General features: G+C 37.1%; 3 protein-coding genes and 2 long non-coding RNA genes across 18 annotated transcripts; 2 read left to right on the top strand and 3 right to left on the bottom strand.

Moving 5' to 3' along the window:
* Positions 1–24009: 24009 nt before the first annotated feature.
* On the bottom strand, positions 24010–77716 carry LOC125699152 (uncharacterized). The gene is made up of 3 exons (XR_007379460.1): positions 77669–77716; positions 74436–74537; positions 24010–27440 (listed from the first exon to the last, which is right to left on the bottom strand). It is a non-coding gene; the product is annotated as an uncharacterized LOC125699152 (long non-coding RNA).
* Positions 77717–86467: 8751 nt separating this feature from the next.
* N4BP1 (NEDD4 binding protein 1) lies at positions 86468–100008 on the top strand. 3 transcript variants are annotated; one of them, XM_048958359.1, is made up of 7 exons: positions 86468–86560; positions 90583–92351; positions 93950–94080; positions 94554–94650; positions 96344–96451; positions 97993–98100; positions 99485–100008. In XM_048958359.1, exons 1-7 carry the CDS (start codon positions 86483–86485, stop codon positions 99819–99821), a joined length of 2628 nt encoding a protein of 875 aa, XP_048814316.1. In that variant the 5' UTR covers positions 86468–86482; the 3' UTR covers positions 99822–100008. The 3 variants fall into 3 exon arrangements, with proteins under 3 accessions (XP_048814316.1, XP_048814315.1, XP_048814317.1); XM_048958358.1 differs by lacking the exon at positions 86468–86560 and adding an exon at positions 86568–86901; XM_048958360.1 differs by lacking the exons at positions 86468–86560; positions 99485–100008 and adding exons at positions 86568–86901; positions 98280–99475.
* On the bottom strand, positions 92367–154589 carry LOC125699146 (uncharacterized). Of its 7 annotated transcripts, none has more exons than XR_007379443.1 (6): positions 154380–154489; positions 151750–151820; positions 151317–151422; positions 101199–104464; positions 97610–97674; positions 92367–93371 (listed from the first exon to the last, which is right to left on the bottom strand). It is a non-coding gene; the product is annotated as an uncharacterized LOC125699146 (long non-coding RNA). The 7 variants fall into 7 exon arrangements; XR_007379448.1 differs by having other exon boundaries at positions 102089–104464; XR_007379445.1 differs by lacking the exon at positions 97610–97674.
* SIAH1 (siah E3 ubiquitin protein ligase 1) lies at positions 108199–172674 on the top strand. 6 transcript variants are annotated; one of them, XM_048958368.1, is made up of 5 exons: positions 108199–111117; positions 112757–112906; positions 150588–150679; positions 164401–164543; positions 170289–172674. In XM_048958368.1, the coding sequence occupies exon 5, from the start codon at positions 170291–170293 to the stop codon at positions 171137–171139; it is 849 nt and encodes a 282-aa protein (XP_048814325.1). In that variant the 5' UTR covers positions 108199–111117; positions 112757–112906; positions 150588–150679; positions 164401–164543; positions 170289–170290; the 3' UTR covers positions 171140–172674. The 6 variants fall into 6 exon arrangements, with proteins under 6 accessions (XP_048814325.1, XP_048814324.1, XP_048814328.1 ...); XM_048958367.1 differs by lacking the exons at positions 108199–111117; positions 112757–112906; positions 150588–150679 and adding an exon at positions 154651–154763; XM_048958366.1 differs by lacking the exons at positions 108199–111117; positions 112757–112906; positions 150588–150679 and adding an exon at positions 155049–155214.
* Positions 171697–213933, bottom strand: LONP2 (lon peptidase 2, peroxisomal). Its single transcript, XM_048958361.1, has 15 exons — positions 213652–213933; positions 212575–212809; positions 211643–211774; positions 209854–209976; positions 208817–208980; positions 207998–208092; positions 205664–205922; positions 199724–199865; positions 193831–193981; positions 192741–192867; positions 191064–191197; positions 185012–185154; positions 179760–179967; positions 178292–178482; positions 171697–176521 (listed from the first exon to the last, which is right to left on the bottom strand). Exons 1-15 carry the CDS (start codon positions 213882–213884, stop codon positions 176300–176302), a joined length of 2559 nt encoding a protein of 852 aa, XP_048814318.1. The 5' UTR covers positions 213885–213933; the 3' UTR covers positions 171697–176299.
* Between the last annotated feature and the right edge of the window lie 4330 nt (positions 213934–218263).

Below are 218263 nucleotides of genomic sequence, written 5' to 3'. Positions count from 1 at the left end.
ATGCTGGCAAACTTCAAGAAAGTTACCAACGCAATCACAAACTGAGCCTTAATGCTCCTGAGTATTAGGATCATTCTGTATTTGTACCTCTCAGCAGAGACATTTCACATGCTGGCCGGTTTAGGAGATGAGGTCAACATCCCTAAGAGCCAGGTAAATGCCAGCGGAACCTTTCACAGGCGCATCAAACTGGAACACACACTGATAGCAATCACACTTATAAACCCCACTCAATTACAGGCTTTTCAGCTCAGGATGAAAAACATGCCTGCCCTAAAGAAATGCATTTAGGCTTTCTCATTTCTGAGCAGTGAAGGAATGATGTCAACCATCCATTATTGATCTCCTCAGGAAAGAAAGCATAAAACAAAGCAGCTCTGAAGACACTAATACAACAATGGAGTTGTACTGATTTGCTACCTTTTGTGTTCCTCTTTTAGGAGTGTGAGTGCACACATTCAAATAATGGCTTTGATTGAACAACAATTACTATTATTTCTTAATATAAATAACATCTTTAGGTCATTTGTCATTACAATATAGATGTTTTCCATAAAATACTACACAGTTAGTATGAAATCTTTTTCTTCTCCCACTGAATGAAAATGCATAGCACATCTGCTCCATTACATATATAATGATGGAACACTTAATACTAACAAGGTATCTGCAGATTTTCTCATCTCTCAAGCAGTTGCCCAAATCAGATTCAGGAAATCCAACTAAAAAAAAAAAAAAAAAATTAAGTTAAAAACCACATCTTTTTCTGAAATTTTTAGAATCATTATGCAAGTACATTGTTCACACCATGAAACCTTCTCATAAACTATAATTTACCAACTATGAAAGCAATCAGAAAAATAAACTATATGACAATAGTTATTAATACATGAGAATGTGGGCTTGAATCCCTTTCCACAGTCTCCTGGAACACGAAAACTCTATTTCATAAGGAGAGTACACACAGCTTAAAATATTAAAATATTTCTAAGCAATAGATCATTAGTACAGCTTTCCTGTCTATCTGTAGAGAAAAACATGCACATTACTACATTGCTCTTACCTGGACTCACCCCCTCCTTGTGTTTCCAGTCTCTAGTTAGCTTTTACTACTGTTACATAACAATTATTTCTTATTCCTTTTGGAAAACAAATTCGTTCTACCAATTACTAAGATCTCTTATGTGACTACAGACATTTTGCACAGCAATTAGAAACCACCTGAATAAAAATACTGTATTAATAGAAGATTACTATCATGTTTCCCTCAAAATTTCTTTGTATGTCTCACTTTCCAACTGCTGACTTTACTTAGATTGGCTACACTTGCAAACTGTGAGAACAAAGGCACACCTGTCCCAACACCAGCACTTCAGATGATTTTGGTGAGTTCATCAGGCATTCATCTAACAAGCTGCAGGTTGTTAGTTATTTTCACACACACTTTCCCTGCCTTTGCTAAACTATTGCACTCTGACTGCAAATTCCTTTTATTTACTCTTCTCTCCCTTTAGAAAAGCTAAACTTTATTACCACCCATGAGCATTTGAGGTTACAGTTAACAACTACCGGCTACAGTGTCTTTTTCAAGTGAATTAACTACCAGTATGTCTGTAAAATTTAGTAAGGCTAAGGTCAATTTAGTGCACTTTTATGATAGACGTTTTTGGAACATGTCAGCAAAACAGAACAGCAAATTAAATTATTATTTATGCACAAGTAGCAAAATGTGTGCACTGGAACCTTTTGACTGAATTCTAGAAGAGTGCCCTTTTCAATACATACTCTATTTTTCTGGCAGATTTTATATCAAGCTCCATACAGTAATTGTCTTAGACTTGCATAATTATGACTTTACTCTCGTTTGGACATTGAAACAGAAATAAATAGAAAATCAGTTTATACTGAGGAAGTTACAATCTAAGCTGTTAAATAAGTTACATTTTGAATAGAATATTTTTCAGCAGCATGAAAGGAATAATACTTAGGGAAAGGTTTGTATCAGTAAAAGACTAAATATGAGAAAACGTTCAGGAAGGCAATTTAGAACCTGTAGTTAATATATGAAAAGGTAGCTGGCTTTTATCCACAAAATTAGACATAAGTACTTCTACCTGTGGAAAGTTACATTTTACCTTAAAAACTGGGTATGGGGGAAATCTCATTTCTGAAAACTGTTCTAGCTCTGATCAGATTGATCACCTCTTGGATATCGAAGATGACAGTTTAGAGAATTGACCTCTGGCAGAGGACTATCACTGAAGGCTCCTGTTGTTTAGTAACTGAGGACTTATTACGTATTATTATGTGGCTGAAGTCAGAGGAATGGCTTTCCTTCCTCATTCAGAATTAAGTAAGTCTAGTTTGACCGTCAGGGTCCAAGAGGACGCTTCAGCTTCTGCTCCTGTGAATGTAGATCTCAGCTCTGTTTCCAAGAGTGGTCCTGGTACTTGAAGCAGCTGCTATCTTTGCCAAAGGTACTTTTGAGGCTGGCAGATGTCAGTTGGCTTTTTTCAGCCCCATAATCTGAGCACCACTGAAGTCATCTCTGATTATGGGCACCAAAATACAGAATTTTCAGAGATAAATTGCTTAGAAAACCTGGACTTGTGTCACAGGCACAGAAAAAAAATGTCACTGAAGATAGGAGCACCTGCAAGGAACCGAGTTATTCCTGCACACTGCACAAAATGTGGAGAATAATAAAACTGTGATCAGCCCATGACATTGGCCCAAACCTCTCATATTTTCAAGCAGCCACGTTTATGCATTTTCCCTTGTTCCCTTCAAAGCTGGAAGGCTCTCCTTAAATACTTTTTGCCAATCCATTTATAAAATCCACATTTGCTGTCATAAATGAGAACCTCCACAATACTGAAACTACCTGCAAATACAAAGAAATGACTACATCCATCATAACATACATTTGCATACGTACATTTGACATTGTACTCATGCAAATAAGGATCAAAACAGAAATACTTTTTGAAAGCTTAGTGGGGAAAACAATCCAATAAATAAGAGAAATTGAGAATTAATTTGGGAGTTTGGAAAAAGATTGCAAATATTTTGAGTTGTATTGACAAACAAAACTGAAGATTCATACAAATGAAGATTCAAAATGCAAAATCTCATTTTACTTCCATATACTCAAAAAAAGGGATAGGAAGAACCCACACCATCCTAAACTACTACACGTAGCAACTGAGTAAAGCCTAATTTGTTACTTATTAGTAAGCTCAGAGCAGTGCTACAGAAGTGCTTACATGAATTAAGATATTCTTTAGCTGTTGAATTGCTATGAATATTAAAATCATTACAGCACTGGTATTTACAGTCTTCAACTTTACATTTAGGGATAGAGTTTAGAGCCCATTTGACTGAATGAATTTAAAGATCCATCTAAATAATTTTTGTTTCTCTCTCTACCTTTTTGTTTAATAAATCTCTGCCTTAGAAGACAAATAATTTTTTCTTTTTTCATTTTATTTTTTACATTTTAAGTATATAAAATTGTGAAGTAAACCTTTGTGAAACAAAACTTACTTACTGAAGGTTGACCAAATGGGCTAACAACAAGCTGTCCCGGTTTCAGCTGAAGTCAGGACAGAAGCCCATCAATGAAAAGTAGCAAAATCATCTGTTTACTACTAACACTGCAATCACATGTTTAAAATTCTCTGGCTATCAAAATTGCCTGCTTCCTACCTACCATCTGGACCACACAAAGAACTAAAAGACACATTAAAGACTGTGAATTACAATTTCATCCATACAAAAGTTTACACACAATAAACTTCAATATTCTTTTATTCAAGGCTCTATATAATCTTGATTTAGGGACAGGGAAGAGCTGTGTCAGTCAATTAGCTATAATTTGCCAGAGAAATGAAGGTATCTAACAAATATATGGTTAAAAAGCCACCAGCATAAACCTTGTTTCTGTTTAGGCTGCTATTGATACTGGAACTGAGGCAGCAAAACTGTTCTTGCCATTGTGAGAATTCACTGTAAAGAGTTTCTCCAGCATGAGCCTACCTTTATGGATGAAAATATTAAAATGTCCAAGAATATTTTACTGATGTAAAGGTGTCAAAAATTCTCCAAGCTCGAATAATTTCCCTGAGATCAGAGCTCTGATTACATGTCAACAAGCCTAAAGAATGAAAGCAGTTACTGATTCCTTTGCTCTCTAAGTATCAAAATGAAAGCTGCTTACAAACATGAGTTGTACTGGGTTTCTGTTAAAGTGCAGACTCGTTCAGAAAGCTTTCTGGATGTGAAAGAGGTATATTTGAAAGCAAAAAGGAAAAACAACAATGCTCTGATTTAAAAAAAAATCTAAAAAAACCCCCAACCAAACAACAACCAATGACAAAACTGAGAACTCTCTCTGCTCTAATCTGCCATATGTAATTTTACAGTTCTTTAACACAGCACACCTTAAGGAAACATTAAAAGGATATTAAATTTTAAATTATCTATTTATCTATCTATCTTTATATTATCTAATTATCTATTATTATATTTAAATTATTATTTAAATTATTAAATTTTAAATCTTAAATTTTCCTTCTGGGTACCACATAAGAGTTCCAGCCTCTGAGTTACTAGTGAAATCCTCTGGATTATGAATATACAGGATAAAGTTCTCTTTAAAACAGAGCTGGTTCTTTGTAAAGTCCCCAGCAGAGAAAGAAGTGGTTCAGATGCACAGCCTCTAAATGCTCCTGTGGTCATTTGGATTGGCCACCACAGTCTTTTGTGACTATCAGTAAGAAGATGCACTGTGCCTCGTGGAGAAGACAATATTCTGGATAATCTGGAAGAGTGGCTTGGACTGAAAAACAAGCCTAAGTTTGTATTTCTGAAAGAGAAAATCTGGTCAAATCACACAGTATATTTGTATATTTTCTTATTTTACACAGTGTATTACTTATTTCCATTGTTTTAGGAACACAGCTATACATCTCATCTCTCTTCTCTCTCTCCTCTCTTTATTTTTTTAAATCAGAATTTGCTTCCTATAGTCAGTTCTTTTCTTAACTACTTCAGCTGTTTCCAGTCAAATCTATAAATTGCATTTTACAGAAAATCTATTCCTGCCTGATATCCTCCAGCACTATTCTCACATTCAGTTCTCACACACTAAAAATCTTCCTTTTTTCTCCCCTAAAAAAAAAAAAAAAGACAGAAAAGCCTCCAGCTTTCTTAGTGTCCCTTCCCTGGTCATCGGTAACCAGGGAAACCAGATACTATGGTAACTCAGGGATGGAAAAGCACACATCTGGTATTCCTTAAAATCTAAACTGTATGGAAGTTTCCCTTTCTTCTCTCGGTGGTATAATAACAACAGAAACAGTACTAGCAAATCCTCACCTTTACTCAAATCTTATAAACTACGTAAATATGTATTTTCTGCACACTTCCCTTCAGTTTACTTAGTGCTTTGTTATTTTGTTAGAGCAATTTCACGTTCTGTTCAGATTGTCACAAATGACGTGTATTCTGAACGCTCTCATCAAAACTCTAATGGCAATTTATTTATTTCAGTGTCTGAAGTTATTCTAATTCAAATATGAGGAGGCTCCTTTTGACTGGGGGCACTGGGACCCTTCCCAGGTCCCGTCTGATTAATTTTTCATCCTCAAAACTATCAAAATCAAATATCTCAGCTGAGATTTATTCTTCAAGAATGAGTCCATGTGGAATCCCTAATGACTAATAAGAGATTAGTTTCATTGTGGTCTTCTCTGAGTAAGAATAAGAGCATGGTTCAGTCTCTCTAATATGTACTGCAAATTTTTATGAAATGTGAGGAACTTAATATCTGAGAATTCTATGTCACATATGTTAAAAAATGGTCAATGTTTCGAATTTTAAGGAGGCAAATGCTGTCATAAGAACAACTTTTTTTTTTGAGGGAAGTGGCTTCAAAAAAAAATCAGAGTTAATTTCTAGAGGACCTATGCTGCAGAAATGTTTTCTCTTGCTGAGAAAAAAGAACATTGTTACATCAAGAACTTCCATAGTTTTATAAGAAATTTACAGCGAGAGTTCATTTGTTGAAAGGCAACACTTTTTTTTTTTTTTTTGAGCAAATATGTTAACAGTGAGAGAACAGCTAGAAGAATCTGCAGCCTTTACTGGGTGTGTTGGGGACCACTGAAGAAAAGGCTGAGGTTCTCAAAGCCTTCTTTATATCTGTCTTAGTAGTCAAACCAGTTATCATCAGGGTACTCTATCCCCTGACCTGGAAGTCTGGGAAACAGCTAAAAACCTATTATTCCATTTGGAATGTGGTATTCCATGGACTGCCATGGGCCAGACAGGATCTATCCAAGGATGCCGAGGGAGCTAGCAGAGGTGATTGTATTCCTGGTTAACCAGATCAAACTCAGAGGATTGGAGGCTCGCCAGCGTGACTCCCATCTACAAGAAGGGTTGTAAGGAAGATCTAGGGAACTACAGGCCCTTTAGCCAGACCTCAGTGCCAGTTATGGAACTGATCATCTTGAGTGAGATCACATGGCATGTATGGGACAACTGAGGGATCAGGCCTGGCCAGCATGGGTTCATGAAAGACAGGCTCTGTTTGACCAACCTCATCTCCTTCTATGACCAGGTGACCAGACTGGTAGATGAGAGAAAGGCTGTTGACAGTCTATCTAGATTTTAGCAAAGCCTTTGACAATTATTTTCGAATTTTAGGATAAGTTTAACAATATTAATTTACCATTAAACAGCCTAATGTCTTAGAAATCTCACTAATTTGGTGGAAAATGTTGTGACGCCTGAATAAAAGGAACAGTCTTCTCTAGTTCTAAATGAACATAAAGGATTCGGCCACCCTCTTTGGCCGTTTAAGTGTACTCTGTGTGTCATCACTGTTGGCAAGGTTTAGGAGTGATCAAAATGTGAGATGCCAATGTCAGTACTATTTACTGAGCCTAATAGAGAGGAATTCAGAAATAGATGTGCAAAAAGGCATCTAAACAAATGTATTTTTAAATTATTTTTAATTTTTATGAAACTATTCAATAGAAAACTGACAGGGGTTGCAGAAAATGAATATAGGACAAGAATCTGTCCCTGTGCTTGGAAAATGAAGGGAAAAAGACTTCAGGATCACTCCTTGCTCAGCTAGTTGGGAAGACTTGCTGCAAGTACATGTAGCAGAGGAGCAAAAAGAAAAGTAAAAATACTTCATCAATTTTGTTCTGGTGTATGTAAACAACCTTATTGTCAGATCTCCCTGTTTCAAATGGAAAAAACAACCAAAAAAACAAAAAAAAACAGCAACCAAAAAAACCTAAAAAGCCCCAAACTGTTGTCTTCAATTTGGCAGGCAATGCTTTTTATGGTTTTTTTTGTTTTCATATTTCACAGCTTTCCCACTCAAGACAATGATTACAATAGCAAGAATAACATGAATTTTATTTAGTTGGTAGTCTATTATATGGAGGATTTCAAAAAGCTTTTAAACTCTTAATAACGTTTTCTCATCTCACTCAATATGGTGATGGAGGAAAAGAAATTTTGTTGACAGATTTCAAGTACCTCTATTCTACGTTTTTACTTGTCAGAACTGTAAATACAGACTTATTTTTTCTGTATACAATGTGAGTAAACAAAGATCCAACCTGCCAAACATCGTATTTGTCTTGATTATGAAACAAACACTGTTTTATTGGTAAAATAATCTGTGCAACGCTATTTTTGAGGGAAGAATACACAATCTATGAATAACTGGAACCTCAAGGAGGTTCATTTTTAAACCAGCATCATCTAGTGTTTGTGAATGGCTAGAAATATACATGAGGACAGTCACTTGAGGGCAGAAGTAATAACCAGCCTTGTCATTTACCTTAACAAGCTTAAATAAATACTGATTTTCTGCATAGCTGCATAAAGTATAATCAGCATACATTTAAAGTGTTAATAAAAACGTGATCTATTGGACTTTTCTCACTAAATCCAAGTGCTGAAAATAATCTAAATAATTCTATGAAAATTGTTTGTTTGGCAAATCCATTTGCAAAAGATCTGGAAATAAATCAAGGGTTCCTTGATGTGATACGGTATATTTGAACTAACAGATCAAACCAAAACAAAAGCTACAATTCAAACAGCTAAAACTCAGTCTCATTACATACAAGAAAAGCAAATTAGATAAAAATGAAATCTTACTTAGATTACTAAGTAAGTAATCTTACTAGATTTCAAAAGAAACTCAGAAGTTAAAAAAAAAAAAACAACAGTATATTTTCAGTGCATTCACTTCAGTGAATAAGTGACAGACATATGAAAAATATAATTTTGCCAAATTCTTCATATCTCCTGCTAGTCAAAGTAAAGTTTTTCTTTTCTGTGAGTTTAAGAATAAATCTCTCAAAGCATTTCAGGATTCCATAGTAGTGTGATTATCTTCATACCCTAAATATCCAGACTAGAAAAATTTCAGGTGAAATGCTGGGCTTTGTTATAAACTTGTTTGTTATAAACTACCCCAAATTTCATGTGACTGTGCATCACTAGTTCTGATTTTACAGCTTAGGTATAGTTCAAACACTACACAAGATTTGTATCTCACATCTTGTCACAATCTCAGTTCAATTCATGTGCTGCTGCTACCTGTGCAAATTTTAGGAGTTCTGATCCAAGTTTAAGGTTGCAGACTTTTATTCCAAGAAGAAAATCAGCTTTCACAAACAGTAATATTCTGACAACTAGTACTTATATAACTAGGCTTATACTTCAAGTGGTATCTTCAAGACTGGTCTATAAATATGTTTTAAGCTTTAGCAAAATTAACAATTAACCTGAATTACAGATAAGAGGTTAAGTTCTGTTTTAAATTGAGCCAATTCTACTGCACAGGCTTCAGAAAAATTAGGTAGGCAAACAGCATACAAATTGAAATATACTACTAAGCAAACTCAACAAAAAATGCACTACCATATACAAGTAACATTGTAGTATGATACTGTTGTAAAATAATCCATTAATGTGTTGTGAAATAAAATGTATGTATCACTACCCCCGATTTTTAAGGCCACCAACATCTATAATGGCATTCACAAATTTTATGGTTTTTGTAGGAGTGCTTTCACAGTGAAAGATCCTCTTTAAAATGCAAGTACAAGAAATACACAGCTTTAAATAATGATAGATAAAGTAATTTATATTCTGCAACTCAAGAGAACTATAAACTAAGCAGTAAAACCCAAGCAAAAGGCGAAGACTTTTCAGTTGAGAAGCCAAAACAGAATTACAAGTAACAATGAAAATGATTATCCTCGAGCCATAGTCAAAGAGAAGTTTCCATCTCTATCCCTGATGTTACAAAACTGAAGATGTTTTCATGCAGAGCAATGACTGCACGTACTTTCACCTCGAATAACTACATTTTCCATATTGCCTCTCTTCAAGTAAGAAAGGAGCTAATATTTGTGGATAAAGATTCTATTCACAGCAGACAAGTAATGAGTGACTCAGAAGCAGAAATCTGGCAATTGTAAAATGTACTAACCTGATTGTTACAGGAATGTTCTTAAATACACCTAAACAGTAGAACAAAGATGAATAGCCCTGGCATGAGAATTAAATTCTTGAAACGAACCAGTGGAGACAACAGCAGCAGAAGTATCTAAAGGCCATTCTGAGGCCACAGAATAGAAAAGTATGTGCTTTTCCCACACTTCAGAGAAGTGTTACCACTTGTTGGAACATCTCATACAAGGTGACCGTTTTAAGCACAGCAGTCCAAGAAAAACATACCGGTCAGGAAAATCTGACTAGTTACTAACAACCCAGAAGTGCTCTGCTCTTTATGGTGCATCAGCTTCAGATAAATAAGATACAAATATTTAATGTCTGTTCTTAGTTTTGCCTAATCTCTTACCCAAATACAGAAGTGTTTTCTTTCATTGCTGAGATCAGTGAGTTTCTGCTGTTCAAAATTGGAGTAAGAGTGTTTGGGGCATGTTCTGCAGTTGTGATGGCAAAGCACTGGCATTAGCACTAAGTTTTGCACTAACACCAATCTGAAGTCAGCAAAAACAACTATACTCTCCAGTGCTAAAATTAATTTTTACAGCAGATAACAGAAAGTTTTGTTACCACCAATCCAAACAATTAGACTCCAGATTGATACTCAAGAAATGAAAACATCACATGAATGTCCAGACACTTTACCTTCCATTGCTCTGGCAAGTACAGTAATCAGATGAGCTATAAGGGACCTCCAGTCTCACCTCAGTCAATTTCTCCTACAGTAAATTTGCTGAATTTTTAGTAGTGCTAGCACAGAAAAGTCTGTATAGCAATCAATTTTTTTACCTGTCTCCCTTCTAATTTGTCTTGTGTCGGAGATATTCACATGAAAAAGAAACCTGGAAATGAATAAAAGCACTCAAAATTCTGAATATCTGTATTTAGATTCTTGTATTCACAGGAAAGAAAAAAAGGAAAAGATTAAAAACCAAGTGTTTACAAATATATTTTCATTGAAATGAAAAATGTTTTCAACCAATGAAAATTAAAAAGAAAGCACTGTTACAAACTGATTGATATTTTTCCAATAAAAACTGGTAATTCTCTTTTAGTTTTTGATTCATCATTTTCTTCCACTCAATACCGTCTACTTCCTGAGGTCAGAAATAGCTGTAAGTGTTTATTCTGGCTTAATGTAATTATGTGAACATAATGTAATTATGTTTCACCTAACAAACTAGAAGTACAAGCCTCTTATATAACAACGGTCTACTTGCAGTTATTACAATAAAACATCCCACTGTGATCTTTCCAAATTCTTATAAAAACTAGAAATGTACTTTATGTATTTCAGCACAAAAATAACAAAAGAGCACAAAACAGTAACTTTTCTTTTTACAGAAAAAGTATCCTTAAATACTTTAAAAGAATCCTAACATTAAGAAACCGGAGATATGTTCAGATAACAACAGATAATTTAAAAAGTGCATTTGATTCTGTATTTGTTATATAGCTTGGGTTTTGTGTTAGCTAATCTAAATAATAGAATCATAGAATTATTTGAACTGGTAGAGATCCTTGAAGGCCAACTATTCCAACTCCCCTAAAATGAACAGGGACACCTACAGCTCAATTATGAGCTCAGAGCCTGGTCTAGCCTGATCCTCAATGTCTCCATGGATGGGGCATCCAGCATGTTTCTGGGCAACCTGTTCCTGTGCTTCATTACCTTTACTGTAAAAAACTTCTCCTTATATCCAATCTAAATCTCCCATATTAGTTTGAAACATTTCCTATTGTCCTACCACAGCAGACCCTGTTAGCAAGCCTATCCCTTTCTTTCTTTCAATCCACCCTTAGAAAAGATTGCCTTGTGCTGTTTGATATCATAAAAAAATTGAAAAAAAAAAAGATGTAAATATATAAAAAAATCATGTTCAAACCTACTAAAAATTGTTGCTGTTAGACTGAAGGAGGGATGCATACACGTTACACTTTCACACAAAATAATTTTGTCACCTTTAAATTTCTTTCAGTGTCATCCGATTAAGAGAAACATCCTTTGCTCATAGAGAGGGAGAATATTAAGGAGCTGTACATAAATGAGTGTGCCTCTCTTGCATCAAATCCAATTGAAAAAAATAAGTACATTTCATAAACAGTGGATGCAGACCTAAATATTTAGAAATAAATGCATCTTTAAAATATCTATTATTTTTCTTTCCTTGGTTGAATTCTAGTAGAATAGCAGATTTTCACCACAAATGATTAAGGTAATCAAAGTTATTGTGAAATGATATTAGTAAACATGTCAGATAAAAGAGAGCGCATTACAGTAACATTCAGAGATTGCTATTTCTCCTAAAAGACAGTAAAAAGTACCGAAACACTGTGACAAAAGCAAACCTTTTTCTCCTGGTGACAACCTTCAGTTCCTTCAAAGTGTTGTTGCTGCCACAGTTTGTAAGAGTCCCTCAGTTTAACTGCTGGTATTGATTCTGAAGATCTGAAATACAAATCTAACGAAGTTTTTGCCAGCTCCTTAGGTGTCTTTTATTAAAAAATAAAAAATAAAAATAAAAATTAAGGACATTGATATATTTGTTTTCTCTTTTGGAGAAATACAGATAACTATCATTCTATACATCACCTTCATTGATTGGTCTTTTTCTGAAGATATGTGACAATTTACCTGCAGTACACTTGTTCCTAACTCATTAAGAGTGATCAGTAAACCCTGTGGTGTTCATTAAGTAGAATGTTCGGTACACAGCAGCAAAAAAAATATTTCCTTGAACAACTGTTGAGCCACTGTAAGGTGGCTGTAAGGTCAAAGAAATAGATAACAAACACATTGAATGTAATCCTTATTGTATCTTTTTATTCTAATTGCATCCTCTAAACATTTGGGTTTGATTCATGCATGTTTATATTCACTCTAACCATCTTGCCTCATTTTTAATAATATTTATTTTGTGGGAGCTAATAAATTCTTACATTTAGAAGAGAAGATTTCTGGTGAAGTAATGAGCCAAAATATGACAAAACATCAATCAAAGAAGCTGGTGACTTCTGACCCTTACTGGGCTTAGTTTTATGACTTTCATATCTTTGAAGTTATGAAAAGGAGACAAGATATGACAGGTGCTGCGCTTGGAGAAACCACTTAGTCAATTTAATTCCAGCCACCTGTGAGTAGCACCACAGAACTACTTCAGCAAATTCAGAAGTATTCAGCTCCCAGTTTCCTTCTTCAGTTGTAACATGCACACAGTGCAATAGTGTAAGGGTCTACTTGACATTCTTCCAGCCCATTAAATAAAGAATTCATACAAAAATACTGCATCATGGTTCTACAATGCGATGTATCAAACATAAAACCATAGACAGAGATCAGGAAGTCTAAAAATGCAATCGCAAGCTGGTTACACGAAGCTGCAAAATAGTACCACAGCTTGTTACTTCTGTGTGACAAATGTAACCTAATATATGGTTAGAGGATGAGCCAGATAAAGGGGAACAAAACTCAAAGAAAATGAATCCTTGTATAGACCGTAGGTCGAATCTTCAAGGAGGGCATTTTGAAAAAAATCTGAAATGTTAAATCATTGCTGCTTGATCCAAAAATAAAATACAGGTGGAAAGTAACGTTGATTTTCATTTGTTGATCTTCCAACACTTGAATGCAAAAAACCCCTACATCTTCTTTAAACGTTCTGTGAACGTTTGGATATTTGAGCAGCCTGAAGAGTAAATTTCTTATTTTAATCATATGATTTTAGTTTGTACCAAGTAATAGTTCTTTTTATGAGCCATATTGAATCTTTCTGAATTCAGTGAAACTGCTTTAATTTTCAGCAGAAAGTAGATCAGTGTCATAGGGGAATAAAGGGACTATCACATCATACCATTAGGGGAGGCTAGGGCAGGGGTTTAATGGAGAATTTACTTGAGCTACAAATAAGGAAAGAAAAAGCAACAGGGGCAGCTTCCTTGAAGATGTGACTGCTGCCGTGGGAGTGGCATCCTGCCACAATTTCATGTAAATGCTTGATTGACTGAATTACAGAGAGATAAAAATGCAGACAAAGATGTTTTCATATTTCTTTCACATTTGAAATGCTTAAAGTTAGTACAGCAAAAATGACATTTCAGAAACTAGAGTTCTGAAATTCTGTGGTACATTTGGCGAAAAGGGTAAAGGCAGCAGGAAGGAAAGGAGTGAGAAAGTAAGCGTGTGTCTTTTTCTGTCAATTTTCTCTCCTGCCTGAGGCTTCCACTTTGGTAATAACTCGAGTTTCTAACACCTTATATTACATAGGAGGCTCAAGACTCTGAAAAGTTATGTACAATAAAATCTGAGAAATGTGTAGAGTGTAGCAGTCTGTTAAATCTCTGTTAAAGCTCTGTTAAACCCAGGCTTTCTGGACAAGAATGAGAGAGTCAGAATGCTATCATTCAGAGGCAGAAAGAAGATACTTTTGGATTTTTGATTTGATGAGAGAAAAGACATTCTAGCCTGTGAGCAGACCGACATTTGGAATATTTACCCAGATACTGTCTCAACAGATCAGAATAGTCTTCAACACTTATGAAAGATTTGCTCAGCTACATCATAATTTCAATGGAAATACATACACAGCATCTTAAGGATTTGATTATAACAATAATAGCATTTACATTACTTCTTCTTCTAAACAAATATAACAGGGCTAGTTTCCCATAAAAGTCAGTAAAACACACAACGCTTTTGGAAGCTTCACTTACGTGTAAGTACTGATTTTTTTAGGCACAATACAAATCCAGAACAGAAAGTAGTATCCATAGTTGTGTCCACTGAGCAAATATAATAACATGGTGGTTGCTTTCCATGCATCAAGCATCAGAAATCTTTTACACTTTATGAGTATAATCTTTTCTGAGACTAAGCTTCCCGGAGGAAGAAGAGAACAGGTCAAAAAGCAGTGAGAATGAGGTATGGAGCAAGACCCAGATGTTCTACTCCATTTATATGATCTTGTCCTTCAATATTGTGAGCAAAGTCCTCAACACGAGTGCAGACCATAGTGGAAGTTAATTCTCAACTGTGAGATCACAAAGAGGAAAAATGGAAACTTTGTACACACAGTAACAGGGATAACAGGGATGAGCACTGAGTCTGGTCCTCACTGCATAACAGATAAAAATGTACTTGGGACAGTGAGCCTTGCTCCATGGTGCTACTGTAAAGATTTACTCCAGGAAAGCATCATTTACCTGAGAACTTTGAAAAGCATTCATTTGAACAGTAAAAACAAAAGAACACAAAACTCCACTAGTCACTTACTGGTAAGAAAACATATGCTGAGGTAATGTATGTGCCAAATTATGCAATACAGTCATTACTGCACTTGAGCTTGTATCATTTCCACCTTTAAACGTGATTTTTTACTTAAAAGTTTATATAAACTCATAAAAATACAGAAATGGGCATAAGTAACACACAGGCTGGTTCCTTCTGAGGGAGCTGGGATTGTTCAGTCTGAAGAACAGGAGGCTCAGGGGAGACCTCATTGCACTCTACAACTTCCTGAAGGGAGGCTGTGGTGCAAAAGGGTCTGGCCTCTTCTCCCAGGCAAATAGTAGGACCTGAGGAAACGGCCAGAAGTTATACCAGAGGAGGTTTAGGTTGGATATTAGGAGAAACTTTTTCTCTCAAAGGGTGGTCAGGCACTGGAATGGCTGCCCAGGGAGGTGGTGGAGTCGCCGTCCCTGGTAGTGTTCAAGAGGTGCCTGGATGAGGAGCTACGAGAGATGGTTTAGTAGCTTGTGGCACTGATGGGAGGGTGGTTGGACTAGATGATCTTGCAGGTCGTTTCCAACCTTGTGATTCTGTGTGCAAGTAAGATTATGCTTGTTCTAGGACAGAAAATGATCACTGTGCTACAGAAACCATGCTACGTATACATGAAGACCCATAAAGAAGAAATAATTATTCAAACATTGATTCCTTGAGTCATGGTCATATTGGGAATAACATCTTTTTGTGTGTGTGTGCCAATTACAAGATGCAAGAGTCATAATCTTGCATTATTAATGAGACATTTTCAGAAACAGGTTTCTAAACCTGCATGTAGATTACAGGATGAAAACGTTAGGCTAAAGGCAGTATTATGGATTCTAATAATTCTAGACACAATCATTGATTCAGTAAGAGCAACACAGTGTTATCACAGACACAATTGTATGTGAAAGATATTGTCAGTAGGTGAAATTTTGGCCCTGTAGACAGAATTTCAGTTGGGAGCTTTCTGGTCAGTGATGATGACTAAAATGGTCCAGCTATGTTACAGATCCAGTGTGATTGTGGGAGCAAATCAGGAAAGAAAAAAAAAAAAGCACCCTATAATAATTCCTCTGTGGTCACAGTTGAGGGCAACTTCCCATATATTATCTGAAAAACAAAATGTGTCCCATTTTTTCCCCAGCTGAAACTCAGAAATAGAGGAGAAATGAACAGAGGCAGTAAGAGAACAAGACGACTGTAGAGGTCAAGTACAAGTACAGTTAAGAACAATTTATAATGATTATATTTAAACATTCCAATTCCAACGGTTTTTGTTTTGTTTTTTTCTTCTCAAGGTATTTGAAGGGAGTACAGAAGGATAGAGAGCTTATGCTTAGTTCTGAGATGCCTGGAGTCAGCCATTTATATCTTCTTTGAGGTCACATTAAACTAATGTAATAAAGTAATGGAAAACCACTGATGGATCTTGGCTGAAGACATAGATGTCAAACTTTCTTTAGATAACAGAAACACTGCTTGACAGAGAAAGGTATTTGTTAGTGACTTTCTATCTACTACAAAGCACCTTGAGTTGCCTTGGCACAGTGACTTGCCATATGGAGTGATGTGTGACCTGTGTTAATTTTGTTCCTATCAAGACATTTTGTTCAATTTCCACAGAGATGTAGTGATGGAAATTATTGGCTACATATGGCAGCAGAGATGCATGAAAATTTGCTGCCTTTTAAGGCCACTCAGAACTGATCATAATTCCACACCAAACTCCCAAGAACTCTCTACCACTATTACTTTCATTAAAAGAAAATGTGGCCTCATGATAATAACAGTAATACTGCTTAATTTCCTAGTAATCCGATAATTAACTAAGTTGGCTTTTTTTTTTTTTTTTTTAAATTGAATATATTTGAATATTCAGTCACAAACACTATGTTCTATTTTAGGGGCAGTAAAATTTCTTTGGTGAAGATGGTTCCCCTTCACTTGAGGCAAGAACGACTACTTGCAAGGAAACTTTGATAACCTTCCTTCATAACCCTGTACTGGGCAAAGCTGTTTTGCTCACTGTTCTGAATACTGTCTCTTTTGTCTTCATTAAGGCATAGCCATCTTTCTTCTGAATGGCAATCCATCTGTTTTTACCGAATAACATTGGTCACTCTTTACAGCTCTTTAACTCGCTTGTGTCTGCTTCCTCCACTTTCTTAAAATCTCCTCTGTGAAACTACAATCCTCTGTTTATCCTGTTCTTCTCCTAGCCACCTTCTCATTCATTCGGAAGTGGCACAGCCTCTATTACCAAGAAAACACAACGCTGTTGTCTTCTTAAAATGGCATTAGCCATGGAAACGATGCTATGAGAAGATCTACCAAATCTTACTTCATTTATATTGTTTATACTTTCAGTAAGATGAATTATATTTGGTATATTGCTTGCAAAAGTGAAGCTACATTGCAAAATTATACCATCCTATTTTGCAGATTAAAAAGCAGAGGGATATATTTTATCAAGATACCAATATAATATTCCCCACCCACCAATATCTGTTGAATTTCAGATGATCACAGATCACTTCAAATAGACCACTATGTCAGCAGATGAGTTCCAGTTTGATTCACTAAGTACCTGCTTTGAGGACCAATGTTAATCCATAACTACTGTATATGAAACACATTGTGGACTCTTAAGTCTCTTAAGATTAAATTATATGTTCCAATGCAGAACAAAACTCATCTATTTGGGAATATATTGCTAAGAAGTACTCATCAGAATGATGATTATAGATGTCCAGAGTATTAAAGGAGCAATCCAAAATCAGAAATGGATGTCTCAAGATTTTGGCTGTTTCTCCTTCCTTTCTTGGTAATTTCTGTCCTTACTGTGGCAGCTCTAGTGCTGCTCAGTTGAAAGTCTCTGCTTTCCAGCTAGTTCAAAAAAACTTGCTGTCAAGAAGAATATTAAAAAAAAAAAAAAAAAAATTACATTTTTGTTCACATATATATCAATAGCAGCAAAATCAGAAAAACAAGAGGCATCATTTCCAAACTTTTTATTTATTAGCTAATTATATTTGTTTTGGAAGTAAATGCCACCGTGGCTCTACTTCATCTGTCACTGAGTGAATACATGTTTATTGTATTGTATTGTATTATATACAAGAAATATGCCACAGAATACCCCAAGTACAGAGTAAAAAGTGAAAAAGTGACATCATAAGACTTGAGGCCCCCACACAAAATAACAACCTGCATCTCACACATGTAATAGAATTCAGGTAAATGCAAAATACCAAAAAATATTCTGGTTACCTAAGCAACCTGTGGGAAGTGATACCACGCATTCAAACAATTTTAAAATAGTAGATTACTCGGAAGACAGCTCAGATAGCATTCCCTTCCCCTACCCTCTTTCAAGCATTTTTATCTATAAAAATACTCATAAAAAAACCACTATTCTTTTTTTCCCAGAGCAATGTAACTTTATCCAGCACCTCAGGTTGCCATCAGAAGTCTACTTTAGCAATACTCCTGTGTACGGTGTTTATTACTTTGAGGAGAGAAACAGAACTAAGGCTATAGAAAATGAAATATTTTCAACATTCTGATTATAAACTAATATTCTTCCTATAGACCTAGGATCCTTAGAGCCAATAGTTTCCAAAAATAACTTGTTTCTCACCTTCCATATTAAAACAAAAAACATTAACAATCAATCAAGAGGTCAAATCTTTTTCTTCACTAAATGTTCTTAAAGCACTTTTGGTTCTTCAAAATGGAGACCTAACATTGGAAAGCTTTAATAGGCACAGCTTTACATGTCTTTGCAATACACTTGAATTTAAATCATGGAGTCATGTGCAATGATGACATATGTGATTGTAAATATTTGCTACAGTAAACCTAATTTATTCTCTTTCCTAAGATTTTTTTACAGAGGCACACCATTCTAATTAAGGCCCTGACCCAGCTAAGCTTTCCTATTCACTGCTGCACTTTAAATCCTGAATGTAGGATATGGAAATACTTAAACCATGTGGCTTTATGTGATTTGTATTTACACATGTCACTGACTTAGAAGAGCCACTAAGTGTTCAGGACAGGAAGCTGCTCTGAAGGTATATTTGTTAAATGTATTCTGTTTATTTAGTAGATACAGCATTTTGAATGAGTATTCAGTTGTACAGAAATAAAATCTAATATCAATAAAAATAACTGTTTTCTAGCTTCACGTTTATGTAATAAATACATTCATCAGCTGCTGCAGATTTTATAATTTTCTGCATTTTTTCAAGCGAATAACTACCAAAATTAAGGAAAGGAAACAGTTTATTTTATTACAATAGGAGAGAAACTCTACTTAGTTCAATAATTACTATCCTATAAGGCCTCTTAATTTAAATTCAATGCTGAAGAAAAAGTAATTGGAAGAAAGAATACTTGGCTTTATCTTTTCATCCCTTTGTACTTCCATCCAAACTTTTGGAAGAAATGCCATGCTCTCCTGTGATGAAAATGCAATGAGTTCTATTTTATCCTTCCCCATCTTTTCTACAGCTCTGTACAGTTAAATTAATACTGTTATGAACGGAGTGAAACTATTCTACCTCCACTTTGAAACTTCAAAAAGGAATGACTTGGCAAAGCTCATTTGCACTCAGAAACTGGGCTAAAATTTACCCTGGTGACAAGAAAACTGTGAGAAAAACACAATTACTAGTAGCATGGACTACCTTGTAGAGCACTGGGTTTTCCAAACAATGATAATCACAGATAAAGCTTAAAAAAACAAATAGGATTTGTATCAAAAATTAAACAGGCAACTACTAACAGCATAGTTAGTGTCAATACTTCCTGAACAGCGAAGGGAAAGCAATGGTTGCCATAGCTCCCACTGTACGATAACGGTTAGGACGTGTTGACAACTGACCACAGTATGAAGACCTGACAAGCACTGATGGTTGTCTATAATGGGAGGTCATATTAACATTGCATGAGAGCATTTACTGCATAGTAGTACAGAAAGGTACTACATAGTACACAGTACTACAAAAACGTAGAACCAGGTAGGGAGAGCTATGCTATTCATATTCATTTTGTAAACAGTAATAAGATAGCAAAGGTTTGGGCTCAAATTGTCTCTCTGCTGTCAGTGCTTCAAGCTTCTCATTGACTGCAGCAAGATTATTCATAAGTCATCTGCTGGAATAAATGATGAATTGGCAACTAAATGCCCACTGTAACCAATTCCTACCACTTCCAACAAGGTACAGCTGTAGTTAGAACACTGATATTTCTGCAACAAGTTATTTATCCATGCTAGAAAACTTTTCTTTTTCCAGTATATTGCCATGTATAAGCTTTGGTAAGAGTCAATGGGAAATATCTGACAGGGAAACATCCAATTATCTACTGCCCACATTAATGTTAAATGTTACTCCCCCAAAAGAATAAATACAATGTAAGGTCAGTGTATGAAATCTTGAGTGACCATCAAATCTGCTAAACATGGATTTCAAGGTATGAAATTTTAATATGAATTTTAATATCTATATTTCGCAAACAGTATTAACCCTGTTTCACAGATAACAGAGAAATTCAGACATTGTGTGTTTACTAAAGAGATGCATGAAGCCCACGGCTGAACAGAAGTTGCATTGACTGATACCGTCCTCTAGGTATAATAAGGCGTATTTTTAAACTTCTTTACTGCAATTTCTAGAAATTAATTATTTCTAAAACAGCTCATTGCATCCATAAAAAAAACGGAGCAACTAAACTGTTAGTTCATTAGTGAATCATTTACCATTTTTAAATTTCTTAGTAGAAATTTAGGTAAAGGTGATAGTAATATTTAGTGTAAGTAAATCTAATCACAGCTATATGACATAACTATTCAGATGGCCCAACATAAAAATTTAAAAATTGATGGACTTAAGAAAAAAACAACAAAAAACATCTATTACGAGTCCTACAGCTTTAGATGATTAACAACAAGGCAGGTACCAATTGGCTTTTTATGTTAAGATGTCAACCAATCTGTATATTTTTATTCTATTTGTCACACAATAAATTATTACTGAGATTGAAATTTTGCTTAAAAAAAAAAAAAAAAAAAAAAAAAAGTAGCTAAGAACTTGACCTGTTCATTGCAGACATTGACATAGTCTGTTCACTCCATTATTCTTTGAAATGTGATCAATAGGTCCTCAGCTCCCCGGCCTCATGACTCATTGCATTAACAGGCAACAATTAGGATAAGCAAAACACTGTAGAATCCATATGGCCCAGAAAGAGAATGTATTAATTACACTAATCATTTCACTCTTAAATAGACGGACACAAAAAAATACGGATTTATGTGAATAAGAACACAGAGAGTTCTTATTTAGTATATTTAAGAATAATAAAGGTAGATTAACACACACAAATATATGTAAAATGAATGATAACAATTCAAGAAGAGAAAAAAAAGTTAAGCTACTCATCTGCTGCCAGGAGACAGTGGCAAACAGTTGATTACAGTTTTCTCTACATCACAATTGTACCATTTAATTTTTTTTCCCACACTGAGTAACAAAGGCAATTTAGTTTGTGGCAATACAATTAGAAATGAGCAATTACACTGAGACATGAAAACTTCAGAAGAAAAAAAAAAAAGCATAACATAAAAAATCAAATATTGGCAGAAATACTCAGAAGGTTTAATGATATTCATTTTTCCGTGGACATCAAAATACCAAACAGAAACACCAAGGTTTTCTGTAGTTTTCAGCTTACACTTCAAACCTTTCTAACAATTACTTTAGATAACATGCATACAATGCTGATTTAAGTTCTTACTTAAGTAGGGAAAAAAGTTACCAGATAAGAGAACAATGCGTCAAGCAGTAATGCTTCTGAAATGCTTTAAAATTGCAGCTCTTACTCAAAGTTCAGTGGCCACATTCAGAAAGCTACTCTGAGGGAAATATCCCTAGGAAAGCAAAATCTTATGCTAGAAACAACACTAAACCACAGTGGAAGGTACACCATTGGAGATGTGGCTTTACTCACAGCGTTAGAGGCCAGTCAGCACTGTGAGAATAAAACCCCTGTATTTCTTTCCATGATTTGAAGGAAAGAAGAGTGGGATTTTTCACTTCTAAGCTTAACACTAACTTAAAATCTCTCTAATAATGATTTTCTATAATCATGTGAACATAATTAAAAGCAAATTTCAGTACTGAAAGTGAAATAGAGCATCCTAATACATGCATCGCAGTATATTCTATACACACGTACCTGCGAATGTAAATACTGCAACTAATACAACCTTATTTGAGATTGTAGACTGTAGCAGCTGGGAAGCTCTTAGAGGAAAAAAAAAAACCTTAAATTATAAAAATAAATAAGTATTTTAGGCAATAAGAAGATTACTCATTATTCTTTCTAAAGGTTAAGTCAAAAGGACCTAGAATTAATGAATATCTGCTCCTTCAAAATCTGAAGTACATTGGTCACAACCCCCCTCTTTCCACATTTTATTTTTCTTACATTAGCCACCAAATCAGTCAGTAGTAAAGCTGTCAAAGAAGTTTTCAGAAACTGAAGAATATAAAAGAAAAGCTTTATTTTATTTGCTAAGCAAGCATTTTAAATAACTGAAAGTAAAAGCAAAAATTCATCCAAAAAGAAAAAAAATGTATTTCATAAAAGTCTGCCCCTAAGGCAAATACACTAGTTTAGCACTATGTTTTTAAATGCTTCCCAACAGTTTCAACAATCCAGAGACCCTTCCTTATCCTGCAATTTATGGCTCTTCAATATCAGAAAGAATACCTACTTTTAGCTGTGTTGCTTTTAGTTCTTATACTGACTGAAACTCATGTCAGCAGAAACTGTTCCTTATTTTTCTTAATTCTGCCTGGGAATGTAGCTCAACAAATCTTCGGATGAATCCGAAGACAAGGTAGAAAAATCAATTCTGACATCTCGCTGTTAACTTTTAGGCGTTTATATAGATATTATACTCCGTGTGCAGAAAGGATCCTCAGTTGTATTTAATACTTGTTGATCTTCATGAGTTCTTTAATTCTTGAAACATAAAAATGGCTAGAGCATGGTAACTTGCATTAGTCACGTATATGCATGTGAATTAAGTGGACACATTAAGGCAAAATAATCACTGGGATACTCTGTATTCTGAACATCTAAAGAGTATTCTGTTGTGGCTGCAGTCACACCTAGAGCTGTGTAACTCGAGGTAGCTAGTTCTGACGGATGTAACCCAGTTTGTGATCGAAGTGGAAGAACTGATTAATGCTTACAGAAAGGTATTTTGCCTGACTAAACTATAGCTATTAAAATTGATTATCATTATTAGAAAGATAGTTTTAATTATACTAACTGTAGTTAATATTAACTATTTCTTAATGTCTTAGCAGAAAAGAAAACAAACAAACAAACAAACCAAAAAAAACCCCACAGTTTAGACAACAAATTCATCACAGTAATGTTTTAAGATTTTCCCTTTTTTAAGATCATGGAGCAGATACTCCACTAGTGTGAACTATGCGACTTCCCTTGCTTCACTGCAAAATAACTGCAACGACACCATTAAGACTGGCATCAATACAAGCCCTCTAAGCAATGGACTAGGAAAATAGAGTAACAGAAAATTCAGCACACTGTGGGTTACTGACAAGCCACGATTTCCTAGCAAAGCTCAAGTCTCTTAAACAAAAGGAGGAATCTGGTATCTCCTGAAGCCAATCGTGTCTCTCAATTTAGGCAGTTCCAGTACAGCACACTAAGTAAGCCACAGAGATAGGCATTAAATCTACTGCTTTAAACCTTGCATTCTCTCATTCACAGATTTTCATTAAATAAATCTGACATACAGCATTGAAAACTCTTTACATGCTCCAAACATTTCCTTACAACAGTAACGAAACTCAAGCTTGATCTGAAAGCTTTTATTTTGAAACTTCAGTGAGGAATTGAGTTTTAATCTCATCCAAATTGAATTAAGTGCCTTAAATTAGCAATACAAATTCAGTATTCCTGAGCTCTCATGAATCTAAGTGACAGGTGAAGAAAGACCTCCAGCTCAGACACAGAGTACTTGATCAAGACAGAAGTGAACACAGCTCACTCATATTTAAAACATTCTTTCATATATTTTTAATAAAACTGATACAAATTCAAACCAACTTCATAAATCAAACATTATTCAATGCATGAGGCTTCAAGGTTTCCCCTGTTATGGCTGTGAGCATGCCTGTCTCTGAGACAAGGGTTTTGCACTTGAATGCTTGAGGTTTTATGAAAGGTTTATTGGATTTCATAGTCCCTTAAGGGGAAACCCTTTAAATGTCTTTGCAATTATAAGTCTAATAACAATTTCAGCTCTTGGACAGAGCCTTGACTTGACAAAGATAAGGAACTGGAAGTTGCTCAGTCAATACAAAGCTATTAATCTCTGTCACCCTGCTGTCATTGTGGCTCAGGGAAACAATGTAGTTTCTTGACCTACGTGAAGTCATGTAGTGATTTTATTCAGGATGTCAGCATTCATCAGTACAGATTTTGTCACACCCCGACTCACTTGAAGAGCTCCAGTTCTTTATCTTGACTGCGTTGACACCATTCAGATACCAGCAGTTTGTTTCAGCCTCTGCTTATTATTATTATTTAGCACTTACTCATGTGTAAAAGCCTCTAAGAACAAAGTTTTAAGCTGGCATATAGGCTGTTTCGTCACTGTCTTCTGTGTCCTCAGAAAAGGACAGTTTCAGGTTGCCAAATGCTCTATATGCTGTCCTATTCAAATGAAGGTTAATTTTGTTCATCTTAGGTAAAATTAGATTATTATTTTTCCTTAGCAGTGTGCGTTTTAATGTCATCATTTTTCTGATCTTGACACAGTGTAAGAAAGTTCAAACTCCATAGCAGGTTATCCAGCCAATATTCATGAGCTAGAAAGGCACAACTATGATGAATTTAGTTTAAATGAGCCAAATTTAGCTTTCTCTATTTGTTAGCCTACCCATGCTACACAGAAGATAGAAAATATATTACTTAATGAACTTATTTTGAAGTCTTTTTGATTAGCAACAAGACCTCTGTTTTCTTCTAGAAAACTTAGGAGCAGGCTACAATTTTACTGTTTAGCAGAGATATGCCAGAAATGTGCTTACATAAATATTAAGGCTTCAGGAAAAAAAGAAAAACCATGCAAAACATAATATAAACACTTCTTACAGAATGATAGTTGCACTCAAATCTTTAATAAATATTTGCTAAAGGAATTACTGAATCATAAAAATGTGTAGCACAATAAAAGCTGATTAGTAGAATAATGTATGAATAATAGATGTGTTGTATAGACTGTCAAACAACTATTTGTGATATTATACTGAACAACATATATGGCAAAGCCTAGAAAACAATCTCCGTACCAGAATAACAGAAAAGTATCTATTGTATCCTTGTACAGCTGTAAACATAAACATCACCAGCTTCACCAGAACAATATGAGAATGCTCTACATGAACAAATACAAAATGTTCAGAGTGCAATTATATTCTATCAAATCTGCGATGCTGATCATTTTATATTGTATCATGAATATGAATAATACTGTAAAATAGTAGGTGTTTTTTCTTTCTCAGTGGAAGTGCAGAGATCTACAAGAGAAAGCTAATTTGGTCTTAAAATAATCTGCTATTTAAAATAATGCTTAGGTCAGGTAAACACCAACTATTAAATGTCTACTCTACAAAAAATTAATATACATCTGTATATTCACCCAAGAATATTTTGTATAAATGACTATGAAGTTCAAATTAGAGGCTGAGCAATATATTTCTTTAAGATAGTCTAGTGTCATTCTGTTTTTAAAGAAATCTCTTCTTCCTCACTCTTTTATTTACTTGTCTATTTCTGATATTCCCTGTCTGTCCTATTATCCTTGTATTCTTACTCAGCTCTGCCCTTGCATCTGGCCTCTACTCTCCATCTGTTTTGCTGAACAGGTTGCAGAGCAACTTATATAATAACTTTCAAATCCTCCTGCTGAAATTGGCTTTCACCAGCCTGCTGATCTTACGCTTGCTGAGTCAACCTGCTCTTCTAGATGTAGTCCTTCCAGTGTACAAGACTGACAGAAGGCAGTGCTGCCTCAGCAAAGTCAACATGAATAAAGGTGAGAGCAGGCAGCTGTAAAAATAAGCCAATAGTTTCAAATGAAGTTTTAGGCGATGTAGGCTTCAAAGTATGAAAAAATTTAAATTTTTTTTTCATAATGTAGACAATTAACTGTCATTTCTGCATTTCCATTACTTTCCCTTTTTATACAGAAAAATTCTGAAAACCAGCTCACTCAGAAGACATTCATTGAATGTTCTTGTTACTACAGAATTGAAGTGAATGAAGAAACTGGATTAATGTCTCATTTGTCGTTTTCTAGATTTAATCCTGTCAAGGCAGAAATCTATGCTTACTGAAGTCTATAAAGCTGTTTTCAATAACATAGGATTAGAACCCAAAGGTATAGCTGGAATTGTTATTTATCTCCATTCCTCCACACCAATATATCCTATATCAAATCAATTGCCATTGTCTTTTAGTTTATTTTCTTCCTCAACTATCATTCTCCCTCCTTTCAATCTTTATGTCATGTGTATCTTTTTCTCTTCAGTTTCATTCATTACTTTTTCTGGAGTTACAGCAATTACAAAGAAATACCACTACTTAGAATTATGATGCATATAACGTAGTGTGCTAATTTTAAGCCAAAGACCTTCTCAGTATTTTCTGTGTATAGATATTTTGTCTGTGTATATGAACAGATAGGTGTATTGATGTATGCACACGTGCAGCACCTTTCATAATCGGCCCTGAAGTAATATACAATACAAACAAATTCAACAACAATAATAATGAAGAAGCTATTAGCTATTATAGAGCCAATTATTGGTTCATATTTATTATTCATGTTACTAACACTATTTAATTATTACTTTCCTTTCAAGCCAAGCCAGTATGTTTCATACTTCTGGACCAGTGCCAGCTCTATGTTGCAGTTTGACAAAATGTACTGCAAAATTTACTCTCTTTCTCATGCATTGATACACTGTGCACAGCTGTCATCTTTTAACCTCTTTCAATGCAAATTAGATGGAATTGTCAGGAGAGCACAAAGGGATTTCAGGCAGTAACAGTTTGGTACAGAGTGATCCCCTTATGTTGGTATTTTCTTCTCTCTTTCAGTTCCCCCATTCTTGAGTTCCATATGGAGGTTCCAATCCTTTGTGACATTATATCCTTGGATATATTCAAGGCCTCTTACTAATAATAAAGCCTAAGTTATTGTATTCATTGTTCATTCTGTTCACCAGTACTCATCTATCTTCCATTTCATATGGCTGAAGCAGATTTTCCCACAACCTCTAGGTTTGCTAGGAAAGTCATGGATAATATCAAATGCAATCCATCTGGAAGGCACTATGAATTTATAGCTGCTTATCCTGTTAGAAGACACTTAAGTTTCTGATAAGAACATCACTGTGCGTGTGATCTGGAGGTGCCTTTTATAAACTAAGTGGCCCATTTTCTGGCAGCCAGATGTTGCACTAAGTATCTCCATATAACTTGCTCCTCCTCTTCTTCTCCATCACTACTGTAACAATGAAAGAGATCATATAATATCATAAATACAAATGCTTTCACTTCATTACCCATACATCTAAAGCCTCTTCCTGTGGTTTTACTACAGTTTTCAGTCTCATTTATTCTTAAAATGTCATTTGCAAGTATTTGTCTCATTAAACAAGAGGTTTACATTTGAAATATCAATACCCCAAATTTAATATATGATAATTTACATATTCATACACTCATTTTTCCACTGCTTTTATCTTAAGGCTAAGACCCTCCTGCTTTAGTTTTATCTTGCTAGGTGATAATTTTTATAATGACTGAGTTATTAGTGCTCAAGAAATACTTTTAGTGTGAACAGCTGAAATACTACCTAGAGTCCACGTGCTATCAGAACATGTTTAGGTGTGACGTTCTGAAAAAGAGACCTCTGTAATAAGCAGCAATTTAATTAGAACAGGTCTGTTTGATAATATATAAACAGTTCAGAAGCTCTTCAGATACTTGCATGAATATAATCACAGGTTCATCCAGGGTTGGAAAAGACCTTCAAAGATCATCAAGCCCATAAACTTGAATTACCAACTCCCATCATTAAACCTTGTCCTTTAGTGCCACAGCCACAAATTTCTTTTCCTCCAGGGACGGAAACAACATCACTTCCCTGAGCAGCCCGTTCCAATGCTTCAAGAAATTCTACTACCCAAACTAAACCTCTGGCAAACTTGATACTGTTTCCTCACATCAAGATACAATTTGCTTGTAATGGCACAAAAACCCACACTGGTGCTTAATCTCTCATTCTCTCAGGCTAGATGTTAAAAAACAAACAAACAAACAAAATCAGTAAAAAAAAAGCTTTAAAATCATAGTCTTGGCAAAATCATCATATCTGATAATTTCGACTTGATTATATGGTGATGACAATGTTTCACTGTGTAACTTCTTTATGTAGAAGTTATTTCATTAAAAGTGAGATTGCACTGAAAACCCTTTCCCCTTGCATTGAGCAAAACAACAGAGGCATATCCAGAGATGCTTCCTGAGCTGTAGAAGATATAAATCAATGGAGTTGCACTGTGCGGAACAATATATCTCTTTCAAATTGCTTCCAGAAAAAAACTGCTCCATCTGCTTGCTTCTTGGTAATAAATTAAGGCGACAAGAATAAAATGGATTTTAAAATAATTGAGAATGTATTATAAAGAAAAAAAATTAAGTCAAAGTATTCCTATGTTGTTCCACATCATCATTACAAATCAACACTTCCAGTAGCGTTTTCTTTTGCTCAAGCATTCTGACATAACACTGCCTCTCACTGCATCTTAATGTTTTTGTTTTTTTTTTTAAGAGCAAACTAAGATCATGATATTAGTTCAGAGCAGACTAGAAACTAATCTAAGGTCAGTAAATTTTCCCAAACCAATGCCTTAAATAAGCCTCTTGTTCTCTGTCTCAATAAAATCATAAATGCAAAATGAACTTATTTCTTAATATCTCATCCTTTTGGGAAGTCATTCACCTTGTGAATTTTGAAAAAAAATCTGATTGCTTAAGGCTGCATTGTATATAAACACAAGCATACACAGATTTGGACAGATTTTCCAATATTATGAAAAGCTAAACAGAAAAGTCAACCAATGTTTCTGTCTTCGCAGAACAGACTGAAGACGTTTCTTGTTTCCTTCAGACCAATATATGTCTTAGAACAATCTTAGTATGATAAATCTTTATGGGATATAAATCTTAACATAAAATCACACCTCTTTTTTCCTAATTATGCCTACTGGTGAGTGCTTTAAAGGAAACTGTCAGCCCTTGAAAATGCCCTGAATTTGCAGTCAGAATATTCTTGTTCTCCAGAGCAAGTTATTTATACTTCTTGTAGCTTACTTCATTCAAGCCTTGTATCCAACGGAAAATTAGCTATCAGCCTAATCCAAATCTCATTTTTTCCAATCAGTATTTAATAAAAGCTGATTAAACTGTATTAGATGTTGCTATTACAAAGAGGTATTTACACTGTAGAAAAAAATGCCTCAAGGGAAGCAGTAACTATGCAAGGTATGGCTGCAGCAGGAGCAAGTAGAATTCTACTGTGTTTAAGTTTGACATTCTAGATTTTCATACATCTCATGAAAGAGGAGCGTATTTGGGTTTTGGCTAATTTATTCATAAATTATGCTATGTTACAGAACAGATTTGATCTCGTTCAGGGATAAACCATTCCAGAATGAAAAATTATTATGCATTAAACACCCCTATATAGCTGCTGAAAGCATTTGCTTTTCATCTTATGTCTCATTATTCACCTTACTGCAGATCTGTGGGTGTAATAACCATAAAATGATCCTAATGTCCTATTGTATATTATTACTGGAATGTAGCACTGCGGCTTAGATTCAGCTTACTCCTTGACCACTGAGGGTCTGCAAGTTGTTGCTATGAGCAGTAATGCCTTTTTACATGGGAAATTTCAACACTCATGAGTACTATATCACTGAATTAAAAACAAGGTCTTAGAAATTAGTAAGGGTGGCCAGGCTTGAAAATAGAGTTCCTTCCTTCAAACAGATGTTATCTACAGAAAACCCCTACACCAGAAACATGAAATATGTAATTAAAGTTCTGCACTGAAAAATAGCATGCCCTGATTACACACGGTCAATGACAAAACCTTTTGAAATCTTTCAACAAGACAAGACAGTGATACTCCATAAAAAGACTGAGGAGAAGATTGAATTATATTACCTCAAAATATGAAATTAGAGAGCTCATGAATGTATCCTAACTTTGGCAGTGGACTACAGAGCTTGCAGTTATTTTACCTACGCTGAAGGCAGGTGGATACCTTGCGGTCTTCTACGGAAGTCTTTTTGTGTCTGTTTTTAACCTGTAGAGTTTATGCACTGTAAGAAGAAGCCCAGTCAGGAAGTATGATGGATTCATCTCTCTTCTCATCTACCTGATCTCTTTGCTATTACCTCTGACCTCTGCAAAAACTGGGTTTGATTTTAAGTTGGACACCTATTGTATCTTCATAGTCTCTTTCTGAACTATTCTGAAGTCAGATATTTATACTAAGAAAAACTACTGTTCTAAGATGATCAATAAATTATCTTACATTAATTAAAAAAAAAAAGTTTTGCATCTACACTTTGAGTAATAATAAAAGGAAGATAAAGCAAATCATATTAGAAATATTAAAACCAGCCATATTGTCACCCAAAATATCTTTTTGCCTTTAACACACAGAATTCAGCAAAAATTTTGTCTGAATCAGGACCACAGCATTCACCAGGAAACCCATTCCCAGCTCCAGATGCAAAGCCAATCAGTACGATTACAGTCTCCATAAATTTTACTGTTATTCAGAAGATACAAAATATATTTGAAACTAGTCTAGATTGACTGGAACTATGCAACTATGCTTACAGCAGGAGAACATCAGGCCGTATTTTACTATTACAAAGAAAAATCGTAACGAAACACTCAGGTTTGCTTTACAAACACCACACAGAAAAGAAGTCAGGAAATGATGGCACAAAGCCAATGCATGTTTGATTTCAAGAAGCATGCAATTCTAAAAAAGCACACACCTTACTACAAATTCTGCCAGAAACCAACTAATCTCTCAAAGTGTCATGTTCCCCTTGAACAAATAGATCTGTTCTACAAGGCAGCTTAAGCCCTTGCTTCAAGGAGTCTGTGATGTCGCAGTGCTTGTGGCCTCTCCCAGTGCATTTTTCCTAAGGTTAACTTACAATCCGTTAACTGGAGTAAAGTCAAGATAGGAGTACGAAGAAGAGGTAGAAGTTCAACAGAGCATCATTGTAAATGCTGAATGAGAACAAAGGCATGGTAGCCATAGCAAACAGTCTTCAAGAAAAAAGAAATCTTGCAGAAAAGCTAGATTTTAGTGGAAAATAGTTGCTTTGCTGTTAATGGAAAAGATTTCAACTGAAAACAATTCTCCTTAATGGATATAGAAAACTTTAACTCCAAATTATGACTTCTCAGTTGCTTGCAGCCATATTCTCAGCAATTAGAACAATCACCAAATTCTTTTTTTTTTTTTTGTGAGAACTCACACGTACTCAATCTATTTAAGACATTCATATTTAAGAAATGTAGCATAAATATGCAATGCCTTTCAAAAAAATCAGTCAATAATGAAAAAACAAAGTGCCAATGACAAATTTCAGTCAGAGGCACTTACAAGGATACCAGTAAAATATAATAAAATAAAAATAAAGTATAAAGAGAAATAAAACCCCCACAACAATGAAATGACTAGCACTGGTACAAAAATTTCCTGCTGACAGGCTGAATCTGTTTAGAGAAAAAACAATACTTTCCCATTTATATTATTGAATTCATTATGAAAGTTCCAGTAATTCCACTCTCTGGAACCTTTACAAACACTGAATTATACTGTATTTCTGAGAGGAAAAAAACCTTATTTCCTCAAACTTTTAAGACACTTCCTATAAATAGCTAAATACAAATACAATAGCTGAATTACAAAAAAGATCTTTTATTGTGGTGATTCTCACATTTGCTGTTCTGACAACATAGATGTGACTTTCACTGAAAGATGAAAGATTGTAATTGGAGTAATAGAAGTAATAGGAATGAGAATGATGAACAGTATAAGCAGCAAAGGGATTGCCAAGGAAACTAAGAACAGGTTCTAAAAGGGGTAATGTTTGTAACGTTAGTGAACAGGATCTGAGTAGCTCTAATTCAGATAGCTCAGATGGAAACAGCCCAAACTAAAGCTCACATTTGAAAGGCTGACTTATATCAGTATCATAACAAGCTAGATTAAAAGCAGCTTGGTTATGTTTAGTCACACCTTTCAATTGGCTGAAAGGATGCCAGACAATTTCAGTGTAGTTATTGCTAATCGTAATGGCATAAGTAAACGCAGCTGCCACAAAGTTTTCCCAAAGATTCCTAAAGCAGATCAAGATATAGGTTTGGATCCAGCATGAATACCTGGCTAATAAATATTTTATGGAAATTACATCCTCAAAGATGAGAAGATCTCCAACTCTGAAATAGACATTCTCTTCAATTTACACATAGTTGGAGTCACATCATGTCTGTATTTGGGGACTGTACTATTTTGGCTATACGTAGGTTACTCTGAAAGTAATGCCTCCCATTTATTTCCATGGAAATGACAACAGATACAAGGAGCACAACAACCAGAATCACAGAATCACACAATTGTAGGGGTTGTAAGGGACCTCTAGAGATCACCGAGTTCAACCCCCCTGCCAAAGCAGGTTCCCTAAACCAGGTCACACAGATAGGTGTTAAGGGGAGACTTGAATATCTCCCGAGAAGGAGACTGCACAACCCCGCTGGGCAGCCTGTCCCAGTGCTCTGTCACCCTCGCTGTAAAGAAGTTCTTACGCACATTCGTGCGGAACTACCTATGCTGCAGCTTATGTCTGTTTCCCCTTATCCTGTCTCCATGTACCACATATCACCCTGCTTGATAGAGCAAATTCTCAACTGCAGTCACCACCACTAGCTGTGAACTTTTGCCAGTGATAAACAAGAGCCTGCATGTCATGCTTGTAAAAGTCTGCAACAGCAGAGGTGACCCACTGTTGCTGTCACCACTGCTGAAATGAACCACCCACAACCTCACTGTGCTCACACCCACGGTTTGGTCACCATAAACATTCAGCAAGTGTCAATGAATGTCAATGGGTGCAATTTTTTCAACATGGAGGAATTCAGCGACACACTTTTGCTTCATATGCACTTCCATATCAGCCACCATTTTGTCAGACCCTCTGCTGCCATCTGTTACATGGCAACAAAATGCAATAGAATATTGCGAGGAAGGTTTAAACTCTCCTGCCATCCCACCAACATTTTCCTCTGATGTCATGGGCCAACAGAATACAATAGGAAGCATTACTTTGAGAGTACCTCTGTGTACATTTCTCTGTATAGGTACATATATGTATTAAAAAAAAAAACAAACGTTTTAAAGGTGCAATTACTGAGACTGATAAACAATTTTGATTATTTTTCTGTGTTGGAAAAGAAGTATTGAACTACTGAACTCCATCTCAGCTCCAAGAAAGAAACTTTCCTCTGGCAAGAAGGAAATGATATTGATTAGATGAACTAAATTCATAAACAGTATAGGCAGGATATATATCACCGGCTTCAATATACTGAGCTACTTGATTATGCTCAATTTTTCTTAACTTGTAAAATAATTTGAATATCTGAAGTCCTCAAAATGTTTTAAAACTTTAGTACGACAATATTTATCACTGGAAAACCTGCTTAACCACACCAGCAGATAACTCAGTTTACCCTCAGCAAAGTCAGTGGGGTAAAGTTATAACCCCTGTGTTTGTGAAATACTTCTAAAAAAAAAAAAATAAATACTAATTAACAAAATTCTATTACCTCACTGTTTTAATGTTTGTATGATAAACCTTGAAGATGTTAGGCAGAATGAGTGACTGGAACAATCACAAAACTTAAACAGAAAACATTAAAAAAAATATTCAAATATAACTTCCTTTTTCCTATAACTCACTGAAGTTACACTATTCAAATCCTGCAGAACAGCTTTAAAGATTTTCTCTGGCTTTAATCTTGGGCTGTTCAAGTAGTTGACTATCTAGTTAATTCTAGGAACAACTCGACCTTCCATTTGGGTTGTGATGTGAAAACCACACAAACTGATGCCAGGCACAAACTGCCATCATTGCTAAGGAGCTCTGTTCATTATAGCTGTGTGCTAGTGAGCTATAATTTAAAGGGTCAAAAGCCTTGTTATTTTATTATGGGGTTTTTCTCTTTTGATGACTGCACTAACAGACCTTGTTCTATTTATTCATTGACATTTATGTTTATATTCCATGGGGGATGCTCATCTATCTGCCAACCTGTGTCAGCAGAATTATAAACCTGTCAGCGACACAGTATTTTAGTAGTGACCTATGTTGGCTGTAAAAACAAATGTAAATGTTCAATTACTTAGCAATGAAAATAGTACTTTCTAACAAATAGAGTCAAATAAATTAGTGACACCAGTCATCCTTAAAATAATGAATTTATATCATCTACTTTGAATTGTGTAAATGCTTTTGAAAGGCTCTATTTCACTTACTACCTTAAGAAAATTGCAGGTAATTTTACACGTGTCTAGAATGTGGTTAAAGATGCAACTACTGAATAACACTTATAAACGTTTTGCAAGGCCCTGCTGAATTTGAATCATTAGAACTGACCAAGTTCCAATATTCAAAAATTGTCTCTCCTGGGCCACAGATGTTACTAAACTGGGAAATGCCATCTCAACATGTCGGTTGGTATTTGCATATTCAGCTATAAGGAACTACTTACTATTTGTTAAACCTTTATGATCCACATTGCTCATCTAACCATTAAATATGGAGTAGAGGAGATTGCAGGAGGTTATTAGGTGTGTGCTCCTGTGTCAAGGTTTTATAGAAGACTACTTTTTGCTGAGGGTGGTGGGAGGGAAAGGGAGAGCATCAATTACTGCCAAAGTCTTTAAATTAAATGTAAAATTAATCACAGCATATTAAAACTACAAAACAGCTCTTGTAATGTGTGCTCATTTTAAAGATAAGCTAAATCAGCATAACCACTACAAATTAGCTCCATTTCAGGAGTTACAAATACAAACAAATCCAGTCCTTCAGTCTGCATACACTAGGATTATGAAGGATTTGATTCACAATAGCCAGACTAATTACATTTAAACACGACATTCTTTCATATGAGTTCTCAATTACATTGAAGAACTAAAAATAAATAAATAAAATTAAGGTTATAAAGTCTATCCCTCAATCTGCTAAATATTAAAAAGGAAGAATTTAGATCTACCATAATTTTTCCACTTAATACACCATGTATTTTCCTAGATTTAAAATATTTTGTAATTGAAGAATCAGAAAGTTTCTCTCATTTAAAGTTTCAGAGAATCAGAATCACCGAAACACCAAGGTTGGAAAAGACCTACAACATCATCCAGTCCAACTATCTACCTATCACCAAGAGTACTCACTAAACCATAAACCTCAACACAACGTCCAAACGCTCCTTGAACACCTCCAGGGTCGGTGACTCCACCACCGCCCTGGGCAGACCATTCCACTGCCTGACCACTCTTTCAGAAAAGTAGTATTTCCTAACATCCAGCCTAAATCTCCCCTGATGTAGCTTGAAGCCATTCCCTCTAGTCTTATCGCCAGTTACATGAGAGAAGAGGCCAACCCCCAGCTCACTACAACCTCCCTTCAGGTAGTTATAAGAGCAGTAAGGTCTCCTCTGAGCCTCCTCTTTTCCACACTGAACATTCCCAGCTCCTTCAGCTGCTCCTCATAAGGCCTGTGCTCCAGACCCCTCACCAGCTTTGTTGCCCTTCTCTGAACCCGCTCCAGGGCCTCAATGTCTTTCTTGCAGTGAGAGGCTCAAAACTGAACACAGTGCTCAAGGTGCAGCCTCACCAGAGCTGAGTACAGAGGGACAATCGCTTCCCTGTCCCTGTTGGCAACACCATTCCTGATGCAAGGCAAGATGCCATAGGCCTACTTGGCCACCCGGGCACACTCCTGCCTCATGTTCAGCTGAGCATCAGTCAACACCCCCAGGTCCACTTCCTCTAGGAAATCTTTGTTACTTTGTTTCTGTGTTACTTGTTTTTCCCATTAAAAGGAAATAGTTCTTGAACCACGTAATTTGATGTTTCCTATGAGAGGGAAGAATTATCAAAACCAGTTATCTCCTGGTTTTAAGATCTTATTAAAAATACCTTTTTTAAAGCTTTGAGCTGTGGCATTTCTTTTAGAGAAACTTTAAAAACAAACTAACAAAAACCTTTGCAATAAATGCTACTTTTATTGTTAACTAATAGCTTCAGAAACATAGTTTGCTTTACTAAACCATGAATAAACAATTTTATTTTTTTTCTGATAGAACTTCAACTGACTATGTCCTGGACTCATTAATTTCAGATACTCCGAGAGTAATGAAAGCAGAAACTATAGAAGTAGGTCCACCATCATACTATTTTACCTATGATCCTATGACAGATAAGGATTATTCTTACAATCTGCTTGAATCCTATTTACCCCAGTCATCATGTAAGTTTAATTATAGTTTCAGGCATCCCCCATAAAAGGGAGAGAATATCAGAAGAACAAGAGTTATTGCATTCACAGGTAAAAATGCTCTATCAGTGTCTCTTCTTAGGCATAGATGTTTATGCTTCAAAGAAAGTTCTATTATGACAGTTACAAACAGATTTGCAAAAGAATTAAGCAATTTGGTGGCCAAAGTCCCTACAGACTTTGATTACAGGTGTTACAATGCAAACTGTGCTGGTGAGTTTACGTGGAAGTCTGGTCCTGATACTTGTGTCCTAATGGAAATTAAGATCTTTTAAAATTCTCTCTAATTATAAATGCTTGAAGATTTTGAAGATGTGCTTTTCATTTTATTTTATATTGAAAATAAATCCTTTCCAGAGTTGCTGAGAATCTGTCCTGTCCAAGTCCCATGAACACTGGAAACTCTGCACATAGTACTGACAGGTGCATACCCATTTCTAGAAATTCTGGTTATTCATTATTGGAAAATGATCAAGTCTGTTATACCCCTTTCTCAGTCACATGCTTCAGCAAAGTAGCTTCAAACTGATCACTGTTCCTTGTGACCCTTTCAGCAGTTAAATGCTTTGTTTGGGTTTTAGTTGTTGGCTTGTTGTGTGTTTTTTCAAGTTGGTCACATGCCAAATTAACTGCATACTCATTATAAAGATATTCTAAATGACATAACATGCTCCAGAAAAGCTTTTGACAAAGGACTGATAGGTGATTGTTGCCATTTCTGAGTGATGCAGCTGCCAAAACTCACGGGCTTCAGGATGTTTGACCTTGCACAGACAGTGATCTGTCTTCATGAAAACTGACTGTCACATGCACATGCCTCAATTTCACAGAGGAGGAAATGTAAAAAAAAAAAAAAAAAAAAACAAAAAAAAAAAACCTTGGACGTCCCTAAAGAGAAAAAATGCATAAAGCTTTAAAGCTTTCAGGGTCTCACAGCCAAATTTAACTCTGAATCTCCCAAGTGGATGTACTTGAATACAAACAGATTTTCCACAAATCACAGCGTTGACTTTATTTCATGGCCATCACAACCGCAAATGAAAATTTCTCTGTCCTCCCAGAGCTAAAATGCTTTTAAGTCTTCATTAGCACAGAACCATTTTTTGTCTGCAAGGTCAAAAAAAAGTTTCATTCACAAGGAATCATTCTACATGGCCGGAAAAGAGTACATTTTTTAAAAAACACTCAGCCCCATTTAATACCAACTTTCTATGATGATCAGATTTCTTTTTTTTTTTCCTATCACAAAATATGTAAGAAGCCACCATGAGCCAGTAGGGGTAAGGGAAATAATGTCTTAATTACTTTGCTTCGGGAATGTTGTGGAAGCTGGTTTTGCATAACATGCATGTTAATGGTTCAAACAGGTTCATCTGTTAACAATTATATTAAACAATATAAATGAAGGAAGGATGCATTCACAGAATCACAGAACCACCAAGGTTGGAAAAGACCTACAACATCATCCAGTCCAACTATCCACCTATCACCAAGAGTACTCACTAAACCATAAACCTCAACACAACGTCCAAACGCTCCTTGAACACCTCCAGGGTCGGTGACTCCACCACCTCCCTGGGCAGATCATTCCACTGCCTGACCACTCTTTCAGAAAAGTAGTATTTCCTAACGTCCAGCCTAAATCTCCCCTGATGTAGCTTGAAGCCATTCCCTCTAGTCTTATCGCCAGTTACATGAGAGAAGAGGCCAACCCCCAGCTCACTACAACCTCCCTTCAGGTAGTTATAAGAGCAGTAAGGTCTCCTCCGAGCCTCTTCTTCTCCACACTGAACATTCCCAGCTCCCTCAGCTGCTCCTCATAAGCCCTGTGCTCCAGACCCCACACCAGCTTTGTTGCCCTTCTCTGAACCCGCTCCAGGGTCTCAATGTCTTTCTTGTAGTGAGGGGCCGAAAACTGGACACAGTACTCAAGGTGTGGCCTCACCAGAGCTGAGTACATTGTTGATTTGCTATGTTCACCTGGGATCCTTTTAGAGTGACAAGAATGGCATATTATTGAGTGACAGAATTCAGGGTGAATTTGAAGGAATGCAGGGATAATCAATATTGCTCTGTACAGAAAGCAAAGAATGTATTTATTGACATACTAATTTTCTCAACCATGAGAGCAAACTAAAACATCGTCCCCTTAATCTTGGGAAAATTATGTCAATGCCTTAAAGACAGATTTCTCAAATCATCAAAATTAGGCATATCAAAAAACTTAAACCTTCAAAAATAAGAAAGAATTGCTTTTATTGGAAGAAAAAAAAAAAAAAGGAGAGATTATGTATGAAAGAAGCAACTTCATACATGTTGGAATTCAATATTTTTCACTGTGATGGGTCTGATCACTGGACTGCATTGCTGTCAGCCTTGCAGGTACACACCATACAGTTTATGACTGTTTTGCTGTGATCAGAGGGACTAGAAAGGGAAGCTGTGCTGGGTCAAAGCTTCACGTGGCTATAGTATTTCTGGTTAACCAGAAGTCCATACTGAGCCACAGTCTGAATTTTCAGAGTTGCAAACATTTCTAGAGCAAATTTTAAATCTTCTTTCCACTGGCACTCAGCAATATTGTTTACATCACAGTATCATAAACACTTAAAGCTGGCATAATACTGTTGGTATTCCTAAAAGGACTGGTTTAGACAGTTTAATCCTAACCATTACCACTGGCACCAAACTCTTTATGCCATGGAAATAATTAGTAAAGGCCGGGACTCTGCTTTTTATTTAATTTTTTAAAGAAATAGTAATGGCTTATGCAGGCTTTCATGAATTGTACAACAACAAGAAAATTTGAACTCAAAAGAGTTCAAAACACAACTCAGATGATCAGGAATGCAACTGTAAATTTATCCAAATCTAATAATCACTCCAACCCTGTCAGAAAACTGCCCATGTTCTCACAAATAAAGGATCCCCCCATGGGATCCTTTAATGGACTCAAAATATTCAAATACCTTTTTTGGTCTCATTTGGAGAGAAAAAGATGACACTGTCATAGCAGAGAATCCTCTAACAGCCAGGTTATCAGCTCAGTGACACAGGAGGAATAGTGCCATCTACTGAATTAACTGAGCTCCTTAAAACACAGCTCAATAAGAACGTCATCTTTGATTCATTGTACATAGGTTGTTGCCCAGTTAATTTTATAGTAAATTGCTATAGTAAAGATACTTCAAGTCACATATGACCTGCTGTTTTCCTTTGCCATCAGTGAATCTCAGAAGGTTATTCACAAAAGAAATAAGGTTATTCCTTTCAAATGTTTGCAGCGTTACTGTAGATAACCTCGCATAGGCACAGAATACTTGCAACAATCCCAAGTGGAACTGTTGGTCATTAAAAATTAAAGGAAATAATAAGCTGTAACATGAAAATAACTGGACAAAAAGGAAAAAAAAATACATTTACTTTTTTTTTTTTTTTTTTTTTTTTGCAAATATCCAAGGAAATCTGGAAATTCAGCATTTGGCATTAAGAGAAATGTGATGAAATAGACTTCCAAGGGTTCACATCACCAAAGAGAAAGGAGCAGGGTATCCTGCTCTGTAAATAGTTACTGTTTAGTAGCATTGAGATGACGCAAGCATAAATGGAAAGTATAAGATATTACGGACTTTGCAAACTGAGAGAATATTGACTGAACAAGCAATACTTATGCATATAAATGAAGTCTCTACAAATGCTTTATCATCAGTTGTGCCAGGAGGGAATTCAAGGAATTGGCTGCTATAAGGATTGCCAAATGACTAAGGAAATGTGCACATAAATGAATCTTTTACTTGGTTAAGCAACTAACCTGATCAGAGGCTATTCTACGGTTAGTCACTGAAAATAAAACAATGAAGCAAGTATTTTCTAAATCCATACAAAACTAAGGAATGCCAAATAATCATAAAATTAGGTTCAGAAATACCTTCAGGTATTTTAGATTTGATAGTACAGAATTCAAATAAATACACTGTTCTAAATTACGAACACTGAAAGAAACATCTCAAGAAATATTACTTTAGAAGATACAATTTCATGGATAGTTGTTATAGAAAAATGGAAGATCAAAGGAAATATGTAATTTAGAAATGCATGAATGTTTCTGTTCTGCTAATCATACTGTGCACACTTGTTATTCTGCAGTTCTCATACACTTTCCCCATTAGGACTTCTGACTATAAGAAATGAAATTCAGACTGTGAACTACTAGCTAACAATAAAATAGGTACAACCTTAACTACTAGAAACAGTGTTATGAAGTCCTTCTAAACAGTAATACTATGTATTGTAATTACTGAAACTTTTTCCAGATTAGATTTTTCCATTTATATGTAGCATAACTTCAGGAGTTTAGGCAGTAAAGCGATTTTAGAATGATAAATGTTAAAACTATATTGAATATTTAATGAATTTAAGAATCTACCATGTAAATGTTAAATTGCTTTGTGCAGACGTTTTGGCAAATCCACAGAGGTTTCAACAAACTTTTACAGGAAATGAAAACATCATGGTACTCATTCTGTTAAGAAAACATTTTCATCTTTGAAAACTCTGTAGATTTTCAAGTTATCTTGTTAAGCAACAGAAGCCCTATGGTATGTGCAATCAGCCCAGTCACACAGCATGAGTAGCCAGCTGAGAACATAGCTTCATCCCACACTTATCGGAGTCAATGGAAAAATTATCTACAGAATTTTATAACTGAAGTATATAGGAACCTTTCCAATTGTTTCAATGGGCATCAAGTCCATCCCATCACCAGAAGCAGAAGCTATAGTCCGTGAGTAATATATGAGCTATCCTTAGGCTGCAATCTATTTGCATAAACTTCTGGTTGAATTACTCAAATACAGAAAAAAATAAATCAAAATTGAAATCTATTCACAGTTAAATGGCAAGCTGGAAAAGAGATTTAGTGAGTTAAATTATTCATCAAGCTCCAGTGAAAGCATATTTCAGAGATTCATGTTCCCAAGTGAACTCATGCTCTGCCACAGCCTAGCTAAATTTAGCATGAATAAGCTTCTCTGGACAAACAACAGCCAAATAAAACAGGTGTCCTAATACATGCACTCAACACCTGTTATTTTGCAGAGAAACACAACCACAGACACTGTTCTCATTTGATTTATTAAGACTCTCAGTATGTACAAAGCTTTTCTGTACTGAACACCCAAACAGGGCCTTGCACCAAAATGGATTTCTGATGCTGCCCTAAATACTAGATTCAAAACAATTTGCTTTTTTGTTCCTTCCCACACCTGACTGACTTATAAGCTTTAAAATATCAGTTGGTTACCTGTACTATAATTGCTGTGAAATCTTTTTCTTTCTTTTGTAGTATATTTTCTAAGATAAGGTGACCAGAATACAAATTCATGTTAAGTCATGAATTTGCCACTATATCATGGAATTTGCAATTACTTCCATATCTTTTAACTTTCTTTTTTTTTTTTAATAATTTCAGTAACATGGTTCTATAAACATGGAAATTTTATTTCACGGATTCTATGGACTTTTCCATTCTAGTGCTAGATTCTTCACTAAAGCATCCTTCACATATAATTTATATAATTTTTAATTTAATTTATATAATTTACGTGGAGCTGTTGGACAGGGTCCAGAGAAGGGCCATGAAGACGATGAGAAGGCTGGGGCACTACCTCTATGAAGACATGCTGAGGGAGCTGGGCTTGTTCAGTCTGGAGAAGGCTGTGATGGGACCTCATTGCAGCCTCTGCACTTTTAAGAACCAAAAACAAACGACTCATCTCTTAAGAAGGGTTCCTGCACAAACACTCAGGTGAGAATACCAAAGCAGTCACATCTGCTTGCACAACCCCTTCACTACCAATTTCTGAGAGGACATGTAAACATAGATGGGGAAACAATGCCATAGGAAATACAATGAAGAAGCAGAGTTCAGCTCTAAACATCTGTTTGGAGACTGTCAGAAAGCTCAGGTGTCAGGGGAGCTCTGACAGGAGTCTGGTGCTGACAGACGAGGTGGGCTGGAAAAGAGCCCTGGGTATAAGGAGTATGAAAGGGTGAAGAAACAGGATACTAGGAAGTGAACTAGAAAGTAATACTGCTTGAAGAACAGTAAAAATCAGAAACAAGTGCTGACACTAATAAGCTGAATGACTGGCAGTTTGACCAAACATTGTTAGAAGAGTGATATGCAATTCACTCACATTTGCCAGGATAAATGTTAATTTTATGTTAAAGAATTTACTATCTTTTTGTAGATGAAGTAAAAGACAAATGACTAAAACATCAGCATGTGAATGTGCATAAAAATACAGATTCTCAAGAACGAGTTAAAGCTGCTAATAACAGTCCTAAATGAAAATTAAGTCTTTGTTGAATTCTAATGCTTATGAAAATTTGTAGATTTCCACAAGAAAAATAATATTAATAAGGACTCCAGAAACATACTCACTTCAACATGAATAGAGAATATCTAAGATAAGCCACTTTTATCCAATAGAAGGAGTCATAAAATAATGGAAAGAATTGAAAACCAGTAAGATAGCATTAATATGTAATGACTGAGAAGATGAAGAGTAGAGAGCTTAGAGAAAAAGCAAGCAGAAAGAAAAAAGGGGGAGATAAGCTGAGCTGAAAGCCCCAAACTTTGTTTATTTAAATTAACTGAAGTGAAAGAAACAGAAAAGTCACTGAAGTGAAACTAACAATGGATACGGGCCATAAAACGAGTGTGAGAAGGATCAATCTGCTAATGGTACTGACCTCTCTACTCATGCTAAAGTGGTCAGGGCAAAATACAACATTTGTACTTAGACATGGTAAACAGCAAGAGAGCAGATAATTGCACAGGCACGCTTTCTCAAATCAATGGCATTTTTTCCTCATAGTTTATCTATGAGGAGATAAAAGCAGAGGTAATGATCTACTTAGCTTACACATTAATTTGTATTCAAAGAGCTAAAGCACAGTAAATAATAATTACCAACTCACAGTTTTGCTCTAAATCTTGTTCCAAAACTCTCAGCTGCCAATAAGTACTAATTCATTTTGCAGATTTTTTCTTCTCCTTTTTAAAAACATTTCTGCATTTCACCCACTTTGTTTTCAGGAGACAACTGCACTGCAGAATAGCTAAGCATTAAATAATGTCAAGATCTTCAACAGCATAAAGATAGAAGCAGTTTAACTCTCCATACATAATTTCACTGGCTTCAGTGAGATGCATAAAGCCAAACAAGCAAAATACAGGATCAAATTATCAAAATACTTTTTTCAAAACAAGACTGTCAAACTCTACTTGTAGGAAAGGCTTTTAAAATTCTTTAACTGCCATACTATATCAAACTTGCTTTGATCTCTTTAAAGAGATGCAAGTTCAAATGTCTAAAATCAGCTACTGCTCGATTCTGTTACTGCTGTGATAGAAGCAGGAATCATGCTGACACCTAGCATTTCTTTTTCTCCAGAAATATATTTCTGAGCTGCTTGTAGCTGCTTGTAATACAAACTATAATCATCTGTTCAGATAGTTTAAGAAGGATCATATCTGCAAAAGCAACCATGTTTGTTCTAAGCAAGCTTTTTGGTCTGGCTAACAAGAGTGAATAAAATTATCTACTCTGAGCTACTCCAAATTTCTTACTAACTCACATTTCATTATGAGCTTATATTAATCCTAAATTTGCTATATGCCTAATCTGAAAGGAAATCAGAGACAGTTTCATTTAGGTTCTTTGTTTTCCATCTTTAGCTTCACCCAATATAGTGGAAAAACAATAAAACAATATTTTTTTCTGATGTTAGTTCTGTTTTGTTAATGTCATCCCTTTTATACTTTCCTACACCACCTCTGTAACCTGTACAAAAATAGATACTAATTTGTTTTGATTATTCACAAGTCTGGGAGTAAGGAATCACACAGATTAACACCAAAAACCTCTATTAAATGTGATGAACATCGAAGTACAGAACATAGGAAATTGACACATGGATCGAGTCCACAAGAAATATAGCCATACTGTTATTAAAGTGTTTACATGATTCTCTCTTCCGAGAAAAAAACAAAACAAAGCCAACACAATTCCCTTATCATTTAGATGTTTTCACTGATATTTTACAGTTACATATACAAATACATATACAGATATACAAATACATATACAAAAGTCTATGGTGTCCCTCACCACATCCTATGCACAGAATGCACTTTCAAAATATTCAAAGATTTATAAGGAAAAAAAAGCTATCAACTTTTACCAACCAATTCACTTAGTGGCTGAGTCCTACCTCTCAGTAGGAATTTAAGCATTTTTACTCCTCTTCAAATTAATTGGAGTTTGAAATTTAAGTGATTTACCCAGCATTTCACAGGGTTTCTGTATTAGGAAAGAGAACCAAGTTCAGCTCTCTAGAGTATGAAACTCATCACACCATTATTCCTTTCCAATGAAATATTTCACTTAAAAGCTCCTTTTCCCCTTTCATTTCTAACACAGAAAAAACATTTCTAAGAGATATTGATTGAATTAAGCCTTACCTTGACATTCTGTCTGAGCACAGCAGGAATCGTTCCACAAAGAAGGGAAAATGACTTGCTTTGGCACATTACAACTTACTGTTTAAATAAAAACTAATAAAATGACTTCGCTATTCATGATTTGTGCACCCATGTATTCCTTTAGATCATTCAATTCATTCATCTAACCCCCAGTAACTCCACATGTAGAAGACAGAGGAAACAAGCAGAACACATCTCTGCACTGTTGAAGATGAGGCCCATTATCAGAGGTGATCTGCTAGTGACTTCTGCAGGAATATCAGATGGTTTCAGGTCGTATTTTACAGGCCAAGAGCAGCAACATGAATTTAGCTTGCAAATTAATTGGAAGCTTTGGTACCTGTAGAACTCCAGCACACCATGTTTGTGATGGACTATTTAGCAGGCAGGCATATGTTGTATTAATTTCAATAGCCATATTTTCTACTCAAAAGACAAATACTAAGGAAAAATGTCATCACATGCTTTTGCTGAAATTGTCAAAGAAATTCCAGTCTTTAGATTATGAAAGATTGTGATTTCAGTATAATTCCAACAATTTTATGCCTATAAATTAGGTATGTTTTTAGATTTTTTAAAAAATCAATTAGTACAAAATGCCCATGTAGTACACACTTAAGAATTAAGAGGTATTTAGTTTAAAAAAGGAAAATGTTCTTCTCCTATCTAAAAAGGCAACGAAGGAAAGGCTACTGAGGAATATCACACTGTCTGCACAGGGAAGATTCGTTGGATGTGTTTTAGAAAAGCAACAATATATGTAGTAAAAGGATAACTCAGAGTGAAAAAAAAGCAAGAACAAACAAAACAAAACAAACAAAAAAACAACAAGAGAACAGGAAGCTCCTCAACAGGTTTAAAAGATAAAAGAAAGGAAAAAGAAAAAAATTGGTATGGGGAATTCTTCCAAAGGGAATTGCGTGTTTCCTACATAAGGCAAGAGAGAATTTGTACAATATGTAAACACAACAACATTAAAGCTATACAACCCCTCGAGAAATGCGCACGTTTCACTGGGATGTCCTTCAAGATCTAAATGTTTATGGCTAGCTGTTTGTGCTTTAGGATTTCTCAATCTTATAGTACAACACAGGGCAGCAATTTGCCAGCAAGCAACAATCTGAGTTGGCATATTTATATAATGCAAAGCCATGTGTAACTACTAACTTAGTCCCAGTAGTCATATCACCCATTCTCTTGAACTGACACTCTGTCCTCAGCAGGTCCTCCACTTAGCTTGAGCATTACACCACGGTAGCACAGCTGTTTGCTCCTGGTTCTGGAAACAGGGCAACTGTATTCTGTTCCAAGAGATGCTACATGAGGTCAGCATGCCTTTAAGCACTTAAATTTGAAAACGTGCACCAATATATATAAGAAATTATAATGTTAATATATCAGACATGAAACACCATCCTTGACATCAGTCCTTTGAATATTTTTTCCTTATTAATATGATGAAAAATGTAGAAGAATAAGACAAAAGAGGAGAAACCCTATAAAAAAGAAAAAAATCCCCTTTTTCCCTCATCTCAAACTGCAGTGTCATAAAAATAGGTTGACTTTTCTTTTTTAAATCCTGCAAGGCAAAGAAAATACAGTAGTTACCAGTGCCAACCTGGCACCCACTGGGTCTTCTGCCTTGCCAAAATCTTTCATTGAGCTGCTAGTTGAAAGTGTGAGGAGCATGCTGATGCAGCAGCTGCCGCTGTGTTTATGTCCTGTACTGGTGGAGCTTCTCCAAGGATTTCCTTTAGAACAGCTCATCTTCAGTTCAAATACAATAAAACTCCACATCAAATAAATTCTTTAAAAAATAATTTTAAAAAATCCCTTTCAGTAATAGTGATTCTGACAGCACTAAAATGCAAATCTAAGACCTAAGCAGAGCATTAAACAACCTAAACTCCATGCACATTTCAAACAACCTCTCAACACAAGACGTTAACAGTTAGGCCATTGCTAAATGCAAGCTAACACACATTTATTTTTCAATATTTGCCAGCTGCAGGTCCTCCCTCTCTCATTAGCTAACATACACTAAGTGCATGGATGTTTCATGATTTTATACATCTGCATTGCATCAACATAGTAGTACAGAACAGTTCAGATTAACAGAAAAGTTCCAAGGCCACTTTTTACATTATGACTAAAACAAATAGCGCAACATTACCAAACCTGAACACAGGACTAACAGAATGAATAATTTTGTCTGCAGGGATTACTACAGAAATTCTACTATGACAGACTACAAAGGAAGAAGCCTTATGCCTCAAGTATGTGGTGAGCAGTGTGGGAAAAAGCACTGCCAGGTAGCTGGCTGTGGCGTTGGTAGAAAAATCCAGTAAAGAGCAGCATCAACTCACCACCCCCAAAGTAAACTGGGAGCCAAGATGCAACTCACCAGGTCAGCAACTCCACAGCTACTGCAGATTATTTCCCCTAGCATGACAACATATATCCCCTTCAGTAAAATTGTTCTGAGAGATGGACTGACAAAAAAAAAAAAATAAAGGCTGTTTGAAACAGAATATACTGTTGTATAATCATGTCTGAAAATGCTTTGACAGTTGTTTTTAATTTTGATTAACAAAGGAAAGGGAACTTATGCAACCATTTCACAGTTTGGAGTACAATTTCCAAGGAAGTTTCTATATGACATGAAAGATGATAATGATGTGTAAACTAAATGGAATGTCCAATAAACATCACATCCACATGGATACAGCTTTCTTTGCTGCCTAAGCTGCAAGCCCAGTCTGTTCTAACTGCTGACACAATTTTGGTCTCAGGGCATATCCAGGGCTACAAAGCCACAGACTGCAAGTGACTCAAGCTTGGCGGTTGTGAGGCTGAGCTACAAGTGCACACCAGATCATGATGCGTGCTACATATTTGTCATTGATCTGACAGCAACCAGGATCAGGGAGAACCCGGGAGCAAGGAGAGCATGTGCCTAAGTACAGCCTAATAAAGTGAGCCAGAGTGAGAGCTTCAACTTTTAGAGGAAGCACATATGCCTACTAAAAAAAAGTGGGAGGAACAACAGGAAAAGCCCTGATTCTTATGAAGACTGCTCTGAAAGTTCCACTTTTCATACTGTAGGTCAGAGTACAGCATGATCATTCCCCAGAGATACATATTTTAAAGTTGATCTCAGAGAACTCTTACTGTACTTGTAACATTTCAGTTACTATGATTAGATTTATTTTAATGTAATACACGTTACAGAGAAGTTGAGAAACTTTACTTCATACTGTCTTCCCTTGGAGTTATAAATGCTCAGCAGCCATGGTGAATGGGCCTGATATCTTTTGCTACAGCAGGGCATGCTGAAGATTTGCATTATTTAAATCATAGCAATTTACCTAATGGTTTGTAGTCACTCTGTGTAGGGTTCTCACAAAATTTTAACATCGCTGAACAAAAACAAAGTTTAAAAATTGAATATTGGTCAAATTCCAGAAAAAAACATTGAGATCTTTTTTCACGATAGAAATCATTTTCAAATTACAAGGAAAAAAGAGCTTGTATGAAACTAACAACTATGGAAAATTGCTATGCTTCTCCCATACAGTGACATCTATGGGAAATCCTAAGTAGTAGTGGCATTCTGTATCTCCACAAGTAGACCAAAATTAACTGGTTCTAAAATGGTGTGTATGGAATTCATATGATACGTAAAATTATTACCTTTTTTAATAACTTAAGTCCTTTTTTCTAAAAGAAACTCACCAAAAGAAGGTAGTATACTCTTGTCTAATAGTACAATGATGCAGGTAAAAAACATCTAATCTAAATTTTAGAGTAGTTCCATGATTGGACAGTCATTTTTCTTAACCACAGATAGCTGGCTGGAGGATATTTTTCTGGCTTCAGGCTATTTTATGCATATTATATATGTATTCATTATTGATTGTAAATGAGTTGCACCTATTTTACCATATGAAACTCCTAGCTATGCTCCAGATCAGAGATCAGCAGCACAAATGAATTCAGACAGAGATGCCCATTTGGCTGATTTGAATTCAAAAGAAAACGCTTTTTGATCTGTGTTTAGTGTAGTGAGAAAACTGCTGCTTCCATAAAATTTAAAGCAAGTAAACACAGATAGGAATCTTTGTTTATGAGGAATAATTAAATATATGTATATATGTATTTCATTTTAGGCCACAGTGTAACAGCACTTTCAGATAGCACTACTTACATTTTAAGCAGATATTCTACAAATAATACTCTTCCTATTTTCCTACAAACATGAAAATAGGCTTCAGCTCCTGACCTACCAGAATGTCCTGAACAGTAAAATTCATGTTGTTTCTACTATTTGGTGAACAAGACAGGAAGCAGAGAAAGACTACTCCTTAGTACTAATATGAATTCCTAATGACCATCAGTATATTGTCCCAGTAGCTAGGGCCCAGGATCTATTGAAGATGCTTGGGCTAAATTTGCAGTGGTGAGTACAGCAAAGAGAAAGCTTCTGCTCCAGCCTTTCAACACATGCTGAAGCTGTTGGTGCAAAGTGTCCTACTGTGCAGACCTTCAGGAGATACTGGAATTGTTTCATCTGTGCCCTAAAGTTAGAGCAGACACAGGCACAGACATCAGACAGCTTACTCCCACTTTGCACCTGCTTTAACAGTAACCCTTCTGCCACATGCTTGTCCAAGGTGGCAGACGTGAAGACTGCAATAATCATGCATCTGTGTGATGCTGCATTCCTGCAAGTGAAGTTCTTTTGTTAAAGATTGCATCAGATTTTTAAATTATAAGGCAGAGGCTGAACAATCTAGCCATAAATTCTAGACAAGAATAGAGGAGATGAGAGTAGCAGCGTGTTGAGGCAGTTAGGTTAAAGACCATGTCAAGAAGCTGAAAAAAAAAATCACAGAAAGACTAAAAAGCCTGTCAGACATATTTTCCAGCAGCAACAAAAGTGCAGAGACCGGCTTGAAGATCCTCGCATTTGAAGGAATATGAGGGTTAGCAAGCAAAGTGACTTAGCATTAAAGGCCAAGCCTCTGTGGTAGTCTGCATGGTACAGTGCTACCGAAATAGCACTACTGATTCTCTGTGGGAAAAGCTCAGATGTCCAAGTATGGGACACTCACTTTCCCTCTCTTTCCTGCACTACTCCATAGATAAAATCAATTTCTGCTACATTTTTCTTTTTACAGATGCTCAAACAACATATTTCTTAGATACCAGCTCTGAGATGGACTGTGCAAACTCTTCAGTACTTGTCAGCAATAGCATCAAAACCTTTGCTTTTCCTTAGGCAACTGCTGCTTTAAATTCTGTTTTCATCTTATACAATGTGCACTGAAGGGCTGGGGACACTCTTCCTGACACACTTCATGAAGTATATTAATAAATAATTACTACCCTGCACAGTAGAAGCAGCCTGCAGCATTTCTAAAAGACAGACAGACAGACAGTTAATACACTGTTGTAATCTTGTCTCAGCAATCAAAGCTCTCAACCGTTTCTTTCAGCAGAGAACAAGATGATGTATCAATGATACTGCAGATAAAAATAAAAATCTAATCAGACCAAAGCAAAGATAGACAAGATGAAAAGTCAGTGGAAAAAAACCTCACAATCCAACATCTGAAAAAGTGAATAGCATCAACCCTAGTAAATCAATAATTTCTAGAGTTATGAAGGAGCTTTCCTCCACTGTAGAACATAGATCCCTTACCTGTCTACAAAATGCGTAATTTGGGTACACGCAGCCTATGTGAGAAACCTTGGCTGCCGGAGAAGTCTACAACACATGCAGTAGGGCAGGTGTATTTATAGAAGCTTTTTTTTTTTTTTTTTTCCATCATTTTAGAATTTGGGGAGGGGAAAGACCCTCATCTTACAATTACAAATATCTGTGAATACTTCTAAACTAATATTCACAGAAACAAGATACATCATAGAGAGATATGGAAAGTATTAAAACATTGTTATTTATCTTTAAGTCCAGCTCTCTTCTAATCAGAATGCTTCTTTTAATGGTCTTCTAATCCTACCTTCTTCCAAAACAAGAGTGTAGTCTAAAAGATGTCAGCACAAACTTTTTAATTGCTTTCTATAAATTCAGAATTAAAAGTTCATAGGAGATATCTCAAGCTCATTTGTACCTTGACCATGTTGCTTTTTTCATTACTGTGCAGCTAGCAACCCAGGAAAGACTAAAACCATTAATAATCATTTGATCCTGTGCATGCACAGCATATTAAGCCCAATAACATCAAACCAACTCAGAAATGAAATTTTATTTACAATACAGTCCTTTAACGGACCGGTGTGTTAAATGATTCTCAACTAGTAAGTGCTGCAAACAAGAGCTGTTTGAATACAGGTACAAATACGCTTTAACTGTCATACGCTGTGTTAAGATTATTCTCCACCTGGATATTGTAGCCAATCAAATCTTCAGTCACCACTTTCCCACTTCCCTATCCCCCAGCCATTATGCTATTCATCACTTTCTAAGGCTTTAACAGTCCTGATTCTACACAAACTATACACAAACTATATTCCATTTTAATGAACTTATAGGTTACAGAAGCTTCACAGTCAAAGTAATAGATCAAGAGCTCAAAGTGATGATGCTCATAACCTTACTATCTGTTTATGCAATATTATGTAAACATCATAAGACTCTATGAAGGATGGATTTTCTATTTTTCAGAGGCTTAGGTCTAAGATATTCTGAACATTTGTATTTTTTTTTTTTAATATTCAAGAAATTATTCCCAGACAACAGTGAGGAACATCGCTGTTTATGCTTTGTACTTGTGCATACTAGGCCAAGCTGTGGATTATCAGTAGACTGCCCAGGAAAATACATAACAAGTGGAGTAACTAACTGTACTATACAGAAATCTGATATAATGGTACAACATTCTGTTTGTGAAAGTTTGCTTCAGAAATTGGCTACCGTATACAGTAGTAAATACATTTTTAGTTACCCTTTCCTTTTGTCTCTTACACATAACATACCTTAAATCAAATTATTTCACAAGACACATGAGATTAAGTAATAATGGATCATTATGTAAATAATGGGATCTTTTTCAAAGCTAGTGAAGAATGACACTTTTTAAAAAATTGCTTTATTAGTTGCCATTTCATTTTTTTATTTTTAATGTCACCCACAGAAACTAGAAATTGAATCCAACTGCATTACAACTAGGAGAGAAAACTCAGTGATTTACTAGGTAGAAAACTGTTCTAAAGCCCATGGGAAATGTAACATCTTGTATTTAAGAAGAATACCGTATTCATGGTAGAAATTCAGTATATTGAGATAAGAGCAGTGAATAATCAGAAAAAGAAATGCAATCCTGAGGTAAAACTGTCTACTAGAGTGATATTCTCTAAGCTGTTCATAGTTTTCTAAAGTTTAAAAATATATTTATATATTAAAGTTTTCTGGATTAGAATCAATGATAATTTGATATACATGACTAACTTTTGCAGAAATAGTGATATCTCTGAAAATTAAGGCCAAGAATAAATAAAGTAATGTAATTAAAATACTGCTGTTGTGAAGCTGGAATCTATACAAACTTATTTACTGAGACTTTTAAATCTAATATATTTACTATCACAATAATACCCCAAGTTGCCATCACTCATTATAAAAGCAAACATAATCAGAGATGTTCGTCATTGAGATGGTTTATTTGTTTGGCCTCATTTCCCTGCATTAAACATTGAAGGTATAATGGGATGAAGAGCACAAGTGAAGTAGAGTTTCTCCTTTGGCCAGAACACCAAAAAGTTGCAAGCAGAAACTCTCATTTGAAACAAAAGACATGAAGTTACAAAGAATAAAAATGCTGGAGGAAGAATAATGAGTCAGGAACAGATACAGACAAAGATGGAAATGGTTAAAGGAGCTTCATTGCTTGTGGGACAGGACTAACTCTACCACTGAAGCTATAGAGTTGTTGGATAAGTACTCCATACTCTCATATTGATAATGCAGCCCTCGCTAGCTGTCGTTTCAGCATATTATTCAAGGGACTATGAGGCACCATTAATGTCCTTCAAACTATTTATTATCAAAAAATAGAATGTTTCTTTACCTGATCAGCAGAAAGTAGTACCAATCTATATCATAATAGAAGGCAAAAATTTAAGCTAACGTGACCATTCACTTTCAGCTTTTCTATTGACCATTCACAAAAATAAGATATGACAGTCATCTCCCTGAAGTACGAACAACTAATTACACAAACAGAAGCTCACGTAGAGCAAGACTGTATATAAACAGAAGTTACAGTCAGGTGCTATGATACCCAGTAGATGATCCTTGATATTAACTGAAGAGGCAATATTTCACCTAATTCTGCCCTGAGGCTTCACTCAGGTCACTGAGCAGATCTCAAAAGCAGATTACAAACTGATTCAGCCATATTTGAGCACAAGCTCTTAGTGCTGCCCAATACACTGCTGGCCTTGTTTCTTACCGTATCAGCAGGCCATGGTTACAATGAAGATTTCTTTATGATGGTTAGAATCAGTTGTGTATTGGCAAGTTGAAAATACCCTCAGACATGTAACACATTTTCCAATAAGCTTAAATAAATCAACAGATACACTGTGCATATGTAAACAGGTCAGTTTAAGTTAAACAGCATTGTAACAATATTATTAGCACTATAATTTCTACAGTATTAACAATAACATAGAAATATTTCTTATTTCAAACCCATAGTGGCCTGTGGCAGAATTATTCTGATTTTTAAACCAAAATCTATTAATATTGATGTACATTTATGGAAACAATTAAACTCAATCTTCGAAAACATTAAGTAAGGCCTGTCATTCAGTTTTTTTTTTTCCAAACCAGATTAATCAAGTCTACCAAATGCTCAAAGTCTAAACAACACAGTCATTGCAGGTACGCTGAGAAATTATCATTTGCTCATCCCATCAGTGTGTTTTTTGTTTTTGTTTTCTTTTCCATTAATGTAGAAACTAATGAAGACAAAAAAGAAAAAATATACCATAGCAAAAAGTGCATTTAAATAGCTTTTTTTAATTTTATTTTTCAGTATATTCATTAGAGTTAGCATGCACGGCCAGAATAGCAATTCCAGCAAACCTTTTTTAATTGCACATTCTATTTGCCCCTATTGCATGCATTCAACCTGCAGAGAAGAAAGACATTTAAAGATTACCAAGGCAAGTTTGTAATGAAGCGGATACCTCTTTGTCTGTCCTTGCGCCAACAGCAGCAGAAGGGATACTAATTAGAGGGTGAATTATTAGCTTCCCATGGTGCACTGCAGGGGCATTAAAAATGAGTGTAGTTTGTTGCTTTCCTCTTAGATGGTTAGTTCTGGTTTAATATATTCTTGTTTCTAGGTGAGCAGCAGGGGACAGTTTTTATGATTATAATTGTTGCATAATTACTGGCCTAAGGTTGCCTATTGTTAAATAAAAATGCTGAGATACTAATGTTTTATTGAACAGTACAAGTAGATAAAATTGTAATATATTTTCCTGAACAGTATAAGCCTGTTATCTGGCAGCTTGGTGACAACTCTTAAGTTGTCTTGTGGATAAAGACTGATTTTTTGCAAAGGCTAAAACTAAAACGCTTTTTTGAAAAACTGAAATACATTCATTTTCAAAAAAAAAGTTCTGTTTTAAATTGTTCCAAAGAAAGAACCTAAGTCTGCACACCTGCTCAACCCTAACGCTGTCAGGTTTTGCATGTTAACAAATGTTTAATTCTGAAGTCATTTCTCAATTTTCTGCAATCACAAACACACCAATTTTTTTTTTTTTTTTAAGTTTTCTGCCCATATTTTCCCTTGCAACAATTTAAAACAGCTTAACAACGTAACTAACCAAAATAAATCAACTAAAAGAAAAAAAGAAAATTAAGAAATTTATATTCAAGAAAATGCTGAACCAGAAAACTACAGTATCTTCTTTACATCGTACGTAGCAGAAGAGTTACCTGAATGTGCAGCAAAAAAGGTCAGTACTGAACAGGCCACTTGGATGCATGGTGCTTTATCCAGGTGGAGATCTATCTGCCACACAACAGAACTGCCTTTAGAAAAGCATTTCAAGGTTAAGAATCAGCTACTGACACTCACACCTATATCATGTTTACACAGACTTTTCTGAAATGTGCAAATTCCAAATGTCAGCTGTCAAATAATTATCCTGAGTAAATAAAATATTTAACTTCATCTTGTTCATTTCACAAAGAAGGTGCGAGAAGACAGGGAAAGGCAATCATCTGTAGCAGTTATTGAAATAGAAGTCATTGTCATTAGATTTTTCCAGTAGGCAGTTGGAAGTGTGTCTAACGTTGCGCTACAGATTGTGAATTTCCAGTAAATGTTACTCTTATTAACTGTTCAATTAATAGTTAACTATTAAATGTTAACTTATTAATTGTTCTCTTAGTTCAGGATAGAAAAATAATTACAAATAGTTACAACTTAAGAATAGAGTGGAGAAACAAATCAGTTGTCGTAAAGAACCTTTAGTGGTCTTTCAATGTTCTTTTCTTGTTGAGCCTGCTCTTCTTAATTGTTATTCCTTCAGACAGCATAGACCTTATTCTCATATCTCCAAACTGAACAGGTCCAGACCTCCAAAGATATGGAGAAACCACCTTCAGAAGTCATCTTTGCTCTTGCTGCCTTTGGGCTCTTAATTAGAATCCCCATAAACCTCCAGTTTCACCAGCTCATTTGAGATATGCTATGGCTATTAGGACTTTTTTTGAACAAAGCAAATACTTTTGAGCTTTTACTAAGCCACTGTTTTAATTTTTCCTGAAACAATGGCAGACATTTAATATTCCTTCAAAGTAAGTACTACAAGTAAGTGCCTGTACCTGGACTCCTCTTCCCTAACCAAACACACAAAATGTTTCAAGGAAAGAAGAAAAACATTAAACCCTCCAATTACCACAGTGACTGCAGGCTTTTCTTCAAGATACTTGCCCTACAAAGGGAGATAAGTCAACTCTGTCCAGATTAACGCCTACTATTTGAGTGCTATAAAGTATTGGAGATAAATAAATGAAGATAAGCATGATATTATTGGTAATCCATTATAACCATAGTTAGCATGTTAGTGGTTGGAACTTCAAATGTTGTTACACAATGAAAGAAAAAAAAATAAGTATGCTGTGCATTAACAGTCGCTGAAATATCATGCCTAATAATTACCTTTCCCTACTCAAAGCATTAGTAACCCTATTTTCTTAAGTTCTTTCATCTTGACCTAGAAAATACTTCAGTTATTTTCTATTTTTGCAATGAAATGCTGACCTATGCAAGCCTGTGCTGCCCGCTTTAAACAATACATTCACTGCAACAATCTGCTGGTTGCCAGTTTCAGAAAACCCCTTGGTGTTGTTAAACAATAAGAAATCACTGACCTTTCCTTCCTCTCCAATGAATGAACGATTTAAAAGCTAAGGCCACTGTAGAGATAACACAAACCACAAAATTGATGGCAGGTGTCATCAGTGGAGTGTAATGCTATTGTGACTAGAAGTGTACGAGTCTGCTGATTTATTCTGCACAAGTATCACAAAGAAAACACAAATGGAAAAATAGCTATACAGGTTTGTACACTTCATTTAAGTAAAAAGCTTGGTATATCTATCTAACTACATTTCTGCTGTGGAACCTTCACTATCAGAAAGTCTTGCAGTTTGCAACAAAATCCCTGGTGTAACTTATTGTTGCTTTTTTACATAAACAAAAATATCCTTAAGTAAGAAGGAAATCTACACGGTGTCCTTAATTTCAGAAAATTTGGATCACTCAGCATACATATTCATAAATTATTTTTTTTTCCTTCCTACTTGCAGCAGCCTCATTTACCCCTTCTGCCTTCATATTTCATTGGTTTGTGGGGAAAAAGTTGCACAGAAAAATGGAAAAACCTTCAGTCATTTAATTTGCCAAGCTCTGTGTAACTTCCCATAAACAAACCCAATAGGAAAATTTACTAATCACTTTAAAGAATGCATTAATTTTAACCATCTTTTGAAACCGCATTCCAATAAATTGATTTTAAGTACATGCCTAAATTGAATAAGAAAAAAAACACATTTCTCAATTGCAAGTAGTTATTTTCATTTCAAGCTATTGACTTTTCCTATGATTTCCTGCTAAAGAATTTAAGTTGAAGCAGAAAGTTAAACATTTCTGTTTACATGTTTTCATAATAATGCTTTATCAAGGCTCTTTACCAACATTGCTTTTCCTACGCATTGAGTGGGGCCTCAAATGTAATAGCCTTATCACATAACCCCTTTTATTTCCCAGAGCTACTTTAATAAAACCATCTACAGTTTGTTGACGTCAGTGTAATTACAGCACGAAAAGCAAGCAGATGGCTTTTCACCTTACCCAGGTTTTAAAATTTGAGGACAAATATTTTTGTGTGGTTTGTTTTGTTCTAATTTTTTTCATTATTTAATAATTGAATGCACTTGCAACTAGAAATGTAAAATAAGATGTTAAAACACTACAAGAAATTTAAGCACAGAAATGATCATACAAAAGCTAAATTATGTCTATGATGTTATGCCACAAAGAGGAAAGGAAATAAGCATCCTCTATCAAACACCTTTGGAAAGGACTTAGCATCTTTGATTTATTGGCTCAGAGTGCTGACTCTCAGCTTCTCACTCCCTACAACTGAGATATTGATAGTGATGAGTGCCTCTACTGGCCAGGGAAACACATCACAAAAAAGGACTCTGATGCAATGCAATCGAAGATTTTGCAGAGTCAACCTCAAAAACAAAAGATAATACTAGAAGAAACGGTTGCTCTTTCTTCTAACTTACTTTAAAGATCAGGATTGCTGGTCATCTGCTTGAACTATTTATGAAGATACCCAGCAAAACATGAAAACAATCCACAATTAGTAACATAGTTTAAGAGTTAATGTTTTACGGCCCCAGAAAGGCAACCAATTCCTATCACCTTTCATTGCGTCAAAACTGTGGGTTATTATTCCCCTTTGCATCAGTATTTATTTATAGCCTGCAGACTCCAGTACAGCAACAAGGTTCATAAATCCACATAGATTCCACGAAGACAGGTATATGAACAGATATCCCAAACTAAACATCAAATAACCTGGACTTTTCAATTTAAGTAAAACCCTATTAAAAAGTAGTTTGTGTTATTATCATAATTTCTTAGAAAATTAAAATAATATTGAGAGCCATGCAGAGCTTTGTCCAGAAAGACAACAGTGATCTTCCCAATTGAAATACTTTCATTCCCTCCCTAGAACTGACAAACATTTGTGTTACTGGTAAATCAGTAAGTATCAGAATGAGACCTCTGTTGATACAGTTAATAAGTAGCTGCATGCGTAGGCTCTTTTTCATAAATATAATGACAAGTGCATTTGTGCTCTCAAATTCTCCAAAAAGAAAGACCAATCTTTGTCACAGCAAGACCAAATAGGATTGGGTGGCACCTTAAAGGTCTCATTGCGTAAGCCTCACTGGATTTGCTTTCATCGTATTATTTAAAAGAGAAGGGATTGCCCAAAGCAAGGGTAATCAAGGCCTAAAGAGTGACTGCTTAAACAAAATGACAGACGAATACAGCCATGGTAAAAATGAGAACACAGCACTACCGAAAAGTCAATTTCAAATCAGAAAGCAGAGAAAATAACTTCAAATGTTTTCTTTTATGAGAGACTTGTTGGCTGAAATTTGATCATCTGTTGCCCTGAAGCTTGAGACAGTGAGGAGGAAGAATCAAAATTTAGGATTAGGAAAACGCATTTCATTCCCTAAACTGGATTTATCTTTTTCTCACTCTCTCCATACAGTAAGGAACATCAGCTCTATAATTAGATGTACAGCATATTAGATAAATAGCTTGATTCTCTTTTCTAAACATATGTACGATGTAATTTTTCCAACAAAAATTAAGAAACATTGAACTCCTTCCACAGAGGCCACCCCTGCAGCCCCTTATGCTACTCAGACGTTATGGTCTACATACCAGTATTCAGTGCTGCTTATCTGTAAAATGCTAGAGAACATTATTTTTTATTTCTTAGGAAAGAGAGAGGGAACATGGCTTGAAAAATTAAAAGAGGTGCTATGGTTATGAATAATAAATTAAAAATATAAGGATAGAATTAAACTTTTTCTCCAGTTCATGGAATCATAGAATGCCACAAGTATCCATTGAGGCAGTTTGTTTCGAGAGCTTGGAATGACAATGTAATGATCACATAAAGAGTTTAAAAGTCAGGAAAAAAAAATAAAAAAGGAAAAATAGGAAAAAGAAAGAAAAAAGTAGGTAGTCTTGAGTTTAATTTCTTGAACATAAAGTCTAACAAGCTTATTCAAATAAATTGCTTTTTTATTTCCTGTTTATGGAAAGAATGTATTTATAATTCCATTTAAATATCATTTTAAACTATTATGAAGGAAAGAAAAAAAAAATCTTGGGAGGGTTCCCTTCACCATCCCTTTAATAAAAATTGACTGTAAAACACTCCAAACGATTTTAAGACTGCTGGCCTTCTTATGTTTCTATGAAACTCATGGATCACTAATGATGGCATTTTCACCAGTGACATGCTAAATTAGACTATATCCTCTCGGCAAATTAACAATGAGCATTGACTATGAAGCTTTAAGACAACATCATTGATACAAAGCAAGGACTTTTTGAAGGAAGATAATTAGAAGAGGAACAAAGAATCTTTAATGCTGATTATTTTTTTTAAATAAAATGGATGCAAAATTAAACATGTAAAACATGACATGAAGAAGCCAAAAGACACACACTTAAGTATAAAACACAAACTGTTCATTCCTATTTATCACTACAACAGGGAAATGTCAGAGGGTTTTAATGCTTAATGAGCCCATCAAAGCTTAGAATGCACCAATTGTAACATTTTCGCTAATTGGCTACAATATTTTTGTCTTCAAGGTCCATCCTCCACACCGCTTTTCTCCTCCTCTGAAACAGCCATGCAAAAAGTCTAAGAAGCTTTCCCACACTAAGTCCTTTGTTGTTGCTACAATGCATGCTGTATTTTAAGGGGTATTTTGAAGAAAGAGGTTTAGACGAAAATTCAGAAAGGATTTTTTGGCGCAGCAAACGTTCGTTTGGATGGATAACAATACAGCTAATGTGATAGAACAATAATCAATTCAGCTTCTTAAGTATATTGCTTCACTCTTTATTAAAGTTCACATTAAAAGAAAAAACCTTGCTGAGCCATTCATAGCAGATGTATAGCATTAATATCAGATCTGTAGAAAAAAATCATTATAGTGTCATTATAGTGGTCAATATTTTTAGAGATCTTTAACCTCAATACAAATTCTGGGACAATGAGGGAAGATGTGTTTTTGACTTATTAAAGTCAGAATTTATTTTAGTAACCTGTATCTGCACATACCCAACATGACCTTCTGCGGGCAGATATATATGGATACAGGAGGACCTTTGATCGCTGTGACTACAGAAGGAGTATTTGATATGGAATATATACTTCAGAACTGGTGAAGAAAATGAATTACCACACAGACTTTCTGCTTAAGTTGTTGCAATCAAAAATGCAGTGTAAATGCACAATCTTTCCAAGCTCTCAAGCACAGAGACCTACTTTATGTAACACTTTCAAAACATGTCCACAGATGACTGTGATGCTTCCTTGGAGGGATCCAAAAGAAACAAGTCAGTTTCAGAATGTACAGAAGTAGCTCATGTAGAAGAACACCTAGTCTAGACTAAATTTGCCAGGTCGTGGGCAGACACTGTGATACTCGAAAAGTCAGCTAAGTCAGAAATAGGTAGGTTTCAAAACCATACAAAAAAATTTGGAGGATATGTGGTCCATAGGAGACTTGATACAGAAAAGCAAGTATCTGAGCCCAATTACTAATAAAAGAAAACACTGAAATAACCTTCCACACTGTTAAGGTTTTTATGATGAGGAAATGGGAAAACAGCAGTTCTGTGTTGAAGTTATTTTCCTGCAAGGTTTAGATGAAAACAAATAATCACATGCCTAATTACTATTTTTCTAGTTTATTGTTTTCTCACTGTTAAGCAACTTAGTGATTCTCTTCAGAAACAAGGCATTTCCAGTGCAAAATAAAGGCAGTCCACACCTAATGTGTGTCACAACATTCCATTTGTGGACTGTACAATGACAAACCTGTAGGTTTGGCTGCATTCTTTCTATTTAGAACTGGAAAAACTACCATTACAAAACAAATTGCTCTCATGGTATAGCCAGATAAAAAACAGTTAAGAAGTATACTCAAACACATGCCCAAAACTCATTAAAGTCAACAGCATCATACTATACTAAACAATTCATTTTATATATATATTTAAGCATACATGCATGTGATTTTCTGAAGTCTGTCTGAATCAAGAAATTTTGACTTCTGAGTCTCTTTAAAACAAAAATCACTTACTTATTATTCATAAAGATTTCAGAAAAATCTGATATTCTGATACTTCTGAGAAGTTAAATACACTTTTTAAAAAATCAGTTATCTTACCTGAAGTGATATTGCTTAAAAATAAATAAATGAGAAAGAAAGAAACTAAAACTAAATAAAATCAACTGATATTGCATAGACCATGCATTGGAGTCTACACAGAGAGAGTTCTTGCAGCAAAAAAAAAAAAAAGAATCTTTTTTTTTTTCCCCATCAAGTTTCTTTGAATTATCTTTCTGACAGTGGATGTGTCAGCTGGTATTGGTTGTTGGCTGAAGATTACCTATTCAACACAAGCTTAAATTAGGATAGCAGGGAACATTTCAGCTTCTCCCTTCCATATAAGGCTGTCCCTTTAAATCCCAGTAAATAATTTTTATTGGTAAGAGACCGGAAAGATTTAAAAAATCCCAACAAAAAAAAGCCATGCTGAGTGATTGATTCACATTACCATAGTTAAGAGGCAGCTGACACCAGCTGGCCTTATGCTCCATCCAACTTGCCCATTAAACCTGCCTCACTGATCTGAATGTTCCCATATAGTAGGGTCTCACAAAATCTTGGAATCTTGTCAAGGCACACAATCATAACTATTAAATATAGTGTGCATAATTGCATCAAACAGGGAAACAAAAAATGATTACTGAAAAACTAAAAGGTACAGAGCTTTGCTGAGTAGCATTAGCACTTGAATGTTATACAGTAAGAGTGTCTTTCAGGAGTGATCCTGGTTGGGAAGCACTCCTTTCATCCTTTCATCTCCTCAGCAGCTAAGCCTCATCAGATTGCAAAATGACCTATTTAAACAACTCATAAAATAAATAAGTAGAAATTAGATAGAAAAAGGGGTGGTCAGAGAACAAAATGAGAAAGTAAATGTAACTGATGAAGTGGCCGAAGCCACCACTTTTGTGTTTTGTATTGATTCTCACACTTTTAATTTTTTCCATTTGATTGATGACAATGGTGTTTCATGCCAGCTCAAGCAACAATAATATTTTACAACCATGTTTGTGAGAGCTGAACTAAATGAGAACAATTGGATCAGAAGGCCTTCAGTCACATTTCTTTGATTTAGAGAAGCAGGAGCCTATCTTTATTGTGCTGTTGCTAAAACCATCAGTAATTAAAGCTGAGTGCTTAAATCTTTGAAGTTCATCAAAAAACATGTCCAACATGCTTGTTTACTGCTAGAGATTTACTAAACCTTCAAGTCAACCAACCCAGCAAAAGTGGTATAGTATAACATTATAGAACCTCAGTATTCCTTTAAAATAATTTTAGAAAAACATCCATTTTCTTTAAATTAGGATTCAGCAAATAGTTCCTAAGTTGTACAAGAAATGCACAGATAATTAGTTTATGATTATGCTTCCCACATTAATTTTCTGCTGAAATGGATGAGGATTACATTCAAAAAGTAACACCAATTAAAATAACAGTGAGATTCTGACTAGAGAAACAAAAATATGAGTATATATGCAGGGCCAAGGCCATGCAGAAACTCCTGAGGAATTTATTTAAGTCTGAAAAGGACTTTAAGCATATTCTTAAAATTAAGTATGTTTTTAAAAAATTTTGTTGAACATGGGATCAAAATACTGCATTGAAAAGATAGTCATGCAATTTTTGGACTTCCTCTTTAATATCTTCATTAACACAGAAGTGATGAGCTCTGGTATTATTTTATTGCCACCTCTAGTAATAGCATTTTCCTTTATAAGGTCACTATTTTTTTTTTATTACAGTAAAAAAGTAGAAAAGTAGTAACTTGTAATCTCCCCCTGAACCAGTCTTCTAGACCTAACCTCTGCTTAACACATCTTGAAATATAAAAATTTCACCTGCTTTTCAAAGTTACACAACCATTGAGGATCTCTGTAACTCACCAGTACTTGTCACTATGAGGCAAATTAATATTTGTACGTATGCAGAATAAATCATTAATTTATTTAAACTATGACTGGAGAAAAAATATCTTTCGTCAAGCAAGGAAGTTCAAGGAAGGAAAAAATACACAGCTAGGAATTCACACTGAAATTGCCCTATTAACAGCTTACTTTTAAGGGGACAGAATCAGGCCTCATTTTTAACCCTGCTCCAATAACAGTTGAGTTTTTCATGTTTACTCTGCTATAGATGTGCTACTGTTAGTTCACTGTGTTTTGGTCAGCATTAATGGCTTTCTAAGAAAATCATAGAAAGTAGTCAGTTCAGCTGTAAAGTTGTAATTTACACTATGTCACAGCTGTACAGGATGGGCTCTTCCTCTGCTGGTTGTGATCTACATGAGAATGTGCGCTTGAGATCTATTATAAGAATGATTAATATCACCCTAGGAAGGATCTCAGTAGCAATTACCTTCAACTGTTTTATCATATTTTTCCAAAACTATCCTGTATCGTGTTAAATTTCAGAATTCCAGTTTTTAATCAAGTTTTAACATGACTTATCTGCCAGTTTTGCCTCACTTCTTGTAGAAGTACATTTTCAGGGTTTTTTTAGTCAGTTTCTCAATTTTTTATCATTTAAAAATGCACTTAAATGAAATTTGCTTGAATAATTAGTAATGTTTTACATGTGCTTACAAGTGTTAAAACGATTTTCATTGTACGCCCACTAGAATATTAAGTAGTTTGTTTCCACTCCCCCCCCAGCTATAAGTGATATTTATTCTTTAAATTTAATGCAATGTAAAATACAGTATAAAAAAAAAAAAATAAGTCAACACTATAGGTTCCCTTAGAAGCAACAAGTACTTCCATTTCTCCTGAGAGAACAGCAGACAAAATAAAAGGCAGAAAGGCAGTCTCAATGTGCAACTGCAGCAGCATAGTGGCGCTCTGTACAAGGAAAGTAATCAGCATAGCAAATTTATTTTGTCACATTTTGTTATGCTAAGGGGAGCTGTGCTAAAAGAAAAATATAGTCACTGCTTAAAATATTTAATTGGGTAAACATGAAGTCAATTATCTCACCTGTTTAGGACAGTTAACTGGTTCACATCTTCAAACAATAAAAATAATCTTTAATTGACCACATTTGCTAACCACTGCTCTTTTACGTTAACCAAGTTAGTAAAAAGGCAGTTTAGTACCAGCAGTGTTCGACTTAGAATGAGGTAGTGAGGCAGTAAGTACATTGAGTGGTAGCTAACATTTTGTCATTCACATGAAGAAATAAAGGAGTCTTTTCTTTGCCAAGAGTAGATTCTTTGATGAGTAACAGAGTGTGGAATTTTAATTTTCAGGAAACCACAGATGTATCTTTCCATACAAGGACTCTCCAGCAGAGCATCCTGATCTGTTAGAAGCGCTTTTTTTTCCCCCCCCATCCTGATGACCAAAAATCTTCTCAGGATAAATGAGCTCCAATATGCTCATTCTGAGATATATCAAGGACAGTTCTGTAACGTGAAGCATCTTTCTTAGTAAAATATGAAAACATTCAAGGTTTCTCTAACACTCTCAGGCTAGTTTTAATGCTAATTCCAATCTCATTCTTTTTACATGATAAATTTAAGTCTGTATAACAACAAAAGGTAGAATTTAACTACTTCTCAGAAACTAAATACCTAATATTTCCAAATATTTTCTGGGGATGAGCATGGCAGATAGAATGGAAAGCTGATTTTCTCATGTTAAGTGTTCACCTGGTGGATCTGTGAGGCTGAATGTTGGTTACATGCAGTATCTGGACAATATGGCAAATATGCTATAGACTTTCAGGTATTTCCTAAAGCAAAAGACTGATCCAGGCACTGAACTAGATGATACAAAGCCAGCAAAGAAGAGCGCATGGCAGAATTATTACTTCAGTTTACATCAGGAATGGAATCCCTGACCACTTCAAATAAGAGAAAGATTTACATAAATTTTTAAAGCAACAACATAAAATGTAATTTAACTAGTACGTCCAGAAAAAATCCATACATTTCAATTGCTAAACTGCTGCTAAGAGATTAATACGAGAAAATATTTCATGGCATGCAATCACAATCAATTACTCTAGAAGATATTTTCACCCTTCTTGATTTTAAAAGAATAGAAGCAAAGAAGAATTCTACAGGATATTTTGACACAGTATTTTTTATTATAAAGGTAGAGTTTAAAAGTAGAAGCAACTTATTCTAGAGGGAAGATTTTTAAGTTGCCATTTACTGAATTTAGATACATTCTAAGCTGGTGTCTAAAAAAGAAAATCAGAGTAAACTCCTTCAGGCTTTAGTTATATTCTAAAGACTTAAGCTTCTCAAATACTTAAGTTTCTTCAATTTAATTGTGTTTATCAGTGTCCAAGCTATTAAGAAACCAAAGGTGCTTAGAATTAAAAAGATTAAAGTAGGAGAACTTATTAAAACCTTCACGTCAAAAAAATACAAGACATTTTTAAACAACTGTAAATTCCTTCCCAGCAAGTTGTTTTCTTGAAGTTACAGAAAGTTTGATTTTCAATGCTGCGTATCACATACTCATCCATTTATTTTGTGATACACAAGAAGACACAAGATACTATCTTATTTAGACAGAACAACACGAATATCTGTCACAGGAGTCACTGTTACTTTTCCAGTTTGCATCCTGTTTATTACTTCAACATGACCATTCCTACAGCACCATCCAGCAGAATCCGATAGCACAGAGGATCCATCTCTGTACTTCCCCAAGTATTTATATCAGGAACTGTGAAGTCAAGATGTGGGAGGAAACACAAGCCTCTTGAAGAGATGTTTATACAACCATCAAAGCATGTGCTGGAGGAAATCATCTTCCTTACAAGCAGGGAGATGGATCATACATCCCTCATTACATCATAAAGTCCCTCAAAAATTATCAGATCTCCTGTTAGTCAATTTGAATCAACTACCTTGTATTACCTGCAAGTAAGCATAATTACCTTTAAAGGGAAAAGGACACAGTGCTAAGTACCAGCCCAATAATAAACATAGATGCACTTATTTTTCCAAATAAAATGAACCACTGAATAAGAGAAGAACTTCATATAGCATACAGACTGGACTGGTGGAGCAAGTCAGGAAGTGTTTCTGCTTATCTTACATCATAAAAAATAAGGTAGAAGATTGAAACTTTACCTATTTGTTTCTTTACTTGTAAATTAATTTTTACTTATCAAAATAATATCAAAACTCTGATGGAAGGAACAGACTGTTCTTTAAAAAAAAAAAATCAAACAAGACAGCTTGGATTTGAAAAGGACAGACTTTCATTACATTGGAGACCTCAGCAATCTTGCAGATATATTCATGAATTTATCACTAAAATTTTTAACAAGTCATGCATTTTTCAATGCCACTTTCTCAAAAGAGTACAGCAAATGCTTATTAAAGCACAGATCTTTAAACTCAGTGCATCGGGAATCTCTTTCACACACAGTTAACTGGACAAAATGTGTGACGTTAAAGTTTCTGTAGTCTGCCAAAGCCAAAGACAACTGTGAGTAGATGCTAGCAGTATGTCACCAGATATTAACAGAACTAAAACCCGTTAACAAAACTACTATACACATCATAAACAGTGGGAGTTTTGGAATGCCAAGCAGCTTTTAAATTATTAGCACTAATTAGCCAAATCAAAAAAAGATCAGGAAACATATTAGAAGAGAAGGCAAGTCTACCTGCATTGCTGTGTCAAAATTACATTTCCAAACAACCAATTAGTGAAGAAGACCTTTCAGCCCAATAAGCCATATGTAAAGTGGGACGGCTTCATTACAGTGGCTTCCTAATTAAAATGTAAAGGCTGCTGATCACTGCATAATTAAACAATGTGTCATGTGTTTTCATCTGGCAATCGCAAGCAGCTAGGTCTAAAATCATTAATGACTAAGACATCGTTTAAATGAGTCCAGAGATTGCAGAACTACGTTCTGTCAGAACAGAGAGCATCCTATGGTCATTATGGAGATAATATCCTCCAAAGGGACTGTTATGTACAAAATGGTGAGGTTCTCTCTCTCAAAATGACTGACTTTTTTTATATCCAGCTTTCTTACTAATTAGCCTAAAAGAAAAGGGCTAGCAGGGCTAATTAACTTCCAACTACTGTAATCTAAATATGAAGCTACAGAACCAAAGATTTTCCCTGTGGATATTCTTAAAGTATTTCATAAGCAAAAGCTCTGGTATTGAGAAATCATTTGTTAGGTAACCTTATGCCTTGATTGAGAACCCCTTCTCAGTTTACAGAAAGTCTGACAAGTAGACCTATTTGCAGCAATAGTTCTCTGTGTTCCCTGTACCAAAGACAGGCCATTCACTGCATCAGCTCTCACTGATGATGCAGAGGAATAGTAAGAAGCAAACAACAAATCTGTAGCTCTGAGACTTTACTGGTGGCAATGTGAACGGAATTGTTCTGAAAACTAGAAATACCAGTCAAAAAGAACGGTATTATTGTGAAGATGCATACACAAGGACCACAAGGCTTTGGCACAAGTGGATTACTCAGTGTGGGGTGTGTGGAAAAACACAGATCACTGCCCAAACAGTGACTAGCCAGAGGAAAAGAGTATGTTAGCTTGGGAATGTAAGTAAACCACCTCTAGCTTCTGCATGTAGCTGGAAGAAACTTGTCTGTGAGAAACTTGCTTGCCAGGAACTGGTCTGTAGCTATAACTAATTCTCCTTGCTTTCTACAAGTAACCTTACTTATCCTGATACATGATGCTTCACTGTCTCCTACTGATATATATATATGGCCACAATACCAAGAGATGGTGCAGACATCTGGCCAGCCACCACCAGTGTCTGCTAAAGGTAATCCCAGGGCAGACACTATACTGGTTGGTCATCGCTGGAATTTGGCAGAGGTTCTACTGGCCAGCCACCTCTGGTAACATGAGAACCTCTCTATTAAACTGATGAATCTGAGCTCACCTCTGCGTATTTTTTCAAGATCAGTAAACCTTACACAGAAGCACTGCTCTGTTTGCATTACAAGGGGAAATGACTATCCAGTGGATAAAATATAAAAGGATCACCTATCTTTTTTTTCCCCTCTATAAGAGAGAATACTGTTAATGTAAGGATATATTTGTAGTTGATCATTTCCACCCAAAGTCGATGTATTTGTGAGGTTGCCTAATTGATTATATGAGATTACACAAAAAAAATTTCATGTGCTTTCACAGACCACATTACATCTGGACATTCTATATTCAGTTTTAAAACATAGCATTAAACAAAAAAAAAAACAAACAATAAGTTCCTTTCTAAGGAACTTTATTTAAAGGCTTTAAGAGTTTATGCTTCAAGCATAAGAGCTAAGAATTTTAAAGACCATTGTTTTATGAAAGAGAGGCCTATTGCTAAATGTTTAACTCCTATATGGTGTTTATGCAATATTCAGAATGGCAGTTACTGTTTCTTCCAGAAAAAAAATAAATTGTATCATATCAGGAAGTCTTTAAATACACTGTAAATATGAAGTATCAAATGAAATTCTTATTAAACTTCAATAGCTGTATTAGAGGCCTTGCACAAGTAGACAGTATCAGTTGCCCTTCCTTTGTCCAGCATCACAAATTCTTTATTCACAGAATCAACCAAGATGGAAGGTATTATTCAACATGGAATTACATCCTATACCTATTAATAAGTCTACTTCTAATTTTTAATATTGAAGTGTGAGCATTCTTTTTCTTCTTTACGTTTCCATCTGACTACTAACTAATTTACACACCGTTCTTCCCCTGCTAAGATCAATCTGACATTTCAAAAGACATTTTTATGTATCAATCATGCCACTGTTATTTAATGTTATCCCATAGATAGACACATTAACCAGGGCTAAATGTGTCTCTCCTATATAATGTATTATTTGTGGTAAACCACTTGATTTAAGTGTATAAACATATTAAGTGTACCTGAAACAATTCCTTCATTGCCCTACAGCAGCTAGATGCATTTACAGTGCTATACATACTTGATTTCGAAAAAGAATGTGTGCTACACGTGTACATTTCCTTAAACGAATACATGCCTTTTCTCAATCTCATTAAAACTGTAGCAGCACAATTCCATTTAATGAACTTTTATAAGAAAAAAAGCAGCAGCAGTTCTTTCCCTAACTACGATGGAAGAAGTGAACCCCAGTGCAAATGGGGTTGTGAGACTTCACCTGCTATATGAAATCACTAAGCTGACTGAGAACAGATAACTTCCAAAGCATTTCACTCAAAGTAGTATTCAACTACTTTCAACCCAAAAAGCATTCAGAACAGCAGACATTTGTATCTTTTTTTTGTCTCTCAAAACTCTGCTTTCTCACTGCTCATTCTTCTCCCACGGGACACTAGAACATTGGAAGTCTGGTACCCATTGAGGAATACAAGTTTTGGCAATAAATACTAAGCTTTAGAGAGCTCAGAAAATTAGTGGTAGAAACAGCAGTCTATTAGATCCCTTTCTTCCCTACTGTCATCCTTCCATAAACCAACTCCACAGACCTACTAATTTCCAAGGATGGTAAAGTACCAATAAAGGATACCTAGATCTATATAGATCATAAGAAAAGGAAATGCTATACAATTTCACCTATTTCTCAGGGATGGAGAAAAGGCAAAGATTCTGCACATATACCTCTCATTTATACCTTTTCAGTCATATTCCTAAGGAATTGGAAAAAAAACTTGGGATTATTAAACTTTGACAAAATCATTATCTCCTGTGCTGAAGGTTGAGCCTCATGTTGAAAAAACCAACAAAAAAAGAAAAACGTGATTCAGAATGCTAACTTCTCCAAAGGCAGAGAAATCTGAATGCAACCACTTCATTACTGGGAAACTGGTAGTGCCATACTGGGAAATGGTGCAAAATGTAAACAAAACACAGCCTATTTTTATATAACTAAATATTCTTGAAGCATATTGAATACAACAGTAACAAGAAGAAATTTAGCACAGCTCATGAAGGTATATGGTATAATGATAAGAGGAAGCAATATATACTAAAGGGTTGATAGTACTTTTCTTTTATCTACACTTGTTCTAGAACTGCTCAGTCATTGATCCAAAATCTATTCTCTTTTATATCTTGATAGTTTCTCATTGCCATCCAAGTACAGGACATAGTAACCACTGAAGATTCCCTTTATGCTTGGTTTCTAGGCAGTATATTTAGGATAAATACTCCAGGTATTCCTTTGCATCTTTTCTTGACTCTTTCCAAAATATTTATCACAGTAAGCTGATCTTATCACATATAACATAAACAACAATACAGGAATGTCAGACAGTCACGATACTGAAATACATACTTAAAAATCAGCCTTTGGAACTAATAATGCAGTTACCAACTCTGAGATCAAAGTTGATATCACAATGCTGAGTCTGTACAGTAACAAAGGAACATGAAGAACCATTCTGGAGCAGGCCTAACAGGCAAGTTCATAAAGATAAAAATGTTTAAATAGGTAGGAGAAAAAGAAACATTCTGGCCTAAAATCTCTGAAACAAAAGGAATGTGAGTGAAATTGCTTCCTTATCCTTTCACTCAATTCTTTACCACCCCACTTGTGCCTTCATTATATCTTGAACATTAGCTGGAAATATAACAGATATGCATCTAACTGTGACCCATTAAAACACAAGGTATTAGATTAAAAAGTTCACACAACTTCCAGCACTTCAACACATTAAAATATTAGAATAATTCTAATGTACAAGCAAATTCTATGCCCCTGTAATGCCACTGGCTTTCTGACTTTATTATGTTTTGCCTAGCAAAACTTGTTAAGAAAAATAATTCACTGACAACAGTGGGGAGAATGAACAGAAAATCCTGAAGTTTCCTAAGTGCAGCGAATACTGTTTGCCCCTGAAAAACATTATTCATCACATTTTCTGACCATCCCTACCAATACAGTCTCCTATTATGTCCTTTTGGTATTCAGATTAAATATTCAAAAGAGTGTTGTATTGACATCGTCAGATGCTTAAACAATGATTTTAGATCACTTCGGCAACAGTATTTACTAAAAATGAACTGCACCATTTCAGGGAATCAAATAAAACAGAATTTAGTCCTGCATTGTACCTCTTTATGGACAGAACGTCCCAAAGCACTTTCTCACACAACAGCTTACTGACAGCGAGTACAAGAAATGCAGTAAACAACATTTTCAGCAAAAGCTCACATAAATTCATAAGCAATAGAAATTCTTTCATTGAGAAGACTTGTTGCCCAGGAACATAGAGTTTATTTCTGTTCTTTTTCACAAAAAAGACCTGAGACAAGTTTTTCTTCAACAAGATAAGGATCCTCTCAGACTCTTCACATCAAATTTGTTAACTGGTTTTACTGAGGTTGTGTGAAAGAATTCCTCTTCTAACAGAATATTGCAAATTGAAGCTTGAACAAAATAGTGCTGAAAATATTGCTACAGTGCAAGTATCCTGATGTTTAGTGTAACCAATACTGCTGGGCTTCCTGGAAAAATATAAATATACATACCTCTGCTGATGACAACACAACATAAGATTCCTAGAGCAGATTTAGTTTAATTTACATCAGTTGGTGAAATAAGAAATTTATGCCTACAAACACATTATATGCATACACCCACATTGCTAGTAGATGTTGCATCACAGTTAACATATAGGAAACAACAGAATCTAAGTTGCAGAACTCAACAGAAATGAGACAGTCATTCTGGGATTCTTCATTCCAACTCTCAATGGTTTGTGAAGAGAAAAACAGAGCCACCAATTCTTGGAAAAAGGAATTTCTCAGACGCAGTCATATACTTATCTTCATTATATCATAATTGCAAGTATCAAGACCCCCAAATTTTAGCTTCAGAGGTGGGTATTTAAATACCTCTGAAATTACAATCACATAACTGCCCATTTTACCTAGCCCACAGAAACATTAATTTCCAAAGTCAGGTTCACCTTTCTCTGCTCATTTTCCTACTGTCTAACACTCTACTTACTCCACTGACTGATCACTCCACTTGCTGTTTGTAATTCCATCCAAAGAGACTTCATTGTCTGCTCTTGCAACAAGTTTTGGTTTGTATGCATGGTGGAGGGGGGTGCTATTGGAGAAACTTTGATAGCCAATTCCAATCAGGCTCTTGACTTGAAAGGCACTACTTTTGTAGCACGGAATGGACATCCTGAAGAGTAACCACGGTTTAATATTATTGTTCCTATTTAAAATACCCAACATTAACATTTAATGAAATTAAAAGCACTTGGAGCAGTATATCCACTAAGGGTCAAAAACAGCATTCTAGAACCTAATGGAAGCCTTCCTTTATGCTAGTGCTGTCCAAATCATTATTTGTCTTTGCTTCAGTGCTGCCTCCAAACTTAATTACTCGCCTTTCCTTAGGGCTGCAAACTGAGGCAGCTTCAAAATGAGGGTGGCTTATATTAAACATATTTTAATTACTGTCTTCTACAACTGTAACAGTGAAAGGGGTTCTGATAGTCAAAGGGAATGAGTTTTTATCTCATGTCTGAATGAGTTTTATGTCTTTTGGACATATACAGAAATACCTGGTGCTCATGCTTTAAATAAATTATATAACTACTTTAAAAAAGAAAACAGGAACATCCATGGAAATTGCTATCTTTACAGACCTAGAATCCTAAAAAAAAAAAAAAAAAAAAAGAAAGAATACAATTCTCTTCTGGCTGGCTGCATTATTATTTAGAAAAAGCTATTAAATTCAAGCTGCTGCGTAAAAGACCAGAAGTCAGTGCAGGGAAAGGGTATTGGTTTTCAAAGTAAAATTTGAAAAAACAAGAACATTTTCACATTCATTTTTTTCAACATTCTTGAAGACATTTATGACTTATTTGATATCATTTGAAGAAAAAAATAAAAAATGTTTCATTCTAGAGCTACTCAACAATTAAAATAATGCCTAAATATCAACAAGTTTCTGCAGCTTTGAAGTAAAACAAGTGGACCTTCATACAGTCATGACAGTGCAGAAGAATATATATATGAACCTGTCAAACCCACAATCCTTTAAACAACATTATCTACTACAAACCATGGCAATAGCAGAGTTTTGCTAGTCAAGCTTCAAATACATTGGATGAGGGAAAACCTAAGCAGATTTTCCTGTGATGAACATGGAGCAAATTGCAGTTTCACTGAACATTCAAATTCAGTCGATATGGGGTTTGGACTTTTTCTACTGTTTTTAATTAATAAAAATAAAATTTGTTTGAAAAAATATAATAGTTCAGTCTGTTGGGTTTTATTCCCCCCCATGCAACAGATACCTGCACTCATTGTGCATCCAAATACAGCTAAATAAATGATAGAAATGAAAGAAAAAGGAAATAAAGATTTAAAACATTCACCAGAAGGGAACACAGGTAAAGGAAGAAACAGAAAAGTTCATTATTTAAAAATTAACAGGCAAGTACCCTAGGAGATAGGAAAATGGGAAGAACAGCATCTTTTCATCTTTTCTGTACATTTTAAAATGAAACAATAACTGGTATACTGTGAGAACACTCTTAACATTCTATTGGATACAAACATTACTGGGCATCTGATGGGAAGCTAAACAAACTGAATATGATCACACAGAGTTGAAGTCATTTGGAAAATATTTTATGTATTTTAGCTAACTCTAAACTTCATTTTCTCCAACTCTGCATTACAACTAGCTGGGAGTTTCAAGGCTTGCATATTAACTGTCTGAACTATTTTGCTATTTTGGGATTAACTCGCTTTTCCATACTGACAGTTGACTTTTTCCTTTAATAATAATATAGAAAGAACTTGGCATTAAAACTTACAGTAAAAGTAGCAGGACGAAACAAAGTTCTTCTCAAACTATTCAGATCATTGTCCCCTTCTTTTTATGGAGCAAGCGTTCCATATCTTCAGGCATTCTAGAGCTACAATAGAAAAAAGAATAGGATCAAAATCTACTGCACCTTCTGACAATCATTAATATGTCACTAAGAATATGATTTGAAGTCCACCGAATTTAAAGGCAGCCATCTTAAAGACATAAAATGCCTTAATGCTCTTCAATTAATCATTCAATATATACAAATTAAAGAACAAAAGACAAATTGCAATTTTTATTTTAGCACGTGCTGCCTCTATATTTGTACTTCCAAGTCACCTACCACCAATGTTGATCAAATATCTAAGTGAAGGACCATATCTACAGTTCATTCCTTCGGTTTTCAGCAAACTCTCTGTTCCAAAGAGTCTTGTTGAGATGTATGGAAACCAGAAGCTCTTCAGACAGCGCTGAGACACGATTAAGCTTTGACATCTCAGCTGTCACTGTTAAGAAATGCATACCAAATGCAAACCTAAGCTAGCTGGCTTACAGGTATACAGACTACACTTAAACCACAAACCCAGCTATGCAGTTACTTTAGATGTGAGAAGGTAACCTGAAGTAAGCACACAAACACTGTGCTTCTTTCTTGCAATATGGTTAGACATCTCAACACAACACTTTTATATTGAAATATAAAGAACAATAAAGAACACCTTTTTATTGAAAACAGTGGCCAAACAATGACATCTGCTGATACTGCAGCCTGCTAGACATTACTGGAAGCCCCCAGTTCATATTCATATCCTCACAGTAGCCTACAGAATCACTTCAGGACATCTGACAAATTGTAAAAGCTTTGGGTTAATAACTCAGTCTGAATAGCCTATATTTTCATGCAGTGTGCATCCAGGTGCTATGCTTAATATAAACTTAAGCTGTCAAATTTGAAGAAAAAAAGGAAGCATTTGTTCTTTTGTTTTAAGTGTGAACCCTGGCATAATTTATTCATAATACAACAATAAGCTGTCAGCTACCTTGACAACTGAAAATGCACTGCTTGAATATTCCCAGAAATTTCTGTATTACAAAAAGAATAGAGAGAAAAGACAACACATTGAAATCTGCAGCCAGACTCCACATGCAAGGAAACTTCATTCAGATGCCACTGCATTAGGATCTGTAGAGCCCTTAAGTCATAACAGCCCATCAGAAAAAAAAAAGAACATATGAAGCAATCTCAGCATATCTAAAAATGTTCATCTGTCCTTTTGAAACAGTAATTCAAGTATTTAAGCTCAGAAGAAAAAGAAATTTTGACAGAAAATACAAGGAAAAAGCATGTTAGTGGAAGAGAAACTGCCTTAATTGGGTAGTTATGAGTATTTGATAGGATTATAAAAAGGCAAAACTGTCAGAATGCAATTCTTCTCCTGACCACTGGCCAAAGCAGCATAGATTTTAGAGAAGATTAAAAAATTACCATAGTTAGTACAGCCTCTCTCACAGAAGAAAATTTAAAAACAGTGCTTTGCTTTTCATTTGTATTCGTGTGAGAAGTAATTTTCACTCATTTATAATTTCCCACTTAATTTCTTCAGCTTTCAAGTTTCTGTTTCTAAAAGGGAACATGCCCCACTGAAAAGCCACTGACAGCCAGGAGCACTTGCACACATTTGCAGTGCAGATAAGCAAATTCTTTAACTGCACCAGGAGCATTTATCCCTGTTTGAAGCATTATTACCCTGCAAAGAATAACTTTACTTATCTGTACCAGAAGCTGCATCAACTCAGGTGCACCAATAACTTAGCTGCAGTTAGAGCAAGTGTCCACTGCAGAAATGCTCCAGAATGATTAAAAGTAATGGGTCAAGAGAAGCTCCCTGCTGCAAGATTTTTATTCATCCTTATCCACCGAAGTGCTTCTCTTCTCCACATGAGCCATAACTTTCCTATTCTCCAAATTTTCACTTGCTATTTTTAAAGGCTAACCATCCTGCTGACCTAAAAAAGCCTACTATAGCTAAACAGAAACTCAACAGAAAGGGAAGGAGAATGAAGATCCTAATCCATGTTCAGTGCCACTGAGATGTGACTTTTTTTTACCATCCACACAGTGGAAAGAGGGCATTCCCACTTATTCACAAAGAAGAGTCATGGAAGACCTTCATGTATGCTGCCTCTGACAAGTAAGGAAGCTTTTTCTTTTTCCCTATAGCTAACAAGTTTACTTACAGGTATTTTCTAATTACAGTTTCTACAACAAAGGGCACAGAGAAATACATGAGAAAAATGAAGATGTACATTTGCACATCAGGAATCAGATGCATATTTCACTGGATCTCAGCCTTCAAAAGACTAGTATTTGACGGTCCCCACGTACATACACACTTTATCTACAGCAGATAGCACATGTCACGCAGAAAAAGCTGAAAGAACAGTGAGTTATCTCAAAGAAGAAACATTTGAATTAAGAAAAAGGCTTCAGAATAGTATTTTGATAGCATCTACCATTTGTTGCAATCGACATAACATGAGGGATTAAAGTCTGCATACGGCAACATACATACAGAACCAACACGTTCACATTAGCACTTCTCTTTCCATTCTTTCCATTCCAATCCCTCCTACTATGAATATAACCTCCCCAAGCAACTTGGGAAAAAAACATGACAGCAAAGGAAGGAGCAGTTACTTCAGCAGCATTTCTGTGAGCTTCACAGGGTCAGTTCCTTCTGAGTAGAGGAATGACACAGCATACCTGTATTACTCTTGGCCCTTGCAGTCAAGGCAGCATTTCTTCAGCAGTAGCATCTAGCCAGTACAAACATTCCAGAAGAAATATTATGTCTTGTCCCAGTACTCTGCCATTTTATTTACAGCCATAACTGCACATTAAATACCAATAACTACAAAAAAAAAAAAAAAAAAAAAAAAAAAAAAAAAAAAAGCCTTTTGACTATCCTGAGAATGGTAGGAATCACACCACTTTGCTGTATAAACCTCATGAATACCACTGCCCTTATCAGACTAACATACCCACGTAATATCTGTTATCTTTGCATTTTATTCTCTTTTCAATTATCAATACAATTTATTTCAGTTATCAGTTACCAACAGTAACACACTCAAAAACAGCAACAATGGGGCAGCAAAGTCCTAGGCTACAACAACAGAGGTTGTGCTCAAACACAACAGCCAGGGACACAGAAACAAAGGAAGGAAACCGCTTACATTCAGAAGGCCACAGGAATGCAAAGATCTCCAGCAAGATCCCCTCACCTCCACTGCCAACCCTTAAATGAGGTCTGAGAAGTGGCATACCCTGGCTCCACCCCTCCCAGTCACTCAGGTACATTGCATGCACCTGAGCTCCCCTGGGTTGGCCCTGCCTTCCCACCAGGTGCTCAATCACTGTTTCAGGTCACGACTTAGCATTTCCACTACACCAATACTCTGGTATTTCCAAATGCAACAGTTCTGCTAACACTACCAGGTACCCATAATAGTGGAGAAAATAGCTACTGAACAAAAACACATCATCTATTTACTGTATGTTAATGAATCAAATGCACACGTTTGGCATTTATCTAGAAATTCTTAGCATACAGGAGAAATTCATTTCCAAATTGCAATTTTTACAGCTATTCCAACAGTCAGTATGCAAAGTAACACTTCATTATCATTAGCTGAAGAATTCTTGTTTTATTCCAGTGTAAGTTAGCATACCCTGGTGCTCCAACACCATGAGAAAGATTGCCTTTCTTGGGATTTGGTATCTATTAAAAACATATTTATTTTCATATAACATATTACAGTGTGAATAATAGTTTAGCACAATACATTTTCTTAGTTCACCAAAAACCAGCACACCCTTCATTTTTCACACAGCTCTTCTGTGCTCAAATGCAGCAGGCTAGCCTATCAAAAAGCAGTTAATCTTTCTGAACAGGGGGTGTGACATTTCAAGAAAATAAATCCCTTCATTTTTTTCCCTTCAGTATCTCTAGAATAATTTCTTCCTCCTTAACACGTACTTAAGCACATTTAACTCAGTATAGCTGTAGTGTACCACCATAAATGATGGTACCTTTAACTCTTCCTGTTACATTTTCATTATCTAAAATAATTAAAAATTAAGGGAAGTTACAAAGAATATCTATGAAAAACAAGCTTCAGGGAAATTTTCAGTTATCCTTCCGTAATTTTGAGGAATCTATTACTCCAACAATTCATCATTTTCTATTGTATGCTATAAGAGTCAACTGGTACTGTTGGATTCTATGTGTTCTATATATTCTAGATACTCTAAAATCTCTTACATACAACTACACTAATCAACTAATCATTTTTTCATTGTTGTGAGCAAGTTTAGCCAAAAGATAAATTTTATTAAGTGAGCTAGTGAAGATTCAAATGTCAGCATATAGTATGGATATTGCCAGCCTCTTTAGCTGCTAAACCATTATTCTAAAATGAGACTGAAACTACTATCAAGTAGTTCTTGAAGACCAAATGTAATGATCATGGGTTGTATTACCATGCAAATTACATAACTGCACCCATTTTCTATATTAGCTTTCATGTGAATGGGTTAAAAGTGGTTAGAGTTCTTACAGCTCATTTTTTCCCTCCTGGAAGATTAAATGAAGATTGAAAAACATATATCTTGAGTCTTTCCAAGCATTAGTACTCTTCCAGAAGAGAACATACAACTTTGATTTTTATTCAAATTATTTTACCTTTTAACTTGTATTTGTACTTCATAAATAATGGCAAGATTTAATGAGATGGTTTCTATGATAAAGACAGGCCTCATTATCAAAACATAACAGGTCTGATATGATGGAAAGAAAGTTTCAAAATTCTGGTCCTACTAAGGGGCACAATCCTGAATGAGTCTGCCTAAAGGATTCTTCCCTGAAACCAAAATGTCTTGCAAGAAATCAGCATATGTTTGACATTCTACACCCTGTCCAAATATCTTGGAGGAATCAGCACTTTCTTACAATATAAAAAGATTATGCACTCGCAACGCACGCAATTTAAAAGTATACACTTTTTCTTCCTTGAAAATCATTCTAACTAATGAACCTACTATAAATTTATTCCTCAGTTACAAAACAAAATAACATAAATATATAATGCAAACTAAAAAAACAGTTCTTTAAAATAAAGTTAAAAGAAAACTCACTAACACAAAAACGGGGAATTTTTATAACTAACAGAGTCACATACCTGATGAGTGAACAATAATGGCCACAAAAAACTGTCTGCACACCTGCTGCTAATTCTTAAATAGTCTTTCTCTTTAATTTTAAAAAGCTTTCCTGATCATAATAGCGCAACAAATAGATATATAGATGTGAACATTTTGCTTGCTCGCTCTGTTTCCATATTTCTTACAGTTTGGGTCTACTGAGACATTCTATGTTACTTGTTTGAATTATATGTGAAGACAAACATTTTATAAGTTACAAAAATTGACTAAAACAAATTTAATAGCAAGTAAATTGTTCTGATTAAAAGACCTATTCACAGGATAAGAACTGGGCTCAGACAATAAATAAATTACGGTTTTGCATCAAGAGATCACTGATATTAAGTGAAATCAAGTACTACTTGTCTCTATTTTAAAGAGAAGCGAGGGTAATGGCATTTACAAAAGAGTCTAGAAATGATAAATTACATCTTACTGTATGAAGTCAAAGGCTAAACTTATTATTGCTCACCACAGGCCAACCTTAACCCTAGGATTAATGCCATAAACAAAATACAAAATTCAGTTTGCACACATTATGCACTGGGATAATGTCTCTGAAGAATTACAAAAGTGAAATGATGCCCCCTACTGCTTCCAGAAAATGTTTCTGTATAAGCAGGGCCTTTTGGTTCAAAGGGAAATTATCATGTAAAACCAGTGAACATGCATTTTCAAACTAACCAGTGCTTATTAGCATGACATATGCCAAGGACAATTTATTTCTTCTCTGGCTTTTAATTAAAATATATGAAGGGCTTTGTGTGGTAGAGGAAACTTGGAAACAAAGTGAATATAAAACGTACGTTTCTCTGAAACTACACATTTGGGTAAAGAAACCATGAAGATTTTCACTATTTGTGCTTGTATTTTTCTTGATGTAATTCTGAATTATCGAATTCCAAGAAATAACTTTAAATAGTAATGATGTTTCTAAAATAGTAAAGCTGATAGGATTGATTTTGCTGTCATCTAGCAAATTGACACAATTAATTAACAACTCACATAGATCACACAGAGCTTTGAGGTGTGGAAGACCACCATTCAATTCCCAACTCAGTTGTACGGTTCTGGTATCACAGCAACTATTGTAATGAGCTTCTTGGTGGGCAGGGAAAGCAACAGGGTTACTGTTTGACATGCTTTTCAGGGTAGGAGTTCCAATACTAAAGAACTATTCACAGTTCTCTTTTTGCATTCTGCTTGTAAGCCACAATAGACCCAAATTATGTCAATACAGTTAACTCCCAAATCACACTGCTGTAATCCCCAACCTCTTACAGATATTTGGACATAACTTCTCTACTTGGAAATTAGACATTAGCTACATGATAGCCTTCAATAATCTGATCTTTAGCATTTTTGAGAATTGAGAATTAAGACAAAATTTAAAATCACTATTACCTATATATGTACAAGGCTTGCAGAGTGAAAAGGCTACAGTTCAAAAGTAGAAAAATAAACACCATCTAAATCAGTAAGCATTAATCACTTTCCAATCCTCATCTAATATAAATTGCTACAGGTTAACTGGGCACAGAAGTAGGCATAGGTTCAAATAAATACAAAGTGTTCTAAGTCATTGGAGGTGGTTTAAAACTAGTTACTAGTAGACATTGGCCAGGCAGGGAATTCTAATACTTATGTTTCATTTCCATGACAAAATTGCATTTGACAGTACTCAAATACAGCTCAAATACAGTCAAAGATAGTCCTGACTTCTTGTGCTCCTATACTTATGAAAAGGGTATTGTTTGAGGATATAATAGAGGTGGTAGGGGACTGGCAGGACATCAGTTTGAAGAGGTCCATAATGTGATTGACAAAAGTTTCAAAAATTTCATCTGTCATATAATGTAACCTCCAAGTTCCTTCTCCTAGATTTTGATCCAGAAGTTCTTATCAGAATACAAAACTTAGAGCTGTCTTTTATAACTTCTGGTGGAACAAGCTGAAATGGAATCATGCCTTCATGAAAATGTTTTGTTTGTTTGTTTGTTTTAATTTTCCATCACTGTGAAAGCAAGCACGTAGAAGGAGACTTCCCATTGCTCTAAGTATGCTTTCTAAACGTTAGAGACTTAAAGCAATTTCCAATTTTTTCTGTGTCTAGAAAACGCTTTTCACTGATATTTAATTAAACTATCTTTGCTCTGAGACATACAATAAAACACACTGGAAGCAAATGTAAATACATCACTGCTTTTATGTAAGGAACAACAGGTCAGTTTGATAATTATGCCACTATCGTGCAAGCTTAGCATGTCTGATCAGTCAAATTTAACTGAAATTCGTGACAATATTCTAATTTACAACAGCTAGCGATTAATCCCACTTACATTCATGCAATTACATTAGACAGTATTCCCACAGAAATTCTGCAAACCTGATTCTTGACTGCATTGTTTTCATAAGGATCTTTCAAAAGACAATTGTCAGTTACAATGTAAATGTATCAGCAAAATCTTATCTGTATCCAAGAAGTCGTCATATGGAGAAAAAGTCTGGTCCTGCCATCTATCTATACATTAAAGCTTAAAAAGCACAGTAGATTCTATGGGGAAAAATATTCTTCTTTAACTGAAGAAAATAAATCTCGTTTTTGTACAAGAAAATTTAAGCTAAATATCGCCATTCCCTACTACAGTCTCTACATTCAAATAAAACTAGAAATTAAGATCAGTTTCTGGAAAACACTGCTGAAGTAATCAGTGCCCATGCACATATCCGACCAGGAGAAATAACTTAATTCACTGGAATGTTATACCATACCATGGCCAGACAAGCACTTATTTTTATGCCAGTGTAAACATCCCAGAAATCACCTGTAAGGTCCTATCTTAAAAGAGGGTTTACGTTTCTGTAGTTACACCAGGAGCAAGATGTTCACTAATGAAACTTTTATTTACTTATTTATTTATTTTGTAAAAACCAAGAAAAAAGTCTCCTGGGCTGCAAAAGTAAATAGTAAAATAAAGCCATAGTGATGCTCAGGATCCTAAGTATAGCTTTTGATGAACTAAGAAAATTGCTGCAAAGAGCAAGACTAATGCTTTCATTTTTGCCACTGCACAATCTCTGCTTGTTACCTATTTTTCACCTCAGAGTGGCAACTGAGCAAGGCACACTCGCAGCGTATCAGCTGAAGCCGAGCTGTGATTCCTCAGACAGCTGTGTGATGGTGATACTCATTCAAATTCCCCTCGTTCTTTCCACAAGTAATTCAATAGTGCTCACTACCCTCTTGCAATAAAGATTATACTCTTATATTATCACTTGTTTTGTCAGTCATTTAAGTGAAACTATCATATTTCAATACAGCAAACACACAGTGTAGAATGTTAAAATTAAGTCATAATAACACAGCTAAATATTTACATTAAAAAAAAAACAAACAACAACAACAACAAAAAAAACCTACATTGTTTTCTGGAACATTTCCCAGGCTAAATGATGGCCTTTGCCAATACACCTGCAGCTCATTGCAACTAATTAAGAAACCCAAGCTAACACACTCAAAAAGCTTCAAAAAGCAAATGCAAACTCCATTGCACAAGAAAAGAATTATTACCAACATTCAGCAATCAATGCATGTGTAATTGCAATACTTTTCTTCTTCTTCCTTTCTGAAAGATTCAAATGTATATAATTTTTAAAAGAGTTTGGAACAAAGAAAGGTAATTAATTTAAAATTAAGGGACAGATACAAAATCAGTAATAGAAACTGACAGTTGTGGAATCTATACCTTGGGTTATTCTCAAACAGTTTTCCTCTGGAAACCAAAGAAATAAAACAAAAGCTTTGATCAATGGGTTCATTAAGAACTCTACGCTACAGTCAGCACTACAAAAAGGAAGCTTTCTGAATCACAGCTGTCCAGCAATCACACAGGTTTTCTGCTACTTAATCAGAGATAGCAATAAGGTCTAGAAATTTAACCTAGAAGAAGAAGAAACAAAAAATAATACCCATTAATTAAAGCATATAGCAAAATCTCCTACTGAGACCTTGGTTGAGATACATAGAATTGAGACGCTGCATTTTAAAAAAATTTGCTACTGCAGTATTTACATTATGATTACAAATTTCTGCTATTCAAATTAAAGCAGGATGTCTTATACATCCCAGTACTTTAGGACTCCAGCCTACGAATAATTGCCATATATTAAAACTCATGCATGAGAATAATACCAGCAAAGGCCATAATATTAGTAGCAAAGATCACAGCAGAATCTGTGGAGTGTACCATCATTGACTGCATAACTCATGGATCTGAAAGTATTTTAAGATTCAGTTTCTGTTGCCTGAAATAGCACAGCTCTATTTCAAGTACAGCACTCGCGCCCAAACATTTCAGGAAGGCCCAGTTTCACAAAATCATTTATGCAACCACTTTTTAATTGCAGAATATTTCCTGAAAAGCATTGAAATTGCTCATTGTGCTTTAAAACATATTTAGAGTATTTCTCTAATGTTAATACAATTAATGAAAAACTTGGCAACAATTAACTTACTTACAGTAAGGACAATTTGTATAATATCCCACTGGTGTTACAAAGGAAAATACAAGTGCAGGCATTCAGTGAACAATTCCCTCAACTGTTATCAGTTAAGCACTACATTTGCCCTTCCCTAAAGTAAGGTTACAAGATGTGACCAAAGCATCAGGAAACCCCAGCAACTAAACAGGACCTATCACTCTGGATATTCTACTGTGAACAACAGCCCATAGTCTTTCAACCTTGACAAGTCCTCTTTATCAACCTGTTATAAAATGTAAGAGAATTTCTGGTGTGCTCAGCCTAGCCAAAATCTGGTTTTAACACACCTGAATATACACCTGGAACAAGAGGCTTGCAACTTTTCCAAAGAATGGGGAGCATTACAGTAGGTCTGCAGTTTCAAATTGGAAACAAATAATCTAAATATTTTTCTAGTCCTCATTCACAACAAAGCACGGAGGCAGTTCCAACTAGTTTTAACAACTGAATCATGCTTGTAAACATAAGTAAACCTTTTCTACAGCACTGATCTTTTCCCCTTACAAATGGTTCTAGTTTATCTTGAATGTTAAAATATCACATTCTGCATAAACTTAGCACGTTGGAGCACAGTCTTAAGGAACCTTACTTACTCACTTGCAATGACCTCTCTGAGAGACCTTTCATACCACTGTAATGCTAAAAATTACCCCTGAATACAGATTATAGAGAATTATACAGATTACAATAAATTCTGCAGTAAGAGCAAATTTTACAACATATATGTAGCAAAATACACCATCTATATAAAGAGCACCAAGCATTATCCACTTTATTTAGAAACCGGTACATTTTCAGCTATCCTGGGGCATTTCAAAAAAGTAGTATTGACACATGTGAAAGAAACAAAAGCATCTTATTTCAGCTTTTTAATTATATTTTGTACCTTAAAGTTGCTTATCATTTCATTTTCACGTTTTTTCTTGTTTATAAATTGTAAATTTTCTTGTTTACAATTGCATTTATAGCTAACAGAGACTATAATGCAGCAATGACTGCAGTGACCACTTTATAACAGCCGATGGCACCAACCACCTCCAGAAATTGTCCAGCAACCCGGTGTGCCTGTTAGAGCATAATATAACTGATGGGAAAGCAAGTAAGTTTAAACTACAAATAAGGGGATTATTTTTAGAAAAATAAAGAATATCTTTGGGAAAATCAATCACTTTTCTTAAATACAACATCGAACATTAGAACCATATCCTGTTCAGAGCACAGGTGTGTGTGTAAATGCTGTGTGCACAGGTGTAAGTCACCCCGTTTAACCACAACAACAATTACATTGCACTCAAAGATATAACGCTGTAAACTCAGAGAACAAAAAGTTTACAGCTGTGCGTATTTGGTGTGACCTTCAGATGCAGCTGACTGCAGTCTGTCATATAGTTAAGAAGTTTCTAAATAGATAAACAAGTGTCTTTATCAAAATGATACCCCGTATTTACGCTCTCCCACTGTAACGCTGTCTATTAACGGCACAAAATAGGGACATTTAGATGCAGAAGATATTCATCCTCCCTCTGGAGGATGCGTTTAATGAACAGCTTTGAAAAACCAACACCACAGCAACACCAGAGAGATGGATGTAATCCAGGGGGGATCAAGTAGTGAGAACTTGGAGGATGTCAGTTGTGTTCAGGTTAGGAAATGAGAAAGACTCAGAATATTTACTCTTCTGTACAGCAGTTGCTTCCTACTGACAATTGCAGCTATTCGAGAACCTGGTAGAGCCTCAGAGCTGCTCTAACTGGTGGGACATTTCTCCCTTTACCGCAAGGGATAAAACTTACTTCTGTTTTTAATGGTTGGTTTTTTGTTTTTCGGTGTTTTTTTTTTTCTGAACGAAATCCACCACGTGACACCGGAACACTGCTGAAACCACTAAGGAGGGCTCACGCAAAGCTTCCAGGCTGCAGAAGCGCACAGAGGAACGAAATTCCCTCGCTTCAGGGAGCCCCTCCCGCGCCTTCCCTCGGGGCCGCCCGTGGCGGACGCCGCCCGCTCCATGCTGCCGGCTCTATGGTGGCGGCGCGCGGCACTAAGGAGCCTCCTTGCAGCACACGGCAGCACCATCCCGTCCATAGCGGGAGCTGAACGGTGTATTAAAAAAAAACAAAACAAAAAAACTGCCTCGCTATACCCCGGCTGGGCTCCGAGTTCTGCAACAAACCGCCCACCACGTGGTAAAGGCGGGGCGATGCCTGATAAAACGACAAGAGCCGCCGCCGCTGCCTTCAGCAAAGATGGCGCCTGGGCGTGCAGGGGGTGCCGCCCACTTCCTGGAGAGGCGGTGGCGCCGCCGTCGCGGGCTGATGACGCACGTAGGGAGCGAAGGGAGACCGGGGATTCCCCGTGTTGTTGTCCTGCGGCCCGGCGGGATGGGAGGCCGGAGCGCGGCCCGGCGCGGCTGGCGCTGATGGCGGCTCCCTGGGCGGCCCGCGGCTCCGGGCCGGGCCTGGACGAATTTACCGTCCCGGCCGAGAAACGCCGCTTCCTGGAGGGCAGCCGGGGCCGCATCCAGGGCCTGTTCGAGGTGCGGCTGGCCGTCCTGGAGGCGCAGGGGGACTGGCGGCCCGCCCTCCCGCCGCCGGGACAGCCGCCACCCGCCGCTAGGATCTGGGTGCAGCTGGCGGGCGGCGGGAAGGCCGTGCGGAGCGCCAAGGTATGGGGCGGGGGGAGGGGAGCGCGACTGAAGCCCCTCCGCCCGGCTGGGCGGGGGTGACTCAGGGAGCTGCGGGTGGGGGTGAGAACGTGCCGGGACCTCCCAGCATCCGTGTCGGAAGTGATTGGGCTGCGAGAGCGAAGGGCAGCGCTGCCGGCGACGCGGCGCAAAGTCCTCGAGTCCGACCTCCGGCACCTGACAGTGCGCAGAGCGATTAGAACGCGGCTCTCTCTAATTTCTTTTTCTTCTCCGGTTCCAGAAGCCGCAGGGTTCGGTTGGGTGTTGCCAAGTTTTGCGGTTGGTTTACGCACTTCGCTGATTCCGTGGCTTGTTGGCAGGGCTCTGAGTGACGGCTCGGCCGAGCTCTTCACTTCCTGCAGGAAGAAAGTTGGCAGCTCCGAGCTTCTTCACCTGTTGGTTTGCTGGAGCTTTCTTTTTTTCTTTCAACAGGAAGAAAGCTCTCGGTGCTGCTTGTGCCATTGGTGATGGCGCTGGCTGCTGTGAGGTGCTTGTGTAGAATCGGTTACAACCCTTGTTCATCTGGCACACGGGTGTCAGCAGGAGCTATGTGCTGCTGGTGCTCGTTTTGTGTGCTGAGTGCAGCAGTGTGAGCGCAAGTAGGCTGCAGGAAGCTCTAAAGCCCGAAGTCCTGATATCTGGGCTTTTTGTGTCTTTAACACACACGTGCACAGTGCATTTTATGACTTAATTCAGCGTCTAAACATTCTGCTTTGAAGATCTTGATTCCTTTCCCTGTGTTATGCATTAGTTCTAGGGAAAACGTTATGAAAGTTAAGGTTGCTGAATTGACTCTGGATCTCAATCAGTTTGATTCTACTGTTGGGCTCAGAGATTCTAGAAGCTGTTACAGGTGACATAAAGGATATTTCTCCTCTCTGGGCAGCTGCAGTATGACTTCCTTTTTGTTTTTTTTTTCTTCCAGAAAAAAGGCTGGAAAACAATTTTCAATTTTGTGATTGCTTTTTTCCTTCCAGCATGCAAATTGCTTCTTACTCCACATACTTGAAAGGGTGTAGGAGATTCTTCCTTTACGTTTAAAGCCTTCTTTAGACCTTATCTGGATGGCTTGTTGACTAGAAAGTATTCATTATCACACACCTTTCTGTTCTTTTAAAATATTCTGTTACAGCAATTTGTGTTTTAATTCATCAATGTTTGCAATATTCATTCTTCAGTGCTGTTTCATTCTCAGATCTTGATGTAAGTTTTTTAACCCTATTGTTTTTAGCAACAGCAGTCATGTGATGACTAAAGCACAAACATTTTTCTGTTGACTTTGCTGCAGAAGCAATTTGTACTGGAAGCTCTTGAAGCGCCCTGCCTTGATGCTTACACCAGTATGACTCAGAGATGATAAAAAGTGTCCTTGCATTCTTCATTGCATTGTAATGGCTTTCAGTTTCATTTAAAAGAGAATTTCAATTTCTAAGACTAAGGGAAGACATTAAAATTTGATGTACTCCAGAATCTGGAAGTATCATGACTGCAGCTTAGAAAGTGGTTTTGCTACATTGTAAAGTTTGAAGTACAGTAGACTTAAGAAAAATAATGCTGACTGACAGAAAAATAGGTTGTGCTTTGGCAGCTTCTGAACTCTGGCATGTTTAGAACACAGTATTACAGAGAATTTATTTACATAACTTCTGGATGGTGAAAATCACAATCCTTTTTTAATCTATTTAAAAAAAAAAATCCTGAATTTCTAGCAATTCTGTCCATGTTTAACACAGAACTGGAGATTTGAGGAATTTTCTCAGTATTTTGTCAGTATTATCTACTTTTTCAGAAAGCCTTGTAATGAGCCCTCATCAAAATATCGAACCCTTGTCAAAAGCTGCCTTGCTGTTAAGAATTTGGATGTGATTTTTCTTTTTGGAAGTAGATGGGTTTTTTCACTTCTAGCTGAAAAATGTGAATGTTGTTTTAGATTAATGAAATCTGTTGCAGTCCAGGCATTGTTTTTGCTTTTGTCTTGTTTTTTCCTAATTTTTCTTAGGTTAGCTATTAATGGATGCTACTAGTTATGTTGCCTCAGTAATATGTTACTGAGTTATGCCTCAGTAATAAATATAGGACAAAGAACATACAATAGATACAAGTATAAACACTTCTGCTGTTACTCTTTGGGAGTTCTTCAGAAATGGTCTTTGCAAGTCCTCTGTTATGAATTTACTCTAGTGCAAGGTGCTTCTGATGAAGTGTGTGTTCTCTGACCAAAGAATGGGTGTAACAAGATAAATCTTTGTCTTGTCTTGTTAAAAGTGAATGCTAAAACTAAAGACTGTGTGGAGAAGATCAAGATTTATTTTAAATGATTTAGTCTAGTAAAATAAAGAAGCAATAATTGAAAACTCTTTTAATTTTAGCAGTATTTTTAATTGAGTAGCTAGATACCATTCTGATACCCAAAGGAATGAGTTACTCTGTAAATACTGAAAGTAAAGGTTGAGTTTGGTCCAAATATCATAGTTTTAACTACTCAGCCTTTCTTAAATTAAAGATAATAATGGCAATGCCTTTACTTGTTTGAGGCTGAGTGCTTCCAGATATTAAGAGTTCTGAGAATCAAGAACGTTAAATTTTTTTCTGTGATAAAGTAAATATATGATGTATTTAAGCTGTGGTTCCAAATACTCAGTTACTATCAGTTTCAAGTGAATTTAGTTATAAAGAATAGGATATCATTAAAAGGTTAGCTTTCTATGAAATCTATTTAAAAATCACTTCAGATACGTGTTTTGTATTTGTTACATAGTTTACTTTCTCAAACTTGTTGTGCAAACCTGGCTTTATTTTTATTTTGCTTGGACAGGCTGGAGAGTTGGGCAGAGAGGGAACTGGGCGAGGTTTAAGAAGAGCAAGTGTAGAAACTTGCATCTAGGGGAGAATAGCCACCTGTTAACCACCAGTACAGATTGGGGGATGACCCACTGGAGAGGAGCTCTGCAGTGAAGGATGTGGGGGTCCTGATGGACAACAGATTGGCCATGAGCCAGCAGTGTGCCCTAGTGGCCAAGAAGGTCAATGGTGTTCTGGGGAGCATTAAAAGGGAGGTGATCATCCCCTCTTTGTTCTGCCTTGGTGAGGCCTCACCTGGAGTACTGTGTCCTCCAGTTCTGGGCTGCCAGGTACAAAAAAGACGGGTCTCCTGGAAGGAGCCCAGCAGAGGACAACAGAGATGATAAAGGGCCTGGACCACCTCTCATGAGGCAAGGGTGAGCAACTTGGGTCTGTTCAGCCTTGAGAAAAGAAGACTGAGGTCAGTGTCTAAATATCAAGGTGTGGGAGGCAAAGGGCTGAGGCCAGACCATTTTCAGCAGTGTGTGACAATAAGACAAAGGGGAAAGGGACACAAACTGAAGCATAGGAAGTTCCATACAAATGTGTGTAAGAACTTCATGGTAAGGGTGATGGAGCACTGGAATAGGCTGCACAGAGAGCTTGTAGAGTCTACACATGAGATGTCCAAGACCTGCCTGGATGCCTGCCTGTGCAACCTGCTGTAGGGAGCCTGCTTTAGTAGGGGGTTGGACTAGATGATCTCTAGAGGTACCTTCCAGCCCCTGCAGTTCTGTAACTCTAATGTATTGGTCCATTACTGACTAATTTTAAATGTCAGCTTTTCACAAGATTGACTCCTCTGTCTTTTTCTCCTTCTAGGAGTATATTAAGGGTCTCTGTGAACCTGAACTAGAAGAAAAAGAATACTACCCAAAGGACATGCACTGTATTTTTGTTGGTGCACAGAACATGTTTCTCAACAGTCTTATTCAGGATACCTGTGCTGACATAACAGTGCTGGAAATAGGATTGCTTAGTATTAAAGGGGGTGCAGAAGCAGTTGTTATGGCTCAAAGTCAAGTTCAGCAGTTTGTGAAGCTTTTTGAGAATAATGAAAGCTTGTCAAGCGAATATGAATCAGATATTAAAAAGCAATTTAGGCAATTTGTGGAGGCACATGCAGATAAATATACAATGGATTTACTGATTTTGCCTAGCTCGCTAAAAAGAGAACTCCTAACTCTTACGCAAACTGAATGTTGTGAGTCAGGGGGTGCTATTATAGATCTTACACGGTCTGGAAGCCCAGCAGAGCTCTTACAGGACAAAACCTCCGAAGTAATTGTTACAAGCAGAGATGGAAAAACAGGAGATGAGGAAGAGAGAAACAATGCTGGGACTCCTGTAACTGAGCTTACAAAGCAAATGGACAATGTGTTTTCTGATGCTCCCGAAACAAGTTTTGTTCCCATAAATGTTGTGCCTCCATTAGAGGCAATGGCATCTAAAGAAAGGCAATCTTGTAAAAGAAGATTTTCTGATGCTGAGGAAAGTCTCCCTAAAAAGCAGTTCTCTCTGGAAAATGACCAGGAAGTGAATTCTGTCTTACACAGTGATCCTTCCAAGAGGGATGATGTTATCGATCTGATTTCAGGTAGCTGTGGTGAATTAGATGATCCCAGTTACTGTATAAAAGAAGGTGATGATATCAGTGAGGAAATAGAATATAAGATTCTTGTAAACTTTTTTAGAACAATGGGATATTCACAAAGTATTGTGGAAAAAGTTATTGGTGTTCTAGGACAGTCTGTGGAACCCTTAACATTGCTAGAAGAAATTGAAAAAGAAAACTTGAAACTTCAAAAAGAAAAAGAATGGTCATCTAAAACGCCTAGAACTACAAATCTTTGTTCAGGAAGTAATGCAAATAGTTCACATATCCTAGAAGATGAGGACAGTTCTTGCAAGAAAAATCCACTTAAAACCAGTCATACTTCAAATGAGACGAGAACAGAACGTCACAAAATCAGAGATATCTCAAGTAATCAAATTGATGCGGAAGATAAAATGCATGTATCTGTACGCAAACCTGTCTCTCCTGGTAAAAGTTCAGCTATATGCTATAAACAAAGAGATAACTATTGTCCTGCTAAGAATCATAACTCAACATCAAGTGATACAGAAACTGATGGTTCTGTACCTCTCAGTCCTACGCAGGCTGGAGCTCCCAAAGATGTTGATTTTGTAGCCAGAGGGAGCTCAGATGTGTGGCGTACCTCAGCTAAGAGTAAAAATGCAGTTCAGCAAAAATCTGCAGGGTCCTCACCTGTGCAGAATAGTCATCCTGTTGTAGAGGACCAGTTGGGACACTGCAGCTCTTATCAAGTGAGATCTCCCAACCAACACACTTCTCAAATGTCAAATTTTGAAAATCCTACCCAAGCCCATATATTGTCTTCAGAGATAAATTCTACAAATCCTGACAGAGAGACGGACAGAGCATACAGGCGTCATATTGATCCTTCAATTACTGGTGTCCAAAGATTTCTGGAATCTCTCAAAAAGCCATACAGACTGGAGTTGAAAAATGAACCTGGGAAACCATATTTAAAACATATCATTATTGATGGAAGCAACGTTGCAATTTCGTAAGTATTGTTCTTACTAAGTATCTCCTTGTTAAACGTTCAATAAACTTCCAAGTGAAGTCGGGACGATAAAGTTGCTGCAGTATGTACAAAATTTTTGGTAGCTAGCTTTCTGGTGATCAGTATGTATTCAGCTGTGCTTTTCAAATGCTAATAGTGGCTACACTGATAAGATAGGGTAAGGTTTAATAATGAAAGATTATGTGCAATTGACAGCCAGTTTAATTTCAAATACATAGCAGTTTTGATAGTTTTCATTCTCAATTTCATAACAGCATTCATATTTATGACAGCCTTAAGTTACTATTCACAAGATTGTAGCTGATTCTATGTATGACGTTTATACCAGTTTACAACTCTAACTATAATAATGCAGTTAAGACTTACTGTATCATAAAAACAATTAATGTAGAATTTATTTTTAAAGAAAAAAATGAGTAAATGATTTAAAGTTGACTATGTGTAGAATAAGGAAGGTCTTGGCTTTGATTTTAATTGCTAGGTGATTGTGTTATTCTTGGAAATATTTGCTCTAAAGCCCTTTAAGATTAAACTTTCTTGCTTTGGTAGAACTTTCAGTAATTTTAAAAACAGCTCAGATTTATGAAGTCCAAATATTAATATCAGGAAAAAAAAATTAACAGGATAGTTGATAGAATCTAAAACCAAGTATACCTTAGTTGGTAGATGAGATCCTTCTTGATAACGACTTTACAAAATGAAAATTGAATTAATTCTGCAGTATTTCTTACTCGGCAGCTGTCAAGCTTTGATGACTGATGTGTGCCATTTTAAAGCAGGGAATTATCATTGTTCCATCTCAATATTTAAAGCCTCACAGTCAGAGGTAATTTCAGTGAGAGCTCTGTTGCAAAAGTTAACAGAAGTTGACTTGCTTTTGCAGGCAACTAAGAGAAAAGTCTCTAGGTACATAGCTCATCCAGGAGAACTTCTGGTGGTCAAACTCTGCATCGTTCATAGTAGGCAATTGTTGATTTTAAGGAGAGTCACTTAACTGAGCTGTAAAAAAAAAAAAAAAAAAAAAAGTAATGAGCATCTTAATTTCTAAAGGATTGCCACTAGACTACAGTGTTTTGAAGGCATGTTTTTGAAGACATTTCATTATTTTGTTTGAATGTGGTAACTCAGGTTGTTGAAAAGGAAAAGGAGGCCCTAACATCTCGTGTTATCATTGTATTTATCAGTTGATCTTGGGCAACAAGTGAAACTGTTTTATACTGGGATTGTATTTGGATACATAGCATGCTGATTGTTTTATGTATGATCAATAGTTTTCTGAAACAATTTTTGTTAGCCTCCTTTTAAAGGTAAATGTACTTCTAATTACCCAGGTATTGTACTAATGAAAGCTAAAGAAGACTGAGCTACATTAAATTGCAGGTGATAATTCTGTTCTTTTCCTGTGCTGAAGACATTTTTTTTCATTCATAATATTTTTCATCTGTGATATCCATCTAGCTTTTATTTTGCTGAGGCTGCAGGTATATTTTCCTACTTCTGTTTTGTTTGCATTAATAGTAGTAAAGCTCTATTGAATTTAATCTTATCTTTTTCTTCCCATTCCTCCTCCCCCCAAGTCATGGTTTAAGGAAGTTCTTCTCCTGTCGAGGAATTGCAATAGCTGTTGACTACTTTTGGAAACGTGGCCACAGAAATATTACTGTGTTTGTTCCACAGTGGAGAACAAGACGTGATCCTTCCATTACAGGTGTGGCAAATAGTTTCCTAATGTTTTCTTAATTTAAATTGTAAATAATTATTTGGGTACTCCTATGAAAATGGAGAACAAATATTTCATAACACAAAGGAAGGAACACTTGTGCTAAGCACAGATAATTTATTTTCAGCATACATTGTGAGATACTCCTATATTCTGTATAGACTTGCTGATAAGCTGTAGATGGAGACCTTTTTTTTTCTTTGCATTTTTGTTTCTTCGCTCTTTGGTTTCAGCCTTTTCCCCCTCTGCTTATATGTTAATAACTCTTCAGCTATCAGTATGCTACTTCTGTAAATTAATAGGTACAAATCTTCTCTGCTATTTCTATATCTCTCTCTTTGTGTGTGTGTGTGTGTGTGTGTGTGTGTGTGTGTGTGTGTATATATATAAATTGTAAAGTCCATACGTAGCTTGGAGGAAAGCTTTTGTTTTTACTGAACTGATGTTTCATCTTTTAACAGAGCAGGATTTTTTAACACAGCTGGAAGATGTTGGAATATTGTCTTTAACCCCTTCAAGGATGGTATTGGGAGCAAGGATTGCTTCTCATGATGACAGGTATGGAATATGCATAGTTGTTAAAAACATTTTACACCTGGTTGTCCTTAGTCCTTCGCTATCAGTACTATCATCTAGTTGTTCAGTGTGTCTTGACAGGGTGCGATGTGTTCAGCTTTAGACTGACTTTCACATATTATATTGTAACAGTAACATGAAATCTCTGTTCTTGTACATACTGCTTGCTGTGTTGAATTAATTTTGGATAATTTTCTTGGCAACTTTAACCAAAGTTTAAGAAGTGAATCTGTTTCAAATGTCATTACTTAGTTGAGTGGGAAAACCCTCAATGTTTTACTAAGGTTGTTTTATGCTTTACTGATTGTTAATTTATCCCTAAATGATCATGTAAGTCTGAGGAGCACTAGCGTGAACTAGCTACTGATCCATTTTGTTCCTTTTATTTTTTTCCTCTTAATGTCATTGTGGTATATAGACACAGTTGTGTACTTGTGCTGATATATTTGTAACACTGCTTGGGCTGCTAAGTTTATAAGTTAATTTGAGAACCAAAATTATGCTTCAGAATGGGGGGATCACTTTGCAATGGACAACACAGTACTAAGCTTTTGGTGGGTGGAGTGGAGTGTGCTAGTGCTTTTGTTGGTTTTACCAAATCTTCCTAGTCTTGGTACACAGTCAGAAGAACATGGTAGTAAAGGTTTTTTTATATCCTGCTTACTGAATTATGCTTGGATGAGCCATTTCTAGCTGTCAGCTAGTGCAGTTTAGTTCTAATAATAATTTCTACTTTTTCTGACTGTGGAATTGTTAAGTTCTTTGCATCATGGGCATGTCTGTTTTGCATCGTACAGTCGTGTACCTGGCTGCAAAATTTGATATGCAGAATAAAAATGAAGTGCCCTGTAGTTTCATGTCCTTGTTAAAATGTCACAACTCCAGTCTCTTTAGTAATAACGTAGAAAAAATGTGTAATGTCACTTTATATTATGTTGGAGTAGTTTACACACTAATATTTTACATACAGGCAGTTATGTAGGTGCAGTAATTTTAAGATTACTGTGGAAGTGTTGCATTAACATATTTGCACTTCCTTTGAAATGTGTCATTTTCTATCTTTTAAAAAAAAAGTACCAACCATTGTGTCTTTGCTGAAGTCATATCTGTGCAGTATTTCAGCTAGCAAAAAGCTTATTTTCAAATAGGTAAATATCATGGAATTTTCTAAATTAGTGTCATAACTTATTTAACAATGAAATGGTAGCCACAGTTTTTGTTAGCAGGTATTGAGAAAGCAAACTACTAGGTGATGTGCATAATACTGTACTGAACACAGACATTACTATTAAGCAGAAAAGTATATCTGAATAAGTTGGGTTTGAATCCATAATAAATACTGTACTTTTTAAAAAACAAGCCACTTACCTCTACAAATATTTTGGAATCTATTAATTCTGTGTTTGGAGGTTTTTACGCTTTCATGTTGGTATTTTTGTCTTCCAGTGGGGAAAAAAAGTCCCATAAAAATTATGTGCAGTAAATAAATGAATGCTGCCTGAAACTTTAATTTTTTAAGTTAATAATGGGTCAAAAATCAAGGAATTTTCCAGTGTTTAAATTTCTTCCTGTAAGTAAATTATTTTTTGATGGTAAGAATATCTAGTTTTCTAGGTCTTTGAACAATTTTCAGCAAAGAAGACTACTATAACTGTCTTTGAAATGAATGTTACAGATTTTTATTACATCTTGCTGATAAAACTGGAGGTGTTATTGTGACTAACGATAACTTCAGAGAATTTGTGACAGAATCATTTGCCTGGAGAGAAATTATTCAGAAAAGGTAATTACTTGGATTTCTGTAAAACTGTGTAGGATGTCTATCCTTAAAGTTGCAGGCACTCTGATTAAAAAAGAGTTTTAAATTATAATTCCATGTGAAGGTAACTTATGATGCAATTCTCTTGGAGCACAAGTTACTATTAGTTCCACCCCTTTGAATTGTGACCTTCTAATTGTGTGTTGAGTACCCTGATATCCCTGTTATTCATGGATCTTCTAATGCTGTCTGTTAATTGCTCTAAGTAGAAGCCCTCTATGGCAGCCAAGCTGCATGCTTCTGAAGTTTCAGTGTTACGTTCTGTTAAGAGTACACACTTAGCAAGCTGTTCTCAGTCTTTTTTGTCAGTTCATTTCTTGAAGGAAATACAGTGGCTGATGCAGACACAGTGTCACTGTTAATGTTTCAGAATCACTCACTCTGCACTGCAGTACAACAAATAGACATAGCTAAGCAAAATAATGAATGTTATCCCTGCAGCTGTTTCCCTACAACTGTTGAGCATCCTGTGGAGTTAGATGAGTTCACTTAGCTGTCAAGTATCCCTGTTTCAATTTGTGGATTCTCTATGGGTCATAGTTTCTCTTGAGCCATCAATTTCTTTTTCTGACCCCCCCCTCATTTATTTTTTTTCTTCCAGTTAAATCAGGTCATCTTAATAGGAAAGTACATTCTTCAGTTTTGACTGAAGTTCCTATTAATCCCTCAGTCTTTGCGACATCCTCTGAGCAAACGCTTGCTGCAGTGATTGGGTTCTGTATACATACACTGAAATAACTGAAAACTGACTTGGGTTCTTGTCTAGTCACATGGATATTTTCACTCTTTAAGTGAGTTACGAAAATCAGGCTCTGTTCTCATACAGTACTTCAGTAAGAATAATTAACGTCATTCTTAGTCTGTTTTTGTTTTTTCTTTTAAGATCATGTGTTAACATCTGCTGTTAGTTGTACTTCTGGGGAAATTCCACTATACCAAATCTCTTCACAGACAAATTTTCGTTGATTGAGTTTCCTTGAATGCAGATTTTCCACCAGCCCAAAATAATTCCAGAAAAATAAAAGCGTTTGTGTTTCAACCATAAGCATCTAAAAATATTTGCTAATTGTGTGGCTTTCTGATAACATAAGCACTAATCCCTTTTTGTTTCAAGATCCTTACAAAGTAGGGGAGTTTGAACAACCAGAAAATCTTCTGTAATCATCTGGAAAATTCCACACTGGTCTCTGTTTAAAAAAAAAAAAAAAAAAAAAAAAAAATGCAGTCACCTGACATGCTGTTTGTAAAAGGAAAGAAAAAAATCAACCACCTCAGTGGTTTGCAGTGCAAATAAGAACAATGTACATATGCTCCCTTAAAGTTACTTAGACAGTGATTGCTGGCTGCAATTAAAATGGGTATTCACTAGCTGAGCTCTAGTAACTCCTCATGTTGTATAGAGTGTTCCAGGCATATACTTTTTTTTTTTTTATATATATGGAGATAAAGGGTGGGAAGGGGAGAATACATTGCTAGTAAAGAATAATGGAAGAACTCTCTTGCAGGTTGCTCCAGTACACTTTTGCTGGGGACATTTTTATGGTTCCCGATGATCCCTTGGGAAGAAATGGACCTAGATTAGATGACTTTCTTCAAAGTGAAAGCTGTTCTAGGTATAATTTCTGTTTTCACTTCTGTTTGAGACAGTTATGATTTCAGATGGGAAATGAACTGTTTGTGGCTCACTTGAACACTTCTGTAGAGCAATATAGTAAGGGTACAGTAAAATCAGCCAAGAATGCTAGCACATAGTAGCTTAAAAACATGGGTATTTTTTTTCCTCTTACTGCAGACTGTTCAGAAAGTGCTGGTGACATTTGCATCAACATCTCTCACAACTGAAATAAGATAAATGCTTCAAGTAACTTCCTCTGGGGTTTCACTGTGGTGGTTTTCATACAAAGGTGGTGCAAACTGTATGTCATTATTGCACAACCCTACTGGTAGTTGAGATATATGGTAGTCTGGTGTCCTTCCAATTACAGTGGTGGTATCTAAAATACACTTGATCATTATTAACACTTGAGCAATAGTTACCACAAAAGAAACACTGAATTTGTATCTTTCGTCATGGGAGAGGCATTTCATTTCACACGTGGTTATGGTACTGTTAATAAAACCATTTTGGAGGGGTGTTGCTATTTAAAGGCATTTGTACTTGACTTACAGTGTTAAATATTAATAAGCTTATATTGTTATGATTGTACTCTTTAAATACGTGTGTATTTCAGAAGGATGAATTTGCTCTGCATTATGTGCCAATATTTGAAAATGGATTTGTTCTTTTAAACAAGAATTAGGCTTCCTTTTCCCTTTTTTCACCAGCCTAACAATTATAAATGGATTAATGTGTAACTTAAAATAGAGCTCTGTAATTTTAATACAGTTTCCCTTGGTAGCAGGAGAACAAACTGTAATGTGAGTTCTAGTTCATATTTGTGTTATGTGCTGTCATGTGAAGTGAAATTGGCTCTGAATTGATAGCAATTTTGAGTAGCATCGACTTCTTAAATAGTCTGAAATGAAATATCAGTAATTAAGATAGAATACTCAGATCCTAAAATTGCTGAAAAACTTAATTGCCCTATTAAAGATAGAAGGCGATGGTTTTTTCATTTTACAATTTTTTTCATTTTGAATCAGTATGTATGTGTTCAGTGCATCTTTTTAATCCACTTAGATCAGTGACATTTGTGTGTCAGTAAATGAGCTTTGACTGTTGCTATACTCTGCCAGGTAGGTGTCATAGTGCTCACGGTGTATTGGAACAAGTCCTAGGTAATGTTGTTTAATACTGTTAGTCATGCCAGATTCAAGCTGAAAAATGTTATACCAACAGTTTCGTTTCAGTTTGGCATCAGGTGATTCATATTTTTTCAGTCAGTAACTGAGCAATCAGTGAAGTACAGGAGTTTCAGGCTTTTTTTCTTGTCTGTGACTGTACAGAGGCAGTGTTCGCTCTATCTCACTTTAATCCATTTTCATTTTATTCCATAGAACTTTTCTGTCAGCACAAAAAGCTTTACAGAGCAGAGAGCAATATTCTTCTGAGACACCTTTGTTTGTGCACGTTCCCAATCCAACCAGCAGCAGTCAACAGCCTAAAAATCGAGCACAAGGTGATCGTTCAGCAGCATGGCTTCCATTGGATACAAATATGAAGGCTTGTCTGTCAATTCCACCACAAAGATCTGCCTCAGAAACAGTACGATTAAGAGAAGCCTTGATAAAAATATTTCCTGATTATGAGCAAAGACAGAAGATTGATAAAATATTAGCTGATCATCCATTCATGAGAGATCTTAATGCACTATCTGCCATGGTGCTTGACTGAAGATTACACAGGGTTTTTCTATCACAACTGATCAGACTAAATGTCAGTATGAGTAAGAATGTTGCTCTGTCATGTTACTTTGTGAATATTCAGAACCTAATTTTATTTGTATAAACAAACATTTTTATGTATGTCCTATTGCTAATAGATGCCAGTTTTTGGTAAATTAAAAACTGCTGCTACTACAGATCTGTGTTAATATTTTCTATGAAAAATCTTCTACTTCATTTTAATTGCTTATTAAAGCAGTAATGGTTCTGAAGAACTGATGTCACTTTAAATAACATGTTAGCACGTTCTAGAAAACTAAAGCACTTATGTGCTTCTCGTACCTTCTTCACTGAAAACCAGGTATTTCTTGGTGAAAATACAAACAGGCATTTCACTATTTTCAGATACAGAGACTGCTGTATAATGTTTACGTGCTTTCCTTAGGTCTTCATCATATATTTTGGAAGTAATTGTATACTCCTAAGGGCCTGTGAACAACTGATGACCACTGTGTGGAAGCTGTGTTGGAGTCTGGTGTACTATTGCAATACTATCACAAGATGGCATTATGCATCTGTTGGTTTCTAGTGATCAAGAGCCAAGATTTCTGACCTGTATTCAGATGTGCTAGTTCTTATATAAACAGTAAATGCAGAACAGACAACAGTAAGTGTTGTTATGGATAATACTGAATATTGTATGAGTAACTTCTGGATACTAAACAGACTTGCAGGTGATATTACAGGTGACTAGTAAGTTCTGTGTACATGGCCAAGATGGAGGGCACAGAGTGCACAAACGAAGAAAGCCTTTTGCTTGTTCATCCAGACTGCAGGATATATTGTAAGAGCAGTTAAAAGTAAGATTCCAGCAAGAACACACAAAATCACAACTCTCATCAACAGAAGACGCTTTTAGTGCTTTAAAAGTTCTGTGATGTCTGTGTTGCTTTTAAAATACTAATTATATTGAACATCAGTATGCCTTTGGAGTAATTTAAGTACCTGTGCTGTTTTGTCTTTGCCCTGCTTGTTTTAACCAAGAATCCTGCAAAAGGCTATTAACAAAACATGATGCTGTTTATATAGGAATTACATGCTGTGTCTTGTGCAAAGCTAGTACACTGCATTTAAGTCTGTTCTACTACTTGAAATCTGTTCTGGGTTCTGGCCCAAAAGCAAGGTAGCAGGAAAATTGAATGTAGTTTCCAGAAACTGGCATGTAGGACCACGCTTGAGCAGGAGCAAAGTGAAGGTTACAGTGTGTCTGTGTGCACGCTTAAGTCTTTGTGCTTTCCTTTAAATGGTTTTTCTTTTGTGCTTTTTTTTGTGACTGAAAGCATGAGGTATGGAGCCCATGCTGAACTTCTGGCATGCTGAGCCTTACCTTGAAAAGTAAGAACATTGTTTTTTTTTTTTTTTCTCCAGTAGGATTTCCCTGTATTTTGAAATCGCTGCTTTAGAAGCCAGATGTACTGGATGAACTAAGGAAATAACTGTTGAAAGTTTGTCACAGGTTTCTCACAGTTGTCTCAGATGGCCTCTTCATATGCATTGTGAGGTCAGAAATAGAAGGCAGAGTCCTGCTGCTCTCTCAGTAGGAACTGCAGCAAGAGCAAAGCTGAAATATATTAGGAGCAGTTATGGACATACTCAAAAAAGGAACAGTGAGAAGGAAGGAACTGCTTGAATGTGGTTCTGCATCCAAATAGACTGGTTTTCTTTTTCCCCTTCACACCTGAGTGGACAATTCATAGGTCTGGTCAGGTGAGTAAAGTTATTCTTACCAGCACATCTGCAAAAAAGTAATGCTCAACTAATAAATCCTGTGTGATTAGCAAGGTCTGTCCTCACGAAATCTTAGATAGGTCTCTGAAGCCAGTCATTGCTGATCTGAGAGGGTGTTTTAATGAGCTGTAGGGGAGTAAGTTGCAATCGGTTAAGTATTTCCATGTAAGAGGGGTAGAATCCTGAGGAGGAAAATGATGCTGAGTTTGGTAATTCTGCTTAGTATTGCATCAGAGTGAGATGGAGAAACTTTTGATCAGCTTTTAAGCAGCTCTTCCAGAAGTGTTGTGGTTTAACCTGTGTGGTAGTTAAGTACCACACAGTTGTTTGCATGCTCTCCCCCTTCCAAGTGAGATGGGAGGAGAATTATTAAAAAAAAAAAAAGTAAAACTCAGGGGTTGAGATAAAAACTAAAAGGAAGAGGAGAAAATGATATTTGTTACAATAATTATATTTATAACAGGTGATGCACAAGTGATTACCACTCACCAAATTAGCAGATGGTCCCTGAGCAGCAGCAGGTCACTCAATTCAACTCCCCCAGTTTTCCAAACTTTCATTCTGCAAGATGTCAGCATGAGAGGCAGAGAAAACTGAAACATCCTTGACCGTACAGCTCTGCTCAGCAACAATTAGAGACATCAGTGCTATCAACACTGTTTTTTTCCTAAAACCAAAACAGTATTATACCAGGCACTGTGAAGAAAAGCAACTCTGTCCCTACTGAAGCTTAATAAGGAAAATTAGGAAAATGAGCTAAGACCAGTACAGACTGCTCTATATCTTCTTTGCTTAGTAGTATACTCAAAACTGAAATTCATCATGTGAAGCGGAAGTGCAAGTAAAAAAAATACATTTTTATTTTCAACTCTCACAAGGAATGAAGACGATGAAGATAAGAGTATGACTGCACAGGCAGCTGAAGATAAGCACCGTGTTGACTACATCCAGAGAGGGAGAGACAGGGAAGAGTAAACTCTTCACTAGCTATCGATGGATTGAAGGGCTGCATTAATACCAGTAAATGCTAATGCACTGCTCTTTTCTGAGCTAAACATCCAATTTGAAAAGAATTTAAGAGGAATGTAGTGTCAAGTCTCAGCAGAGTAGTAGTTGATTACTTTTGCATGATGTAAGAAGCATAGCTGGGAATAGTAGCTCTAAAACCTGTCATCTAACTGCTTTTTCCCAGGAGTACAGACTAGACAACTGATTTCTGTGGCATTTATGGATATTAAAGCAAGCTGTCTAAACTGACATTCTTCTGAAACGAATCCCAGTGAGGCCACAGGTTGTATTCTATTTTGTTGTTTTTTTTTTAGGTTCTGTTCTACCTCCGGGTTTGAGTTTTAGGCACCAGCTCCAACCATTGTCACTATTGTCTCAATTTTCCTTGAAGAAAGTGGATGGAGCTTTTGCAATATTATGTCTATGGTAGAAGAACACATGATTGCATCTCATCTATGCTTTGAACAAAATCATCACTGTTTTTCTGTTTTGTTTTCACTTGTTCCTGATTCCCTATGAGCTTGCTTGCTCTATGAACAGCCACAAAATCCTCTCTCAGTGCGCAACAGAACTGGACTGCATGAAGAAGAGCTGAGAAAGCCTTGTTGGAACCACCATCATTAAAAGCTCATCAAAACAATTTTTTTTTTTTTTTTAGGATTTTTTAATGGGAAAAAAAAAATCTGCTTTTCTATGCATGAAAGTTTGTCTGTGATGTAGTTTTGCAAGCAAGTCTTGCACCAGTAGCGAATCCGAATTTGTCGTTCCTGCTGACCTTGGCTAATATTAACTGTCCTTGGTACAGTGTTTTCTGGTATCCCAAACGCTAAATAGGGGATACCAGAAAACATTGTACCAAAGACAGTATTTTTTTTTTTTTCTTCCTACTGGCCCAAATTCCTTTTGTGTTCCAAGAGCCTCTCCCATCATCTTGGAAAAGAGTTGACTGTACCTAGAAGAAAAATCCTACGAGTTTGAAAATGTGAACTAGATTATGGTATTTATTGCTAAATTCTAGCATATCTCCTAATGCTGAATTGTATGGTGACAGAAAAATCTGAATTTAAAAAAAAATATTGTGATAGGTGGGAAAGCTGTTCTTCGATGAAAAAAACAAATTTAAAAAACCTATGATGAAAACCTTACTATTGAGTAGGTAAAATCATAATGAAGAGTCTTATAGGAAGGAACAGAGCAAAACCAAGTTTTCCTTCAGACGTTAACACTGAGGCATTATGTATGTCCACTGACCAGTTTGCTGTGGCAGCAGGTAACTCACTGAGTATAGGGTGGAGGACCATATATTATTTTTCCTGTGAAAGAAAAAAGTTGATCGATGGTAAGCAAAAATAATTGTAGATGATCTTTGTCTAACACAGAGAATGAGCACACTGAAGGTCATTTTGAAGAGCATATATGAATTATTTCCCTTTTTTTTTTCCTCGTATCTGAGAGAAATCTCAGATTTTAATGAGTGGAAAAGAAGGAAAACAAGAAAGTTAATACCTGAGACATAACAGAGTTGACAGAGAGAATATTTGATTTTTTTTTTTTCTTATCAACTAAAAATTTTCATATGGATGTTCAGTTTAATCATTCTCACTTGTCAAAGAGAGATGCTGTGGCACAAGGAAGACCTGACATACCTCACACCGAATGCCATACTCCTGAGGGCCTTACCACGGTAACAGCTTGCTCTATCCATCCTCCTTATCCCACCACGGTATCTGTTGTGGAGGCAATGTGCAGTGCTGATAAGAGGGCTTTTCCTCAGCTGCTATCACTGCTGCTAGCTCCAAGGTAGCCCTGTTGCTGTGCAGCCTCAAAGGGTGTCCATCTTGTCTCACTTTAGGTGAGCTGTCGTGAGGAGGATGGGAAAAAGGAGGTGAGGAAGCAGAAAGAAAGGCTGATATTCTGCTTAGCAGAAGGCTTTGCAAGCTTGTGTAGCAGTCTGGGCAGCAGACACAGATGCGAGATTGGTAGGAAACTGGCAGGGGATGGTGGAGCACAAGGCACCCCCCCCCCTCAGCCATGCACAGGGCAGCACTGCAATAGATGTGTTTTAAGTGAGCTTATATCCACCATTCTGTCTGCACTGATGGCCCCAACAGGGTGTCATCATGTCAGTGCTAAACTGAGGTGGTAAGCTGCAGGTATGCTGCTATGCTGAGCAGCCTACACACAAAGCAAGGGGTGTCAGAACTCTTCTGTTTTTACAGAATGCGTTTCCTGTTATGTCTATGATTTAATACTGTGTAAACACTGTAGAAATCTGTTGAAGGAGATGGGATTCAATATTTTTACATCCCCATGCGGGAAGACCTCTATTGGTATAAATTGCTTTGCCACAACTGAAAGCTGAGATCTGGGGGTTTGTTTTTCTTGTCCTGAGTGATTGAGCTACGCCTGAAAAATGTTAAGTATTATGTTCTTATTCCAAAATAAATATTCATGTTTGGATTTAATCAAGAATAGATGAATTACTTCAAAGTCACAGTTACTTATTCAAGTGTAGACAGAACCCCAATGTGGTCTGGGGACTTTGTTTGTGCTTGGTTTTAAAGGGAAATGGCTTCTCTAGTTGTTATGTTTGGACTGGTGTTAACTATAGGCCCCCTAAATCATCTAGAGCTGTGTTCATGTCTAAGCACAGTTTTTTCACTCGTATCCTGGCCTCATACATTTTTATTTTTAGGTGCCAATGTGAGAATATGTGTATATTGCAATCTTCATCTCTTTCTCTAAATTCTGTTCTTAAAGCACACATTGTGCTATTCAACCTTTGCTGAAGGAAACATAACCACACAGCTGCACTTAATCAAATTACATATAAGTTCTACATTTCAGTGTCACTCTAGCTCCACTGGCTGTTCCTGGTTTACAGTCCATAGAGACACACATGACTTCCCAGCACTCCCCCAGGACAGAACCAAAATGGAAATGTTTTGATAATGATCACATTTTTCTCCCTTTCTGTGCTAATTTTAAAAAGATATTTTAATTAGAAGCATTGTTTTGAATGGCAAATAACAGGAACTATTTCCTATGAACGAGCGGTGCAAAGTTGTCCTCTTCCATCCCTTAATATTTTATAGAATCATCTTCAGGATAAACTCTTCAGACTCTGTCTTCTGGTTATGGGTATGAGATTTGTGGTAAATTCAAGAGTTTACTGTCAAAAGAAGTTTGTTCTCTACATTTTAAGATTGACTTTATGTAATATAGGTGGTCTTATTCACATTGTAAGAAAAGCTACAAATAAGCCCTAGTATTCAGTGCTGGTGGTGCTGCTTTTCATTCTTCTGTCAGTGCCATATTAGGGCAGTTAGGTTTTTGGAAGAGCATTTCTGAGATGCCCTTTGCAACGGCAGAGAAAGTGCCTGAGAAAGTTCCATGAGAAACAGTGAATCATGCATTGTCTTTCTAATTCTGACAGTGTTTTCTTCTGTTTCACAAGCTCATGGGCTGCGTTTGCTACGAACGCCTTTCTCACTGGATTATTTCTGTAGCTGCATCCAATGCCATCTTTAGATCTGGGTCTGATTTACATTCTGAATGGTTCTGATTTTTAGGACGCTTGTAGCTCCACTGCAATTCATGCACATATCCTGTTATTCTAATAAATGATATTTAAAATAATAATTACCTTGCAAGTTCAAACACTACCTACTGTGCTGTGTGAAACTGTGGAGACTTTGGTAGCGGATTCTGTTATCAGGAGTATGGTTACAAAACCAGATGCATCTCTCAATGTTCAATTTCTTCCTTTTATCAAAAAATATGAACCCAAGGCCCTGGCAGCCACATCCAAAGTATTTTTACTGTGCTCAATTCTGTGCATCTGTATTGGGAAGTAATTCTACAGACACACTAAAATCCTGTATTGCTCAAGCAAAAATAATAATGATGAATTAAAAAAAAAAAAAGATGGATTTTAGATATGAGCATTTTTTATCTTTCTGTGTATGAACTTGTTTATGAATGGTGTTCCATTGTATTGTTGAAGTTTCAGAGCTGTGTGCAATAAGCCAAGTTTTGCTGTTTGCATTTATATCTAAATTCTGCAAGGTTGCATTATATAATTTTTAATGGCAGTTAAAAGGTAACTTGTTTTGAACATGAGGCATTTTTTGAATACATTGTTTCCCTTTTCTCAGTCTTCACTTGAATTTTAGTAGTTTAAGGAATGTTTTTTTCCATGCACTGAAAACTAAAAAAAAAAAAAGTTAAGTTTTTAATAAAAAAATAAAAACTATTCTCCAATAATACCAGATTTGTGCTGGAATGGACTAATTCATTTTTTATCTGTACTGTGGTTCAAGCCCAAAGTAAGCTAGTTTTGCTGCCTAGCTACTGAATGAACAAGCATTATTTGAAATATTTAGTCTTCACTTTATTAACTTTAAGAGGAAAGCTCTTAGGCATAGACCCCTCCCCCCACTCTTTAAAACAAATTTTGAAGATAAATTCAAACTCTGTATGTTTTGATTCTTTAATTTTACTGTGGCTCTGATGGTGATGAAACCATTTAAAAGTTTCTGGAAATACAAGTACTGAGAGCATTCTCATATCTGTAGAGGGAGCCACTTGTTAATTCCTCAGTTCAAAGATTGCACTCTTGGTATCCAAAGAAAAGATAGAATGTTATAAATTACATACAAACTTAACAAATATTTTCACAGCTACTCGCTGTTAGCGCATAAGTTCACTGTCTGTCTCATTGCATCATTTTACACCTTTACTGGTATCCTCACTGTCATGTTTTATCTTCCCCCTTTGCTTCCTGGCTCAGGGATGGTACTTTTTTTTTAAATTTGCTAACAATTCAGCTTTGAGATGAGGGTGAAATTGGTCGTAACATATTTGCCTTTTCTTATGAGGACTCTTAATTCAATTTTGCAATGATAAATTTTCTGTTTGGAAAACTCTGCTATCCAAAAATTAAGGTATCAGCACATAAGGAAGAAAAAAAAAAATAAAGTGAGAGGGATTGTGTTAAAAATCAAATGATATCCCAGAGACATGGGATGTGAGAGGAGCAGAGCCTTCATACCAGAACCAGGTATGAAGCAAAGCAGAATCCAAAAGCAGCAAGAAAGGGGCTGACCCTTCTGCTGGGACAGTGACACAGGATGAAATGACACTGAAACCATTCTTGAATCTTCACGTGAGGAGCACTACTGCTCCTCGAGTCCAAACGAGCCTCAGTCAGTTGTGTGCCTTGCAAAGGCAGAAGAAAATAATGAATATTTGTAAGGCAAGAGCATGAAGCTCTGGCAATATTTTTGTGGAGGAGGAGGAGATACATGGTTTATAAATACTTCTCTGTGGGAGATCTTTGCAGCAGAGAGCCTTGAATTAAAAAGAGCACATCAGAATCCTTTGCCAGATCTCCTACTGGCAGAACACCAGGAATATGGATAATGACATTCTTGACATTCTGAAGTGTAGGGACTTTAAAACAGTAATATTTGACAATTCTTGGAAAGAAATTAACGTTTTCTGTTTCAGATAAAGCTACTCAAGTATTCTTTACATTAGAAATGTATAATTTTCTGTATTTTACCTTTTTAGCCAACGTTTTAATTCCCTTGGCACAGATGCAGGGAGGTCTAGCAGCTGTTAGTACCTAACAGAAATTTCCAGAGCTTGGTAACTTAGTTTGAAACACATAATTCAACACTCAATTTCACAATGTTTAAACTTTTTTCCCTTCTGGAGTTGTGCCAGAAACTGACATTTGAGTACACAATTAAGGACACAGCACAGAAAATGGTTTAAGACAATACTAGTGTGGACATGCAATAAACTTGCAGAATTTATACTGATTCAGTGTGCACACAAATGATTTTGTTTGAAAATTGTCAATACATTAATATTGACTAAAAAATCACTTAAGGCTGTAATTCATAAGTGGTACATATTGGAGTGGCTTAAAATGCTACTGGTGTTAATTTGGGGAGATTCAATTTAGCTACCCTTGCTGCTGTAGGAGTGCTGTGTGCTGGTGCCTCCATCGTCACAGCTGGCGTATTGCCTTTCACTGCTTTAGGTCACAAGTCAGTTCTCTGCTGTCAATAGTGATGTGGAGAAGATACAGAAGGAAGCTGACTATCCTTTGGTTTATAACATTCATTACAGCTAGACTTTACGCGTGGAAATCAAATCGAGCTTTCTAGAATTGCAGCAACTTTAAGTCTTCAAAATTATGATGGAGTAAAATGCTTCATATATAAACCCATATGGTGGAATTAGTCTCAGGGCCTTTCATGGACATTATTCTAGTAAGAGGTGAAAGTAGCTGCTGCTTGTGGAGCTGTTTTAGAGAGGAGGTTCAGATTTATTTTAATATATTATTTAATTAAATACAATTAATAAAGCATCTTAAATGAGATTGTGTTGTTCCTGTAAAAAAATTATAGTTCTTTAGTTCTCTTATCACTGATGAGCCCTTGATTGCCTCTTGTTTGTATCATAGTGCACTAACAGTAATACAAAGTGAGAAGGATGTAATAGGAGTCAGCCTTCAATTGGGTGCATCTGTTCATAAGCTGCTGGTGGGAAGAAGCGGTGACTTGCCAGTGGTTATTTGGTGCTGTAGTGGCTGATACTGAAACTGATTTCTTCCCCTCCTAAAGCATATGTGATATCTTCTCATCATTAGAACTGCTATTTAGTTCTAGTGGTTATGGATTAAATACTAGTTTTGTGTGCAGGTTTTCTTTCCCTCCCATAAAATGACAGGTAGACATACATTGCAAGTTTTGTTACGACAGTATCTCCTAACACTGTAAATAAACAGAAACATTCCTGTAAATGTAAACATTTCTTTAAATAGTATGAAGATCAAAATGTCTTTCCACTTTCTTCCTGAGTGAAACAAACACAAAGCCTATTCTAGAACTCTGAGGCTATCTTGTGGTTAGAGGATGCAGACGTGGGGCAGAAGGTCTGATCAGATATCAGTGTGCAAAGGGTGAGAAATTTGATAAGCAGTACTCAGCAGAAGTCTCTGAAACACTCTGAGTGTACATATGAAGAGAGTTCTAGACCACAAGTAAAAATTTGGCCACATATTTGAAAAGTCAGTGTTTGTATTTCAGAATAAATGTTTTTGTGAGTTTCAACAACTTAGCTAACTACCATAGACAACACTACAGTCTCATTGTGTCTCTGTACAGCCTGTAATATGGAAGGAGCTGGGCATTAAATCCTACCCAACTGCAAAATACAGAGTTTGCAGGCTTAACATTTTATACTTAGTAACATTTGATCTGGGTTAGCATTTCTGCTAACTGTCTATTCTACTAATTGATTAGATACATTACATATTGTAAATAAGTGCATCTTCTCTGTTGTGCACATTTCAGAGGAGATTTATGTAAACCAATACTAAAATGGAGATTATTGTATTCCAGGCCAGAGGTTAAAAAATTTCCTGTGGACAGACACGAATAGATGTAGAATGTATAGGCAGTAGCATTTTGCTTCTGCTTGGATGATGAGGTTCTGATAGGGCACACAGGATGCATGCTAGCTGCTTATAACAACCTGGAATTCCACGTTAATTTTATGGAGATTGCATTCCCCCACTTTGCCATTACAGGACATGAAATCATGTAGTTGAAGAAGTCATGATGAAGTACTTTTATACCAAATTATACAGTTTTGGGACACAATGCAGGTTACTAACAGAAAAGAGCTGTGCCATAACATATACCAAATATTAGAACTACTATGCATCACAATTTTCAGTATAAAAAAATATTTTTGCCAACATATGAATGCTATTACCTGCCATGTCTCATGGATAATAATAGAAAAAATATGAGGCAAACCAAACCAAAGAAATTTAAAGCATAATTTATGTATGTGGCTTACATAATAAAACACCCTCTGGTCATACAGAATAGAAAACCAACACAAGACAACTTTAAACAGAAAGTATGCTGACTGAATTTTATCTTTCACAACATATTGTATTTTTTCTAAATGGCCCACTGACTCACTGTCACCATCTGGTACGGCTTTTAGTTTATGCAGCTATTGGCTTTAAAGCTTCTGGATGTCAATATCAGAACTTATTGTCATGCAGCTCATCAGAAGTAATTTGTAGTCCCTACAATAGCAAAAAAGATAAGGCTGCTATGACCAAAAAAAAAAAAAAAAAGCAGGAAAGCACCATCTCTTAACAGAGTCATGAGGAAGAAAATGCTTCATGTGCTGGGTACGACAGGTGGCCTTCAACCACGTTTTCCTCTGAAGCTTTCTGCCAGCATTATATTAAAAACACCTGTGATAGCCCACACCTCTGACTCCTAAAGCTATGCACTGACAATGTAGTTTAACTCACAGGTGAACAGAGTATATATGTGAATGATTAGTAACAGATCCAACTGTGTTAAGGTTTTGCTCTGGTGGATGGTTTGCAAGTTCAGAGCCCAGCGTGATGTCAGGGAAACTTTATTCTGAAACTGAGAACCTAAAGAACTAGGAAGTGTGATGTAGAGGTACGTCAAGAGTTTGATGGCTCTTAATTGTGTATGTTTTGGGAGTTTTTTCCCCCTATTTATCAAGTACATTTGATTGTTTTGCTTTTTCAGTTTCTTGTTGTTTTATTGGTCTATTTATTGTTCTGATATAAGCCTGCAATGTGGTATATGTATTATGTATTATATGTATTACAATGTTTTGATGAATTGGAAAAAGGAGAAGAGAAATGATAAAATCTTGAGATGAAAAAGCACATAATTTATAAGGACAGTTTTTTGATGTGTTATTCTGCTGCATCTACGCAGGTTCATTTTCATGTTGGCTTTAATCAGATTGCTGCATCTTGTATAGCAAGACAGATAACAATATACTAGTAGAAAAAACTATAGATGTTTACAGGTTATTTATATATAAGCTAGCAGGTAGTTAAAATTAAAAACAAAACAAAACAATTTTTTACAAATTGTTTTCTCTTTTCTTATTCAGTAGCTATAATACTTATCCAGCTATCATTCATATTTTTTTCTGTCTTCTCAGAATTGCTTTTTGGCTGCTGTGAAAATAAACAAATATCTCCTGTCAATTCATCTAGTTTAGTGCATGATGCTTCAGGAATTTCAGCTGGTATTTTAAAGCAGATTAACTTTTGTTCTAAATAGTAGTCAGGGACTTCCTAGGGTAACCAGGAGTCTAGAGGATACTAGATAGGAGCTTTACAGAATTCTCAGGAATTTATACATACATAAACACCACTCTAAGTCCACAATGCTTAAGGATTTTTGGAAAATGTGGCTTTAACACCTCAGCACTTATTGAAAAGCATGTATTTTGCATTCATATGTTATCACCAAAATGTTACTACCTCAGGAAAGGAAAGTCAGATGTGGATTTACAGTGGGAGGTAAATGTACTTTAGGTCACTTGCCATTAGCACCATCTGGAGCAGCATTTCATGTGTCACAAGAAGGCATAGCTGCAGCTATTTGGCTGTGCAGCACTTCTAAGTAAACAGCAGCAGTGCCTCCCCAAATGTGGCTACATGCCATTGCAGGATCCACTGTACTCAGAGAGGAGAAAATTAGGACTGATTTCCTAACAACAAAACAGGGGCTTGTTAAAGCTTTCAGCATGTTGTTCTAGTTCTGATCGTTCCTAAAGTTGCTTTCATGAAGAGGAAGGGATCTAAGAAGAGAAGCTGTGGCTGGAGACACAAAGCTGCAGTAAACTGTGCTGTAGCAAGCTGCACAGGAGCAAGCAGACTGGATTTCTAAACATAGTAGGATGCTATGGTGATTTCATTGCAATTGTTAGTGCAGGCCAAGATATTTTTAGAGGGGTCATCATGTGTTTGGTGCTAAATTCTCTTATGTGCTCATTTCTTTAAGAGTCTTCTTAAGAGAAGATATTCAACACCAGAACTACTAATAGTTGTCCCTTGGAAGCATTAAAGGCAGTTGGTTCAGGATCTTGTTGTACAGGCTGACTTAGGTATGTTTCCATAGATGCTCCAGTATACTTCAAAGTGTTTGGTTTTGTCCAAATCTGGCTCAGGATGGTACTTTTCCAAAGGAGAAGGCATGCCTTCTAGGGGAAATATTCTATACAAGTGTTCTGGATGCCTCTAGCCTAATAAACTTGTTGATGCTTTGATCTTAGGTTCATGTGAAATCAGAGCTCTATCGGTCTGAAAGATCCTCTTAACAAACTCCCAGTCTTCCTCATGGGCTCTGGTTTTGCTGCGGTGCTCTCCAGGCCTTTAGTTCACCCTCTACCATTGAATTCTTTGGAGTGCAGTTCAATACAGTAGTAAGTATAAATGTTTACTTGAAGCTTCTCTATGCTTTTTATTATTACCTTTCTTAGCAAAAAAAGCTGTGGCAGTTTTAAAATATGTAGCTAGCAAGCAACAGAATGCTTTCATAAAAGTGAAGTAACAATCATGGTGATTTGGTGTGACTGCAGTGCCATTAATCTGACTATCCTGGCAGTTGGGAGGTAAGCTTCTTACCAGTGTCTGTCTCCTTAGGAATTGTTGTGTGCTTAACCAGTGATAAAGAGATGATAGTCTGTTTAACCATAAGAGCTTCTCAACCAGCTGCCTGTATATTAGCATAGTTCCTATTGCACAAAAACAGTTAACAGTGTCATGGCAAATTTGACTGCAGAAGTGTTCTATGGTATTTTCTATTTCTTGTGAATTGCTTAATATAAAGCAGCCATGAAGAAAAGCTTGGATGTGTGAAGTCAGCAAAGCAGTTAATTACATTGCAAGAGTCAATGCATCTACAAAAGAAATACTGAATGTACCACTGCTTTCATTCATGAAACAAAATTGGTTGCTTATTTAAAAAAGAAAATACATTTGGTCACATCCTTTTAAATTCTGTAGCTGTTGCAGCTGGAGTACAGTTTGAATTTCATTTGGAAGTGCCCTCATTTTATTTTTTTTTTTTTTTTTAAGAACTAATGTCTGCATTATGAGTTTTACTTTGGGGTTGTCTTTTGTGGTAGGGTTGTTTCACTTGTTTTTTGTTGGTTTGTTTTTTTTTCAGTTTTTTTGGGGGGGTGGGAGCAGTGTTTGGGGGAAGGTGGCTTTTTTTTTTTTTTTTTTTTTAATTTAAAGAGAGAGTTGCTCAAATGGCCTGCGAAGGTGCCACGTGTGGGTTTTGGGTTCATACAAACTGGGTTAATCTGGGTCTGTCACAACGGCCATATGGTGTTGGAAGGAGCATATGGTCTGAGAGAGGGTGTACATCTGAGTGCCTGCTGTAGAACCCTTCCGGCTGGTTTATCTACAGGGCAAATTTAGGAGTTTGCTGGAAGTATATATGTCCCTGGAAATCAGTATGAAGTTTCATTATTTAGCCAGGATGCTCAGCTCCCTTTGTAATTTATTCACTGAAATTGTTGTCTCCCTCTCAATAACTAAATGAGTCTGAAAGCTCAGATGCTTAAAACCTAGGCTGCAAAAATAATCGCTGGAAACAATCCATATGACAGTGAAATTACTGTTAAGGAAGCTTATAGCCTGAGTTTCATTAACAGTATCTAGTAAATACTTTAAAAATTACTTTATCACAGTTTCATGTTCTTATCGTTTATAATTCACCTTGGAAAACAGTGTAAAGTAGGTTTATTCTTTTTTCTTTTTTTTTTTTAATTTATTTTGAGACACAGTATATTCTGACTTTCTTCGTTTGTGAGATTATGAGAAGGGGAATAACAGGCAGGTCCCACAGGGAAATTCAGAATTCATCAAATCATTTACGTTGGATAAAAGCCCACAAAAGATAGACAGGAAGGGAAAGAGAAGTAACAGTGTTTTTCTTCCAAATATCAGCACTGCACCTTAGCAGAAATTGATCTATTATTTAGTGTCGAACAAAGACATGATATTCCTTTGTCTTTTGACCCATGAATGCGAGAAAGGTTCCACTTGAATTATTTGGTTTGATCATAATATGCTGTAGAACAGTAACAGGATTTCTTAAGGTGAGCAACCTAGTGCTTGTAGAGCAAGGCCTAAACGCACACAGCGTAATGAAGCCTTTTTTTGAGGTAAGTACTGTATGTTACCAAAATAATAATACTGACCCATACCTTACAGAAAATTGTGAGAAAATGGGAACTATCATAAATAGCTTCTATTTGAAATTATGTCATAATCAGTAGCTAGTGGTTTTAGGATATTATGATATATTGGCTTTTGCTGGCTGTATAGTTCCTAGTCTTCATATAGGTAAGCTCATGCAGAATATTTCTCATACAATCAATGGTAATATGAAGATAATATTAGCATTATCTGACATTTATTCTTCAAAATCCTGTGGTTACATTTTAGCTTTCCCAAATATTATACATTTATCTTGATATTTGGTATTTTGTCTGTCTCAGTTTCTTTTCTTCTGATAAAATTTTTTTCAAGAATTTCCAAAATATTTAACGTTTTTAGTTATATTTTTGCTTTCATGGAGGAACACTCCCAGGAATTAAGGACTTTGGTGTGGTTAATGGACTGTTGTGTTTTTGTTTTTAAATGAATTACTGTGTTCCACTGTCTCAGTTGAAATTCACTGCATTTTGGCCAAGTCACAAGCTTCTGAAGAGTAGCTGGTTGCACTTCTGGCTTCTAGGCAATGGGACAGAGCCTGGCTCCAAATTCTGTGCGTATGCAGAAGTAATGAGAACTGTGAACTCATAAGCTCTGCTAAGTTCAAGTAGAGCATCAGGATGTAAAGTTAGTTGGAGAATAACTTGCACTACATCTTATCACACTTGTTATTTGACCTTGTTTGAAAGAAAAAAACATAACAAAACTCCTGCTAAATCTTTAGAGACCTTATCAGATATTTTAATTTCCACACACGCTGTTTCTTACTGAACTGAACAGTGCAGCAAGCTGAAGAATCACTTATTAGTGCTATTATGCAGATATTCTACACTTCTTAGAAGACGGTCTCACATTATTGCGGTTTTTGTTTCTGTTTACAAGTGTTATCAAAGTCCAATTTTATCACAGCTTGACTGAATCTGTCATTATTAAAACTGTCTGTGGGCTGTTCAAAGCAAAGCATCTGATTCTACATTTCCATAACTCCATTCATTTTCTTTCTGATATTAAAAATCCCTGACTTTAATGACAGGTTTTCTTTCTGTGGTCCTCCAAAAATAATAAAAATAATAAAGGAATGCTGCTTATTTAATATTCAACTGTAACATATTTTGCTTATCATTGTACAGTCTTTAGCTCTTTTGATTAAACGTTGTTTAAACCCTACTTTGAAGCTAGAACTATTAATTTCTTTCTGCAATTTCATATCTTGCTTCTTATTGGAATCCACTGCTCTACAAACTTAATTTCTCTATGAACCGATGAGATAGGAGACAATTCTTGCCCTTTTGCTGCAGTGATGATGCAAATGCAGGGAGATTAAGTATTCCTTTATTTTGGGTATGTGGTTTTTATAGTACTGTAGTAATTCTTTTTCAAGCAGTGTGAGTTGCATTTGTAAATATTTTTGTTCTAGAAATAGATTAGTCTGCCCATTTCCCACAGCCTTAATCTTTTGTTCCTCTTAACTTTTTTCCAGTTCTTTCCATCCTGCCTTTGACTCTGTGACTATTTCTTGTGATAATCTCAGTTTGTTAGATTTCAGTCCAAGTCTTCTTGCCTGACTCTTACACAAATTGCTTGTGTTATTTACTTCAAAGATTTAAAAAAACAAAACACAGATTGTTTAAATGCATTAGGATTGCTCTCTATTTGTCTACTTGATGGCAAACATAGGGTCATATATTAAACAAAAAAAAAGCAACAAAAGAATAAAATTTCCTTTATAGGAAAAGTATCTCTAGGTATCTCTATAAAGATTGATGATTGCTCTCTGTTTGGTGAAGTTCTAAGCATAAAAAAAAAATACATATTTTTTCAGCCTACAGTAAGTTGCTAATATTTAGCTTCAGATACTTGTGTGATGTCCAGGAATATTTATGTACCTGAGCAAATAAAACAGTAAGAGGGTCCTTCTGTTTTGGCAGATTTTACAGCTGTACGTATGCAAACTAGGATTCAAGATTACCTGTAAACTGTATCTGTAAGAACTTAGTGTAATTGAAGTCAAAGACGAGGGTCCAAGCTTATGCCTCAGGCCTGCAAAGGACTTTGCAGTATTTCCCTTTGAGGTGGATGAAAGAGAGGGAATTGCTCATATATTTATACAATAATTTTGTTACATAAACTCTTATTTCCACAAATATGGCAGTGTCATCTCTATGCAGTTCATCATCTCAGTACAGCAAAGCTGGAAGCTAATTACTACTTTTTCCTCTGTTTTTTTCTAAGGAAAGATTATTCTTTTTTCATTATTTGGGATTTACAGATATTTTACATTATTTGTAATGAATGCTTCTGTGAGGTTTACACGCTTATGGTGAAAGATCATATTTGTATTTTTTTTCCTAACTTTAAATTTGGGTAAGAATTGGTGCAAAATAGAGCCCAGTTTTGCCTACCAACTCAGTATAATCAGATCAGCACAGTTTGGAAGGAACCTCAGGAGGTCATCTTGTCCAGTGTCTTATTGAAAGCAGGATCAGCTACAAGATCAGACTGCTCAGGGCCTTATCCAGAACCTCCAAGAATAGAGACTAGGCTAACTGTTTCATGCTTAGCTGTCCTCACGCTTGAGAAGTATTTCCTTGTACCTACTGTGACTTCTCTTGATTCAGTTGATTTTTCCTTCTCACTCTCCCACCATATATTACTGTGCTGAGTCTGTCTCAGTCTCCTTAACAGCCTCCTTGCAGGTACTGAGCACTATGGGATGTCCCCAAAGCCACCATTTCTCGAAGTAGCACTTGCCTGCTTTGATCCTTCTCTCATCATAAGGTGGATGTTCCAGGCCTTGACAATCTTGGTGGTCCTCTTCTGAGCTCTCTCTTTCCAGTTGATCTATGAATTGTGTTTGGGCACTTAAAGTGAACTGCAGCTGTAATTTTTGAAGCCAAGTTTTCAATAAAATTGAAAATATTAAACAGACTTCTGATTATGATTTTAGTCTATGGAACTGCCTTCTTGGATGTGATTGAGAATGCAATTGTGGAAATGGCCTCTGAAACTCTTAAAGGGAAGTTTCTCGTGAAGTAAAATCTAGAAGTGTGGCAGGTTTCTGCTCAGAAACAAAGCAAAGACAAAGAGAGCTTTATGTGCTGTTTTTATGTACTTATGTTAGGAGATCACACACTCAGAAAACCTGCCTGAGTTTAAATGTTCCAGTTGTTCAGCAACAGAAAATCCTGCCAACATTAACTAGCTTGATAACTAAGAGCAAATCAATGTATTTATTTATGTTTTAAAAGCACAGTGACTGTAAATCCCACAGCTCACATGCTTGTTTAGTCACCAAGGTAAGTCTGTGGGAAAAAAATATCTGTTTAATGATAACACAACTAATAAACTATATGGTATTGATCAATATTCCATGTATTACCACTTTGCTTTAAACTTTTTGAGACATTCTTTGCCTGCTTGGTATGCTACATCTGTTAATTAACTCCATCTGTTGAAAGTCTGGTCTGGCAGTTTAATAATGAGTTGCTTTACTAAAACGTGTGCCTGCAAATGCTACTGTTGGTGGTAACAAAGGGAATTGAAAGAAAATACATCTTGAAAGTATCCATGTTTTCCTGATGATATCACTAAATATTAAATTTTGATAACTGTGGTTTTCTATGTTTGAGTTCTATAGGAAATGGTAGGCAGTACCATGCAGTTCACTGTGCAAAATACTGTATTAACAAAATAACCCTAATCATACTAGCCTTGTTCTGTAGATCATGTTACAAAGCATAAAAAAGTCTACTGAAAGCATGAAATGCCTGAATTTTGCAGATTTGGAACAGCAAAACTTGTCATTAGAGTTTTCTCTTGTAACTTCTTGGTGAATTCTGTTTGGACATGATAACAGAGACTCTGGTGTTCTATTTCTTAGGCCTTGTTAAATTTACTTATTCTTTACTACCAAACTGAGAAGATTTGCCTGGCAGGCTACTGGGTGTTCTTAAAGACTAGGGAGAAGATGGAATGTTCATTGGATCCATTACAAGTTGCTTTCAAATATGTTTTGCTATTGAATGTATGCATGTGTGCTACTAAAAAATATTTGTCACTTATCCTGAGACAAAATGCTACTTCAATATAACAAGCTTAATTAGTGTAATTAAAAGCCAAGCATTGCATATTTTTAACTTTGGTTTCTTCATTATGTGCCCTCTGTTGTAATTAAGTACCACTTTTTAAACTAGTTTGCTACATAAGGAACAACTGTTCTGCTTCTCCATAAGCTACTGCTGTGCTGCTGTATTTGTACTTAGTCTGTGAGGTTTATAGTTAATAACATAATACTTTCACAGGGTTCTAAGCCAAATAACTAGATTCTATAGTCTGATATGTAACTGATAACTACATTTCATCCAGTAATTCAGATGGTTGTCCTAAGGTCTGGATTTTGGCATTCTGGGAGATTAGATGCTGCAAGCAGAGAACTAGTTTAGAGTGCGCCACTAGAATCCATCTGTTAAGTAAACAGCCAGACAAGAGATTCTCCTGCCACCTACCTATGATAAGCAGTTTTTTTTAAAAAAAAAAAAAAAAAAAAAATCACAGGAAAGCATGAAATCCACTTCAACTTCTGTTTCTTTACCAGAAAAACTGAAAAGCTTATTTTATTGTATAAATACCTGTGCTTAGTGACTGTCACCTATCAACATCCTCTGCAATTTTCAGTTTGTCAACTGACTAATCTGTGCTACTGTTTGGGCCTCTGTGCTTGAAACTTTCCAAAATATTTTCATTCTTTAAGTATGTTTACCAGAATTGAAGAGACAAAGATGCACACAGATAGTTATCAGGTAGAAATGTAATATTTCATGTTTTACAATATGGAAACATTTCATTACCAATATTGAAACTTAATAAATAAATATTTTGGTGCTTATTAGATATCTTTAATAAAACTACTAAACCTGATGATGCCTTTTTTCATATCCCATATGAGGAAAGACTGAGTAACCTGAGTCTGTTCTGTCTGGGGAAAGGAAGACTGAATGGAGATCTGATAAACATTTATAAATATCTGAAGGGAGGTGGGAGGCAAATGGATGAGGCCAGGCTCTTCTCAGTGGTGTGTAGCAATAGGACAAGGAGTAATTGCCTAAAATTTGTACAGTAGTACAAGTTCTGTATTAACATGTAAAGAGCTTCTTTACAGTAAGGATGATTGAGCACAGAAACAGGTTGCCCGGAGAAGTTGTGGAGTCTCCTTCAATGGAGATATTCAAGACCCAGCAGGCTGCCTACGTGTGTGCCCTATTGTCTGGTTGGTACCCTAAAGTGGATGTGAGCACAGCGAGGTGGTGGATGGTGCATTCAGCAGTGGTGACAGTAGGCCACCTCCACTGGTGCAGACTGTTACAAATGTGGCATGCAGGTTCTTGTTCACCACTGGCAAAAATGCACAGCTAATGGTGATGACTATGCTGAAAATAGTATTTCATAGCTGAGAATTTGCTCTCTCAAACAGTGTTATTGTGCTCTTTGTATCTGCTACTGTTTCCATGGAAATAAATAAGAAGCATTACTTTCAGAGTGACCTACAGATTTTCCTTGACTGTTTCTTTGTTTCATGAGAATATAACACTTTGTATCAGAAACATGAGTAATTCACTTGTCATGAGATGATACAATCTCTGACTTGTTTAAAAATACATAATGAAAACACTTGAATATGCTTTACTTCAGAAGATGCAACTCTAATGTTCAAGTGTAATGTTTGGCACTGGCTACCATGCTGAACTGTAAGAAATTTATCTAGGCTACTGTAGTTCACTGAAAATTGTGATTATAATGGTAATTTAGTAGCTGAATATACAGATAATACACCTGAGGGAATTATCAAAACTGCCTTGACTCCATCCCACTGATTTCAAAGCAAAATAAGTACTTTTGGAGTTACTGTATACTTTTCTATCAAAAGTTTTCCACTAATTGAAAATAGTTCAGATACAATGAACATATTTTTACTTTGGTTACTTACTGTCTACGTGTAATTATGGCAATTTTTATCTGTCTTGACAGAGTTAAAAGGGATTGTGCAATTTAACTAATTTACTGACCAAACTTTTAGTGGATGCTTAGCTGTAAGCGTGTGTTTTTTGGCATGGGTTCAAAGATGGTAACTAATTTGAAAACAATGTGAGAGCTGTGGTAATCTCTGAATAGACCTTCGTTGGCTAAGCTATGTTCAATCGATCGTGCTTTATTTAATTGCACCAGTGTTTAAAGTGATTTTCAGGGTGCTACAGAAACGTTCTTCTAGGGGAATATTGAAACCTAAAAGCAAAGCCACTGGATTTCCAAGCAATCAGGAAGAAATAGAAATAAAACAATCTTTTTATTAAAGGATCAAAGCAGATGAAATCACTTGTATGCCCCCTGCAACACTGTCAGACTCAAGGGAAAATTGATAGTGAAAAGGAAAAATGGCATGCACGCAGATGGTTTGGATGCTTGTTAATGACATCTGATAGTTCTTGCAGCTAGCTCATGCCTTGTGTATCATGCAGAATAATACTCCTGTCTGTGTATCTCTTATTGTAATTTCTGTCTCTGTGTTTGGTTATCTGTTTGTAATCATGGCTATGCTGAGCCAGGGTAATGAAAGTAGCTAGGATGTGTTGCTCAATACCTTGTGTTGTGCAGACTGATATAAGGAAGAGAGAGAAAGGTTTGTCCTGACTCTGAATTTGATCAGCTTTAATGTTATGAATCACATCTAAGGAATCTTAACTGAAAACTCAAAAGGTCTTTTGAGTGCTTCCTATTAATGCACAATTCTTTAACTGCTGGGTATAATATGAATAAATATATTGTTTTGCTTTTTACAGTTGCTTGCATATAGAGTCTTCAGAAATATTAAGCTAGATATTTTTTGTGCTATTAACACTGTCTCAGGTGAAACGAAGGCAGTGGCATCTTTTTTAGCCAAGTGAGACGTGCAACAGTATAAAAATTGAGTACGTCTTCCTTTTGGGTGACTGTGCAGCTGCTTTCTTCAGTTGTAGGTATTTTTGCTGTATTTCAGTCTTTCTTAATTTCAAGAAAAAAAAAAAAACAAACAGTTCAAGTTTTTACAGTTCTTTCAATTCCACTGACTGCTCTGAAGGAAAAGATAACATAAATAACTTGAAACTTTTCCAGGATATACTGTTTGTAAACTGCTGCTATGGGGAAATCTATGTAAATCTGAATGTTGTTAAAATAAAAAATCTCAAATGTGGAAGTTAAAAAAAAAAAAAAAAAAAAAAAAAAAAGTCATCCTAGCCACATAGAAAAATCTGCCTTTAGATCAAGATTAAAACAGAGCTGCACAAGAAACCTAAGCAACCTTTACCAATCTGTCTAAGTGCTCTGCATTCTTAATTTCAGCATGGTGATTGACTGAAATCTTAGTCATCCTTTCCAAGCTGAATGTGATCAGAACAATGAGAGAAGAAATAAGGACGAGTTGAGGGTGAAGCCAGGGAGTGGAGATGTGCTTATAAATTACAGTACATTTTACCAGTCATGCACTGTTGGTTATAGAAAGTAAAGTGTAATCCCTTGACCAAACTTGCTTAATAGATTCTCAAGGCTCAGATGAATTTTGTAACTTCCTCTTCTCTTTTTGTCATAAAAACAACAGTGCAGCATCCTGAGCATTAAATTAGTTCACAGAGAACAGTAAAAGCAAGAGCAACATGTGTGCAGAAGGTTTGAGTAGTGCAATAGTAACAATGGATGAAAAAAGAATGGTAATACTGATCAAGATTCAGAGCAGGCATCCATGAAAAATGAGTTACCCTATTATTTTCAGCTATGTTTCTCTGTAACATTTCTCATGTGCTCACCTATACAACAGTTTGGTGTGACCTGTAGCAAGACTCAGAGCTCCAGAAAGAACAATATAGGAAAAGTACGGTAACTGGATTGTCAAGATGTCTCTTGATGTCTAGTGAAGCGTAATTATTTTTTAATGTTTAAATCAGTTCTATGGTTTTTGTATTGGCTTCAGTTGTTAGGATAAGATTAGTAGGTCTTGTCCTGCACTTGATGAATTTAAAACTGTCTTTCTTCCCTGTATTGCACTGCAGAGCATCCTGTTTTGGTTTTGCCTCTCCCACTTCCTTTCAGAACTGTACCAGGAGCCTACAGGCTTTTTCAGCATTTCAAAGGGGCAATATGATTCCCAGATCAGAATGGTGTCAACAGGAGACAGTCTGCCTAGTGTCACTTTTTTTCCCCAAGTTGTTTCTTTATTTTCACTGTGAAATGAGATGGGGGGAAAAATCAAATAGCACATGATGGGCTCCAGTAAATACCAAGTGACAGTAAATGCTTTGTTTACTGCCTGGGGAAAGCTGGTAGTTTGCTGTGTTCCCATTGGGGCTCCTTCATAAAGAAACAGGGCCCAGTTCTCCCTTGGAGCTGGTTATGCAATTGATGGGGCAGGGTTTTGGCTTCTGGAGCAGCAAGCTTGCATAACGTGGCTTGTTATCCAGCACTCCCTTCCCAGCCTGAAAGGACCTTTTTCATAATACATTTTCTGTGACAAGAAAAAACTGCTTCCAGATTTCTACAAAACTATTTACTGAAGTAATGGTACCCTAACTTTAAAGAAATCTTGTTCAAGAGTTAGTCTTTTTTTTGCTTGATCTTCCTGCATTTGGGGTATTTTTTTCCTCTCAAATTATGAATCATTTATAAGCTGAAATAAGATGTGGAAGTTTTTTTCCATGCCGTGAAGGCAACTTTGTCTTTTATTAACAAAATTCTCTCGGTGCAATACTGAAGGAACTGAATTATCCCAGCTAAGTGTTTCTTGGAGGCTTTACATCAATTATCTCATTTTAGCAGACTTTATTTTTTGAGTGTGTGACATACAGAGGAAAGGGCAGGTAACCAAACCTACAACTAAGAGGTTTGGTCCAGGTACTTAGGAAATACCTCAATAGCAGCATGATAATAATGCCACAAAGATGCTGTCTACAGAGATGGCTGCAGTGGTTACTTGAGGACAATGGGAATTGGGATTTCTTGTTCTTTATTGAAGCCTAGGGGCATGCATTCTTTTTGCTCTAACAAGAAACTTCCATCTATTATTCTTCAGCTCCCTTTATAACACACACTACCCATCTCCAGATGCTCGATTACTCTCTGCTTGTTTGTCTTTCCAGAAATATATGCACCTCTCTGTTGATAGAAAACTACAGAGCAGCAAATGGGCAGTGAATTTTGCTCACTGCAATCCACATCCTGTGTTGTCCTGTGGCTCCTCTGCGCAAATTTATATTACTTTTATTTTATCTTCCAGGTGATAGAACAAAAGATGGAACTAGAGGAGGGGGAAAAAATGTGTAGATGAAGGCTTCTAGGGAGTTGGAAACATAGACAATCCAACACTCAGAGCGTCTAACTAGGAACAGGTGACTTGAAAAGAGCTGAAGCTGTTTGTGCATCTCCCACTGTTGTCAGCTGTTGCTGCAGGTGGCTGTCCATTCTGAAAAGAACTTTGGTGGTGAGGAGGTGATGTGTGGTTTGTTGCTTTTGTTTTTGTTTTTGGTTGGTTTTTTTTTTTTTTTTTTTTTTTTTGGAAGGCAGTGATGAGAATGACTTAAGAGACATAGAAATATGTTGTCATGATGTCTGTAGCAGTCATTACTTGCTCTCTTTTCATGAAAGCAGATAAGAAAGATGAAACAAAGATGCTATTTACTTAAATATTACTTCCTTAAATCGATGAATAAAATGACAGGAGTCTAAATGTAGTTGCTGAAGTTCTCTTTGCGTTTACAAAAGGAATGGCAATGGAGAGCAGTGCTAAAAAATTCATTCTATTGCAAAAACGAGTTGTTTATGTGTTGCTTACACACTCTTCAGGAATTTGAGTGTGTTCTAGCAGTGTTAACGAGGAAACGTTTGTACAGGAAACCATTCACTACAGGAAAATTCTCTCAATTCTCACTCTTTCCATTGTTTCTCTGCCACTACCAATATTACTATCATTATCACTGCTGGTTTGCTTTTTACACAAGCACTCTTTTTTGACTCCTTTCCACCCAGTTTGTGGATTGTGCCCAAATCCTAATGTGGTTATTGGAAGGACTGCTGTTTTTTAATCTACTGGGTTCCCCCACAGTTAATGAGATTATATTAATCTTAAACAGAGTATCCTAATCATGTAATTTGGTATGTTTTTCAAATTACATGATTTGAGCATAGTTCTTTTGTTGTTGTTGTCTTCTCCCCCCCCCTCATAAAAACAAAAAACAAACAAAAAAAAAAAAAAGCAAAAAAAACCAAAAACCCTTTAAGTATTTTGTATCTACTTTGGATTTGAATGACCAGAAAAATCACTGTCTTCCTGAATCAATTTTCCACTCCCTGAGGAGTTAACAAAAATAACACTAAATCTCTGACAGGGATTCTTCAGACTGAAATTTTGAAGAGTCAATCGTTTAGAACAAAATCTGAAATAGGAGAATTAAAAGCTGAAGTATGTGTAAATTTAATTTTTAAATTCAGTCCTGTTTGTTGCACTCTTTCACAATAATAATGAAACCAAAACTTAAATGTGAAATGCTTAATTGCCAAATAAGTTTTCATGTACCAACTGGACAAAGGAACTCTTCCATCACTTCCTCTCTTTAGAGGCTTCAGCTTTGCTGGTTCTTTGAACAGAAAATGAAAAAAATTCCCTCTCATCTCTCTGTAAAATTGTTCCACCGAGCTCAGAAGCTGTCTGAGGTAGGACTGTACAGTTCTGCTGTTGTCTTAAAGTTGTGAATTAAGCTAGAGACATGTTACTGATATAAAAACACTTGCATGCTGTACTAGCATGCAATTTTTTAACAGACAGTTACATTGGCGACTCCAAAGGTTATCAGCTTTTTTTCTTCTCCTTAGATATAGGAAAAAGTCTTCATATAGACCAAGTAAATTTATCTATAAAAACAATGTTGATCTAGAACAACTGCATCTGTAGAAGGAACTTATGTGTTGTAGCTGTCTATCTACCGCAGTGCTATATTTGTGTTACAGATTTGTGCTAGAACAGCCCCTGAACACACACACCTCTTTTGATTTATAAGATATATTACTGTCACATAAATCAGTCAAAAGTATAAGGTATGTTTATTAAAAAAGCACTATGCTGTCACTTTGCATCCATCACTGCATGTAAGGGATGCTATGAACAAAGGTTATTAGTTATAAACAACATTTGTCTTTTCAGATCATCTAGTTATGTAGCAATCTGGGATAATTCACTGCAAGAAAAAAAGCTACATAATGGTATGTATAATGGGAAAAGTTTTCTGTTTATTGGAGAAAAATCAAATTAGCAGCTTCAGAAATAGCCCTGAGTCAGACAGCTAGCTCTGTTATTATGTTACTCAGAAGCTAATGCATTATGAACAAGTGCCAAATATTTCTGTGTAATGCAGAAGAGATTAAATGGAAGCTTCTATTTTCGAGATCTGCTTTGTAGCGTATGTGTACTCGACAGAAAAACCCAGATAACTAGAATACAGATAGCCCTGCTAATTATGAAGGATTATGTAAATGCTATGATTCTACATGAATGTTCATAATCTGAGCATTGCATTTATCTGAGGGATTAAGTGTACAAATCAACAGAAAAGTTTTGAAAGTGGGATCACAAAAAACAATTAGAAATTTATTTTTGAATGGTAATGTGGGTGCATGGTTCAGCTATGTGGTTTTATTTAAAGTCACATTCCTAGCATGAGAAAGGGGCAAACTCCATGGCAGGACTCAACTGCATAAGCATATCAGATTTCAAATCTGGACAAGTAACTTGCACAGTGCTTGCTTGTCAGAAAAGACAAAAATTATGAGTTTGCATGCAGTTTTCAGCTAGTGCAGCATAGTTTTATGCTTTCTGTGTCACTTCTTTGCTGGAAAGGTCAGTGTGCAGGGTTGCAGAGCTGGGCATGGTAACAGCACTTCCTCCATTTCAGCAGCAGATCCAAAACTATTGTTCATTAAAAAAATCTCATTTCTAAGATAAAAGCCAAAACTGATTTCAAAGATCTTTGCATTCTAGATAAGTTCATATCTAGTTAGAATTACCCACATCATTGTCAGGCTGTCTGTTTTAAAATGGTTCTTGTTCTTTTGAAATAGGATTTCCAGTGCATTTCTTAAATATTTCTGAATGTTTAGCACTTGCACAAGAAGCTAGGTTAATTTTCACAGAAATGAACTTCTAAAAAATATCTTCATCCGGTGCAAGTAGAGGGCCTTATCCTGGGGGATAAAAAGCTGCACTAAGGGTTTGCTCACCAAAACTGACCTACTCTTTTTTAATTCTGTGCTTAGGAAGCTGGGGCTCAAAGACAACATGGGATTTGGTTCTAGTGTGGATTTACAGATTCTGAATACACCTGTGTTTTGTACTAGTAGTTGATTTTTTTTAGTTTTCATTATGTGAAAACATTGCTGAAATTACAGGTGATAGTTTAAGCTCTCAGGCATGTTTTGAAGTGCACAGTGAATGCTATGAAGAATTCACTTGACTTAGTGTTAGCATTTTCATTTCTTATGGCTCTGTCTGTAGAAGGGGATTTCAGTCCACAGCCACCTCTAATGAAAGTCAGCATGGATTGTTGTGGTCGCTGAAGGAAGCAGTAATTAAGGCCCTGGGAAAAGGAAGAGCACACTTCACAGCTGCCTGGCAGAGCAGCAAGTCTGCTAGCACATTGCTGGCTTGAAGAGAATGCTAAAGGCAATTACTGCTGCCTTATTAAAGGGATTAAAATCACCTTCTCTAACACTAAGAACCATTTCTACGTTGGCTCTGCAGACTTTCTGAAAGTACTTGAACAAGAAATCAGGTCTGGGTTTCGTTTTAAGTACCGAGTTTTTGGTTTTGTTTTTTAGGAGTCCTACTTCCATAGCAGTAACAAACAGTCTGCTCATTAGGTATTTGTTGCTAACTTACAAAATAAAAGTTAGAGTTAAGAAAACTTAAGAAAAGTTGTTATCCCTTCGCACAGCTCTTAATGGACTAAATCTTGAAAATTGGGGAAATTCAGTTTTGGTTTTGAAGAAGGCAGCTTCAATTTAACTTTTTAAACTTTGAAACTCAAACCAAAATGTTAAATGTTGAGATGATAGTAATTACATTATTGTTCTGTCATTTCTAAGTGTTTTTATATTGAAATGTTTGTTCTGAATTTTTTTCTCCTGTTTCTCATTCAGCGTGCATTTACACTGTCCTGTTAAAGCAGTATTTGTTTGAGTAATCCAAAGTTCCTTTGAATGATGCACAAGAATTGCACAATTTAGGCCCTATGAAATTTTGTATAGGCCAGTATCAAGTTGAATTTGCATCTGAAATTCTTACCAGGTGGGTGGATAGAGGTAATATTTATTACCAGTCTGTTATGAGTAGGAAATATTCGCGCAATTGCTGTGTGTGAAGATTCTGGTGTGCTTCTAGAATATTTGAGAAATTATCAATGAGAATCCTTCTGGGAGCTAAATAGCGTGTGGTCTGAACAGAATATGCCTTTGAGTATCTCATGAACTAACTTAAAGGCTGGATGTTGTGTTGAGGGATATGGTTTAGTGGGAGCTACTGGGAATAGGTGAACAGTTGGACTGGATGATCTTGAAGGTCTTTTCCAACCTTGGTGATTCTATGATTCTATGATTCTAACTCTAATGCAGTGAAAATGGTAGCAAACAAAAGAGGAGTACCCAAGAGATTCTGAAGTAATAGAAATTAAAAATAAGGCTAGAGAACTCTTTTATTCCCATTTCAAGCATTTCACTTAGGCCAATGGACAAAGTTTAGGAGGATTTTTGTTTCCTCTCTGAATATAGTTGTCACTGAGTTCATTTCACAAGCACTTCTTATAGTAAATGAGCTTTTCTTTCTGGTTATGAGGTTTCCTTTTATAAAAGGACATAAGAAATGTGCATATTCTGAAATTAAGCTATTTCCTATAATCATCTCTGTATTACATGTTTGGGATTCTGGAAGAAATTCTATTTCTTCCATCTCCCAGAAAGCCCCCATGCTTGTCTCAGCACATCCATAAGAGGGTGTGCTGGTCGTCTTTAGATACTGATAATATGTGACATTTTACTGGCTCATTGGAATTCTCCAGGGAACTTCCAAATGTTTATATATTCCCTTAGCTGCCTAGTTATCTTAACACAATGACTGAGTTTTATTACTCCTGTCATTGAGGCAGCTACTGTGGTGTCTAGCCAAGAAGGACCATCTGGGATAACTTTACAGATAAGTTCCAGTGATTTGCTTAGACGCTTGTACAGACTTTAAAGCAACACTGTTTTAGACTGTGAAGTGTTTTGTAGAGGTATTTGCTATTGAATCTGTTGTTTTCTGTTTAACATGCTTTATTATTTCAATTTCAAACTGCTTATGACATTGATTCTCCCCTTGTGACAGCTCTGCTATTAGAAACAGGAAGTTTGTCTCTTGTGTGGTTCCTATTCACCAGCATCGTTTCTTAAGAGGACTGTACACGCAAAACATATTTGCTAGATGCTTCTGCTGTCATCAGTCTTGTGCTTGAATTGTTCATTATCATGTCTCTAACTCTTGTCTTATGTAACTGATGTGGCTGTTCAGATTGTTATTAAACAAAGTTCAGAACATCATACACAGCGGCAGTCACACTTAGTGAAATATGGATTTCTCCAGGGTAATGTTTAGCTACATAATGCCTCTGCTACATGAATTACATTTGCATAACTTTGTCTTCCAAGTTTTTTTCATTAACTTGGTGACACGGTAGTTAATAGATCAAACCACAGCTATGCTGAAGATGATATTTCAGTCTCTGAAATACTAAGGCAACAGCTGCAATCCCCTGGGATGATGTAGATCAGAAAGCTCTGGATAGTCTTTTTTTATCTAAGTGGTTCTAGCTCTAAAGCGTACTTCCAGGGCAGATTAAAGCCAGGCACTGAATGACTTTAGGAACTTCTACAAAACCTTAATGGAGAATCCCTTCTCACTATTAGAATTAGCAGATCCTGCACGCCACACTCATCACAGTCTGTACCAGTGGAGGTGGCCTGCTGTTGCTGTCACCACTGCTGAAAGGCACCACCCACCTCAGTGTGTTTACATCACTGTTTGGTCTCCATAAACACTCAACAAGTGTCAGTGAATGTCAGTGGGTTCTATTTTTTCTGTGTGGAGGAATTCAGTGATGCTCTTTTGTTTCATGTTCACTTCCACGTCATACATCAGTTTGTCAGACTGCCCCTCTGCTGCCATCTGTCACATAACAAAATGTAATGGAATGTTGGCAGGAAGGTTTAACCTCTACTGCCATCCCACCAATCTTTTCCTCTGACATTATGGGCCAACATAATAAAATAGGAGGCATTACTTTTCGTGTTGCCCTTGTATATGCTCAAGTCTGCTATCTCTTTTCTGATAGCTTCTCTCCTTTCCTGGTTTCTGTGTGGTAATGAGAACACTGCTATGTGTCATCTAATGATCTAAGGTTAATGATCTAACCTTCAGATATTTGTCCTCAACAACTGCAGAGAAATATACTCTTCAAAAATGCCAAGCAAAATGAAAGAGCTCTAGCTAAAAGCAAACTTTCAGCTGCAAGCATATTGGTGATTATCATCTAAGTAGGTGGCCACCAATTGTTCTTTTTTAAATGGTGCCATGACATTTCCCAAACATTTCACAGAAGTAAAATTCTGTTGCAGGAGGAGGATGTTGGATATGACTGCAAATTTTCTAACATATGAGAAGAAAAAGAGAGGCTGCAGGGCAAAAGGAAGTTATCTTTTACTCTTTGCTTGTAAACTAAGTCAGCCTAGAGTGCAAATTTGTGCAGCGGCAGTCATCCATACTGTTTGAGCAAGAGCATGCCTCTGGGGCTAGGCAGGCATGCCCGAACTGCTGCAAAGGTGTACGGGAGATAGAGAGCACACGGCATGGGTTGGAATAGGAGTTCTCCAGGGGAAATACAGGCTGGGCTATGGACTAGTTGTCCTGAGGGCCAGAGACCAGACTCTGGCTAATCTTACTTGTGTAGGTGAAACTAACAAGCCTGAAGGAGGGAGAAAAAATTATGGATAATCTAAAACAAAGAAATAAAAGGAAGTTGGGGAAATGCAACATATGAATGCAGAAAATTTTTCAGATTCCTTTTCTTGATTCAGAGCAGTCAGAAAACTCAGGACTATCTAGGAATGGCATCCTCAAATTTTGCTTACTGTCTGTTCCTTGTAGATTAATTTAAAATACCTTGACTTTTTTGTGCTTTTTTTTTTTTTTTTAAATTCTTGCTTATACTGAAAGACTAAATCAAAAGCTCTCTTGGCCTCTAAAGACTGCAGATAGCAAGAATTAATGAGTAGGATAAGATAAATGAGCCTAAAAAGATTAAGCTCTTTTTCCTACCAAAGCACCTGCATAAATATAGACAAATCCAGAATCAACAGAAGATATAAATGCTATACTGTGACTCAGGAAAGAGATGGAATATAGATAATCAGTAAATACTTTAGCTACTTTTTGTCTTCCATGTAAATATGAGTGCAGTTAATATAAAGACAGAAGCTGTATGCTTTATCTCTATTATTACATTTTCAGTTCTGAATAGCTACAGAGTCTTTTTTATCTGTGAAATCACAGGTATTTTTACGCTACAATCCTGTTGCTTGTACTCAAACTTCTATTCCATAGTGCTTACAGACTGTAAATACAGTTTTGCGTTGTGACATGAAACTACCACAAAAATTTAGAAGTGATAGGATGGATCCCATGACTTATTTAAAAGGTATGGTGTATGAAGCTAGATTTAGTATTTGGGAAGGGGAGATGGGGAGAAATAGCTGCAATTGTAGAGTTGTTAATGTTTCTGACGACAACTTTGCCTAAAAGAACAGGCATAAAAGAACTATGGGACCCCATAGAAACACAGTGGGAATCTGAGTGTATTAAACTATCATGCCAGGATTTTCAAAGGGTGAGAAGGGCCTGGAAGGAGTGAGCTGTAATCCAGTTGTTATTGATTTGTGTACTAGAGCTATCCCTATAGTGCGTGAGTACATTCCTGACAGCTACTGCTCTCCTGACACCTCATGAGCATCAAGAGTCTATCACAAAACTATAACATGTAGGCCCGAGTCTTTCTTCTCCAGATAATGTAAATCCAAAATATTTGTGGTGGCAGCACCCAGTCTGTGTAGATGAGGGAAGAATCACAGAGTTGTGATCCGCTCTGTGACATGTCTTCTGTATGTCAATATAACAGTGGATTTCTTTCCATTAACATACTTGGTGTCTTATTTCAGTAACTGATATGAAACTCAAGTAGAAGGGAAGATTCCATACATGTATCTGTGGGCAAGCAGGCTGTTATCCTAGCATCATACTGAAAGAAATTCTTGGAGTAAACTAGAAAGCAAGGCCAGAAAGACTTTCTTACACTGTTTTTGATTTTTAGTACAAGTAACTGTTGTTGAAAAGCAGATCAAGGAATTTGGATTCCATGTCTATTTCATGGAATATTAATTTGATATCTTCTCCTGCCTTTGACACCAGATAGATAGTGAAAGCCCTATTCAGACCCTGTGTTTATTTTGGCTTGGTCTTTGCATGTCTAGTGTATAAGTTCCACAACTGTTCCTCTCTGGATATGAGATGTAGCTGATGCATTTTTGTGTGCTCACTGTCTCTGTGACAAATACACTGAGATCTTTTAATATGTCCCAGATATTTCCATTTCTTGTTTTATACTTCTCTAAAACAGGATTGTAAACTCTCCAATGTATCTGACATTGCTGATCATTCTTTGAACATAATAGTATTTCCTCACAGCATTTGTGTTTAAAGGTGCTCCAGAAATGTCTATACCTTCCAGCTTCTGGCAATACAGCATTTTATCAGACATGTAATGTAAACGGTTCCTAAGGTTGCAAAAATATATTTTTTTCACCCTCTCAGGGTTTCGAGTCAAAATTTTCTTCGTGACACAGCCATGTTTTACTCTGATGTGGTGAATATTTTTGCTAAACCAGGAGCCCACAGCTCCTTGCTCCTTGCAAGCCCAGGAGCCCAAAGCTCCTTGCATTCTCCTTGCTTGGAAAATGGCTATAACACTTGAGACAGGGAAGAGTGAAAAGATTTGTCAGAGTCGCTTTAAAGGAGAGAAAAAACATCACATTCCTGGAGAGTCTTAGGTATGGAGTTTCCTTGACTAGCACTGGCATTTCAGGACAAGGCTTCCACGTGTGAGAGGAATGGGCATCTTTAATCTTCAAGGACATGAAGATGGCCTGTATTTGGACTAGGGGGGCAGGGCCAGGTGGACAAATGCATTAATGAAAGAAAATGAAAAATGTATTTGAAGAACGTAAGAAATTCTCAAAATATATTTTAATAGTAAAATTAATTATAAATTTACTTCCTGCATATTGCAAGTTCTTGGTATTAGTTCTTGGCAAATTAGGCCAAACTACTCAAGGTGGGAGTAGAAACGTGAAGAATCTCATGCTGCTTTGATGTATGTGTAAACATACTGAAAGTGTATATTTGTTAGTTGACGTGATAGCAAGTCCTCACAGGTCAACTTTGCACTGATTAACATGAAATCTAGAACTTAAATGTGTATGTATACAAGCTGCAGTACTTTCTTTTTAGCGAGAATTGTGTAATCTTCCAATATAAATCTATATATGAAATGTCTTTCCATGAAGTTCCTATTAAGTAATAGACTCTCTATGAATTCAATCTTCAAGAACTGAGAGATTGCTGAATAGGAATGTACTATTACTAGGACAAAATGGTGGGCTTGTGAAGTCAAGTTTTCTTGATGTAAATACAGCTTTTCTTTCATGTCTACATCTCGTTCTCAAAGATATCTGATTTGTGTTACGAAAATAAAACTACAACAAGTAACTTACGATTATAGATGGGGGGAAGAAAGAAACAAAATTAGAACCATATGCTCCGAACTAAGAAATTATTGCTTTCACAAATGGTTTGTTGTACAGCTTTTTCAGAATTATCTGAGATAAGTATTCTGTTGATGACAAGCTGGAATTAAATTAGGATAATATACCATGGATTATTAAAAATATGAAGTAAAATAAGCGAAAGTATCTTTCTGGCTAAAGGCTAGTTGTCACCTCAAAGAATTTTTGGTTTAGGTTATTAAAGCATTCAATAATGATCAGCTGCCCTTGGGAGACATTTGTTAATATTTTATTCTATGTAAGCATCTGGATTCAATTCAGTCAAAGAACACTGAGAGTGAGAACTGACCTCTCTCCAGTGCAGTGCAATAGGTGTCTGGAGGTTTGAATGCTTTGTTTGCATTACTTTTTTGAGATAAAATTTACCATTAATCCAACTAACTGAGATCCAGTGAGTGCCTTTTAATTCTAAGTACCTTATGAATAAATAGAAAACGAAATTTGAGTTCAAGTGTAGGATTCTGCTACAGTATAACAATAGTATTTGTAATAAAGGCTACAAAAACATTTTAGGAATCACTTTGAAAAAAAAGAACAGCAAAATAACTTATGATCCTGGCAAGTACAAGTCTTCACTCTGAATTCATTTTTGTTCTTTGCCATTGATGTCATAGCGCAAATATGACAGACTGCTTTGCTAGCCTTTGGCAGATAAGTTTATTTCCTTCAAGAGTTTGTGGATTCTGGCCTTTATGACCAAATCTGAGAAGTAGTGAGCTGCTCTCTTGACATGTTAAATGCTGCATGAAAATGCAATGCTGTCATATATCCATGAAGGAAATATCTCTCAATATATTTATTATTGTCCCTAAATGTTAGTAGTGATGACTGACATTGATATCATTGACTAATTAGAAAGCAAATGTAATTCTTTACTACCATAATGTAAGTTACAACCTCAGAGTAATTAGCCTTCTTGATTGAATTTAAGTTGCATGGTCAAGTTGTGTTCATTCTACAGTTAATAAACATAGTAGGAATCATTCTGGGGAGTAGGGAATAGCAGAGTTTTGTTTATACGTAGTTGAACATATGTAATAATATGAATGAATAATATTTTCTGCTTTTGAGCATGAATCAAACAGTGGTATAGGCATGGGGAAGTGTGACTGAAAAGCTGCCCAGCAGGGAAAGACCTGGAGGGGGGTGCTGGTTGGTATTTGACTAAATGTGAGCTGATAGTGTGCTCAGGTGGCCAAGAAGGCCAAAGGCATTCTGACCTGTGTTAGAAATAGCATGGCCAGCAGGACTACAGGAGTGGCTGTCCACTTCTATGTGGCATTGGTGACAGAGCACCTTGAATGCTGTGTTCAGCTTTGAGCTCATCAGTACCAGAAGGATATTGATATTATGGAGACCTCTCTGATCTCTTTAACTGCTTGAAAAGCTGTGTCAGCAAGGATGTCACTCTTTTATTTAGGTGACAAGTGATATAATGTGAGGAAACAGTCTCAAGTTGTACCAGGGAAGTTGAGCTTTCTTATTAGGAGGATCTTCTTCATGGGGAGGATGGTCAAACTTTGGAATGTGCTGTCCATGGAATCCTCGTTGCCAGAGGTATGTAAGATACAAGTGGATGTGGCACTGAGAGACATGGTTTAGAGATGGGGCTCAGTAGGTCAGGTTGATAGTTGGACTTCGTGATCTTGATGGTCTTTCCCAACCTAGACGGCTCTGTAATAAATTACTATACTCAATTTTCTCTCCTCATACACTTTTACAGTACTTTGTGTCAAAGTAATCTAAATTACTGTTTTTCTAAGTTTTTAAAGTTTTGATATGCCAATGTGTTACAAGTTATAAGGATTAATTTTGTAACACAATGTAACATATTATTGTTGAAAATGCTACCCAAGTTTTAATTAAGTACTTAAATATTCATAAGGCATAGAGTTAGTGAGATTTTTTTTTTTAGGATTTGTCACATTTTATTTACAAAAATAATCTGTCCAGATTTTAGTATAAAATTACTTTTACTTTTTGAATGTCCCTCTGAAATTTTCCTTGGCTTGGTAGAAAACATAGCCATCAAAGGCCAGTGGAAAAGTTATTTTTGGCTTCTTTCCCAGATTGTAGTAGGTAGAAGTCAATGTGACATTGGTATCCAAATAGCTGCAGGGGGATGTGGGCGCATACATGGACTATATAAACCATAATAAATTACTTGTTTCAAACACAGTTGATCCTTTTTCTTGGCATCTAAGTGATTGAGATTGTGCTGTATTTACTTTGTCTCTTCCTAAATGTTATATTGAAAAGGAACAGATTCTTCCCTGCCCATTTCCTCCTATGACTACTTTGAATTCGCTTTAGTATTTTTGTTTCTAGGCCTCTTTCAGGTTATTCAGAGGTATAATGGATTAAGTTTCCAAAATGGTGTGGTGAGCTGGGTAAGATTAGAGGTCCACCTTAACTGTGTTGTCTTAAGAAGCTGGATACCTATGTGTATTTCTTATTTAGATTTAAAAAGAACAAAACTAAAAAAATAAAAATAAAAAAAATACAAGGCAGAATAGTTTGAAACAGCATAGCCTTCCTCTATCAGTAGCTCTTAAAACATACAAATACATAATTTTCATGCTTTCATTTTGTTTGCTTTTACTAGTTTGGTCAATATGGTTTGTCAGTTTCTACACTGGTCTTCAATGTAATAAGCATAATATTGTCACTCTTGGCAATACTTGAGAGGAAAAAATGTTTCTTTCGAAACTTTTAGTTTAAGTAGTGAAACTAGTAGTTTCTTTTAAAGTTTTACGCATAGATTTTGTTCTTGAATTGCAGATTATTTTTTTTTCTCAAGAGTATCGAAGTGCTTCAGATAAAATCACATTAATTTTCCTGTAATTCTTTTCAATGATCTTCAACAATTACATTGATTATTATCCATCAGGAAAGTTAGTGGCCTGCCTAGTAATTTTAAACATCTTTGTTCTGAAAAATTAAGGTTAGAAAATTGACTGGAAACAGCAACTACCAACTCCAGCCTGATAATGAGTGAAATTCAAATATGGCAGATTGGCAACAAGATATAAAAAAAATAAAAAAATAAAAATAAAAAAATTTAAGATTAACGTTCTTGAACCACTACAGAGAAGTGGAAGTGACAGTTCTTCTGAATATTTTCTGAAGTATAAGGAGGAGACTAAGTAGATGCATTCTTTGTGAGTGTGGTAATTTCCAGCTACAGTCTTGCTTCCCTGTATTTTGTAAAGGTACTGAAATTCATTTGTTCAGGGATTGCCCTTGTTATGCAAGTGTTTGTTATGGAAAGACAACACTTCTGTTTATGCTGATGTGACTTTCAACAAAGGTCAGTTGCTTCCATGCAAACTGTACCTTTTTATGCAAGAAGATTGCAGCAGATCTGCCTAATTCCTTTGTCACTATTAACTAGTTGCCTTAGATACCTGCCAGGGGCTGGAAATTTTCACTAACAGGGGTTAGACTGAGGTTTGTATAACCATACTACATAAATACAAAGGAAGATGTTGCCTACACACAAGCTGTGAGCTAGCTAGATTAATTCTCGCTTCCTTCTCACTACTCAAGCCGCTGTCATTTTCACTTCTCATGGAACTTCCTGACCCCAGCACTCCTTTTTTGACACTGAAAAAACTGCATTTAGCACATGCTGTCCGAATATCTCAGTTTCTAATTTTAAGTATATTTTTCACTACTTTCTTTGTCTGTTTTTTGCAGTAGTTTAAATGAATGAGGTCAAATATTTTGTGCCTGCAATGCAGGCTAATGTTTCTGAAATTAAATATCTGATGAATCTAGTCATCCATTTTATATGGGAATTAAGGATTTTGAGTCCCTTTTTTTGCCTCCAGGTGTCCCTTGGCCTAAAAAAAGGGTATGGAAGGTATGTTGTTGACTGAGAGTGAATTCAAGCAGGGTCCTGATTTATTTATTGTACATGACCTGATTCTCCTTTAGAGCCATGGATTTCTTTGAGTGCTTCAGAAGCCATTTGGAGAAAACATGAGGCAATCTGCCAGTACTAGACAGATACAGGTGCACTATTGTAGGATTATAGGCAGTATTTTCTTAGAAAGAAGCAGTATTTACTCCATCACTGTAGACTACGTGAGTCTGTTGCCCTACCTCTGCTGTTTGCACAGTCCTCGCTAGAGCTGTGCTTTGTGAGGTACAGTGTGAGCAAGAGAACATGTTTTGTTTAGCTTTTGTCAACACTAATCAAGAGAAGGCTTATGTTTGCATAATCTTTTATTCTGAAGCACAGAATTACTGATTGTTGTTTTATGTGTTTGTGAGGTGACATAATCCCTGTACCGTTTTTCTGTATATGAATAGAATGTTAAAATAGAAACATTAAAAGTGAGATAAGGTATCACTTAAAAATCTTTACAAGATGCCTCTGTTTACAGGCTTAAACTTAGAAACCTGTGATATCATTTAAAGGTTGCTTTTCATCTGCTTTCCCTCTGGCTCCCAGGAGTCAGTCTCAATGTAGCAGGCACTGCATTGCTATTTCCTTTTTTAAATCTAGGACGGCAAAACTTTGACACATTTCAAAGTCCTGATGTCCTCGTTAATATTTCTTTTTATTGTGAGAGATGGTAAGGCTTACGCAGCAAGCGTCCTAGTTTCCAGTTCTTAATTCCAGCAGAAAAATTTCAGAGAGCAGAAGTTTGACGGCTTCTTGCATGGTTAAATATTAAATAATGTATATTGTAGTGTGTAAAATCTTTGTGCAAAATTGAGGACATAAAATGCAGAAATAAGACATTTGTAAAAATAAATAAAAATAATAAACTCCACTGTTACTTGCAGGTAAACTTGAAAGCTTTCACAGCCTTTTAATTGAGGTATATCTGAGTGGTACATGAGTGATAGAAACCTTTTAATGACTTCAGTATGAGAGAGGCATTGATGTACTGGATTAACTCAGCAAAAGGCCAAAAAGATGGCCAGGGACGCTGAAGTACATGGTAAATGAAGGGAGATCAAGAACTGGGTTTGCTGAACCTGAAGAAAAGAAGATAAGGGGGAAGCCTTATTGTTCTCCGAACTGTTTTTAAACGACAGATTCATACCAGCAGTACACAGTGATGGGATGAAAAACAATGAATGGAACTCAGGAAACTTTGGTAGATATGAAGAAAAATAATTTCATTGTGAGATTGATTAGACACTAGAACAGATGCCTAGAGAAGTCATGGTATCTTTGTCCTCAGTGAACTGCCAGGACAAAAGCCCTGTTCCACTAGATCTACTTGGATCTGCTTTGAGCAGGGTGTTGGACCTGAACTGTTCTCTTTTGCTATGTCTGAGCAAAGCTGCTGCAATTGGTGCTGCTTTTGCCATAAGAAAAAGACAGTATGTTTATCATTGAAAAGCTGTGTTGTTCTTATAATTACTCCTAAAAATGGGAGACACCAGATGCACCAACTATGGAACACACTTCCTTGTCTTTTCTTCTCTATATTCATGAAGCATTAATAGGAATTGGACAAACACAGGAAAAATCAAATGATTGGCTAATATCATAATGCACGGGCAAAGGGTCAGACCTGGCCAACACTGCATGTGAAAAGACTTCTGGAGAATCGGCAAATCATACAGTAATATTTCTATTGGAAACAAAGTATAAAATGTTTGAATGTTCCTGGATGATCACTCAGGGGGGAAAAAAGGAGACACAGCTGTCCTGTGTTTAAAAGTGCTGGAAAAATGAATAGGGATGTTAAGTATCCATGCTACATTCAAGGAGAAGAATTCTCCACACAAAAATACTTCTGAAAATTAGGTTTGGGTAACACCTTTATATAGGAACTAAGTAGTTGGGAGGCTAAATGTTGCTGTTTTAAAATGTAGTTAGTACGGTGGTGGAAACAGGAAAAATATGTCAGAAAGTAACAGGTATTCAGAAGATCTATTTCTAAAGATCATAATAGCATTAAAAATGAGCAAGCAAGAAACAGAATGAAACTTTCCACAGTCATAGTATTTACATAGTATGCTGCAATTTCTCCATTTCTGAGGCTAATATCTGTCAGAGAAGTAGCAGGGGGGGAAAAACAGAAACTGATCTACTCAGGCATTCTTAGGGTTTTTTTTGCTTTTCTGCAGTATGCTTTCAAAATAGAGATGAAAATGTTACTGAGTTCCACAAACCAAATGCAACCCCACGTAATCCAACTAAATCAGCAGTATTGCATCTTGGTGAATTCATCCCTGCAATTCAGAGTACATAACATTGGGTTCAAGGTGCTCATGTATCAGGGCAATAGATATGTCACCCTTGGAAGACACTGGCATGTCAGCTAGCTTGCTTCAGGGTCACAAGTTGACACGGGGAACTATTTGGAAGGCTTTCCTTTGGGAAACTCCCTCCTGAGTAGGGCAGTTCAAGAGGAAATATTAATAAATGCGTATGCTAGGAAAAGCATGGCATATTCTGCTGTTCTCCAAATGAGAAATACAGGCAAGTCCATCAAACTAAACAAAACACGTTTGGGGGAACTTCACTTAAGTTTTTATTTCTACATATTCTGGAATAAAAATATTAATTCTAGATACCTTGTCAAAATTATGAGTACATACGTTTAAGAAATGTATTCTATTACACCAGCTAATAACAGTATGTTATGTTACTCTATCTGGAGTTAGAATCTATTTATATTAGCATCTTTTTTAATTTTTCTTTTAAACTTTAATGATATTCCTTGGAACGTATACCAGTGAAAGAGTTTGCAACTCAAAATCATTAAGATGCTAACAGTAAAATGTATATGTACTGTGGGATCAGACTAGACAGTAAGGGGGTGGACAGAGCTTTTGGTGAGACTTGGGGGAGAGTCAAAATTAAAACAGAGTGCAGCATGAGCAATGGGTCCACAGCCCCAAGGCTTATTCTGGTGCTCTGAGCATCACTTTTATTGTGTGATGGATGTTGCTCTCGAAAGCAAAGTGGATGACAAAAGTAGGTAAGTTCCCTTATCTTTCAACCAGTTCATTTCTTAGAACCAATCAAGCCAATCACGGCGACTTCTGTTATGTAGCAGAGAGAGGTTACACATAACCTGGAATTGCAACTTCCTGCACAAGCTTCACGCCTGTGCACCTACGTAATGTTGCTATCTGTGTCAATGGGCTTTGACACACCCATGCTCTGCATAGTGACCTTTTTCACAAGCTGACTGTAAAGAAATTAAAATAGACTGTGTGTGCAGTTCTTCTGGCCTCTTGGATGGGTCAAGAGAAGTTTACAGGTTGCCATGTATAAAGTTCAGTTTCTGCAAAGAGGAGCATAGTGCCAATAGGGAAAGAATGGTGGAAAACATTTAGCAGCCGTTAATTCTAGTTAACTCTAAACATTTAGAGTGCAGTCAATGCATGCATTTCAGAATAAATTAAAGGTGTTCTCACAGTACTTGGAGGTCCACTTAAGACTTCCTAGAATCCCTGAAAGATAAATCTAAGTAAATCCAAGGCCTTCAGTTGTCTCTGCAATGGGCTGCAGATGCACAGTGTGTGAAACATGTCAGGTATTTTCATAGATTGTATTATTTCTGTTCTGTATGTATCACATCATACAGGTGTCTGCAGTTGTATGAACTGAGTATATTGAGTGTGTTTTCTGAAGAAGCATTTTATGATTTTATGCTGATGCATTCATTTAAGTGCTGATGTGTTTATGGGATTTTCTTTTGCGGTGGTGTGGGGTTTTTTGTATTGGAAATATACCTAATAAAACCACAAATATAGTAAGTGCAGAAGTAGAGATATATTAATTACAGAATATAAGCATGATCACTGTGTGAATAGACTGATGACAGTGAGGAGGATGAATATTGTAAAAAATCAACACTGAGCTAAAAATAAGACAGTAACAAATGAGGTAACATTAAAAAAAAAAATCCTCATCTTGATAGATACTGACTCCACATTCCTTTTTGTTTCTTGATGCTTAAATGCTGACTTACATTTGAAGACTTGCATCATGTCTGTTGTGCAGGGGAGGAATTTGATAGGATGACAGACACGTTCTTTGTAACATCACTGTGCTGTTACCCAAGAAATTACTAATTTGTATTGTGAGCTGTTCTCCTTGTAGGGGATTTAAGTGCTGTGTAGCCAGATACGTTAAACTGGAGAGCACTATTCAATAGAGTGAGAAGTGATTACATTTATCATAACCTCGTATTCTTGTGTGAGCCACGTGAAAACATTCCCTCTATCTCTCATGATTAATTTACAGATGTGCAGTATATTTTACCCCTCTAGTAATGAAATTATTTCAGATCTTGCTGTGGGTGAAATTAGATTACGGTCTCTGGAAAGGAGACCACGTTCAGGTTATATGAAGTCCAAAATCTTGTTATTTCATCACTTGTGAGTTCTCCAGTTGTGTTTTTAAAAAGAATATTATTTTCTTTTTTTGAATTATGCTTTGCAAAAGGGGCTCAGAGGCTACCATTGTTCTCCATTTCTTAAGTGATGAAACTAATACATATTTGCAACAATATGAACTGAAGCCTTATCATATAGAGGAGCATATATTGTCCTCCATACAGCGTCTCAATTAAGCTTAGAAGATTCTTTCTCACTATGCGGACTCTTGCTCTTTTCCAAACAGGAAGTTACCAGCAAAACCTCTATAAAAAGATTAGTAAGGTAAAAATCAGGATGTGAAAACAATTTCAATTTCCTGCCACATCTATCCAGTTGTGTCAAGTGATCCTTACTATTTCTTCACAAGTTCTTTGTTTCTCTTTTATCTAGTTAGCTTTTTCAGTAGTACAGAAGACAAGAGAAGGAAAATATGATGGATTATGCAGTAACTAAGGAAGTTAGTTCATAGCCACTTAAATGTGTGGCTTTAAGAGCTGTTATTGCACTTCTTATCCTTTATTTAGTTCCTACAGAGAATTAAAGGTATGTGCGTAGTTAATAAATTAAATTACAGGTAGCGATCTCTTTCCAGCTGAGAGATTCAATGACTTGAGCAATTAGTCTGCTCGTTAGGCTCAAATCGTTAAAGCCACAGAGATTCTAACACAGTGCTTGTTAGAAATTCTGAAACTGTGAGATTTCAAGCAATTCTTTTGCCTCTGTTTCAGGAAAGGAATGTAATAAACTAGAGCTTTTCCTGAGAATTATCAGCAAGTACATGGGGAGCTTCTTGAAGACTTGCTAGTTGACCAATTACATTTGTATTGATGGAGGTCAGATGGGATTAATATCTAAAACTACTGACGATAACAGTTGAGGGAGAGTGGGGGGAACAACAAAACAACCAACAAAAAAACTTAATGCTTTCAGCTCTTCTGACCAACTATTGAAGCCTATGGGAGATTGTCTATGAATTGTAGCTCAGAACGTTAGAGTATATGTACAGATCAACTGTGATAGCAGTTTCCATTCTCTCTGCAGAACTGGAGGTAGAATGCAGAGCTTTTTGTTCACCACTGCACAATCATGAAAGGGACAGAAAGACCTGCAGTTCTTAAAAGCAATGTATGAGTTTGCCCAGGAGATCTATTGGCTACAGCTCAGCTGTTCATGCGTGGCCCTCAAATATTTCTGTGTGTCTGCTATTGAGATAATAAAGGGCTGTGTTCCCATAGCACAAATGGGATACAAATATTTTCTGCTACACCCAATCCTAATACTGTAGGATTTCCAAGGTATTTTATAAGCAGGTATCAGTCCTGTGTAAGTTAAATGTAACTGTTCATGCAGATGCATAAGAATACAAAAATCTACTTCTTTAGAAGATGAAATTCAGCCTAGAATTTCAGTAAGCAGAGAAGACCTAATGCTGAGATGCAACCAGAGAAATAGCCTTGACCTTTTTACAGACCAGAAAGATCTTCTGGATAAAATGGATCTCTCCTAATGAAGGTCTTATGAACACTTAGCATGAAAATTATACAGCCAGCAGAGGAATATAGTGAAAGGCAGGAGCTTCTCTACTGTGTCTTGGGACATGAAATAGCAAAAAAAAAAAAGGTAGAAGACTTGTCCTAGTATAAAACAGTGGAGAAAAATCAACAAGGCTTCTCTGAGAAGTAATATTACATGACTGATGTGGGCATCTCATGAAAAATGGAGTGTGTATAAATGAATCTGTGTTTAAGCCAGTGGTGATGCCAGGGGATTCTTCTGTTCTAACTAGTAGCTAGTGAATGCAAAATGCTTTCCAAAACCACATTGTGAGGCTGACTGTCAAAACTATAGCTCACTTCTTCTTAACAATTACACTATGTCAGCCGGGGGAAAAAAAAAAAAGTATTTTTAACATCATATGTTCCTCACAGTAAACAAACCTATTTATTCTGGTACTGGTACTCTGCTGTCTGTCTTGATTAAAAAGTTATTTGTTTGTTCTCCTAGACAGTGACTTCGGAAATACCTTCCATTACTGAGATGGTACAGTTTTACATATTGCATCAAATAAGCCATCCTTCTGCTTAAAGGAAAGGCAGTGAATGGGTTTAAAGGTACCTCTGGTACTGAATGATTAAATCCCATTTTTCTGTTGTGATTTTTATGCTTCATAATAGGTTTTGCACATCTGTAAAAACTGTTTTCCTTCAAATTCCAGTAAACATTTTTCCCCACACCTACAAAGCAGGACAAATATCAGGATGGCAGTATACTGTAAGTACTTCCTATATTGCTAGCTCTTATTGTCTTGCCAATTTCTTTCGGCTCTGTTTCCCTTTCTTTCTCCCATCTTATATAATAAGCTCTGTGGGGCAGGAAATCTCCTTGCAATTTTATGTTCATTCATAAACTAACATACTGAAACCCTGACATACGAATATGAATTACAGGCATGGGTATATGTAATAAAATAATTACCTGTGCAACTTAGCCTGATGTGAAACAGGTCTTGATGCTATAAAGGCAATGTAAAGGGACCTGTGATCAAATAAGATTAGGAAAGTATGAGCAAGATCTCTGAAAATCTAATTGGCATGTTTTGCCTAATACGCTTTAGCATCTTGTAGTCTGAAGAGGTGCTCTGTTGCCATTTGTAGAAGTCAAAGATTTAAATTTGGTCTTATATCACAGAAATTGAGCCACCTGCATCTGAGCTGTGTATCTGCGCCTTGGTCATGGGATTGTTTATAGGCAACTTTGCTGCTTTTCCCTGTGTTCTCTCAGATGTGACATCAAAAGGGTAAGGAGTAGTCCAGAAGCATTGTAGTGTCATGGCTGTTCAGTTGGGACACTCTTTCAATTACAGTCGTGAGGAGTGGGTCTTTCCAAGTTCCCCTGTGGGTACTGTAAGGCAGAGGAACAAATGTAGCGGTGGTCTTTTCATGCACACACAAATTGTACTTGGGAAGCGCAACAGTAATTTCACGCTCCCCCAGGATACATGGAATCTGTCCCTGGGGACAGAGACACAAAATTCTTGCTAACTTTCTGAATTCAGAATATTCTAGAATATGGAAGATAGGTACTATATGTACAAAGGGGATGTACTGGAAAGGATATTCCCAGTTTAGTTCTGCCTAAGCGAATCTTCATGGATTACTAACAAAGTACAATGCCTACATTACTCAGAATTTGTCATAGTTAACACAATCCTTTTCATGTAGGAAATAACATCTGTCCAATCTCCAAAAGAAGGACATTTAACCAGTAACTTGTCTGTATGGGTAATAGTGCATAGTTACAGTGCTTGGCCTGAGCTAATTTCTTTGGGAACACACATATGAAAAAAGAAAAAGCATATGGCAACTGATCTGGAAGACAAAGAAATAGACATTTCAGAGGGTTTCTGACTCAAGTTAGCTGTATGGTGTTTTTTGTTGTTGTTGTTTTTTTTTTAATACTTAAGCCACATGACAGTGCATTTCAGAGTCACTGCAACTGCAATTCAAAACTCAAAGTAAGAATGGATTAGAAAAGTTCTTAACTCATGCCAAGAATTTTAGGCGTGAGATTCACTTTTTGCTTGTTTTTTCCTCCTCCATCAGCATGAGAGATCGCATTTTATAACATCTGTGCTTAATTTGTATTGAAGAACTCTGTAGAAATTTATCTCCATTCTAGGTTATGAGAAAATTATCATCTTCTCTGGGGTAAGGAGGTTTTGGATATAGTATCTAAAAGACTGTTACAGGTTTGACATGTGCAAGCTTAGGCTTCTTAGACAATGCATTTAGCACTACCAACAAAAGCAGGTTTCCACCTCTGCCACGCAGTTTCTCATAGTGCTGGTAGCCAGGTTGAACCGAATTAGCCACATTGAAAAAAAATTTGCACGGTGAAAGGACTGTGTTATGGCTTCACTAAACACCAGGTTGTAACAAAGATACAAAATCAGAAAGCTGCAAATATGAATGAAATTTGAAATAGTTTTGAGGATTTATTATAAACACGTACACGCTTTAGAAGGCCTCTGGCACTAAAAAGCCCCAATGCCTATCCTCTAACTAAATTAAATTCATTTCCATTAGAATTCAGCAGATGCAGCAGCCCTGTTTTCATTCCCAGGGGGTACTTTCTCCTTGGTAGCAATGCCAGATACCCTTTTGCTTTTTTAATGTCTGTTAGGCAGCAATCCAGAAGGCGACAATAATATTGAAAGAAAAGGAGAGGCTCACTGTAAACAGCAGTTAAAAAAGAGGAAAAGGTTCAAGCGATCATTGGTTAAAGGAGTTTCTTAATAGTCTTCCTAGCTAAAAAGAAAAAGCAAGATCTGCCATCCTGAAAAACACAGTGCACAATTATCAAAGTTGAGCCTGATGGAGCAGACATTGCAAAAGGATACAAAATAGTCAAAATTGAATTGGAAATGAGGAGAGGTAGCAGATGTAGTAGTTGAAATCAAGTTATTTCCTGTATCCATGAGTACAGTAAAATATTTCTTCTCAGTAAACAAAAAATTATTTTGGATGTAGCGCTATAGAAACTCTGCAGTCACTGATGAGAGTTTTGACAAGGTTAATTAGTTGGATTTTCCATATGAATAACAATTCCTTCGTAAAACTCAGTTTTCCTGCTGCTTTGATGTACAGCTGGGGAAGATGCTGCTTTGATTAGTTACCAGGACAGGTCACATCCTAGGGCTTCCCACTGTAGTTACAGGGGTTGTTTATTGGAAGCTCGCAGATGAAATGTATTGGTTGTGGAAATTGTCTACAGTTTTAGGTTTAAAGACACAGACATGTTTGATGAAACTACTGCAGTCCGTTTCTTCAGAACTGGTCCCCAGATAGAGTGCTCTGGGGTCATACAGGGGTTGAATTGTTCTATTGCTATGGCAGTAGCTTTCCCTAGCACACATTCAAAATTCCTAAATATGTAGGATGGCCAACAGCAACAACAGCTCTGCAGCAAGGAATGCCCCTGTTGTGGAGCTCATGATCTCCTGAGGGATTTTGTCCATTAGCACCCTCCTCAGACTTCCTTTTTTAAGGAAGAATGGGTTGCAGTGGAGAGAGGCCTGCAACAGTCTCAGCTTGACATGATATACTTTCAACTGCGTATTATTTAAAAAACAAGATGGTGACATGGTAGGCTTTCCTAATGCTGCACGTAAGGCTGTGCAGGCATACAGTATTTTATAATGTCTTGAACTGCTTCCCTGGGGTGTGCCTCTTGGAATTTAGTCCTAGCTTGCAGAGTCTATATGGCAATGGATGCACTGTGCAATGCTTCTCTTTATCCCCACAGGGCTAGCAGGGTAGGATTTGTTCCAGAATTATTACAAAGGATGTGTATTTCACTGTGTTCAAATATGGCACTTATTTTCTTTCATTTCAAGAGAAATAAAGTTCTAAGCAGTATCACAACTGAATATAGGCAAAGCTAGCATAAGATTTCTGTTTAACATCTTATTGAAAGTTGTTACTGTGTCACCCAAAAATACTTTGGAAGATGATATCTTTATGCAGCTGACAAGCTATAAATTCTCTCAGGCAGCTCTGTGAATGTATGATCTTCCCATGAGCTTTTCATTTTAAGCAAATGCATAGAATAATCAAAACAAGTTAGGATGTATTTTTAGCTACCTAGGAGTTGATACATAACTGGGCTTACTTTTCTATGTGTGCTTAATCTTCAATGAATGAAGGCTAATCACTAAGAAAAATTTATTTCACTCTAATCAGGGATGTCCTCTCCACATAACAAGAAAAAAAAAAAAAGGAAAACAGTAAACATAAATGAGTACAGAAAATTAAAATGACAATATTTATGTTCAGTATGTTCAGTGTCAGCATACCTATTAGGACGGCTAACCTATTTTTGTCACTTACATTCTTTGAATTATTCTGTTGCAAACCAGACTGGGTTGTTTTGGTTTTTTTTTTTTCTTATGTGCTTCTTTGATTTTGATTCTTTTTTCCTTTTTTGTTTTTTTGGTTTTTTTTCTTTCTTTTGAGACCATGGATAACACCACTTTAGTAAGCTCAGTGAGTAAAATGAAGGCTGCAACTCAAAAGCCTCCCCTGTGTGGTACTGGCAGAATGGGAAGAGCTGAAGCAAGAGGTGCTATGATGGTAAATGATATCACAGTGGCAAGAAAAATCACATATAAAATCAATGTAAAATAGGCACACATATTGAAGTACATTATAATGCCTCAAGCTTTATCTGTACTCAGGTGTGAAAAACAGAATATTGTCTCTTGTAATTTTCCCTCTTCTCTGGTAAATCGGAAGTGTCAGGGATAAAGCCCATAATCAGATTTTGTTGTGGCCGACAGCTTCTTTGGTGAGCCTCCCCAGTTTTATAACCCTCATTATGCCCTGTGGTGTCTGCTCAGACCAAAGTCCCAGCAAAATGAAAAGGAATGTTGCATGACAAAGAATACCTCATACTCAATATCCTGACTTTGTGCTGCTTCCAGAACCTGATGTAAGGTGTTATATTTAGCCAGTGCATGACTTGCTGATGTATTTCTGGTGACGTGACATTCTTGAGAACGATAATGACTCTAAATACATTTTAAAAATGAACAGGAATGGGAATAAAGCAGACTGTTACCATAATATATGTTCTTGAAGCATTTATGCCTTGATGACCATCCCAAGTATGCTGAAGAAATGTTATGGAGAAAAACCAACCCTCCCTAATCTCCCTTCATTTAAAGCTGAATGCAAACCTTGCTTCTTTGTCCAAGCCTGCCCACAGTAGTGCTCTCATTCTGACTGATTCATGCAGAAAATGAAAAACAGGAGACTTTTTGTCCCTATTTGTGTGGTTAAAGGAAGATGGGGAGGGAGAGGTAGGGGGGAAGGGTGGAAGTATGACCATTTTCTTTGTAGGTGTTTTCATAACACTCTTATTCTGACAAATGTTTGTGACTGTGCTCAGTCATGGGCCTGAGTACAGTCAATAAGTAAGAGCTGAACAGGAACAATGAAACATTCATGCATATTGTGAGAGCTAGAACAGTAGGAGGTGGTAAACGTGGCAGGATCTGAGCAAGGTGTTAATCATGTGCCTCGGGAGATTTGTCCAAGTACAGAAATGGGGATTGTGTTTTCTTATCAGAAAACTTGAAGAGCAGCCATGAGTTTCTGTCAGACTTATTTTACAAAAGCAGAAGAATTTGTAAGCAAGGAAAGTGATGCCACTCTCCTCTTTTCCTCCAGTGTGTTCAAGGAAATAATTTCTTGAATAAATAAGCTTATGCCAAAGATGCACCTATGTCCTACATGAGTCACCTTCTGATAGAAATATTGCAGGACGGCTCTAAATGTTGGCTGTTTGCCTGAACGACAAATAACAATGTAATGCAAAATTTACATGGGAACTACCTGTAATGAAGCTTGGCACAGGACTGAGTACCTCCTGCAAAACTAACTTATGTGTGCTAGCTAAAAATGTTCACATATACTATTTGTTCTGCTGAGTTTGGATCAGAACATTTTATATCACATTTAAGGTCTAGCTAGTGCTTGATTATCTGTGTATGTTGTGTCAAACTGATCCAGATCTAGTAATAGTCCCTGACATATGCAGATTTGTCTTAAAGTCATTTTTTAGTAGATGACTTATTTTGTGTATTGTCTCTAATAGCATACCTACTATTGCATAGTAGGTATTACTGCATAGTAGGTATCACCCAGTTACGTTGTTCTTCATATCATGGTGTAAGATGGATTTGTTCCTCCCAGGCATAACCTCCCAAAAACCTTGTCAATGCCTTCATGTCTTGCTTAACCTTATTAAGGACATTCAAATTCCAAAACGTTATTATGTGTTTTATGTTATTTTAAAATCACTTCATCTTGTAATTTTCTTATTGAATCACTAAACAGATAGGAATTTGTATCTGTGCATTTTGTGTGCTGCATGCCCACAAAAATTTCATGACGTTAAGCTATTTTCATGTTAAATAATTATACATTTCATTCTTTACTCAGGAGGAGTCAAATGAAGACTGTATATTTAAATATGTAAGAACTGGGTAATTCAGGAGATTTTAATTGGTTTAAAAGGCTTTTTAAATTTAGTTAAGCAGTTGTAATATAAAGCAGGACAGTGCTGACTGGAACTGTGTTTTGTCTAATGGCTACTTATGGACTCTTGGAAAAGAACCTGATGGTCTTAAGTTCCTCTTTGGATTCGTACTGCTGCTTGTGTTGGCTCAACGTGCTGCTACTTTTGTCTTGAAAATCAGAACCTGTTGTTCTAAAACAGAATCTAGATGAATTACTTCAGCCATGTTGGCAGACAGCCACTTGCTTCCCTTCTAAAATAGCAAGGTAGTAATTGTCTGGAGATATGATGATCACAAATATTTTTGTGGATCTCTGTGACACATCAGCGCTACTGGATAGCCTACAATTAGTTGATAGATTTTAAAAATAAATATATTTTCTAAATAAATACTACATATAGAAGAAATACATGCAAACTAATTTCACGTTTTCTACATGCTAGGATATCTACAAACTGTCAAGCTGCTGGCTATTATTGGGATGAAGCTGTGGTAAAAGCCAAGTCTTACACCAATTATACAGTGCTTCTGAAGAGTGAGTAGATCTGCTGTTCTCTGAATTCTACAGTTCTGAAAATACTTCTGCAGTATTCTTTAATGTGAATGTGTGTATATTATTTAAAGAGAAACAAGGCACCGTTTCTCCTCAAGAAAAACTTCTTTAAAAGCATTTAACATTTAACATTTTTTCCTGTTAAAAGTTGTTTTTTTTTTGTCTGCCTAAAACTGTGCCTATTGCAAAACCAAAAATTCTTTCACCTTCTCTCAGTCTTTCTACAGAACTTATTTTCTGTCTCTTCTTTCAATTTCAGCCTCTTACAAATTCTGAAAGTGGTCATAAGTGGTAAATAAATCAAATTAATAATAACTAAAAAAATGATTTAAAAAATGTTTTTTTCTAAAAAATAACTGGCATCAGTGAAATCAGTCAATTATTATTAAGGATAGAAAGCCAGTGGTATTTTTTCAGATTGTATTTTAAATATTTGAAGAGTTAGTACATAGCTGCACAGTAATTAATAATAGACTATAATATGCATTTTCTATGAGGATATCCAATGAAGTCAGCTGGTACATCAGGACTGCCAAATCCAACCAGTCTACCATAACATTACTTCTAAAATGAAATATTTATTATAAAAAATACTAAGTTTGGGATTTTATTTATTTACCTTCTAAAACTTCAGCTTCTACTTCGGAAGGTTTTGCTTGTTCCGTTTCTCTGGTGAGATCAAACCTGAGGGGGGTCTGTCAAATGCCACAGACCTTAGAGACAGCCTTGCAGGAAAGAAGAAAAACAGGGCTTTATGTCATGTTCAGTACTCATCAATGCAGTTAGAGGAGTCAGCAATACTGCGTGTGTGTGTACAGATGTGTGTGCATATATGTATGAAACTTTGCAGGTTAGGAGTGGGAAAACACACATACTTCAGAGAATGTGTGCTTTTCACAAATTAGATTTTGTTAATAGTACATATGAAAGTCTTGAGCATATCCCCAAATTGCTTTCTTGTGGATTCCTGTCAGTTCAAAATGTTGCCACTATACAAAATGTGTGATCCAAACATACAAAACAGGTATCAGTGTTTAGAAAAACAATCTTACTTTTTTGGGTAATGGAACTGATCTAAGTAGCTCTGCTATTCTTCTGTCTGGGAACACAGATGTTTTGCAGCCTGTGAAATGAAGAATGCAAATTAAAATAGGTAAATTAATACCTAAGTATTTAAGTAACTGATTTTCCATCTTAATCAATAGTAACACCTCTAGAATTCTCATGAATGTTTGAGACAAAATGTGGAAGTTTGTAATTTTCCTTTCTGTGATACTGGGAAATTATGGACAGTAGAAATCCTTACAGTACATTCACTGTACTAATATATACGAGGATGATATTAATTGGTCAGAAAAAAAGAAGATAAAAATATTTTTTCTTCTATTTTTGTAAATAGAACATATTTTCCAGGTGAACAATGCATATTTCTCATGAAATTCTACTATGTTTATTACTTTTATAAATGGTTATCTTAGATTTCCTTTTATCATTTGTGTAATCACTAATTTGTAATTAGCACACCGTTACCTTTGGATACTTCTCCAACACAAGTGTCAAAATAGTTGTATTTTGATGGACCTGTGTATTCATTTTCCTTAACAACTAAATGTTCTCATTTCATACCAAAAGAAGTAGTCAAACTAGGATATTCAGAACTGTGTAGAAGATTATTCTTCATTACTTTTAGAGACTCTGAGATGCTGCAAAAAGAAAATGCATTTAAGCATCTGTATTTTTGCTGGCTTCAATGATAGTACACACGGACTTAGATAAGGGTTTATTTGCGGATGCTTTGCTTAGGACTTAGGCACTTAGCTGCCAGGATCAGATGTTACTATGAATGCTCAGAAGCAGTGCTTCTGCCTGAGAAACCAGATCCAGCCACAAAATCTGAGTATCCAGTTCAGCAACCATTGGCAATCATATTTCTCAGTCTCAAGAGAGTGCTACCATGTGTTGCTAGTACACAGCCATCTGCAGAACTGGCAGTTGTTGGTGGCCTGCTTTCATTCTTGAAACAAAGAATGAGGTTTACAGAAATGTAAAATATCACTAATAACCTAAATATCACTTCACATCTTCAGAAATGGAAGGGGGCAAATTGCTTGTATGTTCAACTGAAGCATTTCAAGAATGCACTAAATTTATAATGGGACACTTAAGTTATATATGTTGAGAAACAGTGGAATGCTAAAGACAGATAAACACTAGAATAGGTTTTAGAAGGCAAGTTTTAACATTTCAACTGTAGCAGTCTTTTTATGACCTGTTTAGACAAACATTGGTCAGAATTAATGAAGGCACGGATGATTCTACCTTGGAGCAGAAAGGTGGCTTATATGACCTTTGAAATGTTTTTACCCTGATTTCCTACTGTGATGGGGCCTGTGTGGTGTTGCTATGGGGTCTGTTCCAGTAAGCTGGACACATTTCAGAGCTGAGGCTGCCAAGAGCAAAGTTAAAGGATGCTGTGGTAAAGAAAGAGGTAAGGAAAAGACCAGTTTCACTGCTCAAGGAATGAGTTTCTACTCTGGGAAAGGCAAATGCTTATAGCTACGCATTGATTTTATATATGATTGTGAGACTGTATCAATATTTGTTTTTTTCATAAGCAAAAAGTCAGTGCAAGTTTGCAGAATCAAAGCCTTAATCGTAGACACGTTTTGTAGTAAACCACGCAGATTGCTGCAAATGATAAGCACTGTGGCTCTTACACCTAAAAATACTGGCTGCTACTGCTATGGAGGTTTTCTTCTTCTTGTATACAGAAGACAACTTTTTTTGAAGTTTCTACTACTGAATAGACTTCTCTATGTCTATACAGAAATCAAAGGTAAAAAAAAAAAACAAACAACAACACCTCTAATACTGATAACATGATGCTTCAGGAACACATCCTTCCACAACAAGAATAATACCCTGCTTAATCAGAATGTGTTTCCTTAAGTATTCAGGAAGACAGTCCCACTACAGGTTGGCAGTCATTGCCACGTGCATAGTTCCTCATGAATGCTTAAGGAGAAAGCTCAGTAACCGCTGCGAAATTACAACTGGGCGGTGAAAAAGTGCGTGTGAGGAAGTTTTGCTTCTATACCAGGTGTTCTATGGCTATAAATAATTGGTATTATTTGCAGTTGGGAAGATTCTTCAATAGCGGGTTTGATGCATATCTTACTGCATTGCTGTGGTGATGCATGTTGAAGGCAGCTTCTCCAAAGTAATCCTAACAATCTCTGACCTAAGAGCAGAATTGGCAGATTCAACATGGAAATGTTAGATAAAGAAGTGCTTTCTGGTCACTAGCAGGAATGAGGATAGCGAGAACCACCTAACAAATAGTTTGATTACAAATCAAACTAGCCCAGAATTTGCTTTGGTGGATTATATATATATATATTTATTTTATATATATTTATATTATATATATATATATATATATATATATATATATATATATGTGTGTGTGTGTGTGTGTGTGTGCATGTATATGTGTATATATACGTATATATATAGGTATGTATGTTTGCCATCCTAAATATTTAACTGAAAGTAAAATAAACAACGGCTCTCCTCTGGCAAACCACTTAACAACACCAGCAGACAACCAATCCAGCACTGCGTATGTAAGCACGCTCGCAATTACACGATTCCCTTCAGCTGAAGCGCTGCAGTTACATACGCAGTTGGAGCGGGGCCGGCCCGGGCCGCGTTATGCAAGGGCGGTGAGGGGAGGAGGCGGCGGTACGGCGCAGTAGCCCGGGCTGCGTGAGCGGCCGTTACCGGGAGCCGCAGGAGGCACGGGCTGCGGCCGCGGACGTTCTCCTTTCTCGGTGCATGGAGAGCCGTCCTGCAGGAGCCCGGGTGGAACGCTGGGGCCGTGACGCCGCCGATGCCGTTGAGCCAAAACGATCGCCTGCAGCCCGGCAGCGCTCCCCCTGAGAGGGGCGGGCGGGCCGAGGGCCGGGCCCGGAGCGCCGCGTGCCTTTCCTTCGCGGCGCCGCTCTGCGCTCGCGCTCCCTCAGCGGAGCCAGGTGGCCGCGACAAGGTTCCGGCAGTGGTACAGGTGAGAGGCGGCCGCGGGCCGAGGGGGGGAGCGGAGGGGTCGGTCGGCCGGCGGGGGCGAGCGGCCCCGGGGCCGAGCCCGGCGCCGCCCCGCGGAGAGGCGCGGCCGGAGGAGCGCGGCCTTTGTTCCCCGCGCCGGCGGCGGGGCGGCCCGGCCCGCGCGCGTCGCTGCCGGGTGCGCGTGCGCGGGGGCTCTGCCGGCCGCGCGCTGCCGCCGCCCGCCTGTCTCGGGAGCGCGCGCGGCAGGCAGGAGAGCTCCGCCGCAGCCGGCGCGCCCCCGCGGCGGCGTCTCCTCGGCCGGCAGGCGGGAGGGAGCGAGGCAGGGAGCGCGCGGGCGGGTCGGGCCGGGCACCCAGCGTCTAGCCGAGCGCCGCGCGGCACGTCGCCCAGCAGCCCGCGCCATCGGGGAGCCAGGCCGACAGAGCGACGTCCTCCCGGCCCGGCGCCCGCAGGTGAGCGCGTCGTGGAGTGCGGCCCGGCGGCCTCGGAGCCTCGCCCCAAGAGGCCCCGCGCGGCGCAGAGGGGCCGCGGGCCGCTGCCCGGGGAAGGCCCCGGCGCTGCCTCGGGGACGGCCCGGCGGCCTCCGGCGAGTCTTCGGACGAGGCCCCGGCGCGGCCCGAGCGCGGCCGGCTTCCCGCTCGCGGCCGGGCTAAGAGAGGGGCTCGGCCCGGGCGCCGAGACGCGGCGGGGCCTCCGCGGCCGGGTCCGCCGGGTCCCCGAGGGGAAGGGGAGCTGCGGCCGGGCGGTGCCGCCGGGCTATCGTGCGCCGGGTGCGGGCCCGGCCCGGATCCGGCTCGGGGCCTGCCGCGAGGCCTGCGCCGCTCAGCCGCGGGGCCGCCTGCCCCTTTGTGGGCCCGGCCCCGCCGCCGCGCTTTGTGCGAGCGGGGCAACGCGCGCCGAAGGTCAGCTGGGCCGCGGCGGCGGGGGGAGCCCGGGAGCGGCGTGGGGACCGGGGGGAGGCTGTGCGGGAGGCATGGGCGGCTGCGTGCCCCTGCTGTTCAGGTTCTGCGCGGCGCGTGGGGCAGATTCTTGTTTAGCTCTACACGTTTAAAAGGCCGGAGACCTTCAGTTCTTTCCCTTTTCTGCTCTTACTTATCATAGTCTTAAAACACGGGGAACAGTAGCACGTATTGTGGAGGCGCTACTTGAGGGGAAGACGGGAGCGATTATTCCAGTGATGAACTGGTGGCACCTTTAATAGTTTGAGTTCATGGTTTGTAACAGTTGTAAATGTATTTCTTAATATTCTCTCTTTGGTCCTTATTTCAGCCGGTCTTGGTGAACGCTAGCTCTTTTTTGTAATGAGTGATTTGCTTCAGTGTTAAATAGGCAAAGTGGCTTTAATTTTCTTGAGGTGCACGTGAGTGGTTTTTAGGGAGGCTCATAGCAAAGTGCAGTAGGTCAGGAAGGACGTGGGATGTTCCACGCACAGGACGTAGTTTCAGTTCTCTGTTTATCTCCCTCCTAAGCTCAGAGGCCAGCACTGCACATTCCAGAAGGGGAGGAAGACAGAAGGGACTCTTCTCAACCGAGTTCCTCTGGTTGGTCTTCCAGAACGTTTGAGGTACTGCAGTACAGGTAGACTAATGCTGAGGCTGGTACTTAAAATTCCAATCTCTGGGCTGGTTAGCTGCTGCAGAAGAGTACACCTGCTTGAAGAATAGACTGCATTGTATCTATTTCTAGCATTTGCTCTATGCTGTAATATTGATGTTGAAATTGAGTGCTAGAGATGATAATTGCATGAAGTTCAATGGAAACGGATGTTCTTAATTACTTCCAGCATTTTTACGGTAGGGAAAAGTTATGCAGGAAAGCACAAGGTTAAGAACAATCTCTTGTATACTTTTAGGAGTCTGTTGTGACCCACAAATTCTAAAAGATGAAATAATGAGCATTTTTATCCTGAAAGCAGTCACGACAGAGTATCTTGTTAAGTAATCCATATTTACGTTGGTAAGGTTCTAATGCTGTAGTCTTATTAGACTATACTGTGAGTTAGTTAGCTCTGAAATCCAGTGGCTCCAGCTAAGTAGGTGTGAACTAAGGAAAGTAAATATTTTAAATACCAGAAGTATCTTCTGTGCTTAGGCATGAGTATTGTTGCTGCTGTCTGCTCAGTGCGAACTGAGAAAGGAGTCTACTTGGATGTCAAGGACACTTGCTCCCAGGCAAGGGAGGGGGGGAGCATGAGGGAGTTTATGTCAGAGCAAATCCTGCTGGTCTGAATGCTCAATGAAATCAGGCAGAATAGTTTTAAGAGCTCTGGTCTTCACACAAAATATTCTGGAAAACTGGATATTCAGTTCTTATGAGAAACATGATGTTCTTAAGTTAAAAGAGCTTTATTTGATTTTTCTGCTTGCAGTAGCATTTCTAGTTTTTAACTGCTAGCTTTAAAAGTTGGGCAAAGTTTTGCCAAGTAGAATGTCACTGTGTATGTTGCTTTAGCGGTTGTCTCATTTTTTGGAAGCAAGCTGAACCAAGTAATGAAGGTGAATCCATGGAAGAAATTCTGGGCACACATAAGAAGCTAACTCATTTACTGAGCTGTGTTGCACCTTTGCAGTCTGTGGATGCTCAGGGTGAAGACTGTTTCCCGCAGTTGTCTGTAGAGTTACCCGAATCCCTCACTGCTGTACCTCAGCAGGTAGTGCTTCATAGAAACAGGAAGCACAGGAAGCCAGTCGCAGTGAAGTACACTGGAAAGACACTGTCAAGCTCTAGTCCATCTCAGCTATTGCTTAAGGCTCAAAGCTTAGCTTTTTTTCTCTGAGGTGAACGTTTAAGAGATGGCTTTTAATTGATTTAATCGTGCTTTTTTAATTGCTTTTCTGGTTTCTTTTTTTTTTTTTTTTTTTTTTTTTTTTTTTAAAGGAAAATTATCCTTAAGAAAAGTGAAAACTAGGTGTGTGGGAAAAAAGAATAGTAGGAGATCTCCCTCTTGGGGAGAAATACACTGAAAGTAGAGGCATCTTTTCCTCAGTGAAATGTTTTCTGTTGTTTGTTTTATAAATAAGAATCCTTGGAGGCAGTTTGCACTGTTTCAGAATGTATGTGCTGTTAATATCTTAAGCAGCATCAGCACAGCATCACGGGAGAAAAGCAGTTTTGGTCTGTGCTTTCTGTTATGGTATTGCATTGTGAACAGTAAAATAAGAGCAAATGGAGAGATGCGTATAAATACTGCATGCTCACTGCATGTTGCAGGTTTTATGGAGTTTTTCCTGTTAGTTCTCAGTTGTTTTTAACAAATCTTCCCAAGTTGCTCACTTGAAGTTGTTGCTTTGGGTTTTTTTTACCATGCTATTGAGTGTTCAGATGTTAGCTATGCTAGGAAAGGAAAACAAAACCTGGCAGGAATGCTCCATTAATACTCTTAAGTTTTATGCCATGCTTCATCTAAAAAAGAGAAAAATATAAGCACATCCACACTCTAGTTCTAATCCACAGTACATGCTATGCTTCTGTAATGTTCTGGACAACTATTTTAAATATATTCCTGCTCGAGTTAATCTACAAAATGGTGATTTTTTTTGTGTTATTACAGGAATAATGAGAGATTTGGTTACTAATGCCCCAGTGCTTTAATCAGATAAAGAGCTAGATGATTACCATTAACCAAATGGTGCATTTCTGATTGTGACTTGTTTCTTTGTAGAAGCATAGCACTGAGAATTGAGTATGGAAGCTGAGATTGTCTGTTTTCAGTAGGAAGTAAAACATTTGAATGGTGACAATTGTCTTTGTCCTTCTGCATCCGGAAATGTGTTTATAAAATTACTATGAATATTTTCCTGCAGGGAAATGGATTTAGAAAAGAACAGGAAATCCACCTGCAGACAGTTGTTGACTGCTTCCTTTTTTGTTTGCCTTATGTAGAAGCAGTTGTGTATCTTTTCTTGTAACAGTTGATGACCTTGCTGAGATGCTAAGAAAAGCAGAGCGTAATAATGTCTGTTGTTCGAAGTAGCCATCAGCTCCTTTAAAGTGGAGCACCAATTCTTGAACTTTGGTGTCTGTGTTATGAAGCCTTTAAGTTCATGTTTTGATGTTCATTCCTACGTTTCTCACATGTAGTACGAAACAGAGCAAAATTTCATTTAGTCTTTGATGAAAGACAGCAGTGGCTTTTCAGTGTTTGTGTTTGTAGTTTGAATGCTGTCAAGGCGGAGAATGTAGAGTGCCACAGCTTTAAGAGTTGTTCTCAAACACATGTTCAGATGAAATGTTGGAGGAAAATTGTATGTTACATTTTACTAATGCATAAATTGTCAAAAGATTGAAAAGGTTTAAGTGGAGAAGGAGTATTTCAAAACAACTTAGTGTTAAATTAGGGAAGAGAAAGCTTCAAAATAAATTCATTTATGTAAAGATTGCTAGAGCTGATGTTTAACTTAGAAATGTAGGTGTATATGGAGTCATTTCTTGTTTGTTACAGAACTTCCATGAGAGGAAAAAAAAAGTTCTGTTTTCTATACCTGCTAAGGGGTTGATAACTGAAATACTAGGATTATAAATGTTGTAAATCTTAGTCTGTTTCTTTATGCCAAAATGTGCTGTATACACAGAAGTGGATTTTAAAAGTGATTTTTCTAATAGAGAGCTTTATTTCTAAACCGCATGATTTGTTGCTGTTAACACCTCAGTTTTAGAAAAGAAGTACCAGAAGATGTAGCCTTGAGCAAGTTGTAGCATGCTGAGGGTAGGATTCTGGGCTACTGAAGACAACTTTTACTCAGGCTACCAGTGGTGACACCAATGTGACACTTGCAGTGAAGCTGGCACCAGTGTGAACATGCAGTGGGGCTGTTTCAGTTCCAGGTTCGGGAGAGAACTAATCACCTGTGGGGAACAGGCAACTATTATCTGGTTCACATCCCAGAATAGCCTCCTGCATGGTAACATAAGAACAAGTGCTGCTGCAAGAGAAGTCATCCCCCCTTGTAGGAGAGCTTGGGATCAGTGAAAGTGCAGACTTACAGCTGAGAGTCTTGCCCTCCCACTGCCAGCTCGTTTTTGATGTCTTCCTTGTGCCAGTCTAAGCACTCGTGTAGTTGTGTGAGGCTGATTTTGCTGAATGCATTACTTTAAACAGAGAGAAACTGAATGGGTACAAGGCAGCAGAGCCATCCCTTTTGGTGGCAGCTTGCTTTTGTTTGTTGTAGGAATGGTGGGACTGCACTCTGGCATACTGTGTACACTGTGTGCCTGGGGTCCTGCAGCGCAGATCTGACGGATTGTTCTTTGTACTGTAGATAAATCATTTTCTTTAGTTGTTTGTAATGGTATCTGAAGGCTCTTCAGGAATATGCAAGTGAGCAGTTCTTAGAAGTGCTATTAAAATATTTAAGAGCCCTTAAAACATGTAATATTGCTACTTTCTATTTGAAAAATAGTACCTATAGCTCATTGTATCAGTTCAGCACCAGGACTTACTCTCCTCCAGTCTGTGAAAATGGACTCTGCTCTGCTCTTCTCCCCTCAGATTTCTGTCTTAGGATCAGATATCTTAATTGTCTTGATTTTTCTTTATTTACTTAGCGTTGGTCTGGAAATCACATTTGAAACACATTTCTATATACGTTTGTGTATTGATGCATATATAACCCCATTTTAAGGATAAACTCCTAGTTGAAGGAGTTTTTAAATCGATGTGAAGTAGTTCAGTTTTGCATAGAGATAAGCCTGAAGTCGTGGTCTTTGCCCTCTGCTTCTGTGCATGTGCAGTTGTCTTCTGGTAAAAGCAATGAAAATCTTCTCAACTGATCCCTTGATTACTGAATTGTTTATTTTGAAGTATATATAAACCCACATACATGTGTATAAATCATAAGGGTTATGAGTTCCATGTGCAGAATTTTCTTTCCCCTCTTTTTGGAGCACGGAGGAGTTAACACAGCTGAGATGTCTGCGTATGCCTCGTCCCCACATGGCTGATATCTGTGATTATGCAAGTGTGCCCAGGGTGTAATTGAAGACTGGTTGCACAGGTGTGACGAGGGAAGATTTGGCTGGCAGATGTTGATGGTGTACTATAAAATTTTAGCTTGGCTTTGTGTTAGGTCAAGTGCAATCATGTAAAATAGATAGTTTACAAATAAAAGCAGGCACTTCATAACAGAAGTTGAGATGGATGTTCATTTAAATGGCACCTGTAAAGCAGTAATTTTAAGAGCATTTCTGTGTGTGTTAAAATATCTGCTGTCCTAAACAGCTTTATTTTAAACCAGCTGATCAGTTTAAAGAATAAGTATTGTTCTTTGTGCAAATATAATTCTTCCAGGTACATACAGATTCTGCTTTGCTAAAGGAGTGAGTGGGAGGAAATAAGTATTTCATGAGAGCTGTTCCTTAATATGCATAGGAGGAAATAGAGTTGCGTGTCAAACTTTCGTTGTTTTCTAATTTTGAGTGCTTGATCATCCAACCTAAAGCCTTTTTTTTTTTTTCTTTGTAACACTCCAATAAAAGAAAAAGGTTTGAAAATACTGACATTTGCAGTTAAATTTCAGGTAGTGAGTCATTGTTAGGGTTTGATGTTCCGGATTCAGCATTGCAACGTAAAGTTTTGATCTAACCATGTGACAGAAGGGGGGAACAGTACTTTGCAGCAAAGGGTGTAGTAATGTTTGAATCTAGAAAGTACTGAGGGAGCACAAAGTGGCAGAGAGGTGTACCTGCACCTGTCGTTTCCCAAGCATTTGTAATGGCCTGTGTTTTATTTTCTGGCACAGTCTCAGCCCGACTTCAGAGTGATTATGGCTGGATTTTAATTTTGTATTCTATGAAGCATTTCCCAGGCGATACAAGTGAGTGAAATTGTGCATTTCATTCATATTTTCGATAAACCTGAACAGAAATTAATAGTGGTAAAAGAAAATACAGTTCTCTGGTCTGAGAGCTATTGTTCTGCTGAATATGAATCACTAGCTTCAAAACCTGGGTTATTCACCTTGCATCTTCAGAGGGAATGCTGGGAGAACTTTTTTTGGTAATCCAAGGATTCCTCCAAAGAGAGATTTCTATTACTGGCTTTCCATAAAATGTCATTGTGGAGTTGGTGGAAGAAGAGGGTCTTGAGATTACTTAAAATCTGTGAGAAGGATGTTGCAAATGCCTCATCTCCCTAATTTGTCTCTGATGTAGAACATGCTGGGCTTGGAAGAAGGCAGTTATCCATATGTGAGCAGGACTTGGATCATCCTTGGAAAGTAATCAGTGATTGCAGTCTGACTACTGCTGGATTAAGGAGTGAGATCTTGAAATAGTTTAACATAATGTCATTTAGCATGTCGTGACATTTTGTTGCTGCTGACTGGAAGTAAATCTGAAGAGGGTCTACAGAGTTAATTTAGTATCCTTCTCATGCTAATTCATCGCTTTTTGCATTTTTGTCTGAGGCTTGCAGCTACACACAGTGCTCTAAAGGCAGGGAAGTAGTTGCCTGCGGTGACTCAGACACTTGTGATGGAGCAGGAAGTAACCCCAGGTCTGCCACAGACTGAATATCCCACGCCACAGACTACCCTGTACCACTAATTCTATTTTTCACATCTCAAGGAATGCTGAAACTTCTTGTGGAACGTGGTGGTCTGTGGAGTCAGCAATGCACAGCATTTCTGGGTGCTGTGCCTGAGGTTGATAAGAAAGACTGAAAAGTGCTTTTGTTTGTGAGATAAAGCCATGTTCTCAAACGAGTGTTTCCTGGAAAGTGTGTTCTGAAGAAATAAGGAATGTAGAGTCGGTGCTCTGTGCAGAAATAGGACCATGTAAACTTACCAATAACCAAGTTTAAGAATGCAGGTAGCATTGTAATAACAATTAAAAACAAGATTTTAAATGGTGAAAGTTGAATCCTTATGCTACAATACAACAGGAGCAGTTGATTCAGAACTAATGAGCAGAGAACAAATGAGTCACTTAAACAGTTTTGGGTTTAGTGGAGACAAGTACTTCAAAGAATGGATGCTAGTAACACAGGGCATGTAGAAAATGGGAAGTTAAGGAAACGAAGTACTGAAAAGCTTTAAACAATCATCTATAGTGTGAACATTTTGTTTCAAAAATATAGGAATACCCATTTTAAGAATATGGACTTGTTTCCTTACATTTAAAATTCTATGTACTTTATCCCATTTGTGAGTGGTGTGAGAGAGAAAATGAGGACATTGTCTTTCTGTTATTCTTCTAAACATTCTCATTCCAGCTCACATCAGAAGATTAAATACCTGAACTGGAAAAGGGACAGCTGGATATCTGTTTTATAGGGAGGAATCAGATCTGTGAATTGCACTGTTAGGCTTTCAGTGCTACTGCTGTGGGGTTGTACTTGAAACCACACATGGTGGTACATCTGTGTGTGACGTACCTCGTGGCAGAAAGGTCTCCGTGCCCTCCTGTATGCGGTCACCTCCACAGGCAGGTGAGCCGTTCTTCACGTCTCCACTGGGTTCCATTGTTCAGCCCTGTGTACAAAAATACAGAACGGATTAAAGAACACAAGAACCAATTAATATTTAAGACAGAAGTACACATGAACCTAAGCAATGCACAAAATGGAGAGGTCTGTATTAAAGTAGTCTATATACCTAATCCTTTTCTGACTCTTCCTTCTACAAAGCAGCTCTGTGTTGTGATTGGTCTCCTGTGAGCCACGTCTTTCTGGAATCAGGTCAGGTTGTTTTGATGGTCTGTTCCCTAGTACTATTTAGTTATGCAGGAAAGTTTCTGAGTACAAAATAGATCTGGAATTGGAATAGTTACTGCAGGAAGATTTTGTATGTGAAAGCACAACAAAGCATAGATATTTCTTTCAGCTTAGCTTTACTGAGTTAAGGTAGGCACTTCTATGCCACACCCTCTTCCCTGTGTCTGCCACAGACACAGCAGTGGTGATGCAATATTGCATGGCAATTACAGTATACAGTGAAGAATATAGTTTTTGCAAAATCACTCTGAGGAAAGAAAGGCAGCCCTCAATTTGTCGCACTTGGTAGGATTTGCTGTTAACACTGAGTTGTTCTGTGCTTGTGTGTTTTTCCTCAACTTGTGTCTAGAGTCCATCTATGGATATGATGTTTCATAGAGCAGAATTCAGTGCTTTCTGCATCAGATTCTTATGATGGTACAGCATGGAAAATAACTTTTTGTTTTCCCCTGCAACTTACTGATATACGTAGTAGCTGGTCACTTTGTATGCCTTGCTTACTTTTTAATGCAACCTGCTAAGCCTGGAACTTTTGAAAAGGTGTCTGTTTACCTGTTTTTTATAGACAGAATTACTGTTTCGGGATGATCCTCATGTAGTGCAGTTTAGTTTGCTCTAGTCATGGTGAAAGGAAATGAGATACTGCTAAAACATAAATAAGTGAATTAAAACTGTTTTCCCTGTTGCTAATTGTTCATGTGGAGTTCTGTGTGTTTTCACATGAACCGTGTCTTTATTTTGTCAGATTCTTTGGTTTCTGCCACGATCTTTATTTTGAAATCCGTGCTTCTGCTTTACCTCATTTAGCCTTGCTGCGCTCAAACTGTGGCAGACTGCAGGAAGGTGCACTCCTTTGGTAGCCAGAGGAGGCTGCGGTACGGGACGGACGGCTGTTGTTCTGCATTCAAACCACTTTGTTATGCTGTAGGTTCCAGGTGCGGGCATGCTGGAGGTTCAGGCGTCCTCTGTCAGGGAATGCTCTGAGTACTGACTGACTGCTGATAGTTACACTGAAGACAGAGCTGGTGAACAGAGAAAAGAGGAGGCCTTGGTCACAGAGCACCGCTAAAGGTACAGTGCAAGAATGTGCATCTCTGAACAGTGATTCTCGTCTGTGGTGGGTGGGGTCCTGCAGTGTCAGCAAGCTGAGTTATTTACTTGGTTTTGAAAAGGAAAAAATACACTAAACTCCTGTTTGGAAATGATCCACAACCTTTTAATGCCAGCATTTGGTTTTGATTTGTATTTAAAGAATGGCTCTTTTTCTGTCTATTTATAACTATATGTAATGGAAAAGATTGTTTTACTAGCCTGTCTTTCATCACAAGAGACAACCAAATATCAGTGATTTTTGCTTATACCAGTTTACATAGTGTATCTCTGCATTTTCTTTTTCTAGCGGTGGCGTTGATTTTAGTACAGCTTGAATTTTCAGAAATTTCATTTATAGTTTCTCTTTTATTTCTGTTCTGCTTCCTCTCCTTTCAAGCTCAAAAAAAGGGAGAGATGTCATATAGTGGTATATAACACTTTGTTGATGGCCTGAGTGTACAAATCAATCTGTTTTCTTATTTAGTTCTAAGCATAAATATGAGTGAGACATGGAATGTTCTCTAATTATATAGTGCAGACTGAGTGGGCCAGACACAGGATTTCTGCTTTTGATCAGACATTTCTGGTTGTCATTCTAGAATGAAATCTGGGGTTTTATTGGTTAGAATTTTTTCTCCTATGTACTTTGTTTCAGAGTTCATCTCCCTGCAGGACTAGTCTCCTAGCAATATAGTCTCTGATACTCAGTGCTAACTTTGATCTTGATTCTCTGGAATTTATGCAGTGAATTGCAAAGTTCTGGATTGGTACAGTATGGGTTATTCACCTGAAATTGATGAAGTTCTTTGTTTCTTAAAAAAAAAAAAAAAAGCTATGTTTTATGTGGTTGTTGTATACCTTGTCTAGGTTGCTCTTCCTAATTTTACATCATAAAATTATTGGGAAGAAAACCTTTGGCAGCTAGAAACAGGCAGCATGTGGGTGGGTGTTCAACGTCCTGGCAGAGATAGGAGAAAGAGCTAATGACAGTGGTTGAAATGAAATAACACTAGCCACAACTCAGGTTTTTGTACTGGATGAGATACTTGTCACTGCAGTTAAACGGGTGTAATAACATAGTGCTTGTGTTTACAGTGCTGTTTGCATCTGCTACAGTTGCTGAGTTTGGAAAAGATCTGGATTGCCCGCTAGTAATGACTCAGCTGGTGATAGCATTTGTACAAGGGAACATACATGGTAGTATCAGACACGTGTTGAGTGTTGGGGTCTGGTGGTTCACTGCAGATAATCGCAGAGGATGAACAGTCCCATGATTATACAATTCATAGGCATTCACTAAACCTTTCTTCTGCTGCCAATGAAGTACTGGTGACACGAATCTTTCAGTTTATTTTATGTTATAAATGTTATGAATATTGAATTGCATGCATTTCTGATGGCAGTGGCTAACTGTATTTACTGTTAGTTATCATTTAGACCTGCAAAGCAATTGGTATTTTCAACAATTGACTTAGTTTGGGGGTTTTGGCATTCTTTGGACTCTACAGCATCTTGAAGTAGCCAGCTGTCAGTGTTCTCCACAAATTTGAGTGCTATGTAACGAAGGGATCTAATTCTCAGTGCTCCACAACTGGGCTTTTCTTTATATAGGTATCATTCTCAAATATGATTGTGCAGCTGAAAAAATGAAAGATTTTGTGTTACCTTGGTCATAACTGTTAGGTGTTAAGAGTTACTGATTCTTGAATGCAACTCTCTGAATTCACTTAGTTCTAAAATGTGATTGACATAACTGCGTCACGTATAGAAGCCTTTGCTAAGGCATTTTTCTGTCCTTTCACCATTCTTAGGCACTACACAGATTTTTTTCTTGTTTCAAACACTAAGGTAACTATACAGATATTTGGTGGTGGTTTGTTTTGTTTCTTTTTTTCCCCCAACACTAATTCTGTTACCTTCTCAAAAGGCATTTAAGGCATTAGTCCCAAGCGTAATCTATTGAGAGCAAGTAAAGGTGTCGGAAAAGTTGATGGTGTTAGCCTGAGGGTGTTAAAAGTACCCTCTGTTTCAGTGAAATAGGTTAAGTTTGGATTCCAGGATGGTGCCTGAAGCTAGTGCCTTGGAGAGGTGAGAAGCTGAGATGGCACAAATTTATTCATACGTACTGTGTTACTGCCATGGCACATGAGATATGTTATCTTTCTGAACTTGAAGGTGTTTTCCATGTGTCTGCACGTCAGCTGGGCTGTTCAGTTTGCTGTACCTTCCTGCTCTCACAGTGACTTTAGCTCAGGGGTTTCCCAGCCTGTTCAGGTGTTGCTTGCTGCAGCACGGCTCCGTACAGGGCTGGCGGCTGCTGGGACAGCCATGCATGGCAGGAGGTGGAGCCCCGGGCATTGGGCATGGCTTACTGACTGCTGAGCTCTTGGCACGTAGTCCACAGGTTGCTCCTGCTGCTTTTCTTCGTCTCGGTCCCTGGGAAACTTCCTTGACTCTCACCTGGTGGAACAGACAGTGATGAATCGTAAACATACTGTGTATTTAGTCAGTGTCTTCTGTTAAGAGCACCAAATCCTTGGCAGTGGTGCTAACTTGCATGTGTTATGGATCCAGTAAAAGCTTCCACAGTCTACCTGAATTTCAGAACCTGAATTTCAAATAGTAGGAAAGCATTTTTAAGACTCAGGTGCTGCAGCCTTGCTTTGTCTGTGAGCAGAACAGCTCTTGGCAGTGTGTTCCCCTGCTGCCTCCGCTGAAATGTGCCTCGTGTGATCTGTCGGATCTGTCACTGGTGCAGCCCCATGGCTCACAGGAGGTGACGCTACCATGCGCTTCCTGCACTGCTGGCCATCAGCGGGCTGGGCTGGTTTCACCCAGAGCAGAGCTGTCCTCGGGCTGGAGTTGGGAGTGTTAAAGTGCGTCTCTTCTTTCACTCTGCTGGTTAAACTTAGGCAGATTTGTTTGATGTTTCAAATAGTAGGGGTTGTAGGAATTACTTTCTGCAGATGACAACCAGCATCCTGCGGTTTGTTGGTATTGCTTATGCGCTTGCTCCCAGTGTGTGGAACAAAGCTAATGGCAAGCTTTGCACATAGGGTTGTGTTGTTTTGGGTTCTTTTGTGGTTTTTTTTGACCTGTAGAAAATGTTTTGTAACTAAAAATAACATTAAACTCTTATTTCCAGTTAGATGTTTGGTTTCGGTTGGTAATTTGCTGAGAAAGTTTGACAAAGGCAAATACAGACTAACTGTATTATGCTATGAACACTTTGATTTGCCATTATCTTGTAGGTTTTAAGGCATCTATGAAAAACGGGAACTTATGCTTTGGACAGCTTTGGGCTTGGTAAACTGCAGTTTCTTGCATTATCCAGCTTCTTCTTTGCTTGTTCATTTCGGTGGCTCGGTTCACAGATTCCTGTGCATTTTGGCTCCATGCTTTGTGGGATGGTGCTCAGTTGTGTTTGAAGGCCAGGCACAGGCAGGAGTGGTGCCAAACCAGGGCTGTGCAGTATCTTCTTCAGTGCTTCTGAAGCACTGAAAGCTGATGTGGAAGTGCATCTGTGTGCGAGGTCTTGTGCAAAGCTTGGAGGTTGGTTACCTAACTGTGGTACTGGCTCCTGGAGGTGTTATCAGCCAGAGCAAAGCTCACCTGGCCAGTCAGACTGCCTGGGGAACAGTGGTTTTCCCAGTGTTGTTTGTGGGTTCTGGGGATCAGGAGGTGTGGATGCAGGTAAGATGAAGCACACAAAAACTATTCCAAAACGTGTTTACAATTTCTGCAAGGTGATGTTTTCAGAATTTTACACAAGAATATGTATGTGATTTCTATGCTCGTTCCAAGCAGTGTGGTACTGTGCAATTACTCTGTGTGTGTGCAGTTTGTTTTCCTGGACCACAGTGTGACACCACGAGTCTCCCATCTGCAGATTTTGGAGAAAACTAGCAGTAGTGCTCAGTTATCACTGGGGCTGTCTGTCTGAACTCTCTGCAACAAACTGGTGGGGCGTAACTTCCCCAGAGCATAGATTTGATTTGTCATAGATCACTTAAACTTCCCATCTAGAGGAAATGCTTGAAGTAGGAAAACAAGGCCAAAAAACTACCATTCCTTTTGGATCTGGACCATGTAGGGTCCAGTAGTGAAAACTACTGCATGGTTTTATGTCCAAAGATAAGATCTGGATATTTTGAGAGCAAGGCGCTCAAGGTGGAAGAAAAGACTTTGGAGGGATGAGATGATGCTGGTATGGGGCACTTGAGAGTTGAAGACTCAGACTGAATGCCAGCTCCCAAAAACCTGTGTTTGAGCTCTGGATTGGAGAAAAGGGGCTTTTGCTGAAAAGAGTGACGTTGACCACTGTGGCTGTTTTGTGAACGTCAAGGGAAAAGTTGTTTTGCTTCTTGGAATCTCATAGTTTGTTCATCACGTGCCCTGAATAGCGCATGCCTTGCTAAAGCACGCACAGTATGCTGCTTTGAGGTATCTAGTCCAAGTATGAGTAAGCTTGTTTGTGGTTGAAATAATTCTAAATATGGGAAGCTTGCCTATTGGTTACTATTCCCATGTCAAATATAAAGGAGATTAAAGATGAAGTTTATTTTCGGTTTCATACACAAGAGATACAGGGCTGATGCACAGAAACACTTAAGGTGGTTAAGAATGTTTCTGTATAATGGATTCCAGTTTTGAATAGCATTTTACTTTAACCTATGGAGGTAAGGATTATCTGCTCAATATTAAGTTTTTATTTTTCCTGGCAATACTAGTGGTTCCTTTTGTGCAAGTAGGAGGGGAGTCAGGGGGACCAGGACAAAGCGTGGCATCTGTACGTGTTAAAAGACATACAGGCCTTTTACCATTGCTCGTTGAATGCTTGAAAGCATTGTGCAGTCAGACAGCCACTCTGGTTCAGAGACATTGGAAAGAACTGAAAACTACCGAATGTAAAACTTCATAAGCAGTGCTTAATTCTTAATTCTCAAATTTCATCTTCTGCATTTCTTGTCTTGCTTAGAAAGCTAAGTAAAATAATTTCTGTTTTCTATTTATTTCCTGATGTCTTCACACGTGGTTTAATTCAGCAAGTGAAAGCAATGGATATATTTCAAAAGCTATAGAAGTGAAGAGTCAGTATTACATGGCTCTTTCCCAGGGTAGGATAATCTTAGCTATGTTTTTCCTTGTAACTAGGGGCTGTTGTTTTTTAATTGTCCTGATACAGTAAATAGGATTATGATATTCAAGCTTTTTTTTTTTTTTTTCATTTCATATGGCTGGTTTCTTCTATGTAAAGCTTAAAATTCAGCTTTAGATTTGTATTATGTAGTATGCTCAGTTGTTACACCCACCTGACCAGATGGAATGTTTTGTAAGTGCAATATTAAAAGAAACAACAGCAAAAAACAAAAACAACGGCATCAACCAGAAAACAACAAAAATCTTTGAAGATTTCAGCTACGCTTAGTACTTCTTTACACATTTACCCTGCAGCTTCCGATAGGTAAATTCCAGTTCAGAACAGTTAGCAGAACATCTTTTCTTTTTAGATCGGTGTCATACCAGTGTCTGTTCTCTGGAACATAGCTGAAAATCTACGTGCAAAGTACGCACAGCTGCATTGCATGTTTGAGTTTCACTTCTTTTTGTCTGATTTATTTTGATTTGTTTTCATAATCAAGCAATACGGTAAGCAGAATAAAATAAAATGTGTTTAGATATAATCCCTGCAGTATCCTCATTCTTTTTTCTCTTCTCTTATAGAAATGAGCCGTCAGACTGCTACAGCACTACCTACAGGTACTTCAAAGTGTACGCCATCACAGAGAGTGCCTGCGCTGACTGGCACTACAGCTTCCAATAATGACTTGGCTAGTCTCTTTGAGTGTCCTGTCTGTTTTGACTATGTGCTGCCACCAATTCTTCAGTGTCAGAGTGGCCACCTTGTTTGTAGCAACTGTCGCCCCAAACTTACATGCTGTCCAACTTGCCGAGGCCCACTGGGCTCCATTCGTAACCTGGCTATGGAGAAAGTTGCCAATTCTGTACTATTCCCGTGTAAATATGCCTCTTCTGGATGTGAGATAACTCTGCCACACACAGAAAAAGCAGACCATGAGGAGCTATGTGAGTTTAGGCCTTATTCCTGTCCATGTCCTGGTGCTTCATGTAAATGGCAAGGTTCTCTGGATGCTGTAATGCCACATCTGATGCATCAACATAAGTCAATTACAACACTTCAGGGAGAAGATATAGTGTTTCTTGCTACAGACATTAATCTTCCTGGTGCTGTTGACTGGGTTATGATGCAGTCTTGTTTTGGCTTTCATTTCATGTTAGTATTGGAGAAACAGGAAAAATATGATGGTCACCAGCAGTTCTTTGCGATTGTACAGCTGATAGGAACACGCAAGCAAGCAGAAAACTTTGCTTATCGACTTGAGTTAAACGGTCATAGGCGGCGACTGACTTGGGAAGCAACTCCTCGATCTATCCATGAGGGAATTGCAACAGCCATTATGAATAGTGACTGTCTAGTCTTTGACACCAGCATTGCACAGCTCTTTGCAGAAAATGGCAATTTAGGCATCAACGTAACTATATCGATGTGTTGAAATGGCAATCAAACCTCTTCAGGCCAGTGTTTAAAACCATTGCATTTAATTTAGCAGAAACTAGGGTAACCATCGTTGACTGTCAGACAAATTATTTGGTAGATGGAGGATAGACATATATGAAGGTAAATAAAAGGAAAGGCTGTTAAATTACAGGAAGCAGTTGCATGTAGTAACACTAATATATTTAAAATAAGTCAACAGTAAACCACTGAAAATATATATACACCCAAAATGGGCATCTTTTGTATTAAGAATTGATTCTACAGGAAATGTTGTAAAATAATTCTAAAAACTTGTTTGTAGATTGATTGTACTGTTGAAAAGGATACTGTTTCGTGTTTTTGTTTGTGTTCTTTTCCTCCCCCTTTGACTGACAAGCCATGTTGAGCGGTTTGGGCTTTGGCCGCTGCTTCCCGTGCCCCTCCTCCCCCCCTCCTTTGTAAGTCACTACATAGTATTGCTGCTGTTTGTGTATATTTTTTGTGTATTTGCTAATTTTTATTAACTTCTAGTTTTTCATTAAATAAATATGACTTTCTTTTCTGTAATTCAGGTTTTTCTCTTTTTTTTTTTTTGTATCTTTAAAAAATTAAATACAGGTGTCATCTTTTGATATGCATAATTGCTATGGTAAAATTAATATTTCTGTATGTTTGGTAAATTTTGTCTCTTTCCAGTAGTCAATTAATTGGTGATACTGTTCTTAATTGAGCTATTTTGTGAATGTACTGAACTTGAAAGGAGTAATTATGTTCAAAGATGCATCAGGAAAGAAAGCTCCTTTAAAAACAGCTCTAGATGTTGTTGTACTTTGAGTTATGATCTAACAAAAATGAATTACAAGGATTTTTCCGCATTTAAAAAAAACTACGTTTCAAATTTAGAGATGCTTAGAAACTCTCTTGCATCCCTTGCATCCTTCTGTTTGTTGGTTTGTTGGTACAAAGAAGGTGTTGTCTTTCACAGTGTTTGTAACTATACAACAGGCCATTTGTTTAACAACAAACAAAAAACACCAAAAAAACAAAGAAAGGGCAGACAGAATGAGATGTTTTCAGTCTTTTTACATTTCTCATTAAGAGAATACCTGACAAATTTAAAAACAATTCTTTTGCTTTGTGCTTTAGCTCAAAGTTTGACACACTACTACTCTTGCTCACTTTCTTGTCCTGTCTCTCGGTTGTTACTGAAGTAATTTTCTTGAACTGATTTTTGTATATTATTTTGGCGATATGATACACAGTCAAATGCAAGTAATCTCTTACAGATATGATTCACCAGCCGTAACAGCTTTTGTAAGATATGGGCTTTGTGCAGACTGCCTCTATGTGAAAAAAATTAACCATGAATGTATATGGTATTTGTGTTACAAAACAGATGCAAAGAAAGAAAAAAGGATAACGTGAAAAGCTGTTTCATCTCAAGCTATTTAAAGGAAGTCTTTGTCAAACCTAGTAGTACTGGACATCTGTTGGGAGAGGTAGCCTGACTATTAATTCCTTTTGTAACACATTAAAATACGGTTTATTTACTGTGCACTGTCTTTAACTTTCTTATCAGAAATAGATCTATTAAGACAACTGTTGTTCATATTATTTTGATGCATGATGAGGTAAGTAATTCTACAGGTAAGGAACATAAAGCCTACCAAGTTGGAAGTTGGATTCATAAAATAATACAGAAGCAGTCGGTGTCACATAACGAAGGAAAGTTTTACTTATTAGAAGCAGGTGTTCAGGCTGTTGGAATTGTGCACAGATTTAATGTATGAGATGTATGGGTATCCTGTGGCAATACATAAATGTTTCAGAAGGAGCTAATCCTTCAGTCTAGCATTTCCTTACAAGTACACAACAAATTGAGTGCAGTCTTCAGAATTCAGTACTCACCTGATTAAGTGTGCCTACATTTACCTGAGTTTTGTCTTTTGGTCTACTGAGAGAAACTTGGCTAAATATGCAAATTATTTTTATAGGCATAGACCCACTTCCCCCCATTGGCTGGCTTGGAGTGAAGGTCATGTGCTCATGTTATCTGCTTTTGAGCTCAGGTTTTGAAAGGAAATCTAGCTAAGAGCCTGCTCGGGTCACCCTGAGCAGTCTGGTACTTGCAACTTGAGCATCACAGGGCTGTGTAAGTGCATGAGTTAGCGAGATTGCTGCTGCTTGTACTCGTGTTGCCCAAAAGAACTTTGAGCCTTCTTGCACTGTTCTGTGGTGACTTTTATTAGGCTGGAAATCAAGAATATACTTCTAAAGGGGACTAAAAATTGTGCTTGTAACAGACTTTTTTAGTCATGCTTTACAAATGACAAATGCTGTAGCATAAATGTGTACTGACTTCCTTTAAACTGGTGTTCCATTTGGTTTAAAACACAAAAAACCTGTATAAAAATTTGATGTCCATCATCTGATGGAATGATTAAACGAATTACACTTAGGCCTAGATCTTCGAAAGTAGTGGAAGCAGAAGTCAGTGGATCTCTCCTCTTAGTAGTTTGAGGATCTGGTAAATAAAACCATGCTCCATATATGAAAAATGAAAACATCATAACAATCTGTACAGTTTACTACCTAATCTAAAATAAATGGTGTATTAAAGCCTGGCAGTGTTTTAGCATTAGCTGTTTATTTTAGAAAGTACTTTCTGTATGGAGAAATAGTACTCACATCTGTCTTGATTAAATGAAATGCAGTAGATCTTGCATTCTTCCCTAGTACTACCTCTGTTGTTTTTCATTGCCTTCAGGGGGGAAAAAAAGAAAGCCTTAAAAGTAAAATGTCTGACAAATATGGATGTTAATATTTGGTATTTCTCATTGGTTCGCATTTGCAGTATTGCTTTAAAACTGAAATGGATTAAGCAGACTAACTGTTTTGTATTGCTACCTATGCCATTGTATTATCTAGTATGTTTTCAAAGCTACTGTGATTAAAAGCATGAATTGCATTAGTGAGACAGTTTTATCTGCAGCAGTTTACAGTGTGGACTGTGGACAGAGGAAAGGAGCTACCAGTGCTGCTTTTTAGCTCTGGATAAAGTTAGTTATTTTACAATATAGTCTCAAGACACCCTCATCTTTATCACCACGTCTGTTTAACTGTCAGTTGCAATGCAGGATAACCTCTAGTGTACTGAAATTACTTTACTTTTAAAGATCTTTATTGTTTTGGCTTGCTGCTGCACAGATGGCTGTGCTCAAGAGCGCTCAGCAAAAGCCAAAAACATTTAAACTATAATATCTGTTATAATGGATAATACTTCTGTTTGAATTAAAAAAAAAATCTTTTAAGTAACACAAATCAGCTCTGAAGTGAGAAATTGAAAAGCTACTCAGACTAAAGATATTCTAGAATGGCATTAAAACTCTCACCTTTCAGATAAAGTCCATGTGGACAAGACATGAGTTGGAGCAATGTGGCAGAAACTTATTGCTTATCTTTCTTCAGAGCAACTCCTTGTTCTTCTGAAATTGCTGTAGAAGCTTATTATTAAAAAAAAAAAAAGAACAACAGTATTTGCTTTCCATGCATGTCTGTTCTCTTACTAGTGCTAAGTAGTACAGGACTCATTTGATCTGCATTAAGTTGAGTAAAGAAAATATTATTTTCCCCTTACTAGTCCTCATTAGAGGCAAAGCAGCATATTAGTTATCGTTCCTTTCTGCTGTTTTACTGATTGTCCAGTTATTTCACACTTGTTACATTCAAGTAATTTTTAAGGCAGAAAAATAGGGACTGTTGTCTCTTAACTGGAACTTAGGTACTGAATAACTGAAGTGTGTAATTCTTAAAATAGTAAAGCAAAAAGTGTTGCTTTTTTTAAAAATCATTTTATTAGATTAAGTCTTCTGTGAAAGTTTTTATAACCTAGTGAAAAAATACCCATTGAATTTATTAATATAATTACCGTTATATTCCACGTAAATCAGCTTTCTTTTTACCAATTGAAATTAAAGCCAAACAAAGGATTCTTCTGTCACTGATACAATTTGCGTTTTCATAAGGATACTTCAGTCGTTTCAGAATTAACAAGAACAGAATACTAGAGAGTAGGTTTTCTCTTGTGGCTTACCCTCATACAAAACAATGAAAAACTCAGAACTGCAGATTCCATAAAGTTAAATTCCTGTGTTAAACACTGAAGAGACAAAGCTACTGACTCAGAGGGGATATAAACACTTTCTCAAATCTTACATTATTAGTGTGCACTACCTAATAAAATTTAATTATCCAGTAGTTTTATTGGTATTGTTTAAATGGATGTAGCATTTAGAGTCTAAGCACTAAACATAAGTATCCTAGAATCAGCAGTGTTCCTACTTTTGTATCACGTAAGAATTAAGGAGGAGTACTTTGTCCCTCCCACGTGTTACCAGGCTCAGTCTTTTCTATGAGTCTTCAGAGTATGTGCCACCTACTTCCAGGGCTGTAAGTACAACTTTGCACACATCAACATTAATGCATTATTACCCTTCCTAGGCAAAAATGAGTGTATTCCTGTAATTAATTCAGGTTTGAAAAAATGATGCCTACATCAACACTGCTACAAACTAGAACTATTGCTTCTGTTATCCTTAAATCTTCTATGCATTTCCTTACTAATTCCAAAATCTTGATTTTTCTGATGCCACCCCTCCTTAACAGATTGCCTCAATGTTACTTACTAAAAAGAAAACACCTGTGCACCAAATCAGTTTGCTTTTGATTAACGTCCCCATTATTAATTACCCCTCTTGCTGTTCTGTGCTGTGTTTGCTGCAGTTTGTGTTCTCTGAATACACAAATTGTGTACCACTCTCTGGCTGTGGGCCTGAAGTCTTTGCAGATGTCATCAGCTGTTGACACTGATATAACTACATCCCAGATAAGGTAAGCAATTGTTTCTCAATAGCATTAGGTTACTCATGCTTGAATCTCACTATCAGGAAAAAAGTATTTTTTTCAAGACTCTTTGCTGGTAGTAGTAAAAGGCAGCATACCCAGCAAATATGGGTTTGGGTTGTTAACTGCTAAAGCACTATTTTTATTTTGATTGCATTTACACTCAGTTTTAAACTATCAGTCTTAGCTCATATTTATATTAGATATACATATCTAGGTGATAGTTACTATTCTCTATTAAAATGTGATATAGAAGTAATCTCAGCCTGTCAACTTAAAGTTTACTATTCAAACGCTCAACTCTGGGCTTAACTGAAAATCCTCCGTCAAAAGCTGCATTAAGAACTTCATCCAGACAGCTTGCCATAACAAAAGTCAGATCTTGCCGTACATTCAGTGCAATTTCTTCAAGATCTTTTTCGTTTCTTTGAGGAATGATAATTCTCTTCAGTCCAGCTCGGTGTGCTGCCAGCACTTTGTCTTTAATTCCTCCAACCTAATAAGGAAAAGAAATGTATTTGTAAGAAAAAACTATGACACTGATCTCATAAAGTAATAATTGTGCCAAATCTGGAAATCACACCAGGAGTTAAATTTTTATGAGCATCTCCCTCCCCCAGTAATTTAGTAAAGTAATTAAGAATCCAACAGTATTGTTAGCTTGCTATATGCCTACCAAGGGATGCTTTAGGTTGGAAGGGACCTAGTTCCAAATATAATATGCTACAGCATGCTTTGTTACAGATAATAACAGAAGGAAAAGACCCCTAGATGAACAAATCCAGGAATGGATGTACTTTTTCTAAAGAAAGTTGCCTGTAACAATTTTTTCTTACAACAGAAGAATTTCAAACCATTAGGTTTAGGGAGGAAAGTCTTCCAATCCTGCACAAAATTCATTTGAACAAAAGAAAATGCCCCAAAATTACAAGGATGTTTTTGTTCTAGAAAAGTAGGCATCACTTCAGCAAGCTACCTGTATCTATGTGATGACACACAGTTTTAAAATTAGCTTCTCTTTCAGTCACAGCTTTAGCTTCTTCCTCTTGCACTTTTTTCAAATCCTATTTTAAGACCATCTTACAGAAGAAACTCACAGCTTTGTGTTGCTTTAGAAGAAAGGAACGCCTTGTACTGTAACACAGCAGGCTTCTATAAAAGAAGGTAATCGAGAACCAGAAATACTCACGGCAATCAGTTTAGGCAGGGCAGTGCTACTTATTTCTTACCACATTGCTCTCTTTCAGGCAGTAGGTGTAGCAGATGAAGTAATATTAAAATTACTAATGATTCTAAACAATCCTTAGACAATAAGGCATTTAGAAAAAAAAATTAAGTACAGATATTCCCTCACGTACCTCAAACAACAGGCAAAATATAGTCACTGGTGTGATAAAAACAATTTATTTGAAATGCTAAGCAAACGAGCACTGTGGCAGAGTTAATGCAGTTGCTTAATTATCACCAGAGCTCTGAACAGCAGCAATCTTGTCAATCTAACTGCTGCCAGAATGCTGTGTCAGTGATCCTCTCCTAAGAACTCTGAAACGTACTTTAATGATGTTATCTATGCTTTGCTCTCTACTGCATGAAACAAAATACTGTTTCTAACCTCATCCTTCCTTTGTCCAGCATATGGTATGAGATGAAAACTCTTACCTCCTTTAATTAATTATACCAGTCTCCAAGTGATATGTAAAACTAACACTGTATGTCCTTGAAAATTTCTCTTCTGCCCTCATGCTTTGAGGAAGGCTTATAGGAAAATAATTCAGCTGAATTCTATATAAGGAGCAACATTTAGAAAGTGTCCAAATATCTACGTGTATAGAGAAAACTTCAATAATAATTCATATGAAAATACTGTGAGAAGAACTCCAAGAAACAGCTTTTCAGTGCAACTGAAGATGATCTTGTAATAATAGCATTGAGGAAGCATATTTAGAAACAGCAACATATGTATCTTGGAACAACCCTGAATTTTAGGATTTCTAAGGCTCTTTTCTAACTAGACATATCAATAATGCGTGCTTCCTGAAAACTGCATCGAGGCCATTTGTAACACTGAATGCAAAGCAGGCACACAAGTGTACAGCACTAACCTAGGCTGCCTTCCACCAGCCTCTTACAGCTGCACCAGAAGGGACCAGACTGCTGCTAAGGGATGATCCAGTAAGACTGTGCTTCTTAAAAAGGCTAAAAACAGACTTTATACCTAGGATATGGAGAATTAATGCAACGCAGCTCTTTTCCAAACAATACTTACTGGAAGAACAAGGCCTCTTAGTGTAATTTCTCCTGTCATGGCTACATCTGAGCACACCAGCCGCCCACTGAAGAGGGAAGCAAGGCAGGTTACTATGGTAACACCAGCAGATGGTCCGTCTTTTGTGACAGCTCCAGCTGGGAAGTGCAGATGGATGTCAGTGTTGTCAAGGAGATCAAAACTTCCAGAAGCTTAAAGAAAAAAAAGAATGGTTTGAATGTGAAAAATCTAAACCCATTTTGTTCCCAGTCTTTCTTCTCAAAGGCCACTGGAGAACTACAAGTCTTAGCATTATTATTTTTCATTTCTTTTTTCCAAGTGTGTTGTAAAACCACTGTATTGCTTAGGTTTGGTACAGGGAGGAGGAAATCCCACAAGCTTTCCTACATCAGAATACAAATCATAACAAGGTAATTTATCAGCTCAGCATTTGCATGTGTTTTGAAATTCAGAGTAGAGATTACTGTAAAAGACCGAGGAATTCCTACATACAATTTTTAGTTTTAGATCCTAAATTATAAAGTCAGATTTCAGTAAAAATACCACAGAAGTATCACTCTTAAAAAAAGCAGTATTAATCAATATAATAACGTAGATTTCTCATTACATCTTTTCACCTTACTGTACCTAGAAGACCTAACTGTATGTTATGTTTACCTCTCAAGTTTACACCAGCATTTCACACACCCATTCTATTTAGTTTTTTTTAAAGCTATTTAAGCTTCTGTAAATAAGGACAGATGGCTGACAGATGTCAGAAAATTATTTAGCTATTATTTGGCTAATCAGCTGATGATCAAACTACACAGCACTCTTTGGAGGTTGAAACAAGTTATTTGGATGAAGTCCTATTTCACTTCAGTTCAATATTCTTGAAATATAAAAATAGACAACATAAAACTACTTTGGACAGAAACCTTAGCCTAGATTTAGAGGAAAACTACAGCCCTGAGTACCTGTATCCACATTACAAAAATACTGCTGGAAAGGCTGCACGTAAAAATGAATAAAAGGCAGTGCTCATCACAACCCACAGAAGGATACTGGCACAGAGTCCACAGCCATCCATACTGGTGCAGGAAAGGAGTGACCTGGCTGGGAGAATCTGCAATGACAACTCGCTCTCTGCCTAGGCTGCACCTGCTCATAAGGCCATTAAAACTGCAACTGAGCAGAAATCAGAAAGAGAGCCAACAGGGACCTCTAGGGCTGATTTCAACTTCTGTATGGCACTGATTGCTGGAAAACCCTTTCTCTGTGAAGGCAGTACAAAGTACTTCTGTAACAACTAGGGTAACTTCCACTGTTATTTAGCAATGCTTCCTTTTAATTACTGGAACACACCAAGCAATAGGACATTTAATTTCTATGCAATATTAATGCTTCCTAAATGTGCATCGATGCAGTGAGAGGTCAATACCTGTGATGCAATACATTCATGCTGTCTTTGTCATTTTCCCCAACCTACCATTAGTGAGCTGGTATCTCTTTGCATTGCTGCGCAACCAGCTGATTGCAAGATGTGCTGACTCCTTCATGACATCTCCCAGCTGACCAGTCAAAGTGAGCTGCCCTTCCCCATCCATTCGGCTGGCTTCCACAAACATGATCTCGCCTCCCAGCGGAGTCCAGGCCAGGCCTATGGCAACTCCGGGTTGACTTAAGCGTTCTGATACCTGAAAGAATCACAGGAAACAGTGTAAGAAACAGCTGCAACAAAACTATAGCAAAACCAGTCTGATAGTTGCCTTCAAAACGACTGTACTGAGTATAACAGAAAGGTTAGGGCTGAATTTATTTTTTTATTATTTTTTTTTTTAAATACAGCAGTAATACTGCCTACACGTGAACGCTAATTACAGCAATTGTATCCATGTGCTCCTTACCTTCAGGCAATGGCAAACTGCTCTCAAAACCTTCCCCACTGCCAATGGTTCAACGAGAATCTTTCTTTTTCACTTCACAGGACTCTTTAGTCAATACTGACCGCTACACACCTCCAGCAGATGGATTAAATTGTATTTATCCAGACTCTTGTTACTTACGTGAAAAAGCCAGTTTTGAGCCCAAGCACTACCTATCATTTGGGCCATTTCAAAGGTGACATCGTTGCCTGAAGTACTGTCAGACAGCACAGTGATTCATGCAATCTGAAATACTTGAGTGTTCAGGTTAGATGTGAAGGATGGGAAACCTGACTGCCTCCATTAGTTATTACTAGTAGTCAGCAAACTCTCTGCTCCATGCAGGGCTATAATCTACTTATCTAAAACTGTTCAGATACCGATGAGAGCAAGGAAGGTCTGAATCCTGGTCTCTTGTGTTGAGTAGAAGGAAAGAGAGGCAGGATGTTTTCCATGAGTGTTCTAGTTTTGTGGGTTTTTTTTTTTCCATTATGTGAAAGACTTCTAGAATATTTGAAGTTCTTCTCCTGTGCTACAATAAGTTGAAGAAGCGCCTATGAAAGACTATACAGCTCTTCTGCATGTTCTGAGCTACTTTACAAGCCAGAAAAGAAACCAGATACATTTCTAACGTCAGGCTGTGAGCATAGCAAAAGACAAGTATGCCTTTGTAAAGTAAAGCAATAGGCCCATTTTAAAATATTTTAGTCTGTGACTAAAACACAGAATTGAAAGTTAATTTGATTCATTTCTGAAATGGATGAATTCTTCATTAAGCTGTTGAGAAAATTTCAAGAATTGTTTCATTTATTGGATAGAGAAGAAGTGAATGGAGCATCACAGCAGAACCATAATAAAAGTACGACAACTCTGAAGTCCACATTAGAACTTCTCAAACTACCTTTGTTCCTTCTAAGAACATTTAACATTCCATTTTATAATACTCCAGAGCAACAGAATGTTTTTTTCCCCTCTAGCATCAATTCATTCTGCACTGTACAACTTCCCACAATTTAAATACTTTCATTGTTTGCTTCCTTCCAAGAGTCAGTAGAGGGTAAACCAATCAGACATTGCACAGACACCAAAAATGCAAAACTCATTATGCACAGTGCTGACTTCTCTTAACCATTAGCTCTACTGCAAGATCACAGAAATCTGTACAGAAGCCTCTTTAGGACGATGATGGCTGTGGAAAGGCTGCCTGGCTATGGGAGTTCTCTCAGTGAAAGGTACCTGTTCTGAAATGCACCTTAATGCACCTTAACCATCTGGAGGCAGAAAGTCATATGGCTCTGCTCTGAAATGTCTGTGTGAGAAATACTTGGATTTATGAGCTTCTAGGACAGTATTAACCATTGCAGTCTCCTATTAAAACATCTTCCTGCAGGCCCAGCAGAAACAAAGTCACAAAGTAGTACCCAGGCCTGAAGTTGCTGTGCATTTTGTTTGGTTTCAAGACCAACAACAGCACCAGCTTACCTAAACAAACAATATAGCTTTCCATGTGATTATCAGAATGAGAACATTCCTTCTAACAGAAGCCAGATATTAACATTTCAGTACATCTGAAACATGTCCCATTGTAAAATTACAATCACAAAATATAATCACAATAGCTACAAAATTCTTAATGATCAGTTTCTTTTTTCACAATTAGAAAGTGGCTTCCTTTGCACAGCAAGAGTGAACAACTTCACCCTATAGCTGCTACCTCTGGTTATCAGCCAAAAAAAGATGAATGTTAAAAAAAGGCTCACAGTTGTGCTCAGAAGATGACAGAACAACAAAAAAAAACCAACAAAAACCAAAAAACCTAAATTCCAAGGCAAAAGAGAAACTGCACTATAAAAACGCTGGATATGTCACAAGTCCCTTCGTCCAAACACATGCTGTGCTGAGATGTTTCATTAAGTCTCTTACACTTTCATTTGTTGTCAAAATTATTTTTCCAGAGCCTTAGCATGTGATTTACTTTGACATTTGTTCTGTAGGGTGACACATACAATTCTTCATTTGTGATAAATGAACCAATTCTGCAAGTATGAGCTAAGTAATCTCTCATGCCTTTCTGCTGGGAGACCTCTGCAGAAAATACACAAAATTCTGAAAAGGTAAAAGACAAGTCATTCATTTTCCAGTATCCCCTGAAGGACCACAGATCAATTACGTCACACCGTGTTTTCTGTTCTGTTTGCTCAGTCTCATCCAAGTACTGACACGAGGACTGCCTCCACTTTATTTCAGCTAATCATAAATGGCAAAACAGGGTCAAACACGAAGCTTTAAAAGCTCTGTGAAGAAAGGAAGGTGGGCTGCAGACAGTGCACCTGAAAAAACAACAGCAGTCAATCTAAGATTCACCACCAACATGGCAGCTACACTGACCTGAAAGAATCTTAAGGCCACGTGAAATTCGAAGGAATTATGGATTAGTTGGGAAAATCCATTAACACTGGAATTATGTGGCTATCCAAACAGTTTACACTGAACAAAGGCATGTGTATGGAAAAAGACATCCTCATTATTGCATACAGAAAACAGTACATGAAAATTAATCCTGAACTGCTCAGGGAATTGATGCTGTGTGGATTCGCCCAATTCTACTTAAGCACTACTTAATTTGCCTACTAAATATGGAATCATTTAAAGAATTTCTGATATCAAAGTCAAAACCTTCAGTCGGGTCTTACTTCAGCTTAAAAAGGCTGGCATGAAATGCTTATAAGCATGTTCATGGCAACTGTGCATGCAAAAAGAAACTCCAGCACTCCCACATTTGCATATTCAGAGGTAAGAAGCACACTTTAGAAATGCTACTTGCACGTCTTATTCCTGCAGAAAGAGAACAAAACGCAGAAGTTTGCCAACTCAGCTCACTATCACATAGAAACAAGTAATTGGCTCAGGGCAAGTTCAAAACCAGTCAGCACATTGAAAGAAAGTCACACATACTTCTGGGCCTACCAACTCATTTTTTAAGAAGTGTGTAAGTTCGTATTTATTTGAATTAATTCTACTTTTGACTGGGAATAGAATTGCGAGCGACCAGAACTTTTGCAAAGATGAACAACATTTAGTTTTTAGCACCTTTACAAAACTAATAAGCACTTTGGAATCAGTGGAGTGCATAATGCGGACTTGAATATTAAGAGCAACTTATTCTAGCAGCTTTATGTGCATCTGTATTTTGAGCATTAAAAAAAAGCAAGTAATCCTGCACTATTTTAGCTCTAAAGACCAGGTATCTGAAGTATGTAACATCCTTCAAAAGTGAAAATTCAAATAGAAAGTTACTTCTCTGTACAACAAACAAAAAAACAGAACAAAATAAAACCCGTGCTTTTTTCAGTAATAGTTTCTAGAAGACAGGTAGTAATGCAGTGCATTAAAAATGTCCATAGGAGTCTTACAAAGAATTTAATGGCTACAGCCATTCCAAATGAAGCTGAGGTATATCCACACTATCATCTCAGCTAAAATCACACTGCCCTATGTGATTTTATTGGGCACAGCAGCTTCTGCGAGTTGAAAAGAATTAAACAAATTTGCTTATGAGGTCATCTGCCTCAAAAGCAATCTCTTAAAAAAAATAAAATCAGAACACAAACAGCCAACATGAAAAATCTCAAACAAGGGAGTCATAAAGCAATGGTCTCTTGAGGACATGATCTTCCTAGCCCCAAATTCCCCCTAACTTCCACTTCTACCATCATCATCCTCTAACACTCTCAGTAGCAACTTTCTAACTTGTTTCCTCAACTCTGCCTCTTCGTTAAGAATCTTTTCAACAAGAACAGAAAATCTTTATGTCTGAAAACTTCAGAACTAAAAAACTGGCGCATTCCTCAGCAATCACTCATCTTCTGCTACTACTGCTACCACCTTGTCCCCTCTTTGTCCTCCGCATCCCGCTGGAATCTGGTCCTCTCATTTAGGAGAGAGGGATGAATCACCACCCAAGTCCTCAGAAGTCGGACGTTTGTTGAAGTTTTTCTTTCACTGCTATTTTCCCCATAAATTACTGGTTTACCAATCTTTTCTCCAGGAGAACAAAAGGAAAAAAAATGGTTTTCCATCAGACAATTGCCTGCCGTCAGTATTATATATACTACTCACACCTGTAAGTTCACGTGGGCCTAAAGTAAAGCAGAGAATAATTGAAATATAAATAGTGAAAGGAGAATGCTTAAGTAACTAAATAATTTCATGAATGGCCTTTTCCATAAAATATTGCAAACTATAGCTGGGTAGGAATTCTGTAATACGCCAGCTGAGGAACAATGCAGACTCTAGCAAGTTGGAGGTGACTGACTGATCCTAAAATTATTTGTAATAGATAAGAGTTTCATTAACAAGAAGAATGTTTGAAAATATCCAGCCTAAAGTGAAGTGGTTTTAATAACCAAGAACACTGATAGGCATTACGGAGGTATGTTGGACAGTCCTTAACATAGCTGTTACAGAGACAGGAATCCTGAGTTACATTTTGGCTTATTTCCCAAGACCACAAAACGTTCCTCAAGCAAAAGCAAAGTTGTTATGAACTGAAAAAATGCCACCACATTCTTAAGCAGTGCCGCAGTGAGGCATCTTTGTTAACAGGAAGTCCTGGCATTATGTTATTTATGTACTCAGTTGAATATACATATATTCTTGAGGTGAAAAAATGCTTGGTGGAACACAAAGAAACACAGTCCTATTTCTAATGCACATATTAGTAAGTCAATGTATAAATTCAGCCAACAGCAATGAGATAGACAACCAGTGAAAACAGACAGAACAAGAGTCGAACAGAAACGAATGAAGACGTTACCTCCATTTCGTACATGGGTGGCCCCAGGATGTCTTTTAAAGCATGGAAATCAATTAAAATTGGCATTTCAGGTGGCAGAGCCAGGTCAGCCGTGTCACTGATGGATTCTGATTTTGCGTCTTCTGTGACATGTTCTTTGCAGTCTAAGAGAAGAAAATCTAATTTAGGATTTGTAACAGTCTTTGACAGAGGAATTAAAGAAATTACGACAGGAAAACACTCAAGAGGAATTACCTAAAAAGCTCATGAAAAAAAGCTTAAAGTTATCTTTCACAAAATTCTTGACAAGTTAAAGGTAATACAGTATCAAATTTTAATTACTTATGCTAAACCTGTCCTAACAGTTCTATGAGGATAATATTTAATCTAGACCATTGACAGATGTACGACTCACGTGCTCAAGTATGTTTTTAAGTAGGTCAAATAGCAGCAATAGGTAGCAATATTCTCACATTATGCTTTCCACTTCAATTTTTGTCTCTATGACTACTATGGCTTCATTATGTAAAATCTTAATTCACAAAATCAGTTTTCAACACCAGTTGACCACGCAGCACGTACTGCCCCAGTTCAGTGAAAATCTGCAAACAATTTCACTATAATTACCTTCATCTGTGGCTTCCATTTATCTTGAAATATTATCCTTTAACATGGCTCTGCAATTTTGTTGAAGGAGGTATTTCTAATGTGTTTTGAATAAAAGACACTAGCAGCAAAACAAACTCCAAATATCAGATTATTCATTGTTTTCAGATATATCTGTAGGTGCGATGCACGCTCCTGGCAGGGCTATAAAACCCAACTGGCCTGACCCTTTTGAATACAACATACTCAAGGGTCAACAAGAAAGGACCAGACAATTGCAGCAACAGTTACAGATTCAAAAGCATATTCTTTTCTGCCTCCATTTTAAGTATGATTGTGTTCTTGATTATACAATTGTTTCCTTACTGGTAAAATTTTGGCTTTCTATAGCATTTGTTTTCTGCACAAAAATGGACTGTAATGAAGACCACATAAGCATCAAAGCATCAAAATTGTTTTAAACTTCATTTGTATTAGGCCTACACTGACATATACTTAAATTACTGCACACAGAAAGAGAATGCAAGCAGGGAGTGACTTTCCATCGAATGTGAGCCAAATGCAAGGGACTCACTGCTATTTTCTTGAGAGCCTCAAGCAATATTTTAGTGAAACATTTATCAGAGAAATGAAAAATAGTTCAACAGTCCAGATGTTTCTAAGGTTTTGTAGCAGAGTTCTACAGCAATGCCTCCCTTCCCTGAGGCTGTCATTCAAGCATTGTGCAAATACATGTACTGAAGATGCTTCATCCCATCCCAAACGTACAAAATCAAGGCACATTTTAAGCAACAGCCTTCATTACCAGGCACTGAGCTCCAAAGCCTTCTGCAGCACATTTTGGAAAACTGTCTACAGTTGTTTCCTTTCTTAGAACTTTTTTCCCATTCAATGAAGAAACTGTCTTCCTTTGCATGTTAATGCACATATAATAACTGAAGTTACAGAACTTCAAACAGCTGTGGAAACCAATCGATGATCTGATCTATTTAACATAACATTAAGAGGTGCTCTGTGCCACATTCAGTATAAGAGAAAATGTCTCACTTCATGAGATACAAACCACACTTTCATTAACCCTGACGTATAAGAAAAGCTTTCTTACTGCTAATTTTGCTACAGTGCAATTCTCACTACTGCATCCATACAATACCAAGGAAAACATTCTACATCAATATCACTACTAAAATATTAACAGCTTTCACGCAGCATTAAAATCTAGTAGTTATTATTCAACAGTACAACTGTATCTTCCACTGTACAACAATTCATTGCTCAATGCATAAATCTTATTCCTTTACTGTAAACACTGCCTTAGTCAGAAGGCCCTCCTGTTGTTCCAGCTTGTCTCTGTATTTTTGTTGAGCTACTATTTCTGTACACAATAAATTTAAATACATAAATACTAGCAAGTCTAGGAAACATAACCCTGCAACTGAGTTGCTATTCCTGCAACTCAGATTTCAACTGTACTACTCCAAAACCCAAGCTATTTGATACTGCAATTCATGTTATAAAACAAAAGTGAACTTAGAAGGCTTTACTATCTAACCAACACCATTTCCTATTTCTGCTTGTTTTTTTTCCACTTAGTTCTATGCATGCATACGCATTAAGATTTTCACTACTGATGACATACACATGTTCCCACTGATCACAGAGGAACAACCATGTATCACAGTAGAAGTTAGAAGACACATTTTCATCCTGCATTTCAACCACTGTACCACAATAAGACGCCTTAGGACTCAGCTGCTGCATTGTACTCTCGAGGCTGCTGCTCTAAAACAGGAAAGTCTCACATGTTTTTGTCACTCTTAGAATTTCTTCTAGCGTCAAAGTCTAAAGCAGCATCTCATAAACCTGAGATAGAGTTTCAGTAAAATAGCAGGTAGTGTGTGTCACTGCATACAAGGATGATGTTACTGTACACAAGACCTCTCTGCAGAGGTCAGAAAGATGACTCCATTTGCTTTTGCTGAAGCTTACCATACAAATCCAATGACTGACGCAAACTAACAGCCTTCCACTTGCCAACTTCGTCATGAAGACCAGGAGTCAAAGGAGTGAGAAAGGCAATACAAAGCTGCCAGTGTATCTCAGACACACTGTTTGTGAAAGGGACAGTGTCCCTCCTTGCATTAAGTCTGCCACAGCAGGCACCCTGCACTCCTAGAACCTATTACTAAACAGTGTCTACAAAGACTTGGAAACACTTGCTCCACTTAAGTTAATGATCTGATTTAATCAATATAATATGACGGAAATTCTGTGATTCTAGCATCTCGTTACTTTCACCTTTTATTATAATACCACAAGCCGGAAGGCTCTCAACTGAATAAACTCCATACGCACATCACTGTTCTGATATCCTACAAATCACACACAAAATATGCTTTAGCAAAGGTGAGCTTGTAGGGTACTCGCTGATATTCAAACCCATGACATGCAAATGCATAAACTGCAGTCTCAGTCCCACATCAGCCACTAACAAATGTTTAAAACAAAAATGAATTACGATGTTTTCTACAGATAAATAAAAATAAATAAATGAACGAGGAAATAGTTTAAAATTAAACTATTAATTTTCGCAATGATGTTTACACAACAACCTGACCAATGGTTCTTCCAGTCTTTAACTACATGAAATCAAAATTCACCGTCTCTGTGCACAACAGCAAAAATGTCCACTCTAGAACAGGAAAAAAAAAAAGATCCAATACAACCAAAGAAAGAAATTAAGAAATTTAGGTTATAAATCCCATTGTTTGCATCAACTTGCAAGTGTAGAGAGTTCAGGGATTATTCCCAAGTTTTGTTTTAAATACTTGGCTGTTTCCAGACTGAATGAAAGTCAAACAAGAGTTCTGTTGTTGCTCTTGTTGTTTTGTTTTTAAATGAGTGTCCCATTCTCATACACTCTCAGTAAGTGACATATTTTGCTAAAATTACAATTGGGTATGAGCACATCATTAGCAGAAAATAAGAAGCATTTCGTTGACCACACCATTCTCTACGTGTCTTCGTAATACTCCAGTTTAACTATAGGTCCACTTCTCCTTTGGACTTTGTTTTATTGATGCAGCTTTTTCTTATGGACAGTTTCAATTCCAGAAGCACAAAGATAACTACAGACCATTTCTTTTGAAATTGTTCCAAATCATGTGTCAACCAGAAGTGTTCACATTTTGCCCTCTTTTGGAGCACTGAGATTGCTGGTTTTGCTTAACTTTGTTAAGTTCCAAGTCCCATACTAAATTTAACAGTGTAAATACCTCTCCTAAGTTGCAAGCACAGTGCTAATTTTAACACTGCAAATGCCTCTCACACTGGATCAAAATATCTACTGCAGCTCCTTTTCATTCTGTGCTTTAATAGTAAAATGCTTCCTCTTACAAGATCAGTTGTGCTCTGAAGCTACTTTTCTCTATTTTACTGAAAGACTTGAAGAGCAGGATGATAATAGCAATCATATTAGATCTTTTAAACATATTTTGCTATCTTTCAGTGCAAATAAATACTTCAGAAATGTAACTCAGGTCAAAATCACAGCAGTGGCAGTGGTTAACTGATCTTGCCTGCTGCCAATGAGCATTGCTACCACAGCCTAAAGCCTCAGCAGCCTGGTTCAGGAGGCACTACAATCATCATGGAAGTGTCAACAAACTCAGAATCTGATTTCAGAAAAATTCAGCAAAAAAAAGAAGTGCATATAGATAGAAACAGAAAGCATTAATAAATATGCCCACAGATGGGACAATTTAAACTGCACAGTCATTCACTCATGCATAGCCACTGTTAATGTGAAAGATTACCTTCCTGCAGCCTTCAGAGAAAACTGAGCTGTATCTACTTAAGCAACCATTGATTTGTGGACCAAATGCAAACTTCTGTTATTACAGGTACTTTTCATAGACATTCTGATCATCACAGAAAACTCAACAACATAAAAGCAGACTTGATTTTCAGAAATGAAATACCAAGTTAGGAGAAAAAGGCAAGAAAAAGCTGAAAGACTGTAAATAAATAGACTAGTTCTAGAGTCAGACTCTTCTTCAAATGCTCTTGTAATTAACGATACTGTTGTACAGTTCTATTTCCTGCCCTTGATTTTACTCTGAAGTGTAAGGGGTAACCATTCAGACTTATTATCTTCTCCAATAAAATAAGGCAGCTTACAAGTCCCCTTAATCGTTCTCCTGTAAACAAGCAGAGAACTATTCTTGCTGTGGGAAAAACCATAAGCTTTTTGACATTGGCTTACTTGTAGAATCTTTTGCAACATCAAGCCAATAGGTCTTGTTAGTATTTCATGTCTCAAGCAAAAGCAAGCAGCCATTCAGCAGTTTTTGCTTTCTAGTATCTTCTGGCACAAAGACTTGCAGTTACTTCCAGTCCAAGAGTCAGCCAGATTCACAGCAATATTTAGAAAACGAACAAATCACCCAACACCTTGCTTGCTAGCTTTTATTGTGACTACTGTGGCACTAAGGGAGATTGTTTACCAACAGCACTCAGCAGGTCAGGTTAATGGTTGGCCTTGATGATCCTCAAGGTCTTCTCCATCCCAGCCTATTCTAATTCTTAAAAATAGCCACGTTTTATAAGCTCAGTTACAAATTCAGCCCTTTCACACTTCTCATCTACCTTGAACTGCAATTCAAACATCTTCCTTGAACTGCCATTCAATTGCTAACAAAGCTTACAGATTTTTGGATCACTGGGAATAATACATCACTGTCTTCTGTATATTTGGAGAACAACAACAGATTTACTGAAGATCACAAAATCCGGGAGACTAAGAGTTACTACACATTTGGATCAAATACAAATTGCACTACTTTTAAAATGCAAAATTAACAATTCTACTGTTCTAAAGCTAAGTGAAAAGTCAAAGCTTCCTATTCTTCAAGACAGTGAATAAACAAATAAACAGAAAGCACTAAAACTCTAATCACTGAAGATCCCTGAAGCATCATTTCTTAGGATTCTGTTCTAACTAGTAAGTTAAATGAATTGACCTCAAGTGATGGATACACTGCAGTCAGACACATTAAAAACGCCTCCAAACCTTTCTAATTCCAAAGATCTCCAAGCAGTCACTTACTTTAGAGTCACTTACTTTACACTGCTAAGCCTTTTACTGAAGAAAAATTAAAGTATAAGATTTGCATTAAAAAGCATAACAAAATACACAAATCAGAACTGCCTACCTAAGATAACAAACAGATCCACTATCCTTCTCAGCTACCACTCTCTGGCAGGCTGAAATTATTCCATTTTTGTCCCAAGCCATAATTCAGTACTACTTGAATGTGCACACTAAGAATGTTAGTCTATTTGCAAAGCTTTTGAAAATAAAGCCTTTGAAGAAGCATAGAAAAGGCTAAAATGTTGATAAATCAGCGAACTAGAGCCTGCAATGTTGGAGGAGCCCTCTTTAGTAAAACACAAAAAAGATACACACCTTCTCCTTCACCCAGTTCAGAACGATCAGGCTTTGTTTCTTTGTGCTGCCCTTCTGCCACTTTCACTGCCACTGCTCTGCAGATAGCCCCCAGCTTTCGATCCAGAGAGCGGACTCCTGCCTCTCTAGTGTACCTGGTGTAGACACAGTTGTAAGTGACATTTCGTTTGTATTTAAACACATTTTCTTTTTAAAAACACATCCAAATGAAATGTAGAAGGCATTAAGATCTTGGACTATCATACACAAATAACAAAATAATTGTTTGCTGATAAAATTGAGAAAGACAAACTACTCAGTTGGAAGGAAACATAAGCAACACTTGGAGTCAAGTCTTAATGAAATGCTATACAATGCTCCAAAAACAATGAGCTCTTCTCAAATCATAAAATACTGCAACGGGATATTAAAATGGCTGCTCCAAAACTAATGCCTTCTATTTTATTATGTTGCCCCATGATGTCAGAGGTGGATGGTGGTGGTACAGCAGCAGAGGTTGAACCTTCCCACCAATTCCATTATATTTGGTTGCTGTGCAACAGATGGCAGCCTGACAAAACTGCATCTGACATGGAGGTGTGGATGAAACAAAGGTGTGTCATTGAATTCCTCCATGCAGAAGAAATAGCAGCCGCTGACATTCACAGCTACTTGCTGAGCGTTTATGGAGACCAAACAGTGGACGTGAGCACAGCACGGTGGTGAATGGTAGGTTTCAACAGTGGCGACAGCGTGTCATGTCCACTGATACAGACTGTTATGAGCATGGCATGCAGGCCCTTGTTCAACTGCTGTCAAAAAAGCACAGTGTGATTATGTTGAAAAATAGTGTCCTGTAGATGAGAATTTGCTCTATCAAACAGTGCTATTGTGCTCTTTGTATCAGTTGTAGTTTCCATGGAAATAAATAGGAGGCATTACTTTCAGAGAAACCGACCCATTTTTAAATTCAAAACACTGATCATTGAAATTACATGAACTGACTGAAAAAGAATATTTTCTTTTAACCTATGAATTAAAAAGAAATGCCAGGCAGAAGCACTTACTAAATGCCCAGAATTCTGTTCTTGGTCATAAAATACTTCATTCATTACCAATACACTTATTTCATTGTGACCAAGTCACTTCCAAGTTCAAATAAATGTTCTGATTAACATGTTCAACGAACACAGTAGTTCTAATTAATACAAGCTATTTCAAAAATGCATTTTTAATTTTAACTAATTCCAATTTTAGACAAATGTGGTCCATCATTCACAAGAAACAAAATGATAATTCCTTTTTTTTTATGAAGATGACAGAAATAAAACTTCAATCTTTAAGAAAAAAAAAAGTTGCCTGTTGCCAAAACCATGGATGCACATACTGAACACTGCAGCAATATTAGCATCAAGTTTCTATTTATTTATACTGCCTTATCAATGGTGCCAACACAGCTGATTGGGAGCCACTGATTGAGAACCAAAAACAAGGGAAGGGAGAGGAAGAAAGGTTCAGTTTAGAAAGCAGAACCAAATGAGCACAGAAAAAGCAATTCCAAAAATTAGTATTTTTTGGAATTCCAAGCCTGTTAAGGACAATAGATCCTACAAAATGCTTTGTATTATCACTTCAAAATTTGCTAGTTACCAGAAAAACAAGTTACTGAAAACTTCAAGTGACGAGTAACAGGTTTACCTTGTAATTATGTCTAAAGTGGTTACTTGTGGAATCTGTATCTGCTGCGGAGTAAGGCCATGTTGTTCAAGCTGTTTAGGAATCAAGTGTCTATGAGCAATTTCAATTTTTTCTTCTTGTGTATATCCTAGAAAAAAGAATATTTTTACTAATCTGTTTGCTTATACACTATAATGTCAAACTTATTACAACTTCATACCTGACTGAATTTAAAAGGTTACCTTAAAATTACCTTAAAAACAAAAATGACATGGGGCCCTAAAGAAAGACTTCAGAAGAATCAGAAAAACATTCTCATTTACTTTCACAGTAGTTCTAGCTTACTAAGCTGCTGGGCACACATACCAAGAAATAACTCCTCCTGTTAAAGAAATTCTCAGTTCAGGTACATGGCATCAGGATGCACAAGTTTTCTACAACTCTAAACAGAGCTTAATTTGATAGGGTAATCATTAAACATATTTTGCATATGTCTAGAAAACTGGGCATCATATGTATGCATGCACATGAAGAAAAGACAGCATTGGTCACTATTTCAGTGATCCTAAAAGTTGTTTTGATGCCTTGTGGGGTGGCAGCCACCCTGGATAGTTATATCTTAGTCATTAGGCAGTCTAAAAGAAAAGGGAAGGGATAGGTGCAGTATATTATCAAATCATTATTTTATATACCAGGACAAATAGTCTTCAGCACAAAAAGTGGAACACAGTTTTCCCATGGCTTGGTGAGTGCTACAGAAACAAAACTAGCTACTGTGTATAGAAGGCAGGCTCCCAGTTCAGGTTGTAAAGGTAAGGCCACAAACTTGTACCTCCTGTATTTCTCTAAAGATGCTGTCCTTAGTTTACTACATTACTTCACACCAATTAGAAATCATAATTCCAGAAAACAGTTTAGTTCAGTAAATTGTCTTCTCATACTATTACCTAAGTGACAGAGACTGTAAAGGAAGCACTGCAAATAGTCTCTTTTGATGATTTTAGCTATCAGTCCAGTTTCCTAGGAAGCCTGAGGAAATGCTTTTTATTCCAGGTAAAACATTGTTTAAGGACTTGCAATAGCCACTTTAATGACAACACTTCAGCATTACCTGGAACCTGAATGACTTCCATCCTGTCGAGCAGAGCAGGTGGGATAGTTGCTGTAGTATTGGCTGTAGCTATGAAAAGGACTTGGGACAGATCAAAGGCTACATTTAAGTAGTGATCAGTGAAACTGTGGTTTTGCTCGGGATCCAGGACCTTAAAAAGAATTAACAAAATCAATGCAGTTGTTCACTTCGAAGTAAATGAAGTTTAAGCATTTTGTCATTACTCTACTTGCATCTGTCAACCTCACTTTACATTTACAAAATACACTATGAATATTACTGAAGTTTCGTTATACCCTGCCAAACTCAGATTACTTTGAACTAGATTTCATATCACATACCAAACAGGTTTGTTTTTTTTTAATTATCTTTTTTTTTTTTTTTTTTTTTTTTAAATTTCCTAACAACTTTCCAAGTTTTCTAATACACAATGCCAGCAATATCTCCAGCCACTGCAGACAGCCTAACTTTAGATGGGCAGCTAACTCCAAAGGCTGAAGAGGTCCTGTGCAGGACTTCTTTAGGAGACTGAGGCCACTGTGAGCAACTTAACTCTACATCCGAGGTTCAACCTATCTTCACTCTGTATACTTTTGGAAGGTAACATTTCCTTTCATTATCAGTGTACTTACATGATTAGCACAATTATTAAAAAAAAGAAGTCTTTGCTTTTCTTCACTGAATGGACAAAACAAAATTCTCTCAGCTGTTTCCCTCCATACATGAAATTATCAGTTTCTATTTTAGCTAGGTCACAAAAGAGAAACTTAATATGCACCGTGTTCAGTTCATGTTGTCAGAGACAAACATTTCTAGCCAATTTATACAGAGGTAAAGAGGAACTTGAGTGCAAATATATCTGAGTAAGTATTCTCAATGTGAAGTGTTTTCTTCTTATTTCTTTTCCAAAGAACCATCTTATACTAATATTGTTCACAACTGATATAATTTAATGTATTAACAAAAGGCTTCCAAACTAATCTTACACATATTCTCTTGATATCTTGTTTGCTTTGGGAAACCCAAAGTGTGTTGCACTATTCTAGCTGCAGCCTAACAACTGCCAAGTAAAGAGGATAATCTCATCCCTTGATTTATGGGCTATGCTCCTGTTAACACAACTCCTGATGCTGTTTGCCATCTTAACTGCTGGAGTATACTGTTGGCTCACGTTCACTGTGGTGTTAACAAGGACTCCAGCTTTACAACAGAGTTGCCCAGAGCCAGCTAGTCCTCAGCTTGCATCCTTGCACAAAGTTGCTCCTCTCCAAGCTCAGGGCTTTGCACTTGTCCTTGCTGAATTTTTCAGGTTCCTGCTGGCCACTGCTTCATGCCTGTTTAGGTCCCTCTGGATGGCAGCCCTACCCTCAAGCCTACTGACTGCTCCTCCTTAATTTGGCATCATCTGCTAATGTGATGCAAGTGCATGCCCTCATCTCCTTGAGGTTACTGTTAATAACAGCAACAGGACAGCTTCCTGTGCAGCCTGTGGTACGCTGGCACTCAATATATTACAGGCATGCTGACAGAGTAGGACCCATTAACCACTGCAGTCTGAGTCTAATTATGCATGCCATCAGTTGTCACCCAAACACTCTGTACCATTACAATTAACACAGAAGGACATTGGGGGCAAAACTGCTGAAAGTGCTGCTAACATCAAGGTAAGTTACATTCGCTGTTCTCCCTCTGTCCACAAATTCAGTAATCTCTCCATTGTAAGCAGCAATCTGGTCAGTCAGGAATCAGTTGCCCTGGTATAAATCCACACTGGCTGTTCTCACTCACTGCGCTCCCACTCATGCAACCAGAAATTGTTCTTTACTACCATTTATGTACCAACTTCTTTCTATCCCCCCCTTAAAGCATTACCATGCTTTTTCTTCCCACATACTGAATTATCGGTGTTACACTGACATGAATAATTCTCACTTTACAAATAATAGGACCTTAGCATCTCTAGAGAATTAGCACACTGCTGTCAAAATAATGTATCTGCCTGTACCAAAATGAATGCACATGTCTTAGTAATTTGAATCATAGCCAAGAACAGTGTTAATTATAAAAAATTGAATCTGAACACTTCTTAGCTAGGTTGGATAAAAGTAATTCTGAATATTTTTTTTCCTAGCATACTGAAAACAAAGCAGAACTTCTTTTAAGTAGAACAATTTCTGCTTTCATTTTGAAATACTACAAATATTTTAGATGAATATATGGAAATGTACTGTGGCTACAGTAAATACAAATCATACTTCCTCCTTGATATTGAAAAATTTAAACATACAGAAGCATATACCTAAATTCTAACTCACTAAGGCTGTAACTCTGTGAGGATTATTGTTCACTGGCTACAAACCACTGAAAAGCTTCTTTTCTTACCCTCTCCCACAGACAGCTACTATCCTTTTTTCCCTTCTTTACTGACAAAAGCACAGGCCATGAAGTTTCCTGACTAGTCAAGTGCACAGATGGATGATTCCACCGGTAGTGTTAATAGAGCTTAGGAAGTTGCCTTTTACCTCCACTGGTCCTAAGATCTAGTCCTAAAAGGCAGGGGGACACAATTACATACAGTGCATCCAAGCAGAATATCTGCAACTTTCTTTAAAGCTGATCTATATCAAACATTAATCTTCCATTCAAAGCGTACTCTTAAAAAAATTTCAAAACTGATCTGAACAGCAAATCCTAATGTAGCTTGCACAGGCAACACAGTATTTCCACAAAATTCCAGTCTATTAACTCAAGCATTTTAGTGCTTTTTTGTTACATTAATGGTTATAAATACATTTATCTCTTTCTCCTGGTAGTCTGTAACTACGAATTCTTACAACTTCTACCTAAGTGTTAGACTGCTCATTAGAACATTATACTATATATAGAATAGTGATGCTATTCTACTCATGCACAAATAATGCTAGCCGATAAAGGTAAAGCAAGCTGAATGTATGTGAATTATCTGGTATTTCATATATGGGCTTTAGTTTCTATACACTAATAATTAATTGCTACAGTAATCATTTCTTAGAGTAAGACATAAAACAGGACCATACCCATACATTTAGCACAGATTTTCCAAAGCAAACAGAGCTGTTCTTTAGCTAGGTATCTGTGCCAAAGTTCAAGTTCAAAAGTTTTCAGATAGTCAACCAATTGAAAAATATTAAGTACAAAAAGAGCATTCAGTGAACAAAACATCTTGATTAATTTATGGTTGACAGCTCACATATATACAAAGACTTCTCTATATCAGCATTTTATTACCCCAAAATCCAAAAGTTCCATGAACATTTAATTGCCTGGCTATGTTCCTGGTCTGATTTCCTGCATACAAATACTCACTATCAAGTACTTGAATCCATTTCTATTTTCTTCTATTTTAAACTGAGGTCACCTAAATTTAGACCAAAGCATTCCCTTGTTGATGAACAGTAACCAGGGATAAGACGACATTTTGCTTTGCTCAAGCACCAACTCTGCAGCAGCACCTTAACACATATTCAGCAATTATGGAACACTGAGCTTTGCTTCCAAGCTCACGGAGTATGACAGTCTCCCTCCACTCTACACTGTGCTGCAGACAGTGTGAAACACACCTGCACAATAAAGAAAAAAGGACTACCACTTATACATAATTCAGCCTTGAGAAAAGGAGACTGAGAGGGGACCTGATCCAGGTCTATAAATATCTAAGGTGTGGGGGGCAGAATGGCGAGGCCGGACTCTTTTCAGTGGTGAGTGGAGACAGGACAAGGGGAAATGGACGGAAACTGCAGCATAGGAAGTTCCGCACAAACATGCGCAAGAACTTCTTTACAGTGAGGTGACGGAGCACTGGAACAGGCTGCCCAGGGAGGTGGTGGAGTCTCCTTCTCTGGAGACGTTCAAGACCTGCCTGGATGCTGACCTGTGCTACCTGGTGTAGGGAACTGCTTTGGCAGGGGGGTTGGACTCGATGATCTCTGGAGGTCCCTTCCAACCCCTACATTTCTGTGATTCTGTGATAATGACAGCACTTATCAAACAAGAAACAGAAATCTGAAAAACAAGAGTGTCATCTAGGTGATCACTTACTACTGTTAGCTTTCCTACATAACAGTTATCTTCGTGCACTGCAGACACACTTTCCAACAACATATAAGACCAAAAGCAGATGAAAATTCAGCTGTTATGTTCAAGCATGTTCTCCATTTTTGGAGGTAAGCACCTGTCTCAGGATGTTCAGACAACAGTAGAGGGATATACAGAACTCACATGGGAGCAACCCAGACATGGTTAATAGAGCAATTACTTCTCCACATGCAACCTTTGGTCCATTAGCAATAACCTACATAAAGACTGCAGCCCAAGCAGACGGATGAAAGCTAACCTGATGGGCCTCAGCTAGAATAATTCACAGCAGGTGGGTTGTGTACCTGCACTAAGATTAAGGCTTTAAATGTTGAAAACATTGTACTCCCACAGCAGTTGAAGAAAAAAATAAAATAAAATAAAATAAAATATTCAAATACAAATAATTCAAAAACAAATTCATTTAATTTGCTTTCACATGTTTGACAGGACAAGAAAAGAACAGAAATGATCATTTATCTGCTGCAGGACAGAGAAAAAAGTATAATTTGAAAAGCAACACAAAGTTTGAATAGAAATAACAGTGTTAACAGATTAATGTTAATGTTCAAGATTTGTAACCAGAACACTTTAAAAAAAAAATTATTCTCTTTTCCAGGAAACACAAATCATTGCTTTATTAGTGACTGACTGCCTAGGAAACCGCATTCAGCAAGCTAAAGGAATTTGACTTTCAGGTATAATTTTATCCGTGTGTTGACCAGAGTAAGGTCAGTTTAGTTTAATGACCATAGAAGAAATGACAAAAAAAAAAAAAAAAAAAAAAAAAAAACAGTAAATAAAGAAATAGATTTCATTATCATTAACATCAAAGATTAAATAAAATCTCATAAGAGAAAAATACAAAAAAAATTTAAATATTTGTTAGACTCTGGTTATTTTCTTTGCATTCTAGGAATGTATGCCACACACCTGAGAAACAGACAGGTAAAGTACCATAACTGTCATTTTTAAAGCTGAATAAGTAAAGCCACGTTATTTTCTAGCAGTGCTAGATCACGTTAACATGCCAAGATAAAAGCAGAGCTCTCACACCTAACCCGTTCAGACACTGAATTTAAATTGGCTTTGCCAAAATAGTAATTTTATACTATCTAGCAGGAAGTGAACAATGACATCCATAGAATGACATTTTATTTGTAGAAAGCCATATAGCACACAGCACATGACACCTAAACATAACTGCAAGTAGTATTTTTCATCCTCAGAGCACTACATTAAGCACTATCTGTAAAAAAGTCATTAAAATGTCACTGTGCACAAATATCACTAGAACTACTTGCTTTCATCCCCTCCCACAACCTCCCAGCTACTGAAAACTGAGATCCTTCCAGGACTACTCCCAAAATCATTTCAGCTAAAATGAGCCCTAAAAATTTAGGTATTTCACTAATCCAACTGATTTTGACTGAAACAGGTAAAGAACTACAGAAGCAGCTCAAGTTTTTCAGTGGTGGGATGGTAGCCTCTATAGTTAGAGAGAACACACAAAAGTTTTAGACAATAAATCAGTACAATGAAATTCTAAATGTACACAATACCAAAATCATTCAGTGCACTAGTGCTATGTCTCCTCTGGAAAGCCTTAAGTTTTTCACTTTTGCAGACCATTGCTACACTACTACCTCTCTCGTGCCTCCCTTTCCTCTTCAGCAGTGCTAGGACAGTAAGATGTGAATGATCTTCAGTATATAATATACAGTACTTTAATTCTTTTTAGTTACAAATTAAAAAATGTTAGTAGTTTGATAGCTCTTACCTCCAGTAAGGCTGCTGCAGGATCTCCCTGCAAGCTCTTCCCCAGCTTATCAACCTCATCTAAAAGGAACACCGGATTATTAACCCCAACAGTCTTCAGTCCATTGATTATTCTGCCAGGCATGCTGCCAACGTAGGTGCGCCTGTGAGCAATAAATATATGATGGGAAAATATGGGTCAGATGCATGAAAAAACAGTAGAAGCATTAAAAAGACAACCTCTCAATGGAAAATACAAGAATAGGAAATCTAACGATTCTTCCACTTCTGAACAACTTTCTACATCTAACAGACAAAAAATATGGAATATGCATCTAACTAAGACTAGCAATTGTATCAGCAGGTGTAAACTCAAGTTCCATGGTGCATTAGTTGGTCTGGGAAGACAAACCACATGTGCATCTAAATATATGAAAATTTAATGGCTTACAGGCATTTCACACGAACCAGTACAAGTATGTTTGTATTGTATGAACAAGCAGAAGCAGATTTGGAAATTTTATTAATACTAACAGCTTAATAATAAATAATAATAATGGGTATTTGTCACCACAACAGAGCTCACACAAGCATGTTACAACTTAGGTAATATGTCCCAATATGTTGAAACATTATGAAATGTGAACTGGATGAGTACAAAAAGGCATCTGAATTTATTCAGCAATGCCGGTAAAACTTCGCAACACATACAGCAATCCCATTTCACATCCATATAGAGACATTCTATGCTGCATTTATCACAGTTTCTTCTGCCTGAGCCCAACTAAACAAAATACAGTAATTAACAGTATAAAATGCTAGTCACTCAGAAGAAAGGGATACATGAAGTGCTGAATTACATGAAGTGCTGAAGGCCTATCTCATGATCCTCCCAAAGCACATACGCAGAAAAGGCTTTATCACAGGTTCTGCTTTCGTACAGTCCAAAACAAACAGGATGAAATTTAAAATGATGAAATAAATACCACGGGAGTAATTTCAAAACAAAACAAAACCCTTAAATATATTTTAAAAAAAATTTAAAAGAAAAACAACACAGTCTCCAAACACAGAGAAAACAGAGGAAAAAATGTCAGACCCAGGTAATATTTAGCAATTGACTGAAAAAAGAAATAATGAAGATACAGTATTTAATTGTGGATCTGAGCAAAGATAAAGGTTAGTGACATCTTTTAAGCAGCCAGAAATGCAATAGAATTTCAACTCGCCTATTACCACCTTCACGAGACAGCTGCTAGAGACTGGAGCAGCCAGCATGCATTAGTTTGTCACCTCACTGCTTTTGTGCAGAGCCTCATTCTGCAGTGAGTGAGTACACTCCTATCCACTGAGAAGTACGCTACATAACATTTATTACCCACCCAGAACCTGCACGGGGGAGCTATTATATTAGCATGTCACTTAATTCTCCATCTGCACACAGTCAACACGGCCAAAAGCATGAAAAGATCCTACAAAATGCAATCAAAAAATTATGAGACCGAAGCAGAATTGAAGCTCACAGAAATGAATCTTTCAGCAGTTTAACCAAACTGATCACTGCAGCAATTTTCTGTTTTTACACAAGGTGCTTACTACACTAGTAAATAACTTTATATGCTACACAATGTGTAACAGAAACTTGGGCTATGAATTTTAGAATTAAAAATGCCTAAGTATCAATTTACTCTTCCCATGTCTAACAACCTAAGCTTTCAATACATTTGCATTTATTAAAGATGGACCGGTATCTATTATATGCTACTAATCAGACTCAAGATCTCCAAGCTGAATAAAGAATGTCACACATAGAGTGACAACAGACAATAACCTAGTACTTTACATTAAAAATACAAACCTAGATATACCCTTTTTATTCCTATCTTAGGAATTACTAGGGAACACAACTCAAGAGTCCTCTGCAAGATAGATTCTGCAGAAATTTATGTATAAAACCATTATGACATATTAAAACTACAAGCAGATACGGCTATTTATCTGTCTGGACATTAACCTTTGCCTCGTAACTTGGGAAACTGAATACTGTTGTTTGTGAACAGCAGCCTCTGTCTGTAAGGATGTTTAGTCATTATTTCCATTCTGGTAGCTACAGCTACAAGGAAGAAAAACAGCATTCTAATCTTAGCATTTTGATACAAATGTGGCTTTGCTCATTATTTTGACACACAGTTTCTCTCCATCCATTCAGCCTACCAAAAGAAATCAGCTGCTTTCCATCTGAAACAGGAAGTTGAGAACAATCTTGCTGGCACTCTCCTACGCAGCAACAAAAAACACCCCAACAGATCATGCCAGATAAGGTCTGCACCTCAGTAAACTTTCTACTTATTTTTAGATCAGTGAAAAGTCACCCCTTAAAAACACTGAAGCTGTCACTGGGGGCTACGTATCACAAAAAAGGCAGCTGGGAAACTTAACAGCTCTCCCAGTGTAAACTGGGAATGTTTATGAATCAGAACCCCTAAAGCAGTACTGCTATTACTGGTAAAAACAAGACCTAATTTCTTCTAATATTTTTCTAAAGACTGAAAGTTTTAAGTTGTTTTAAACTACAGTGGTTTTCAAATCACAAAATTAGGAAAAGAAAAAAGTTCACACTACTGAAGAAGCTGTTTATGAACTTACTTGCATTAGGTCAGAGGTTTTTAGTCTTGTTTTGTTTTTTGCAAGGACAGAGGTTGCACTTACTTTACATGCCTATCTTTACTCTGCAGTTGTGCAACAAAGTTACTTTGTCCAGGTGAAAGCCCAGAATCACAGAATCACAAGGTTGGAAACGACCTGCAAGATCATCTGGTCCAACCACCCTCCCATTCCTATTACCAGTTTGCTTTTTTCTAGTGCAAGGAGGCCTGTGCAACCTCACCTTTTCATGCACAGATGCACCTGAGCAAATATTCAGCACAGGACTAAACCAGAAGTAAGCTATCCAAACTTGCAGAAAATGGAAAGTGCCTGATATAAAAAAAAAGAGAGCCTCACACAGAGGTGAGAGAAGGAAAAAACAAATCTCACTAGCACCATTATAAATAGTGCAACATCTTTCCTTTTTGAAAATAGAAACTTGCTCACATGCAATAGAGATCATACAGTTCTTAAATACAACGAAGTATCAGTACTGAGGACATTTTAAACTCGGGGAAATTTTTAGATAAAAACAAGTATTTCAGACTGTCTTCTTTTGCTTTTATAAATACAAGTTACCAGTAAATGGAACAGCAAGCATTTACATATGGAATAGATGAGTGGTAAATGCTAACGACAGCTGGGGCATGTCTGATAAAGCAGTTCTGTTTTTGTACTAAGATGATGACTTCATTTTTGAGAATGCGGCCCTGTAGTATCTTCACCCAGTCAAAAAAAGACCTACAGAATCCCACACGATGTGGTGCACAAACCCACACATAAGTGGTGCACAAAAGTGCCTGCAGACTGCCCAGGCTACACCTCAACCAGAGCAGCACACATACTGAAACATCACTGCCCTCCACACTGCAATGCAAGATATTTTGTTTTGCTTGCTAAATCTACTGGTTTGCTCCTTTCACCTGTAACAGTTACAAGCTGCCAAAGTGAGTGCTATTTCAGGTAATAACCTGCTTGCAAGTGAAAATCATCCACAGTTTCTTCTTCAATGCTTTAGTGCATTTGATACATTTTGTAAATGTTTAGTACATTAGTAGGTGCATTTACTATCATTTTTCTGCAACATTAATAGGAATGCTTAACTTAAGCCTTAAAGCCTGAAAAGGAGCCTTAAGGAGAAAAAGGAGGGCTCCTAACACGCAGCATAAGAAAATAGGCCCACTTAAAAGTCAAACTTGGAGAAGAAGAGCTTATGTCTTCTTCACTTTTAGATTGCTTCTGAAATTCTCTTCCATGATTGCCACTGGAAGCATAATATGGATTCTCTTGACTGGGATTAACTTGAGGATCTACTCACGAAGACAACATTATGGAGGGAAGACTATAGAAAAGCTGAGAAGAAACAGAAAACAATGAAACAGAAACACAGAAAAAAAAACTGCATTCAACTGCTAGATTTTACTTAACATGAAACATGCAAAACAGGTGATTACAAGGGACCCTTACTAACCACCACTAAGTTTTGGTCTTCAGCTACATGGCTGAAGAGTAACCATCCAGAACTCCTGTTAATTCTAGATAGTATTTTTCTCTTCCTGTCTTGTCAAATACTTTCTAATTTTAAGTACTTATTTTAATACTAAAGATTAATTTATAACATGCAAAAATATTGTAATGGCAGCCACAAGTACCTGAATTTCTGTTTTTGAAGCTATTATCCTATGACTGCAGCTCTCCATAACAGAAACAAACACAAGATACAAAGCCAAAAATAAACAAACAAACAAAAAACCATAAGAAATTACTGGCAATTGAGTTAACAGCTGTTGACAGTCCTACTTTGTTTCCATAACATCTGCTTTGTACACATTGGTCTTTTAGAAAAGCTCAAGCTTTACTCAGCCCTGGAAAAAGTTCCTTAATGTCTGTAAATGCTTAATATTCAACAACCTCTAGTGGTTCCAATATCAAATAGCAACTTGTAGTAGCTGCACTATGCTTGCTTTTTAGGATTCATACAATAAATAATTTGAAACATCAGAATTCTTACTTAGTAAACAGTGCCAGTTTATGAAATACAAGGAATAAAACCCTGTGAAGGACAGTTCTGCTTCTTTTTCCATTAGTGTCTAATCAACCACACAGAGTGCTGCTATACACAAAAAACTGATGTATTTAATCAAAATAATGTACAACCATACTCAATATTTAATCCCACAGTGTCTTCTGTGAATGCTGATCAAACCTACCCTAAGAAAACCTCACAAATACCATTCATGCCACGAACACCAGGTGTAGCTAGGTGTATCAAATACAACATTGCAGTTCCAGTGTTTCTTCTCTCCATTCTGGTCTAAAAAGTGATTGATAGTATACCAACAGTATATTAAACTCTAGACTGTTACAAGTTCACACACAAGAATTTCAGTACATTTCCCACTAAGTCATCTGCAATCCTGTTAGTAGAGACCGTGAATTTGCAGTACTCTAATATACTCACATGCTAAACTAGCTTACACACTGGAAAATCTGACACCACAAAATGAATTTTTGTTAGACATTTAACTTCCCATTTAAATTAATAGTGAAGTGGTAAAAATTCCAAGCTGTATTTTATGTCATGAAAATAAAAAGGAGTGAATTTGGAACTGGAACAACACTGGTAGTGCATTCTGACAGTTCAGGCCAGTAGCACAGCCATTGGGCAAAATTAACTGCTTACACAGCATCAAAAAACTAATAGTTTTAATTTGCAATAATTTACCAGCTGTTGTAAGGAGAAATCACATGGTTCTACAGATCATTAGATGTACTTAATGGAACCAAAAAATGCTGCACTGATGTTTAGCAGTTACTTACCAACATTATCTATTCATTATTCTTCCAGCAGAGTATGGGAAACTGGTTGATTTAAGAAAATCATCTAGAAAACTGAGAAGTAGATGTATAAAGAGATGCAAATAAAAAAAAAAAAAAAAAAAAAAAAGGGCCTAAGGAACCTGAAGATTATAAATAACTTAGAAATATAAAGGCAGCTTTAATTCTCCCAAGCATATGAAGTTCACGGGTCATGGATCTTGCCACAGTTCTAGATCCAGGTATGATTATTCCATTCTCCACTTAGAATAAAAAGGCAGTAGCAGAAAAGAACAAAGAACAAGTGTCAACAGTGAATGCCCGCTCTCATTATTAAAATTCTCTCCTGAATAATACCACTGAATACCAAAGAGAAACAGTGAGTGATGACAGTATTCAAAATAAGTAGAACTCCTCCGCATCATGTGAACAACAAAAATAATCAGTGTGTTCTGTAATAAAATAATAAATTACACGTAATAAAAAGGGAAATACATACCTATGGCCTCGGATATCAGATTGATCACAGACACCTCCTAAAGCAATTCTGTGGAATTCTCGACCCAAAGTCTTTGCAATTGATCTTCCCACACTGGTTTTGCCAACTCCTGGGGGTCCCACAAAACAAAGAATGGGTCCCTTGAGGTTGTTTTTTAGCTGCCTGACAGCTAAGTACTCCAAAACTCTTTTCTTCAACTTTTCCATAGCATAATGATCATTATCCAGAAGAATTCGAGCTGCACGAATTTCAAGGCGATCTATCAATCATTAACAACAGAAAGAATATCAGCACATTTATCTTCAGAAATGGAAACAATCCTACTGCACAACAGAAATTCATACATTTTCACGTGTTCATCAACATAATTCACCCGATGCTCACATTTATATTCCACACAACATTTTGCTAAGCCTTATTTTTTTAAGAAGAAAAGCAAACACAAGCTGGAGAGATCACTCTATGGATAAGAGAATTAACAACAAAAATGGAAACATCTTTTTACTGTGTCACAGATTTAAACTCTGGTTCAAATGAACTTAATATCTGTCCTGGAACAGCAGCTGAACAACATGCACATTTTCCAGCATTTGTCATCTCACAGAACTGAACCTGAAGCCATAAGGTCTTATCAAAAGATAAATTCAACCTATGTCTTCATCTCCCTTATTTACGCTGTAGCGTGTTACTACCTCACAAGGCTTGAATGGCAGGCTTTGCTAGCTATATACTTGAAGTGACTGCACTGTGCAAAATACCCAGTCGATACTAGGACTGGAAAAATTCGGTTTTTACAATTGCCATAATTGGAGATAAATTGTCATGCATAATAAAAGGACTTTAACTAGTGCATTAGAGCACAAATTTCTGGCACAAAGCAGCTGTCTCTGCTCTATGACATAAAAGAGAAAGCAGAAAACAATGAAGTCAATCAACTCTGCACAAACCTACCCTTCAGCTTCACTGCAGATACAAACCCTTCATCCCAGTAACTGCATATTTCATTTATGGACAGCTGCTATGAAATTCCCATCATCAACTATGTCATTCTTTGCAATGAATCACTGAGTAAAAAACTAATTAATGATAATAATTTTCCAGGTCTTTTTAATTGTATTTCTCCTTTTTCCATTCATGTATATTTTTATTCTCTCTACCCATGGAGCCCAAAGCATCACTCTTGTATATGAATATAATTTTTCCAACTTTGTTTCCAGAAAAAACCTTCAAAACACAACTTTGCATAATTCTGCAAGACTGAAGAGCAAACTCCTGTGAGAGGACACGAGAGTCAACAAACACTTTACCCATTCTGTGTTTTTTTGAGTAATACTGACACATGTAGGCAGATTTTTTTACCATTCAGTCATTAAAGAAAATATTTGTAAGTAGATTGGTGAACATGCTAGGCTCTAATTCAAAAAGGTCAACATTTGTCACCGTGCACACTAAGAAGGCAAAAAACAGACAGATGTTTCCGCTGGTGCATATTCTTTATAAAGTAGATTGTTTTAAATGCCATCCAAAAGCTTCATTCTTCAGAACACTCCTGGGAAGCATTTCTACCCAATGAATCAATTTGTGTTGGTCTATAATTTCCTGATCTCCATTTTTGTATCTCACTCCTACATTTATATCAATTTCTGCTCAAAGTTTTTGAAAACAATGGTAAAAACTTGAGATGATACTTCTTTTTTCCTACTGCATCCAAAGTTTTAACAGACTGTGATTATAAAATAGTCGTGTTTGAGACTAATAAAAAAAAATTTATGGGAAAACAATTCCAGTGTTTCAGGACAGTAAAAAAAACATTTTGAGAAGCACAGTATGGATCTTTCTTTAACCATGGTTTCACTGTATTGCCATAGCAATACGACATGATGCAATTAATCATACATGAAATGCAGTTAGCAAAAACGAAATAGCTGTAAATATACAGAGGTCTTGACTGCCATAAAGACTAGCAAATACAACATAACCTCTTCGAAAACATACCTGTTGCACTGTGATGTAACCATATTCCAGTTTTTAGAATAACAAAGTATGCAACAGCACAGGATTGCAAGTAACAACACCACCATTTTATTGTGTAGATACTGCTTGTTTAACTCGTGTTTCTGGCTGTGCAATCGAGCTACATGGGCTATTCAGTACACAGATCTTTATTTAAACATGGTAAACTGCATTACTTGATACCACTAATAGCATTTTACTATGAGACAACGCAAAAAAAATTGGGAGAGAGAACTAAGTACATTCTTCTGTCTTTACATCACAGCTACTCGTCCTAACATGCCTGCGCAAGAGACAGTCAATGATCATAGAAGGGTCTACCTTTCGTACTCTTGTTCCATGGCAATTCTACCATAAGCTCCAAATAATTTCTTGTTAAAGCATATTCTGGCATCGACTGAGGCATCTTCTTTAATCTGGAAGTACATGCATAGAAGTAATAAGGCTAGTGGGGAACTAACAGCAAACTAAGACACTCTCTTGCACTAAAAAAAGCTATATTTAGCAAACCCTTTTACTTTCCAACATCTGTATTACTAAAAAAGTAAGTCACTGTTACATCAATTACAAGATTTGTCTTTGCATAATGATAGCTTATTTGTATGATATTGGCAGAAAAAAAACAAGCATCACACTTCTAAGCTCACACAGCATACAAGATGCATGCACCACACTAAACATATAAAATATATAGACGTGTACATATGCACAAATACATGGTATCACTGATGAGGTTGTTAATGATCATATCATCCCCAATAGCAGTTATATGCTCACAAAGACAGAGAAAGGAAAAAAGAATCAATACGCAGACCACTTTTCTCATTAATTATTAACAACTGTGGTGTTATCTGTCCCCTCTGTTTTTCTTTTGAGGCATTCACTTCATAACATAGAGATCTAGAGCTTGCAGTTTAAAGCTGTATTAATTCATAAGCCAAATGTAAAAGACTAAATTGTCATCCTCTCTGATGTTCCAAAACAACAAGTAAGTAAAAGCAAAACAGCAGCACATAAATAAAATTCTAAAAATTATTTCCAAACACAACCAACACAAATATATCATTATGTAAAACATTAACGCAACATTTGTTCCGAAAAATAAATTAAGAAAGAAACCACCATTTCCAATTCTCCTACCTCTTTATTTCCTTAAGACAAACTTTAAGAGCTTGTTCTGACATACTGGAAGTTCTAATCTTTTTTTCAAGGATGACAACATCATCGTGATCTTCCTCCTCCTCCTCATCTTCTGCAGTGCTTGGAATATGATTGATTCTTCTATTCGGACGAATAGCTACAACCTGTGAAACAGATAACAGGCAGAGAGTAGCACCAGTTTGTTGTTTGTTTGTTTTTTAAATAAGGTGAATACTTTGACTTTTAATGGAAACCGTGACAAAAACATACGAGGATTTGGGAGAAACTACTTAATAGAATAAGTCTGAAAATTTTAATCCAGTAAATGGTTAGTGTTATTGGTACTACTTTAAAAAGTTACCATTTGTATTTTACTGTATGTATTTACTAAGTACATTTGTCATCCACCATAATCTAGTAGATAACAGAAGACAAAAACAAAATTGAAAAAGTTCTTCCAATATTTTGAAAAGCTGGCACTGCAGCCCATCTTATTAGGCAGGATAAGCAAAATATTTACAGGTGGTAAATACAGAGAGGTGTAATCTCTCTTACACTTTTTCATTTGTCAGTTATTTCTTGTTTGCTAAACTGTACATGTACAATTAGATGCAGTCTGCCACAGTTAAGCAAACTACCTTTCACAACACATATCAATTATCTGTATTTCAAAAGCCATGATTCATCTTCAATGTTATTAGTAAATTGCACGCTTTTCACTGCAGTGTGCACATATCATGCAAGTTAACTGGCTATCAAATTACTATTTAATGGAACCTTATGTGAAGTCATAAAGTGCTCAGATGAAATAAATGATGTCCAGGCTGCTTCAAAAAAAATGTTTTCTTTTTCAGATGTCTGAACAGCTGAAGTTGCAAGCTGGGTGTTCTCCACTGATACAGCCTAAGCACTAAATCCTATGGCCACAGGTTAAAACCTTGAACAGATTACAATTGCACACCTTCACTAGCCTGTTTAAAAGTGCATCGTTACATTTATGAATGATGCTTAAGAATCCCAGATTTAAAGGTCCATACCCTTTTATCATCATCCTGTTTGTGCTTTCTTGTTTTCTGAAGAAGCTTCAGTCCTTCAATTTGTCTAACAAGCAATGGTATAGTCATCTTGAACCTTTCCTCCAGCCTAACAGCATCTAGGATCTAAGAGCAAGGAGTTATGAGAAGCCAACAAACTCACATTAATAGGTCATCACTGAGGAGAAGGGGAACACATAGGATGTCATTGCAGTCTTTTGATCATAGTTGTAAATTAAATGGTTTGGGAAAAAAGAGGTAGCAAGAAAATAAAAGAATACAGCACACAAAACCTAGCTTCAAGGTCTAGACAGCAAAACTACAAAGTAATTCAAAAGTACCAAAAAATATATAATTTTTTATTCTGCTTTCAATTGTCTTATTATTTTGGTTACATTTTATCTAGAAAACATCTACCAGCAGTTTACTTCTCAATTACTGAGCCTCAGAAAAGAGCTCCTTCCATGAAAACACCCCCAGGAAAAACATCACCTTATGCCATAAGGCATGTTTTCCTTATTTTCCTTGTTTCCTTTTGAAAACAAAACATGTATTTTATACTTTATTTCATTTTCACGTTTGTTTAAGTCAGTGTGCGAAAGCAAGCAAAATTTATATAATGATCTGTCAGCTTCATTAAATAAGCAAGATTTCAACACAATTCGAAGAAAGACTTATCATCTTTACCATGGCAATGGGAAATGCCCTCCACTCTGTTCTCATGAGACTCCATCTGGAGCATTATGTCCAGCTCTGGAGACCCCAGTGCAAGAAGGACATGGAGTGGACCCAGAGGAGGGCCATGAAGATGATCAGAGGGCTGGAGAAGCTTCCCTACAAGGACAGGCTGAGAAAGCTGGGGCTCATCAGGCTGAAGAAGAGAAGGCGCCTGGAGGACCTTCTAATGGCCTTCTAGTACCTGAAGGAGACCTACAGAAAAGCTGGGGAGGGACTTTTTGTAAGGGGAGGTAGCAACAGGATCATAGAATCATAGAATCCCAACTCAGGTTGGAAAAGACCATAAAGATCATCGAGTCCAACCATGACCAAACCATACTACCCTAACTCTAACAACCCTTTGCTAAATCATGTCCCTGAGCACCACAGCCATACGGTTTTTAAACACATCCAGTGATGGTGACTGAATCACCTCCCTGGGGAGCCTGTTCCAGCGTTCAACAGCCCTTTCTGTAAAGAAGTTTTTCCTGACATCCAACCCAAACCCAAAATTTATTTTATATTTCATATATTAAAATTTATATTTTATAAATTTTTTTTTTTTTTTTTTAAATTTAAATTTATACCAGAAGAAATTCTATACTGTGAGGGTTGTGTGAGACACTGGAATAGGTTGCCCAGAGAAGTTGTGGCTGTCCTCACCCTAGAGGTGTTCAAAGCCAGGCTGGACAGGACTCTGAGCAACATGGTCTAGTGGGAGATGTACCTTCCTACAAGCAGGGGCACTGGAACTAAATGACCTTTAAAGGTCTCTTTCAACCCAAAACATTCTCCAATTCTTTGAAATCCAGGCTGTATCTCTTGTCACTCAATGAAATGAACAGTTCCCCACACCATCTACATTCATTTAGCTTTTAAGTGAATTCTCATGTAAAGGTATATAGAAAGATATATGAAGCAAGAGCATGAAAACATTTAAGTATTTCTGCTTGATTGTAACAGAAATACTTTCTGGTACAATATTATCACCACCTGTCAAAATTACCCTAAAAGCGATTATAACTATAGAAAAGCAGCAAACATTTCACCTTAAAATAGTTTAAGGACATAATACCTGAAGCTTCTCTTGGTTGGATGTACGAATGATTGAAGTCAGTATATCTGGCAAAGCTTCTCTAGGCAGATTGTCCAGAAGACGTCTCAGCTTTGCAACTGCAGGAACAGACATATCCAGCATCTCAACCAACTGTAAGGAACACACAACAAACAATATTCATAGTTGTTGGATGTTTCTTTTTTAATTCGTTTAATCAAGTATCTGATTTTAAGAGCACTGCATCTTTAAACGTGCATAAACGCTTTGCCAAAAATGTTCTGAAAAAAAAATATTTGCACATAGAAGAAGAATAGGCAACCAAGACTCTGGACTTCATACTAGCTCAAGAAGATCATAATTATCATCACTGCTCCTAGCGCTTTTTTCAATGCCAACGTCTTCTATTACTTTTCAAATACCCTGATTAAAAACCACCCCAGTTCTTTCCTCTGTACCTCTTTAAACACTTAATTTATTATACCTGAGGACATGTGTTTGTAAAAGGATTCTATACAGGTGTGCTTTTTTCCCATTTAATAGTATACAGCTTTAAAAATCCATTATATGTACCAGGAATTTTAGAAAAAATACTTTCTCAAAAGCAATATACGTATATATACATAAATATGCTTTCTTTTGTTTTTTGCTATAATGTACTTACGGTACCAGTACATCAGAACTACTATAAAGTTATTGTAACATTTACATGTACTATTAGACTCGTCCTGAAATGCATTGCGTAGATTCTCAAACTCAACATGGAAATCTCAAGCCATACCAAAGACAATACCTTTCTAGCAGAAATCCTGCTTTCACTAAAAAAATGTAAGAGGTACAAAGAGAGGAGAGCAAACAAATGAAAAAGAAAAAAAAAAGAAAAGGAAAAAAAGAGCAACAAAGCGCATGTGTCAGTGCACTGACTTAAAGTGAATAGAATTAAACCAATCTACCTGCACAGCATATTTGTAGAACTGTTCTGACAACTCTCCAAGTTCCTCCTCAGACTTATGCTGATTTGTAAACTGCTCGAGTCGATCCAATTGCTCAACTTCTGCAATAGGGTACGGCTTCTCCTTCAGCAGCTGCAGGATCTGGAACCGGCAGAGGCCCGTAACCAGCAGTGTATAATGTGGCTTGGGCCAGTTGCTACCAACCACCTGAACTGCCAAAGCAGCAGTGCCAATCCTGGAAACAGATCAAATCTTTCTATTATTTGTCACCTTCCACAGAACATTTCATGTGCCCCTCACACAAAGCAACTGGGCTACAGAGCCTCATAGGCCATCACTGTTCCTCATCAGCAACCTTAGAGGATTTCCTTCGTGACAGAGATCAACGAAACCACACCTTGAATTTTAAAAAAACAAGACAACTGAAAAATGGATGATGGTAATGTAACACATACATGTGTGGAGAAACGTAATTTTCTCATAAATAAATTACTAGGCAACAGGAACAGAACACCTACATTTCTGCTCAAACTGTACACAATAGAAAAATGATCCTTTATAATTTACAGTTTTCTATCAAAACTGCCTGTCTCGTGCAAAACTAATGCTTTAGATCACATTTATCTGGCCAAACTGCCAGTTTAAGCAGAATTGAAACATACTGCAAAACCTTACTAAATCTACTGATGGATATAAGTTTCGTAAGGAATACAGTACGTTAATTTTATGCACAGTTGATCCCTCAGAAATACAACTGGCTTTCACTTCACATGAACTGTATCTTCCACACTACTCTCACTGAATAAAGTAACTGACTTTCTATCACTAATAAGTGGTACAGCCCTAATGACCCCGAACCGCTTTCTCGGATCGCGTCTCCGTCCCAGCTGGCTCCCATTCTCGGACTCGCCCAGCAGCAGACCCGCACGGCGCCGCCCCCGTCCCACGCACACGAGTTCCCCCGGCCGGGAGCAGAGCTCCGCTCCCCTCAGCGCGACCCCGGCCCGGAGGCACCGCCGCGGCCCAGGCGGGAGCAGCGTGGCCGAGGGCCGCGAGGGCAGGGCGCGGCGGCGGCACCTGTGCAGCGAGGGCAGGTCGTCACTGTCGGACGTGGGGTCGCTGGTGTTGGGGATGACGCCAATGATGGTGCTGCGCAGCGAGGTGCCCTTCAGCAGCCGGCTGCGCACCAGCTGCATGTTGCGCGGCGAGTCCACGTTCGTCCGCATGGTCGAGCCGGGCAGCAGGACGCCTTCATGGGTGAGCAGCAGCGGCAGCCGGCTGGGGATCTGGATGGCGCTGCCCGCCGCCATGGCCGCCTCTCCGCTCCGCAGAGCCACGCCCCGCTACGGGCGCCCGGCAGGCTCAGGCTGGGGCTGGGGCTCGGGCCGGGCTCAGCGAACCGCACGCCGCCGGGCACGGGGCGGGGATTCCCGCCCACAGCGGGACCCTGCCGGGCGCAGCGCCTACAGCCGCCCCTACGGCCGATTTTAAAATCCCGTGGGTGACGGCGCGGGCACAGCTCCGTACCGCGGCTGCCGCTACCAGCAGAGGGCAGGCGAGCACGTGCAGTGCCGCGCTGCGCTCCCCGGGGCAGCAGCCCACCCCGAGCCGGCCCAAGGCGGGCGAGCAGCGTCCACGGGACGTGCTGCCAGCTCCAGCCTCAGCTTTCCCTTCGTGCCGGGACAGACCCTGGGATCCTGTAAATGCTACGGAGTTTTAACGCAATGCGGTTTCCAGCACGGTGGAGGTGTTGGTCACGGCTGCAGCTCTGCTGTGCCCAACTCAGTTATGTGACCAGACCCGGCTCTGAGCACTCAGGCCTACAGCAAGCCCAGGTGAACAAGCAGAGCCCAGAAACAGCAGAAACTTTCACCTCCTTTTTTCTTCCTAACCCTCCCCTCCTTTCTTTCTTCCCTACCCTCCACTGGAGAAAAGAGGTACAGTATCTAAATTGCATAACATAATGAGCTGTGTTAACCAATCCCCTGTTAATCACTGACTTATTAGCTATGCTTTGAACAAAGGTAACCCTGTACAAAGGTGAAATTGCATTAGCAAGGAACGTGTTTACACCAACTGACCACGTGAAATGCACAAGCACAGCTGCGTGCAGAAACTCGCTGAGTCATTCAGTCTGGTGACAGCTCAACTCTGTCAACCTACTGTAAAACGCTGAGGTAACAAGATATATGGAAATAATTACCATGATTAAATGCAACAAAAGTGCAGCTGAGAAAAATATCTTCTCCCTATAGCAGCCACCTTAGGTAACTTAGAAAGAAACCCAGAATTTAATATGCAATATAACATTCAATATGATGTTTAGAAAGCATTGATGTAAGAGAGCACTTAAACAAATACAGAGAATGTTTTGTGAACTTCCAAATGTTTAAGCTTCTCCAGCTATCTTGGTTTGGAATGCAAACACAAATCTAACCAAAGCGCTAAGCATTTGCTCATCACATTTACTGATGAATTCTTTCAGCCTGAATCTTTTCAATTAAAAGAGAATCTACCAATCTCATCGTGTTTATTCTTCAGGCCAGATTTTCTTTTTCCCCCAGACGAGTCCCTGTGGTCATCGGAAACAATTCCTTAGTTCATTCTTGAAAGGTTTAAAAATACATATATGGGCGATTTAAAATCCTGTAATTTACTGCATAAACACGTGTCCAGTGCCCATCTTGATTAGGATGTCTATGCAGTGTTTTACTGCATTTTTGCTTAAATAGAACAGGATGACACCTGAGCAACAGCTCTTTTGAAATCTTTTCTCAAGGTGCTGAACTTCTCAACACCTGGAGAAATGAACCAGAATTAAGATATTTAGAGAATTTTGTGCCTGCACCTCAGAGACTTCAGATCAGAAGGGGCAGCTGCCATGTGATCTGACCTCCTCTGAATCTCACTAGCAACTTCTCCATCAGTCCACAGCATCTGAGATGCACTGTTTTCTGCAGAGGAATTCAGCCTTGACTTAAAGACTTAAAGACTTACTGAAATGGAGAAGTTACCACCCGCACAGCTAAGTGTGTTAATAGTTGATTACACGGTCAAAATCTGCACCTTGCTTGTAATCGCAGTTTCTTAAGACTGGTTCCTGCTGCGTCTTTATCTAACAGATTGAAGAGTTACTTACTATGAGAAAAATCCTTCCTCTGTGCACACTACCAACACCTCACAATCAATTAACCACTTAGCTTTCTTTGGATTAAGCTTCTTTGCTAAGCATACTTCTGATGTTTTAATGTGATTTAGTCTACTTAAAATGTATGTAACCCATAACTAGCATTTCAGTAGTACTCTCACCACCATCACATAAAGGGGGTAATATGAATTTCAGTCTGGTGTTTCTCATAAAATCAAGCCTGAAGTTTCTAGGCATCACTTCACACAGCTTATGCACTAATACTGTGGGAAGAATGCAAAACAAATCTAACTGATGGTGATCTGTATCACTGCGATGTGGTACAAGATAGTGCATGTGATACCAGATGGTATGGAGCACCTATGATTCCCACCTCATAAATCTGTGCTGATCATCTGAGCTCTGCAGACTCCTGCTTCCACTCTCTCAAGCTAGACTGACACAACAACGAGACCTCAGGGAATTTTCATTGACTATAACAAATCTACACTGCTTTAGATCCCAGCTCTGCAAGGTAAAAAACCTCATTCACGTTAAGCATAAATAGTCCCATTAATATTCTTTCAAAGATTGAAAGGATAGCAAAGCTTTCTCTTGAAAAGCTTTGACAAGAGCTTTTTGCAATCATTTTGCAATACTGATCTTCTGCAAGACATATCTTCAAGCAATTCACAAACGTGTTTATTTTACACCTATAAAACTCACCTAAGTTATCCCCCTCTCCCACAGCTCAGCTTTAATTCTTCCACCTTCATGAACAAGAGAATTCAGTAGCTCCATAAAACATGATTGAGGTACTTCACACTGAAGGCCTGAGATCAGAAGGTGCTGCTGAAACACCATCCCTCAGGCATGCTGCGTATCAGCAGAAAAACAGTGAAAAGAACTCAGGATCTTTAATCTAGAATTCTCCGCTTTGCACAGATCTGATCTGATTTCCCTTGCATCGTATATATCTTATTCCAAATTCCTCGTTCCCAACTGAAGGATGTAGGCATTTATTTTAAGATACAATACAAATAAACTTGAGCCTCGCTTCTCACTATTAACTTTCACCAGCACTACAGCTGACTTCAATATAAATGAAAGCATTTTGTTCATAATAAAACTGCAGCTAGGGACTGCATAAAATGACTGTCTAAATTAACCTTATTCAACCAAACCTTTATGCTAATTACTAAAAAAAAAAAAAACCAACTAAAAAATGAGAATTCAGAAGTAGACAAGTGGTATCAACACTTCTCTTTTTCCTCTTTTTCTCCAAAATCATCATTATCTGAGCTTTAATAGGCAGGAAAAATATGTCTATGCACCCTACCCCAAGTACTGCTGGATTCCTCACACAGTCCTTATCTGGGTTGCTTTACACCAGACAGCCAAGCAATAAACAGCACAAGAGTGAACAGCTCAGCTGGAACAGCAAGCACGCTAATTCACCAGCTGGTTGATGCCAAATGCAAGTAATAATGGCTGAATTCCCCCTAGTTTTTGCTGGTAGGAAAATAAATAGAATCTCTGTTGCCTGTACAATGCTTCTGTCTATATTCCTATCTGTGTAGTGCTTTTAGATACGTCAAGACTTAAATGTTCTAGAAGAGCTTTAGAATTTATTAGAACCTGAGATTTGGAAAGGCTTGATAGATATGTAACACATGCTCAGTAGTTTTTCCTTTAAAAATTGATGGCTTCTTCATTCTTATTGACCTGCTTGGTATTTTTGAAAATTTGAATTGTGAACTACTTACAGCCTTCAACTGGAACATACTATCTAAGTGCTGTACATACACCAATTTGCATTTGAAACACATTTCTATTATTTTGCACCCACTGTTATTATTTGGAAATAATATTTACCATTAGTTTAAAGTGGGAGTCATTTAACACGAAGACAGAAAATACAGCTATAACAAATATGACCTTATAGATGCATACAAATGTTAAGTCACTTTGCATTTTGATTGTTTTTACTAAGATTGCGCATCTTTGATATGTTGCATGTTTTAGAGTTGCTAGAACATTAACTAGCTCATCAGTCCTAATACCATTTATTTTTGACTAGATGGCAGTTATCAACAATAATTTTTCAGTCCTTCTATTCCAAATCAATAGTCTTAAGACCTTGAAGGGTGCCCAATACTTATGCTTTGACACTGGTTACATAAAAAGTGAAAGCTTTATGAAAGCTCTATGAAATTAGCCTCCAGAGGCTCATTATCTGAGAGCAAATGCAAGCGATCCTGTCTTATTAAAAAGTCAGGAACGAGGTACAAGTCATTTTTGCAGCTGCCAACCTGCATATACTGAAGATATTTCTTCCTTGGGGGTTGTGGTAGAAGTTTCGTATGTGTGAGAAGTTCTGTAGAGGTTAACCTCATCACATGTTTGAATTTGTCTGCAAAGCTGAATTGTAAAATAATACATCTTTAAATATTAAAAACACTGTTCTAACCAACAACATCCACTATTAAGCTTCCATACAGTATGGACTCCTAGCCTGTTTATGTTTCATTTCCTCTCAAGTAAATTCTCTCCTCCTGCATA

Source organism: Lagopus muta, chromosome 12 (genome assembly GCF_023343835.1).
Source record: "Lagopus muta isolate bLagMut1 chromosome 12, bLagMut1 primary, whole genome shotgun sequence".
In the NCBI taxonomy this organism is placed as follows: domain Eukaryota; kingdom Metazoa; phylum Chordata; class Aves; order Galliformes; family Phasianidae; genus Lagopus; species Lagopus muta.
Note: the sequence above shows the minus strand (reverse complement) of the source record. Positions and strands in the feature narration are given on the sequence as shown.

Excerpts from the sequence above, each read along its gene's own strand:
- SIAH1 (XM_048958368.1), top strand. The coding sequence starts at position 170,291 with ATGAGCCGTCAGACTGCTACAGCACTACCTACAGGTACTTCAAAGTGT.
- N4BP1 (XM_048958358.1), top strand. The coding sequence starts at position 86,656 with ATGGCGGCTCCCTGGGCGGCCCGCGGCTCCGGGCCGGGCCTGGACGAA. Across the intron at positions 86,902-90,582 it reads AGGCCGTGCGGAGCGCCAAG|GAGTATATTAAGGGTCTCTG; the intron begins GTATGGGGCGGG and ends TTCTCCTTCTAG. Across the intron at positions 94,651-96,343 it reads ATTGCTTCTCATGATGACAG|ATTTTTATTACATCTTGCTG; the intron begins GTATGGAATATG and ends TGAATGTTACAG.
- LONP2 (XM_048958361.1), bottom strand. The coding sequence starts at position 213,884 with ATGGCGGCGGGCAGCGCCATCCAGATCCCCAGCCGGCTGCCGCTGCTG. Across the intron at positions 208,981-209,853 it reads AACAGGATGATGATAAAAGG|GTTGTAGCTATTCGTCCGAA; the intron begins GTATGGACCTTT and ends TCTGTTTCACAG. Across the intron at positions 176,522-178,291 it reads TAAGAGGCCTTGTTCTTCCA|GTTGGAGGAATTAAAGACAA; the intron begins GTAAGTATTGTT and ends TTTCCTTATTAG.